We start from the raw sequence: 253,211 nt of genomic DNA on the forward strand, positions 1-253,211 counted from the left end.
TTCTCACATTTCCACTTCAGACTAAGTGGTCGGGGATGCTCACCCTGCGATGGGATCGCCGCTATGCATAGCCGCTATCCGTCCCCCCAAGTCCCGCACCCCGGGACCTTGCCGCTTTCAGAGCTGTCCCTGACAATGTGGCACTTGAGCTATTAAAAGAAATGAGAGTGGGAGTGAATGAGGGAAACAGAGTGCGACCCACCTTGACCACAATATGAATGTGGGGTAAACCCCGCTTCTGAAATTCCACAGCATATACCATGTAAAGAAATCCATCAAATAAGATTTCAATTCTTTTGAGCAATTGTAGAAAGCGAGCCTGAGAACAGAGGGTTAAAAACCAAATGGATACAACAAACTCAGAAATGATCACCCGAAAGACTGGAGCAGTTATGACAGGGGCAGTGGTGGCTGTCTGTCCAGGTAATAGTTTGGCGGTGATTTCAGGCCAGTTCGGATTGCAAGTGGCGGTGATCATTAGGTCGGGTTTGCCATATTGACGGGCTAATGCGAGAGCATCTGCTACTTTTTCAGCATAATATCGAGTGGAACTGGTGAAGCTGGATGGAAGTTGATAGAAGTGTTCTTCTTGTTCTTCTGAATCTTGGTGATCAGTGCGTAATATATGTTGGAGAACCACCACACATTAACCGATCTCTATTGTCGCGTGATTTGCATGTGACTTCTGATTATAGTATAGTCACAGTTATTTTTTGAATTCTTTTCTTTTTTCCTCAGTTCTCGCTGTAGAGACTGAGGTCTGTCACTTTCATTCAACTTCATATTTAGCTCTTATCTTACTTTGTAATTAGTCGCTCTTTTAGGTCAGAATAATCTATCTCAGTTCTCGCTGTAGAGACTGAGTCGCTCTTTTAGATATCTTATTAGGTTATGAGCCCAGAGCTCTAACTCCGACCCGAACAAAGAACTCGCACCACTTTCCTTACTAGTAACAATGTCGTTGACCCAGGACCACCACCTGAAGTTGGAGTTTGAAAAACTCAAGGCAGATGGGTCAAATTGGGAAGTCTGGAGAATGAGGGTCGAGATGGTTCTAGAACACCGGGAACTCTGGGAATATGTGCTCGGCACCAAACCCCGTCCTAAACCCACTTACGCTGCTGCAAAGACTGGTGATACTTCTACATCTGCAAACGTGGTAACCAACCGAGATGAGATTAAGAAGTGGGACAAGGACAACCGGGAGGCATTCCTCCACATTGCCTTGACAGTCATGGAACAAGTTGCAGCTCTCCTTACTTCGGAACGCTCGGCAGCTAAGGCCTGGGAAATCATTACTTCCAAATTCACTGGCAAAGGACTTCAATCAGTGGCTTTCCTGATGACTAAGCTATGGCGGTCAACCATGTCCACCGACCAGGATCTGTTGCCACAGATGCAGGAGTTTAGGGACATTGCCCATAAACTCAAAAGCCTTGGCTACGAAGTGAATGAGGAACTGCAGGCTATTGCCATCATCCTATCTCTGCCACCCGAGTACGAAACCCTGAAGACCATCCTTCTCACCTGTGACACCCCTCCACCGTTGCAACTCACCATAGATACCATTCAATCGCATGAATCGCAAAAGAAGCAGGAGAGAGAAAATGTGTTCTACACACGTGGCTCATCTGGAAAATCTCAATCATCGAAGCCGAAGGTATCAGATGGGGTGAAATGCCCAAACTGCCAAAGGGCCGGACATACTATCGAGAAATGTTGGTCTGAGGGTGGAGGAGCAGAGGGAAAGGGTCCGAAACGGATGTTCAACAAGAGCAAAGGGAAGTCAGCCACCAAGCAGGATGTGAAAGCGAAAGTGGCCCATGACTCACAGTCCCCATCACCATCCTATGATGTGTACATTGCTCGTTCTGAAGAGGCTTTCGTGGCTGGGGGCATGTCAAAAGGGTCCAAGGATGCACACTTCATCATCGATTCCAGGGCATTGGCCCATATGTGCAATAATTGTTCTTATTTCTCCTCCCATCGCGCACTCAACCCCCCACGTCGTATATGCATAGCAGACAACCGAGTGATCCAGGCCACCGGCATAGGGAACATTCAAGTCCAAACCTGCATAGATGGTCAATGCCGAGAAGCAGTGTTCAAGGATGTACTGTATGTACCAGAACTTGGCGAGTCTCTGCTTTCAATGACCAAGATGAGCGATGTGGGAATCAATACCATGTTCACAACCAAGAGTGCCGACTTGATAAAGGCTTCCACCGGAAAGGTCCTTTCCTGGGCATTCCGAAACCACAACCTCTATACCCTTCAAGTGAAGGTTGACAATCCCGAGAGCGTCCGGCTGTGTACAGTTGAAACTGGTACAGATGGCCATGCAAGAGTCACCCAGACATTGCCGACATCGAAGGGGACTCTCAGGCTGTGGCATCGCCGGCTTGGACATGTCAGCGAAGCCACCATACAGAAAATGGTGAAGGTTGAAGCTGTTAGAGGAATGACGGTGGTGGGAGATGAAAAGGGAGACTGTTCTGCATGCCGAAAGGGGAAGCAGACTCGAAGTGATATTCCGCATGCAACACAGGAGAGGGTGACAGGAGTTCTTGGTCGAGTTTATAGTGACCTATGTGGTCCAATGGAGACAGCTATGCCAGAGGGTCACTGTTACTTCATAACTTTCACCGATGATTGCAGCCGATATACCCATGTTGGGTTCTGCAGATCCAAGGATGATGCCTTCAATGTTTTCAAGGCATGGAAAGCACGCGCTGAAAAGGAGACGGGCCAACAGCTGAAGATCCTCAGATCAGATGGCGGTGGCGAGTATGCATCAAGTGAATTCAAGGCTTACCTGGCTGAGCAAGGGATCAAACACGAGATCACAAATGCGTATACACCACAGGAAAATGGAGTATCCGAGAGGGCAAATCGGACACTGAATAATCTTGCACGCTCAATGGTAGCCGATGCAAACAAAGTACTCCGACTCAAATCACTACCGGCAAATCTGTGGCACCTTGCTGTCAGACATGCAGCGTGGATCAAGAATAGGACACTTACCAGTGCCCTGAGCGACAACTTAACTCCCTACCAAGCGTATTTTGGACGGAAACCAACCCTGGTATCACTACATCTCTTCGGCTGTAAAGCCTATGCTCATATACCCGAAAGGCAACGACACTCGAAGCTTGCAGAGCGCAGCATTGAGTGCATTCATGTCGGTTTTGCTGAGGACAAAAAGGCGTATATGTTGTACAGCCGGGAGAAGCGACGGTTGTTTGAATCGCGAGATGTCGAATTCGAAGAGGAGGATGAAAGGGAGAGAGTGTTGGTGGAAATAGATGGAGAGGGGGAAAGGGAGATGGAGACTAGAGGGAGAAATGGAAGTCAGAATGGTGATTCAGAGGGGGATGAAAATGCCGACAGGGGAACCGGACTGTCAAACGATACTGGCGACACACCTGAAACCTCGGCATCAAGGAATCACCCAGATTCGACTCCATCCTACTCTGAGAGTACCATAGACCCACCAACTCATCCTAAGAGTCCAGATCCAACTCTAAAATCCACACAAATCCAAAGATCCTCACGCGCGACAAAGGGTAAACCCCCTATCCGACCGGACCAAGACCCCAAAATGGAACTGGGATCACACCCGAGGAAGAAGCTACAGACCCTTGGAGAACATCCAAGGACAAGTAGCGATTCAGTGGGCGAAAATCGAGGGGGAAATATGGAGGTGGACACCGGGTTGATGGGAGTTGAGTTTGGTGAGCTGGCATTTGTAGCCACTGATTCTCCCCGGAATTACTGGGAGGCGATGGCCAGAAACAATGCGGACGAGTGGGTTGCCGCTATCACTGAGGAGTACAACAACCTCAAGCGGAAGGGAGTGTTTGTTGAAGTGGAAGCTCCAGATGGAGCGCGCGTACATGATGGCCGGATGGTTTTTGGGGGAAAGACAGATGCTGAGGAAAAAGTAACAAGGAAGAAGGTTAGAATCGTCGCAAAGGGTTACACAGAAGTATTTGGGGAAGATTACTTCCACACATACTCGCCTACTTTGGGCCGCGACACACTTCTCTCATCCCTGGCATATGCAGCATCTCAAGACCTCGAAATCCACCAATTAGACGCGGTGGCCGCTTATCTCAACAGCGATCTCACTGAGGAGATCTATCTTCAGCCCCCTCCTGGTGTCCCATCTGCTCCTGGAAAAATTTGGTTACTCAAGAAGGCCTTGTATGGTCTAAAACAGGCCGGACTGGAGTGGTACCGTACCTTACATGCGCACATCAAGTCTCTTGGGTATCAGCAGTCTGGGTATGACCCATGTCTCTATGTACGAGACAAAAACCACTTTATACTTGTCTATGTTGACGATCTACTTCTCTTTGCACTGAGGGGCACATTGGCTATGGCGAAATCGGAACTTGCCGGAAGGTACGAAATGCGCGACATGGGAGAAGTCCACTGGTTCTTGGCTATGGAAATCACACACGATCGTGCAGCTAAAACAATCACAATCAACCAGCGTCAGTACATCAGCAAGATCCTGAAGAGATTTAGGATGGAAAAGGCTCACCCGATGTCCACTCCCATGGCCGCTAACCTCAAACTGCCAAAATTGGAAGTCGCTACCATCGACCGACACTTGTTCCAGTCCATGCTTGGATCCCTCATGTACGCAGCTGTGGGTACCCGGCCTGATATTGCTTTTGCCACGCATTACCTAGCGCAACACACCATTAGTCCTGGGAAGAAGCACCTTGAGGCACTCAAGAGAGTATTTCGTTACCTTAAGGGAACTCAGGATCTCGGGCTCGTGTATGATGGGAAGCAATTTGGTGAGGGCCTAAGTGGATTCTCTGATTCAGACTGGGCTGGAGAGCCAAACACTCGGAGATCCGTATCAGGGTACTGTTTCACCTTCTGTGGGGCTGCCACTTCCTGGTCGTCTAAGAAGCAACAAACAATCGCGTTATCGAGCACAGAGGCGGAATATATGGCAATGACTCACGCGGGGAAAGAGGCAACCTTCCTCCAGAACATCTATGGGGAAGTTGGTATCCCCATTGCCCTTCCTACTCCTCTCCTAGTTGACAATCAATCAGCAATTGCTTTGGCGGAAAATCCCATCTTCCATGCGCGCACCAAGCATATCGATGTCCGGCATCATTGGATCCGGGAGAAGATCGAGAGTGGCCAGCTAGAACTCGAATACATTCCAACAGCTGACCAAGCGGCAGACATTTTCACGAAGCCATTGAATGGGGAGAAGTTTAAGAAGTTTAGAGATGTTTTGGGTCTGGTGAAGGTTGATGCGTGTTGAGTGGGCATGTTGGAGAACCACCACGCATTAACCGATCTCTATTGTCGCGTGATTTGCATGTGACTTCTGATTATAGTATAGTCACGTTTATTTTTTGAATTCTTTTCTTTTTTCCTCAGTTCTCACTGTAGAGACTGAGGTCTGTTTCATTCAACTTCATATTTAGCTCTTATCTTACTTTGTAATTAGTCGCTCTTTTAGGTCAGAATAATCTATCTCAGTTCTTGCTGTAGAGACTGAGTCGCTCTTTTAGATATCTTATTAATATACAATCGTATTCATGTTGTTTTCCTTGTTTAATGAGGAATAGTCGTTGATCCTCCACTCGGGAGAACATGTCGATTATCCATTCACATCCTAAATGCCAGAATTGATGGAAACACTCTTCTGTCAAGAGTCGATGTTTATACCATGCGATTTGAGTCCAATGGCCGTACTGGACGTGACGATGGATTTCTCCCCAACCGCCCACTCCGTGGGGAAAGAGAATGGGATATTGTAGGGGTTCATATAATGTATTCAGAATGTTGACAGGGGAAGGAGTGGCGTCCCTTCGACGCTGTACAAAGATGCAGCGCGGATCATGAGTTGCACCTGAACCGACATGATAGATGGCAGCAATTTCATTGGACGCTCCCGGATCTTGAATTTGCATGGAGATGTCTTGCAGATGGGGTTGGAACTGTGCAAAATCTTGGAAGTTTCGAAATAGAGGATTGTTTGCCATCAATTCTTGACGGATAGCATCCACAGTGCAAGGAGGGACATTGGATTGTAAAATGGCAGGAGTAGCTCCCAACGGATCATACAGAAACCAATTGATGGGATAACCTGATCTTTGACTTGGAAAGATATGATGATATGTGCGACCGGTGATACACAGAGAATAAGGACCTACCCAGAACATTTGAGGTCAGAGTGTGAAAGAGAAGGACTCTCATACCTTGAAAGGAGTGAAATTCTCTGGATACAGCTTGTGCACTCAGATTGAACAAATAGTTCAACGCTTGGGACGCATTGCCCACATTGGTGGGTGAGGTGCTGATGAAAGAAGCTAGACAGGGGGGTAGCGGTGGAAGGCGTGGAAGACGTTTAGTGCCATGACAGCAACACCAATCCACACTTTCGGATTCCAAAAGTAGAGTGCCACACCATCCACACAGGGCGGATCGCCATCGGAAGTGGTCAGACATAGCGGACAATTGGGCAAAATAAACCCAATATTGGTGGTTGGAAAGTATCGCACTTGGGAAATTGTGTTAGAGTGTTAGAAAGGGGTGAAGGCGCATTAAGAAGTATGTACATTGATCAGGAAGAAAGAGCAGTAGAATGAGGTTTTCTGGCCATTGGACGTCGAACTGGAGGAAGAAGGGCAGTTGCGCTCGCCATCGGAAAAGAGTGAATGTTTGGAAGCTCAAAGTCCAATTGAAAAGTCCGATTAGATGAGAACACACAATGGTGAGATAATACGCTTGGATGAAAGTTGGCGATGAATGAGTGAATAGAATGGGAGGGCCCGATTCATGTCTCCGCCATAGCAGCGAGTTCGTGGAACCCTCCGCTGTGCAGAAACACCCAGAATGGTTACAGTGTGTAAGGAGATTTGAAATCTTTGTAATAGCAGCGAGTCCCAAAAACTCCCTGCCTTCCAAAAAGATCAAAATGCCTGCAAGTACATGCCCTAGGAGAGCAATATTGATGACAGAGCCAGTAACTCAGGTTTGCGTTGATCATTCATGTGATCTGGACATGGATATATAAATCAAGCATGTGATGAAGAAAGGAATCAGCTGAAGACCCCCAAGTGCCAGCAACGCACCTCAACGGTGACTGGAGGAGTGAGCTGGAGCAATACCTTGATGCAGATCCAATGAAAACATGTGATGGACTATGATGCGATGGGAACATGTCATGTATGAATATGGAATCGGATGAAGTTAAACAATGAGGTAAGATACAGGTGGGCGTATAAAAGAGGAGGTCATAAGAAGGGAATGCACAGAGGGTGAAAGTAGCGACGTAAGTCACTACATTCAACAGGGATGAGGTAAGATGAAAGAGCCAATCAGAGTGGTTCGAAACCTGGGTTTGGGGAGAACCGAGCCAATCAGAACCTGTAGATGACCCTCAGCGATTATTTATTAGTTAGATTGTGTTCCATTGTAACTTCGATCGCCCGCACCATCTTCAGAGGATGTGGTTTGCTGCAACAGGCCTTGTTCAGATCGAGACGACGGGGGCCGTTGCATTGATTATCATTCCCCCAGCCTGAGAATTTCTGTCACTCTGTGTATTTGTCAATCTCAAATACTCCATTTCCATGGTGTCTTATATCACGCCGACCACTATTAAGATGTCTTCTACTTTTTCATGAAAAACTGCCGGAAATACTACAGAGGCAGCTTCTGAAAGCTACCGCCTTAGGGTGTGCTTCTGATTTGATGATCGATCGAACATGAGCCCAGACTTTTAAGTGGGGTGCATATGGGCACTTCATGATCGAAACCCAACCCCTGCAACATTTCTTGCTGCCATCTTCCCTGTCTGCCATGTTGTCTCAAGCACAGCCCTCATCTCTTAATAGCCCAATGCAAATAATTCAAACTCGATTACCCTCTGTGGACCAAGGTCGCCTTGCAGGCATCCTGGAGAGACAAAGGAAACAGCATGCTAGGTATTTCAGAATCAGGAGGCCCACCAACAAGACAATACTTTATGGCCCTGTCAATGCCATTGTGAATGCTGTATTCCCAGAAAAGAGTTTATACAGGCCTATGCAGCAGTACACACTAGAAGATGGGAAGCGGGATCAATGTGAACTGCTGCGACCTGACATTACCATAGTAACTGACACAGAACTTTTTGTTGTAAACGCGGCGTTCCAAATATGGTAACCCACTTCAGCAGTTCACTCGCAACCCAGATGTAATATAGAAAGAAATATAACTAAAATACACACAGCGCTCCAGCGCCCATATTTATACTTCTCAACAATATTCCAGGTTCTTCTATGCCCAGCGCTTACGCAGGCGCCTAGTAACCCCTAGAATATTCCCGGATATTCCGGTTCAGTTTCATCATGTGACTCGTATTCCAACATTCCCCCTCGAGTCACATACCCCTTCCGACAATTTTCTTGATCCAGAAATTCAGCCCTGTACGGCAAATTTCTAATTTTCCCTCGGTCCTTGATCCAAAAACCTGCCCTGTACGACAAATTCGAAGCGCCCGGAATCGATCACGTTCTCGTCCTCCGATATTTTCCCATCCTATACAGTCCTGACAGCGTTCGGATCCTTCCGTTCCCAATTTAGTAAGAGTAATTCATCATCGAGATGGCCTCGTTTCTATTTTGGGTTTCCTTATTCTCTTGGCAATTACGCCGGTAATGCCCCTTCTTTTGGCAATTCCAACAAACCGGCTCTGCTCTAGCCTGTTTTCCCCCTGCAATAAATGCCCCTGGGGGGGCACCCTCTTCTCCATATGTCCTCATCCTTGCCTCCTCATCCCTGAGAATACCCATCACTGCTTCCGAAGATGGCTCGGTCTTGTGGGAAGTCAAAGAAGCCGAAATGGCATTGAACTTCGGGTTCAAGCACATGATCAATGCATCGGCCAGATCCAAATCATCAACATTCATTCCGATTCCGCGCATCTGGTTCCAGATCGATTCGAGCCCATTAATATAATTGTCAATCGGCTTTTCAGGATCGTGTTTGAAGTTATAAAATGCCCGCGTCAATCGAATTCTATTGGCCCTGGAGTTCTTCTCATAGTGTCCTGCCAATTTGTACCAGGCCTCGACACCATTTTTGCAATGGCTGATCAACTTGTATTGTGACGGGTCTATGGTCAGCCCAATTATGGTAAGAGCTTCGTCGGCCTTGTTTTGGGCATTCTTCGGGATTTTCCAGTCTTCGCTTTTGTTTTTCCCTTTCTGAATTATGTCCCAACAGCCAGCCCTCCGGAGTACAAGGGAGACACCGAATTTCCAATCATAGTAATTATCCTTGGTCAATTTCGGCACTTGTCCCACCAGGGAGTTATAGTTCGGAGTTGTGTCCTCGGTTTCCACCATATTATGTAAGCGTAGCGATCAGATGAGGCAATGTCGAGTGAATAGAGTAATCCGGTTAGACCCAGGCTGGGCTCATAACCTGTTGTAAACGCGGCATTCCAAATATGGTAACCCGCTTCAGCGGTTCACTCGCAACCCAGATGTAATATAGAAAGAAATATAACTAAAATACACACGGCGCTCCAGCACCCATATTTATACTTCTCAACAATATTCCAGGTTCTTCTATGCCCAGCACTTACGCAGGCGCCTAGTAACCCCTAGAATATTCCCGGATATTCCGGTTCAGTTTCATCATGTGACTCGTATTCCAACACTTTTCGATCAAGACTCGGATTCCCTCACCTGTTTGGTGATAGAGGTGAAGAATAAGCCACTTTCTGCTAAAGATAGGAAGGAGGACACAAAGAAAGCGGTGGATCAACTCTATCGGTACATGATCGATGCCTATCAAAAGAGACATTGTCCGGGTGTGCTATACGGCATTGCCATTGTAGGCTTTCGAATGTACCTGTACCAGATGATAGGCATAGGTGCACCAATGATTCACGTCGAGTCGGGTTTTGCCCCAAATTTTCTAGACAATAGTGCAACCACGCTTTGGATGGAAATTCGCAAATTGGTTGACAATGAAGTGCATCGAAAGTCGCATACATGGCTGCGTGCAACCTGCTCTCTCAACAGCAGTATGGGTGTGGCCCAACAAGATGCTGACATGGAGAGTCCCTGTTAGAACCGGGCGGATTCGGACGACTCTGGAATGGAATCGGAGACTTAGCGTGGAAGGACCTCAGCCTCAGCGACTCAGGCGGAGCGCTGTGCCATTGCTGGTTGTCCTAGGGGTCCCTAATTTCAGATCTAGCAGAGGGAAAGTCTCTTGGGGGGAATTCATGTCGATTTCGGACTGAGGTTACAAGTTACTATGTACATTGTATATAAGGAGGGGTCCGGAATCAAAAGGAGCGAGGGTAGGAAGAAAGGAGACAAAGGGAGATGGAAAGAGGAACAACACCGAGGGTCAAGGGTTTGACTCAATGGTGTTTCTCAAAGGAGGAATGAAGGGCCAAGGCCCAAGGAGGAAGGAAGGAGGTTGGGAGTGGGGAATGGCTAGCTGACTGAATAGAAAGGAAGCAGCAGCCCAAATAGGAATGAGGGAGAATAGCGGAACTGAGTAGGACAATGCAATAGTTGCAAGGTCCGAGGTAAGTCCAGAAAGTCCGAACTCGGAAGTTAAACTCCGGAATATTGGCAAACGTAATTAAATGGAATGAGCTAACCAATACAATGGGTATAAGCGGAGGTGGGGTCAAAGTCTGAGGTCGGAGCTAAGACCGGAGGTTCCGGAGACGGAGACGTGAACGGGATTCCGGAGCGGAGGTCCAGAGTCGGGAGCATAGGTTTTGCGTACTTGTCTGGAAGGTGTCGAGGTTGGGGTCGGACCCAGAATGTTCCAGAGTCGGACCAAAGGTGGTGTCCAAGCCGGAGGTGGGATAACCTCTTGGGAGTCAGCAAGGAGAAGGTGACAGAAGGGAAGTAGGGCTCCAGAAGTCGGAGTTTGGAGTTCCAGGAGCCCGGAGCGGAGGTTGGGATTGTATGGATATGACAGTCCCCAAGATACGATGGGTGGTCTCTTTGAAGACACCGAGGCATTGGAATTCCCTCCAATGCCCAAACCCAAAGACCCCAATGTATTCGGTGCCGCATCTTACCTACCAGGCCTTAGCCCTACAAACACCGATTCTACTGGGCCCCGTGGAATCGAGAGTCCAATACAACTCCGTTCAGCTGATTGGGTTGGGGAAACACTCTCGTACACCCCGTTCTTCAATTCCCCTGCCCCAAGCAACTTGAGCAGCGATCATCGAGTCAGCGGGACACTGCATCTCCCCAGTAGTGCCCAATGGATGTCCACCCCCCAGCCAGGCCAAACACAGCCTTTTCACGGGTTTCAATCCATGCCTGCCACTCACTCAGGTGGAATGCCACTCACTCCGGGAGCTCCCTCAGACTCACCACTGCAACCTATCAGAACACCATCTTCTCCGAGTCTTCTCATGCCTCCATTGGAATCACCTGAATCACCACTCCATCGCTTCTCAATACAAAGGAGGCAGCTGCAGATAACTAATAATGTCAGCACAATGGGTATCCTTGTGAGAGACCAAGATCGGTCCTCTGGTACTGCAGGTCAAGCTGAACCTGAAGAGGGTCAAGTTCCTCGAGGTGGCGCTAGTTGGAGCCCGAGGTATGCATGCTGCTAATGTGCCTAGAACACCTGAACCAATCAGCCGATGCACCATAACGGACTGGTACTCCATTTCAGCTTCACCTTCAACCAGCAGTCAACCGTGTAACTTTCCGGCTCCCAACATTGCTCTGCACAGCTCGCAGCACCTTTGCACGTCCGACTAAACCTAAATGCCCCACCCAGCACATTCCACAACGCTCACATGCATGCGAAAAGAAAATGTAAAATACGATTCCAAAAGCAACCAGAGTATTTAAATTGTAAACATGTGAGATGTAAGTCTAAGCAATGTGTCCAGCTATCGTACTTCGTAACTATGACCCAACCTTCCCAACCCCCCCAACGACCCAACCCAAGCCTCCCACCCCCTGACCCAACACCCAACCAATTCAAAATTGTATAGACACATAAACACACAACTGCCCACGACCCTTCCCAACCCCTAACCCAGCCCCCCAACCCACCCAACACCCAACCCCTTACCCAATGCCCAACCGATTCAAAATTGAATAGACACATAGACACAAACACACAACCCCCCGGCCCAACACTCAACCCCTAACCCAAATACTCAACCCATGGTAGGTGCCAAAGAAAAAAAAAACAACATCATCAACAACAACGAAAAAGGGACAACAACTCTGAATCAAACAGGAATCCCCAAAGCAGGATGACCACCCAGAAGCCGGTTTTAACCACTAGGGTAAAGAACCACCGATATCGGCTGCCGTTGAAATCATAAATATGTATTATTATACAGAATACAAATTGTGAGAAACCGGAATCAGTTCCATACAAAAAATAAACAATTTCTCCTCCGAAAAAAAAGAAGCACGTGGTCATTCACGTGCTTTTTGAGGAACGTGCTGGGTGGGGCATTTAGGTTAGCTGCGCGTCCGAGCGAAATGTCGACAATGATAACCCCGATACGCCCACGCCCTCAACCATCACAAATCGGAGCGATCAGGGCAGGCGAAGTGATGCTCAACCAAATCACCCCAATTTCGGTGGAGGATAGGTTGGGTCGTACGTTCTTGCCATCACAGTATTACTGAACACGATTGTAGATCCAACAAGCGCATGAGCTTGTGGCATGATCATCTCTTTATGGAATGGGGCCAAAGGTCCAAATCTCCTACTATGTCCATGGGTATTGTGCTCTCTCTTGTATTGTTGTTTAGAGGACCCAAGGAGACTGTGTTTAGTTGCGCCTCCTGCACGTTACATACACCGACCACCGAGACGTCCTACGAGACAAAGACGGGATTCTGAACCTTGCAGACCTCCTGGGGAAGGAAGAGGGGATCAAGCGAGTGGCAGAATTCTTAAATGAGAGCGGGGCATATGAAAAGAAAAACACTACTTAGGAGACAACGGAGTAAACCCGAGAGATAACGTCCGCTTGTGAAGCGGAACCCCTCCCATCTTGGCACCAGTAACGCAATATCCGAACATCTGTAAGTGACGACTCACCAGGGGAATATGGTTTGGGTTTCATTCGGACGAAGAAGGACGAGTGTTCTCAGATCGGACTTCTTACTTTATTTGCATGTATTTTTCTCGAGACCCCTGCCCTTGGCGCTCGTGTAAGCTCTGCAGGTTAAATATCCAGAATAAAACAAACAAACAAAACGTTACATACAGAAAGTGAATGATAGACACGTGTACTGTGTTCCACAGGATGACTGGGTATCGGATCTTTAGATTCCTATGTCACTGAATTATGGCCTACCCCCATATGCAGCTTATTGGAGTCCGGCGATTCTTTCCAAGATTAGGTCCGCTAGTTGCTTCGCCATTGCAATGATTATTGCTGTAGGGTGAGCCACAATCTGGTTTGGGAAGACTGGAGCTTCGCAAGTGGACAGGTTCTGGACATGCAAAAAAGGGTCGATGACGCCTTTCGAAGGTGACCCCATCTGAGCCGTACTAGTCTATTTCCACATCTCATCAGCTCCCACATGACTCCACGTTCCGATGCAGGCTGGATGCAGCGGATGATACACTGTCTCGGCGTGCAGTCTTCAATCTCTTTATCAGGGTCTCGAGATCTTGATCAGCAAGCCAGCACATGTTCGTCATGTCATTGCTCGGTTTCTCCTTAGGGTCAACAAAAACAAGGTGAAAGTAGCTTGGTGCGTGTTACCTTCAACACGATGCGGACGCCCCACACATGCGCCTGCAAATCAACTTTCGACTCCAGATAATTGAATCGTGATGGTAAGATAAGATCCCATGCGAACATACTTCGGTTCGCAAATCGCCTTATCAAATGCATTCCCGGATTGGACAGTGACAGAACCTTGGCTCTCGGGCCTGAGATGAATAAATTACTTCCGAATTGTCAGCGTATGTTCATTTGCATACGTTAGTACTGTGGTCGCTCACTATACTAGATGACTTTGCACATGTTCAATATCGGGCGCGTCTGGCTCTGACGTTGTATCTGGTACTGGGGCATCAGAGAGACTCGATAGGTTGGACCTCTACGGCTCACTGGATGAGGTCCATTGAGAAGAAATAAAACCTAGTCACATCAAGGCGGAGAAAGTGACACAGTCCGCGTGCTGAGCCAATACGTTAGCAACTTCAAAGAAAGCAAGTGGCAGAGAAAGTGCAAAATGGACCTGTACCGAAAAGGCGTGTTGGAGATGATACAGCATCGCACAAGCTTTGGATGATTGAGATAATCAACTGAGTCCTTAGAGCGGAAAATGACGATGCTGAATGACGGGTGGTGAAAAAAAAAAACATAGAATATTCGCAGTTCGCCAGATCTTTGGTGTATAAACATCATGTGTGCCGAGGCCTTCTGCGTCGGGGGATTTCGGCCTTCAGTAGCACGCCGTCGGGTCCGGTCCCGGCGGCGTCAGGTGTAGCTTGATAGACAGGGCCTCTAGTCACGCACATGCCATAACCCTCGATCCCGATGGTGGTCGTGGGTGGTATGAGGATGAAGAAGGCGGGAACTTCCCCGCTTTCCGGTGACATCTACAAGAAGATGCCTGGTAATTTCCATTCCACAACGAAAGGAGACTCATTGGAACCCGCATCCCCGCAGAACGGAGCGCGTAATTAATCAGGAATCGGTGAAGGTCCATCAGTTATCGTAGTATCAATAATAACCTGCTCACAATAGTGGACGACAACATGCATCATTCAGTGGCGACAGCGGTTCTCTGCACCGGATATTCATTAAATCCTGATGATCATTATCGCGGAACCCCGCCGCAATAGCATCAGTACCTGAACTTTTGCAAGCCATCATTGGATGATACTGCGGGCTAGGATCGCGGACACAACCTCAAGATTTGTTTGAAAAGGCCCACAGTCAGAATTACCCTTCGGTTATTGGTAATACCATACCGGTGGTAGCAATCATACCCACCTGAGATGGAGGATCAGACGAAGTCAGGTGAGACGGGAATTGCGTTGAGGGTACCAAGGAATAGGGAAGTGAGAAGGATGGGGCCCGTATCCCAGTGACCCTCGACATCAAGAATGGCTACTTCTTGTTCGCGTGCACCTGTTCCGGCGTGGTGGGGGGTCTGTACTAAGGAAATGTTTTTTGTCCAAGCTCTCGAGTACCACAAATCAGATGAAACGAGAGGCACAGGTGGGATCAGAAGGTGAGAACGAGGAGAAACAGGAACAGGCTGAGTCTCAACAAAGGGCAAAGCAAGTTGACGTGATAAACGGGTAAGATCCAGAGGGTGATTTCGAGTCCGATCATCGTGGCATTCGAATGGGGGGCCCAATGTTAACCCCAGCACTTTCTCCCATTTTATTGTCACCGTAGGTTGTCTATCAATGGCGCGGGACGAGGTAGAGAGGGTATATTAGTATAACGACACCTGTTCCAAGACAATAATCAGCTCTCTGCGAGGTTTCTGGATGGCTTTGTCCACTGCGGGAATACATACAGAACGACTGTACCGCGTGATTCTGGTTATTATCGCACCAGGTTGTCTAAATTGGGGCTCGGGATAAATTTCAGTCGGGATGATGATATCTTTCCCAAGACGACGTCCGACTTGCAACACAGTTTCCATCTCAACTTTCCACTTCGCCATCGCCGTCCTCGAGGTGTGCTGTAGCTCGATAAGCTTCAGATTTCGACTCGATGGAGAGTTCAGGAAGCGCATGAATTCATGCGGCCCAAAATAACTCCGCCAAATCAGGGTGCGCAATACGCGAAGTGTTTCAGGCGGTTTGGAGAATGAAGAGAGTGGAATTGGACTGAGGAGCGAGAGCTCTTCTAAATGTGGGGAGCTTTGGAAAAGTGCACAAGGGAGTTCGGAATAGTCATGCCACTCCCATGTTTTGGTGATAGGGAACTGGTCTGAGCCGACCGGACGACAGGTGAGGATCAACGTCCTGAGATTGGAAAATGCTTTTGTCGTCTGTATCATCCATAAGAAATCCTTGGGCGTTAAATAGTCTGGCCGCTGCACTTCTAGCACACGTAAACGGGAAGTAACACTCTCATCGTTCCCGACACATTCTGTACTTTTAAGAAGCTCAAGCATATGGAGCAATTTGGGGCCTGAGGTTTTCTTAAGACGGATTTCTGAAAGTCGTGGAAGAGAAGGGAGGCGCGAGATGGGAGTGAAAGGCCGACCGAATATGGACATAGGAGTGATTGGATCCCATTCATAAATAATCAAGGTTTCTAATGTCCGAGAAAGGTGCTGGAGAGCACAGCGCAACCCGTGTGAATAACACCTACTCGTCCACGTAAAATGTTTCATGGAGGTTGAAGGAGCGACGACAGTCTCAAAGTTGTCATTGAACTGGGCGAGTTCGGCAAAGGCATCATGGTACCAGCCAAAACTCTCCAAGCCCACCAGGTGCGAACATGATGCGATAATCCCGTTCACCAGTATAGCCCTCTGATTGAACCGAGCCAGCTGATCGGGAAAGTGGTCAATGAGAGATGGTCGGTCCTTCAAATGACGAATTCGAGAGTCGAGAATGATGGTTCGAACGAGGTTCCCATGGGACTTGAGTGATTCGCGGAGAGAATATACGGAGGCTTCAGTGCAAATGAATATTGCGATTTTACGATAGAGGCCACGCATCACAGGGTCGACCCAATTGCAGGAGACGAGAGCGAGAGATGCCAAAGCGGCACGTTTCTGGATGTAACTCGTCACAAATTGACGGAAAGAAGATGTGTAGCCATCATCCCCAGGATACAAGTGACACGGGATGAGGTAGTGAACAATTTCGTGTATAATATCCGAAGGGAGTGTGTTCCAGGATTTGGATGTACGCACTGGACCCTTCGCGTGGGTGGGATGTTCCAATCCTCGTCGCAGCTCCTTGACCATGACGAGTCAAACCCCTAATGCCAACACTTGGAACTGGATTAGACCAAGTAGGACTCCAGCTTCTGTGACTGCGTAATATGATCCAACTGTGCTGTTAGTCTCCCATCAATTGCCATACGGCAAGTGCCGACGCAACCAGCTATTGATATTGTGTTTCGTTACAACTTCGATCGCCCCGTGCCACCTTCGAAGGCCACGGTTTGCTGCCAGTTTGACGCAACGGGCCTTGTTTAGATCGAGGGGATGGGACCATTGCATTGATTCTAGCCTGAGGGTTTCTGTGTACTCAACCTCAAATACTTCATTATCCATGGTGTATATCCGTCTGGCCATTATATATCAACATGTCTTCTACTTATATATATATGAAGGAAGGGAGCCTTCCATAATGCCACAATACTACAGAGGTAGCTTCTGAAAGCTGCCGCATGCTATTTCGTGAAAAAAACTATCTCTTTTTATTTGCTTCTGATTTGATGATCGAACATGAGCCCAGGCTTTTGAGTGGGGCACATACGGGCACTTCATGATCGAAACCCAACCCCTGCAACATTTCTTGCTGCCATCTTCCGTGTCTTCCATGTCGTCGCAAGTACAGCTCAATAGCCCAACTCAAATATTTCAAACTCGATTACCCGCTGTGGACCAAGGTCGACTTGCAGGCGTCCTGGAGAGACAAAGGAAACAGCATTCTAGGTATTTCGGCATCGGGAGGCCCGCCAACGAGACAATACTTTATGGCCCTGTCAATGCCATTGTGAATGCTGTATTCCCAGAAAATAGTTTATACAGGCCTATGCAGCAGTACACACTAGAAGATGAGAAGCGGGATCAACGCGAACTGCTGCGACCTGACATTACCGTAGTAACTGACACAGAACTTTTCGATCAAGACTCGGATTCCCTCACCTGTTTGGTGATAGAGGTGAAGAATAAGCCACTATCTGCTAAAGATAGGAAGGAGGACACAAGGAAAGCGGTGGATCAACTCTATCGGTACTTGATCGATGCCTATCAAAAGCGACATTGTCCGAATGTGCTATACGGCATTGCCATTGTAGGCTTTCGAATGTACCTGTACGAGATGAGGGGCATAGGTGCACCGATGATTCACGTCGAGTCGGGTTTTGCCCCAAATTTTCTAGCCAACAGTGCAACCACACTTTGGACGGAAATTCGCAAATTGGTTGACGATCAAGTGCGTGAGAAGCCACCTACGTGGCCACGTGCAACTCGCTCTCTCAACAACAGTGTGGGTGTGGCCCAACAAGATGCTGACATGGAGAGATCCCAAGATACGATGGGTGGTCTCTTTGAAGACGCCGAGGCATTGAAATTCCCTCCAATGCCCGAACCCAAAGACCCCAATGTATTCGGTGCCACATCTTACCTACCAGGCCTTAGCCCTGCAAACACCGATTCTACTGGGCCCCATGAAATCGAGAGCCCAATACAACTCCGTTCAGCTGATCGGGTTGGGGGAACTCTCTCGTACACCCCGTTCTTCGATTCCCCTGCCCCAAGCAACTTGAGCAGCGATCATCGAGTCGGCGGGACACCGCATCTCCCCGGTAGTGCCCAATGGATGCCCACCCCCCAGCCAGGCCAAACACGGCCTTTTCACGGGTTTCAATCCATGCCTGCCGCTCACTCAGGTGGAATGCCACTCACTCCGAGGGCTCCCTCAGACTCACCACTGCAACCTGTCGGAACACCATCTTCTCCGAGTCTTCTCATGCCTCCATTGGAATCACCTGAATCACCACTCCATCGCTTCTCAACACAAAGGAGGCAACTGCAGATAACTAATAACGTTAGCGCAATCGGTATCCTTGTGAGAGACCAGGATCGGTCCTCTGGCACTGCAGGTCAAGGTGAACCTGAAGAGGGTCAAGTTCCTCGAGGTGGCGCTAGTTGCAACCCGAGCTATGCTGCTGATGCGCCTAGAACACCTGAACCGATCAGCCGACGCACCATAACGGACTGGTACTCCATTTCGGCTTTACCTTCAACCAGCACGGCTCCCAACATTGCTCCGCACAGCTCGCGGCACCTTCGCGCGTCCGAGAGAAATGTCGATGATGGTAGCCCCGACACGCCCACGCCCTCAACCATTACAAACCGGAGCGATCAGGGCAGGCGAAGCGATGCCCAACCAAATCACCCCAATTTCGGTGGAAGATAGGTTGGGTCGTACGTAGCAAGGGGGTTCTTGCCATCACAGTATTACTGAACACAATTGTTTGTAGATCCAACAAGCGCATGAGCTTGTGGCATGCTCATCTCTTTATGGAATGGGGCCAAAGGTCCAGATCTCCTACTATGTCCATGGGTATTGTGCTCTCTCTTGTATTGTTGTTTAGAGGACCCAAGGAGGGACTGTGTTTAGTTGGCCTCCTGCACGTTACATACAGAAAGTGAATGATAGACACGTGTACTGTGTTCCACAGGATGACTGAGTATCGGATCTTTAGATCCCTACACCACTGAATTATGACCTACCCCCATTTGGAGTCCGGCGATTCTTTCCAAGATTAGATCCGCTAGTCGCTCCGCCATTGCAATGATTGTTGCTGTAGGCCGCAATCTGGTTCGGGAAGACTGGAGCGTCTCAAATGCACAAGTTCTGGACATGCAAAGAAGGGTCGAGGACGCCTTTTGAAGGTGACTCAGCCATCTGAGCCGTACTAGTCTATTTCCACTCCCCATCAACCCCCACATGACTCCGCAGGCTGGACGCAGCGGATGATACACTGTCTCGGCGTGCAGTCTTCAATCTCTTTATCAGGGTCTCGAGATCTTGATCAGCAAGCCAGCACATGTTCGTCATTGCTCAGTTTCTCCTTAGGGTCAACAACAACAAGGTGAAAGTAACCTGGTGCGTGCTACCTTCAACACGATGCGGACGCCCCACACATGCGCCTGCAAATCAACTTTCGACTCCAGATAACTGAATCGTGATGGTTAGATAAGATCCCATGCAATGTTGGTGAACATACTTCGGTTCGCAAATCGCCTTATCAAATGATGATCATTATCGCGGAACCCCACCGCAATAGCGTCAGTACCTGAGCTTTTACGCGCCATCATTGGATGATACTGCGGGCTAGGATCGCGGACACGACCTCAAGATTTGTTTGAAAAGGCCCGCAGTCAGAATTACCCTTCGGTTATTGGTAATACCATACCGGTGGTAGCAATCATACCCACCTGAGATGGAGGATCAGACGAAGTCAGGTGAGACGGGAATTGCGTTGAGGGTACCAAGGAATAGGGAAGTGAGAAGGATGGGGCCCGTATCCCAGTGACCCTCGACATCGAGAATGGCTACTTCTTGTTCGCGTGCACCTGTTCCGGCGTGGTGGGGGTCTGTACTAAGGAAATATTTTTTGTCCAAGCTCTCGAGTACCACAAATCAGATGAAATGAGGCACAGGTGGGATCAGAAGGTGAGAACGAGGAGAAACAGGAACAGACTGGGTCTCAACAAAGGGCAAAGCAAGTTGACGTGATAAACGTAGGGTAAGATCCAGAGGGTGATTTCGAGTCCGATCATCGTGGCATTCGAATGGGGGGCCCAATGTTAACCCGAGCACTTTCTCCCATTTTATTGTCACCGTAGGTTGTCTGGCAATGGCGCGGGACGAGTTAGAGAGGGTATATTAGTATAACGACACCTGTTCCAAGACCATAATCAGCTCTGCGAGGTTTCTGGATGGCTTTGTCTACTGCGGGAATACATACAGAGCGACTGTACCGCGTGATTCTGGTTATTATCGCACCAGGTTGTCTAAATTGGGGCTCGGGATAAATTTCAGTCGGGATGATGATATCTTTCCCAAGACGACGTCCGACTTGCAACACAGTTTCCATCTCAACTTTCCACTTCGCCATCGCCGTCCTCGAGACGTGCTGTAGCTCGATAAGCTTCAGATTTCGACTCGATGGAGAGTTCAGGAAGCGCATGAATTCATGCGGCCCAAAATAACTCCGCCAAATCAGGGTGCGCAATATGCGAAGTGTTTCAGGCGGTTTGGAGAATGAAGAGAGTGGAATTGGACTGAGGAGCGAGAGCTCTTCTAAATGTGGGGAGCTTTGGAAAAGTGCACAAGGGAGTTCGGAATAGTCATGCCACTCCCATGTTTTGGTGATAGGGAACTGGTCTGAGCCGACCGGACGACAGGTAAGAATCAGCGTCCTGAGATTGGAAAATGCTTTTGTCGTCTGTACCATACATAGGAAATCCTTGGGCGTCAACCAGTCTGGCCGCTGCACTTCTAGCACACGTAAACGGGAAGTAACATTCTCATCTTCCCCGACACATTCTGTACTTTTAAGAAGCTCGAGCATATGGAGTAATTCAGGGCCTGAGGTTTTCTTAAGACGAATTTCTGAAAGTCGTGGAAGAGAAGGGAGGCGCGAGATGGGAGTGAAAGGCCGGCCGAATGTGGACATAGGAGTGACTGGATCCCACTCATAAATAATCAAGGTTTCTAATGTCCGAGAAAGGTGCTGGAGAGCACAGCGCAGCCCATGTGAATAACACCCACTCGTCCACGTAAAATGTTTCATGGAGCTTGAAGGAGCGACGACAGTCTCAAAGTTGTCATTGAACTGGGCGAGTTCGGCGAAGGCATCATCGTACCAACCAAAACTCTCCATCCCCGTCAGGTGCGAACATGATGCAATAATTTCGTTTATCAATATAACCCTCTGATTGAACCGAGCCAGCTGATCGGGAAAGTGGTCAATGAGAGATGGTCGGTCCTTCAAATGACGAGTTCTAGAGTCGAGAATGATGGTTCGAACGAGGTTCCCATGAGACTTGAGTGATTCGGGGAGAGAATATACGGATGCTTCGGTGCAGATGAATATTGCGATTTCACGATAGAGGCCACGCATCACAGGGTCGACCCAATTACAGGAGACGAGAGCGAGAGATGCCAAAGCGGCACGTTTCTGGATGTAACTCGTCACAAATTTGGGGGAAGGTGAGTAGCCATCATCCCCAGGGTACAAGTGACACGGGACGAGGTAGTGAACAATTTCGTGTATAATATCCGAAGGGAGTATGTTCCAGGACCTAGATGCACGCACTGACCCCTTCGCGTGGGTGCGATGTTTCGATCCTCGTCGCAGCTCCTTGACCATGGCGAGTCAAACCCCTAACGCCAATGCTGGGAATCGGATCAGGCCAAGTAGGACTCCAGCTTCTGTGATTGCGTAAATAGGATGCAGAAAGGCCAACTGTGTCGTCAATTGCCGTACGGGGAAGGGCAAGTGCCGACGTAACGATACCCAACGTTCCCGATCGCCCGTGCCATCTTCGAAGGAGATGGTTTGCTGCCAGTTTGACGCAGGGGGCCTTGTTTAGATCGAGATGGCGGGGGCCATTGCATTGACTATCGGGCGCCATATTCCTCAACCTCAAATACTCCATTTCGTGGTGTACTTATATTAGCCCGACCACTATTAACATGTCTTCTACTTATACATGAAAAAGAAGAACCGTCCACAATGCCGGCAATACTACAAAGGCAGCTTCTGAAAGCTGCCGCATGCTACTCCATGAAAGAAAATGGCTCTTCCGTATGATATGCTTCTGATTTGATGATCGAACTTCATGAGCTCAGGCTTTTAAATGGGGTGCATACGGGCACTTCATGATCGAAACCCAATTCCTGCAACATTTCTTGCTGCCATCTTCCGTGTCTTCCATGTCGTCGCAAGTACAGCTCAATAGCCCAACTCAAATATTTCAGACTCGATTACCCGCTGTGGACCAAGGTCGCCTTGCAGGCGTCCTGGAGAGACAAAGGAAACAGCATTCTAGGTATTTCGGCATCGGGAGGCCTGCCAACGAGACAATACTTGATGGCCCTGTCAATGCCATTGTGAACGCCGTATTCCCTGAAAATAGTTTATACCGGCCTATGCATGACCATGAAGTGCATCGGGAGTCACTTACGTGGCCGCGTGCAACTCGCTCTTTCAACAGCAGTGTGGGTGTGGCCCAACAAGATGCTGACATGGAGAGACCCCAAGATACGATGGTTGGTCTCTTTGGAGACGTCGTGGCATTGAGATTCCCTCCAATGCCCGAACCCAAAGACCCCAATGTATTCGGTGCCACATCTTACCTACCAGGCCTTAGCCCTGCAAACACCGATTCTACTGGGCCCCGTGAAGTCGATAGTCCAATACAGCTCCGTTCAGCTGATCGGGTTGGGGAAACACTCTCGTACACCCCGTTCTTCGATTCCCCTGCCCCAAGCAACTTGAGCAGCGATCATCGAGTTGGCAGGACACCGCATCTCCCCGTAGTGCCCAATGGATGTCCACCCCCCAGCCAGGCCAAACACGACCTTTTCATGGGATTCAATCCATGCCTGCTGCTCACTCAGGTGGGATGCCACTCACTCCGGGAGCTCCCTCAGACTCAGCGCCACAACCTGTTGGAACACCATCCTCTCCGAGTCTTCTCATGCCTCCATTGGAATCCCCTGAATCACCACTCCATCGCTTCTCAACACAAACGAGGCAGTTGCAGATAACTAACAATGTTAGTACAATCGGCATCCTTGCAAGAGACCAGGATCAGTCCTCTGGCACTGGAAGTCAAGGTCAGCCTGAAGAGGGTCAAGTTCCTCGAGGCGGCACTAGTTGGAACCCGAGCGATGCTGCTAATGCGCCTAGAACACCTGAACCAATCGGCCGACGCACCATAACGGACCTGGACTGGCATGCGATTTCGGCTTCACATACACCTTCAACCAGCAGTCAACCACGTAACTTTCCGACTCCCAACATTACTTTGTACAACTCACGGCACCTCCGCGCATCCGAGCGAAGTGTCGACGATAGCAGCCCCGATACGCTGACCCCCTCAACCATTGCAAGTAGGAGGAACGATCAGGGCAGGCAAAGCGATGCCGAACCAAATCACCCCAATTTCCGCGGAAGATAGGTCACATCGTACGTAGCAAGGGGGTTCTTGTCATCCTACCAGTAATGCTGAACACAATTGCTTGTAGATCCAACAAGCGCATGAACTCGTAGCATGATCATCTCTTCATGGAATGGAGCTGATCCCGACATCTTACTATGTCCATGGACGTTGTGCCCCCCCAAGCAGGGACCATGTTTAGTTCCTGCACGTTACATACAAAAAGTGAATGATAGACACGTGTACTGGATCTTTAGATTCCTATGCCACTGAATTATAACCTTCGGGGCCACACGCAGCGCTTGTTGGAGTCCGGCGATTCATGTTAAGATTAAATCCGCTAGTCGCTCTGCCATTGCAATGATCGTTGCTGTAGGGTGGGCCGCAATCTGGTTCGGGAAGACTGAAGCATCGCAAATGCGCAAGTTCTGGACACCAAACACACGTAAAGAAGGGTCGACAACGCCTTTTGAAGGCGAGCCAGCCATCCGAGCCGTACTCGTCTATTTCCTCTCCCCATCAGCTTTCACATAACTCCGCATTCCGATGCAGACTGGACGCACCGGATGATACAGTGTCTCGGCGTGCAATCGGATCCAGTTTTCAATATCTTTGTCTGTCAGGGTCTCGGGATCTTGATCAGCAAGCCAGTACATGTTCATCATGTCATTGTTCGGTTTCTCCTTAGGGTCAACAAAAACAAGGTGGTCCGAAAGTGGCTTGGTGCGTGCTATCTTCAACACAATGCGGACACCCCGCACAAGGGCCTGCAAATCAACTTTCGACTCCAGATAACTGGATTGTAATGGTTAGATTGGATACCTTGCAGGGTTGGTGGACATACTTCGGTTCGCAAATCGCCTTATCGAATACATTCCCGGACTGAACAGTGATAGAACCTTGGCTCTCAGGCCTGAGGTGAATAAGTAGCTTTCGGAAAGAATCGTCGGCATATGTTCATTAGCATACGTTAGTACTATGATCACTCACTATACTAAATGACTTTCCACCTGGCTCAATGGGGATAGAACCGGCACGGAAATATGTCGTAGGAATGCTGATAAGCTCGATATCGGGCGCGTCTGGCCCTGACGTTGCATCTGGTACTGGGGCGTCAGAGAGGCTCGATAGGTTGGACCTCCACAGCTCCCTGAATGAGGTGAATCGACAAGTTTCAGAAAAAAAAGCATTCGGCACACCTAGTCGCATCAAGGCGGAGAAAAGCGACACCATCCGTGTACTGGCGACTACGTCAGCGACTTCAAAGAAAACAAGTGGCGGAGAACAAACATTAGTGCAAAATGGACCTGTGCCGAAAAGGGCGTGTTGCAGAAGATACAGCAGCACAAGCTTTGAATGATTGAGATAATCGACTGAATCCTTTGAACGGAAAACGGCGGAAGCCATGAGATGCTGAAAGGCGTGAAAAAAAAAGATATTCACAGTTAGCCAGATTTTTGGTGTATCAATCGGACTCACATCGCTCAGGTTCCTTCCAACGTGTGTGCCGAGGCCTTCTGCATCAGGGACTAAGCGGGGGATACCCGCCTTCAGTAGCACGTCGTCGGGTCCGATCCCGGACGCCATCAGTATCTGCGGTGTGTTGATTGCTCCTGCGCACAGAATAAGTTCCTTTTTGGCAAATAATTTGTACCGTGGAGTCTCATTTTCGTGTGGGGGAACTTCGGCTGATGCAACCTCAACCCCTATGCATTTGGGATTTGGGTCATCATGTGCACCAGCGGACGAGAAAAGGAGCTTCAAGGTATAAGTCTTCAGGAGGATGGTTAGATTCGGGCGTGCAATGACAGCGGGGGAAAGATAAGCAGTGGAAGCGGAACTTCCTGTCGCATTAGTCAGAATAGATGTCTCGTTTTGTAGCAAAACGCCTCCCACTTCGCCCATTTTGATCAATAAACGAAATCATGTGGGTGGTTCCGATAGGTCCCTCGGGGGTATTGAAGTCACTGGACAGGGGTTCACTAAGGGGAGCCGATGAATGCAGCCGAACCTACTTCTTGCTTGGGATTCCTGCATTCACGCATGAGGCAATGAACCTATCAGCATTAGGCTATCAACAGTGGCGTCAGGTGTGGCTTAAGAGACAGGGCTTCTAGTTACGTACATGCGGCTCCCTGTACCCAGTCTGCCACAACCCTGAATCCCCATGGTGCTCGTGGGTGGTATGAGGATGAAGAAGGTTAGGCGTGAATTTCTCCGCTTTCCGGTAATATCTGCGAGAAGATGTGATAATGATGTTGCCCTACATTGATGGAATACGAACGGAGCGAGATTCATTGCATTCCACCCAGAACATCCTAACCCTTCCCATTCGTCGAGATCTTGAGAAGGTGCACGCTTCGTAAAAGCGAGAGAATTTGGCAACTAATATAAGGAGAGAGCAACCAACGACTCACTTGATACATCATGGCATTAATTGAACTACAACCTCCCAACAACTTTCCACGAGGCCAGTACACTGATCTCATATTTAGTGCAGATTGAGGCCTTCAAAGGGTATGTGGGATATGTCATCACTGTATGGGGATAGTGGACGCACGAGGTGTAATATTCCCAGTCAGATTTGGTGTGGAAAAGCCTCGTCATCCCCGCAGGTATACGAGAGAACATTTCATCCTCGCTGCTAAAGGTTGGACGATCAAATAAGCAAGATTGCCATCTATTGATCAGCGTTCGACCAACTTGTGACCAGCCTCAATGAGCAGCACTGAACAGCAACAAGGAGTGTAAGGCACGGGTCAAGCAGGCGGAGAGGGCATACCTCTGATCTGAGGGTCCACAGAAAGGCGGTGAGCTGTATGGGTTCGTCAGACGAGGATAGGAATTCAAGCCTCAGAGCCTTTCACCTAGAACGCAGCCAGCGGTCCCTAGGACATGCCTGTCAGCTTCATGAGTCTCACTTGGTGAGAAACGCACCCGCGCCAACAACGATGTAATCCCATTCTTTTAAGTCAATCAACGAGCTTGGATCGGTGACGAAGTGTGATTGACTGCTGCCCATACTGTGATAGTGAATGGTGCAAGTTCAGCGTCGTCGTTCCGCAGCAAATCTTGATATCGTTACAGTCAGACCGCGCTGAATATATGAATTAGTGCCACAAGAGCCGCAGTTTTGCCGTGACTCCATCTGGGGCCCGTCTCTCGTCGTTCTCCATAGTAGGGCCGGAACGTTCCACTCCTGCAGCAAGAATTTGGGCTTTCATTGCTATATTCTGAGTAGATTCTAGTTGCCAATTTTGTGAGGAGCACTTCAATATCCCGGCCCTTGCATGTACTGAGTTGCTTGGATGATGCGAGCCCAACAGAATACCCTTTGCACCCGGCTTTGGGTTGCAAACATGTATATCAAGTTGTCCCTCGCTACATATAATGCGAGTGTAGTAGCCGCCAAGCGCTACGTCCGTATCGGGCCAGTCATAACAACACAGGATTCGCCAACTGTTGAATAAATCTCGCTTCAGTCCGCCGTCTGGTTCCTTGTTGGCTCAATGTTTCTTGGCACGGCGGATGAGGCTTTAACTGGGTGTTGGAGACAGGGGGGCTGAAAGCCCGATGGAATGCTCCAGGCGGGGAGACTGCTCGAACAGCTGAGGTTGAGCGTGGTGCGAACCTGCATTATGAAGGAGGACGAGGTCCTGGACAAACGGTGATGTGATACGTAAGAAAATTGGGGTTTCGCGCCGAGATTTGGAACGGCATTGACTAGCTAAGTTCGCGAAGGCATGCGTGAATACAAAAGAGACCCCAAATCGCCGTTAAAAAAAAGTAACAACGACAATAACAGAAGTAGGAGAACAGAATAGAAGAAGAAACAACTGAACCAACGATGGTCGCGCCAGTGGCGCGGAAACTCAATCGGTGCCCCGATATCGAGGGCTAAGAATTCAAAGACAGACAAAGAACTTTGGGTCGAAATGGGACAAAGTATTCAGCCTCGGAACAGAGGGCTGGCGGTCAGGGGGCCAATGGATGGGTCTTCCAAGTGATGAATGAATATGCATATATTCTGAACGCGGATGTTTGAGCGACTCACGGAAAAAAAAGTGGTTGGTAATGCTTCCGTTTCCTCTACACCTCCTTCCTCAATTTCTCGGGCCACGCTGCTCCACCATCCAAGCATGCAAGGGGGAGTGCTTATTCCGCGGGAGGCTGCCACACGTTCAAGCGCTTCCCAACCACTACCATGTTCAACAAGACGGAGCGTCCTCAAGTTCTTCAAGCTCAATTGCTCGAAGAAGGCCTCCCAGAAGGATTCATCGTTACATCGGCTCATATCCTGGTCTTCGATATCTAGGTGTCGAAGGGAAAGTTCACGCAGGGCTGGCGTGTATATCTTCCTCCAGAAGTCCATGGAAGACATCCCACCAGAAATGTGAAGCCTCTCCAACTTGGGGAATTCGATATCCCCCGTGTTGAAAATAAGTGCAATGTCTGCTGATAAGGAACCGGACCGCAAGTCCAGCATGATAGTTTCGAGAGTGTTTCTATACGTATGAAGAAGGTATTTCAGTGCCATAACGTTCTGTGGAACTGCAAGGTTTGACGATCCAAGGCGAACGCGTCGCAGACCCTTGCAATTGAGCAAATCCGATGATAATGGCCACCCCGATGTCTGGCGATCGACGAGTAGCGTTAAATTCTCTAGTGAAGAAGGGGGCAGGAATGTGATTTTGTCAAATTTGTCATTTTCAGGGAAACGGGGGGAAAGTTCAACGTGCAGATCTTGCAGAAATCTCCACCTCTTTAGCGCGGGACCTAGATCTAGAAGAGGGGATGGATTCACAAAACGTAATTTCCGAAGGTTTCCGGCCGCTATGAGTCCATCGAGGACAGAGCGATTCTCCAAGTCGGGTGCATCAAACAGGGTTCGATAGTGGTGTGAATGCCGCGGCATAGAACGGTAGGATTGATCAGATGTAGCGTCGATCCTCACTTCCGAAATGCTTGGACAGGCCACCAATATAGCCCTTATATATCCTCCCCAGGCGGCCCATTGTGTGGACTGCTTCGTCATGGATGGGGCATAATTTCGAAACTGGCTGTACGACATGTTAAGCCTATCCTGACGGATAAGAGCAGCTGAGCGAGTAGCAGGATCGGCATCGTGGGGGACTTCCTGCGCCACCCAAGTCTTCATCTTCCTGGGGCGCCGGGGGGAACTAGCGCTACATCTATACTCGTAGAAATTGAATCCGAGAGATCGAGGCAGTCTAGCCATCTGAGCGTCTTTTTTCACCACAGTAGCAACGTGATGCAAAGCCTCGTATGTGTAAAGTTGCAACTTTTGGTAGAATACAACCTTCGAGAGACCGTGAAAGCGCTTCGAAACTCTGGACAAGTTGAGGTGGACGAGTAATCGGCGATGCAAGGGTGACAAGACGAATTCGGAACCCCCATCATCAGAGAGGAGACGAGGGTCCTCATAGACGTCCTGGAAAACAGGGAGCCATACGTCAAATGGGATATCCTCGCGCATGATGGAGCCGATTTGATCCCCCTTTCAATTTGGAAGCGTGAGAACCTTGGGAAATGCCGTGAAAGCGCCCTGTTTCTGCAAGATGTCAAGAGAATCCAATATCCTTTTTGACGACATTTTCACTATCACTGATATCAATGCAGAGGGGAAAAGATTCGACCGAGGTAAGAATTTTCTCTCGATCTTAGCTTACACCCCTACTAACTTTCCAACACAAGTTTCTCGGCTCATGGCCAAGTCACAAAGTCATGCTATGCACCTCGCACTAGACTACAACGTCGAGCTTTATCCTTTGCGGAAGGGCGAAACTTTTACTCTTGCTCTCGCCTCTTCACTGTCGCGAGAAGTTGTTGGCGCAGACGAAGAAAGCACTGGTCGTGATGTCTGGAGACCGGACAGGAAAGGAAGTGTCGGCATTGAAGAAGATTATGAGTGTGTTATGTATGGAAAGGTGAGCATCGCTGGTCTCTCGCCATCCATGATATTACCAAATAGTTTTATTTCAGGTGTATAAATTCGACGAGGGTTCACATGAGATGGTGTAAGTAGAAGGTTTCCCCTCATTTTTCTACCTCTAATCCTTCCCACAGAACGGCGTATGCATCGTTCGGGGGTCTCTTAATGGCGCTCACAGGTTCATATCGACATATGCAAAATATCGTAATAGGTGAAAATGTGTATTTGCTCATGCGACGGTGATGAATCGAATGAAATGATGTCGTGCCAAAATCGTCATACAATGCGAAAGGGTATATTCAATGGCTCTTCCATCTTAGCTTGGCGCGTAACCTGGCCAGTCTCGAGCTTGCACGGTTTGGAGGATTTTCTCCCGCAACGGTTGCTCCATCATCAGTACCACAGTTGGTCATAGGGTAGCTGCTGTCTCGCTGCCTTGGTACCAGTGCAAAACCTGGGCTTAACGGCGACAGCCCTATCGTGAAGCCACCGATTGGAGGCCCGCCAATTGGAGGAACCACGGCCTCTTCCGATAAGCGCAAAGTAGCGCGGCGTGTGGACCGTCGGCGAGGCGGAGAGATGGGTCCTCGCGGCAGCGTCGTCGTGGGATGCGTTGCGCTAACCGCCCTCGGTCGTGGTGTTGTCGATGCCCCACTGGTGCTAGGAAATGAGTCGGGTGGGTTATTTAGCGCTGGTGATGGTGCTCGAGAGGGGATTGAAGGAGATGAAACAACCCTGCGATGTGGATATGACGGGGATAATGTCTGCTGATCTTGCGAGAAGCCATAACCAGAGCTATCTGATCGAGTGAATGTGGTAAACACTGGGCTCGGGACTGAAGACTCAATAACATCCGCGGCAAAACTCCAGTCTCCTTCCAGAACACCACCTTCTTCTCCAACTTGCTGGTGGCTTACTGCCCACACGCCACCCAAAAGTAAGAAAATTCCAAGAGTGACAAGACCCAAGCTTCTGTAGCTAAGGCGATCGAACTGATCGAAGTATATGAGGCCATTCATGATAGATGATAGATTGTAGAAACAGAATGCAACTGGACAGAAATGAACGGAGCTCCAATGTGAAGAGTAAGAGGTTGACATACGAGGACAAACGAGTGTAGGATCTTCCAGTACGAGCGACTTGTGAAGATACCATAACTACGATAGGATGAGCTGCAGGGATACACGATCTTCAACTTGACAACGGACCTGTAAGAGCGCAAAAACAATGAGTCCAAGAACCAGTGCCCAACTCTCCCAGCGGTTGAATTGGTTGTGACCCGCGGCTGTTAGAACGAGCAGCTCCACTCCGGACTTGGCAAATATCAGACACATCCCAGACAATATTCCCGACATGGATGAGTATGAGATAGCTAACAAGGTGGGGATTCTCGACCTCAGCGATACTGGCGAAGTCGACCGGCTAAGCTTTGGGTCCAAGAGAGGGGCTGTCTCCGTTGCTTCAACCCGACCATGATCGTCAGTGAGAGGAAATGGACGAAGGGGTGGAGTCCGTGGTGGAGACATTATTACCATGTGAATTCGATTATATCGCCATTCCGTAAAATGAGTCTAGTAGGAGGTGAAATCTTAAGCCAGGCCACATTGAATCGTAAAGATCAGTAGCTCTCACAATAGTAAGGATTGCGAAAACGACGACTCCTAGCAATGAGAAGTACACCAGAAATGTGCTACGACCGAATAGGAGTAGGAGGTCGTCCAAAGAATGTGTGGGCTCCGGTACGATGCCGTAGATGCCGATCATGACAGCTCCCACTACGATTAGTGCTGTACCAGCTACCATAAATTTGGAAAAGATGTCCCCCAGGATCATTCGTGCAAAGAACGCATTCCATAGTAACGATACGGCACCGAGTGGAGCCAAAAGGACGACTGGGAGCGAAGCAATTTGAAATATCGACCCAAGGACGTTTGAAGTGATAAAAATAGCTGTTTTTTTGGGACCAATACCAAAGGGTTAACCTCCTAGAGGCCAACCGGGCTTGGAACTAGGACGTACCGAATCCTATAACCCACAACCTTTCACGGCGAGAGAGAGAGACGTTAGTGTTCATTCCCACTTGAAAAGTCCTGTTGAGCTCACTCACGGCCGCCTGTAATCAGAGGTCCTCTCATCTTCTGGACGTGCTTGATTCTGGATATGACTCTTCCGTTGTATCGTAAGACCTGTGATTGCCTTGAGCGAATAAAATACGGCATAGAATCATCGGCCAAGCTCACCCAGTGATTGAATGCAGGACGCTAGTAGCCCAACAACGATTCCAGCTACGATGATCACCTGAGGATTATCATTTGGCGGTCCAGGAACTCGCAAGATGATCATCTGTCTTTACGAATGTAGCAAAAAAAAAAATGGTGAGACCCCGAGAACGGCTGTTTGAGTAAGAGTCTTGGGGATGTGGTAGACACGTGCCGCCAGAACCCACAGCGAGATTCGCGACGAGGGAAGCCTTCAGAGTTATAGGAGGACGTAAAGAGCGACTAGAGTTTTCGATGCGGATATTGCGAACGGTGCGAACGCCCTTGTGTTCCTCTTATGTCACCAACTAAATTATCGATGACCACATTCACGTGATATTGTTGATGTGCTGCAGCTGGAAAGGCGCCCGGCGTTCCGCAATCCGAACCTAGCATTCGTGGACCTTCTGCGCATGGAAAATCTTATGATCATATATCACATTGACCAGCCATCGATCCAATAGCCACATTGCCTCTACTCCCCAAATGGAGTTCTCTTCAGCCCAGTTGCATCAACAGTGCATGGGTGTGGGCGTGATCCACACAAGCTACCTCCCGGGGCCCTGATGACTTGGAAGGACCACAGTTAAACAATGCTATAGTTATGTATAGATGTCCTCTTCTCCCAGGGGGAATCCGGGCTACAAGGGCCAGTCCACCTGACGATTCACACTCGCCTAACAGCCTGAACCATCATCCCAGTGTTTGCAGTTCACGTACATAAGGTTGAACCGGCCCAATGCTCGATCTCAACAGTACATCGGGATCAGTCTTCGTCACCTCCTCGCTGCATTTTCACAACCAATCCGTGATGATACATGCTGATGTCAAATTTCGGGGGTGTTTCCTATCCATCCACTCTAATAATATTAACATTACAACACCCTCAGGTACATGCATCACCGTGACAACCAACACCACCGCCTCAAAGACCTTTACGAGGCAGCCCCCCCTCAGCTTCACACCTGCACCCCTGGATCCCTGTCCGTGCGGCGTTGCTCCTTCAATACTACAACAACAACAACAAAAAACCAAAACAGCAGCAAATGGGGTCATCTCAACTTCTCCGCATATACCGCCGGAAAGCCACATTGATAACCACCCACTGAGCCGAGGATGGCGCACATATATATTACTTACCTATCTTTCACACAATTAAGTAACTGATATGACACGTTTTCATCGATCATCTGAAGATTTCATGATAATCGGCACCGATGGCACGACCAGTGGTGCATAAAATGGACTGATATTGAGAGGTGAGGCGAGGCGAGGGGGGGCGAGGCGAGAAAGGGAATACATAACTATCATTATCCCAGTGTGAACGGAAAAAAAAAAACGAAAACGAAAACCGAAAAGAGTGAACGGCTTCCAGAAGAAAATATGGAGGGAAAACTAAGTCCGATGGGCTTGAAAAAAAAAAAGAATATCGATGAGGAAGGCCAAGAGCAGTCCTTTTTAAATATTTGATTGATATTATTAATAGTGTGTGCAAGCCCCAAAGGTATGGGCACGGTGAAGAGAACGACGGTCGAACCCTCAGATGCAGTTAGGACCGTAATAGCCTACAAAAGAGATTTTTATATCCGTGAGTATATATAGCTTAAGAAAGATGGGGAAACTGGAAAGTGAACAACGCACCAGGAATCGCGACTTCACAGCCTTTCGTGTCCTTCGTGTGGTCACAGTCGGCGTTATTCTACGAAGAGTATTTTCAGTCAGTCAGTCAAATCAATCCATCAATGCCAACGAAACAGTCAGGGGCTCTCAAAGAACTCAGGAAATGATGGAATGGTGAAGCCATATTTTATAACTGGTTCGCTGATCCGAAGAGGAGCCGGGTGTGTGTGTGTGTGTGTGTGTGTAGTAAAGGGTAAAAAAGCAGAACAAGAGAGAGAGAGGCAACGAGAGAACACGCAAATACATACCTCACAGCAACGGAGGCAGAAGCGATTGTTAGCAGGCTCTATTTGCTGAACGTAGAAACCACGCTTGCTGTTAGGAAATACCAGGGCACATGTCAGTTTTTTGGGGAGGGGTACATCAATGATAGGGGAAGGGGGCCGAGGAGTTGAACAGTGCACGTACTTCTTGCCAGGTAGAATACAGAAGGACTGGGAAGGAACGCCATCATTTCTACAGAGTAGTGGAAAGGGATACGGTAAGGGGTTGTGATGAGGGGAGTCATCGTCGTGTAATGATATTTCTTACCCTTGACCGGACGAACTGAAAGTCGTCAGTTTTATTTTATTTTTTCAAGAAGAGTACGATGGCTCACTCAAACTGGCCACCTTGGTCCCTAGGGTTAAGGCGACTGAGATGGGATGCATTGATGCAACCAGTGATCTGACGAGTTTGGTTCTTTCCAGGGATTCCCCAAACGGCAAACTTTGCCTGACCAGGCTGAATGAAATCGATAGGAAGGCGACCTTGGTTGACCTTGTCGTAGCGAGCCTTGTCAGTGCCTTGTTGACATTGACGATCAACGTGCGCACGCGATCAACGTGTTGTTGATGTTGTTGTTGTTAGTCAAATGGGAAAAAAAAGTTGTAGAATCTGACGCGGTTCCTCACAGTAAGTCTTGGTGCCTGAGCCTTCGGCAACGCCAATATCGGTGTGAGGATCCTTGGGGACAATCGCGCAGAAGTTGTCGAGACCAAAGACAGAGACGATGTTACTGGGCTGGCAGTGTGTATAAGATGAGACAACGAACTGGGGAAAGGGGGGGGGAGGTGGGGGGATGTGCCTACAGAATACTTGAACGCATAGATATTGGGTACGGCGACAACGGAAGAGGCGAGTGCCGCGAGCGAGAGCAAGTAAGCAGCGTACATCATGAGCAGTAAGTGATTTGTCGGGGAAGGGGCGTTGTTTGAGGAAAGTGTAGGGAAAAGGAATGGGCTGGTTTTTTTGGTTTTATAAACGAGTGTGGAGTGAGGTGTGAGTTTAACTCGTGCGGAAGGTGTGAAGATGAGGAAAGCGCACTTTTTTTTTTTTTACAAAGACGTAAAAAACTCGCTCTCAACCCCTTTTGGGATCGTCGGATCCAAATCACCCGTTTTGGGCATAAACCCATGGCGCGTTTATATTCATTCGATTGGATCCCTTTTCGGCTGTCAACACGTCAATCGGAATTGGCCGAATTTATATATATATATATATTGTACATCTTCTTAGTTCTTCAGCGAGCGCAAAACGCGATCATATCCGGCTCCCCTGAGTGAACAAACAATATTCTTGCGTCGAGCGAAAATCGTGCCCGTTACCGTGTTCGATTTCCCTACATAATTGGCGCATCCCTGGACTGTGACCCCCCGTTATATAACTTTTTGAGAGCCAACTGCCGAGTAATTCAATCACCGAACCAGCCCGACTGGGCTCGCCGGAGGCAAATCATCCCATTTACGTACATACGAGGGAAATGAGGGAGAATTCCCATTCCGGGCTTCCTCAAGCCGCAATGGGTACAAAATGGAATCCAGAACAAATAACTCGTACTATATCAAAGCGATCTCGACGAGGGTTGCCGGAACATACACACTTTGCCGATCACTACCAATAATGTTTCCGAAACCAAATTTTCTGAACACACGCAAGAGCCCCTATGTAATCAGGGCAGTTTCCGGACTCATATCGGCATTCTCCGCCCGCTCTCTGCCTCACACAACCCGAACCCACTTTTGTCTTCCATGACGTACTTTGCCATGGGGGAGGTGAACTTGATCCAAACACGGCCCTTTTGCCGCATGGGCGGCACGGGGTTATGTACTAGCGCGCATGGCTGATGACTTGCGTGGATGTCTCGGGCTCGCATGGTCGATCCCTTCGTTGCCGTGTGAGACCACTTTGTCTGACAAAGCTAGGAGCCCGGGCCCAAATGGAGTTCAGAAGTTTAGGGTTCAAGACCAGAACTTCTTGAATAACAACTAGCTGCATATGACAACGACATCTCCCATGCAAGCTTCCTCTCCTTCTCTCCGGGTTCAACAACAACAATATTGTTCATGCGCAAATGTACATGTGGCTGGATTCACTCATGTGCTACCCCTTGTCATATAAATAAAAGGAGCATATGCATCTCCGTCCTGGACGAAGTGTCAATGTATATCACTACCAGAGGGATCGAAGAAGCCCTTGACCAAGAACTCACCCTATAGGACCCTATCCATGTCACATTGGCCCATCAACTCAAAACGCCATCGGTTGGTCCCGGATAACTAACAGCTTCCCCCCCCCCCCCTAATGATCATAGGATCCTAGGAGAGCCACTTCGGCTACTCGATCGATGCTCACTCATGATCAAGGATGTTCCGTTCCATGTCGCTCTCTTGCTTGGTCAGTACCAGCCTCCAAGTGCCGAATAATATATACACTACTCGCACGTTTCTGAAAAGGTGTATCTGAAGATGTAATATCGTAAGATTGTTGCGCCGCTTAAGCTTACGTCCTTCCTTGGGCGCTTGTCTACTCCGGGGGGGGACAGAGTAGTTGGGCTATCACCATGGCTTTCCATCCACGCCAGTTTCGGTCCGGATCATCATGATCGACCCCCTTCAACTGGCTCACTGGTTCAGCTGTGCGTGATGCCCAACTCAACTGCCCCTTGAGTCTGGATCTTTGAACGATCACATTTTTTTTAAAAAAAGGAGTTAGTAGAGATCGAGATGTACATTACAAGACAATTTCAATACAACAACAGCATTGCACAAGTTTACAAAAACAAAGACCCAAAAATAACAGTGTCCGAGAGTAAAACGTTTTTCGTGAAAAAAGCAATGTTCAACCGAATCCTCTTCAGCCAACTTCCTCCACAATATAATCATCGAAATCCTCATCTTCTCCATCCTCATCCACCTCCATCGACTCAGCACCCACAATCCCCCGATGATTCGGTACGATAACCAGTCGGTTCCGCCCTTTATCGAACGCTACATAGACCATCTCCCCATCTAACACCTTCTCCTGAAGCAACATCATCGCAAGAGGGTTCAATATCTGATCTTGCATCGCCCGATTCAGTGGCCTAGCACCATACGTCGTCGAATACCCGATCAACCCGAGGTAATCTTTCGACGCCTCTTCTAAATTGAGTTTAAGCTTCCGAGGCTCAAGACGTTTTTCGAATTCTCTTAAACGTATATCGACGATCTTACGAATGTTGGATCGGGATAGAGGACGATAGATGATGATATCATCGATACGATTGCGGAATTCGGGAGGGAAGTGAGATTCGATCGCATCCATTACGAGGCTATGTGTAGCGGCCGGGATGGCACCAGCTCTTTCAAGAGCGTTGAGGTACATCGCTCCCAGATTAGACGTCATAATGATGACCGTGTTGCGGAAGTCGACGACTCGACCATGTCCATCGGTAAGTCGACCATCGTCAAGCACTTGTAGGAAGAGGGTAACGAATTCGCGACAGGCTTTCTCGATCTCGTCGACTGTGAAAAGGGGGACCAAGTCAGCAACTGACAATGCGTAGAAGAAGAAGATCATACTTAGCACGATAGAATATGGTTTGCGACGAACGTACTCGGTGAGCGTGCCCGCCTCTTCATAACCAACATATCCAGGCGGTGCACCAATCTGAATAAAGAAAAGGTGTCAACCAAGTAATCCAAACCGTCAAGCAGCAACTCACCAATCGTGATAATGTATGCTTATCAGTGTACTCGCTGGAGTCGATACGAATCATTGCATCGGGAGAGTCGAACAAGATCGTAGCGAGTGTCTTCGCCATCAACGTCTTACCCGTCCCAGATGGCCCTGCAAACAAGAACGACGCAATAGGTCTATTCTCATTCGAAAGTCCACTCCTCGATAACCGAATCGCATTCGCCACAGCTTTGACTGCCTCAGGCTGACCCACTACGCTCTCCGACAACATCTTCTCCATGTTCATCAATTTCTCGCGTTCCGTGGCGAGAAGTCTTGAAACAGGGATCCCAGTCCAACGGCCAACGATTTCGGCGATCGCTTCAGGGGTGACCGTGTCTATTTGCGTTTGATTACCAGCCCGAGCAGCCTCGAGCGTGTTGATGTTCTCTTGAACGTTCGGGATGGCATAGAAGCGAATATCAGAGGTAGTGGCGATATCGTGGCGACGTTCGGCGTCGTCGGCCTTCGCCTTGAGTTCGTCCAATCGTCGACGGAGTTTTGCAATTTCTTCTGCACCTTTGTGTTCAACTTCGTAACGGGCACGCAACGGGCGAAGTTTTTCATCAACATCAGCGATGGCCTTCTTTGCCGCTTGCAAACGTTCCTTGCTGGTAGCATCTTTTTCTCGCTAATAAGGGAAATAATAAGTATACTGAAAAGCCGTCAAAGATTTGAATGGCTTACAGTCAGGGCATGAACCTCGACCTCGAGCTGTATTTTTTGACGTTCCAAGGCATCAACCTCCTCAGGGGCCGTCTCTCGAGCGACCCTTACAGCAGCACACGCCTCGTCTACCAAGTCGATGGCGGAATCCGGAAGCCGTCGACTGGTCAAATACCGATGTGCAAGCGATGCAGCTTGGCACAGCGCCTGATCCAAAATGCGCACGCCGTGATGGACCTCGTACTTCTCGCTGATACCACGGAGAATAGAAATCGTTTCTTGCACGGAAGGCTCATTGACTAAGACTTGGGCGAAACGACGCTCGAAGGCGGCATCCTTCTCTATGTATCGCCGATATTCCGCGAGTGTTGTGGCTCCAATGCACCGAAGCTTGCCTCGAGCAAGCATGGGCTTGAGCAAGTTGGCAGCTTTACGATGGAGTATGAGTTGATGATTCGATTGATTGAAGGTCGTGGGACTCACCATCCATACCACCCTCACCGTCACCCTTTCCGGCCATAATGAGATGAAGCTCATCAATAAAAAGGATAATACCAATGCCATTTTCGGAATTCTTCTCGATTTCTGTGGCATAAACAATTAAGATTGGTCTTGAGTAATGATGCCTTGACGGTTCACGTACCATCCAACACTGACTTCACCCGCTCTTCGTATTCACCCTTATATTTGGCACCGGCCATCAAGGAACCCATATCAAGACTGAATAAACGCGCATCAAGAGATGCCGGGACATCGCGTTTGATGATACGTTGGGCAAGAGATTCTACGAGAGCGGTCTTTCCAACTGGGAAGCGACGTGAGTTCCCATTCACATGCAAAAACAGAAGTTCTGCGAACTGACCTCCAGGTTCCCCAATTAAAACTGGATTATTTTTTGTTCTCCGACAAAGAATCCTGATCATTCGGCGAACTTCGTTATCTCTTCCGATGACAGGATCCAATTTCCCCTGAAAATCGTGTCAACCTGAGTCAAACACGCGTGAGTGCGTCTAAATCCTCACCTCTTCTGCTAGTTTCGTCATGTCAATTGCATACTTGGCCAGGGCATCGAACCCAGCCTCAGCCGTGCGGCTGGTGATTCGCTTATTTCCCCTAGCTTGTTCCACTTCCTTCTGTATGGCAGCGGCAGAAACGGCGGCTTCTTTAAGAAGGCCTACCATCGTCGAGTCCTTGATCAGGGCCAGGATGATGTGGTCGACAGCAATATAGTCATCTTTCATCGACTTTTGGATTTTCCGAGCATCTTCAAGGACCTGGATGCTAGGATGACTGAAGCTGATATCCGCGGGTGGAGGATCTTGACTGGGGAGTCGGACCAGCGCTTTCTGGATCCCGCGCTTGACTGAAAGCGGATCGCCGCCAGCGCGATTTATGATATTGCTGAACATAGACGGGCTGGAACTTGCATCCTTTCCTGGGTCCAGGAGGACGGCGGCGATATGAACAGGATAGACTGGAAGGAGTGTAAGTGTCAACGGATCGCCGATGGCATGTTATGCGGAAGCCTTGAAGTACTCACCCCCAACGTTGCCATTTTCTTTAGCAAGTTCTAGTGAAGCTGCAAGTGCAACATTCGACGCATCTGTGAGGCTATCAGGCGAGAAAGACATGATTGGTTGGAAAAGAAACTGGCCTCCGTGCTGTGACAACAAAGGCGCTTATATAGAATGGGTGATCGGTCACAAGTTATTCCCAGGGGACGTATGTATTCAGTTTTTTACTGATTCGGGAAATCGAGGGAACCTTCGGGGTGCACCTGGAATGGTCACGAAACGTCTGTGTGATTCTGGTCCCTACGTGCATTTAGGACTCAAACGCAGTTCTAGATCAAATCGGCCCCATATCAAGTAATTGACCCGGTACAGATCTGCTGCATAATGTCGGCGCTGGGGGATGATTTGTCATGTATCCCACTATGGTCACCCAAGGATCCGTCTAAAACTAGAACTCAACAGTTCATGAGGATAGTGAATAGAATATTCGACCTCGATTTGAAGACATATGTCGATCTATACGAATGGTCAATCGCTTGTCCAAGCGCTTTCTGGAGTCTCGTGTGGGATGAGACGCAGATCATTGGCGAGAAGGGAAATATTGTGAGCAGCTAGCAACCCATGCACCAAATCCGGCTGTCACTCTTACCGAAGACGACAATCAGGTTGTGGATGAAACAAAATCTATGGACTCCATTCCATCCTGGTTTCCTGCAACCACTCTCAATTGGGCTGAGAATATGCTCAGGAACAGATCGCCTACCAAAGCAGCATTGATCCAAGTAAGTGAGTGCTCCACTTAACTGAACACTTGCAAGCGGGGGGCATTAATACTCGCGCCAAACCAGCCGAGCCTACTCCTCAGAACCCAGACCCTCAATTACGAACCTTGACATATTCCGAATTATATGTCGCGGTTCATAAAGTCGTAAATTGGTTCTTGTTTATAGGAATTCAGCCTGGGGACCGTGTTGCCTCCTACTCGTCCAACTCTATTGTACGCAAACCTCGTGGTGCTGTGCTTGGTTTCCAGTCTCGTAATCGACTTGTAGGAAACCGTGGTTGCTTGTTTGGCTGCAACAGCTCTTGGAGCAATATGGGTTTCAGCAGCAGCAGATTTTGCTCCTCAAGGGGTTCTGGAGAGGTTTGAGCAGGTCAAACCTAAAGTCCTCTTCGGCATCGACTCAGTCGTGTAAATGAATCCAGCTTCTGTCTCTTTCGCGGGGCGTTAATGCTTTGCGAACCCCTCCTCTAGTTACAACGCCAAATCTCATGAGCAAATACCTAAACTTAGCAGTGTACTAGATGGACTTCGAGCGTTATCGCTTACGCCCCAAAAGGTCGTGGTCGTTCCACACGAGCCAAATTCCTCACGCGCAGGTTGGGAGTCTAACTGGCTTTCGTGGACTGACATCCTCAGTTCCACTCTGTCGGATGAGGACGTAAGGAAGGGCATTCCGTTCTGGAGAGGTCCATTCGATCACCCGCTGTGGGTTTTGTTTAGTTCGGGCACAACGGGTATCACTACTCAATTCGAATTGACGATGTTGGCACATTCATGTCTTTGTCTGTTTTTAAGGAAAACCGAAGCCTATCGTACATCGTGCGGGTGGCATGCTGCTTCAGTCCGCTAAGGAGCTTATCATCTGCGGTGATTTTGTACCAGAGGACGTATATTTTTACTATACGACCACAGGATGGTATTAGGCCCACCCGATCCACCCTGCGACGTAATTGCAAAGCTGATAGACACGTTCGACAGGATGATGTGGAATTTCCTCGTCGGTGGTCTATCGATCGGGTTGACCTTGGTGCTGTACGATGGAAGCCCTCTTAGAGATCCCTCATTCTTGTGGCAGCTCACAGACAAGATCGGCATCACCGTCTTCGGGACGAGGTACGTAATTGGGATTCGCACTCTCCGATAAACTTTTAGCTCACCTAATGAAAAAGCGCAAAGTATCTTGAGCAACTTGAGGTTTGTCGCTGTCTGCAGGATCGAAAGGATTACCCTTAACCCTAAGCCTATCCCTAGAAACAATACAAACCGAAAGATCATCACTCCCTGAAATCCCTACGACTGGTGCTGTCGACTGGGTCCCCTCTGGCCCCATCCCAGTTTGACTATGTATACAACCACATTTCTAGATCCGTATGCCTTGGTTCGATCACAGGTTCGCCCGGTTTCAGACTCGGGACTGAAATAATAATACTAAACCGCTACATAGGGGGAACAGACATCTGCTCCCTTTTCTGCGGCATGAATACTTCGCTACCAGTGTACCGAGGGGAGATCCAATGTCGTATGCTCGGTATGTCTATTCGTACCTGTAACGACGAAGGGGTGCCCCTGCCAGCTGGAACACCTGGTGACTTGATATGCGATAAACACTTCCCATGTCAGCCCCTGGGCTTCTGGCCGCTTCCTGGATACGGTGCCGATGCCGACACCAAGAAAGCGCAGGATAGATATATGGAAGCTTACTATGAGAAATTCAAGGGGGTTTGGCGTAAGTTTCAACGATGCAAGCACCGATCCTGTGTGAACTTCTCTAAACCCCCTTGGTAGACCACGGAGATCACATTCTGATCACCAAATCTCGTGATGGGAATGGCGGTGGCGTCCTGATGTTGGGTAGAAGCGATGGTGTGCTGTGAGCAATCTTTTTTATTTTCGTCAGCCGGCGATTGGTAATCGAAGGTCGAACATGAAAATAAGCAACCCGGGAGGTATTCGCTTCGGTTCTGCCGAGATATATCAGGTGCTCGAGTCCTGTTTCAGTCCTTTAACCGCGAAATCCCCCGACGAGATTATTCTCGATTCACTTGTCGTAGCACAGCCAGTGCGAGGAGGCGCAGACGAACGTGTCATTCTGTTTTTGCAACTTGCTGAAGGACAGAATTTGTCTGAAAACCTACTCAATCGTGTCAAGACCGAGATACGGATTAGAAGAAGTCCTCGACATGTGCCTGCTAGAGTAAGAAGTTCATCTTTAGTGACAATTTTTGTTGCTCAATCCGTCAGATTCTTCAGGTGCACGATATTCCCCATACACTGAATGGAAAGAAAGTAGAGGTGCCTGTTAAAAAGGTCAGCTTCACTCCGCCATGGCCACATTCAGCACTCAGAGGTACACTTCAGCTCATTCGTGGCGCTCCCATAACGTCGCTGAATCTGAACACGCTTCGCAACCCTGAGTCGCTGGAAGAGTATGTGAAGTTGGGTGACCAATTGAGGAAAGAAGTGGATGCAATATCTCCTCTAGGTCATCTCTAAGCCCCGTCAAATAGCGCCTAACATGTACCGGAATTCCTGTGTATCTGCGCTTAAATGTGAGATTTCATCAATTCTTACTGTAACAAACAACAAATGCGCATGGAATTATCAAGACTAATGGTTTCACAACACTATGATTACTACAAAAATTAACAAAGTCCAAGATGAGAAGTCTGGGCTGGTGATGAGAGTGGAGTATGTTGCAAACACAAATGAGGAGTAGGCGCGTTGTGCAGAATTGAGATGTCGAGGAATTGTCCTAGAATGCTAATAACTTAGATCGTCACTTGTTCTTCGCCTCTTTCTTCTTTGGGGAAGGGGGATTGGACTTTGGGGACTTGTGGGGCTTCGGAGATTTGGGCGGAGGTGTTTGGAGTGCTCTCGTCCGCAAGGCAACTTCGCGCTCCTGACAATCCATCGGTGCGACTTCCCCGCATTTCATATGCACTCTGTAAAAGAGACAAGTTACATTCAAGGATGAAGGAAAAGAGGTTGTGAAAGATGCTCACTTCAAGCCGCAGTCATCGCATTCAAGGACAGGTTTCCATCCCAAACGTTTGCCGCACAAATCACATCTACCGCACATTCCTTTTCCAAAAATCAAGTCAAAAGGGCTCCATAATGAGTGACTGTGCCCTGCAACTACGGCATGGGATCGAGAACCGATTGCCGAAATGCTGTCAGCTTTCTTCCCCGACTTCACAAGAGAAAAGCGGTGCAACCGGGGGGGACCTCCCGAATTCGGGGCGTCCTTGGTTTGGTGGTCTGGACCGGCATAGTAGTTAGTGCGGGATTTGGTGTAGTTACCGCTTCCCCACCGATTGGCGTGGTGGCTTCCTTGCCAGTTGAAATAGGGGCAGGTGCGGAATCGGGGAGGATGTCAATCTCCATCTGGTCACACTGCGAATCAGGTAACAGCGAAGGAGTGCCTGCAGTAAAATATGACGTCTTGTCGTCAAGGAAAGGTTCAGGTGTAGGAGCTGTATTTGGTTCACGTGGGTGGTGATTCTTAGGCGCAGGCTGTTGGGTTGCAGAAAGAGCTTGAGGGCGGACTGTCATAATGGACGAACCCTCAGACGAATAGTGAGAACTTGAGATAGTGGACTCGTTAATGGGTCCGTGAGCAGGAAGAAGAGGGGCATGAGCTATGATAGATTCCACACTGTCTGATAAATCTTGCTGGGTGATCTCGTTCACAGGCGGTGCTGAAGGGTTTGGTGCCTGGCGATCAGCGTATTCCGCCATCCACCCTGTGAGCCTCCAAGACATGTCGCTCCCGGAATCATCAACAGTGCTTTGAAGGGCAACTCCATTTTGAGCGAGTATAGCTTCCAATTCTGCATCTTCTTCATCTTCTGAGGGGTCTTCAGCACGAACCGACTCGGGTACCTTTGTCTCAACCGCTGGACCCGTTTCTGGCTTCCGCCCTACATGTATTCCCATACCAAAACTGGGTATACGCCGATCAATGTGCGGGCGTTTGGTCGCGCGGTTAAGGAATGGACTTTTCTTCTCTGGAGCAAGCAGGAATTTGATAGACCCGATATGTGGCTCCTCGACTGTTGTGCCACGGGAAAGGAGTTCAACTTCGATTTCTCCAAGGCGGGTGAGAACTTGTGCCATTGTAGGTCGTTTTTTCCGGTTAGTTGCACAACACGCGAGGGCAAGGTCTAGGAATGCTGGAGGGGTGTCTGGCGAGGCCCGTGAGCGGACCTCGTGAGGATCGATAGCAAAATCTGGTGCCGTTCGCTAAGTGACGACGAGAATGAGTGGGAAGGTCGAGGAATTGGCAATGGCACTCACACAGAATGTCTGTTCGTCCGCCAGTTTGCGAGCAAGAATTTCGCAGAAGATAATCCCTAAGGAAAAGACGTCGGTATCCAATCCAAACTTCTCGCTTTGTTGTATCTCCGGGCTCATGTACGCGTCCGTTCCACAGAATGTCAACTTCCTTGCCTCCACCTCAGTCTGCTCCACAATTCGTGCGAACCCGAAATCAGTCACCTTGATTCGACCATTAGCAGTGATGAGGAGATTTTCTGGCTTCAGATCACGATGAATGCATTGCCGGGCGTGGAGGTAAGCCATTGCTCGCACAATATCAGTCGCAAATGATAGACGGAGCTTCCACGGGAATGGTTTGGCTTTATCCCAGATATACTGCCGCAGATTTCCTAAATGTGGAGTAAGTGCCGAGATGCGCCATTGATAAATGAAGGGATACGAGCCATTCTCAATGAATTCAGAGATGATAAATATCCGATTATCGGGTGGGGGCGCACGAGAAAGAGCGATGTAGAGGACGACATTAGGATGTCGAGCTTCCCTAAGATAGGATGAATGCCAAGTTCAAAGTCGTGAACATCGTTGAACGCCGAGAAGATGCATTACTTCATTATCCTCCATTCGCGATCGAAGTACTTTGACACGTCGTACTCATTGGACGGTAGAACCTCCTTAATCGCGACATCGATTCCCAGGTAGGTTCCTACGTGCAATAAGAGTGTTAGAGGGTTTGTTTCAAGGCGAGAATATCGCGCCTAGACATTACATCAAGGGCGCACAGACCATAGGAGACTTACCTTTGTACACATTACCAAAGGAGCCCGATCCGAGCTTCTTCCACTTCCCCTTGATGTCCTAAAGGGTATTTGTGGTGAGTTCCCTTCGTATCGGGTCAACAGTGGCTCACTTCGAAGGGAATAATGTCGAACTCCAGGGTAGGCATTCGTCCACCACTGCTGATACAAACAGAAAAAGAGCGGCGGTCTGAAAGCAGTTGCAGGGAGTGTCCTGGCACCAAAGGCCTGTATTAGCACAGCCAGTCTAGACGACGGGGTCGGAAGGGGAATCTAAGGTGGTTCACGGCCGTGACCTTAGTCCATAGGAATGAATGTTCGGGCACTACCGAACATTAACCAGGGGAAAGGAGTAAGCGCTCGCTCGGTTCCGCGCGTTTGATTCACAGAAACTGCGCATGTAGCGCCACGATGGAACCGATTGGATAGCTGCGCTTCCAACTAGGATGCTCGATCTTGGAAGTGTGTGCCGTCAATGTCGACCAATTTCTGTGACTGTCTTGGGAATGCCGTCTGGATCTTGACGCTCCTGAAAATGGGTCTCAAGCCTCAACTTGGAGTGTGTTTCCATCATACACCCTGCTTTAACTACCGCCATCGTGTCCCTCGTACAATTGCGGTGCCCTTGTTCTCAATCGTTTCGCCCAATTCGGCCTCACCATATGTTATGCTTTTCCAGAGGCACCTCCATGGTGCAATTGATGGCTACGATATGATTTTGTAATGTAAATAAGCAATGGCATCCACCCGGTTGTTCGATTGGCGTGCAGGGTGGGAACGACTTACCAAATGGGGTTTTGAAGCTCCAACTTCCAAACAAGGCGTTCCCGCAAATACGGGGTCCGCGCGTTTGCCTTTACTCTTTCACCCTTACATTCATACTTCCCCCAATGTCTGCTAAAAGAAAACACACATTTTACTCGCAACCTCCGAATCCTTCAGTAACGTCCAGCCATCGTATACTCCGACTTCTTCCCCAGAACCTCACCGGTTACCATGCTCACCTTACTATAATTGGCATGGTGGACCGGCAGCATCCCATCCCGAGCCCCCCAGGACTGCATCCACTTCGACGTCTTCGAGCAATCTTCAGGATCTGAAGAGCTGCGAATGCGCGGTCCGACCCGTCTTGCTCGGCATCGTCCCAACCTTACCCCACCAACCTGTGGCAGACTCTCCAAATTTCTGAGGGAATTACCCGTAATCAGCACAGTGGGTCGGTGGGGGCTTATCTCAAGTATCTCAGCGCCGCACCCACTTTGGGATCTTCTGCCGATTCTTGGGGTCCAAAGCAAGCGTCCCGAAATTTCGCGACCTTGGCTGGGCCACCTTATAGCGATCCCCAGCTGGATGCATCGTTTCAATCCTATTCTTCTGGCTCGCAGAGCCTCCAAACTGGCGGAAATATTCATTGTACGCAGGCTGGACCAGCGGGACCTCCGAGTTCTGAGCCTCCCCAGGTTGCCGCCCCAAGACTGTCTTTTGGCGGTTCTCTGGATACCCTCAGGTATGCATCCTCGTTAATAGGTTTTATGTGGTTGGAGTGACAGCTTATTGTGACACTGAGCCAGATGCAGGACGACCTCCAGTGCCACGACATGCGACAGCGTTGAATAATAGGTTGCTAAGTTTGTAGCCTAGCTGACGGAATTTCGGCCCAGGTTTCAACATATGTATTCGCCGGAGATACTGCGAATGGAACACAAATTGAGTGATCAGTAAGCTTCCAGAGCCAGGCAGCAGATCATTATTGATACCAGGACAAGTGACGGATCTTCGTAGGCAGGACCCAGCCTCTATATTACATAGAGATCTTCGCCGATTCCTGATTATTCCACGCCCCGTTTTGCGGGGATGTGGCAGGTCCCAATGAGTCTCCTTCCAACGTGGAATGGAAATCAAGGGCCTAAGTATTCCGATGTATAATTACGCATTGGTGTTCGTCCTCTGAGCTGATTCATATAATTCCCGCTACTCTGTAGCGGGTCTTGTAAATTTTTCGACCCTGATTGAATGCGTTTGATGACAAGGTCCTCTATTATTGCCAATTCTAGATAACCCAGGGTTCTCCCAACTCACTAAGCAATTTCTCTTATACCGCACCACCTCACTGTGCTGCTTCTCTCATGCTTTCCGGACCGCCGCTACTTTCCAGTGCCTCGCATATTCTGTTTGGCGACTGTTGCCAAATTCCCATCGGGCCTGCCCCCGCGTGCGTCCATCTTTCCATCCGATTTCCGAATTATGACAGATATCTTCATGATGTACTTACCTTTTTGCTCTCCTCTGTATGCCCGTTTGAATATCATTGTTGTTCACCCGATTTTGGTCGCGCATTGAGACGTCCGAGATTGGAAGGGCCAATGACCTCAACAATTAATTCAGTGTGGGTCATGGAAATTGAATATCATTGGTTCATCTGACGCACTGATCATTTTGCGTTGATGTCTGTTGTGTCTCGTTCGTTTTATGTAAATTTAATGGAGGAACGAGATTAAATGGCCGTCGCCACGCTATTCTTGTCGCATTCGCTCACACAAGAGGAGGACAGAAGAGTGGCGGGACCTGCCGCGTCAGGCGGTGTCCACCAGTTATATATGGACCACATACTGACGTTTGTCCTGCGAAGCCATGTCGGCAGACTGCGGCTCTCATCAGCTTGTGGCCAGGGTAATTTAGCCTGGCCAGTATATAGGTTGGCCGCGGCGGTATCGAAATTTGCTGTGGAAGGCGGCGTTCAACTTGCAGCTTCTTTAGCACAGTATGGGCGGCAGCCAATCACACTTTGTCACCGATCCTATACGAATGGGATTACATCGTTGTTGGAGTGGGACCAGGGGAGACACATAAAGCTGACTGGGGACTGCTGGCTGCGTTCTAAATGAAAAGTTTTGAGTTCTACCCTCGTCTGACGCCTTTTCATGGAGTGTGAATATTCCATATTTTTTTTTTGCCACCTGTCATTCAGCATCATGGTTTCCGCCATTTTCCGCTCTAGGGACTCAGTCGATTATCTCAATCATTCCACGCTTGTGTGCTGCTGTATCTTCAAGACGCCCTTTCGGCACACAGGTATAGATTTTAATAAATTAATATGGAGCAATGTAGGTCCATTTTGCACTGATGTGTGTTCTCCGCCCCTTGTTTTCTTTGCATGATGTGGCTAACGTATTGGCTCAGCACGCGGATTGTGTCACTTTTCTTAAGACCTCTCATCCCGGGAGCTGTGGAAGTCCAACCTATCGAATCTCTGATGCTCCAGTACCAGATGCAACGTCAGGGCCAGGCGCGCCCGATATTGAACTTGTCAGCTTTCCTGCGACATATTCCCATGTTAGGTTGAGCCAGGTGCAAAGTCATTTATGTAGTATAGTGAGCGATCACAATACTAACGGACATATGCTGACGATTCGAAAGCCACTTATTCATCTTAGGCCTGAGAGTCAAGGTTCTGTCACCGTCCAATCCGGGTCAACCTTGGTACCTTATCTAACCGTTACGATCCAGTTATCTGGTGTCGAAAGTTGATTCTCAGGCTTTGTGTGGGGCGTCCGCGTCGTGTTGAAGGTGTCACGCACCAAACCACTTTCGGACCACCTTGTTTTTGTTGACCCTAAGGAGAGACCAAACAATGACATGATGAACATGTACTGGCTTGCTGATCATTGCAAGATTCCGAGGCCCTGACAGACAAAGAGGTTGGGGGTTGGATTCGACTGCACGCCGAGACAGTGTATCATTCGTTGCGTTCGCCGTTAAATATCGGAATGCTGATTTATGTGGAAGCTGATGGGGAGAGGAAATAGTCTAGTGTGGCTCAGATGGCTGATTCACCTTCAAAGGGTGTTGTCGACCCTTCTTTATGTGTGTTTGGTGTCCAGGACTTGCTCATTTGCAGGGATCTGACTGTGGAACACGGAACACGTGTCTATCATTCATTTTCTGTGCGTAACGCGCAGGAGGCCCAACTAAACACGATCCCTGCTTGGGTCCTCCTCTAAACAACAATACAAGAGAGAACACAATGCTCATGGACATAGTAAGACATCAGGACCTTTTGGCCCCATTGCACAAAGAGATGATTATGCTGCGAGCTCGTGCGCTTGTTGGATCTACAAGCAATCGTGTTCAGCAATCGTGTGATGACATTAACCCCCTTGCTACGCATGACGCGACCTATCTTCCACGGAAATCGGGGTGGTTTGGTTGGGCATCGCTTCGCCTGCCCTGATCATTCCTCCGACTTGTAATGGTTGAGGGGTTCGGCGTATCGGGGCTGCCATTGGCGACATTTTGTTCAGATGCGTGAAGGAACCGCGAGCTGTGCGAAGCAATGTTAGGAGTCGGGAAGTTACGTGGTTGACTGCTGGTTGAAGGCGCATGTGAAGGCGACATGGCGTGCCAGTCCGTTACGGTGCGTCGGCCGATTGGTTCAGGTGTTCTAGGCGCATTAGCAGCATAGGTCGGGTTCCAACTAGCGCCACCTTGAGGAACTTGGCCCTCTTCAGGCTGATCTTGACGTCCAGTACCAGAGGACTGCTCCTGGTCTCTCACAAGGATGCCGATTGCGCTAACATGATTAGTTATCTGCGACTGCCTCCTTTGTGTTGAGAAGCGATGGAGTGGTGATTCTGGGGATTCCAATGGAGGTATGGGAAGACTCGGAGAGGATGGTGGTGTTCCGATGGGTTGCGACACAGAGCCTGAGGAAGCTCCCGGAGTGAGTGGCATTCCACCTGAGTAAGCGGCAGGCATGGATTGAATCCCGTGAAAAGGCCATATTTGGCCTGGCTGGGGGGTGGACATCTGTTGGGCACTGCCGGAGAGACGTGGTGTCCCGCCAACTGGGTGATCGCTGCTCAAGTTGCTCGAGGCAGGGGAATCAAAGAATGGAATGTACGAGAGAGTTTCCCCAACCCGATCCGCTGAACGAAGTTGTATTGGGCTCTCGATTTCATGGGGCCCAGTAGAATCGGTGTTTGCAGGGCTAAAGCCTGGTAGGTAAGATGCGGCACCGAATACATTGGGGTCTTTGGGTTCGGGCATTGGAGGGAGTCTCAGTGCCACGACGTCTTCAAAGAGACCACCCATTGTATCTTGGGGCCTCTCCATGTCAGGATCTTGTTGGTCCACACCCACACTGCTGTTGAGAGAGCGAGTTGCACGCGGCCATGTAAGTGACTTCTCATGCACTTCGTGGTCAACCAATTTGCGAATTTTCATCCAAAGCTCGGTTGCACTGTTGTCTAGAAAATTCGGGGCGAATCCCAAGTCGACGTGAATCATCGGTGCACCTATGCCCATCATCTGGTACAGGTACATTCGAAAGCCTACGATGGCAATGCCGTATAGCACACCCGGACAATTTCTCTTTTGATAGGCATCGATCATGTACCGATAGAGTTGATCCACCGCTTTCCTTGTGTCCTCCTTCCTATCTTTAGCAGAAAGTGGCTTATTCTTCACCTCTATCACCAAACAAGTGAGGGAATCCGAGTCTTGATCGAAAAGTCCTGTGTCAGTTACTACGGTAATGTCAGGTCGCAGCAGTTCGCGTTGATCCCGCTTCCCATCTTCTAGTGTATACTGCTGCATAGGCCTGTATAAACTATCTTCCGGGAATACAGCATTCACAATGGCATTGACAGGGCCATAAAGTATTGTCTCGTTGGCAGGCCTCCCGATTCCGAAATACCTAGAATGCTGTTTCCTTTGTCTCTCCAGGTCGCCTGCGAGGCGACCTTGGTCCACAGCGGGTAATCGGGTCTGAAATATTTGAGTTGGGCTATTGAGAAATGATGAGGGCTGTGCTTGGGACGACATAGTGAAGATGGCAGCAAGAAATGTTGCAGGGGGTTTCGATCATGAAGTGCCCGTATGCGCCCCACTTCAATGCCTGGGCTCATGTTCGATCATCAAATCAGAAGCATATCACACAGAAGAGATGTTTTCTTTCGTGGAGCAGCATGCGGCAGCTTTCAGAAGCTGCCTCTGTAGCATTGCCTGCATTATGGACAGTTCTCTTCTTTCATGAACAATCATGTATAAGTATAAGGCGTGTTAATAAAGGCCAAGCTGATATAAGTGCACGGCGGAAATGGAGTATTTGAGGTTGAGGAATACACAGAAATCGTCAGGCTGGAGGATTTCAAAGATAAAGGCTATGTCGCGTAAGATCTAGGACTCGTATAAGAGTTCTGAACCTATGACGCCGTCCCGTCCTCTCGATCTAAACAAGGCCCGTTGCGTCAAACTGGCAGCAAACCGTGTCCTTTGAAGATGGCACGGGCGCAATGGCCTTGGGTATGGTTACGTCGGCACTTGCCCTTCCCGTACGGCAATTGACGAGAAACCGGATTGGTTTTTCTGCATCATATTTACAGACTCACAGAGGCTGGAGTTGGGCTGATCTGGTTCACAGTGTCGGCATTAGGGGTTTAACTCGTCATGATCGAGGAGCTGCGACGAGGATTGGAACATCCCACCCACGCGAAGGGTCCAGTGCGTGCATCCAGATCCTGGAACACACTCCCTTCGGATATTATACACGAAATTGTTCACTACCTCATCCCGTGCCACTTGTATCCTGGGGATGATGACTACTCACCTTCCCCCAAATTTGTGACGAGTTACATCCAGAAACGTGCTGCTTTGGCATCTCTCGCTCTCGTCTCTTGTAATTGGGTCGACCCTGTGATGCGTGGTCTCTATCGTAAAATCACAATATTCATCTGCACCGAAGCATCCGTATATTCTCTCCGCGAGTCACTCAGGTCCCACGGGAACCTCGTTCGAACCATCATTCTCGACTCCCGAACTCGTCATTTGAAGGACCGACCATCTCTCATTGACGAGTTTCCCGATCAGCTGACTCGGTTCAATCAGAGGGCTATACTGATAAACGAAATTATCGCATCATGTCCGCACCTGATGGGCTTGGAAAGTTTTGGCTGGTACAATGATGCCTTTGCCGAACTCGCCCAGTTCAATGACGATTTTGAGACTGTCGTCGCTCCTTCAACCTCCATAAAACATTTTACGTGGACCATTGGGTGTTATTCACATGGGCTGCGCTGTGCTCTCCAGCACCTTTCTCGAACATTAGAAACCTTGATTATTTATGAATGGGATCCAATCACTCCTATGTCTACATTCCGCCGGCCTTTTACTCCCATCTCGCGCCTCCCTTCTTTTCCGCGGCTTTCAGAAATTCGTCTCAAGAAAACGTCAGGCCCCAAATTGCCCCATATGCTTGAGCTTCTTAAAAGTACAGAATGTGTCGGGGATGGTGAGAGTGTTACTTCCCGTTTACGTGTGCTAGAAGTGCAGCGGCCACACTGGTTAACGCCCAAAGATTTCCTATGGATGATACAGACGACAAAAGCATTTTCCAATCTCAGGACGTTGATTCTCACCTGTCGTCCGGTCGGCTCAGACCAGTTCCATATCACCAAAACATGGGAGTGGCATGATTTTTCCGAACTCCCTTGTGCACTTTTCCAAAGCTCCCCACATTTAGAAGAGCTCTCGCTCCTCAGTCCAATTCCACTCTCTTCATTCTCCAAACCGCCTGAAACACTTCGCATATTGCGCACCCTGATTTGGCGGAGTTATTTTGGACCGCGTGAATTCATGCGCTTCCTGCACTCTCCATCGAGTCGAAATCTGAAGCTTATCGAGCTGCAGCATACCTCGAGGACGGCGATGGCGAAGTGGAAAGTTGAGATGGAAACTGTGTTGCAAGTCGGACGTCGTCTTGGGAAAGATATCGTCATCCCGACGGAAATTTATCCCGAGCCGCAATTTAGACAACCTGGTGCAATAATAACCAGAATCACGCGGTACAGTCGCTCTGTATGTATTCCCGCAGTGAACAAATCCATCCAGAAATCTAGTAGAGAGCTGAATGTCGTCTTGGAATAGATGTCGTTATACTAATCTACCCTCTCTAACTCGTCCCGCGCCATTGCCAGACAACATACGGTGACAATAAAGTGGAGAAAGTGCTCGGGTTAACATTTTGGTCATACGTACCATTGGGCCTCCCATACGAATGCCACGATGATCGGACACGAAAACACCCTCTGGACCTTACCCTACCGCTTATCACGCTATCATCAATCATCCTGCTTTGCCCTTTGTTGAGACCCAGCCTTTTCCTGTTCCTCCTCGTTCTCCCCTTCTGTACCTCGTTTCACCTGATTCGTGGTACTTGAGGACTTGGACAAAAAGCATTTCCTCAAAGTCCAGGCCCCCCACCACGCCAGAATAGATGCACACGAGCAAGAAGCAGCCATTCTTGATTCGGGCCTCACTGGGATATGCCCATCCTTCTCACTTTTCCTATCCCTTGGCACCCACAACGCAATTCTCGTCTCACCTGGCTCGCACTGTATGTGGTCCTCCATCTCAGGTGGGTATGATTGCCACCGCCAGTATGGTATTACCAATAATCAAATGGTAATTCCAACCGCGGGCCTTGTCAAATAAATCTTGAGGTCGTGTCCGCGATCCTCATCATCCAATGATGGCACGCAAAAGTTCAGGTACTGATCCTATTGCGGTGGGGTCCTGTGATAATGATCATCAGGATTTAGTATCTGGTGCTGAGAACCGGTGTTCCAGGAACAGGGGCACCACCAATTCCCAAATAGTAGGACGACATTATTGCTTGTTCGTTGTCTATGCGTTGCTTTGCTCTATGACCACCTTGAGATCAGGAACTGATGCTTTCGCTCGCGATACATACGAGCCTCGATGATGCATGTAAGTTGAGGGGGAGTTCTGCTGTTACAGCAAACCCCGGCACGAACCTAACCTTCATGCGGTGCCCCTGTTTAAAACTAATGCGAAAACTGTGGGTTATTATCCCGCTGTAAACCCAACCCTCCTTTTCTTTGCGCCACTACCTTTTGGGACGATGAGGCGCGATAGTGTGGCCTCCGTAAGTCCAGAGGGGGCTGGCAGAGGAGCGCGGGTTCGAGTCCTGCCATTGCCCCAGCCCTTCTCTCTCTCTCCTCCACTACTTCTTGGGATTGTGAGGTGCGACGGTGGTGGCGCCAATGGTGCCCCCCATAAGCCCAGAGGGCACTGGCCGGAGGGGTGCGGGTCCAAGTCCCGCTATCACCCCAACCCTCTTCTACTCATCTTCTCCACTACCCCTTACCGTGACGAAGCGCGATAGTGGCACCGCCAACGGTAGCCCCGTGAGCCCGGGCCGAAAGGAATGTCCTGCCGTCACCCCAACAATTTCATTTCTCTCCACTGCCCCTTCTACCAATGGCCTCTCTGCCACATGCCTCTATGCATGAGCAGGATACCAACAGTCAGCGCGGCCACTTTATCCATCTATCAGCTAACCGTGATACACATCCGCGAAAGCACCGTTTGCCTCAATCCACCCGCAAGAACCGTGTAATCGAACACCAACACAACCATGGGTACACAGCAGCAAATCATGCGACCTGGGGGGCTGCTCACCTTACTATAATTGGCATGGTGAACCCATCCCCAACCCCCCAGAACTGCATCCACTTCGAGGTCTTCGAGCAATCTTCAGGATCTGAAGAGCTAGATAGAATTTGCGAATGCGCGGTCCGACCCGTCTTACAGTCCTGTATAGCTCGGCATCGTCCCAACCTTACCCCACCAACCCGTGGCAGACTCTCCAAATTTCTGAGGGAATTCCCCGTAATCAGCGCAGTGGGTCGGTGGGAGCTTATCTCAAGTATCCTAGCGCCGCATCCACTTTGGGATCTTCTGCCGATTCTTGGGGTCCAAAGGAAATTTCGCGACCTTGGCTGGGCCACCTTATAGCGATCCTCGGCTGGATGCATCGTTTCAATCCTATTCTTCTGGCTCGCAGAGCCTCCAAACTGGCGGAAATATTCATTGTACGCAGGCTGGACCAGCGGGACCTCGTTCTGAGCCCCCCCAGGTTGCCGCCCCAAGACTGTCTTTTGGCGGTTCTCTGGATACCCTCAGGTATGCATCTTCGTTAATAGGTTTCATGTGGTTGGAGTGACAGCTTATTGTGACACTGAGCTAGATGCAGGACGATCTTCAGTGCCACGACATGCGACAGCGTTGAATAATGACTAGGTTGCTAATTTTGTAGCCTAGCTGACGGAATTTCGGCCCAGTTTTCAACATATGTATTCGCCGGAGATACTGCGAATGGAACACAAATTGAGTGATCAGTAAGCTTCCAGAGCCAGGCAGCAGATCATTATTGTTACCACGATAAGTGACGGATCTTCGCCGATTCCTGATTATTCCACGCCTCATTTTGCGGGGATGTGGCAGGTCCCAATGAGTCTCCTTTCAACGTGGAATGGAAATTAAGGGCCTAACTATTCCGATGTATAATTACGCATTGGTGTTCGTCCTCTGAGCTGATTCATATAATATATGGACCACATACTGACTTTTGTCGTGCGAAGCCATGTCGGCAGACTGCGGCTCTCATCAGCTTGTGGCCAGGGTAATTTAGCCTGGCCAGTATATAGGTTGGCCGCGGCGGTATCGAAATTTGCTGTGGAAGGCGGCGTTCAACTTGCAGCTTCTTTAGCACAGTATGGGCGGCAGCCAATCACACTTTGTCACCGATCCTATACGAATGGGATTACATCGTTGTTGGAGTGGGACCAGGGGAGACACATAAAGCTGACTGGGGACTGCTGGCTGCGTTCTAAATGAAAAGTTTTGATTTCTACCCTCGTCTGACGGATAAGCTCATCGCCTTTTCATGGACTGTGAATATTCCATGTTTTGTTTTGCCACCTGTCATTCAGCATCATGGTTTCCGCCATTTTCCGCTCTAGGGACTCAGTCGATTATCTCAATCATTCCACGCTTGTGTGCTGCTGTATCTTCTCCAAGACGCCCTTTCGGCACACTAAAAATATATATATATCAAGTATAGATTTTAATAAATTGTAATGGAGCAATGTAATGTTTGTTCTCCGCCACTTGTTAACTTTTCTTTGATGTGGCTAACGTATTGGCTCAGCACGCGGCTTTTCTTAAGACCTCTCAATTGGCCTCATCCAGGGAGCTATGGAAGTCCAACCTATCGAGTCTCTGATGCCCCAGTACCAGATGCAACGTCAGGGCCAGACGCGCCCGATATTGAACTTGTCAGCTTTCCTGCGACATATTCCCATGTTGGTTCTATCCCCGTTGAGCCAGGTGCAAAGTCATTTATGTAGTATAGTGAGCGATCACAATACTAACGTATGCTAATGGACATATGCTGACGATTCGAAAGCTACTTATTCATCTTAGGCCTGAGAGTCAAGGTTCTGTCACTGTCCAACCTTGGTACCTTATCTAACCATTACGATCCAGTTGTCTGGAGTCGAAAGTTGATTTTCAGGCCTTGTGTGGGGCGTCCGCGTCGTGTTGAAGGTATCATGCACCAAACCACTTTCGGACCACCTTGTTTTTGTTGACCCTAACGAGAGAACAAACAATGACATGACGAACATGTACTGGCTTGCTGATCATTGCAAGATTCCGAGGCCCTGACAGACAAAGAGGTTGGGGGTTGGATTCGACTGCACGCCGAGACAGTGTATCGTTGCGTTCGCCGTTAAATATCGGAATGCTGATTTATGTGGAAGCTGATGGGGAGAGGAAATAGTCTGGTGTGGCTCAGATGGCTGATTCACCTTCAAAGGGTGTTGTCGACCCTTCTTTATGTGTGTTTGGTGTCCAGGACTTGCGCATTTGCAGGGATCTGACTGTGGAACACGGAACACGTGTCTATCATTCATTTTCTGTGCGTAACGCGCAGGAGACCCAACTAAACACGATCCCTGCTTGGGTCCTCTAAACAACAATACAAGAGAGAACACAATGCTCATGGACATAGTAAGACATCAGGACCTTTTGGCCCCATTGCACAAAGAGATGATTATGCTGCGAGCTCGTGCGCTTGTTGGATCTACAAGCAATCGTGTTCAGCAATCGTGTGATGACACTAACCCCCTTGCTACGCATGATGCGACCTATCTTCCACGGAAATCGGGGTGGTTTGGTTGGGCATCGCTTCGCCTGCCCTGATCATTCCTCCGACTTGTAATGGTTGAGGGGTTCGGTGTTAGAATTCTTGGTTTTATGGTGTTCGCTATGACCAACTCACGTTTGGTGATGTTGAGTCGTGTGGCGTTTAGATTTACACCTATTGCCTTTCTTGGTGGCGTCCGTGCCAAAGTCAGTGCGCATTCATAGCGCCTGACTATAAAACCCCAATTTTTTGGACAACCCAACTTTCCCTCAGTTCACGTACAACGGGACTGAGGTATGTTGGTTATATCATGTTTTAAATCATGTATTAAACATTAGTCCACCAGCGATAAACTCGCTAGGTGATTACTTTCTAATCTATTCTAGTTCACGTACAACGGGACTGAGCGATAAACTCGCTAGTCCAACATTTCGTCTAATATTCGGCGTATCGGGGCTGCCATTGGCGACATTTTGTTCAGATGCGTGAAGGAACCGCGAGCTGTGCGAAGCAATGTTAGGTGTCGGGAAGCTACGTGGTTGACTGCTGGTTGAAGGCGCATGTGAAGGCGACATGGCGTGCCAGTCCGTTATGGTGCGTCGGCCGATTGGTTCAGGTGTTCTAGGCGCATTAGCAGCATAGCTCGAGTTCCAACTAGCGCCACCTTGAGGAACTTGGTCCTCTTCAGGTTGATCTTGACGTCCAGTACCAGAGGACTGCTCCTGGTCTCTCACAAGGATGCCGATTGCGCTAACATGATTAGTTATCTGCGACTGCCTCCTTTGTGTTGAGAAGCGATGGAGTGGTGATTCTGGGGATTCCAATGGAGGTATGGGGAGATTCGGAGAGGATGGTGGTGTCCCGATGGGTTGCGACACAGAGCCTGAGGAAGCTCCCGGAGTGAGTGGCATTCCACCTGAGTAAGCGGCAGGCATGGATTGAATCCCGTGAAAAGGCCATATTTGGCCTGGCTGGGGGGTGGACATCTGTTGGGCACTGCCGGGGAGACGTGGTGTCCCGCCAACTGGGTGATCGCTGCTCAAGTTGCTCGAGGCAGGGGAATCAAAGAACGGAATGTACGAGAGAGTTTCCCCAACTCGATCTGCGGAACGAAGTTGTATTGGGCTCTCGATTTCATGGGGCCCAGTAGAATCGGTGTTTGCAGGGCTAAAGCCTGGCAGGTAAGACGCGGCACTAAATACATTGGGGTCTTTGGGTTCCGGCATTGGAGGGAATTTCAACGCCCCGGTATCTTCAAAGAGATCTTCCATCGTATCTTGGGATCTTTCCATGTCAGCATCTTGTTGGGCCACACCCACCCTGCTGTTAAGAGAGCGAGTTGCACGCGGCCACGTAACTGACTTCGTACGCACTTCATTGTCAACCAATCTGCGAATTTCCATCCAACGCCCGGTTGCGCTGTTGTCTAGGAAATTTGGGGCAAATCCCAACTCGACATGAATCATCGGTGCACCTATGCCCATCATCTGGTACAGGTACATTCGAAAGCCTACGATGGCAATGCCGTATAGCACATCCGGACAACGTCTCTTTTGATAGGCATCGATCATGTATCGATAGAGTTGATCCACCGCTTTCCTTGTGTCCTCCTTCCTATCTTTAGCAGAAAGTGGCTTATTCTTCACCTCTATCACCAAACAAGTGAGGGAATCCGAGTCTTGATCGAAAAGTTCTGTGTCAGTTACTACGGTAATGTCAGGTCGCAGCAGTTCGCGTTGATCCCGCTTCCCATCTTCTAGTGTATACTGCTGCATAGGCCTGTATAAACTATTTTCTGGGAATACAGCATTCACAATGGCGTTGACAGGGCCATAAAGTATTGTCTCGTTGGCAGGCCTCCCGATGCCGAAATACCTAGAATGCTGTTTCCTTTGTCTCTCCAGGACGCCTGCAAGGCGACCTTGGTCCACAGCGGGTAATCGAGTCTGAAATATTTGAGTTGGGCTATTAAGAGATGAGGGCTGTGCTTGGGACGACATGGCAGATAGGGAAGATGGCAGCAAGAAATGTTGCAGGGGTTGGGTTCCGATCATGAAGTGCCCGTATGCACCCGGGCTCATGTTCGATCATCAAATCAGAAGCACATCATACGGAAGAGAAAATTTCTTTCATGGAGTATATAGTATGCGGCAGCTTTCAGAAGTTGGCTCTGTAGTATTGCCGGCATTATTGACGGTCCTTTTCTTTCATGCAAAATCATGTACAAGTAGAAGACATGTTAACAATGGTCAGCCTGATCATATAAGTACTCCCTTATTTGAGGTTGAGGAATACACGGAAATCCTCAGGTTGGAGGAATGATTATCAATGCAATGGCCCCCGTCGTCTTGACCTAAACAAGGCCCGTTGTGTCAAACTGGCAGCAAACCATATATGTCCTCTGAAGACAGCACGGGCGATCGAAGTTACAACCGAATATAATATCAACAGCGTTGGTATGATTAAGTCGGCACTTGCCCTTCCCGTACGGCAATTGACGAGAGACCAACAGCACAGTTGGCCTTTCTGCATCATATTTACGTAGTCACAGAAGCTGGAGTCCTACTTGGCCTGATCCAGTTCCAAGCGTCGGCGTTAAGGGTTTGGCGCGTCATGGCCAAGGAGCTGCGACGAGGATTAGAACATCACGCCCACGCGAGGGGTCCATTGCGTGCATCCAGATCCTGGAACACACTCCCTTCGGATATTATACACGAAATTGTTCACTATCTCATCCCGTGTCATTTGTATCCCGGGGATGATGGCTACACATCTTCTTTCCGTCAATTTGTGACGAGTCACATCCAGGAACGTGCCGCTTTGGCATCTCTCGCTCTCGTCTCCTGTAATTGGGTCAACCCTGTGATGCGTGGCCTCTATCGTAAAATCGCAATATTCATCTGCACCGAAGCATCCGTATATTCTCTCCGCGAATCACTAAAGTCCCATGGGAACCTCGTTCGAACCATCATCCTCGATTCTCGAATCCGTCACTTAAAGAACCGACCATCTCTCATTGACAAGTTCCCCGATCAGCTGACTCGGTTCAATCAGAGGGCTATACTGATAAACGAAATTATCGCATCATGTTCGCACCTGATGGGCTTGGAGAGTTTTGGCTGGTGCGATGATGCCTTTGCCGAACTCGCCCAGTTTAATGACAACTTTGAGACTGTCGTCGCTTCTTCAACCTCCATAAAACGTTTTATGTGGACGAGTGGGTGTTATTCACACGGGCTGCGCTGTGCTCTCCAGCACCTTTCTCGGACATTAGAAACCTTGATTATTTATGAATGGGATCCAATCACTCCTATGTCCACATTCCGCCGGCCTTTTACTCCCATCTCGCGCCTCCCTTCTCTTCCACGACTTTCAGAAATCCGTCTTAAGAAAACGTCAGGCCCCAAATTACCCCATATGCTTGAGCTTCTTAAAAGTACAGAATGTGTTGGGGAAGATGAGAGTGTTACTTCCCATTTACGTGTGCTAGAAGTGCAGCGGCCATACTATTTAACGCCCAAGGATTTCTTATGGATGATACAAACGACCAAAGCGTTTTCCAATCTCAGGACGTTGATTCTCACCTGTCGTCCGGTCGGCTCAGACCAGTTCCCTATCACCAAAATATGGGAATGGCATGATTTTTCCGAACTCCCTTGTGCACTTTTCCAAAGCTCCCCACATTTAGAAGAGCTCTCGCTCCTCAGTCCAATTCCACTCTCTTCATTCTCCAAACCGCCTGAAACACTTCGCATATTGCGCACCCTAATTTGGCGGAGTTATTTTGGGCCGCGTGAATTCATGCGCTTCCTGCACTCTCCATCGAGTCGAAATCTGAAGCTTATCGAGCTACAGCATACCTCGAGGACGGCGATGGCGAAGTGGAAAGTTGAACTGGAAACTGTCTTACAAGTCGGACGTCGTCTTGGGAAAGATATCATCATCCCGACGGAAATTTATCCCGAGCCGCAATTTAGACAACCTGGTGCAATAATAACCAGAATCACGCGGTACAGTCGCTCTGTATGTATTCCCACAGTGGACAAATCCATCCAGAAATCTCGCAGAGCTGAATGTCGCCTTGGAACAGATGTCGTTATACTAATCTACCCGCTCTAACTCGTCCCGCGCCATGACCAGACAACCTACGGTGACAATAAAATGGGGAAAGTGCTCGGGTTAACATTTTGGTCATACGTACCATTGGGCCTCCCATACGAATGCCACGATGATCGGACACGAAAACACCCTCTGGACCTTACCCCACCGCTTATCACGCTATCATCAATCATCCTGCCTTGCCCTTTGTTGAGATCCAGCTTGTTCCTGTTCCTCCTCGTTCTCCCCTTCTGTACCTCTCGTTTCATCTGATTCGTGGTACTCGAGGACTTGGACAAAAAGCATTCCCTCAAAGTCCAGACCCCCCACCACGCCAGAACAGATGCACACGAGCAAGAAGCAGCCATTCTCGATTCGGGCGTCACTGGGATACGCTCATCCTTCTCACTTTTCCTATCCCTTGGCACCCACAACGTAATTCTCGCACCTGACTCGCGCTGTATGCGGCGCCGTCTAATCCTCCATCTCAGATGGGTATCATTGTTACCACCGGTATGGTATTACCAATAATCGAATGGTAATTCCAACTGCGGGCCTTGTCAAACAAATCTTGAGGTCGTGTCCGCGATCCTTATCATCCAATGATGGCACGCAAAAGTTCAGGTACTGACGCTATTGCGGTGGGGTCCTGCGATAATGATCATCAGGATTTAGTGAATATCTGGTGCTGAGAACCGCTGTTCCAGGAACAGAGACACCACTAATTCCCAAATAGTAGGACGGCCTTATTGCTTGTTCGTTGTCTATGCGTTGCTTTTCTCTATGACCGCCTTGAGATCAGGAACTGATGCTTTCGCTTGCGATACATACGAGCCTCGATGATGCATGTAAGTTGAGGGGGAGTTCTGCTATTACAGCAAACCCCGGCACGAACCTAACCTTCATGCGGTGCCCCTGTTTAAACTAATGCGAAAACTGTGGGTTATTATCCCGCTGTGAACCCAACCCTCCTTTTCTTTGCGCCACTACCTTTTGGGACGATGAGGCGCGATAGTGTGGCCTCCGTAAGTCCAGAGGGGGCTGGCAGAGGAGCGCGGGTCCGAGTCCTGCCATTGCCCTAGCCCTTCTTTCTCTCTCCTCCACTACTTCTTGGGATTGTGAGGTGCGACGGTGGTGGCGCCAATGGTGCCCCCCGTAAGCCCAGAGAGCACTGGCCGGAGGAGTGCGGGTCCAAGTCCCGCTATCACTCCAACCCTCTTCTACTCGTCTTCTCCACTACCCCTTACCGTGACGAAGCGCGATAGTGGCACCGCCAACGGTAGCCCCGTGAGCCCGGGCCGAAAGGAATGTCCTGCCGTCACCCCAACAATTTCATTTCTCTCCACTGCCCCTTCTACCAATGGCCTCTCTGCCACATGCCTCTATGCATGAGCAGGATACCAACAGTCAGCGCGGCCACTTTATCCATCCATCAGCTAACTGTGACACACATCCGCGAAAGCACCGCTTGCCTCAATCCACCCGCAAGAACCGTGTAATCGAACACCAACACAACCATGGGTACACAGCAGCAAATCATGCAACCTGGGGGGCTGCACAACTTCATTCTCTTCCATACCATCCGATACTTGATGTCTCATACTTTCTCGGTCAATCAACCTTGGCCGCGGGATAATAAGAGAGATTCACATCATCATCAAACAATCTTTACCTAAGTAATAATGTATATACTACCATGCTGCGGCCACTCCAACTGTGGACGAGACAAGCTCCGCCTGATGTAATCCTTCCACTCAAAGACTTTCACTTGGGAGTTGCGGGCCCTTGAGGATATTCTCATCTGGCTCTTTAATTCAAAGCATAAATGATGTAAAAATGCTCTCCCGCTTCGCGGTTCGTGAGTTTTGTATTCACGCCGTTAGGCCATGACTAATTAAAGTGTCCACTGCAGACGATAGCAATGACCTTAAATCTCCATACAATTCAAGTCAACACCCGACCCAAACAAGCAGTGGATTGTTTGTCCCATGTGCTTTATTCTTGACTTTTTCGTTCAGGAGTACTTTTAGACGAGCTCTCGAAACTACCAGATCATTCGAAGGAACCAAGAATGATTTTTGTCTGGTTGTGTACAGGGAAAACCGCGATATATATGTGTGTCGCCTCTACACTTAACGACAACAAGTGCATGCTTGTCCGACAAGTACGAAACTCAGAATCTTTGAGGAGCGCTCGGGGCTCTTCCGGGGAGGCAGATGGAAGCTTGAATCATCAACCCCATGCGCGAACTTGAGGATATCGTCCTCGGAGAAGGACCGTTTTGTCATCGACAAGTGCGGGGGTCCAGAAGAACGACGCTTGCTCGAGGAGCTCCCTTCGGCGTTCGCGATATCAGTCTGTTGTCGTCCTGAAATGCGAGTTGTTTTGGCTTGGGGCTTTGGGTTGGGACTGTTTTCACCATTCGTCGTATGATCGATGAAGGGTTCCGACATAGGATTCACGATGTGAACCGGAGACCTCGACGCTTCCGCTTCGGCCCGATCTGAATCTGCGAAGTTTGCTTTCAGGTTCAACGAGTTCTGTGAATCGGTGTTCGTAAATCCAGAGAGGCACTGAGTGATCTCAACTTGGAGTACCTGCGCATACTGCGGCGAGCCTATATGGCCGATTCCATACGTATCCGACCCCAAATTACGACAATTATCGTGAAGTTGTTGGAATGATTGTTGCAAGTGAACGTGCTTTGTCAGCGGAGTCCATGTAAAGGAATTCGTTACGGGCGCGTGCATGCATGGGATCCGCTTGGATTCTCGATAACGATGCCGAGCCTCCTTGCTCGTATCTCGTCCCGAGCCTGAACTCCCCGATCTCGTTGTCCCTTTGACCTCGAAGGGGAACGCAACTCATGCACGAGATTCTGAGAGAGCTTAGGGTTCCAGCCCTCAATGAGTACCGTCTTCACCAAGTAACTCCGTCATGGACGACTCTGGTACGGCGATCGGTGGGATTCAGAAGGATCTTATCCCTCGTCTTACTCCCTCCAAGCTAGAAAAGACATGACTAGATGGATGGTATGAAAGCCCCATTGTTGATATCAGCCAAGTCGTTTGGTGCCTCGGTTTATTTTGATAATAGTTTTGATGTTGTGTGCGTTGGAGGCATCTTGCAGTGAGAAGGTGCAGCCGTATCGCAAGTCTCGCAACATTAGAGAGGATTGGCGTTGGCTTTCCAATGTCAAAGAGTGTCGTTCTCACGTACGTATCAAGCAATGAAAGGGATGCGTGCCGGAAAGAACTTTCAGCCTTCAAGCACAGCGTCCCTAGAAGCACGCTGGTCCTTTTTGAATAACACATTCACAGGATGATCCCCGACTGCACCACTTGATGTCACTGCGCTCATCAGAGTTGATCCTGACCACCGAGCGTATCTCAGTGATTGCCCGGCCCCACTATGGCACTATGAACAAATCGACCCAATTCCCTTGACATGGCCATGTTGCCTGACTGAGTCAATCGCTGTGCTGAACACCTGGCCACAAGGCATGGTACTGGCCCCGTCCTGAACAAAATTAAACATGAAGACACCCACAGTGTCAAGGCGATGAAACGAGATGTAGTGGATTCGCACAAGATTTGCAAAAATCCGCAAGAGGAAAAACCAACTCAGTGAGAACCAAGCTAATAAGTGCGACGGTCTTCTGGCAACGAACACAGGTGCCTGTGACGCGCCTCCCCCTTGATTGGGAAGGACGTTCAATCCGGTGCCCATCAAGCCGGTGGTCCATAGCCATAAATTTTTGTTTACTGCCGGCTCTCTGATGAATAGATTACAAATATCGAGATTCGAGGGGAGCAAACAGTGAAAGTCGACACGAGAACCCCAGCATACCGGTTCCGATCAGGCCCCCGTCCCGATGCGCCGCAGATCAGAGTTGGATAATGCAGATTCGTGTCACAGTGCTCCTCTCGCCGAGAACAGTCAGACCAATCAATCCTACAATCCTATACAAGCCCGCATATTCCGAATGTTTTGGGGCCCACCATCAGCCATTGCAAGGTGGAGACCGACATGTTAATAAAGGTCCATGCTGGAACTAACGGACTACCTCGTTGATGCACTTGACCCGAGGTAGTTCCGTAGCAATAATATTTTTGCATCGACTAGTCAAACTGCCTTTGAAAGAAATCAAGGGCCCTGAGGACAATTTCAAGGCAGTAACACTACAGCGTCGCAAACTCCAGGAATCACACAGAAACCCTTGAATCTCGATGTGTGTGACTGGGCGGCCAGGGACAAATATTTGGATGTGAGAAATAGGGCAGCGGAGGGCCCGTAGATTGGGCAGCGCATTTGAAGGCAAATGAAAATTGAGGGGCTTTGTGATAACAATGTCAAGTTCGGTAATGTGGGGTTGAGTTGAAAGAAATTCGAGAAAGGCATCATGCAATGTGGGGTCGATGTCGCAGCAGAGACGTTGAAGTTTGAATGGAAATTTCGTGGGGGTGAAAGGACGGAACCCCTTTATATTACGGCTGGATGAAATTTCGAGATCGATCAGGCTAGGGAGGCGCAACAAGAGTTCATTGATTCTATCGATAGTGATGTTCTTCATCGTAAGGCTTCGCACGCGGGAGCAGCGCCATTCATTCGTGGCGACAGCAGACACAAACTGACTAAACTGGGTTTGGGATTTCAAAGTGGCAGCTGTGTAGATGTGAAAATCTACTTCGTAGCGAAAGAAAGAGTTTGTGGGCGATATCGACGCGAGGGTATGGTTATCGAGGAATGACAGGATATGAGAGAAGAGTTCCACCGGCAGACTCTACGAATAATCTTGGCACGAAGGCCTTTTCCAGAACTGTTTGTGCTTACCTTCGGGTGGAGTGTGACAAATGCGTTAGTCGAACAGGAAGGACTATATAGAAGGGTGCCTGGGATGTATGGTGATCGCTGGTATATAGAGGCTGGGTCCGGCCTAGATCGCTGGGCGCAAGGGCTGGTAGAAAGCAGGGGCATTCCGAGCACTGATCACTGGCAAAGGTTTCGCTAAGGTCCTGTCTATCGCCAAGATCTAATGAATGTCGAGCTGCTCTGCGTCTCCTTCACTCCGCACGCCGCGATGCGCGTTTAGGACCCACGCTGATCCGCTCAATGCCGAATCGACCACCGGATAGATTTAAAAACCCGGAGCCGAAGATCAGGATCCTGTCGATCCCTCACATCATGGGTCTAGAACACCAGGACAACGTCACCTACATACCCTCTCACCCGCATCTCTTTCGAGTGCATTTTGCTCCTGGGTTCCATAGTTCAAGTCTCAAAGCGACCCGGGTGCGGACACTGACCGAGGGAACTGATGCCATCCAATCAGTGCGCTCATCGGTCCCACTAGGATTTTGTTGCAGGTGAAGAAATTTGCAGGCTAGAAGGAGTAACGAATGCCGAGAACGCATGGGATACCATCCAGTATGGAAAAAATCAGCACATCCGACTCAATTCAGATTTGGTTTACGGTAAACATGTTTGTGCGGTAAATCGTCAGGAGATCCATTAACATTAAACGCGCAGTCAACCACTCCTGCGACCCAAACATTGCGTTTGATCTTAGTTCTGCGAATCGAGAAGATTGGTATTCTAGGGCTTTGAAGACAATATCGAAGGGGGACGCTTTGTCGTTTTTCTACCCAAGCACAGAATGGGAGATGGACCAACCCTTCGAATGTTGGTGCGGATCTGGTGTGAGTATCAAGCCCACTTGCATAATCGCTAGTCCAACGCTCATGAGCAGCATGTACCTGATTTTGGCATAGGCCTGTCTTGGTCAGATCAAAGGAGCCGCGTTCCTCCCCCGAGAGGAGCTAGAGACACGTGGCTACGTTAGTCCACACATACGAACTCTGGCGGAGGAGCGTGGAATTTGGCCTTCGTGATCCAGGATGTTTCTAATCCAATAGAGTGAAAGTGAGGCGTATACTTTGTGCACTCTCTAAATGATGACTGTCTTGTAAAACAACTGCTGATGGGATGGTATCAGCATTTCTATGGTACAAACTTGAACTTTGCGGCGACGCCTGCAGTCGGAGCCTAGCTGATGGCAATAATTATCAGATAAGGCATGCGGACAAGAAAGATTGCAAGGCTAATCCCGCTCCAGAATTTGGAAAAGTGCCGAAACTCAGGGCCTCGGCAACGTCGAATTGTTAATGAAATTTCTTGTTGGACGGACAAGTCGGTGCCCAGCCATAACGCTGCGCGCCCCGTGACGTCATACTGCGGATCCGTTCATCATTCGTCCATCCTTTGACATTCGACGTACATTCCCTTATTACACCGGTGAGTAACTCATAACATCATTTCTTTTTCATGACTAATTATTATGTTCATTCCGATTTCGGAGCCCTTATGATTCCCCTAGGCTCTCGGCATAAGCGCCGCCTCTCAGTACTAAAGGTGTGACAGCTAGGTGCTCCGAACCAATCGCAAAGCTGGCCCATCGTAAAGCGTCCGTACTTAGCCTTAGATGATTTCGACCGGAATGTGCGGAGCCCCAAAATTAGGCGTGCCCTTACATTGTTCGGTCCAGTTCGGAGCCCTGATTTCATCCACGATCCCTGCTGCTTTTCTCTTCCCGTTAAAGAGAGGCTGGTCACCTGCCTATGTTGCTTTCAGGATAATTCATTTTTTCTGACCATTTTCTGTTTCTCTGTGATACCCCATAACTGGTACAATGGGAGTTTCTGTTTCTGGACGACCTACAGCTTTAAGGGGCTATCTTTTTTTTTTATCTCTTGCTCTCCAGTGAACGTTAACGCGGTGACCGATGGACACCCCGATCGGCTGTCATCCTTTGGAACAGGGACCTGAGAAAGAGACGGGAGTGCCTTCCAAAGCCCTCGAAGACCCCAGCCAACCCAAGGATCTCGATTTTCCACCGGGTCAAAAAACGCCGTTGCCAACGTTTGTGCCTCTTCATCCACTTTCCTCCACCGATTGATGCCCCCATAGCGGTCAGATTGCCATACTATTGTTTCTTCAGCTATGCGAGAAAGTGGAATGTCAGCCCCGTGCTTTGGGACTGCTCTGACGCCCTTATCTTTGCAGGCCAATTGTTGGTTCCGTCATTTATCCATTCGTAAATGAGGTCGGTTATTTGTGACAAACAATATCCTGACGTCTCTGATATCGCCCGATTCAGCTCGTCCTTGGCTTAGGTATCACCAATGGAGATCCTAAGAGAGTTGGATATTATGCCGGCTTGATCGTCAGTACTATACCCTATCTCTCGCAGCTGGATGAAATTAATCTCCCCCCCTCAAGGAGTCATCCTTTTTCTTCACAGAATTCCTTGTTATCTTTCAGTGGGGGAGGTTATCAGATAAATATGGAAGGAAACCCATTATCACCATTGGCCTTTTTGGGGTGTCTCTTTCGATCCTCTCCTTTGGGTTCTCTCGTACTTTTGCAACAGTCGTGATCAGTCGTTGCCTTGCGGGACTGTTGAATGGGAACATAGGTGTTATCAAGAGCAGCATCGGTGAACTCTCGGACAGCACGAATGTCCAAGATGCGTTCCGATATATGCCGCTTTGCTGGCCGCTGGGCGAAGCGATCGGGTAGGTGATCGAACATTGCTTACATCATTTCAGGACCACTCAACCTTTCCAGCGGGTTGATTGGAGGGTACCTTTCGAATCCGAACAAACATTTCCCCCGAGTTTTCAAATCAAGTCCTTTTTTTGAAAGCTTTCCCTATCTGTTGCCTTGCGCCACTGCTGCGATGTTTCCCCTAACAGGGGTCATCTTGTCAACAGTGGCTTTTAGGGAGGTTTGTCTCACCTCGTTTTCCCTTGTGAACTGGCATTTCATTGAGCTGCATATTGATAGACCAATGTAAAGGCGATAAGACATGGATCGCCCCCTCACTCATGCTCTGAGCACTCCACGTCGGCTCATCCATCCTTTATCAGCATTCGCACCATACTCACACGACGTGTGGTTGTTGCAGGGGTGAACTATTGGTGTCTCTGCCTGTTATACATTGTTCACTCAGTCCTCCTTCCTCTGTACCTTTCCACACCTCTCGGACATGGGGGGTTAGGATTTGATCCAAGGCGAATAGGAATTGTACTTTGTATCCAAGGTGCAGTCTCCATCATCCTGATCATACTCCTTGCCGCCAAAATGCAGAAACATTTTGGAGTTGCGATGAGTTTCACTATTGCCATAGCTGGTTACTTTGTGGTATTCTCGGCCTTTCCGATTATGACCATGATGACCTCCGCCATCTCAACTCCAGAAATCTCCGGAACAGCTTCCCACCTGCCATGGACGGTCTGGGTAGTGTTGGCGGCTCAGATTTTGTGTGTGGGACTGATTAACGCTGGGTTCGGTATGTTGTCGGTAAGAATTAGAAGGTTTACCGCTCATGCTGAAATACATTATACAGGATCAATTTTTGTTCTCATCACAGAAGCGGCACCTAAGGCACATCTGGGGGGAATAAATGGATTTGCCCAGACTGGTGCGTCTCTTGTGCGTGCCATCGGGCCGGCGGGATCGACCAGCCTTTTTGCGTTCTCTGTGGAGAGACATCATATACTCGGCGGGGGGTTGGTATGGCTTATATTGGTTATTCTTACTTTTGTGAGTGTCGGGATGTGTTTTTTGTTGGAGGAGCCACACGGCGTTCCTTTGGGCGGGGACGAAGAGGAAATGATCGCATTACTGGAAAACAGGGAACCGGAGTAAAGTTAGGTTGGGGTATAGAACAATAGATCGCAGCCTCCTTGATGATGTACAAGATAGTTGGCATGATCGACTTGGCTGGTCAGTCTTCTTTCCAAACATTTCCACATGCGCTATTCGTGCACCTGATTCCCGAATTGAGGAGTGAGATTATGGCACGTAAGGCATATACCGGGAAACATATACCGATAGACTATAAAGTGATGAGCGCAGTGAATGGGGCAAGGACAATGGACTCACACCGAGTCATAGGCTCATCCGCAGAACGAATCTGGATCTGTTTGAAGAATGCACGATCGTTCTCACACTTAGGGCAAACAGCTGTCGTCCGAATGCTCAGCGTTCTGATGCAAAAGACCAAAGCATGAGAGTGGAAATAAAGTATACACACCATCTGTTTCATCTGTGCCAAATTCTGCCGTCCCGAGAACATCGTCAACAGCTTTCCGTTTCAGTTTCGAGCGACTGCTCATCTGTTCAGAAGGTACCGTCATAGGAATCTAAAACTCATAATCCTTAGTACACACTCGGTTCTTTATTGGAAATTTATAAGGGCAAGTTTGACACGCCCAATGGTTCGTGCTCCCTCCGTCGATGGATATTATGAGCATGTTTGCGCATGTCGGACAGAAAAGCATGGCTCAGGAGAACAAGGATGTTGGAAGATACGACGCAGGCTCTGCCGGTGTTGAGGCGGGCGGTCAGGTCATAGAGCGAATATTGTCTGCCAGGATGTCAGTCGCGAACAATTCATTCGGGATCTTAATTAGCCGGAAGGCCTTCGCCGTCCGTGGTGCTCCAAGTCTCAACCAAGTGGCTCAGATCGTCTAGAATGTACGCATCCAGTGATATCTCCGGTCCAACCTCGCGTTCTCGGTCACCATTCGGTAATTCTCGACCTACCGTTCCTCAATATGTGGGCAATATTATCACCCGAACGGTTTCGGCCTTGCATCTGTGGTTCGCGTGGCAACTCGAATTCGTTCATTCTCTCATTTTCAACATGATGAGTTTCATATTGTTTCAAAGGTATTCCCCTGCCACTCCCCCACAACGGACAGCGGTTGTTATTATGAGTGGGGGGGAAGGTTTGTGAAGCCGTGTGTTCGCACCCTGCTAGTCTGAAACTCTTCGGTGGGAATTCCAGGAATTGGGCGAAAGCTTAGCTTGAAGTTCGCTTCTGCGGGGTACACGGTTTTCGCTTGCCTCCCGCATGGTGAGTGCCGCATATGACTAGGCCACATATCGTTCTCCTGGCTCATTTATTGATGCACGTTGCAGACGTACAGACGCCTCGAGGAACGTCGTCTAGCTCATCAGTTTCGCCTTTGTTGTTTATCTGGCAGAGCAGGAGAGCGAGGAGCCAACAATCAAGCCCTCAGATGGTGGGCACCATTGTCCCCCTTGTGTTCGATGCAGCTGTCCCAGACGAATGCGAGAGAGCCATTGACACAATCCGTGCTTATTGCGATCGGCACACGCTACGTCTTGGCGCCGTTATTGTTCCCCCAATTTCCCCAATGCCCGAGAGTGACCCGGGAGGCGCGTCTCCATCTGATCATCAAGGGGGTGTACGATGGAGAGGAAAACGAAGTCTCACCCCACCAAGCCGCCTTATACAGACGAGCCAGATTGTTTTACAAGACGCCATGGCGCGTTGTGTATTTCAACCTCTTGCGGTGATACAGGCTCTGACACGAATGCTTCGGGATGCACATTCGCATGTCATCTTCATTTCGGGCTGTGACGAGTCAGGTTTTCAGCGTAAGCCAGGGGATTAAGGCGTTGGAACGTAATTGAATCCGAAATCCTTCACAGCGACGCATGGCCTCAGCAGCATAGTTGACTCTGCTAGACAAAGCAGCGCTCGTACTCTGGCGGCGGAGATTCGGCACCTAGGCATTCAAGTGTCATCAGCCATCTTTGGTTCGTGTTGGTAATTATCGGGTGGTCGTGTAACATCCAATCCACCTTGGACTAGGCCCTTGGAGGAAACGGACTATTTCCGTGGTGAAGCTGGAGTCTGATGGCATGTACTCTTGTGGCTGATGACAGTGCATGTATTCTTATACTCTGGTGACATAGGGACTCTCCGTCAGAGGCTCGCTTTACTATCACTGCTATGGGCAGTGGACGAACAAACGTGTTTCGAGCTAATCCAACGAATCGTTCAGAGTTCGTAAGTGTGGCTTCAACTTTTTGACCTTACCACCTTCCTCATTCATTATTTATGATTCCTAGACATGCTCGCTCTGTGTATCTCTTCGGATTGGATGTGCACATCCAAAACCTCTTTGCGATGTTCGTTCCTATCGACATTCAATCGTTCCTCTGCCGGAAGACATCCCAACTAGTCGGCCCCCTTGTCTAGTGTGATGCAGTCTTGCATGTTACCCATTTCTTGTTTACTATTCTCTGTAACACAATTGCTCGTTTCGAATGTTTCAATCATCTTGTACATCTTGTAGTATTATCGCAAGACACCTTATTGGTCATTCTCAATGTAGCTGTAGCTATAGATAGCAGCTAGTATGTCATATTCTATCATCTAAGGGGAGAGGCATTATGATGGCTGGAAAGGGACGGATTGGGACCATCCGAGAACTTGTGTTACTGGATCTCTCTACTGATGCCTTGCCACACAAGGAAGCCTACACCCCATGGACCCACCCGAGCGAACGTGCGCAGCACAAAATACAACCGTGAACTCCAAGACTTGGGGTTGCTCAACGATTTTTCGACGCTAGAGGATGTTTCCGCTACATGAAAAGCCTGGGGCGGTGAGAACAGACCTCGCAGCCCTTGTGTTTTGAGAATGTGTTTAGTCAACAATATCAAGGGCGGAATGTAGTGAGTTCGAAGTACGGATGATTTCTTTAGGTAGCTGTTTCGTGTAAGTTGTTGTGTATGCAATTCTCGTCGAACATTGTCAATTGGACGGCAAATCACTTCGTAGCCAATTCCCGCGAGCGCTAAGGCAAGAGCGTCAGCGAGGGTAGAAAATAATTTTGCACACGTACCCCCGCCCAAAACCAGGACACTCCCCTGAGCGACGCGTGCAGAGGTTGAAAACTTGTTCCTATCATTCGTGTCGTCTATTGTGTGTCGCCGGTCAACGAGCGTGGACGCTTGTAAGGCAAGACGTCGGAAAACGTCAAAAGTGGCAAAGAACAGTCCAAATCCTGTGGCGCCAAGAAATCAAGCCAACCTTCAAAGTGGACTCATTTCATGAAGCGTACCGAGAACATCTTTCGCGCAACCCCAACCCCAGCCCTCCCACCCTGTGTAAGAAAGGCTAAGCAGCAAATGAGGATGGGCAGGCTGATCATACCTCTTCCGGCCATCTCTCTGACATCTTTGACCCAGCTTCTGACTTCCCGGATCTCTTGGTGTGTTTGGCGAGCTTGCTCTTTTGCTCTCACATTTGAGCTAGCCTCTGCTGACTGAAGAGGCTTGGTGCCCCGAAAGACCTCTTTCCACGCATGCCTCCATCCACTCACGCTTGTCTCTGGGTGGTAAACCCCACGTTCTATCAAGGAACGAACGTTGTCCGCGGGGGCACCGGCGAGGGCTTGCGCGAATCCTGCGACAGATCCAGAAACAGCCGAGGTAGCTAGGAACAAGTCAATAATGCATATAATAAAATAAATTATCACCTACCAATGGTAGAAGCAGAAGGATACAGGTCGGTCAGAATGGAATTCGTCGCGGAGTACGTGGCGAAGAGAATGGTCCCGAGAGCAGAATTAATGATTAAAGGGGGAATAAAATGACGCGGTATAACTGATATCTGTTCATGATAATGGGGTAAAAATCATAAACGTTTACTTGAATACACAAGTGAATGAGGAAAGCTCACACCGTGTTGCTGCACAAGGTTCACCACATAACTCGGTGAGAGGGACACGCCATCGCGGGCTGCCGCTTGTTTCAATGAAGTCCACCCGCTGTTTTTCACTGGACGGAAGAGCCTAACAGGTCGGCTGAAGTATAGGGCTAATCCTCTCAGGAGAGAACGAGTGACGGCTGCATAGAGGTCGTTTTGGCTGATGGCAGGGGCGGACTGTGTATTTATTGAACCTTCTGATGTCTTCGCATCCCCGCATCCCTTCACGTTCGAGCCTGGTTCCCTGGGCATTCAAGATAATTCATGTGCAGTGGTAGGCTGAAGCAGCCTCTATAGATAGAGTGCAGTGGCCTGGAAGATAGGGTGTTGCCCAGCAATCGTGGGAATTCAGTGGCTGTCCGGGCAAAAATTGTCAATTGGCATTACCCCTTCCAAGCCTCAGTCTGGCTTGGCCTCAACCTCCCCTTCGAAGTAGCGGTGGTCGAAATGGCTACTTCTCAGGAAACAGCCGAACACTACGATGAGCTTAAGCCATTGGTGGCTATTCTGGCTGAAAAGCCTGAGGTACTGGCGACGGGCAATCTTGACACTCAGGATGCTGCACTAAGAGCTACGAAGTTTCTCTTCGACCTCGGTACGTTCTTCGCTCGGGTGGTTTCTAAATTTGCATCCCTCATGGTCCCACTGTGAAGCTATTTCAACCGAGGCCATTGCCGCGAAGCATATTGCTACCCTTAACTTAGAGCCACCAAGCTCGGGACCCACAACTCGCTCGAAGTCAAAGGTGCAGGATGGTCATGTTGAAGTGCCTAAGAGCGTGGAGCCTGTATCTACAGTGCTTGACCGGACTTCAATTGACCAACTCTATATTGTTGGTATGAACGCTGACCAGATTTGGGAGCAATTGGAACTTCGGACAAAAAATCTGGCCAAGGTCCTGGATGAGGTTGTGCAAATAGATGATCCAGATCAGGAACCAGGTCCTGAGTTGGGGGTGGAGGATGAGGATGAGGATGAGAGTGACGATGATGAGGACGAAGATTGGCTTCCAAGTGACGAGATGGAGGTTGACGGCTTCGGTGAAGAGGCTTCTGGTTTGGGGGAAAATCTCGAAGACGAGGATGGAGAAGATAGTGGTTCCGAGGACGATGATCTCGAAACTGCAGGGTTGAATGAGGAGTCTATTATGAAAATACGGAGAGGGTCGGATGAAGAGGATGAGATACCCGACCTTGACCTTGACCGACCTGGTACCAAGCGCTCGTCAGAAATGAGACCGTACGTGGTATTTTCGTGCTTGACCATGTGCTGATAACCGACATGCTTCTTCTAGCCGACACCCTACTCTCGACGATGATTTCTTCTCCATAGATGACTTCAATATGCAGTCGGAAGCAATGGAATCTCTGTTTCGTTCAAGAGGGCAACTCGCAGGAGATGATGAGGATGACGAGGACGAGGACGAGGACGAAATAGATCTCTTCCAGAAGTTCGATGATCCTGGTAACAACGAGATCTTCGACGAGGAAGATGAGGAAAAGGGGGGTTTCGTGGACCGTTTCGCCCGTATGTTATCCCTCGTCTCAGCGACCCATTTCATCTAACCGCTATGCACAGACATAACGTACGCCGACTTCTTTGTACCTCCACGGTCAACGAAGAAACGCGGGTCTGGAGATGCACCATCTGAAGGCACCAAAAAGAAAAGCGCTCGTGGGGTCAAGTTTAGTGAGGACGTTCGTGTGAAGACTATTGAGGCGCGGAAGGGAAAGAGTGCAAAAGCATCTGCCCTCTTCGCTCGACTTGAATCGTTGGGCGGACTAGTGGAAGAGCTGGAAAGTGAAGAAGGGGAGGGGGAAGAGATGGATTGGGACATGGAGGAGTTCGGTGATGAAGGTGAGGACGAAGAAATATACAATGATTTTGGAGAAGGGGAGGAAGGGGAGGAGGAAGAGGAAGAGGGGGAGGGAGGGAGTGAAGATGATGGTGAAGATGATTATGATGATTACGGTGAGGAGGAGGAGGAGGACCATGCCGACGAGACTGAACGGCAGACTGAAACGATTCAGAGGTTGAAGAGTGATCTTTTCGATGACGGGGAGGAAAAGGAAGTTGACCCTGGTATGTCGCAACCATCCCCAATTTGCATGTTACGCTAAGCTCTGGCTCGTAGCTGAGCGCTTGTCAATGCACGAGAAGCGCATGACCGATCTGTCTTCTCAGATCGCAGCTCTTGAAGCCGAGAATGTGGCCGAAAAGGATTGGCAGCTCATGGGAGAAGCAACGGCCCGTTCCCGGCCAAAAAATTCTTTGCTTGAAGAAACTCTCGATTTCGAACACAATGCTATTGGTGGGAGAGGTGGCGCTCCTGAGATTACTGAAGAAAGGACAAGGTCTTTAGAGGATCTCATCAAAGATCGTATCCTTGAGGTGCATCGGCCTTTCCTCTCTAGGTTGTGTTATTGTGCTCACAATGTTCCTTTTCAAGGGGCGGTTTGACGATGTCGCTCGCAAGCGGCCAGTGGACGACAAACCTTTTCTTCCGTCCAAGTACTTCGAACTTCAAGACAAACAGTCATCACGCTCGCTCGCTCAGATCTATGAAGATGAGTACAAGGCTGCACGGGGAGACAATCTTGCGCCGGAGGATGATCGTGATGGCAAATTGGCCAAGGAGCGAGAAGCGATTGATGAGATGTGGTCGACTATATGCTACAAACTCGATGCCCTTAGCAATGCTCATTTCACACCGAAACAGGTCAGTTCAATATTGAATGTTTACGTTCTTGTGAAAAAAGAAATTAAACTACTCTTTATATCTAGCCCAAAGGGACCATCGAAACAATATCCAACGTATCCAGTGTCACCATGGAGTCTGCCCTGCCGGCGGCTATGTCCGCCACATCACTCCTGGCGCCACAAGAAATCCATAAACCCCTTCCTGAATCCGAAATGCGCTCCAGAGAGGAACTGACCCCGCAAGAGAAACGGACTGTACACAGGAAGATTCTCAGGAAGAAGAAACATCAAAAGGAGAAGTTTGCTGGTGCTCTCGCGGATCTTGGAAAGAGGCCCAAGAATATAAAGGAGGCGAAGGAGGTCGCTCTCGATGGTCTTGTGAAACAGGGAAGGGGTGTGACGGTGATTGGAAAAGAGAAGGTTGGGAAGGTGTCAAAAAGAGAGAGGGGAGACCAAAGCTTGAGTTCAACGGACTTGAAGCTATAAACCCAAGTTATTTAACCTTGATCTTACTTTGTCATTATTCTATTTTCTTGTTATTGTACCGTAGTTTCACAAGGCCGTCAATGCTAAATCACTGGTCAGTGGTACCTTGTTGGGGTGTGTTTGTATCGAGACGTGCCGATGTGACGCGGTATCCCACGCTTCAGTTGTCCATGCTTTTGCGATTTACACGTCAAGCGCAACGATATCTATCGTCAGATTTCCTGGGATGCTCCCCAACAACTAGTGCTAGACTTCCTAAAAGCTTTTCTCATTTGAGGGCGTACGCGTGGTCCCGGCAACCTAGTTGGCGAGACCGTAGTACTCGCCGCCCTGCTTCAGCCAGAAACGGACGTGAGGAAATCAAACCAATCCCAGTTGAGAGCGTTTCAGATGTCGGGTATAATGAGGCTGTGAAGGAAATACCCCTTGCTGGCTCGGAGGATGCAGAAGTTGGATTACAACGATTGTTGCAGAATGACACTCTTGTTGTTGTGCGGTGAGTGCTCAAAAATTTTGTGTCAATGCGTATCTCTGCAGCTTCTGACGCTTTGATGGGGGGGTTTAGGCAGCTTGAGATGCTCAATGTATTCATTGGATTTGAACAAGCTAACCGATATGCGATCCTGGATCCAGCTGGGAACCATGTGGGGTAGTAAGTTGACGGAGCCGTTTCTATCATCGACACGAACGTGTGCTAACCAGTATTTGGCTTTTACGTAACGACTGAAGTATGGCCGAAGAGGAGAGGGGTTTCTTGGGGACATTTTCGCGCCAAATTCTTCGTACCCACCGACCATTTCGTGCTGTAATTATGGATAGCAGTGGAAGTCCCGTCTTATGGGTGAGTAGCTTAACCGCGCCCCCGATATTAATATTTACGATATCATAACCGTGCATCGGTGTCAAGATACATCGTCCATTTTCATGGATAAATTCTCGAATATATGCCCAACGAAAAACGGCTGGCCCGAATGCTTTATCAAAAGATGGCGACCTCATGGTCCTCGGAGAAGCACAACAGGAATGGCACGCATGGCGCAGGCGGTACAATTTGTTTACCGGGTGCGTTTGCTGAGATATGCCTATTAGGGTGCCGAGCGCTTGACTGCTTTAAGTTGACACTCGGGACCGGGCGCTTTCATTAGACATGACAATAACTTTGTCCAGTTTGCCCGCATCAATGCACCATTCTTATCGTGGGAGTTTTATTTGCAAGATGCAGATGGGTGGAACATTGCGAGTATTAGCCGTCGCTTCGCAGGGTGGGGCCGAGAGATTTTTACTGATACAGGTGAGCTGCCGTTCTCTGCGCAAAGATATCCTTTTGCCGCTCTCAGGCACACCGGTGACTCGACCAGTTCAATTGAGTTAGTTGCTTGCACCTCGTGTTTGCTGAGAATCATCTTCCAACAGGGCAATATTTTGTGACGTTCCGGCCGAATCCCGAAGCACCTTCGTCAGTCGTCGGTCTCGATGAAGCTCGAGTGTACCGACGTTTGACATTGGAAGAACGAGCGGTAAGCTCTCATTCATATGCCTAAAACGGCAGAGCTTATTTTATGAAGACCCCTTTTTAATCTTGTTCCCTTATCATTTGAATAGACTATTCTCGCGTTGTCGGTGGGGATTGACTTCGACTTCTTTTCCAGGCATTCTGAGCGTGGGGGATTTGGATTTCCGCTGTTTTTTTGGAGTTTTGGTAGCGATGAATAATAATTTCATTCCATGTTTCCTTTCTTCTGGACGTGACCACGAGCAAGGACCCTATTGCAGACCGCGTGATTAGCTGACCGTATGGCGGAGAAATTCGCTAGCAACTCAATCGAGTTCTTTATCAGCCGGTCAAAACCGTGGGACAATTCTAACTGAATTAAATTGAGTTTCTCAAGCGATCCTGTAATTAAATTGAAAGAGAGGTCATTGGGGAAGAGACATTTCTTTTCCATCCTCCTGACTCTTTTCCTTAACCTCCCACGTTGGAAATTTTTTCCATCTCCTCTTCCCCCTCTTAACGTCCACCACAACAACGCGGAAAAAAAACTTCGTCTATGGCTAGTGTCGTAGACTTGAACTCCACTCTCCACAATGTCTATCATTCTCAGCGTCCTCTAGATAACGCTGCACCTCTTCACCATAGCTCTGTCCATTACCCCAACGATGTCCTACCACAACGCCGAGAGGCACACCATGTACACCTCGACCATGACAGTTCATTCTCCGCCTCTAGCTCTGACCAACGGAGCCTCTCCAACTCCGTCATGTCGTCGTGCTCCACTCCGTCGTCTTTACAGGATCCCTTCGTCCCTGATGAGACTGAGCTTGAGGAGGAAGACCCCCTCCCTGGCTACAGTAAGATTAAGATGGACCCTAGCACTTGGGCAAGTAACTTGCCCGCTGACCAGGGTTTGTACTCCAACGAAAATGAACGCGATTCTTGTGGGGTAGGCTTTATATGCAAAATCACCGGAGAAGCTAGTCACTTGATTGTATCTGATGCGAGAAGCTTGCTCTGCGCCATGACTCACCGAGGTGCAGTGGGTGCCGATACCCGCGACGGTGATGGTGCTGGTGTCATGACTGGCATTCCGCATGAACTTTTCAAGCGTGAGGTTGAGCGGGACATTGACTGCCAGCTCCCTGATGTTGGAAAGTACGCCGTTGGGAACGTTTTTATGAATCCTAACGATGTGACGGAGCGTAAGAAACAGCAGCAAATCTTCGAACATATTGCTTCTGACCTTGGCCTACGCGTCCTGGGTTGGAGAGAGGTTCCTACTGACCGTACTATTCTTGGACCAGCCGCTCTTAGCAAGGAACCAATAATCTTCCAGCCTTTCGTCGTCTTGAAGGCTCACTACGGACAAGGTAACAAACCTGAGAACGGTCCCTTCGATGAGATACGTTTTGAGAAACAACTATATGTCCTTCGAAAGCACGCAACGCACACCATGTTTGTCCAGTTTCTTTTGCTTTCAATTCATCAGGAGCCATAGTTAAGTGAAATGTCCATTTTTGGTTTGCTATTTTTAGTACGCTCGCCAAGTGGTTCTACGTCTGCTCACTTTCATCCAAGAACATTGTCTACAAGGGTCAACTCAGCCCGCGCCAAGTTTACGACTACTACCACGATCTCAACCATGTACTGTACAAGAGTCATTTTGCGCTCGTCCACTCGCGTTTCTCGACCAACACTTTCCCTAGCTGGGACCGTGCGCAACCTATGCGCTGGGCAGCTCACAACGGTGAGATTAATACCGTGCGAGGAAACAAGAACTGGATGCGTGCTCGTGAGGGCAATTTGCGTTCGGAACTTTTCGGCGATGACTTGGACCTCCTTTACCCTATCATTGAGGGTGGGGGCTCCGATTCAGCCGCCTTCGATAACGTCCTTGAGCTCCTTGTTGTGAATGGCGTTGTCACTCTCCCAGAGGCTGTCATGATGCTCATTCCTGAGGCGTGGCAGGACAACGATCTTATGGACGCTGAGAAAAAAGCATTCTACCAGTGGGCGGCGTGCTTGCAGGAACCGTGGGACGGTCCTGCGCTTTTCGCGTTCAGTGATGGTAGGTACTGCGGCGCGAACTTGGACCGAAATGGATTGCGCCCTTGCCGATATGTCGTCACCTCTGACAACATTATCATCTGTGCTTCGGAAGTTGGCGTACTGTACATTGAGCCAGAGAAGGTCATTCAGAAAGGACGTCTTAAGCCTGGCCGCATGCTTCTTGTTGACACTGTCGAGAAGCGTATCGTCGATGATAAAGAATTGAAAAGGACGACGTCTCTCAAGCAAAACTTCGCCTCGTGGGTCGAGGGGCAGAATATCACTGTACCCAAAATCATCAAGCGCGTTCAACGCACAACTAGCATCGACCCAGTCATTGATGAGCACTCGCTCAGCACTGATCCGGTTCTTCTTGCGTTTGGCTACACAGTCGAACAGCTAAGCCTCCTCCTGCTACCTATGATCAATGAGGGCAAGGAAGCACTCGGATCCATGGGTAACGATGCGCCGCTCGCGGCGGTGGCGACGCAGCCGCGGATCATCCATGACTATTTCCGCCAGCTCTTCGCTCAAGTGACGAACCCACCTATCGACCCTATTCGTGAAGACATTGTCATGTCCCTTGAATCGTACGTTGGACCCGAGGGTAATATCCTTGAGCAGAAGGCCGAGCAATGCCACCGTATCGTTCTTCCAAGCCCCGTTCTTACCATTCATGAGATGAACGCGATGAAACATTTGAAGGCCGCTTACAAACGCTGGGAGTCTCGCACCATCGATATCACTTTCCCTAAGGGGGAAGGTCTTCCAGGGTACCAGCGTGCCCTCGACCGTGTTTTCGCGGAGGCGAATGAGGCTGTCGATGATGGCGTGAAAGTCATCATTCTCTCTGATCGTGCCACGGGCCCTAAGCGAGTTCCGCTCAGCGCTGTCGCCGCTTGTGGAGGTGTCCATCACCACCTAGTATCGCTCAAGAAACGGGCGAAGGTTGCTCTTATGATTGAGACTGGCGAGGCGAGAGAAGTTCACCATATTTGCGTCTTGGTCGGGTACGGTGCGGATGCGATTTGCCCGTATTTGATAATGGAAGTAGTGTACAAGGTTGCCCGTGAAGGACTGTGAGTGATTTGGCGCATGTTTATTCTGGAGTATCAAACTTAATGACCTTTCTCCGAATTTAGTTCAAAGGACCAGACGGCGCAGCAATTGATCAAGAACTACTGCGAGGCCACAAATGCGGGCATTCTGAAGGTCATGTCGAAGATGGGAATATCGACTCTCCAATCGTACAAAGGTGCTCAGATCTTCGAAATTCTGGGATTGCATCGGGAAGTAGTGGATAAATGCTTTATCGGCACCGCCAGTCGTGTTCAAGGTGCCAACTTTGAGTTGCTCGCTATGGATGTATTCGAGTTTCACGAGCGGGCGTGGCCGAGCAAAGAGACAATTTTGCCTGCCGGAATGCCGGAGTCTGGAGAGTATCATTGGCGAGACGGTGGTGAGGCACACGTCAACGACCCGGTCGGTATCGCTCACCTCCAAGATGCGGTTCGCGAGAAGAACCAATCCGCTTATGACGCCTACTCCCGCAATGCCCGAGAACAGGTTAAGCGCACGACACTTCGAGGACTCCTTGATTTCAGATTCGAGGATGCTACCCCTATTCCCATTGAGCAAGTCGAACCCTGGAATGAGGTCGTGCGCCGCTTCGTCACTGGTGCAATGTCGTACGGCTCCATCTCCATGGAAGCACATTCAACTCTTGCTGTCGCTATGAACCGGCTTGGGGGGAAGTCTAACACTGGCGAGGGGGGTGAAGATGCTGAAAGATCTCAGATTCTTCCTAATGGCGACACAATGCGCAGCGCCATCAAACAAGTCGCCTCCGGTCGCTTCGGTGTCACGTCTAACTACCTCTCCGATGCTGACGAACTGCAAATCAAGATGGCTCAGGGCGCCAAGCCTGGTGAAGGTGGTGAGCTTCCTGGTCACAAAGTGTCCACCTCCATTGCCCGCACTCGTCACTCTACCGCCGGAGTTGGGCTTATCTCTCCCCCTCCACACCACGACATCTACTCAATCGAGGATCTCAAGCAGTTGATCTATGATCTGAAATGCGCAAATCCTCGTTCCCGTGTCTCAGTCAAGCTTGTGTCTGAGGTGGGTGTTGGTATCGTGGCTAGCGGTGTCGCCAAGGCGAAGGCGGACCATATCCTCATTTCTGGCCACGATGGTGGCACGGGAGCTTCGAAATGGACTGGTATCAAGTATGCCGGTCTACCTTGGGAGTTAGGCCTCGCAGAAACCCACCAGACTCTCGTACTTAACGACCTGCGTGGACGTGTCATCGTGCAGACTGATGGTCAAATTCGTAGTGGACGTGATGTCGCAATTGCTTGTTTGCTCGGAGCTGAGGAATGGGGCTTCGCCACTACTCCACTCATCGCAATGGGCTGCATCATGATGCGCAAATGTCATCGTAAGTATTGTTTTACCCATCTCCGCCGCCGAACTTACGCGGCTGAAAAATGCATTCTTCGCCACATAGTAAACACCTGCCCCGTCGGGATCGCCACCCAAGATCCTCACCTCCGTGCCAAATTCGCCGGTCAGCCTGAGCAAGTTATTAATTTCTTCTATTACGTCGCCGAGGAACTTCGTTCAATTATGGCCAAGCTCGGTATCCGCACAATCAACGAGATGGTAGGCCGGGCGGAGTTGCTAAAGGTTGACGAGTCGCTTCGGATACCCAAGACCGCTCATCTCGACCTTTCTGCAGTTTTGAAACCCGCCTGGCAGATGCGTCCTGGTGCGGCCACGTACAAGATTCGTCAACAAGATCACAAGTTGTACATCCGTCTTGACAATAAGTTCATTGACGAGTCGGAGCCAGCCTTGACTAAGGGTCTTCCTGTTCGCATTGATTGCAACGTCGTCAACACCGACCGTGCCCTGGGCACTTCTCTTTCATATCGAGTATCCAAGCTCTATGGAGAAGAGGGCCTTCCAAAGGACACAATCCACATTAGCATGCAGGGATCCGCTGGCCAGTCTTGCGGTGCCTTCCTCGCGCCGGGAATTACCATCGAACTCGAAGGCGATTCAAATGATTATGTTGGCAAGGGTCTTTCGGGTGGCCGCATCATCGTCTATCCACCAAAGGGGTCCAACTTTAAAGCGGAGGAGAACGTCATCGTTGGCAATGTATGTTTGTACGGAGCCACTTCCGGTGAGGCTTTCATCCGTGGTATCGCTGCGGAACGGTTCGCAGTCCGCAACTCTGGTGCGAACGCTGTGGTCGAAGGCACTGGTGATCACGGGTGCGAGTACATGACAGGAGGTCGGGTGGTTGTCCTTGGTACGACAGGCCGTAACTTTGCGGCGGGAATGAGTGGAGGTATTGCCTATGTCCTTGATATGGCACATACGTTCGCCTCCAAGGTGGACCAGCGCATGGTAGAGCTCGGAAAGGTGACTGATCCTCACGAGATTGCGCAGCTTCGCAGTCTTATCGAGGATCACCGCCACTACACTGGCTCAGAAATTGCTCATCGTGTTCTCGACGATTTCCACCATCTTCTCCTTATGTTCGTCCGGGTAATCCCGCACGATTACAAGCGTGTTTTGGAGCAAGAGGCTGCTCGCGCCCAGGAGGACAAAAAGCGAATGAGCACGATCGATCTCGTTCCTTCTCACACTGCTAGCCAAGTCGATCTCGCTTCTGAGACCCTGGAAGACGTTCTTGGTCCAAAGGCGTCCCTCGCTGCCACACTATCTTCTTCTCATCTCCATCCCCCCGCCAAGAAGCCCGAGGTCCCTGTCGAGGATATCGAAGACTCCGCCGTCGATGAGAAAACCACCCGTGAGCGTCTAAAGAAGCTCGACAAAACTCGTGGCTTCATGAAATACAAGCGGCTCCACGAAAACTACCGAGCCCCGCGCAAACGGGTTAGGGACTGGAGGGAGATTTCTACTCGTCTGTCAGAGAGTGAGCTCAAGTACCAGACCGCTCGCTGCATGGACTGTGGGGTACCATTCTGTCAATCTGATGCCGGATGTCCCATCTCGAACGTCATTCCCAAATGGAACGATCTCGTGTTCAAGGGTCAATGGCGTGATGCTCTTAACAGACTGCTATTGACAAACAACTTCCCCGAGTTCACTGGCCGCGTGTGCCCGGCTCCTTGCGAGGGTGCCTGTGTCCTCGGTATCAATGAACAACCAGTGGGTATCAAGAGCATTGAATGCGCAATCATCGACAAGGTATATTTGGTTTGCCAATCTTCCACCTTTGGCGTGCTGACCGAGTGCTTTAGGGATTCGAAGAGGGGTGGATGACGCCCCAAATACCCGACTTCAGAACTGGAAAACGCGTTGCTATCATTGGGTCAGGTCCGGCAGGCCTGGCTTGCGCCGACCAGCTGAACAAGGCGGGTCATACTGTCACAGTCTACGACCGGAATGATAGGATGGGTGGACTTCTTATGTACGGCATTCCAAAGTGAGTACCAGGCAGCAAGTGAGCAAAAAGGACTCTAGTAATGAACTGCGTGCAGCATGAAGTTGGACAAGGCCGTTGTGCAACGCCGGTTGGAGTTGATGGAATCCGAAGGAGTGGTACGCCCATTCCCTCTTTCTGAAACAAATCACTTGTTCACCTGGTTATTCGTCTAGACGTTCATTCCGAACGCCCATGTTGGGGCTGATATCTCTGCTCAAGACGTCAGGGCACAAAACGATGCTTTGGTGATTGCAACTGGAGCGACTTGGCCAAGGGACCTAAGGATTCCTGGGAGGGGTGCACATGGAATCCACTTCGCAATGGAATATCTTCAGGTTCGTAATTAAATTCGTTTTGAACCAACTAGCCACTGATTGGTTGTACAGCTGAATACTACCTCACTTCTTGATTCCAACCTTGAGGATTCCAACTATATCAACGCGCGGGGCAAAGATGTCATTGTCATTGGTGGTGGTGATACAGGCAATGATTGTATTGGAACCGCCATGCGGCACGGTGCTAATTCCGTAGTCAACTTTGAGCTTCTTCCTCAGCCTCCCGCCTTCAGAGGCCGTGACAATCCCTGGCCCCAATGGCCTCGTATTTTCCGCACCGACTACGGACATACCGAGGTCATGGCCCACTTCGGCCAAGGTAACGTGTGAACCGCTATCATAAGGGCCTGATGACCGAAAACCTTACACTTGACAGATCCCCGTGAGTTTTGCATTTCAACCAAGGAGTTTATTGTCGACGAAGAAGGGAAATTGAAAGGTCTCACCACTAGTATGCCCCTGTTTTTCCCATCTGTCTTTCTAGTATCTGATAGCTCATGTACAACAGTTCGAGTTGAATGGACGAAGGATAGTGCAGGACGATGGAAGATGGAGGAGATACCAGGCTCCGAGAAGTTCTTTGCCGCACAGCTAGTCTTCCTTGCCCTCGGATTCCTCGGCCCCGAGCAGGAACTGCTCAAATCTCTCGACGTGAAAACCGACGGTCGTTCCAACATCCAGACCCCAGCGAAGGTCCGTTCGCGCGATGCCCACCCGAAACCCCCACTGACCCTCGCCCATATCCCAGAAATATTCTACTAACCAACCAGGTGTCTTCGCCGCGGGTGATTGCCGTCGTGGCCAATCGTTGATTGTTTGGGGTATCAAGTATGTCCCTGGTGAATTGAGTATTCGCTTCCACTTATTACTTGTAAAATAGTGAGGGCCGTGGTGCCGCTGCTGAAGTAGATGCTTACTTCAGTGAAGGAAACACTCGCTTGCCCGCCGCTGGTGGTATCAAAACTCGCGTACGTGGCTGATTATACACAGCTTCCGAGCCCTCGTCTAACGTTTGTGATATTTTAGCGCTTCGTGGCCCCTCCTATCGTTCCCAATGGTGTAAACATTCTTAACGGAGCCCACATTGAAAACGGTGGAATAGTTCACGAAATCAAAGTGGAAACCTAGAACTCTTTCCATTGGGTTCCAATGTGCCTCATTTTTGTTCGCTTGCTTGTGTCGTCTTGGATTTCGTCGCCTCTGGTTTATCGGTTGGTGCAGTTTACCTTGTATACAGGCACCTTCATTTGTGTGTATGACTCTTGTGGCTTCGGCAACTTCATGTCTCTATTGATCTAGCCTCAAATGTTTTTTGCTTGGACTACGAAGGCCCTTATGTGTTGTTGCAGCATAAAGGTTTAGTGTCAATACAGATCGTAATGATTTCGTAGTTCAAAGGAAGAAAGTGTGTCCAATCCCAACCAATGTCCCGCCGCTTGACGTCTACCTCAAGACATAACATCTTCAGGTCTCCATCGCCGCCGATGGTTGCATCTCAATATCCTTATTGCGAACCCATAATTACAATTGCTTTTGAAGACGTCCACCTAGCCTCCCTTAGCCTTCTGGCGGTTTGGTATTTTCGCTACTCCGGGAAACCTAGGATTGTCGTGATCTGCAATCGGACGCTGGGTTGTCGCCTCGGCTGTGAAGACGTCCCGTTTTCCACCACCGCCACCAAGACGTTCAGGACCCGCCTTGCACCAAGAAACTTTGTGCTCTTCTCGTCCAGGTTGTACCTACACTCAGTAATCTTTCCTTTAAGAGAGCGATAATATGCGAATTCCGGCCCCCGGGCATTTTATCCTAGTCATCTGTCTGAGCCTGATTGAACGATATTATTTTGTATTTTAAATTAAAACTACAGGTCCGATGCTATAAGGCGACCTCAGAAGGGGCTTCCGTATTTTCATTCACAGGTTCTGAGGTTGCCTCCCGCGGGAGAGATGGAAGCGGTGAAGCGGGTATTAACTCATCAAGGAGACCTGGGAGGAAACGTGAGAGACGGTGGTTCGTCTCATTCCACAATAACAGCTGCTGATCGCTGCGGCCGTCGGGATTCGAAGGGGGAATGAGTATTCCTGATGAATGCATTACGAGAAGTACGTTCTTGAGAGACTCGGGAATGGCCTCTATCTGTGAATGATCAATGAGGACCGTCAAACATCCCAAGAATACGGTGAAACGCACCAGCTGGCTTTGACGACCTGCACTATGCATGAGACGGTCCAGTAAGTCCAAAACGATTAACCACGACTCCCGGAATGTGGAGTTGAGCTCTGAATTTGGGCCAAGTTGGAAGTGCAAGAAAGCCTTGCAGAGTAAATTGGATGCTCGTAGCCGAGATTCGGAGACTCCTTTGAGGGACTTATTATCCAGATCGCTTCGCAAGAGATCAGCTACCATGGGGAAAATGACTCGATCAAATAGGTGAAGCACATCAAGGCCATGTTCAGAAATTTGCTGTCCGAGCAAAAGTCTCTGCAGGCAGTTCAGTGCCAGATTCCGCACTTCAGCACTAAGATCCGCTGACTGTCGGCCCAAGACTACCAAAAGCGGAGTCCAGCCCACCTTCCACGCTATTTACGACTCGACATCAGAGGACAGGGTCTAGGTAGTTGCTGTGAACATGGACGAGTACCTTGATCAACAGACAGGGTCGATTGTTCTATCCACGCTGGAACGGCACTACGAAGACGATAAACGAGCTCAATGGCTTTAATGGCCCGCTCAAGATTGGGACTGGAGGAACCGTCAAACTGGGCAGGTATATGAGAACGAGGACACTCACGATGTGACTGTCACATTAGGCTGGGGGCGTTTACTAACTCGCAATTCCACAGCACGCCCAGGAACTGAGGCAAATTCCTCAAGGATTGCTATCAAAGCGGGTAAACTCTCAACTCTGCGATTCCCTTCCACTCCAAGAGATTCCGCAAGCTCTGAAACGACATCAAATGCAAGCTTTCCAGCTTCATGGTGTGATACAGCTCCGCGAAGCAGCGCAAAAACCAAGCTCCATTCTGTCGCGGAACTTGGGCAGAGTCAGGCATTCTATTCGCAAAACAAGATTTCCCAACTTACCTAATGACCTCGCGGTGCTTGCGGACAATCAGAGCAACTCCAGAGATAAGTTGTTCGGCAACCGCATTCACAATGGGAAGCGGTAAACCACCTAGCAAGTCTAATGCAATGTAGAGTTGATCTCGCAGCGATTTCTTATCGGGCATATCAGACGAATTTCATTGCAAATGTGAAGTCATACCTGACTGGCTAATATCAAGGCAATGCGGAGGAGACCTACTACCGCACGCTCGACAAGCAGTATGCTAAATCGTTTAGGTGATGCTAGGATTCCGGCTATATGAGAGAAGGCAATTGGCCTATAAGGAAGTTTAGAGTGTGCTCAGCAAATAAGTTCACAGCGCACCATATTTCTTCAATTTTGCTGGATGTTTGTACAGTAATGCTCACTAGAGTCTCAAGGAGAAAAACAGACGCAGGGTCGTAAGGAAGGGCCCTGAAATCTGCAACTTCATGCAATCGAAGGGTAAGATCATCTGTTTCTGATAATCGGATAGTGGTGCGACGATCGGCTAACTCGGCGAGCGCGCGCACTGCAGCAACTAAGGCATCGAGGTCAAGCTGCCTATAACAGAGATTATCTACAGAGGAACCTATTACCCAAGACAGACTTACATGATTTCGTTGTACAGCTCATCAATGCGGCATGCACCAATGCAATCAATCGCGCTCATGTGTTTTCAATATCTCGTTCAGTGACACTAGGCACTGCAGCTTCGACAGCGGTGCCATAGGGAGTTAGGAGATAGGAAGACAATGCTGAAAGCAGACCTCCGTCTGAACGGTTCGGGCCATGGACAGGTGATGCCGCATTGCCTTGCATCGGAATCATCGACACTCCGCCGAGAAAATCTTCCGTCTGCAGCATCCGAGTGGGGAGCAGGGAATAAAGGAAAAGTGTTTGGAACATTTCAAAGATCTGATAATTTGGTCAACACCTCAATTCACGAGGAATTTGGGTGCAGAAAGTACCTGAGACCATCCATCGCGAATAGCATTCCCGTTCCCGTTCGCGATAGTAAAGAGAACCACAGCAGCGAGCTGACCACGGAAACTGGTCCCGAATCGTATTGAAAGCGTTGAGACGGTGACAGTCTGTCCATCAACCTCGGCAGTTGGAAAGTTAGCAGCTGAGGTAATGCCAGGATCGCCAAGCAGGCCAGTCGCATGTGACAAAGACATCACAATATAATCAAATACTTCTGGAAGCTCGAATTTCCTGGCTAATGTTGCACACTCCCGGAACCCTGCAATCACATCCTGAATGACAAATTCGTCATCAAAAGTCGTGAAAGCCGATGCGATAGAGGTAACGATAAATTTCCATGCCATGGCGAACATTGAGCTGTCGTATATAGACGTGTTGCACAAAAACAAGGAGCCTGGAGGTGGAATGCTCAGCCTCGTTCGTAAACGCTGAAGAATTCCACTTACCAGAAATGTCCGTTCGAACGAGGAGCTCTTTCCAGGCATAGTCAAATCCAGCTTGCCCGGTGTGCTCTTCGGGCATGATGATTTCTCTTTCTCGAATATTTTCGTAGATGGAATGCTATACGATCCTCAATTAAAACCCCAAGTAATGCGACATTGAACAAACCAGATAATCAGGTGGAAAGTCGGAACCGAAATTCACACCCCGGAGATTTCTTTGAAAATCTTCTTCCGTCATTCGTTTCTATTCCAAAGCCATGACAATGAGCACAAATTCTCTGAGTGAACACATTGGTGCTGACCCTGATATTGGGGCTGTGTTGGTCCGTGTTTAGCATGATGACAGCATATGCAAGGACGTAAACCGCATCCTCAGATTGGATTTCGGCTGAGTGTTACTTTTCAGGATCAAGTCCTGGATGTGATCAACTACTAATCATACCAGGTTCCGTAGCGAAGTAGATCGATGCGAAAGTTTCCGTTATCCTGGATATTTGTTGCGCTTCTCCAGGCAGCCGGAAAGACTCGAGTAGCTCCCGGAGAGCCTCGGCAATAGATTTCTGGATTGGCGCTCTCAGACGAACCCCAGAAAGACAGCATGCAGCCCTTACGTTCTGGAAATCGTACAAACTGATAAACTCTTTTAAGATCTCAGCGTTCTCGCTCCTTGATATGAATTCTCCGAGCAGCCTCTTATCCAATCGAGCCGCGTTTTTCAGGAACTTTGCGATGCTGCGAGCACGAAAAACATCAGCTGGGTCATCGTTGAAAAGAAGCCCATTTTCTTCCAAGAAAGCAAGTCCGAGTTTTGGTTTGGCATTGAAACGGGCAGTGCCAGCGAGGAACAATTTCTTGTAGGCCTTTTGCTTCTTGAGCTCGTCAGGCGTCGGTAGCTATATGAAGGCGACGTGTGAGCGTTATTACAGCGCACATGAAATGGTCAAACGCTCACAGGAGGATTAGACGGAGGGGTCTGTACATCACGAAGTACTATCAGCAAACCGAGGAATTATTAGCGGAACGAGTGCTCACATGTTCTGCCCGGACAGCCATGGAGTGAATGAGACTTAACAAAATATCCAGGCAGAGAAGCTGAGAGCTATACTGTTGGGCTTCAACATTGATTGGATACTGGGAGGGGATAGATATTCCAAGGTGTAACGACCGTCAATTCTCCGCAAGTCTCCATACGCTTGATGGCTCACCTTCGTCAAGTAATTAATCAGACGTTCGAACAAATCTTCACAGTTCTTGTCGCAGTCATAATTAACCCAAAGATTCGCAAAAAAACTTGGTTGCCGAGACATGTTAGCCAAAGCTTCCAACAACAATTCCCTAGTTTCTCCCCGAGCCGGCTGGACTCTAAGACGGGGAAGAGGAGCAGGAATTTCGTCAATTGACGAATCACCATCGTCTGCCCCGTCCCCGAAACAGAGCGCCCATTAACGATACTTGGCTCAGGGGAAGCAACACCATGTCTGGATGAAAGAGAGGAGCGAGAAGCATTGCTCATGTGGCCCCTGCCTCCGACGCTCAAATGAACTTGGGGTCCATTCGGGATGACAGGAGGGGCGAGTCTATCTAAAGTAAAGCTAAGAAACAGTTCTTGTTGTAGTTTGAGCTGCTTGAGTAACGAATCTTCCTGAAAGAGTATAGTTATTACTCGTAAAGACAGATAGAGAATTTGGAGGTTCTCTGAGCCAGCCAGTTGGAACAAGAATTTGCATCCTTTGTCGATGAGTATACTGGACAATGACGGGAACGATGCTAGATAAGTCGATGAGACTTCAAGGGAGGAATTGAGTATACCAAGTGCAGTGAGGCGTATAGAGTCGGTATGGAGCGGATTAGTGGGGTCAAGAAGATTGACAACAACCCGAAGAAGTTCCCTGATGGAAAGCAGTCCATAAGGAGCAGAAGCTTAAGTGAAGAGATAAGCCGGGGAGGGCATCAAGCAGCAATTAGTCAAGAGCTTACAGATTGATATTGGAGTCAGTGCTCGAGAAGCCGCTGCATTTGGTTCTGTCAACGTCTCACTTTGACCCTTCGCGACATCAGAGGATACAGGTGCGGGCTTCTGGGCCTTAACACGGCTTTTCTCATAGCCATCCTCTTCTTCCAAGTTCTTCTCTGCGTCCAAGGGGTTGATGGTGGCAAGGCGCGAGAACAGCGTCCTGACAAGGAGATGCATAGTCAATTCTGCTTTCCGACGCAGGAGCTCTGGATAAATTAGTGAGCGAACATAGTACTCCTATCCTTGATTATCCTCACCACTTCTCCGCATCTGACAACAAATGGTCAAGACCGTTTCGAGAAGCTCACAAACTTCCACGTCTCCCAACAAATCCCCAACGTCGCCCGTCAAACAGGCCTCCAACACCACTAGCATGCGTAATAACACGATTTCATCTGCAGTCGGATCGGTACCCTCAAAGCGGAGTCGAGATACCGCAGTACACAATGATGAGAGGGCTGGCTGTATGCCGCCCGAGGTGGGCGTAATCAAACCATAGACAAAAAAAGTATGGAGAGATGAAAGGACAGTGGATGTTATTGGCCCAGTGGAAAGAGGGGAGCGTATTAATGATAAGAATGGAGAAAGCAACGAGGTCAATGACAATTCACGAATGTCTTCAAAAGCCACCGTAAGATGACGCTGGAGCAGTGCAAGTTAACACTCCACCTTGAATATGGCGTAACTCCCGTCTGAGATCATCGAAACCTCCCATTAAATCGGCTTCCCGATTTTCTCTCGTTGGTCTTTCGCTTGTTCCATGGGTGCCACGTCGCAAACCCATGTTACCCGCTAGAGCGGTGTTTCGGGAATAAAAATGGGACGAAGAATTAGACCACCGAGCGTTTTTGCGCATGACAGAAGTCACAGCAGTGATTTCCGCTTGGATCAAATGAGAATACTGAATCGCGAGGTCATGATGTTGGCCTCGCCCAGATAGAGCCATCTCAAGTCAAGATGAGCCTGGCACAGAGTTAAACGAAGCAAAAATATATGTAGCCAGATGGTCGCGAAGTCGTTAAGCCCGCAAACGGAGAAGGCACGACTGTGCTCTCGCCACGCAACGGGCAGAATGTTGCAAGGGCTCAATTAGGCAACCAGTCCACGGCTGTTGCCGTCAACACCCTATCGCATGGCTTTGTGGCTGTACTGGGGCCCAGCCGCATTACGACGTCTGCATCCGAGTCAACCGACGATCATAAACCCCCGATAACACACACACCCGTATACTAGTACTCTTTCTTTTGACATGAACCCACTAAGTACCGGATGGGACAGCCGCACTGCCACGTGACAACGAGGCCGCGGGGTAATAAATCAGGTTCTCCTCCCCCTCACACAAACTTCACAGACAACCCTCGTCCTTCTCCAAACGCTATGCCTTTGTTCAAATTGAAGAGAGCCGGTGCCAGGGCTATGTTTGCGACCTTCCCCAGTCTGCCGCATTGGCGTGATCTCGCCTCCGAAATATCCTCTCTTTTCGGTATTCCGCAAGAACATGTCCGTGTGGCTTACCTTAATAGAGACAAGGAGCCAGTCACTTTTAATGATGACGCTATGCTGCAAAATTACGTTCAGTCGCTCAGGAGCCCCTATCCAGCCATCAAGTTGGTCGTAGATGATGTCAGGTCCCCTGACCGTAAGTTCACATTCCTGTGTTCCATCGATGTCTGTTCCTTGCGTATGCCTCATCTAGTCTCGATACCTGGAACGTGGTTTTTCAAGTCAAATATGCCTTCCGTAACAGAGACAAGTGAGGTATCATAAGTACTGCAATTCCTTCTTCGCTGAATTATTTGCGCAGTCCCACTCAAGCTATTTGGCTGGGTGTTAGACAAATCCTCCAACCCATTCTCGGTCACCATCGCAAAGAGTGAGACCATTGATGACCTGAAGGATGCCATCAAGAAGAAGATAGGACTTGATGGGCTTGCCAGTGATCTGGTTGTCTGGAGAGTGAGCTACCCCTTTTGACTGAAATTACTAGCAACTAACTCTGTTAAGGTTTTCATTCCTGCAGACAGGGATCTTGCGGAGGAAGTTCGCACTCTCTCGCTGAATGATAAGGAATTGCTAGGGGCTATGGACTTGTTATCAGAGGCCTTTCCTAATCTGCCCCAAAAGGGGCTTCATTTTGTCGTGGCGGCGCCGCCCACTGACAGAAAGAGGAAACGTGAGGACCCAGGTAGGTCTTTATGCCTTTTTGTTTTATGGCCAAACCTCTCACTTGTCTGCAGTCGATATTTCAGCGAAATTGTACCATAAATGGAATGTTCCGCTCCCCAAAATTCCGACCATCATTGATCTGCGCACCTATCTGGATGCACCACTTGATCCCGAAGAGAAAATCCCTATTTCCGATTTCCAATGGCGCATGCTGCTGCACCTGAATTCACGTTTCAATGATTTTTACACTGCAGAAGACCTTGAGGTGCTCTTCATCAAGAGCGAGGACGAAATGGCGAACTTCTTTTTCAATGTGCATATGGCAATTACCAGGGCCCCACCATTGGGTACTGAAAATTCCTTCCTTCCATTCTGGGACCGCAACATTCTGGATCTTCTCACGATGTGTCTCGACAATTTCATGTGGATACGCAACAGCGACCACGACACGAATACTGGATCTTTCAGGCCTGATTTAGGTCTCCTTTTTCAGCGTACTTGTTTATTCCGGGGGGAGGAGAAAAGGCCACCGTATGGCGGGAAGCATCCTCGTCAGGAGCTCATTGACAAGACTCGATGGGCCTATGGTACTGCTCCGTATGTGCTTGGTATGTGATTCTTCCCCAGCGGTACCTGTTGTTGACTTGTGTATCAAGGCTACTATGCCATTGGTGCTGATGTTACGCTTGCAGCTATTGGGCACCAAAGGGGACAAGTAGTTGTAGAAGACATTCTAGCCGGAAATCTATCAACGGTGAAGGGACGTATCAAAAATGCGGCAAGGATGATCCGGCTAGTCAAGGTTCTCCGGGCATTAGAAGGTACCATTTCAAAAGATGTAGATGCTGATATGCTTCCACTGATTCGGTGAGTGCCTTTCATGTATCTTGTTTGCATTGAACCTAACTGTGGCGTTAGTGATGATGGCAAATCCATTGAATTCTTGGAAAAGACGATACGGAAGTTCTACCCAATAGAAAAGCAACCCAGAATATCTTTTCTCAAATCTATCTATGACCAACTCAAGAGAAAACGCGTGCCAAATGTCGACTTCCTTAAGAAAATCAAAACCACTGAAGATGGATACTTCCTTGAACTTGGACCTCGAGGTAAGGCCAATGGTCCAATGACTCCGAAGATGTCAAAAATGCGGTTATCTGTGTCCTCAAGGCCCTCCAAGTAAGTATTGTATAGGATTATTGATTCGAGTTCATGCAATCTGTAGGTGTTACATACTGAGCCGCAAGTGTTCCATCGAGACATCCGCTGGCCAAATGTGATTCAAGATATTACGGATCGCAAGCGGTGGTTCCTCATTGACTGGGAAGATGCTGCCATGCTTCCAACCAAAGCGGCCCCCAATCTGCATCCTCAAACTCATGCACCACAGGTATTCGAGGATGATCATGGGGCAGAGGTTGACATTTGGGGTGTTGGGGAACTTATCGCTACAGCTGGTATTGATCTTGATGAAAACATCGAGTCTCTGGGACAGAGGATGGTAGAGGGTTCTATTTCATCAGCCGAGCAGGCTCTTGTGAAATCTCGAATTCGCTCGGTGTCTCGCTTCTTCATACAACCCAGTATATAGAATGAGACGTGTCTACCACCATATTGCTTGTCGTCAGATAAATCTGTGCATTGTGCCGAAGACGAACTCGCAGATGGACTGGATGCTTCCATTCTTAACCAATACGGTTTTTGTATCCTTCCCACTGTCCACATCAACTGATCGAGGGTCTTTCTCGACCGTTGCACAAGGCACGAGCCAGACCATGTCAGGATTGTTCCGATCCCTCTAGCAATGCATCACTCCCCAAATTCTTGGCGTCACCTGTAAGTTCGCGAGAATCACGGTTCCAGAATAGGGAAAACAGCATGCATGATTTGCCTTGCGGGACTCTAATTTACGACGAGATTTCCGCAACTCAACCAGCAAGATAATGGGTGCGCCCCTTAGTTTCACGCTCGCTGTCTATGAGGGGGCTGGGAGCTGTCCTCGCAGTATGGAAGGATAGTTAGGGCTACATGCCCGATATGTACCAATGAGTAAGCATATTCCACACTTTGAGCTTCAGCGTTGGGGAGTCGGATTTTACCGGTGACTCAATTGGTCCAAAATTACCACTCGTTAATACCTCCGTCTATCACGGCGTCATATACCAGCTTGAGCGATGGATTGACGATAGCATCCTCAAGAACCCACAGGAGGACTGCCACCGTACTGGAAATCGATTAGCTAAGAGAATTACGTTGGAGCTTCGATAAATCACGCACTTCACGCCACGGTAATTGATAATACCCTGGTGAACAGGGAATTTGTACTGAGGGCTGGTGTGACAGCTTGTGAAATATACTTCGCCAGTTTCAAGGTTTGAGTACTCACCCTAGGTTCGCAACTCTTTTGCCCATCATCCAACCATTGGCAAACAGAAGGGCTCGATACGGCTGGTCGACGTGATCGAAGACGAAAGACATAGGCACGTCAAAACCAGTGGGAATGTTGAGAGTGAAATTAGTGACAAATAAACCAAGTCCCGCCCCGCCTCGAGGCAGGCCCTCGCTGAGCGACCGCAAGAGCCACGACGAAGTATCAAACTCGGGAAGGTGCCATCCCATCCTCTCAGGATACGAGCCACCCTCGTTTAAGACCCCCCTAAACTTGTCTCGATATCTGAAGCAAAAACATGGCTCACGTAACTTAAGACGCCCGACAAGACCATAGGACGCACCCCATGAAGCCACCCAGCTTTCCCTGAAGGCGCCATGAAGAGAACTTCCCTCCAATGAGTTCGTAATCACGGATTCCCCGGACCGATTTGGCCGAATCGGGATTCCCTAGTCATAGTGCATCCTTCAGCTCAATATCGTCAATCCAGGAAGTAGACGAACAGCCCTCCGACTCGTCAAAACCCATATTATCCTATGAGAATTGTTGAGGGAGAAAGTCTTGCTACCAATAAAGATGTAGCATACCAAGACAATTGTCAAAACATTTTCATTTTTGACAACAGAAGAGTTTGGAAATATGAATGTTTGATTCTGCTCAGCAATCACACTGGCATGATTTGTCGAGCTAAAGCGCTCAGCAGTTGGTCAGTCAGATTAACACGGCACTCACTTGCCGCACTCAGTCCCCAGAAAGACATCATTGATCCAGACGCTCGCGGCAAACCCTGAAACAAGTTAGATCACTACGGTCTACGCATCCCCATATTATCTACCTTGACCTCCGGCAAGGCTGAGCCTCGTGGCTTGCTCCAATCCAGTCGCATGGAAATGGCCACGATATATCGTAATTCCTCGCAGCTGCGAAAAGGATGAGCACAGGGGAATCGGCACTGAAATCCACTTTAACTAACAATCCATAATCACATCCATAAAGATTTGTCGCATTGGGGCCTCCATACGGTTTGTATGGAGAATTCGTGAGCCTGTGATCCGCCAGAGTCCAGTCGGCGTCTGAGAAGTTGGCGAGTATCTCGGGCAGAGCATCCGTATACATCCAATCGAGAAGCTTGGGCGGATCGAATGGATTGTTTTCACCATGTGCATTGCTAAGATGGCCGGCCCTGTAAGTCAGAGTAGCTTCAACAAATGAAGTGGAGCCGAATGATGTGCTAAGTCTTGCTTGGTTGGCAGTTGAAAAAGCGGGAGCTATGTCTGCTTCGATTAACTGGCCATTCCAGGTCAATCTTCGAACAGTTGGAGGTAACCCGACAAGAACCAGTCTGACACCTTCGATCAAGTCCCCACGAAGATTCAATGCCGTGCCATCCCCATCCGCGAACTTTGCATCCCGTACAAGATAGGGTCCGCTAACTAGAAGACTTGTATTTGGCCCTGGATTGTTCATCAAATTTCTAGGTGCCACTATCCTAGGGAACCAAAGTGTTCCAGCGGTCTCAGTATCAGCGTACAAGATGATCTGTTCGAGTGAGTCCCAGATCACTACCAAACCCTTCACTCCTGGTTGAATAGTGATAAGATTCGCACCCCTTGCCTTATCCTCCAACACGTGGATTAACGGATGCTGGGCAGTGATGTGTCGTGAGGGCGGGAACCTAACAGCCGCTTCATGGAACTGCCCAGTCGCACCATGGAGGACAAGAGCATCGCGATCGCCAATCCTCCCTGCCCAAAGAACCTGTGCGGTGGAATACAGAAGCTTTGAAGCGACGCCAAATGTGAGATCAGTTATCACCATTTTCGATTCTCGCCCAGCCAGCAACATAAAGGGCCAGTCTGAGGCACCAAGAGCTCCCCTGAGGTGGTGGTGATGTTGAGTTTAAATGGTTCGCTCCTTCTGTAAGGCCATTCAGTCTTGACGGGCAAGAACGTGCAGAGGCTTCCTTACGTCGCGTTTGAAGTCAAATGCCTCATAACATAAAATTGCGCACCGGTGTCTGGGTTTCTCAAAAGCGTCCCGAATATATCCATATTCCGTCTTCCACGAAAGCGAACTACACCACTGCTCGAGGATGAGTTACCAACCACAACAGTGTTATAGAATTCAGGAGTGGAGCGAACAAACAAGGTCTGTCGTTTGAGTTCCGCTGCCTTTCCTGGCCGCAAGAGCGGGATTCTGCGATAGCGGCTCCATAGTCATAAGAGGTGTACACGCCAGGGTAGGACAGATATCCCCATGAGGTGCCCCCATATATCTGAACGATGAAATTTAAGTGGCACCAAGCCCACGAAAACTCACAGTGTACACACGGAAACTCACCATGTACAAGTTGATCAACTTGAAATTAGCCGCAAGCAAGTTTCGGTAGAATACGGATTCAAACTCTGGCCCAGTCAGTTCGGCGCACGCATCATATCCAGCAGAGCCTGGTCCCCCTAAGTGACAATGTGAGTGCCAATAGGCAAGTATTCCATTACAATGACTCACAGGCATCGGGTGCACCTGCTTGAAATTCTGGTGTAAACCAAGGCTGATAGGCTACAACAAGGGGATGAATCACTGAACGTCGGAAAAATGGATCCAACTTTTACGATTAGTATTCATGTGATAATCGTAGTAATTCTCAACAACTGATTTCCAGATCTCTGGACGAGAGCAATCGAATCCCTATGAAGCACAAAGGGTCATTCCAGTGCTTCACAACCTCATGTGGACGGGCCTGCCTGAGGGTGTGAGTCTATACCATAAATGTCAGCTGCCCCTCTTCCTGTGGCGAAATTAATACCGGGTCCCGCGTCGTTAAAGGTAAGGGTACAACGATCCCGTTCATTCGCATCTCATTCTCGATATCCAGCATCATATCAGCATTTCCAGCATGTCCTGCCCTATCGTCTTCCATATACTTGTTTTCAACTTGGACGGCGATTATTGGGCCTCCCAATGAGACTTGATAAACCTTGGCAATTTGGCAGACGGCACGTATGTATGGCCTCCATTTCTCAGCATATTCTGTCGTATTAGCTCTAAGCTGGCCCGAAGTTGTCGAGATGACCCAGTGGGGCAAACCACCAGCAGAGGTGTCTATGATAAACGGCCTGATTCCTTACATATGAAGAAAACACCATAGAATGGAACGGACCTGCATTGATATAAGGGCCTTCAGTGGTAAAAAATGAGGCGATTGACGCTATTCTCAGTGTTTGACATGCTCACCGGGTCGCAGAATTACCCATAATCCAACATCGAGTGCTAGTTCACAGAAAGCCTTGAGGTCTCGATAGCCATTAAAATCAAATATCCCAGGTGCCGGGTTCACAAGCCCCCTGGTTCGCAGAGGAGTGCTTATGGTTTCGGGTCACAGGAATTCACGAGACAAACATACCAGTGGACGGGAATACTGACGGTGTTCAGACCCAATGCTACCATTTTTTCTAGAATGTCGCGCCACATCTCTGGTACTGGAAGACGCCATGGATGGAACTCTCCTGACCTAGGGATTATCCACAATGAAAACGCAAACGGGTGCGGATCCGACTATTTGTGACTCGCCATATGAAGACCCGCTGGCCTCGAATGAAAAGCGAGGTGTCATCCCACTCGACATCAGTTGTCAATCCATTGTTCCTTCTTACTGAATGGGAACATTTCTCTTCAATGATTTGAGAGGCATTTGGAACACAAGCAACGCGATTTGGTGTGAAACGTGTCGCGCCAAGTGGACTCAGGTTGAACACAGCTGAACTTGAAGAGGCGAACTTCAGTAAGCAAAAGATGGCTAGAATAAAGCTAAAAGGTATCAAGAGTGTGGTCAAATGCCATTCTCGAAACCCGAGTACACGCCCTTCCCCGGGCCGTTTGTAAAGCATGAAGCAGACCGCAACCAATCGCTGTAAATAGATAACAACAAAACCCAAGACCCAACCCTGATTGCACATCCTTACAATACACTCTGCCTGTATATCAGCCTCCTGGCCACGAGGATACCGATACCATGAAGTAAGGGATAGATGAAAACCCGGAAGACAAATTTGTTCGTGGGTATTGAAACAGATACAGGGAAGCGGCCAATTATCCTCAAAGGGCAAACGCGCCAAAACCATTCAGAGCGCCACCAATCTGGCAAAGAGATTGTCAGGATCCCGCAAGAGGCGTAAAACGCGTGATGACGATGACAGCACAGCACTCGCGCACCTGCTCAACGCTGGCCGATATCTCGATGTCATCATCCAAATCAGCGTCGATCTGATAGGAGAGCAGATGATACATATTATAGAACCATGAGTGGAGATGAGTTGAACGAGTTTTGAAAGATAAGTGTGAAGATATTGTGGCTGGGATGTTTGGGAGGGACGCCTACCGATACAAGTGTGTCGTCATTTCTTATACGAGCGCCGCCATGGTGGAAACGCAACGTTCCTGGAGTAGCGCCCACTTGTTTCTGGACAATCAAGTAAGGACATTAGATCGCGATGAGCGACAAAACAGTGGTTATGCATGTCAGCGCTAACCTCCGTCGCGTCAAATATTTTCTTGAACGGTGTCGTAGGCTTAACTGCATAACGGAATTCTTGTTTACGCGCCGTATCAGACTTCCATTAACATTAACGCCAAATGTTTTCGTACGTTGTTCACCGAGCTGTACTAGCACTTGCACTTTGCCTTGCGGTATCTGAGTGGCAGGCGGATCATCGCTGCCCTTGATATCCGGTTTACTATCAATGGTTGGCTTGACGTCCATTGGTTGGTTTGTCCGGCGTATCAAGACGAGAAGTCGATGAGAAGTCAACGAAAAGCTGTTGTTGACACAAAAAAGGCCGATGAACACGTGTAACTAGCGCCCGCCAATCTCAACGAACTTAGTCGTAGCCCCAAGCCCGACATTGATTCGCACCGTGTCGTATTCTGGTAACATCGGCTATTTGGCTGCACCAATAGAGGCACCTCATCATGCTGTCAAACCGGGAGGTGCGAAAAGTTCAAGCTCACACCGATCACTCCCAGATCCGCGCCATCGAGCTGAACCCGAATAAATCGCACAAACCCGCAACTGCCTTAGGCAGGATCCCTCTTCTATGATGTTGTTACCAGCAATGCGAAGCTGCCCTCAGTGGCCGCAACCACTGCATCGTTACGATTGTTTAATAAAATACCCTTGGCGCTCGAGGGAGCAGCCCAGGCCAACCCACACACACTAAATACAACGTCGGAGTCCCACAATAGTGTTCACGTAAAACAACTTGACAAGCACAACGCCCTCCAGATCAGAATGCCACAGAATCTCCCTCCTTAGCTTGATGGCGAGATCCCATAAAGGCGGAGCACAAGTTATCCCGGAAACGCATCCAAGTCGGGGGCCGACATCGAGAGCCTCAAACTGCGATATTCCCAGGCTGTGTATGGGAGTTGAAGCTGACAATTATTCATGAGCGCTGGAACCAGCGCGACCTCGGACATATGTTTGTGCATCCATCCTCCCGGCAGCCATGTCGATCTTCTTGATAAGGATTGGAATAGGAATCGCAATCATGATGAGGAGAAAGAAAAATCCATAACGTATATTTCCCGTAGTGTCCGCTATCAGGCCGACCACCATTGGGCCAATAAAGGAGCTTGACTGAGGTAAGAGTGCAGGATTCAGCACATACCATCATAGACAACGTGATACTGGCGGCAAACCTTGTCAGTGATGGAATAGAGTGCAAACCTGAATTCATTAACATATCAGCAACAATCAAAAATGGACTGGGAGGGCAGACCATCGTGCTTCCTCTCCTGGTGGAATGATCTCCGAAAAGACTGCCCGAGCATAGCCCTGGAAGGCGCCGTATATGGATCCTGTCATCGAAGTTAGAGTATCGGTTGCTCAAGCTATGGATCATTCAAGAGAAATCGACTTACCAAAGAGTGTAGCTAAAACATACATCTCCCCCGGTGTTGTCAGGCCACCAAATCTGAGCACACCCACTTTGTTAATTTCCTGAGCCGATACCTTCCCGCTTCGAAAGTACGGGAGGAAACCAAGACATCCATATGCGGGTATCAGAAGAGTGATGATGACAAGCACGGTAAGGGTTTGGATATTGTTTAACTTCAATTTACGTTGTGCGATCGGCCACGCTACTGCTCCGATCATTCCAGCGGCTGGTGAAAGAGCCCCTATAAGGACGAGAGAAGATGCCCCCATGTGAAGAGTGGTTTTAGCAAAGAGAATGGCGGTAGATGTTATCGTTGTGAAGCCTGAGTACATTGTAAATCATCAGCACTCTTCATCCCAAGCAACTTGCATACCATCACTGAGCAGGAACCAAGCAAGGAGGAACCAGAAAGTGTTTTTAACTTTAGCGATTTCCTTGGGTCTAAACGTTCGTACAAGCTGAACCCAAGCCTCCGAGATTTGAGAAAAAATGCCCTGAGTCGAGAACGAAGGTTGGATGTAGGCGTCCAATTCATCTCCTTCTGAGGGCGACATTCCTCCACGAGGGAGCCACAGCATCGCGGGAAATGTAAAGACCCCCCACCAAAGGCCAGTGAGGGCAATCGCCAATCGAGAGAAAATGTTGAGCCGTTGAGTTGATTTATCGGAATCAATAGGATCAAGAGCAAAACAATTCCTGCAGCATATCCAGTGGCAATCCCTCGGGATGATATACGTGAGATTGTAAGAGAAAGTGCAGCATTATACTCCTTGTCATGCCTCAAACCGGTGGGGGTGTGTATACTTAGTGCGCCCGTTAAAGGTTCCAGCTCCTGGCGCATTTCACGATTGTCTTGAGAAACTTCCTCATCTCCATCGTAATCACGATTTACTTGTTCGGCAGCGGACCCGAGATTGGCCGCTTGACTGTAACGCTGGCTCTGCAAGGCTTGTAGGTCAGGGTCGGAACGAGCAAGATAGGGCAGGTAAGAATTCAAAGAGACCATACTCGTCCCAAACGAAACATTCGCGATTATCGCAAGCAGTGCACTCAAAGGCCAAAGCAGAGACGTGGAAGGGAGGAAAATGAAGAGGAGACTCGATGCGGAGCCCGCGAATGCGAAGAGCAGAAGGAGCGAACGACGATAAGTAGCTGGGATGGGAGGTTATCATAAGAAGATGAAAGGCAGTGATGCAAGGACTTACGATTATCCGCCAAATTTCCGAGGGATATTACTGTCAAGGCCTGAAGAGCTACAGATGCAGAATAAACGTATAGACTAAAACTAGCAGTGTCCATCCATGTCCATCCAAGTTTCACGACACATCTAGCATCATCCGCTTGGCCAACAAGCGAGCATTTCTCGACACGATCAGGGAGCAGATATCCATTATCACGAGCAAACTGTTCCAGGCAGATGGGGAGGAACAAAGACAGAGAGCAAACAGCAAACACCTCACTTTGGAAGTGGACGGATGGATGTTTAGGTCATGTGTCGGGTGGTGAGAAAGACAGCTCACCTGGCGAATGCGTAGCTCAGCCATCCCCATAATTCTTTACGATGTCTGGTGGCAGCTGATTCGGACATGCATTCACGAATAGACGAATAAACGAATAAACGAATAAATCCGCGTGGCTTCGTGTCAGGTGTTTGTGAGAACCTTGGCTCTCGTGTCACCAAGACAGTTCCGCCTCCGTCGTGATATCAATTATCCTTATGCTGACGCCGGCGGAGCGGGGGGAAGCTGGAAAATGAATTAACGAAGATGGTATCTTTCGTATGTGACTGTTGTCAAAATTCTGAGTATATTAAACGTTCGAATTCTTGTCTCCCTCGGTCAAATTCTGGTCGGAGCGGCCTCCGTGCTATTTCGCATGTAGATGGACAGCCATTCAATCATGGTCTGATCATTATCATTCTGGCTCTGTTTCTTCTAGGCTGCGCTGTCGGCAATCACTAGCATGAGGATAACGCGCTAAACCTATCTGAGACGCCCTACCTCATTATCCCTTGCTCTGGCTATCCTCCAGTGCTAGGGGTGCCGTGGCCCCTAGAGCCGGTTCGAGTGGGGCTGGGCCGTGGACCGAACCGCAGTTCGGTTCTGACCGCCATGCTCAACATTGTACATTGCTCCAATTATCTGGAATATTGAATGTCGCTGACTATTACGGGTCCCTTGAGTTTCATTCCGCATATGCGACTCGATCTGTTGTCTCAAATGTGGCTGGAACGAATGCCACCAGCTGCCACCCTCGACGGATGAAGTATACGTTTTTTTTTCAGCCAGTCAAGCTTGATGAGCTCAAACGATGATCTTTGTGCGGGACTTGAACTATCCACTAGAACTGCTGGCACTGATCAAGCTCTGAATGGTAAGCGTAGCTGGTATTTCATCTCAACTGTGCTCTGGCCTAGAAAACATGGCTCCACATATCTGGCACTAATGTCCATCGCTCGGGACTTATTCAGTCCCAGCATCTCCCATCCCCGACAATGATAGTTGGAGCTGCCGCTCCGAGCATCTTGGTACTATTGAAATCGCCGAGGCCGATGTGCAGCGAAACTTCTTTAAGGAGAGGGAAGCAAGTAAGACCAAAGGTTTAAGAATCGCGGGAATACAATGCGGGGAGCGGGCAGGCTTGATTCTTAGTGCCCTCAGTGATCAGTCGAAAAAGTAGCGCACTATATTGTGATTATTGTTCGTCGAAGTGGGCTCGAACCATTCCAGGACCGGATCGAACCGCGAGAGAACCAAAATAGCGGTTCAGATACTGTTCAGTTCTGGTTCCACGTCACCGAATTCTGGGCCGGTTCCAGTTCCGATTCTCAAAACATTGCACCAAAACCGAACCGAACCGAACCGTGACACACCTTCCACAGTGTATCCACATTAAGGTACGCAACAAGTCAGCTCGGCTCTAATGTGTTTTTGACCTTCACCTCTCGCGCCACTCGTCCATCCCGGGAGGCATGAGCGATAAGCGTAGTCTGAGGTACGACTCGGTTTCTGTTGAGGATACGCAAATGTATGGTCATGGGAGCAGTGCTGTCGATCCCGTTGTGTAAACCGATCGCCGTCTCGTTCCAAGGCATATTCATCTTTTGGCCATGGGTCGACCGCGCAGTACGTACTTCCAATATTGTATTATTCCTTACTGCCCAGGTGGTACAATTGGTGAGCACTTGAGTGACACTGATCCTCTTTAGGCTCTTTCACCATTGCTGCATGCATTACTTCGAATACGTACGGTGTATCATTATCATCGACATCCAAACTCATTATCGAGAAATCCCCCAGTGTTGTCTAGTAGCTGAAATGAGTATACAATAATATAAGACGAAATGGAGGACTAGCGAGTTTAACGCTCAGTCCCGTTGTACGTGAATTGAGGGAAAGTTGGGTTGTCCAAAAATTAGGTTTTTATAGTCAGACGCCATGAATGCGCACTGACTTTGGTACTGATGTCACCAAGAAAGGTAATAGGCGAAAATCTAAGACGCCACACGACTCAACATCAACAAACGTGAGTTGGTCAAAGCGTACGCCATGATACCAAGAATTCTAACATACAACACAACGCGAAAGAAATACATCTGCTCCTTCCACAAATTTAAAGGCGCGGGATACTTATTGTTTCCACAGTGAAACACTTCCGCTAAACAATCGCCCAAAAAGAGGATTCCACCAGGCCTATTTTAGAATGGCAGCGGTTTACGCTAGCGTGTTACGCACGGTATCAAACGTTGTTGAACTAAGGGAGACGGACCAAGATGACGCCGCAAGCTCAACGTCACGTTGTGAGTTGGCCACAGCGTACTCTGACTCCCATGACTCCAAGAAATTCAACAAGCTTGAGAGACCCCGAGATCCACGGACGAACTGCCACTGCAACACATGACAGTCGAGGGCTGCAGAAGTCTGCAGGGTCAGAATGAGCGAGAAGGCGACCAACAATTCCATTCTGTCAGAGAATCTGCTGTTGTCTTAAATGCTAGAGAAGGAACGCAGTGATTGTAATCTTCTAATGACCTAGACTTGGTTGCAGGATGTGGCATGCAACAGGCGTTTCATATTCAGAGAAGTTTATAGTGGATTGGAACGACATCGCAGTACAGAAAGTAGGATACAGAAAAAGGACCCTGGGTTGGGGAGAGGAACCTCTGAATTGGGGTAATTCATTTGGGGAGAAAAAAGAATCGCAAGCGCCGAGTAGCGGGCCCGGGAATTAGTGATTGTGCCTGGGCGAACGTGTTCGATCTCGCGAGATGTCTCGGACGAAAAGCAGGCACATAAATATATACATCCGAGTGAAACCTCGAAACGAGATCGGGCAGCCAGAGAAGATGAAATGCTCAAAAGGTGCACATTCACGTTCAGGCTTCACCAACTCGACACTACACTTGAGCTTGAAGAAAATGACCTTGTGGGTCTGATCGAATATTAAAGGCGCGCGTTAGTGATCGGATTTGATTCCTGGCTGGAAACAGTTGGTTTGGGGCGTGCGACAGTTTCACTTGGAGGTTCCTCTCGTGCTGACGTAAGCAAATCCTCTTGCCCACTGTAACGTTTGTACGAATACTATCGTATTTGTCGCGAAATTTGGGTGGCTCTAAACGCCCGGCGGAAATTTCGTAACAGGTTGACACGAGTAGATGGGTGCCTGGCGCGAGTCACCTCGGGTCATGTAGGGCTAGGTTGCCAGGAGACTTGCTCACGAAGCCGCTCATGCATGACATCTGTTTGTGGAGTTGAATGATTAATGATCAGGCCTGGGCATTCGCGTTCGATCTCACGAAATGTCTCGGATGGGGAGAGTAGGAAATGCAACTGGCGGAACCACACAAATACAAAGAGGAGCTATAGTGATAGTCTGCAGAGAATGGACGAAACCGATCCGTTGAGATCTCGAAACGAATGTAGAGAAATGATCAGACAGTCAAGAAGATGAGATGCTCAATAGGGTGGGGCTATGCGCAGCCTCCAACCTCTGTAATGGGTATCAATCGTCAAGGGCGTCTTACGCTCGGCATAAAGATTGAGTCACATACGTTCGACCATCACATCGATCCTGTCGTTATCGTCCATCCCAAGACTGGTTGGCGTATCTCCATCATTGATTCGAACTCCGTCATACAAGAAACTAGAGTAGATAGTAAGAAACAGCCAAGTGAGGCGCCATTTGGTTTGGTGAGCCCCGCGAATTTAGTTAAAAACAGGCCTCAAGCCATCCTTACCGGATTCCGCTAACATCCTTGCCAACTTTATTTGCATACGCATTCTGAAGCTTCACCAACTTCGTACTGCGCTTGATCTTGAAGAAAATCTCCTCCCCAGTTGAAGATGTGACCTGGTCAGTTAAATCGAATATTGAAAACGCGCGTTAGTGGCAGGCTAGATCGGATTTGACTCGCAGCTAGAAAGGCACGACTGGCTTGAGCGAGGGGCGCAACAGACCTTCACATTGATTGCGTCTGATTCCAGCTTCTCTGGTTGTGTTTGTTCTTGGTCGGACATGTTAGTGGCTTTCAGCGCTCCGTTGAGTGTTCCTCTCGTGCTGACGTAAGCAAAAGAGTTTTGTGGAACGTCGTTGATTTCTGTGGACACGATCTCGCTGGAACGAGATGGTGCATACTACGAAATCACCAAATGATCAGACAGTCAAAGAATATGTGCAGCATCCAGCCTATGTAATGAGTAGCAATCGTCAAGGACGTCTTACGCTCGACGTAAGGATTAAATCTCAGACGTTCGACCATACATCGATCGTGTCGAGTTCCTCCATCCCAAGACTGGTTGACGTATCCTCATCATCAGTCATACAAGAAACTAGTAAGAAACAGTCAAGTGAGGTGCCATTTGGTTTTGTGAGCTCGCGAATATAGTTAAAAACAGACTTCAAACCATCCTTACCAGAGTTCGCCAACATTCTTGTCGACTTTATTTGCATACGCACCCTGAAGCTTCCCCAACTTCGGACTGCGCTTGATCTTGAAGAAAGTCTCATGAAAATGTGACCTGGTCAGTTAATCGAATATTGAAAACGCGTGTTAGTGGCAAGCAGGATCGGATTTGACTCGTAGTTGAAAAGGTACGACTGGCTGGAGCGAGGGGGGGCAACAGACTTTTATATTTATTCCTGCTTCTCTAGTGGTTGGACATGTCAGTGGCTTACGGCTGGTGTTCCGCTGGTGCTGACGTAAGCAAACGGAAAGTCGTTGATTTCTGTGGACATGATCTCGCTAGAGATTGTGCATACCACAAATTACCATTAAAGCCAACTATTGATCAGGGAATTAAGGCGAAACTGGAATACTAGAGTCGTGAAGGACAAATAGAATCAATGGACAGCGAAAAATGAGAACAGCCAAGAAAACAAAATGCCATGCTGGTGCATAGCGATAATTTATAATCGAAAAATGTTGGCGCTCACGGTAAGAAAGAAAAAGGGGATAGTTGTGAGGGAAGGCTATTTCGCCGCTTGCTTTGATGTCCCGCCTAATAGCCTAGCAGCCTCAGCCTTGGCTGCTTTCTCCCTCCTCCTTGCTTTGTCCAACAGGCTTCTCGCTGCAGCGTAACTTTCATCTTCCTCACTGCTGTCCGCCCAAACATCGTAGCCTTCGTCCTTTATGCGTGAGTGCCAGCTTTGGTTTGATCTTGAGCTAAAGCTTGTAGGGTGAGCATTTGCGGATTGTTGGTTCAAGTGTTTCTTTGGCTTATCCTCGGGGATAGGGGAGTTCAGCGAAGGGAGCTTTGGCAGCTCGCGGTTCATGTCGGGAGATAGGCTGTGGTCGGGATAGTACAGGTGATGCTCACCTTGCGGAGCCACGGGTACATCGAGTCTCACGCTCTTTCTTCTCAGTAGGCCATCCGCAGCGGATATCTCAGTTGATGGAGGCGAATTGGTCATTTTGCTGGGAATCACGCCGTTACCGTTGTCTACAGCTACCTTCGCCTCCAGGTTCGCAACAGCGACGGCGAGTGGGTCACCCTTCTCAGATGTTGGCACGTTGTCTGGTGCTTCATCCTCAGAATACGCCGTCTCGTATGCAGAGGCGTCATCTTCGAAATCACGAGCCCACGATCGAGGTCTCAATGGAACCGGCGCAGGAGGTTGAGCGGGGGGATGCACAGAGATTTGTGGTGGGGATGTAGTAATGAAGGAGGGCACAGAGGGAGACGGGGGGGTCGAGGTAGGTTGAGAATGGGACGGGGATATTGGTCGGTGACGCAAGGCACTTCGAAGGGGAGACGTCGATCTTGGAGGCGGTTCATGCCTCACTTCCAGAGAAGGGCCGTTAGGGGATGATAGAGTGGACGATTGCTTTGGTGGTTCACGCGTTTGGGGGTGACTTGAGCTTGAGTGGTTAGGTGTTGGGGGGTTCACTTCGAAGAGTGGAACCCCGCCTGCTTTCATGTATTCGGAGGGTAGTATCATTTTGGGGGTAGATGAGCGCTGCAATTGTCCAATTGCTACATCTCGGGCTCGCTCGGTTGCGACGTTGTCCACTAGCATCATAAGATTGACTGGTTTTGTCACGGCTAGAGCGTCTCTGGTTGAAGCCGTGCGTTTGTGATGTGGAGGAATGTTGCGATGCGCTGATTGTTGCTTCAATGGAGTGTTGCTCAGCCAGGCGGTGGAAACTTCTGTTGGAGGCGTCAGGTGCAACATCTTCGTGGGTTCCCTTGTTCTAGAAGGCTTAATGGAAGCATTTCGAGAAGGAGTTTCGGCAGCAATCGCTGCGTCACTTGAAGGGGAAAGTCCAATTACAGCAGTTTTACCAGGCAAAATGGAACTCTCTGAGGGAGTAGGCTTTCCAGACAGCGAAGGATTCCGTTTTCTGATTTTTCCGGGAGAGGAGATCCTGCTGCCATTCGGCTCCGATGCACCAACGGCGAGATCAAAACTCATTCCGCGCTTCTTTTTGCTAGGAAGACTCTTCGACCACGATGGTGCAGCCGGTGTGGACTTGGATCGGGTTGGCCCCTTTGATTTTGTTGAGGTTGACGCAGTAAGATACAGCCCCAGGCCATCGTTTGCATTGCCTTTCCCACCTTTGGAAGGCAACATATTTGCCGGCACTGTCAGTCGTGTACTGGGTAAACCGTTCGAGACCACAACTAGATTCTGATGCTCTTCATCGGAGGAATGGTCATCCAGGTTGTTAGATCCCACGACGCCATTCGCACGCATATCGGCTACGTTCTTGTCTGTTCTAGTTTTCCAGTTGCTAGAACCAGTGTGATTCTGTTGGTGACCCCGGCCGGCTTCATGACCGTGACCATTCTTCCTGCTTTTAAACAAACCGGCCACAGCACCGAAAAACCCACGTCTCCTGCGGCCCCCATCAGAAGCGACAACATCTCTCGAACTGGCGGAGCCTGAGTCTCGACGTCGAGCTGCATTCGGCAAGACCCCAACGTCCGATGAATGATCGCGGTGTGGCATGCTTCCAAGTCGCACATGAGTCATCAAAAAGTTGTACGGGCGATTGGTGCTAGAAGGTGAGGTTGTGAAAGCTGACTGGGTGCTTAATCGCCCCAAAGGAACGGGCTGAGATGATTGCTCGATGGGGGGGCCCTCGGATGTCCGAGGAGGGTTTTCTACAACTTGCAGGTCGCCGACTTCGCTTCCGCTGCTCTCACCTTCTTCTGCGACATGTTCCATTCTAGTCGATCGCCTGGTGAAACCAATCCGCTAAGGATATCGCTGATATGGCGTGAAGTGTGCATGTACTCACCGATGCGCAGCAGCCAAGGGCACCAGGGAAAAAGTGGGCTGATTCCTTAACCCACTCCCGCTCTGTGAGGCGGACTGGGAAGGCGCCAGTGAGGTATCTGATGCTGCCGTGGGGGAAGAGGGTCGTGGAAAATCATGGTACAATTCGCTGGTAACCGTTATATTCTGATGGTAACCATCGGCAGCAGCTTCGGGATAGTCGTCCCTGAGCGCTCGTATTCCTTGACCTCCACTTTCGCTCAATGCTGAGCCAAGTTGAATAAGCGCCATGCAGCGTGCCTCCAGACCGTCACGGATCACAAGGGAACGAAGTTGCTCGAGCTCGCGTTGTTTATGAGAAAGCTGCGCTTCGCATGCCCGCAGCTCTACTTGCGCACTGTTGAGGCGTTCTTGTTGAGCTGATTTGTTATTGGACCCCATGGTGCCTAGAGAAACTTGAGAACCGGTTGGTGATGGAGAATGGATGACTGAATCGCGGGTAGGTTTCTTGTTTGACGCTTTAATGAGACGAGTAACTCTGACAGAAGAGGGCAAGCAGGCGTAGCGTGAGCCAAGAAATTTCACACTCATCGCAAGAGGGCAGGCCCCGACGAGTCCAAGGTGGATAACAACTCACAAAATCTCTCGATCACGGAGTATATTAGCCACTTCCTCTTCGGCATCTTTGACCTCATTTAGACGGTCCTTCCACCGATCGACTTCGTTCGAGTAACGGGCCAACGCGTCATCGGCCGCCTTAAGGGCATCAGCGAGGCCCAAAATCGCTGGAGCAGTAGATGGATTAGAAGCAGAAGCATATGCTTGTAAACCAGAGAGAGCCGTATGGGAAGCAACAAGGTGAGTAGCTAATGAGGAAGTGTACTCTTTTGTTGCCTTTAGAAGGTTGATTAAAAGCCGGGTCTGAGGGTTTTGTTGCCCCATCGCGGTAGATGAGAAGGGCTGCGGAGGATAAAATGTAGAGGAGCCCTCTTCCAAGGACTCACCGCTCGCCCTACAGGACGAGACGTTGCTCGGTCCCAACAGATGGGAAGAGCGGGATTGCTACACCGGACGACCGCGCGTGAGTCAGCTTAAGTAAGCGATACACACCGGTGTCAACTACAGTACACAACTCAGAAAGCTGGACCGTCCGAATAGACAGTAAAACTAATTTGCACAGAACCATGTATGTAATATATTCATATTTCTGCTGTTATGCCAGCGGTCTATTTCTTGATTGAAAATCCCTCGCGACCGTATGCGTTTCCTTCCTCCTCCTTTAATACGTCCACTCTTTCCACTCGCGCGTGGGTGGGTCCTTCTGCGAGAAACTTCTTACTATACCAGATGATCTGTCATTCTTTCCGCTCTAGTCGTACTGTATAACATTCTGGTGCACTCACAAAGCGTCAAGTTGGACATTCGTACCAACAGCCACACCTTCAACATGCCCTTCATCGTGGTTCCTGATGTATCCCGAAACACCTAGAATGTCAGCCTCCCTTTTGGAGGACCGACGGAAAAAGACCCCCTGAAAACAGGCAGGGGTCAGCAAGACAACACGCAGCATCTGAGATCACCCACCTGAACCTTCCCGGTCACCTGATTGATGAATAAGATTAACATGTTGGCGGCTCAGAAATTCGCAACCCACCTCAAAAGCAATAGTCTTTATGCCCGACATCGTTCAGAGAGAGCTGTGAGCTGTGGCCAGGAGTCCTAATACTGCACCTAATCTCCACCCAGCTTATCAGTATCGATCGCAGGCACGTGAATACTCATTTGCATCCCCACCCGTTCAAAATGAACGGAGCTAGCCGGTGTCCGATCAGTGTCCGACGACGACATCGCAACCTTATTAAGCGACAGTTCAAGATCAGGGCGCTAAACTACATGTACGCACGCTCAATGAGGCCCGCATTCCTTTCTCAATTCCGAGCCTCGTGGTTACCGAGCAGGGCGACGCATACATCCGTTGGCGGCACCAGACTCAACAAACTGGCTAATGCCAAGAGTCCATACTTGCTGCAACACGCCTCCAATCCTGTTAGCACTGGGGGAAACACCGTGGATGGGGTGTCTTAGCTCGTGGTTTTAGGTTCACTGGTACGAATGGCATGAAGAGGCGTTCGAGCTCGCCAGACAGCGAGACGTCCCCATATTCTTATCCGTTGGGTATGTTATATCCCATCACTCCTCGCTGCCCTCTGCCTATCGCTACAGTAGCTATTCTGCATGCCACTGGTGCCACGTCTTGGCTCATGAGTCTTTTGAGAACGAAGACGTAGCCGAAATCATGAACGAACACTTTGTAAACATCAAGGTGACGTTACCATTGACGCTAGTCAGTGTCGCCATTCTGACTCATCGTCATTGTTCTAGGTAGACAGGGAGGAGCGCCCAGATGTTGATGCATTGTACATGACCTTCTTGCAAGCAACAACCGGAGGTGGAGGTTGGCCTATGAGCGTATGTCAGTTGATGCTCAATTACGGCTTCCGAATTCGCGAATCACACTCGTGATTAGTCCTAACCCCTAGTCTTCACCCTTTCTTCGCGGGTACTTATTTCTCCAGACCAATTTTCGTGAAGCTTCTCAATCAGATTGATACACTGTACGTCAAAATGCTTCCCCGAAAGAATTGGCTTTTCACAGACTTGCTTCGTCAATGAATGCTAGCTGGAGGGAGAAGAGACAAGATGTAGTCGCATCCGCTGAAAATATCTTGGACCAATTGCGCTCAGCGCAGGCTCACCGGAACAACCCTTCACGATTCGCGGGAGATATCCTCAAACCTTCGAAGACACTCTTACATAGTTTCTTACAGAAGTTTGACTCCCGCTATGGAGGGTTTTCCCCACGAGGACCGAAATTTCCCTCTCCATCTCAGAGCCTTGATTTCCTAATCACGTTCGCTAGGACTTTCAAAGACCCTGGAATAAGCAAAGAAGAACTTTTCGAGCAGCAAAAGAAAGCTGTACAGATGTGCGAGGGGACGTTAAAAGGTATATGGGAAGGTGGTATCCGCGATCATGTTGGAGGCGGGATAGCACGATATAGTGTTGACGAGCGAGTAAGTGTGAAGATCAAACTCTCTTCCATTTTTACCATAACTTGGGCTTCCAGTGGCACGTTCCCCACTTTGAGAAGATGCTGTACGACCAAGCTCAACTCGCAAATTCTGCCCTCAATCTATCTCTCATCCGTCCAAGATTTGACGATTATGCGGGAGGATCAGTGCAGATGCTGCAAGATATGGTATCGAATATATTGGAATACGTAGAGCGGGACCTTATGGACCATGGCCTCAATGCTGGAGCGTTTTGGAGCGCAGAAGATGCAGATTCAAGGGAGCAGTTCGAAGTGGATGAGAGCGGGAAGAAAATACCTGTTGGGAAGTCTCTTGGTAAGGAGGGTCTGCTTACTTGAAACTCATGGATGTGACCAGTTCATCAGAAGGTGCTTTTTATGTGTGGACCACGTCGGAGATCGACCAGGTCCTTGGAGCAGCCCCCAGTACTTCCAACGCCGAAATGGCTAGTCATATTGTGAAAACAAGATATGGTGTGAAAGACGACGGCAATATCGAACCTGCCAGCGATATCCAAGGCGAATTGAGGGGCAAGGTTTGTGAAAGACTGCCGATATTTTGCAAATATTGAGCGAGATGTTAGAATGTCCTTTACCATGCCATTAGCATGGACAGTCTTGTGAACATCGCGAAGATTCCAAGGGAAAATCTTGATTCCATCATCAAGGAGTCTCTGAAAGCTCTCAAGACGTGGAGAGACGCGAATCGTCCACGGCCCCACCTAGACGATAAGATCGTCACCTCATGGAACGGACTTATGGTGCGTCGACATCACCTCCCTTCCTGACGTATATGTATGTTGACACGCTTCCAGATCTCTGCCTTTGCGAAAGCCCATATGATGTTACCGTCTTCCTATCAGATTCAGCTACGATCTCTGTCAATCGCTGAAGGAGCCGCTAAATTTATCATGCGCGAGGTGATGAACGATCAAACTATGGAGCTCAGCCGAACTTGGAGAGACGGATCAAGGGGTCCAAATGGCCAAGCTGATGACTATGCATTCTTTATCCAAGGTAGTAATCTCCCCCCAACCAGCAAAGGTCCTGAAATCCAGCTTTTCTAGCTCTTCTGGACCTATATGAGGCTTCCAATAAAGAGTTTTACGCGCTGACAGCCATTAAACTGCAAGAGAAGCAAGATGAACTGTTCTGGGATCATGAGTACGGAGGATGGTTCAACAGCAGAGCGGATGACCATCTGTTACTGCGCCAAAAGGAACCCTCGGTCAGTCAATTCTCTTCAGTTGTTCAACCAAGTGCAGGTCGAACATTCATATCTAGGACGGAGCAGAGCCATCAGCGGTATCTATCACACTTTCTAACCTCGTTCGCTTGTCGCATATCGACACGAGTCGCTATGAGTTCTACAACGACCGAATTGATCGTACAATAACAAGCATTGCATCGTTATTGGAGCGTGCGCCACATGCTCTAGCCAATTCCCTTTCAGCATTCATTCGGCGACAAGCAGGATATCGCCAGTTTATCGTCTCCGGACCTCGTTGCTCCAGCATGACCAAAACTTACATCGACCTCATTCACAAAAATGGTTCACTTGGAAGTGATGTTATTCTTATCCATTTAGATCCCGATGCCCTGCCGAAGCAACTCGCCGAACGGAATGAAGTTCTGAAAGGTCTGATCGATGACGTGGAGAAGAGGAAATTGGAAGGCAGAGAGATCCCTGAAGATGTCAGACTTTGCGAAGGCTTTACGTGCCAGTTACCAGTTTCTGGAGTGGATAATGTGAAAAGGCTGGTGACAGGCGCAGATTAAACTCGAGGGTGTACTTCAGTTTGCACATGACAATTCATGACCTAGGAAGTCCTCGAATCATAAGGACCTCTCATCCGGTCATCAAACTATTTATCCCTGTGTTTGTATTTGTGCAAGTGGTGGCTCAGCTGGAGACACCCGGATTGAGCTGCACAGAAAAGTGCATCACAATGACATCATAGTATCAACGGAGGAATCTTTAGAAGGACTGAAAAAACTTTAGCAAATGGGTAACACGTCAGGGAAAGGGTACAAAACAAAGGGAAATGAGCAAAAAAGATTTCCGCAGGGTTCCATTTGACCATAAATTAGTCTCATTAGTCAGGCTGTAGATGGTAATTCATCAGTGACCCAAAAAGAGATCTTTCCGCCGGTTGCCCGGTTAGCTCAATCGGTAGAGCGTGAGACTCTTAAAGAAATGTGGAAACACATCTCAAGGTTGCGGGTTCGACCCCCGCATCGGGCTAGAAGATTGATTTTTCTTTTTGGCTGCGACTTCAACATCATCGCTGGTAGACGCAGTCCACCGTCTTCAAATGTCCCCGTGAATATCTCCACGCTTGTCAACCAAACTTGGGCGTCCATGCTATGGGGTGTTAGGCCAGGTGTTCTCCGTTGCCATTTCCTGGGATTCGATTCTGTCATGTTTTTCTCCGCCAGCTAAGAATTTCGGGCGTCGATGTCTAAGATGTAGTATTCTCCATCTTTACTGCCGACTTCCTCTTCCGTTGCTCTCCTATACCCCATGTGCAAGTAGAATTCTCTCGCCAGAGTGTTAGCAGGATCAATGCCTAAATGTAATTCCCGTCCACCCTCAACCCGTTCGGGAGGATGAACACTTAAATTGTAGGCGTGCCCTTGCTCCCGAATGTGTTCAATTGCGCGCTCGATGAGCTTTCGACCGTAGCCTTTACCTTGGCAGCGCCGGAGAAGATTAATGTGCATATGGGCAGGGACGAGCCGAGCCAGTTGTGCTGGCGTCTTAGGAGGGATATGGAAGAGCTGTATTAAACGAATGTCGGCTGGGCTGAGCGGTTGGTTTGAAGGGTCAACGGACGGATCATGATGAACGAGTGAGATTGGATGTGCCTCGCGGACAGAGGGCCACCAACTTGTTTCCAGCTCTTTCTCATACGCTTCCGTATCGAGAGCACCAAGAATATAGCCTACAACATCCGTTCTGCTTCCAGTCTGCTCCTCGAGAACGAATCCCCATGCGTTCTTCAAGTGTGCATATGGCTCTGCATATACCAGACCGAGTAGTGTAGGAATGGTGTGGAGAGAAGCAGCTGACGCTCCGGCCGCCCCAGTTTCGAGACAAATAGTGCTCAATACAGGGGAATCGGCAGGAGTGACAGGACGAATCACACAAACCGCCTCCATCTAGTGTTACAAGGAATGCTCTGTGCGATACTTCAGGCAGTATTACACAAGGCGTATAGACAGCGATGTCGGTGACCTACAAGCTACAGGTGGAATACAACGAAAAACTGGGTCCAAGTTTGAGAGTAATCAGAAATTCTAAATGTGCTTGGAAGCCTCCTGCAGAACGGCAGGGTAAACGCCTCTTTGGTTCCGATCAGCTGACGACTAGCCAAGCCGGAGTGGCGTTCAACAATCATTTTGCACCCAGCAGCACCCTCTCACTGGGACATGGAGGAATAACAGATTACTCAACTGAGCGCTTAATATTTGAAGATGCAAATCTAGTCAGTCAGACTAATATCACGGTTGATTAACGATCGGCCGCCCTTGCCTTCGCCCTGATGCGCTGACCGCGATCAACAATAATTGCTTTCGTATGGTGCTGTGCATTCTGTAACAGACCCATAGTCCTGGACAAATTTAATGTGGGATAGAGTATGCCTGGCGTCAAATAGAAATCGTTGATGGCTAAATGGTGCACTGTCAGGCCACGATGTAAACTGAATGCCGAGCTGGAAGACGCATGTATAGCACGAGTCCGTTGTATTGACAATACGTACTGATGCCGAAGCTGTCATTTTTCACGTGTCTAATAAGTTCCCGATATTAATATGACTTGTAAGTAGAAAGTGACGCAAGAAGCTGGTGAACCAGACCCACTATCTAATGTTACGAAGTCATAAAGGCTGGAGTCCTGCCTACAGACCCACGACATGCAGGAACGCAACTTGCCCTTGGTCAGGAACCAGGCCCAGTAGTGCACCTTCTAGGAAACTTGGAGGCCCGACGGGCCATTCGCCATGATAGATACAACAGATATGCAGCCAAATTAATTTGAACTACCTGTGGATACGTATATGCAGGCGTCTTTGAATTCACATCTTCCTATACATCCACGTGAGCCGGGAATGGGCTGAAGTGGAAACGCTGAAAAGGAGATGGATCTAGCGCGTGATGCGGGCAGCGGGGTATGGACATAGAGCAATTCCGGAGGAAGCATAAACGCGGGCGGGTTAAGAGTCGCGCAACTGCAATGCTCTCGATGAAATAAGGCGCGGATCAATTGTGGCTGGGTGGCAGCGTCTATTAGCTTAATCGGCGCCCCTCATCACAGACACATTTTGGAAGAAGTCGTCTCACCGGTCACGCTAATGGCATGAGAAATGGGCGGACCTAGGGTCCGCGACCCTGCCTTAACTATTCAGGTCGGGTGACATAGCCAATAGAAGGACTGAGGCCGCCGAGAGCACGTCTAATGAGCGGGGCAAGGAAGAACATTACAAAACGAGCGAGAGCCTGCTCACCCAAATTAAAGCAGTGCCATTGTACGGAATTCTCCGAATGCAATAAACCCGAACCTAACCCAACGCTCGCCGTTCGAGCCTCCGACGGGCGACATAAACAAGGTTTCCCACCACTAAGGCAGGCGTGTGCAACAGGCTCGACACTACCATCGCAGTGGCGGTGTGCCGATTCTCTTTCGAGGGACTCGTTTCAGTGGTTTCTATTCCGTGATTCCAATCCAAGTTGACCCTCCTCCAAAGCATGAACATGTTTCCTTCCTCACTAGTATCCGCGGACCGCCACTCATCACAAACGGACGGAGAACTTCACACCCCTGAGGAGGATGGAGGGCAGATAACTCCTTCACATGGCGGACTTGTTCAGGGCCATGAGTTTGACCTGCCTATCTCACCAAGCAATCGCTCGACCGTTCCACGAGATCCAAGCCCACTTCGACAATCGGAAGTGGTAAATGGGAATACACATACATCTGCCGCTGCCAGGCAATCTCAGCAAGCGACACTTCCTACTATTCCGCAGTCTCCTCCACCTCCTGAAACTCCAACTACGCCTCAGGCTCCTCGACCCCAGCCGACACAACCGCGCTCACGACCTATATCAATGCCCCCCCAGCAAGCAAAGTTCCCAAACGGGACTTCTACTACGGAGTCGATGAATGAGAATCGTGCTCGGGCATTCCACAAGGATGACGGCGTTATTCGCTCAAGGGCAAGTGGAAAACTTCTAGGCATGTATACACTTACGAAGACTCTCGGCGCGGGGAGTATGGGGAAAGTGAAGCTAGCGATTAACAATGTCAACGGTGAACAGGTGTGCTCAGGCTCAAGCCCACCCTTGTTCTCGGTCATCTCCTGAACTGCCTCCTAACGATTCTGTTTCCAGCTCGCAGTCAAGATCGTCTCGAGAAAGGCTGCGATGGTTGCTAACAATAATAATGATCCCAATGATCCGCCTCCAACTGCATCCTTCATCAAAGCCGCTTCCAAGGAGGCTTCCAAAGAAATACGAACGGTACGGGAAGCGTCGCTGTCCATGCTTTTATACCATCCGTACATATGTGGCATGCGGGAATTCATCATCCACCAAAACCACTATTACATGGTTTTCGAATATGTCAACGGGGGGCAGATGCTCGACTATATCATCAGTCACGGTCGGTTACGCGAACGCGTGGCGCGCAAGTTCGCACGTCAAATCGGATCTGCCCTGGAATACTGTCATCTTAATAACGTTGTTCACCGAGGTCTGTGGCTCCACTACTAACGCATAAGTGTATTGAGTTTCTTTCCAGATCTAAAGATAGAAAACATACTGATCTCTCAGTCAGGGAACATTAAAATAATAGACTTTGGTCTCTCTAATCTCTACGACCCCTTGAACCATCTATCCACATTCTGCGGATCTCTTTACTTCGCAGCCCCTGAACTCCTCAACGCTAAAGTATACACCGGACCCGAAGTCGATGTATGGTCATTTGGCGTAGTCCTGTATGTCCTGGTCTGCGGAAAGGTTCCTTTCGACGACCAGAGCATGCCAGCATTACATGCTAAAATCAAGCGAGGGAATGTTGAATATCCTGTCTGGCTCAGTGCTGGTAAGAATCCTTCACTTTCGCTCGTTCAAAACGCTTATCTGTCTACCAAACCAGAGTGCAAACATTTACTAATGCGGATGCTCGTGACCAACCCCAATGCAAGAGCCACAATGCAGGAGGTCATGTCGCACCCCTGGATGGTGCGGAACTTTTCAGGGTCACCCGCGGTACACATGGTCCAGCGCGAGCCCTTGCGAGCGGATGAACTCGAGCGCGATGTGATTCGTGGAATGACTGGCTTTGAGTTTGGCACGGAGGACGACATTGAGAATCGACTGACTGACATCTTGCTCTCTGAACAGTATCGTCGAGCTGTAGATCTGTGGGAGCGTAAGCGTGATGCTCAACGCAGTGGGAAGCCGTGGGTTTACCCCGAATCATTCAGTGTGTCAGGTACCATCGCTGGTTCTGCCTCAGGGGACAGCTTGACCCGCGCGGACACGGACTTATCCAGTGCTACTACCAAGAAGTCAAACAAGCGTTTCTCTGGGCTGGAATTCTATCGCAAGAAGTTTTTCTCACCCTCCTCACCCCCCGCTCAACCAAAAGGTGTCTCTTCCTCGGATTCAGCACAGCAACCCGTTTTCGAAAATAAGGAACCGCTAGACCCCACGCGCGGTTTCCATCCGCTTATTTCCATCTACTATTTAGTCCGAGAAAAGCTCGAACGTGAGCGTGTATATGGGCAAGGCCATTTCGCTGGAAGCGGGATATCGCTCAGTGACGCGGAAGCCATACCATCTTATGCGAGCGCTTCAGCTCCTTCAACCCTCCCCACACCTCCTGTTACAGCGCTGAGTGGCTTGTCCACGAAGTTGCCGCTTGGGGGGAAGCCAGATTACAATATGGCTCTTCCTCGATTGCCTGCTCCAGAGACATCCCACTACTCAGGCATGTCTTACGAGTCCCCACAATCCTCGCCTGCGCCAGCCCAAATCGCTTTCGCTCAGCCGAGAGCGAAGACAGATGCTGTTGGAACTTCAGTGTCGCCCCATCATCCCGCCCCGAGGGACAAGGAAAACACTGACCTTCCGACAGCTCTTCCATCCGCTACCCTTCCTCGTGCTCCTCCTGCCTCTACACATCGCCGTAGCCAAAGTCTAAGCCAGCGTCCTTCAATGTTGAGGGCATGGGGGGCCGGGTTAGGGTTTGGAGGCTTACCCACCCAGGAGGAAGTTCCTCGGACTGCGGGGCCTGAAGTCCAAGGCTTTGCTGATCGGGCACAGCGGAAGGCTCTCAAAGAAGAGCAGCAGAATTCGTTCAGTTCATCTGCTGAGAATCCCGTTCTCCCATCTTCACCGAGGATAGAGAAGAAGCCTAGTTGCGAAACACGATCATTGGGTGCGAACACTGAGCCAAGACCTTCTACTCCGGAATCCACCGCATCTGCCGGTGCCACTCTAGTCCGGAGATTCGGCTCAATTCTAGGCCGTGACGACAAGAGGAACAAAAGAACCAGCATTATCATTCCTACTTCCTCTCCAAGATCCTCATTCAATCAAGCCACAAGCCCAGAACCAAAGAAGGGGGATGTCTCGCCTCTGAAGACAGTGGCGATGGACATCCCACATGTCAAGATCAATGAGCCAGATGGTATAATCAGAGTCCCGAAGGCAGGCACCAGTCAATCGCAGCCAGCTAGTGTGGGGATGCATCGCCGTGCAGCCACGGCCTTGGATCCAACATACAGTCCAAGCAAGAGTGGAGTGGGCGGTCATCACCGGAGGGGCAGTATTGGGAGTGTCACTCGTGTCCTCGGCGGACGTTCGGCGAAGGACAGGAAAGTTAGTGGCCCCGCCGATTCGAGACCCCACACTGCCAGTGCTCGTCCCACAGCTAGCGGCGGAAATACACAAATCATCTCAGGGGACAAGCCATCGGATACCGTTACTCGTGTACCGGTTAATGGTGTCGGCGAACATGCTGAGGCTCCTATACTGTTGGATGGATCCACCAACAGCGAGGCTACTATGGAAGTCAAGTCCGTATACTTGAAGGGTTTGTTCTCCGTCGCGACAACGTCCACGAAGCCTCCGACAGTTCTCAGGGGGGACATTAAGAGGGTCCTGGATCGCATGCAGATTCAGCATCGCGAAATCAAGAGTGGATTTGAATGCATTCATCTCCCCAGTATCGATCTGTCATCAATCCAGAACGGAGAAGCCGCCACAAGCGACTTAACTGTTCAGACCCAGGCGACACGTCCACGGACGATTGCTCGGAAGGTATCGCGTTTATCCTTCGGTCGTAAAGGGAAGGAAAAGGAGCTCCCTGAACGTCCCGAGTCGGTAGTCACTGCGCTTGAGGAGCGGGCTCCTTCGTCGTCCAAGCTGAATGAGGCCGGGAACGTCTCTGATGGAGCTTCCACAAACGGCCAGGGCGCCCCGCTATCTTCCACTCGCTCTACAAACTCTTTGGATTCCCAAAAGCTTATTGCGGAAACTTTCGCCTCACCGCCTACCCCTTCACCACATTCTCAGAACTCCAAATCCTTACCTCCAGTGCCTCGTGATCACAATGCAACACCTACGCCCAGCAGTAATCCAGCGGCACCAAAACAATTTAATGAGGTTACTTTCGAGTCGACGGCGAAGAACGTTCTGTGCGTCCGCTTTGAAATTAGTATAGTGAAGGTATGTCTATCATGAGTCATTTGGACGTAACTCTCATGGTTTTGTCCAGGTTCCATTTCTTCCCCTTCACGGCCTGCAATTCAGGCGAATAGGTGGTGACGCATGGCAATATCAGATGCTCGCTCGACGAGTTCTTACAGAGCTCAAATTATGACCCACGCTCCTTTCACGTTTTGCACATATCTTTTCTTTTTTTTCATAATGGCTGATTGGCAACGTTCGCTGTTGATGTTTTCTAGTTCCTATCTGACTCCCTTATTCAATAATAGTTCTCCTTAGCGTTTATCTCATTGCGCCTACCATTTAATCACCTTGCACTTGTAGTCAATTTAATTCTGGCTGACCTGGATCACCTGACCAAGATCCTTGCCTTTCCCTGGCGCTTAATCCTGAACTGAAGATTCAACGTCAAGACCCGGCCTCCGTTTCTGGAATTACTGCTGTGAGATATGGAGGAACCAACACTTACCACGCCCTTCGAGACATTGCTCCGAAGAAGTCAAAAACGGACGGCTTCAGTATTCATGGGTACCTCACTCGGGTCTGAGGGAGATGAGAAGAGGTAACAACCTTGTATGACCCATTTTATATCCCTTCAGCTGAGAAAGTCCATTGTAGCGCCAAACTTCGTCTATCAGTTAGGATTAGAGACGAATTCCAAGACTCCAAGGCATTGCCAGCGGCCTTGCTCGCCCAGCAGCAAGGACCAGTCGGTCCCGCAAGACCTAAAGCCATAACTGCAGGAAGTGTGTCCCGTCCTTTTCAATTTTTCATTAGGCTTCACTTATGATGGAGTTCAGCAACAACCCCGAGCAACAATTTAATTCAGGATGTTGTTTTGAGAAATGCGCCAACACAAGAAGCACCCCCAAGCACATTGCGAAATCCCAACTCCACACTCTCTCAAGCCCTCATCCGACGGAAAGAGCAACGAGAAGTCAAACCTGATTATCATCCCCCGTGGAAACTTGTGCGCGTTATTTCTGGTCATCTTGGTTGGGTTCGGAGTGTCGCTGTTGAACCTGGGAACAAATGGTTCGCGACTGGAGCAGGTGATCGGGTGGTTAAGATCTGGGATCTTGCCAGTGGAGAACTGAAGTTGTCGTTGACTGGTCATATCTCGACCGTGCGTGGTCTTGCCGTCAGTCCACGGCACCCATACCTTTTTTCTTGTGGAGAAGATAAGGTGGGTCCAGTTGAGCCCCCCCCCCCAAGTTGCTACCTCATGTAGTCCGAATAGATGGTAAAGTGCTGGGATTTGGAGTCTAACAAAGTCATTCGACACTACCATGGTCATCTTTCCGGAGTCTATGCTTTAAGGTGATCACTGTCTTCATCAAACGTGGGCATCGCCTAAGCTGCTGTTATAGTTTGCATCCAACACTCGACATCCTTGTAACATCAGGACGTGACGCGTCGGCACGCGTTTGGGATATGAGAACAAAAGCTATGATCCACGTTCTTGGTGGCCACACTGGAACAATAGCGGATGTTAAATGTCAAGAATCAGATCCTCAAGTCATAACGGCTTCTATGGATTCCACGATCCGGTGAGGTTCTTTCCCTTACTGATTCAACTTTGCCAACCATTTGTATGCGTAGGTTATGGGATCTTGCGGCTGGCAAATCCCTGGCTCATTTGACTCACCACAAAAAATCTGTCCGATCTCTTGCTGTTCATCCAACGGAGTTTTCCTTTGCATCTGGGTCCGCTGGGGGAAACAACATCAAGAAATGGAAGTGCCCGGAGGGTATTTTCGTGCACAATTTCTCAGGCCATGACGCTATCATCAATACACTGAGTGTTAATGCGGACGGTGTTTTATTCTCAGGGGGTTCGTGTTATCCGTTAAGAGATGTTCTGTTGCCGTTGACAGCATCTTCCCTCGTAGGTGATAATGGGACGCTTACATTCTGGGACTACAAAACGGGCGTTCCATTCCAACACGCCGAGGATGTCCCACAGCCAGGTTCTCTGCAAGCCGAATCTGGCGTGTTCTGTTCAATCTTCGATCATACCGGCACTCGCCTGATTACTGGTGGTGCAGATAAAACAATCAAGGCATGTTCTGCCAAAGGAATCGCCGTTATCTTCTGGCTGACCCTGATGCTCAGATCTATGCGGAACAGACAAAATGAGTTGAACCGCATTGTAACATGGTGTAATTTAGATTGTTATTTGTCTACTTTCCCACAGTGGCATCAGTACAAACACGACCCAGTCCATGGGCGATTCTTGAGATTTTATTGCGCCCTCCGCCAGACGCCATCATCTTCTTGAGCGTCAATAAGATTTGATTCCCCAATGACAATTCCAGACGACGCCACCTCCATCGGGGTGACCAATGGCCTCTATATGTTCATTCCTTGTGAGCAATATAGATAGTAGCGAAGAAAAATATCATGCTGAAAGAAACCAGCAAGGTCAACGCTTGCTCTTGCATTCAGCCACTTGGGAAACATCTTCCTCTTGCTTGCGGACGGATACACAAGTATAAGACAAAGAGAACTGCGCGGAACCTGACTGACCTTTACCTACTAGTTTTCGTTGAAGGATATTGGGAAACTGAAACATTCTTATACTCCCACTTGTGAATCCCCAGAAGTACGTTGGACTTCCATAGCTTTGGACCAACGACTAAAAAAAATTTGCGTCGAACATCCATAACTTTGAGCGAATGAACAGCGCTTACACGTGAGCCGCCATATATTGTCATAGCTGTGCGGAAGCAACAAGCTGGGGTATCAACTACGTCTTGTCCCTGGGTACGCAAATTCCTTACGAGTTCAAACCCACGTGGGTTCCGTGTAGGCAGGGATCCCAGCCAAGTAGAGGTTCCGTGATGCAACTGCATAGGAGTCCCAGAGCCAAAACCAAACCCACGCTCAGTACGGGAACGCCGATCCGGTTTTTATATAAGAAAATGGTGTGTGCATGGCCGTCCGCTGCAAGGCGGCGGCCCGCGCAGCGTACGAGCGCATTTCCTGCTAAGAATATGAATGTCACGACTCCTAGAACACAATCCATGCAACCACAACCTGCGAGCAACTTCCATGACGCGCTGAACTGCATTGACTACATGAGGTAGAACTGGGATGTTAAGCAATTGCATGCCAATGACGAAGACCAAGCGGCCAATAGCAATCACCCAGAGGAGACGCTCGTTGTAAGGAACGATGATCCCAACTGCCGGAAAACCCAATATGGAAATCTGACATGGAAGTGGTTGAGCATCATTGGAAACCTTTACACATAATATAGGTCGGAGCATGGCCTATAAAAGAGCCCATGGGTAGCGTTGCTGATAAACTTTTGAAGAGTCATGACGTCACCCGCAGCTAAAGCGAGAACATCTGGCCCTACGAGTGTGAAGCCCGCCTTAAAGACTAATGGTTCAATATAAGATGATATCAACAAACACCGGAGCTCACATAGATCGGCCGGACAGGCTATAAATCCCTCAAAACGGCCTGGGGCGCCACCGCGGAGAAATTGGGATGATAGAAAGATCGAATCAGCTAGCTAATTTCCAATCAAACTGAACCTGCCTCTGCCATCCCCGGGGCTCTTCCAATAAGGAAAACCATTGCCCAATGCCGCGGATTGCTAATGGCACTCGAATCAATGAACTGCTCGTACAACGTCAACAGAGGGCCCACCCTCCGGTCATCAGGATGAGACCAGTAATCAATAGCACTTTGCCGATAGAGGCCCAGAATCCAGATTATCCCAAGTGCCTAACGCTCCATAGATCAAGAATGCCATATGTTGCAAGCTAAGCGAGTAGAATCATCAATAAGTCATGTCGAGGATCGCTGGAGAATGACCCACGAGACATGCAACTACTGTGCCAATCCCCAACATGTCGAGTGGTCCCGTCCAGAAATTCAAAACGACCCCAAATGATACGAATTCAAAGCAAAAAATTGCTACCCATCCAACAAAATACGAATAACCTTGGGGAAGAATATGGAAGAGTGCATGGTAGAAATGTTTCGAGAGCAATCCCGAGAGACTCATCCACATATCCCTCCGCAAAACGGTGAAACTACCCTCGATAGGAAGCTAGAAGACCATTTCCGCCTGCCCCTCATTAACGACCCAAATCACCAAACTCCATATCGTTCCAGAAGATCCACCAATTGAAACCCATGTGCGGAAATATGCAACACTGATGGCCTACCGATGACCCAGAGACGAACATGCCTCGGGTGTTAGTTTGCCCAGCCGGGCCGACAGCACTGTCCCAAAAACCTTTCATGCCCTCAACGGGGACCGTCTTGCCCTCCAGACTACGCTTATCGTCCATGCCTTCCATTGAGACGGATGAGTTGGGCAAGAGATTGGAGTTGAACCGACTTGTGCCTTTGTGTGTCCTAATGCGCCTCAACGTGGAGACATTGTGGAAAGGCATTCGTGGAGGATGGTCGAAGGAAGCAATAATTAATGATGCATCATGTATGTAGAGGGTGTCATGTGTCAGCCTATCATAAGTTTGGCGCGTTATCCATATGTCAATGGTTGGCTGACAACGCAGTCCAGAAGAAAACAAGCCAGTGTTATAGCGATCGATTCATGGCTGAATTGCGGAAGATAGTGGGGAGACACAGGAGGAGGATCTGTTTTATTACCCCGTGTCAGTATGGCTTATTACGTAATGGCCTAATATGAAATGCACATCGAAGCCACTTATATTCTACCTGATCGTGGTTCAACATGATAGTCACACTGGCTCAAACAACAATTGTAAGAACACAACAAATACAGCATCCGTATCTTTAAATACACAATTTCAATACTAGGCTTCTAAGTCAACTCTCCAACTTCAATCAATCAAGTCATCACAAAGTCTCGCATAACACCTTCCGCGTAATGCTTCCCGTTACCTTTTTCGCCATCTCGAATCATTCTTTTCCAGGCGTAGTAAACGCGAACCTCATTGTCCGGGATGCTTTCGTTGGGAGTGCCGAATAGTAAGTCCGACATTGGTCTATCTACCCATTCGTCTTTGGTGAATCCGAGGCGGTCTTTTCGTCTGGTTCGCTTCAATTCCTGTATCAGAGATGCAATTTCCCAGAATGAATGAATAGATTACCCTGCGCTCTTCAGTCCCATTAGTCGGCTTTAGGGTTGTCGATTGTACATCTTCCATAACCATTTTGGGTGGAAGTCTTGGTGGGGGTATCCGTTCTATCTCATTGGCTCGGGACTTATGAGAGGGTTTGGGTTGTGAGGGGAAACTGATGGTGACCGGAGGAGCTGTATCAAAATGGAATCAGTAGCACGACTTTGAAGACATAAATGAGGGGTATGTACGAAGCACAGGAGTACGCTGCTTCCTGGAGTCTTCGAGGGGCGGAGGAGGATGACCGGGTGGCAGAACGTGGTCGGCCTTCGAGGGATGCTGGGATCCCGAAGGCGGAGGCATTCCACCATTGGGAGACCCTCCTCTGTCCTGCAATTCATCATGTTCCTTCAGCCAGTTCTGCATTCTCTCCGAGCAGTGAGGATTGAGGTTGTAGTACATGGATTTTTGAACGTTTTCCCAGCTGAGGCCACATGCGAATGTTACTTCTTGTCCATTATAGTATGGGCGCTCACCCTCCCACTAGCAATGTGTTAGAAGTATCTGACAAGAGAATCGACGCCGCACGTACTAACGCCACCCGATCACAACACCAACAGAAAATGGCGCATATAACCAAGATATGGTTAGCATCCCATGTGGCCTGGTCCACGATCCTAGCCTCGAAGCAACTTTCCTTAAAGAGCGCGTACGTTTTAGGCATGAAATGCAGAGCTTTACTGCCATTGAATCTTTGAGCAAGATAGGTGAAGTTGATCTTTGACTCGTCAAGGTTCTTGGCAGCACGACAGAGCTCCAGAGCTCGCTTGAATAGTTTAGGGCCAAGCCTTGACTCTGTCTGACAAACCCTCTGAGTTATCTTTCGGGATCCGACTCTAAAAAAAATGGGCACAAATGAGGTTCAGAATAAGCGCGTGGAAGAGAGGAGTGTGGTAGCAAAAAAGCCGTACTCTTCACAGGCCAGATAAGCCGCTACGGCAGGCAAGCCTATTGACGCCCTGTCTGTCTCGTATACGCGAGCATTCTTGGAGATGATCTTGACAAGTATCTCTTCCGCACGTGTGGCCAAATCCGTATCTTTTGGGAGCAGCTTTTGGATCTGGGCCCTAGCTCTCTGCAGATCTAGTACGTGAGACTGCCCGTTTTGGCTCATGGAGACGTGGCCAGCCTAGCACGTTCACTTGAAGGAAAGTGGCGTTTGAAGCTGGTATCTGTTGAGAGAGGGGCGACTGAATTGGACATGTGATCAGTTTAATTCAAACATTGACAATCCATTGGGCCTGTCTGTCCATTTATGGCGTCAGGCTATCGCGTCCCAGCCGGCCTTTAAAGTCAATGCGCAGGAGCGTGAATCAAAGGACTTGTGTCGGGTTGCCACGTTTAGGTCACTTTTGTGGCCTATACGGAACCTGACGTAGATGATGTCCGAACGCTTCTTTACTTTCTCACTGAGCTGTGTGTGTGGCAGGTGTTTGCGCATCATCTTACATCCGTATCAAACACCGGGAGCAAGCCAAATCGCCTTTTGGGTCCACTCAGCTCTGGCTTCGACGACAGCCGCCTGACATTTGATGATGTTCCTTGCTCCCCCTCTCTATTCAACTATGCTTGAAGGGGGCTTTCCCCTTAGTCTCGTCCAATAGCAACTACGCTTCAAATCCAGGTGGTCCCGGTTTCACAATGGTCTGTTTGTTTTATTCTGATCTGCAAGCTTCTGGCTGTCCGGGTCGAGGTCTCGGAATAATGAGTAGCAATTGGCAGGATAAGTTCAATATACTTTTCGCCCGAGTACGTAACTCCCAGATTCTACTCCACCGCTTACAGATATTCCGATACATATTGTGTTTCCGGTGCCGAAAATGGGACTCAAGGTGGACGTTACCCCTTGGGGTCTCCTCATCTGCTCGTCCTGCATCACTCCCTTAGACCCTCCACTCGCTTTGGGGGGTTCCGTCACCTGTCCGCCATATTTGGTCCATCAATTGTTCCCTCGTACTAGAGATTAGTCCTCGTACGCATGAATACAAGTTTGGGGTTCTGCGGCGACGTAGGTGTGTATTGCGAATTTTACTAAATTGGATTTTGAACACGACAACAACATAGGCACTTCAATCTTTGGAGCTTTAGAGACAAGAGCCAGGGGCGAGGGAAAGGCGGGATGCCTTGAATCCGCTATGAAGGTAACTGTGGGTGACTTTCCTGAGCCTGGCGTGAAGTTTTGTGGAGTTCGCGCCATGACGTATCTCTCGCCGCTCCCGAAAGGTCTGAAGGAAGAACTTTTGACAAGCGGAATTGCTACGTCAGCTGACAAACACATTAGTGGGCATGCGTTCTGACAAGATTAGTTGTTTGGAAAAGAGTTTATACTCGAATTCACACTCCGTAAACGTTGAGGTGTATCATCTCCAGCCAACGCCCCTTTAACAGTATCTGAGTCTGAGATATCCTGAAACCTGTAGCCTCGAAGGAATTATACATCCCAAACGGAGGTGACGCCCTCTCGTTTGCAGCAATTAGGCGTATTGTCTGGAGGGAACGGTGAGACAATTCTTCCGTGAACAATCCACCCTGATTATGTGGGCTGATAGACGCGCCTCCATCGTGAAAGTCATCAGCGCAGGCCGTTGACCGGGCCACAGGTCGATCTTTGGAGGCCACTATCGATATTGGTCGTGGGCTATCATTGAGATTTACCCAATGCGCGATCCGTGTTTGGCAAGATTAGGTACCTGATTTATAACTGATTCTCGCATGTTACTATTACTCTCATGCGAGAGCGTACTAGAAAGGTTGCTTCGCAACCATGACCTTGCTTGTGGATCATGTGAACATTTCACAGGTTGTCGCAACATTTACTCATGTGAGTTCAAGAGAATTAGCAATACTAGCAAACGAACATATGGGTCGAATCGAAGACAAATTCTGAGTTGAATCAGGGATGGGATGCGGAACTATCAAGCGAACATCGTGAATTGAATAAAAAAGGCTCTTCTTGTGAACATATGTGACCCTTTTGAGTTGAATCGTGGATGAGTTTGTTCACGCAATGCCATAAGATGCTAGGTCTGGGGCAGAGTAGGCAAATACTGAGTGGTTCCCTTCGTTGGCGGGGTTGAGACAGACATACCTATTTCTCAAGCTTCCGTCGCTTCGTGGGAGAGAAGGATGGTCCGGAGAACAGCCGCTTAGATGGCGATCCAGAATCTGTACGATTACTGACAAGAGTGGCTGGTTTTTTGAGGATTATTATCTCTTCAACACGTGCGGAGAAAGTTGTTTTCTTCCCGGTGCGAGATCCTATCAAGTGGCACGCAAGTGTAAAAGACATTTGTACAGTGGCCCCTGGAAGCGCAGTTGCATACTCCGAAGGAGCAATAACTCCTTCAATTCCTTCACGATATGCGCGAAGAGGATTCGTCTGCCATCTTTTCTCCTCGAACATCTTGTCTCGGAGGTCAATGTTTTCTGGCGCCACTGGCCAGTGTTCCAAACCAAACTCGGGCCCCAAGAAGCCATGGACTGTTGGCACCATCAGCTTATGCACAGGATATAGGTGATGCTGAGGGAACAAACCCGATTCATCATCGCTGCTATCATCGTATCCACCCAATTCCGGTAATGCTGCGCATAAACTGAATGAATTATCACGATAGTTGGTGGGAAACTTCCTACCTTTGGCTTTGTTTTCTGGTGTGCTGGGCTCTGTTGGTGGTGTCATACGCTCCGTCTGTAGCATGACTGACTCAAGGTTTGGTGGTTCACCCAAAGCGTTCGCCGTTTCGCTGCAGGAAAGGCTCTCTGTTCTTGGTGTTGAGCTGTGCATTGTGCAGAGAGTGTGTTAGATGCTTACTACGTGGATCATCTAATGGTGTTACTGTTCCGCTGCAGGAAGGGCTTTCTGTTCTTGGTTTTGAGTTATATGTTGTGTAGAGTTTGCGTTAAATGCTTACTACTGTTAGCCAATCTCACAGCAACAGGGTGATCCCCAGGGGTAAGCTTGTACCGCATCTTCAACTTGGCTATCACCAAAATCAGTTGGTCCGTTGTAATTGTGTGAGACCCATTGACATACCTTCAATATCTTGCTGAGGTGTTGTTGTCACACGAATCGTATCCCAGCAGGACTATAACGTGCCCCTCTCAGCAACCCACAGCAAAACGGAAAGAATAAATATAACACTTACCTCGAACATCCTATGAATGACTTTGACCTGCGGGCCAGTTGCACCTTCGTCATTGACCAACGAGTGTTGCAGCGAATCACCGGCATGCATTAAACTCTCAAAGCCCTTGAGGTTCTTGATGTACTGCGAAAAGTCATTGTATCCAAGAAGGTCCTTGTCATGAACTTTCTCCAGCCGCGCCCAAGCATTTGTTCTTGCCATTGCCTCGTGAAGGGGTGTGTGACCAAAGTATAGTTCGGCAGTAGACTCGAGAAAACCGCCATCAGGAACTAGCTTGAATGGGTGTCGGGCCAAGGTGAAGATTCCATGAAGCACCACAGGTGTGGGATTGAGAGTGGTCTTATTGACGCCATGAAGGCAGAGGACGTGACAGCGTCGAGCCTTTGCATAAACCCAGACAGCCTTAGACGCAATATTGGCATCACCAAGGTATAAGCCGGCAAGACGCTGACGAAGTTCGGTATTGTCAGGCAGAGAGGACATTGTGAGATGTGAGAGCGGGAGCTGGAGATGGTCTGAACGAGCAAGGGGATGAAGGAGGAAGAGGGTTAGTCAGTCATAATATTATAAACGCTTTGAGTTTATACTTACCTAACAGCCCATGTTGCCACTATATTAGGGGCCCTTTTCGGGAAAGCGTCGAACATCCATGCTTACCCAACAACTCATGAGTGTCACTTTAGCCCGTTTATGGGAGATATCTATTGGAAAAGGATTCAGGTGTCCGGGATAGTGATGGACATATTGGCATCAACGTAATGGATATTGGGGTCAATGTGAGACTGACGGGTGCTTCTAGTTCAGCGCTAGGAGATGGCCATTTCATGGTGAAAGACAGAAACCAATAAGTAATCACTTACGATCCCGACTCTAGAATCACTTCTGAAGCTTCTCTAGCTGAAAAGAAGCGGCAGTGAAACAGTACATTGACATATGGATTGGCCGGACTAAAACAAGAGCAAAATCAGTTACTCAAAAATCACAAGCACAGATATGTGACAGAGAGAATGGTTGAATTGTCGTAATTGATCGAAGCGAAGCCTGGATTCCCCATGACAGGTAGCTTGGTGGCGGTGGCAGATCTGATTCAAAGCCTGGCCGACAGTCAGAGAAAGACCTATGCTTCTCCATAAATTAGCTAATTTGTCCTCGGCACCATGACAGTGCCTGAGATAGAGTGGTCTACATACAGTTTCGCTTCGAGTCATGATTATGAGCTTCCCCTCTGTATTACGTAGGAACATCCCTTCCATCAGAAACCAATAATTAGGGTTGGTGTTAGAGCTTCGAAGGCCCGAGTACACCGAACCTATATGCTTACCTGGACCTGTAAGAGCCTCTGTATCACGAAGCGCAAAGAAGATCTAGCTGGAAACATCAGCACTAGCCATTTGGAGAAATCCGAACGCGTTTCCATCAGAAAGTAATCATTGAACGACGGGAACTAGCTCGCATAAAATGTCAATTTACTGTCAGGATAGTGAATATATGCTTATCTTGTCGCCCATTTGGAGAAATCAGCACTGTTTTCCATCAGAAAGCAATAGTTCGACGACTTCAAACGGCTTGAATGAATGTCAATATGCCGTGCTGGGTAGGCAGTATTCCCGCATGCCTGCGGAACCGAAGAGTGTATTGAGAGATACTCATACTCAGCGCTTAGTAGCAAACTGGAGCAACGACAGCTGCAAGGCCATGAAGGACTCGCTTTCACCGTTGACGATGGCAGATATTATTGCAATTTGCAAAGAGCACTCCATCTTGGTCTCCACCAGTGCTCGTCGGAACCGTGAAAAGTTGCTCGATCTTATCTTAGCCCTTCCTCCTGATGCGCAAAACATCTTTGAGCAACATCGTGATAACAAGCAGTCAGCCCCTCCGCGAAATAAGAGAAGATTGGGCTCACCGACACCGGGACCAGCACCAAAACGAAGGCAACAACCTACATCAACTTGCGTTGACGGCGAGGATACAGAAATGAATGAACTAGGCCCCACAACATCCACTCTTCTTGTTGATGATAATCACCATGCCGCTTCCACCCAGTTCCTGCATATACCCTCTAAAGAAGAACTTCATGATTGCCAGGCCGCCTTCTTGGAAAGAATCTCCTCTGCATCAGTTCGAGAGGCTGTTTGCGCTGCATGTGCATGCCTGCGCTGGGAACGCGAGTGTATGATGGTTGATGTGAACAAAATTCCAAACGCCAGTCATTTGAAACCAGCCGCTCAGGACCGACATCCTGCTCAGATCCTTATCGATGGCATGTTGTTGGAGAGGAAGGGAGTAATTGAGACTGAAGGGAAACGGTATGCGATGCTTTGTAGAACGTGTCTTCAGGACCTTCAGCGTAATAAAATCCCTCGGTTTTCCCTATCAAACAACATGTGGATAGGCGACGTACCTGATGTACTCTCCTGCCTCACTATTCCAGAGCAGCTTCTACTATCTCCCATTTACCCGCGCTGCTTCGTCGTCAAGATGTTTCCCAAAGGTGGACCAAGGGATGATCCTACACGCTTGCAGTCAGGATTACGGGGGAATGTGACGAGCTTTCCTATGAACACAGAAGATATCCTCAGTATGCTTTAAGGGCAGAAATTGCCCCGTCCTGTGGAGATCCTCGCCTCTGTCATATCAGTAACTTATGTTGGTGTCGGCAATGTGCCGCAGCATATGCTCAAATCGACATTTCGTATTCGGAGAAAGGCAGTATTGGCTGCACTTCAATGGCTGATGAAGCATAATAAATGCTTCTCAGAATATACGATGGACGAGGCTGTGTTGAACTCCCTGCCAGAAGATGACGTACCTTTGGAGATAAAGGCCGCCATTCGTCAAGAAACAGAAATAAGTGCTCTCCTCAAAGAGCATGACTCATACGTACCTGGAAATGGTGTGTTCCTGCCTGCATTCAAGCACTCTAAACTTACCTTCTTGCAATGATAGACATTGATGACGGTGACGAATCATGTAGCGAGGAAGGGGTTGACAAACCTAGTACCTCTTGTGGTGAGTCCGGTCATATTGAATACTTGAATATTACACTTACGGCGGAATGTTAGACGAGGGGGATGTCATCCCATTGCAATATCTTGGCAGCAGCCAAACGGAGCTCACTGCAGTCTCCACATCAGAGTTACTAGCCCAGGGAGTAACTAACCTGGTCAAGGAATCTGAGGCAGAACCCCCATACGCTGTTCGACACGGATGGAAATTAGTAAGAGATTTTGGCAAACTACGAACCAACGAAGCATCTTTGGACCCTCGCTATCACATACCCAAATTTAATTTTTGGGCATTGGCCTTTCCAGTTCTATTTCCGTATGGAGAAGGTGGGATTGAAGATAGTCGGCCGGTGAATGTGTCCTTTACGGAACATGTTCGTTACTGTCTTGAGCATCATTCAAGACGATTCCGCACTCACCACTCCTTTCCATTTGTTGCATTTGGTATCGAGCAAAGACGCCAGGCCCTATCCTCTGCAAAGGTTCAAATGGGAAGAAAGGATTTTGACTTCGATGCATCCCTGCTGTCCAAAGTAACCATCGACGACTTGAAAGCGGCAAGCCATGAAGAGGCACGGGGACTTCCGATCTCAAATCCGGGAGTGCAGCGACTAATGAAGCATATTCGAGCGACAGCGAGCCGGGTGATGGGGACAGATCCATCCCGTGCAGCGATTCGCAGCCAAGTCTGGAGCACGACACTAAAATATGGCCCACCTAGTATCTGGCTGACTGTCAATCCAAGCGATATACATGATCCACTGGCACAAGTCCTTGTGGGGAAGGAGATTGATTTGGATGCTCTAGATAAAGTAATTAGCAACTCGATCGATCGTGAGCAGGCAATTGCAAAAGATCCCTACGCGGCTGCGAAGTTTTTCCATTTCACAATTCAAGCGATGTTGAGCACACTGTTGGGGATTTCGGTTGAAGGGCACCGCATCAAACGGAAATGTGGCATTTTGGGTTATATCCAAGCATATGTCGGTGTTGTCGAGGCACAGAACCGTGGAACCCTGCATCTCCACATGATCATCTGGCTACAAAACGCCCCAGATGCAGAGAAGCTGCGATCCAGCTTCCGTTCGGTGGTTTTCCGTGACAAGATGAAGGCGTATATAGAGGCAAATATCCGGGCCCACCTCCCTGGTATGGACGAACAGACGTTGAAGGCGATGCAACGTGAAAACGATGTCGGGTTCTGTCGTCCGCCCCATCCCAATAATGCTGATTTCCATAATCAAGCTGCTGCACTCGAGAGACGTCTTATGCGTTCCTGCCAAATCCACACATGCAAGGCCAACCTGTGCCTTCGAGAAGACTGGAATACTCACAAGCTGAAATGCAAGCGAGGAGCACCATTCCCCTTATCTGACAGTGCTGTCGTGGATGAGAATGGAAACTGGAAACCTCAACGCTCATATGGCTATGTGAATAACTACAACCCTCACCTCCTTGTGTTCCTGCGCTGCAACCATGATATTAAACTTCTCACGAATGGCGAGGATACCAAAAATATCTGTTGGTACATCACTAAGTATGCGACCAAAGCGCAGACAAAGTTAGCCAATGCGTCAGCACTGCTGGCTCAGAAGCTTGCTTACCACTTTGCTGAAGATGAGCGTACAAATGGTATCCGTGACCGTAACCGTAAGCTGGTGTTTCATTGCATAAATACCCTTAATAGGGATATGGAGCAATCAGGACCCCAGGTGATTTCATACCTGATGGGTTGGGGAGATACATTCAAATCTCACTACTATGTACCGTTATATTGGACATCGTTTTCTCGCCTGTTACTGCGTCAATGGCCAACACTCCAACGTACGACATGGTAAGGAGAAATATTAAAAGATGTTTTCATAATTGACTGACCTCTCGTTAGGAAACCTGGGCCCGATCAAGACCAGCAAAGAACTGAGGATATGGATGATAATGGCAAAGATGTAAGCGGCCATATGGACATCCCCACAGACGTGGACGAGGACGGCTGCAAGTCCACCCCACCAGATGCTGTTCAAGCTTCTCAGGGCTTAAATTGTGACGTCGAGCTTCTGACATTGGGTCTGAGCCCAGAAGGGGCCTTGGTCACAAAGTCGCAGGTGGATGACTATGTTTTCAGAGGCGATGAGCTGGAAGACATGTCACTCCTTGAGTTTATCTCGGACACTTACGAGGAGCAGGTTTCCCACAAGAAAGGGCCCATATCTGAACAGGGGGATAAAGTCCGAAATGACGTCGCTAGACATGCGGGCAGACCTACAAACATGCGTGTCAAATACCACACACAGCATCCATGGCATGCATCTCGAATCCGTGTTGTGCGCCCCAAGAATCACCGCACCATTGCCAACATCGTCGGAAAATGGCTCCCTCGGTCAGATGATGCTGATGAAGCAGACGTACATAGAGCCTCTATCCTTTGCCTTCTCAAACCATGGCGCAAGATGAGCTCACTAAAAATGTCCGAGGAAACATGGAAAGATTCTTACGACTCGTTCTTGCGGGCAGCAGGCAATGACAAAGTCGCCATGATTGGCAATGCACAGTTCTACTACGATTGCAAGGATGCTGCTGAACGGTCACGCACACAAGATACGGTGGTGAATGATTCGATCGATGCAGGAGATGAATCAGACGATGGTCACGAAAAGGACGAGTCCAGCCAAGGCTTCGACCATGACCTAAGCGAAGCAAATTTGGAAGCTTTTGTTAGCAAGCAGGAACCTACACGAGAGATCATTCATGGCTTACAGGCAGTTGAACACGCAAAGGCGGCACATGTCTTCGGGTCATGGGTTGAGGCTTGGGGAATTGAGCCCGGCCATTCCGGCATTGGAATCTACAACGATGAAAGACAGGCAGTATGGAAATCAGCGATCAAGAACGAGCGTGGAGGGTGTGCAGAACCTGGCGGATCACCGATGGGAGCCGTTGGCACCGTAGAAGTCGTTTCTGGGACTGCAGAGCCAGCGATCTCGCAAGGTGGTGTAGAATCCCTAGGCGGCAGCACTCAAGTTGCAACGCAGCAAGCGGATTCTGCGCTTCAGCTTGGAGTTGACCAAATACGAGCGTATGACCTCATTTCAGTTCACGTCCTCAATACAATAAGAGGGATTCACCAGGATCAACTCTCCATGCTTCTTTTGGGCGAAGGGGGCACTGGGAAGTCTGTGGTAATTCAAGCTATTACCCGTCTGTTCGAAGCAAACAACTCATCTGGTATGCTTGCCAAAGGAGCTTACACCGGAATTGCGGCGTGCCACATTGGAGGTAGGACACTGCACACCCTGGCCGGTATCCCATTGGGGAAAAAAATGCCGACAATGCAACAGATTGCAGATTTGGCTAAGGAATGGCGAATGCGGCGATATCTCATCATTGATGAGTGCTCAATGATTTCGCGATCATTCTTGGCAAAACTTTCATCAGTTCTTTGCATCATCATGACGCAGGTGCATGGAACTAGGCAAGACGAACCATTCGGAGGTTTAAACCTCATTCTCTGCGGCGATTTCCACCAGTTCCCTCCAGTCAGCGAGGGCACCGCTGCACCCTTATACTGGCCATCATCCCTCTCGGATTCTCCAGAGGCAGCTTTGGGAAGCAGCCTGTTCGAGAAATTCAACACAGTTGTTATTCTGAAGGAACAGATGAGAGTCACAGATCCGGAGTGGGTCGAGTTACTTCGGCACTGCCGCGATGGAACCTGCAATCCCCAACATCTGACTTTGCTGAAGAATCTGGTTCTGTTATCCAGAGACGGATCCACACCAGATTTTGTGAACTCACCGTGGCGCAACGCGAGGCTGGTCACACCTCGACATGGGGTCCGCGAGCAATGGAATGCAGCGGCTCTGGAGAGTCACTGCAAAGGAGCGCATCAGCGATTGTTTTCATGTGGAGCAGAGGATACCATCAAAGGGAGGCCACTCAACTTACGCGAGAGGTGGATCCGCGCTGCACAAGGAAAGCTCTCCAAAAACAACAGCAAGGCGGTCCTTGAAGGCGCAAGACTCCCTGATATCGTTCATTTTGCCATCGGCGCAAAGGTTATGGTGACGTCAAACATAAACACGGATATGAATATTGCCAATGGTACTCGCGGCGAGGTTGTGGAAATAATCCCTGATCCGAGGGAGGCTACGACATCCAACTGGGGGCCTAGAGTATCGCTGGTTTACCCACCATCGTGCATTCTTATTAGGCTGGAATATGGCAATCCAAGCCGGGTGGGAGACTTACCCGATGGAGTGGTGCCAATTTTCCCTAAGGAACAAACATACCAACTGAAGATTGGAGGAGGGAAAGCCAAAAGTGTGAAGCGGAAACAACTCCCTATAACGGGAGCATATGGTTTCACGGACTATCGCGCGCAAGGCCAAACGATCGGACATGTAATAATCGACCTAGCAAGTCCTCCTACTGGAGCACTGACACCATTCAGTGCATACGTTGCATTGTCGCGGAGCTCGGGGAGAGAAACCATCCGCTTATTGAGAGATTTCGATGAAACCCTTTTCACACGGCCTGTGTGCGAGGCTCTAAAGCGGGCGGACTCACGGTTTGAAGAGTTGAACAAGAAGACAAAGGAACACTGGGAACAGCGTTGCGTTGCTGGAACAATGGCACACACATGAGGCAGAGATTGCGACCACGAGGACCATGTGATGGAGCACCATGTGATGTGTTTGCAAATAGTAATTGATTCAGAGGAACCATGTGATGTGTTCATAGGAATTTGCAATAGTTACATATTTCCCACGGCAATTATGACCTGGCAATGACCTTGCAAGCAAGGTAATTCATGGCTGGATACAAAGATGGACGTACAAATGATAATCCAAGGTCAATATCGATATATTACTGAGCGGTCTCCAATTCAGCAGGCTAGCCACGGAATTTCTCTCCCGGATACCTGGAAGAGGACTGGGTCCTCGCTCTCCATCTCCCGATCTTGCCTCGTCGCTACGGACAGGGGTGCTAAGTTATGGCTCTGGTGGCTGAGGAAACCATAATCAATCCACAATAATCATTTGGATATCAGGATCACTCCAGCTCCTCGTTGTTCCTCATTAATTATAACTGTTCTTGGGGTATCTGCTTCCAGCCGGAAAAAAGAAATTTTAATCTGCGTGGCAATCAGCTGTGAAGTCTTCAAGAAAGCAGAATCCTAATCCAATCTACTGCGGTAAATGTGCCGAGCTTTGTCTAGGTCAATTGGTTGTCTCTCCATTTGATTTGAGATCAGATCCGAGATATCGTGAAACATTTTGCCGGCAACATGCACGCGGCTCAAACAACAGCTAGTATAGTAGGAATATCGGGGCAGCGAGACAATTTTCCTATGAACGATCTAGGTCCGATGATGTAGGCTGATCGATGCGATTGACGACATCCATCTTTACCGCAAACAGTTGATCTGGCTATCGGTTAGCCATGATCCTCAATTGGAGCAGACTGCCCACTATCGATATCGCTGTACCACCGAATATTGGTAATGATTGCGGTTTATCCTTTGTGCGTTCATTGTACTAGTAATATTAATACGCAGGAATCAGGCATGGATTTGGTACGTTTGGGATCAGCACATCTACTAGTATCCGTAGCTGGACTAGCCATGACTCTATCCGTCGACGTTACACTTCGTTGCGACATCGAAATACAGCACGCTGGCACTCCCACAGGGAGTCAACCCTACATCCTCAATGGATAGCTCCGCATTAGCAGGTCTCTAGGTTCCAGACACCGTATGTAGTTATTTATCACCACGGGGCACAAAGGGATCGACGTTATTCTCCTTCCTCTCCGTCATCCTCGTCTGCTTCTGCATCCAGCACCCGTGATGCACAGCAGTATGTCCATCGCGAGGTAAACCTCGCCCAAGGGGAACGGAGGGCTGAAAATAACGTAGTCAGAGGCTCTTCTGGTCTGTTATATATGGACGACTCACCCCCTTCAACCGATGCCATCCACTGATCCACCATTGGTGCAGGATACCCTGCCCTGAGGAGGACGGGTCCCAACGCATGCACCAATTTCTGAGAAGAGCATCCATATCAATGAGGGGCCTGGGACCGATGGTGTAACTTACCACAAAATTTTCTTGCATAAGTCCACCAATGTGCTCACCTCCCCATCGGCCGACTGGGACGGTAGCAACAAAGGACTCCTTATTCTCCAGCAGGGGATGTTCTTCTACCAACCCTTGTAGGTTGTCGATGGCCCTGACATCTGATCCATTGCCTTCTATGGCATCTTCCGCCCCTGGGTAGTATGTCAGCGAGGACAAAAAGCAAAACCACGTCAGGAAACATACACTGGAACATTTGGATTACCTGGGCCTCGAGATTTCCGCCGTTTATTGCCAGATCTTCCGGTACTGTCAACCGAAGCGGGCTTTCGACGACTAATACTATACCACCTAAAATTTGGGACCGCAAGTTTCACATTAGAACTAACTGCATGTGCGGGTTCGGCCTGAACACACCTGGTTTCAGGCATTGTACCATCCTGTCCAGGAATTGTTCGTAATTATCGACCTATTGATGGACTCGATGAAGATGAACCAGTTAGTAGGAGTCATGGCTGACGCACACCGAGGAAACACGATCTAGCGTGAACCACATCGAACTTTCCTAAAGTACAAAATGTCAATGTACATATGACTCCAAGTGCAGTTAACAAGCTGAAATAACCAACGCACCACGGAAATGTCTCAATGGTTTGTTGATGTCATCAAATTCCACTCTGCGAAGTTTTAGCGCTCTTGCACCGACTAAACTTGAGTTATCCACTGGCACACGAACCGGCAATTGGGGGGCATCATTTCCCTGAAATATGAATACATATCGGCTCCTGAAAGTGCTCATCCAAAAATTGGCAAAGACCTTACCAGATGAGCCCTGGCGCGAGATCAACGCCGACAACCTGATGATGGACAGCATGTATACTTATATCAATCTCACGTAATTATGATCGCACGAGAAGATGATCTGAACACCAACCTTTGCATGAGGGAATTTCTGCAGTTGCAAGAACGAATGTCAGGTGGTGTGACAAGACTCGAGCATTCGCTAGGAATCAATGAATATGAATCGTGCAAACATACCCTCGCCATTTCGATCATCCTTAATCGCACCGGTCAGAATAAATCTTCCAGCCGCCACCAGTATATATGCACTAACCATTCTCCGCCTCCACATCCTGAGAGATTTCTCAGCACTGTTCTTGGTGTGACGGAGATATAATAACACAGCAAAATCGACGTACCACAATCCAAAATGTGCTTCTCCTCCCCTTCTGCGTGGGCAAGCAGACGGTCCACAGTAATTGGGGCCTGATACAGCCCGCCTACACAGAGTTTGAGGACCTCGTGCAGGTCCGACCTGGATGTCGTGAATGTGAGATTCGCCATGAATAGTCGCCGAGAAACATGAACGTACAGTCTTTGCCATTCCTCGCCATCTACCACGCAAAAAAATTATCAGGATGAATGTAAACTTGCCTGCTGTGGACTGTGGGGGGCGACGTACCGGCTGGAAGGGGGTACAAGCGATTAAGCTTGTTGTACCTCCTCCCTTCCTCCTGGACGAAAAATCTCTCGCCGTCCCTCTCAAAGTTGTAGGAAAGGACGGAGTCCTCACTCCCTCCGTCCTCCGATTCAGCCTCGTCGCTGAGGACAGAGGCGTTATGTAGTGATTCTGGGACGGCCATGGATACCATCGATCCATGGTCCGTTTCCTCTGGATCGCTCCAAAGCTCTTCGTTCTCCGCGTTCATGGGGTATCGAGTCGTTCTAGTAATGCTTCAGAAGAGGTTGTGGGCGGAAACAAAAAATGGATCATTTTTTTTCTGGCCATCAGTTGTGGACCCTTAGCAATATTGACTGTCAAAGCCCGTCGGTTCCGTCAGTTCCGTCAGGGAACATTCCAGCACTTATCCATGCCCGGTATCATGTATGGCTCTCTCATTCGGCTCACAGTATGGGGTGGTTTCGAATTTTGTTTTGGTGGCATGGTCAACAACAACCTGCCGCAGTAATCTAGGGTATATGAGCCGTCCATATACAGCTGTACTCGATTTCATATTAGTTTTCCGTCTGGCAAGCAGTTGTCAGGATAGAAAATCTACTCGCACATTTCGTTCTATATACTTAATGTGTATTCCCTCTTCACTACGGCGGAATATGATCGTTAGCGTGGGCGGGAGTGAGGCCCCGGGGCCTTATAATCTATGTACATCCGGGACGGGCATTCAGGATCAAACGGTTGGTTCATTATATCTCTGTGCCGCTCCGGAGCTCCTGCCTAGTAGTTGCGTCCCTTTCCTTCTTCTGATAAAGGCTCGGAATCGATACCTAACGCAGTCCATGTCACTAGACAATTAATAACTGCCTGTAGTCCGCGTGCTCTGCGCTTCGCCCAGGAATCCACACTAGAAGCACGACCGCACGGTGAGACATGAGACCTGCCACGGATTGGCCATCGATTTCAATCATTCAGAATCATGAGAGTCTTGAGAAAAATGATAAATAAACGCTTTTCTCAGAAACGACTCATGGATATTAAAGGAACCGGCGTTTCTCGCGTCTCGCAGCAGAACCACCGACACCGAGCACACTTGAGTACCCTGAACACGTCAGCTTTTCATAGCAAGTTCCCCAGCCCCCGGTGGTCTAAGTCAGTAGACCATCAGGCAAGAAGCCAGCTAGCCCCGGGGGCGATGTGTCCAGCGTCGAGCCGAGGTGGTTACCAGTCATATTTGCGCCTTCTTATTGTATAGCTGTCAAATAAGAAAAAGGATTGATTCCAGGTGCTAGCTAGATATGCCAGTAGGTTACATTAGAAATAGCCATGCTGAGTATAAGGGGTGCATCGATACAGTCATGTATTTGCTAACTAAACGCCAGATCTGAGTAACGAGGTGGTTCAGCTCTTGGTGAGATGTATGAGGTCAAAGGGCATACCTATGAACGACCTTCTTTTGGTTTGAGAATCGTATCACTTCCCGTTTTTCTAGAATGTACAGAGAACGATCGAGAGCATGTTGAGTAAAACCTTGATTCTGCACAAACTCCTTCACCAAAGCCTGGTAACTTGTGCTCCAACCAATAGGAAGCCGCTTCCTTATTTCTTTCTCTATGGCCTGCACCTCCTCATTCAGCTCGCCGCGAGAAATGCCCTCCACCCCACTGGCTGTGACAGCGTCCATGGTCGAAGTTTTGAACAAGCGAATTGCCTCGTTGACGTGGTGCTCGTGCACCGTCGGCGATAATGTCATTTTGGCGAGTGCCTCAGAGATACGAATGATGGCTTCTAGTTGACTGTGGGCATTGTCAGGGCTGATGCGGGGCTAATGCATGGAATTTGTGACATACCGTGCGGTCATAGGAATAGAATTCCTTTCCCTGTTCTCAGCCTCAAGCTGTTGAACTTCCTTCCGGAATGCTACAAAGTGACTGCTCAGAAGCGTTGCTGCTTCAGGCGTCAAGCGAGGGGCGCATTTCCTTCAGTTTGGGAGTCAGGTTACAATGATCTCGAACGTGGCAATCAGCAAACTCACGCTTTGCAAAAAGCAATGTATCGTTTCATCTTTTCCAGACTAAGTTCCCCTTCAACGTTCGTTTCAACTTCCATAACCCGGTTCATATGCAAACCAACGACATGCTCTGCTATAGCCTGCGTAAAAGGATCAGTTGGGGGATTTGTCAAGCCAGGGCCGACGAACCTTATCTCGCGCCTCATCATGAGTATCTTTGACGATAAAGATCATATCAAAACGAGACAAAATGGTGACTTGGAAATCGATGTTATCCCCGGCACTTCTAGCTTCGTCATACCGCCCGAACACAGGATTAGCAGCGGCTAGGACGCTTGCTCTCGAGTTGAGGACGGTTGTGATCCCGGCTTTAGCTATTGAGATAGTCTGCTGTTCCATAGCTTCATGAATCGCCACCCTATCTTCGTCTCGCATTTTATCAAACTCGTCAATACATACAACTCCGCCATCCGCCAAGACCATCGCGCCTCCCTCGAGGTAAAACTCGCGCTGTGTAACGACTGGCAGTGAGCGTGTGTATGGAAGCATAGGCACCAACGCTCACTGAGGTGCTATCGCGCTGAACACTTGCGGTCAAACCAGCTGCGCTACTGCCTTTTCCTGACGTATATACAGCAATTGGTGCTACCTGCAACAACGGTCAGTGACTTGCATTTGCCTTAGCGTAACTAAGAGGGACCTTCTCAACAAATTTCAGCAACTGCGACTTGGCCGTCCCGGGATCCCCAAGAAGCAACACGTTGATGTCTCCGCGAAGCCGCATCCCATCTGGTAGCAACTTTTTGGAGCCACCGAACAATAGGCAGGCGATAGCCTTTTTAATGTCTGTGGGGATAGGAGTAGCATGAGCGGGATGAATGGGCCCGAGGAACTCGGAGGATCATACCCAAACTACCAAAAATACTAGGGGCAACGCTGTTGGCAAATCGCTCATAGAATGCAGGACTTCTGGCCATCTGAGCGAATTCCTCCTCTTCTTGAGGGGTAAAGCGGGAACCGAAAGCCCCATGAGAACCAGAAAACGATGTATCTTGTTCGATGTGCAAGAGTCGCAGGTACGGCTGGCGGACAGCTACTGCTCCTGAAGAGTTTTTCTGCTACCATTCTAGAGTCAGGTCATGCGGGAGAGCAAAAATACCCACATTCTTCCCAACATTGAAAGTGGAGTAGATCCCCGTCACGATCACTCTTGAGCCGGGTGCCACTCTGGAAGTTAGGTACCTTGAAAAATCGAACAAACAATCAACGCCATGGAACCCGTACGGTTGGATGGAGTACCTGTCAGCGAATAGTATCAGGTGGCGCGGAAGCTCTCCTACTGGGACCATATCTGGAGCTTCTTGCAGTTTCAAAGTCTGGCTGTCCATGAACTCGCATTTGTCATGCATGATCTGGTAAGGATCGAGCCCACAATCCTTCTTCTGCCCAGACTCTAAGGGGGGACTTTAAGGAATGTAAGCTTACTCCCACAAAGATCGGGTCTCAATCCTTACGCGTCACAGATTCGCGGGAGCCCCTGCTCGCCCCGCCCACCCCCAGTCCCAATACCACCAATGCCAGAAGTTGGATAAATACGTTTTGTAGAGCCACAGACACGACATCGGAGAGCGAGCTTGGTGGCCCGGGCTTGGAGAGTGGCCGTCTGGATGACAATACCGGGGGTTCTGATGAGCTTGTTCATTGATTCAGAGGTGAGGTTGCGAAGGCTCTGCATGTTCATCCCGGTATGTATCATTACTTGAATGAGGGGGATCTCTGAGGCCACTCCACCGATAATTTGGGCGGTGTCCTCCTCGTCGTCACTGCGCTGGCCGTCCCTTCTTGAGTCGCTGAGGTGCCGGCCGGGTTCAAGAATGCGTTTCGCACATCTGGTGGCTTCTTTTTCAAACTAACGAAAAGTTCAGTCCCTTAGTAGACTGTACTAAATGACAGGGCCTACCAAAGGCACTAAGACTCCAGGGTGAACCTGAATTGCATGCCCGAGCTCCTCGTGAAATAAGCCGACGTGACGGAGATCAACGTCCAAAAGATATTGCTTGAGAATCACATTTGCGCGGAGTTGATCCCTAGAAGGAAAAACGCGTCAAGCACTCAAATAACGCGTCGCACATGCTGAGAGGAACGTGCCGATAGATGAAATCACCTCCAACGCGGAACGCCATTATGAAATCACGAAGCAGGGAATTAAATTCAGAGGAGGAGAGGCCGCCCGACAGGCCCGATGATGATGAAGGATCGGGGCGAAGAACGGGCACGGCATGGACAGTGTTCGCATCAAAACCCGACATGGTGCAAACTTGACAGAAGGGCACAGCCACTCTGAGGGAGAATCTCAATCATGTGATGTCACATTCTCCCTCTCACGATGCCCAAGCGAGCGATGCTTTTCAAAAGGTATGCGGAAATTCCTTTGGTGTCAGGTCGCTTTATTTATTCCATGCTTAGCTTAAGGAAATATGCGTACCGCTTCTAGGATGCTCAAGACTCACGCGAGCGAATGAACGGCAGCTTCTTGCATTGCTGGATGCACTTGTGACACGTCTCAAGTCGTTGTCCGAGCCCCAATCGCTACTGAATCAAGCCCTGATTCAATACGTGTTTTTTCCTATCTCCAGCATTCTGCAAAGAAATGACCTGCAAACTGTACCAGATCAAGTGCTCGAGCGTATTTCTTCAGTCCTCGAAGTTCTGTCCAAAACATGGTGGTGGACATGTGATGTACAAACATGGGAGCAGCTCGTTATGCTGTCGGGTTCGAACCTCTTTCAAGCTGGTCCAAAATTTCGGAAGCGCGATGATCATACGAAAGAGGCTGCCGCTCGGTGTATTCTCCAACTGATGCGGCCAAGAAGTCAAGCTGAAGCCTCCGTTATGCGCAAAACTCCACCCTCGCATCCCCCGGAGGAGATTTTTGGGCGGTTCAAAAGCCACGCCCAAAGCCCCAAGTTCTTCCCAATACTGGGTCAACTTGTGCACAATGTGCTCGACTCAGTCACCAGTTCACATCGGCCTCTACAGCTGGTATCACTTCAACTACTGAACATTCTCGTATCAGAGTACTTTGGTGCGAATTATGCTCCCATTATTTTGCCTGGTGTCGTCAGCTCGATGTGCAAAGTCATCCTTGGCAAACAGGCGGGCGTGAGTGGGTGGCAGAACAGTGAAATCTGCGAGGCAGCTCTTCTCGTTATGAAAAATGAAATACTGCATAGCTTGGGAGATGACGTCTGTGTCGCACAGGGTTTGGTTCGAGGCATGGCCAGTGGTATTGAAGAGTTATCGAATATCGTCGGTCCGAATGACAGTATTACCACATCGTCGTACCTGGGTGACGATATGTCATCTTCGCGGGAGACACCTGGCCCCGATCCAAAGTCTCCAGGCTTTGTACGGTCGACGTCTTGGTTAACTGCTATGGCATCTCAGCTCCACATCGCTCTTAACACTCTCGCACCATTATTAAGGCATCCAAACGCACAGGTTCTCCTGGCCCTCGCGAATTTCTCCAATATGATATTAGGGAAGACCCGACTCACTCTGGTGCCCAGCCATGCCCTCCTATTGTCCTATAGCTTGACACTTTCTGTCTCTTCATATTCCGAGGTGTCATTACTAGCAAGGAACGGTTTAATTGATCAATTGGCAAACGACAAGGATAGCAGCATCGTGCGGCTCATACTTGATATGACGCAAACGAACATGAACTCTCTCCCCCGACTCATCCCCACTCATTCCGATGCCAAGGTGCAATACCTTGCCTCCCAGGTAGAAGCAGTCTGCATGATCGCTTCCTCTGGCTCATCCTCCGCGAAAGCCCTACGTTCTTCTATTCAAACTCTACTGGGTCCTACCGGTCACGTCGAGAAATGGGGATTCAGTCTACTCTATGTGCTAGACTTCTCTATACCATCGATCATGCCGATGACTACTGCCACAAGCCAATTCCTAGGGGATAGCTCAAACGATACACTCGAGCCCTCTCCTATCCCGTTTCCAAGCTTAGAGCTTACGCAGCTAAGATCGACCAACAGCAGCAGCGAGCTCGAGGCTTTTAAGTCTCTTGAACAAATGCTTCGCGAATTAGCACGTGCAGGGGGTGAGACTGCCTTGTATACCCTTGAGTGGTTTGTGGAACGGGGAACAGGCACTCGTAAACTGCAAGAAGCTAACGCGGCGCTTTGGGTCGCAGGTCGTTTGTTAGAGGGTATTGGAGGCGTCACTCTCGGCGGCAACGAGAAGGGCTTGGAGCAAAATGTGCTCCAGAAGCAAGGGAAGAAGTTTTCTAAAGCGTGTCGATGGATCGTGCGGGCGGTTACGGAAAACTTAGATACATTTCATGATACGGCTTCGACGGCCCCAACAGACAATCACGAGATTGAGGAACACCAAGGAAGCAATACGATCATTGAATACAAGAAAGGGATGAATGAGCTTCAAACCTTGCTCGATTCAGACAAAAAACGAAGTGGCCCGAGCGCCTCTGGCCCTTCGAAATCTATTATGTTACAGGTCCACTCTGCGCTTTTGCTTCACCTCCTTGCCATCACTTCATCAGTACTCACACAGAAATTCCGGCCCCTCTTGCTGGAGTCTCTGTACCCGGCTCTTCATTCCCTTGTATCCCCCCATCCCTTCGTCGCCTCCACTGCTCAGTCTACGTTGCGCGTTATAACTTCTGCGACTGCATACACATCTCCCGCACACATCCTCGTAGCCAACTTCGACTACGCCCTGAATTCATGTTCCTTACATCTTACTCGTGCGCGCCTCGATATTGACGCGACGAAGGTTTTAGCCTTACTGGTACGGCTGGTGGGAAGCGAAGTGGTTGAGCATGCTGGTGATGTTGTTGAGGAATGCTTTGACAGACTGGACGAGTACCATGGATATAATGCAATCGTGGCAGGCCTGGTCGACGTCCTCGGAGAGGTTGTGCGAGCCGTTCGTACCGAACGTGTCGACGACAAGCACCCGGACAGCACTGCGAAGAGAAATCAAGCGATCGAAGCATTCGATCGAGGAGAGCAGCGATTAGAAGGATTCTTTCGATGGTTTGCTCATCGGCATGACCCCGATCCCCTGGCACCGGATGAAGATGATTTTGGGCCTGTTCCTCAGACGATGTGGGGTGATGTCGAAGATGAGAGGAAGAAAGGGGCTAAAGGTCTTTCTGAGGATGAAGCAGAGGAAGAACATATTCCTCCAACTGCTGCTGAGGACGATTCGCCATTGACCCCCCTTCAAGCTCTTACACAACAAATTATCTCTCGATCCTTATATTTCCTTACACACCCTTCATCCATGATACGGGCTCGCATACTCTCTCTTCTGGCTTCTTCGGTTCCAATCCTCAGAACGACAGAATCTTCGGTCCTCCCTTCGATACACAAGGCGTGGCCGTTTGTCATTAATCGGCTTAGTGACACCGAACCCTTCGTAGTAACAGAAGCCGCGGGTCTTGTAGAGTCCTTGGTGCTGAACGTTGGCGATTTCATGTATCGCCGGGTATTGGATGACGTCTGGCCACGGTTCCAGAGGATGCTTTTACAGCTCGAAGTGGCGGACTCCACGAATGCTTTGACTCGTCGCCGAGGCGGCAACATCGGGACACGGACCCCCTATTCGTCGTCCCATCGGACGTATCGATCTTTGTTATCAGCGTTAAGGGCGGTGGTGGAAGGCACTGAACTCGGTGATGCTTTGGCTTGGGATATGACCAAGCTATGCCGACGCTTCTTGAGTGTCCACGCCCATCCTGAAATCCAATCCATCGCAAGAGAGCTCTACATTGGGCTAGCGCAGCACAATCCTGACATGGTCTGGCTCGTGCTTTGTGCAACGATTGAGAAAAACCCTCGATCAGTTGATGTGGACAGTGGGAAGGATACAGAAACCGTATATGCAAACAGGGACAAGATCCCAAGTACACTTGCTTTCTTGAAGGCGGAGAGTCTTGATATCTTAGGGAATGTGTGCGTTGTGCTTGATACGATACGATGACACAAACATCAGAAGAATCGAGACCTTTGTTGGTTAAGAATGGAGGCATCCAATTCATCTGCGAGTTTGTCTTCGGCACGATGCACAGATGTATATGACGACAAGTAATATGGTGGTAGACACGTCTCATTCTATATACTGGGTTGTATGGAGAAGCGAGATGCCGAGCGAATTCGAGAATTCGAAGAATCACTCCAAGTGAGATCTAAAGGGCTTTAGCGTCTGACAATATGGCATAGTCTAAACTAGCCGACTTCCCTCCTGCTAGCTTGTTGCGAGATCGACGGGGGTGCGTCTTGTGTGCGATCGGATAGGCACCGAGAGAGGCAGCGTGGTGACAGCCCCGACAACCACCCAAGTCTCTGAATTTTCAAGCGACGGCCTGTGGTAAGATACACTGAGGTGGAGACAGGGAATGGTGGCGGTAATGGGCCACAGCGACATAAATGATTCGACATCGACAGTTGAAGGGCGCTGCTGGGGACGCTCTTGTAAACTGGATAGTCTCAACGAAAGTTGCTGTTCTTTGGAGAGGATTTGCTACCAACAGCCATGCATGTAGATGGCTTTATTGGTGCAATGTAGGAAACACATCATTTATAAGGGCCGTTGCGACACCCAGATTGTACACTAGATAGAACTGAAGAGTGAAAGATCGCGCGGCGCTCTACGTCGTTAAGGGCACTGAGGAGAAGGGCAGGTAAGCCCCCCTCTGTTATCTTGCATCGCGTCGTTGTTCTTATGTGTAAGGGCCAGGCGGACTGAAGCCACGTGGAACAGTGGTAGACGGCGGCACACTAGTGTCGGTCACCATAGAAGGCAAGGACCCAATGAATGGTTCAATCCGATTTCCACGCCCACAGGGAATCAACTGATTATCACCTTCGGGGTGACATAACCATTCCCAAGGTGGATCACGCTGCGCAAGCACTGACGACGGATTGAAATTTACCATTAATACCACGCGACATTGATGGGGAATATCCTACCACTAATGGCTATGATGTGTTAAGCAGGATCCCAGCCCCTACTACAGAAATTCACTAACGGGTCAAAAGACTTTCCAGATGCGCTTACGTTGAAGGATTGGTATTTAGCCCTTGAATGTTGGTTATATTCACAAATTTCTCTTCTTTGTGCGTGGTTTAATTGTCTTCGGTACTTGGAGCGTACGCTGAATATCTCTCCATCGCCTCCTTGCAGTGCCTTAGCCTTCAATTCTTGCTTGATCAATTTACGCCATGTAAGGCTTGTCTTTATTTGTGTTTTTATCTTATCAAAAATGGTGGGAGACGAGGGGGTTCACATCGTATATGCTGGTGCATGAAGATAGTGTCCTATGTAGTGGATTAGGTTGATAGTAAATTGGGAAGGAAGGAAAACGTCACATCGTTCATAAAGGTCGTTTACATGTGTCAAAGGCCACATAACTGAGCATGATGGTTGGTGCACGAGATGTTATACATGCCAGTCAAGAATTATGCATCGGTGATTAAAAAGAAAGGATGCATAAGAGGACGATGTATAAAGTGTCACCCCGTACACTGGTCGCCCCACACTATCAGGAGGCCGGAGATCATGGTTTGGACCATCTACATCATGGGTGTAATCAGTATGTTGAACTACTGATAACGAATGAGACAGAAACATTACTCATGGGTTGGCCAGACACCAGGTATCAGGAAAAGTTGAACTGCTTGACGAAAAGATTCATTGTCAGGAATTTTCAAAGTTCTCCGCAGGGATTCTTCATCGTCTCCAGCATTGGAACGAGCACAAGTGTCATTTCACCATTGATGTCAGCCACAGCGACGTAGCTAAACGCGTCTCACGGTAGGCATCGGAGGATGGGGTCGACCCATGTGTCTGGGTCATCGTTTGGATAACGCTACCGAATTTTATCAATGTCCACTATGAAGCCTTGGAGGAAGTTGGCCGAGCGTAGTCAGTGGATTCGTATCCGGGCCAGAGTTTGATCCACACCATTTACCGTGGCCATCCTGGTTAGCGGAGTTAGCCGAATCTTATTGATTCCTTTTTGCAGCCCACTTCCAGATGAACTTCTTGAAGCTTACAGTTTCGCCAACTGCGACCCATTATCTCTTTCTGCGCAAGCATCAAGCAAGCTCCAGTAGCTCACTTCCGGAAGATCGCACCTTGTTCTTGGCCAACGTCCCTGTGGATAGTAGCCATAGCTGGCTTGAAGTTTTCTTCTCGGAACATGGCTGCAGTTCAATTGAAAGTATCGAATTCAGTAGCTACAAAACTTCAGGAGCCGATACCGCGAACGAATCCATAGAAGACAAAGATGACTCGTCATCCCCGCATTCCCTGATTCCACCTCTCCCCGCTCATATTCTTCCCTGGTGTCAATCGGGAGACGTTGCTCATGTAGTCTTTCAGGATCCAAGTTCCATTGACAAAGTACTCTCACTGGCCAAGTCTGATACACAGCTCAAATGGCCGCCTTCAACCCACGAGAAACAACTCACGGGATTGGCTCGCTATATCTCCCAATACAACTCCTCACGCCTGACTCTTGATGAGGCTCGCAGGCACGCAGATTCGTTTATGGACTATTTCGACGCGAAACAAGCTGCCCAGAAGCAGCAGTCTAAATACAAAGCGGGAGACGCCATCGTTGATGAGGATGGCTGGACTTTGGTTAAACGTGGAGGCACATTTGGAAGAGCCTTGGGTGGTAGCCTTGGTATCGCCAAAGGAGCTTTCATAAGGGACGCCCAGAGGAAAGGGGGCGTTGGTCCGAAGAGGATTTCGGAATTCTACAGACACCAAAGACGCGAAAGGAAGCAAACAGGCAAGTCATCTTACACTTGGGCGCATGCTTGCAATTTACTCTTCTGCAGAATTCGTGCAGATGAAGCAGAAGTTTGAAAACGAGAAACGTAGAGTCGAGGGTCTCAAGAAATCGCGGAGGTTCAAGCCTTACTGAAAAGCCTCTCGTCCTTCATACTTCAATCTGTCCTGCCTCCAATTTTTACCCATCATTCAATTAACGTCATCTACCATACAGCAAGTCATCCGGAACCCGTACGACAATTTACCTACGCATCCTCTCCAAACGCCACCGCATGTGGGTCCCGATGGAACTCACACTTTGTTTCCCCAATGGCGATACCCTCTCCCGACCGGAGGACCTTCGTTATATATTTCGTATCATCCACAGGGATCATTACAACATGTTGATTATGCTCGTCAAGGTAATGAAGGCGGCTGCATGTGCCTTCGCCAGGGGGATGTGGGAATTGCTGATCATCATCAAGGTCATCCTTGCTATTAGAGTGTAAGAACGGCTCATATAAAGCCTCTCGAGCAGTTGTACGCGCCGTTGCGTCCCAATGTAAGCACTTTGACAGCAGGTCGATAGCCTGCTTCATGAAATGATTGTGCTTCGCGACAGTCTCGGGGACGGTCTGAGAGGATGGAGTTTGCAACAAATATGGGTTGATCTTCGTGACCAAATCTTCCCAAGACACCCCTGCGTGGTCTATTGATGGTACATTGGTCGAAAATATTCGATCTTGAACAATTACTGTCATGCAGATATCCTAGATATGGAAACCAAGACGTACTGTGCAATCGTGCGCATTTCTCCATCGTTTTACGCCCAAAAATTGCAGCTAATTCCATGAGTGCTTCGATGTCATCGCTGGCTTGGAACACTGGAAACTTGCAGGCCAAGATTGAGAGAAGAATTGTTCCAGCAGACCAAATATCCAAAGCTTTATTATCCCAGTGAGTGTGCATCAGCGGCAGTCAAAACGGACCGACCTGGTGACTGATCCGGGCATTTGAGAAGAACTTCTGGTGCACGAAACCCCCTGGTACCTGCACGATTAGCCTTGACACTTGGCCTATTTGAAGACCCATCAAAACCCGTGCGGCCAGCCCTCAGGGACACTGTCTAACCTTGTGTCGTCCATTGGTATTCCAACACGTTCGCTGGGGTGTTGTGAACGTTTCCGTGCTTCCATTGCCTTAGCCTTAATACGATCAACCTGAATGCTTCTGAGGTGCTTATGGGTTCCATGCGGGTCCGAAGGCTTTGGAGATGTATGAAGGCAAGACGATGATACTTCGGATTCGAGGCGCTAAAGAGTTGATGGTATGGTCAACGCACGCGCTCACACACATGAGGACGAACCTGTGCCAGTCCGAAATCGCAGAGTGTCCCGTGCCCTGTGTCAGGATCAAAGAGGAAGTTCGCGGGTTTCACGTCCCGATGAACAATTCCTCTCGCATGAATGTCACGCAACGCTCGGAAAAGACAACGGAAATATGATTGTATTCCAGGTATTGTTATCCTGGTGTAAAAATCCTTCGGCATATGTGATGAACTCCAAGATAGCGCTTACTTCCCGGTTCACTCACTCGGAAATCAACATTCTTAACATATGGCATGATGACCACCACTTGGTCCCTAGCTCGAAAGGCAGTTATCAGTTGAGAAACGTTCCGGCAACCCCTGCAATCCTCCAGAATTGATAGTTCGTTCGCAATGCGAGCAGGACTCGAAGTAACATAGATACGTTTCATAGCAACATAACGCTTGGACCTCGGAGGCAATAGGGGTTGTAGATCACGTAGCCAAGGCACTTCGGCATACCGGGCATGATTAAGATCGATAGCTTTGTATACAGAAGAGAATGTGCCTGTCGTAGAGCTAAATTGTGAACCCATAACGCACTTCCAATCTAAACAGATGACGTGCCAACCTTCACCAAGCCGATCTATCAGAACGTATTCGCCCTGATCTGTGGCATGAGGGTTTCAAGCTCGCCAATCTCTTCCTGTACGAGTTTCCGATCCTTAGGGTGTCTATGAAGCAAAGGGTCCTCGTCAGAATCCGAATCGGCCAAAACAGCCTGTCGCGGAAGGATAACCGGCTCCCCCTCCTCTCCATCGGAAGGTATCTGTATCTGCACGTCATCCACGTCTTCTTCGATCTCTGACAACGACGAATAAAACGTTACGGACAAGCCGAAGTCTATTCCACCGAACTGACCATTAGCGAGAACAAGACCATGATCACAAGGGTCCGCACGCATTCCCTCGTGGGGGGCAAACAGATTGTCATCTGAAATGCATCTCTCTTCTGTCAGAGTTTTTGTTGGGTCAGAGCTCGTGATGGGCGGCAACCCCTGGACAGCACGTAATTTCTCCGCTTCAACTGCAGGTCGTATGCGCTCAACGAAAGACGCGTTTATTGGGTCGTCTGATGGTACCTGAAGTGGATTACTCGAGTGATTGGAAAGAAACACGAAATTCATAGCCCTGGCCAACGAGTAACGCGACAGTAAACAGACTGCCAATTATGACAAGCGCAGAAAATCACGTGTTTCCAAAAAAATTGGAAATTACTCTGGAATATCCTCGGTGTTTTCCAACATAACATCAAGCGGACTGCATAGCGGCACGGACGGATGATGAGTGCAGTCAAAACTGCTCGTTTCTTATTTGCTGTTAATGTACGGTATTAACTAGGCGGCCACAGGAGTCTAGTTAAGCGCCTTCCATAAACACGGCTGAGAAGTGGCTGAAGCAACGCGAATATATATCAGAAAGGAAATAAGGACTCTATGTAATAGGAGGCTAAAGCGGAGCTCAGTCTCCGTTAATGAAGAACTGAATTACTACGGTTAATACTAACCTAAGCGGAGCTATAGTACAGAAGAGTACAGAGTAAGTAATGTAACAACTAGCTAAAAACAATGATGCTAACTCAGTCTCCGTTAATGAAGAACTGAGAGAAAAGGAAAGTAGACCAAACAATTACTATATACAATGCAGTCAGGTATCAATACAACGAAACGAAAAGTAAGATATGTGATTGGTTAGTGAGTCACGCTCGTTGTAACTCAACACTATGAACCCTATGAACACAGTCGCCTGAGAAGTAGGATGGTTTGCGTTAGCACATAGGAGGAAACATGGCGAAACTGGTAGCATACTGTTAATCACGTAACGCCTGAGTGCGCAAGTTGAGTTGCAACGATAGAATGATTGGCCCTAAGGCTATCACCCACCATATGCAGCGCAAGATATGGTGAGTATAAAGACTTTGAAAGCAATGCACAACGGTATGTAAGTGCTGATACCCATTTGCGAGCCTGAGCTGGACCCTGTGCACAGTGCGGGGCCTAGACCCGTTACGGAGTAGCGGGCACTTGCCGCGACAGGCGGCGTCCACATGTTATAGATTGATAGGCAGGACCCCAGCCTCTATAGTGGAATATAGAAGATAGAATAGATTGACAACAGAGCTTATCGGTGGATGATGATCACGCAAAGATAACCTCTGCGTATCGAGCCAGCGATCAAAGATCCCCTGTACCCCTCCGGGATGTTATCGCCGCAGGCCATCGAACTCGCTCAGAACACGATATGAAGCCCACATTTTCCGAACCTGCTGTCACTGCCGTATTGTGGAACCGTCGAGCTTAGTCTGTTGGGGACCTATGGTGATGACTATATGAATCGTCACCGGAAGCATCAGCAGTTCTTTCTGTTTTTGGTGGAACCCCAGTAGCTTTCGCGATACATCAGCAGTTCTGGATCACCCCTCATCACCTGATCATCGAAGTACTTAGTCTCGATCAAAGCAAAATGCAACTGGTTGTGGTGCCCCTATTCCTGGATGCTGAGCGCAGCTGAAAGAAGGGGAGGATCCGAAGAACTAAAAGTACTGCGAGTCGAATGGATGACTGCTTCCTCGACACGAAGCTGTGGCTGCATGAGCTTCCCCAGTACGCTCCGCCAAGAGTGTTTGCCTCCGCAGAGTGAATGTATGATCGGCTGTGCAACAGAGTTGCGATCGCCGATGACGCATCAAGTTGCCCTTGTGACATTGCATCAATCAGGAATGAGGTGCAGCGATCGTGATCGCAGCACAGCTTGGATGGCGCAGGCAGGGGGTGAAAGACCGTGGGGGTTGTGCTATTCCGATGTCTGTCACTCCAACAACATAAAACCCATTAACGAGGATGGGAGACTCGGCGCGCGGCCTCATCTACGTCTCATCCCCTCGTCCCCTAATACCTCTTCCTATGGCCCCTATTCCTGGTTTGCATGACACGTTCGGCGTGCTGGTCATATGCTCGATTTTCTCTTCATTGTACGTGCTCAATGCTCAGAGATAGAGGGATTGGGGACTAACCATCTACATACAGTCTCCTTGCTGTGCAACACTACCAGGTGTGCCCAATTTGCCTTCAGTTCTTGCGAGGTCGATTCACGCCACCCAAGGCATATGTTTATTTGAAGCGATTTTGGAGGAAAGATTCGAGATATCTTCGGTACAATGTGGGGACAACACACATCCATTAATCACTCGGCTACTAGAGAAATGCTCAAGAAGCTTTATTCTTAGGTGGTCGCAGTAACAGCGATCGACACATTGCACCAAATATTTTGTCTTTGTACGCTCTACTTGTACCTCGTACGTTTTTCTAGCCCTCTGTATCCCTCGCCCGTCTCCAACAATAACATCACCGGCGTCTAGGTTTCTCATTTTAGCACACCCCGATTCATCCGGCGCAGCACATGGTTAGTTATTTATTGCCGATAACCATATCACTCCTCACTTACACGCACCCTAGGCCAATAACAGTATGTCTCCGAGTTCCACCACCTTCCTCTCCACACGCTAACATGAGTTCTTCTATAACCCAGGCGACCGTGATAACAGAGGTACACAGGGTCCTTATTTTCCTTCCAAACTCTCATATAATTCTTGCTAGACCCTTGTTAGTTATCTTGTCCAAACGTAGGTGTCATTCATGCCTCATGACCTTCGCGCCATTCAGCTATTTCCCTGCCAGGTTTTATGCGAGGCGATGCTGGTTCTGTAAGCGTCTCTCACAACCAAATTCCTGGCGCCACCTAATTAATTTGAAACATGAACAGTGAATAAGAAACGGGTGTTTTTAACTGGCCTTATCGTCCGTCCATGTCATTTGCTCATTATCAAGACAGACTGACGTTTGATCATACAGGTTTTTTGGGCCCATGTGCAGCTGGGTGCGTATATTCCTCGTGGAAAGGCCTGCCACTGTTCATTGCAACCTCTGATTCCGACTGGGTGTTTCAGGCTTCGGACTATGTGAGTTTTGCACATACTTTGTCATAGCGTATTTGATCGGCCCAATAATATTTTGTGACTAGGGTCAACTGCCACAACGTGAGCTTTAGTTCTCCAAACTATACGTAGTGCTTGAGTAGCTTACCACGTCAACAGCGTGATGCTAAAGACGTTTAGAGAATACATTAAACCTAAAAAGTGGTATCTTCCTACCCTTTGGGTTGGATCGGCCGCGATTTGCGATATCCTCATCACGTATTCTGTGGTTAGTCAACTGATGGGAAGTAAGACTGGGTTCAGAACGTGTGTCTTTTGCATCCCACCTTAATATGACCCATCTAACGGACTCCGCAGGACGGATAGGGGCATCAAACGTCTAATCGCCTTCACCTTCAGCACTGGCGCTTTGAACAGCATTTTGGCCTGCAGTATCATCGTTACAGTGAGTTTTGGGTCATCACTGGCATCTTTCACTGGAGGGAGGGATAATCTCGGTGCATCAGTTTTTAACCGGACTTGGTTCCGAAACGCTTGGATTCAGCTACCGTACGTTCCAGAGGGTTTGCGCTTATTTTCTAGGCTGACCCATATCGACTCGTAGTCCTGTGCAGGGCCTATAGCAACAGTTTGCTTGCATCGTATGTAGCTTTGCAGAAATTACGCTCGTTGTGTCGCTGATCAGAACACATAAGGCTCAATCAACGCGGTAATTGGGTTCAACATCACAACCATTTAGATTCCGATTGGTTTGAGAATATCCCAGATCCGGAGAAGGTTAGTAGGTGATCCAGATATTGGCCTGTCCGAAACTCACTTGTTTGATTTGTAAAAATAGATGCGTCCCTCGTTAGGGTCTTCTCAGTTGTGTTCCCCAACTCTGAACCCTAGTTGCCACCAACCGTCGACTTCTAATCTTGGATCAAGCGTTAGCGCTGGTGTGCCCAGATCTTCTCAGAGTTCGAGTGATTAATATGTTCGTAGTCGGTGTGAACATCCTTTTTTTTTTTTTTTTGGCTGAGACTGACATTTTATCTTTATTTTTTCCATGTCGGCCAGAACGAAACAACGATACAAGTTGGGGTTGGTGATCCGCGAAAACACTTTGCCGCCCCTCAGTTTTCCCCGATTTTCCAACTGTGTAATAAACCAACCCCCGGCCTACCAATCTCTTCGTTCCTATGTTCCTGCACTGCTATTCAGTTATTCTGCACGGAGATCGGTATCCTGCCTTGGTTCCTGCTAACTGTTCGTCGACTCTGTATTCATAGTGTTTATGTTTATCATGCCCCAGTTATCTACTGTGCTGTACAAATAGACCTCTTCTCCTTCCCAAGTCCCGTAAGCAAACTGTCCTCTGCTCAAGTTTTTGGGGTTGGTTTGAGTTCGAGCAATGAGTGCTGTTGTCAGCAAATGGTTTAACTTGACCAGCTAATTCGGCCATCCACATGCCAAATCAATCTCCCACTCCGGGTATAAGGGTTGCGGTGGTAACCCTGGGTCACTTGTCAATCCATAGCGGATACGTGCCACGCATTTTTTGCGTTCTTTCCCATTTGCATGCATGCATTGGTGGAGGCCTCCAAATGCTGACTACAACCAAGCGCTATACCACACACGGAGCGCACGCACGGAGTTCAAACCTTGATCTGTGGGTCTCCCGTGTACTTCACTAGTAGTATATACTACACCATATGCGACTGAGCACATTCGTGTACTTAACTAGCGGTAATCGTAGGATCCAGCGATACCTCCCGGCAGAGACAGCATCACTAAAGAATGTAGAATTTCAATGCGATGAGAACTATGCAAGGTCAAATGAAATGGAATACGAGGGGGAGGGAAGATCCGCCGCGGAGGAAAACACGGTCATCCCGTGGGTGAAGGGCATTAATTCACCGTAAGCCTTACGATTAATAACGTGATCAACGCCGAAAACAAGAAAACTGCCATGAAATGCGTAACCCTCCTTTTCGTCATCATCTGTGGGGACACGTCCACGAATGGGACTGCGCCCGGTGTGCCTAGTTCTCGCTCAGCTTTATCAATTTGACTCGTCATCGAAGTGAACAGAATCGATGGTTGTTCTAGATCCAGTTTGACAGACTTTGTGACCGCTTTTGGATTGATGGGGGAGTAAAGGGAGAGCTGTTCAGCTGATGGAGGTTTATTAGCGATGAGGGGCAGGGTATGAAGAGAACGCTTGGGTGAGCCGAGATAATCACGAAGGGCAGCGTCAAGGTCGCGTTGATAGCTTCGTTGGCCATTGAGGACGCGGCCTTCAATCAAGCCTACCAGGAGGCAGGTAAGAATAGGGGCGAACATCCAAAAATGCAACATACCTTTAATTGGACACCAGCTCGTCCATATCACCTCAGACGTAACGTTCAGGGCACAGCCGTCTTTCCTATCTGCTGCCCACGCAACACGCGTCGTTGTCTCCACATGAAACGCGCCCCCATACGTGACGTTCGGGGTTTTCGTGATAGTTCTCGTTAATATGAAGTCGTTATCGTCTCGGTGAAGGTTCTCCTCGGTATCTGCATGAGAAATTTAGTTGAACTGAAACAACAATAGCATAAGCGTAGTGATATAAAGGTAGACCCACCTTCACAGTAAACCTCCCTTGGTCCTGGACCGCTCACTGGCTTTACGTAACGTAATTCACGCCTCAACAAGCCACTATCTTGACCAACAGGTTCCCAGTCACCAACGTTCAAGTCTAGTCCCCAGATGTGAGAACGAAGTGTATGTGAACCCACACGCTAACATACCATGTACTCCCTGGTTCTGCTCTAAGAACGAGATAAACCAGTCACTAGTTATCAAAAGGACCATGAACAGAAACGTCAGTAATGATCTTACATCGCTCTCCATGGCAGTACAATTCCTGCTAGAGATGTCACGTCATACTCACCTGTCGAACATAAGTTCGTACAAATGCCGGACAGACGTAGGGTATCTCTCATCCACGACTATATCGATACTGCCATTAACTTCCGCGTGGCTGAGCATGATGGTTCCAGGGGGAGGTCACCGTTGACGTTGAGCTGCCTTTTCTGTGACCTCCAACGTGGCTGAGGCTGGCGTGGGAACCCTCGGCATTTGATCCCCTCCACCATGCCGCAAACAGAGCAATACATAGCAGCTACTTATGTAGAATCATGTCATTCTTCCGATTTCCTTCGACAGGGGGAGTATCTTCTTTAGATTGCCTCAGACGCAACAATGGTCTACTATGAATATGACGAAACCCTGATTTGGTGATTCTGGAAGCCCGAGGATGCTGTCGAAGTGAAGAGTATCCATTCCAAAACCCGGGCCAAAATAAGATCTATCGCTTGATCCCTCTCAACTGCGACGCTCACAATGAAGCAGTTCTCGTCAAAGTGAGAGCGGCAGCTATGAATAAGTACCCGAGACATCGATCATCACACAACCACTAGACGAGACAGTTCTGGAGGGCTACTTAATCATACACCTGAAGCCAAATATCCTCGCAAACCGTTCTCATGTAGCCTGACCGGGACATCATTTTATCGTACCACCGGGTGGTAGTCTTTGGGCTCCAAATGAGTTCAGCAGGGATAGAAAGTGCATTGGCGCCGTGTGCTGTTACCAAAGAGGAGTATTTGAAGCGGCGTGTTGGATGATAGAGGGTGAGCAGACGTCGTATGTTGACTCCCTCTTGTCGATGTCCCTCACGGGTTTATGACTACACTACGCCCCACTCCCCACCCAACACTCCTCTCCTGATAATCCCCCATGCCCAGATTCCACGCTATGGTACATGCCATCGGCAAGTGGATGTCATTCTGAATCGTACTCTGCATCAGGGGAGGAATTCTTGTGTAGAGTAATTTGCCAGGGAATTAAATGTTTTGTACGGGGAAGCTGGTAGAGCCGCCCGACGCGGCAGAACCCGCTACCCTTATTGCCTTGAGGATACATTTTGACGAGAATCAAGCAATGGGATCACAAATACCTACAGGAAAGAACATGAGATGATCGCAGCAGAAGAGACGATCACAGAATAATACTGACAATAAGGGCATCGAAAGATTGGCAGAGCCGAGTGATGGAAGTGTGGAAGGACATGGAATGCTTCAAATACAGCACCTTGTGATGGCGTCTGGGCACCGGGACCAGGGTCCTCTGGTGAATCTACAGTCTCTTCGGACATGTCGGGGTCCTCCGCCTGCGAGGACGAAGACTGGATCCGATCGCCTGACGTGGGGCCAAGGAGTCAATGGTCATGCCGGTGCCAATTTGAGGATTCATAAGGTTCTCGAACAGAGCGTTACGGAAGCAGACTGGATTCGTTGGTGTTGAAGGGCCATTATTTTGGTGGCAATCGCATCCTTCTCCGCGTCAGACTTCGCGTGGTCACGCTCAGCCATGAGGAGACCAATTCCTTCGCGAAAGCCCAAAATCTGCATCTGACCCCCAATAGTATGAACCACACCAACCAGTGATTTGTTAAGCGAAGCAATGGCCTGGCTCTGAACCTGCACAATAGAAGACTAATCTCATTGGTCTGCTCCGACAAACCGCGGTCAACACTTGGAGTCATCGTCTCAACCTGAAAGCGGTGTTGGGCTAACTGATCGTACACCCTCGACATATTCACCTCATGGGAGTCGGAAAGGCTATTGATCGCCGCTGCAGTAGACCTGGGAATGAAGAACCCCTTATTGAGTTGGTAGAGGAGCTTGGGTAGCGAGAGTTCAGGTACTCAATGAAGAACCATTATTGGGAACCTCGTGAATGGTATCCCAGTCCTTCACGTAAGACCTCAACACATTGTTTCCTTGCTCCATTGTGCAAGCGAGGAATTGGGTGGGGTAATGGGTCTTCACTATATAGTCCCGCGAGTTGTTGTGCCAAATATCGGGCCAAACTGACAACAGCCCCCGCTATGGCTATAGGGGCTGAACGTGCGCTTTAGATTTTACACCGAAGACTTTCTTTCCGATGGGACAGAGCAGTACAAACGTAAAAGAACCGCTGACGCAGTGGCTCCGACGAATGTTGGCCTCGCCAATAGCACGTAAGACTTGGGCTTCCCAATCCTGAGGAATAATCCTTCGATTGTCAACTCCGAACATTGGACTCCACACCACAGTGCTCGAGGAGTTTCATCCATTTTTTCACTTGGCGGGCCGGTTTAACCGAACCGGGCGGAAATAAGCGTAGTCAATAGGCTTCCCCCTTGTAGAAGAAGCGCGACCTTGATAAGATCAGTATGACGTGTTTCAGGTCAGCGATAGTCATTTCGAGGTGGTTTCGGCAGATTCCGGGAATACAGCGGATGCGCAAGAAGGAAACAGGAGAGAAGAGGCTACAGGCGAGAAGGTGGTAGGGAAGACTGAGCTCGACAACAGATAATGGGTTGGAGAACGAGAGAAAAAACGTTGTAGTGCAATGGGCCTTTCACATCACTTGTCAGCAGATACATCCTATTTTCCACAACTACATCCTATAGTTATTTCGGTCATCCGCCATGGCAGACGGCCTAGTGTCAACCGGCCTGACAAAGTCTGGACCGGGAACAACTGGGGGAGGGTGTAAGACACCAGGCGGCACCCGGGCAACGAGTCCTGCTGGAATTGGCCCAGTAACTGTGGTAGAAAACGTTCCTCCAAGGCGCAGGTAATCGGTGACGTCCACCTCAAGTGTTTGAATGCGATACGCCTTGAGGTTAAGCAGCATCGATTGAAACTTGCTTGGTGGTGATATGCAAAACAATGTTTGCATGTCCATCCAGACTCTTATTGGGTGCGAGTTTATTCGAGAATAGTCGCCGGACTGATGACGAGTGAAGCCAGCTTCGCGCAAGCGGCGGATGATGCGTCTGTATGTGCCCCCTATGTAATATAACTCTGTCATCAGACGTACTTGTTTTTAAGTAATGAGGTCTTTCCTCACCTTGGGGATGCCACCCATTGGGAAGATCGTCCTCAGTATCGTGGAACGAGACGTCGTATGAGATGCGATAGTGACCTATAGGCAAATCAAAGATATGGGGAGGTGGCAAAGGCAGGATAAGTGCCATAGCTATAAGACGTGACGCGGGCAAGAACTCGAGCAGTGAAGAAGTCAAGACAAGACAAGCAAGCGACCTGTGTTGGTCAGTTGAAGATTCATTCTTCGCTGATCAACGGATTTATATACAAAATGCGGACTAGGCCAAATGCAAACTAGACCAAATAAATATGCTTGAGTCCGCAAGCTCCATACAAGTCCGTCGGTGTTACGGCTTAACCGGTGAGTGTCGAATGCACACTTTGTGCGGCAGTTCCCGCGGAGCTGTCTCAAGTGAACCTCTTCTCGGGCACGGGCACGCCCGATAGATCGGGAAAGAAGCATACGTGTCTAGGTAATTCCCAAGCACCGCGTTTTTTGGAAGCAGACACGCCAGCCGCCTGAAATGGTAGTAGCCTCTGAGGATGTGTTGGACATACAAATCATGACGAAGCCCATTGCTATGAGAGCGGCGGACACTTGGTGTCGAGCAAAGGGGGTGAATGCACAGGGAAGCTAACTATATAATATTAGTATAAAAGTATTGTACAGTATATATTTATAGCGGAATAATAAATAAACGGGATCAGACGATATAGAGGTGGGTTGTTGAGGTCCGTGCGCAGGAACATATGCCGGTACCGCTTGGTTAAGGGCGCCGAGAGTGACTGCTTCCACATTCGGAGTGGAGGACATGACCGAATTGGCTGGTCAAATTAAACTGTTTACTCATTGCTCGACCTGGACCAGAGCCAGAAATTGAGCAGAGAACTACCAATTCCCTCTGTTCCTGCGCTGCTTTCCAGTGTAACCTCCACGGTAGCTAGTATCCCGCCAGGCCGGTGACCAGCCTCTATTATATTCTGCTGTCGACTTTGTATCACTGGCCTCAACCTGCATTCACGGATTCAGTACACAATTCAATCATCAACTCGGTCGAGCGATCAAACATGCCTTGTCCTCTCGTTGGCGACTCTTAAAACTTATCCTCTGATCTCGAGGGTGTCTTGGAAGTGGACGCGCTGGGTGCCTGAACGGCAGCCGGTTGCCTCTGAAGATGATAGGGCTGGTCACCACCAGCTTCCGTGGGGATTTTGGAAAGCAGCTCGGGAACAGAGAGAGTTGGTAGGGCAGGGAATCTTATAGTTGGAAGCCGAAAGAAACTTGGGCTCCTGCTGGCTATAAAGTGATTTCCCGGATCACGACCTCAAATTGCATTGTCTACTCAACGACCCGTAGAGTTCTCAGGGCACTCTCCGTGCGAAAAGCCGGTCAAGTAGGAAAGTTTCAGGAAAAACTTGGTACAAGCACCAGGTGCTGTCTGGTCATACCACCCTTGTTCCAGGATTAGAAGCTGGGCGATGTGAACTGGGGACCTGAGCTGACGGGGGACACTTCTATCTCGAAATCAGATTGACGTGCAAGTTCGGATGGCACCTGGAACGCCACTGACCTTCTCGATTTGGGGGAGTTTCAACCCAATCAGAATCGAAGTGGTCAAGATGCTTAAACCAGTTGCCACGTTGATTGAGCCTTACGGTTTCCAATGAGCGATACAACTGCGCAATTTCGACCAAACACATACGAGGCAAGCAAACTGTTGCTATAGATCTGCATAGAACTGTAAGTCAATTGGGTTAGCCAGGAAATTTCACAAATGCGAAAGTTTCTAGAGCGTACGGAAGCCGATTCCAAGTGTTTCATAATCAAGTCCGGTCAAAAACTGATGCACTAAGAGTCACCCCCCCGTCCCACAAAGAATGCCATGATCCGAAACCCACCACAACGACGACAGTGCAGGCCACCACGCTGGTCAAAGTGCCAGTGCCAAAGGTGAATGCAATCAGACGCTTTATTCCCCTATCCGTCCTGTAGAGACTGTTATTGAAAGCCATTAAATTAAGGTGAAGTGAAAAGGGCATACGATCTAAACCCAGTCTTGGTTCCCGCAAGTTGACTGATCACAGCATATGTGACAAGAACATCGCAAACAGCAGCAGACTCAGCACAAAGAATGGAAAGATATCTCTTCGTAATTAATAGTTAATAAGAGTTGAGAGTTTCCAAGAGGGATGGAGGAAGTTGCGTCCGACACATACGCGTTTGAGGTTGATGTACTCTGCAATTGTCTTCACCATCACGCTATTAGCGTAAATTCAGCTCATACGTCAATCAAGCGCCATAAATAGTCTCGAAGACTAAGGCTTACGTTGCAGCGGTGAACCCTACTCACAAGGCAACGTGTCTATCAAATGAACCACGACAAAGTACGCGGGAAACTCACATAGTCCAAAGCCTAAATATCCGGTCGGTATCAGAGGGGAGTAGGAACAGTGGCAGGCATGTCCATGAAGAATGCACGCACCTAAGTGTACATGGGCCCAGAACACCTTACGATCAAACATTAGGCTGAATTCGTAACAAGCGGATGACACGGACGGACAATAAAGCCAGTCAACATTACCCGTTTCTTATTCACTGTTAATGTTAGGGGTTAATTAGGCGGTTGCAGGAATCTAGCCAAGGGAGTCTCACAGAGCCAGCATCGTCTTGCATAAAACCTGGGAGGGAAATGGCCTGAAGCAGTGCGACTATTGTGAGACCCAAATGACGCCTACATTTGGACAAGATAACTAAGAACTAGCTAATAGGAAAATCAGATAAAGGTTCAGGAAGAAGATAAAGACTCTACGCACCCCTGCGGTCAAAGTCGCCTGAGCAGTAGGAAAAGGATGGTTTGCGTTAGTATATGGAGGCAACATGGTGAACTGGGAGCATACTGCTATCGAGCTAGAGTGCGTAAGTGAGTAGCAACGGTAGAATGACCACCCAAGCTGACAGAGCACTCACCATGTAAAGCGCTGCAAAAGTCGGGGTCTGCTGATGTATGCAACCTACGCCGGAGGCGCTGTTGATGGAGACGGCGAGGAGGGTAAGGAGAGCAAGAAGGCGTACGAGGTACAAATACAGCGTATAAAGACAGAATATTTGGTGCAATGTATCGATCACTGTCACTACGATCACCTAGATAAAACCTAAGTATTCCTTGGGAGTCGAATGTTCGGTGGGTGCATACGATACTCACATTGTACCGAAAGTATCGGGAATCTCTTCCCCAAAATCTTTTCAAATAAAGGTAAACCTGATATGACGTGAATCGACCTTGCAGGACTCGGGGTTGAAGGCAAAGTGGGCACACCTGGTAATGTTGGATTGCAAGGAGACTGTGTGTTGATATTTAGCCCCCGATCTCAGTTCTAAGCGCTGGGACAATTAGACCACGTACAAAGCAGAGAAAGTTGTGCATATAATCAATGCCCCGAACGTGCTGTGCGGAAGAGGAGCCATGGCGCAAAGATATGGGGATATTTGAAATTGGGAATGACTGATGAGTTCTTATGCTGACCGCTAGGGAAGGCAACATGCAATCCAATGACACACACGACTGCCACACCCACATGGAACCACAATTCACCAAGCCGCCGAGGGTAACTTGATCAATATTCCGGAGTGGATCATACCGCCCAGGGCCGGGAAAATTTACCAACGAGGTGTCAAATTTTTACCGATGGAGCACTCGTGCTACCACACTGGCCGAGCCTCTACTGGACAACAGCTTGCATTGCAAGAAACACGCTATCACTGTCGGCTAGGAAATATATGCCAAACAGCTGGGTTAACGTTTCGACAGTGGAACATGCCGCCCAGGGACGGGGAAATCTCCCAACGGTCGCCAAAAAGTCAAAGGCCTCCCCAAAGGATGGGATCGGTACGCGCTTACGTTGTCGCGGCTGGGGCTCTACTGGACAGATTTGTATTGTACAGTAGTGAGGAATGCATTGCTGATGCTAACGAGATATACCTTTGTTACATCTTCACCCAATTCTGAGCATAGAACGGCTTCAATGATTATCATGGAAAACTCCAGTTTCACCGACAGTATCCACTGTTACTGTTCGCCCTCGTGCTGGGGCAGGTGTTACCACACTATCGGAGTGAACTCAAGAAATCCTCATTGAGTGTTCTCAAGGGTTTACACTGACGCAGATGCACTTGCCCCTTGAATGAGATTCAGTGTTGAAGATTGTGTTGGAATAACCATCAGGGATGGAGTAACCTCCCTGGCATAACGGGCGAGTAGTGTATGGATGCACGCTAGAGGTCCTGGGTTCGATACCAGGCTTGTCCATTTTATGTCATTTGTCCAGTCACCTGGTTTACCTCAGTTGAATTCATGACATAAGTCTATAGCGCTAGCAGTGTTGAATTTCTTCAGATTGTTTGAACGGGGAGCGTCAACGTACCAGATACTGGGACAGAGTAACCAATGTCCTCTTTTCACTAAACAATGCAGCTGGAGAACGGGCCAAAGCAGATTCAGGGACCGCACCCCGGAGGCGATAAATGGCATCATTGTGGATGGCCAAGAAACCAGGTGCAAGTGACTAAAGTCGACATTCCCGTGATCTTCTGCCTGATCTATCTATGCCATCACATTCGCTCTGGGCCCTCGCGTCGATGATGGTTCCAGCTCACAATGCTATGTATTCGTCCCGCCTCCACCTCCATGTCCGGCCAAATTCAACCAATCCACAAACGACTCACAACATGAAGTGAGCGATCAAACTCCCCTCAAGGAGTCATTAATTGCGTGCGGTAAACGTTGGACAAGTCGTAACAGTGCAGAGGCTTTCTTTCGTGTTGGAATGCCATTGATCTATATCAGTATCAATAATTCTATCTTTAGAACTTAATTAGCCTCCAGCGCTCGGCGCTTCAACGGCAAAGCAGTGCAAAGGTCACGACACACAAGCGCCATGATGTAAGAGAGAGAGAGAGAAAAAAAACATTCAGGCCAAAGATCCAACCTAGTGTATCTGCAGCTGCTTGAGGTCAGAGAATCACGTCGGCCAGATCGGAGGGTTCTGATACTATGGCAACAAGTAAGATGAGCGCGATCTTCGCCCATCATTGGGCTATCAGCTGAGGCAACTAAATGCTAGCCATCGCATTCTCCTCCTATTGGAACTGCGGCAGACCAAGAGTGAATGACGGTTGCTTCGAGTCGAGTGCTTTGGGGCGGGGAAGTGTGGCGGAAGGAGCTTTGCGGAGGCACTTGTGGCAGGTGCCTGGAGCTGGTGGCCCCAACTGTATACGTACAGGCCGTACTATCTCGACTCGGGATTATAGTTAAGAAATGAGCTGCCAAAAAAGATGCAATTCTTCGAGTGAACGCGATTGAAAGGGGAACCCTCTTCCCAGACGCATGAGCCTACATATCATTCACGCCTAACAATACAGTTCTAACCATCTCATCGATGGTGAATCCTCTCTCCGTCACCCCAGCTCCATCAATCATAACACCAAGCTTTTCTAACCACTCTTCGCAATTTCGGATAGACAAGAACGGAACCAGACAGCTCAGGGCGTCCAGGGATTTATCGTCCCACCGGGGATGTTCTACAAAGAGACCACCTTTCCTCAATAAGGTGGAATAGTGTTGTACTTCACCCGGCTGCATATTGTACACAGTCGCGGAGCACCCATAGGCAAAGATATTGTAGCATTCATGCTCCACGGGCTTTGCACGGGGCTCTTTCGCAACTGTTCTTTGGTCGTCATCAGCCGTGAAGGAGTAGGAGGTTCTGCCGGCCGGAAGCTAGGGGTTCCCTTTTTCATCATCTTTTCTTGCTGAATAAGCTCCGTCGGCAATACTCCTAACTCCATTACAAGAGTTATATAAGGTTGATCACCGCCAGAGAAGAATGATAGATTGCGAGCATCGATATTGTAGGCTGCGGTGTTTCCTACTGTACGACGGTTTTTGATCTGGATGAACATTGCTGTTACATTTTCCCTCCGAAGCAGGTCCGGCTGGGTTTTGTGTGGATTTAGCACGATTGGAATCATCATGTCGATGCTCGGCTGTCCACGCTGGGTAACGGAAGCAGCGCATCGCACTATCCCCGCTATACAGCCGGCGGTAGATACGACATCCTCACTATGCAGCCTAGCAAAGTGCGTGAATCGAATTTGGGCGTTCTTAAATTGCTCGCCGAGATTGACGGTCCCACCAGTAATGGGTAGGCTAGCAAGGACGTCCTGCGCCGCATCTGCTGAGAACAGACACTCGATGAAGTCGATCAAACGGCAGCCTCGACTGAACTTGATAAACTTGTCATCCTTTGTATAGGGCGGAAGCCTGGACTTTCCAACGGCACGGTCATATGCCCGCATAATCATAGCACGCGCTATGACCTCGCCTCTCTCTCCAATGTCAATTATACCTTGGTTCATCACTTCCTCCAGCGTTTTGAAGATGAAATCGGGTTGGAGCGACTGCAAATTTTCCATCCCCTGCGCCGCAGCTTCCGCAAGCCATGGTTCAGAGGGATATCCAGACCGCATGTAATCGCGATGCGTTGGAATAGAGAATACTGTGCGCATATGCGACGCTACCATTTGGGCCAATGCAGTTGCCGCTACTTGGCGTGCTGGTTCATAATCGAGTTGTAGCCGCATGTCAATGACGGCTAGCTTTGCTTCTTGGGTGTATTTCGTGAGGTCTCCAGTGGCACCTTCTAGACCCGCGAGCTTTGCACGTGCCAAATCCAAGAGCTTCCTGGCGAATATGTTGTTATGAAGCTTGTCATTTTGCTTGAAAGCATCATACATGGTCCACCATCTAAACCGTCAGTTAGTTTCCACGAAACAGCGTTGCAGAGGGGATTCATACAGCGGGCGTCCACAGCAGGAGAGAACTTCTGCAGATGACAGACTGTCGAAACCCTTAATCATTGGAGCATTACGGAAGCAGTCGAAAGGCAGCTCCGTAATAGGTGCCTGAAGGAGGGAGTCCTCACTTGTCATGCGAGCGGATCTTCTGTGGCCTGGAGCTGGAGCAAGGTTCTCAAAATGCGAGCTCGTAGTGAGGAAGATGGTGAAAACAGGAATCTCCCTAGTCCTCAAGTCTTCAAGGCATGACAACATCTTGTCGTAACGGCTTCGGTGTGGTACCCACGGGTCCTTGAGGGAATGAGCCTCATCGAAGTAGAGGAACACCCGAATGCTAGGTTTCTCGTCGACAGCCTCGGAATCGAGCACACTGCCTTGATTATCCAGGGGAAAAAGGCGAACCAACTCATCGCATGCCACTTTGACAGATTTCAGGAGTTTGGCTCCCACCCCGGACTTCGGGTCCTAGTTAAAGAAGCCAATTAATAATCATTCCACTGGCGAGCAACACCGAAACAAACCGCTCTGATCTCAGCAAGGCTAGAATCCATTTCCACTTGGCTCACAACCTCCTTGTACAACTCCTCCCGACGGGTTACGCCCTCACGTGTGCTGCTGGCTAAATATCTCCGCCATGCACAAGGCAGATTGGTCGTGTCCTTGAACTCAGCCTTGATTCGTTTCCCCACGGAATCGAAGAGATGCCTGAAAAACAGGTAATATCGGACCGTCAATTCTCGTTCTTCGGCATCGGAAATACCGGACTGAGGGGGATTAAATGATTTAGTCAACAGCTGTCTAACACTCGGATCTGGGGGAGGATATGCCCCAACTATGTAGACAGTTAATAAGTCCAGCAGTTACTCATGATATAATCATACCTCGAGTCTCGAGGGGATCTCGGAGATTGAAGGGCAACGTAAATACGAGAGTAGCCAGTTGATCGACCATACGAGACTTCCCGTAACCGGAACTTTGGATAATAGATACTGTTGAAGAGTATGGCTGAGTGCGGGACATCGCAAGAATGTTGTTGAGAAGGAGTTTGTGATAGTTAAGCTCATAGTTTGTATTCCAGGAGGAGTGAATTGCTGAACATGTCGAAACAATTCATCAGGCGAGTCAGCGAATGAAATAAACAGCCTCATAGTCGTTTCTGACCTTCCTCTAAAGTTCAAAAGGGATTAGGGTTAGGCACCTACAACTTAAAATTGGAGACACACGGATGATCTCAGTGTCAACGTGCGGCGCCGGGGGTGGTAGTTCATCACCCGTCTGAGCTTGAGGGAACCGAAGTGGGCCATCTGCAAGAAATGTTGAGTATCCAGCCATTTTATTACCACAGGCACCATACAGCACTCCACAATCCGAGCTAAGGAACATTTCTGGATGGCCTCTACGAGTAGATCGTAGTCTGCGTCTGCCAACCCAATCATGGGATAATATTCCCGGAGAATCTTCGAGAAGGCGGCAAAAACCTTAGAATTTCCGGGGTCTGGATCCCGGTACTCTTTATGAAGGCGCCGGAATATGGCCTCTTCCTCCGAAATGGCGGCAGGAGGGCGGCCACTCCTCTGCAGGCGTGTCTCCACTTTCCCTGGCTCACCCTCCGTGCCCTCGATACTTTCCAACTCCCACTTGGACGATTCAGAAGCTTCGTCCGCCACGCGAATCTTGCTCAAGTTGGCGGGAGTGTCATCGATGCTTCTCTTGCGCTTGTGGCCTTCGGATGACATACTCGCGACGGCCCTTTTGTATTCGGTGTGAGACACGTTTTCGGCAAGCAAGATGCAAGGTGTTGCTCTCGCGTTTGGCGACTTAAATATGAAGGCAATGAGACAATCCAAGCAATGAAGAAATCGAGGACGTCACATGATGTTGAAAACGTTTCACAATAATGTACATTGCTTTTAAGCTTTGTGCTTCAGGTAATATTACTCAGATCTCCACGCTATTCACTATTCAGCTGAGACTGAGCATTGTGCTTCAGATATAATTATCGGCACATTTTAACATGGAGTATAGACAGGCCAGGGAGCCAATCTACCCACCCGCATCGCTACAAATACTTATGTACAATTTGTGCCGGAGTTGGCGAGCTTTTGTAAATAAGTGTTTTCGCGCGTAATAACAAGATAGTAATCTAATACATGTATACAATATAAATGAAGGGAGAAAGCGTGCATGGCCTTCTCAGGCCTTACAGTGAGCATTCCCCTCACCAGCAAAGTTCGGTACATACCTCCGCTGTGATGATCCGCTCCGCGCATCCATGCCAAAACATCCAGCATACGACCGAGGGCCCCACCTAGAGGCACGACCTAGAAGAAAGGATTCGAGTCTACGTCCGGAGAACATCCCAGGTTCATCCCCCAAAGAATCCTGGAAAGATAATCACTTGGAGTTCGTCACAGAATACGAAGACGGCCCGGACTTCCTCTTCGTCGATTCCGGTGGGTCCAAGACAGATGAGGACGGCCAGAGAGTCACAGGCTACAGCGCAGTAGGGTACTTGGCGGGTGATATTGTCTTTGAAGGGAACGGTACTATGGGAGGCAACATCGACACCTTCGACACCGAAAATGCGGGCCTACGCACAGCAGCTGAACTGACCAAACGCTACCTAGAGAGCAACCCGAATGGCCCTTCAAACGTCGTCCTATACTCAGACAACGTCAGTGCGGTGAAATGCATTTGATCAGACGAATCGATATTGATATATGAAAAACAGCTCCACGGGAGAATTGTGGACCAAGTGTGACAAGCGCCACAACTGGATCGAGTTTACCCTATATAGACGTTCGTGATTGGGCACTCGGCGGTATGCCCATAGAACCCGTCTAGTAAAGTCATAGCAGAGCCTCAGCTGTGGAAAGGCAACTCGCGTAACTAATCCTATCCATCGACAAATATTTTTTGACGCCTTGGCGACCGTCGGTGAATGCCTCCGGTGGCGTTGTAATCCACCTGTTCGGACTCGAACGAACAATCAAGCTGCCCACCCGGATTGAAAAGCATGTTGCAGACATCAGTGATCGGGTATTGCGCAACGCAAACTTGGTTCCTACATAGCACCAGAACTGGCTGGCTTAAGCCGCAAGCCACGAGTCTCGTTGGCAACATTGAGCTAAAGCAACAGCAGCGTCCCTGCCCCTCCATGTCTAAGCACAGGCATTCTATGCGAATTCCTACATGTTCATGACGTCCCTGAGCGTCTAGGAGGAAAGCCCCAAGCGCGAATAGACAAATAGACAAATATATTCGGCCAACTCCGCTACAATTGCGCGAGATGACCATTTCGCGATCGAACACGTGGCCAGAAAGTTTGCGGCAGCTACCATCGGACTGAATATGTTTGCGCGGTATGATCCACCGTCGGAATGATTCGGAGGCAATGTGGCTGTTCGGTTCACGCGAATCGGATTGAATAACCCAGCTCTCTTGTGGCGGTTGACGTGTGACATATGATCTTGCCCTTCCGGGCCCCGTCCTGTCGAATGGTTAGCTCCAACATAAGAATTCACTATGGATGAGGGACCCGTACTCCTCACCCCCATTCCTAACATCGAACATCGCCGTATCTTCATTTCATGGCTCCTAGTCCGGCTCTGCATGATACGTTCGGGGTGTTAGTTATATGTACAATTGGTTCTTCTTTGTATGTGGCCTAAACACCGGTGCTTAGAGCTGGGACGATCGTGGACTAAATATCTATCCATAGCCTCCTTGCAGTACAGCATTATCAAGTGTGTCTATTTACGCTTCAGTCCTTGCAAGGTCAATTTACGCCTTATAAGGCCAATCTTTATTTGAAAAGATTTTGGAGAAGAGATCCCAGATACTTTCGGTACAATGTGAACATTATCTATGCGTGTCAAACATTTGACTACACTGAAACTTTATTATTTAGGTGATCGCAGTAACAGCGATTGACACATTGCATCAAATATTTTGTCTTTACACGCTCTATTTGTATCTCGTGCATCTCAGTCCCTCCAGTAGTAGCGCCTCCAGCGTCCAGGCTGCTAAACTCCGAAGAATTCAGCGCTGTTTATGGTGAGCGATCTGTCAGACCGGGGGATCGATTATTCTATCGCTGATTCGTTGCTACTCGCATATGCACTCCAGGCCTGTGACAGTATGCCCTAAGTTTTACCATGTTGTCTCCCATATGCTGAAGCAAACCACCCTATTTCTCAGGCGACCGTGTTCACAGGGGTGCGTAGAGTCCCTGCTCCCCCAACTTTCATCTAATTTTCTCGTTAGACGCTTGTCAGTTACCTTGTCCAAATGTAGGTATCACTTGTCCCCGTAATATTTGCGCTGCTTCCGCCATTTCTCTGCCAGGTTTTATGCACGACGATGCTGGTTCTGTAAGCACCTTCCTCAACTAGTTTCCTGCCGCCACCTAGTTCATCTTTGGCATTAACAGTAAATAAGAAACGGGTGGTTTTAACTGGCCTTATCGTCCGTCTATGTCCTCCGCTTGTTATTAAATCGGTCTGAGGTTTTGTCGCACAGGTGTTTTGGGCTCATGTGCAGTTGGGTGCGTATATCCTGCATGGAACGACCTGTCACTAGTACTGTTCATTTACCCCCTCTGATCCGGACCGGATATTTAGGCTTCGGACTATGTGAGTTTCCCCATACTCTATCATGCTCTATTTTAGTTGATATACTATCTTGTGGGTAGGGTCAACAGCCTCGACGTAAGCCTTCGTCTATACATGATGCTTGATTGAATTGCGCTGAATTTACTCTGACAGGGTGACAGTGAAGATGATCGCAGAGTTCATCAAGCCCACACGTGTATGTGTCGGATACATCTTTTACCGTCTTACAGAGAAGCTTCGAATCTTACTAACATTGTCTACAAAGTTATATCTTCCTACCCTTTGCGCTGGATCCGGTGTTGTTTGCGATATCCTCATCGCATATTCGGTGATCAGTCAACTTATAGGAAATAAGACCGGGTTCAGATCGTATGTCCTTCGTACTCCACCTTAATATAACATCTAAGGGACTGTACAGAACGGATAGGGGCATAATGCGTCTGATCACTTTCACCTTCAGCACCGGTGCTTTGAGCAGCATTGCAGCCTGCACCATCATCGTTACAGTGAGTTTCAGATCGTCGCTGACTTTTCTCATGGAGAGGGATAACCCTCAATGCATCAGTTTTTGACTGGACTCGGTTCCGAGACACTTGGATTCAGCTACCGTATGCTCTAGAAGCTTTCGCGTTTTATTCAATTCTCCAGCTGACTCAATCGACTTACAGTTCTATGCAGAATCTATAGCAACAGTTTGCTTGCATCGTATGTGTCTTCACAGAAATTACGCTAGTTGCACCGCTGACTAAATACTGTAAGGCTCAATCAACGCGGTAGCTGGTTTAAGCATCACGATCAGTTCGATTCTGACTGGACTGGGGCTGCTGCAAATCCGGAGAAGGTCAGTGCCATTTCAGGTGCCATCCGAACTTGTCCATCTAATGCGAGATAGATGTGTCCCTCATCAGGGACCTCTCGGTCAGGTTTCCCCACTCTGAACCCCAGTCCTCGCCACCTAGCCTCTAATAGTCGAACAAGCGCAGGCACCGGTATGCCCAGACCCACTCAGACTCAGAGTGGTGACTACGTTCACATCAAGTTGGTGCCTCGAACCTTTCCTCGAATTTTTACGTGACTGACTTTTCGTGAGGGGTAGTGTTCTGAAATTTTCACAAGTTCGTTGAGCAGAAGCGAATGGACAGTGGCCAGTGATCTGAGAAATCACCTCAACGGCCAGCAGGAGCCCCAGTTTTCTTCGATTCTAACTCTAAGATTCCCTGCCCTGTCAATGCTCTCTGTTCCTGAGCTGCTTTTCTGTTTGTTCTCCACGGAAGCTGGTATCCCGCCTAGCTAGTGACCAGCTTCTACTAGAATAGAATATCCTGCCTCGGTTTCTGCCGCCTATTTATCGACTTTGTATCACTAGTGCTGTGTTTGGCATGCTCCGATTATGTGGTGTGAAGTACAAATAGACCTCTTCTGCCTAAGTTCTGTAGCAATCGTTCTGCTCGATTTTTGGCATTGACTTGGGTCGAGGAATGAGTCCTGTCACTAAGTGATTCAATTTGACCAGCCGAATTACGTCGGAAACCTGGAGAGGCTGTATGGCTTCTTTCCGGCCTATGGGCATTACACCGCCATCATCTCGCTTCGCGATTTAATGGGGAGGCGTGCCAAAGAAGCAGTCGCGTTCGAAAATCCAGCACTAGTAATGGTGCGAGCCCCGAAAAGAAATAATGGCATCCAGTTGGGTGTGGAGACAGCCCCACAGGGAACTGTTAGCACAAAAGCGTGACAAACATCAAACGAATCTAGTTTGTAAATTACCACCCCAAATAGCAGTGATTGGGGCCGGATTCCCAGCATTCTAGTAGAATAAAAACTCGTCTGCATAGCAGAGCCTCGGCTGCTCGGCTACTATCAATGGAATTCCCTGGCACTTGGGCGGCGTGATCTACGTTGCCCGTCATCAGTGATCGGGTATTCCGCATCACTACACGATGAAAATTCGTCTGGTAAAGCCCGAGCTGTGGTAACATGAATGTAGAGTTCTTGATTCGTCGGACAGATCTTCCGGTTGTTCAGTCTGGTTCTCGCATGACCACGTGGAAGAGATCAATCGCTGTTCCACATCACCATCTGAGTCCTCCCACACGCCGCAAATGTTGCAGGCCTTGCACTGTCATGGGAGATGCAGCAAATAGGCATCTCGAATGCATGTATGAATGTGGATGTGGGCAACGTCGAGTTGAAATCAATCGCGTCTCTGCTTCCCGGCGGCCAAAGATAGGGTTTCTATACAGACATCTGCCTGATCAAGACGTCCCTGAATGCCCAAGAAAGTGATAGCGGAGAGTAATGAGGGCGCCATATTGCGCTAGATGACCGATTTCGAACTCTGACTGACATTCGCAAGCGCCAGCTACCATGGGACTTTGCCACCAACCACTCGGAGTTGTTGATGGATGCGTGGGTGGGGGACCTGTAGTTCATCTATGACGTGACTCACCCCACTCACTCCTATTTTCGAACGTTATCATACCCTCGTCCCGGTCCAGTTCTACATCGCATGTGCAGGGTGTTGATTATAGGCAGGATTCCAGCCTCTACTAAAGTGTTGATCATATGTGCAAGTTTCTCTTCTTTGTACGTGCTTTAATTGCTCCCGGCGTTTAGGATTGTGTCGATTGGGTGCTGAATAAGTATCTGCCTCGGTCTCCTTGCAGTACAACACACTGTCAGGCGTGCCCACTTTACCTTCAATTCTTGTAAGGCCGATTCATCCCAAAAGGCCTGCACATGTAGGCAGGATCCCAGCCACTAAGGTAGATTGCATATGTTTGTTTGAAGCGATTTTGGGGAAAAGATCCTATACACTCATTAATAAAAACATTCGAGCGCTGGGAAACATCCTTCATGGAAAGGTCTGTTTGTATCAATAATAACTGTGGAACGCCGCCTGAAGCGGCAGATCCCGCTACTCTTACCTCGCATGCATGTTCACTCTCAACATTGCTATTGGCTGAGGCGAAGCCGAGATTCGCTCTCGCTCTGCGCATACTCTGATTTCAGGACCACGTAATTTACACTGCAGCCATGCAGCGAGCGGATAGAACTGTATGGGCAGAGAAAGGACCTGGGTTTGGGGTCATACAGACCTGTGCATAGGACAATTGAGTTTGGGAGAAAAAAACGTAGGACCGCTACGGAGTAGCGGAATTCCATCTTTAGAACTTAATTAGCCTCCAGCGCGCAGCGCTTCAACTAGGCAGGACTCCAGCCTCTATGACTTCGTAATATTATTTCGACAGCAAAGCAGTGTGATCGGTAGGCGTGCAAAGGCCACGACACACAAGGTAAGAGAAAAAACAAAACTATAGAGAGCCGCAGGCATCCAACCTAATGTATCTGCTTGTCGGCCAGATCGGAAGGCTCTGATGCTGTGACAACAAGCAGGATGGGTGCGAAGATCGCGCCCATCATTGGGCTATCAGCTGAGCAACCAAATGCTAGCCATCACATGCGCCTCCTATTGGAACTGCGGCAGATCAATCAAGTTACAGCGTGAATGAGTAGCGGGAAAAGACGTTGCTTCGAGTCGAGTGCTTTGGGACGGGAAAGTGTGGCAAGAACGAGTAGCAGGTGCCTGGATCGAGCAGGTGGCCCAACTCAACGCTGCCTACGTTGAAGATAGCTCAAGCAGCGGTTTATACGTGCAGAGAAACACTGGACTGTATACGTACAGCTGTGCCATGTCAAAATTATAGGTAAGAAATGAGCTGCAAAAAAAGAAACAATTCTTCGAGTGGACGCGATTGAAAGGGGAACCCTCTTCCCAGATGCATGAGCCTACATATCATTCACGCCTAACAATACAGTTCTGGCCATCTCATCGATGGTGAATCCTCTCTCCGTCACCCCATCTCCATCAATCATAACACCAAGCTTTTCTAACCACTCTTCGCAATTTCGGATAGACAAGAACGGAACCAGACAGCGCAGGGCGTCCAGGGATTTATCGTCCCACCGGGGATGTTCTACAAAGAGACCACCTTTCCTCAATAAGGTGGAATAGCATTGTACTTCACCCGGCTGCATATTGTACACAGTCGCGGAGCACCCATAGGCAAAGATATTGTAGCATTCATGCTCCACGGGCTTTGCACGGGGGCTCTTTCGCAACTGTTCTTTGGTCGTCATCAGCCGTGAAGGAGTAGGAGGTTCTGCCGGCCGGAAGCTAGGGGCTCCTTTTTTCATCTTCTTTTCTTGCTGAATGAGCTCCGTCGGCAATACTCCTAACTCCATTACAAGAGTTATATAAGGTTGATCACCGCCAGAGAAGAATGATAGATTGCGAGCATCGATATTGTAGCCCGCGGTGTTTCCTGCTGTACGACGGTTTTTGATCTGGATGAACATTGCTGTTACATTTTCCCTTCGAAGCAGGTCCGGCTGGGTTTTGTGTGGATTTAGCACGATTGGAATCATCATGTCGATGCTCGGCTGTCCACGCTGGGTAACGAAAGCGGCGCATCGCACTATCCCCGCTATACAGCCGGCGGTAGATACGACATCCTCACTATGCAGCCTAGCAAAGTGCGTAAACCGAATTCGGGCGTTCTCAAATTGCTCGCCGAGATTGACGGTCCCACCAGTAATGGGTAGGCTAGCAAGGACGTCCTGCGCCGCACCTGCTGAGAACAGACACCCGATGAAGTCGATCAAACGGCAGCCTCGACTGAACTTGATAAACTTGTCATCACTTGTATAGGGTGGAAGCCTGGACTTTCCAACGGCACGGTCATATGCCCGCATAATCATAGCACGCGCTATGACCTCGCCTCTCTCTCCAATGTCAATTATACCTTGGTTCATTACTTCCTCCAGCGTTTTGAAGATGAAATCGGGTTGGAGCGAGTGCAAATTTTCCATTTCTTGCGCCGCAGCTTCCGCAAGCCATGGTTCAGAGGGATATCCAGACCGCATGTAATCACGATGCGTTGGAATAGAGAATACTGTGCGCATATGCGACGCTACCATTTGGGCCAATGCAGTTGCCGCTACTTGGCGTGCTGGTTCATAATCGAGTTGTAGCCGCATGTCAATGACGGCTAGCTTTGCTTCTTGGGTGTATTTCGTGAGGTCTCCAGTGGCACCTTCTAGACCCGCAAGCTTCGCACGTGCCAAATCCATGAGCTTCTTGGCGAATATGTTGTTATGAAGCTTGTCATTTTGCTTGAAAGCATCATACATGGTCCACCATCTAAACCGTCAGTTAGTTTCCACGAAACAGCTTTGCAGAGGGGATTCATACAGCGGGCGTCCACAGCAGGAGAGAACTTCTGCAGATGACAGACTGTCGAAATCCTTGATCACAGGAGCCTTACGGAAGCAGTCGAAAGGCAGCTCCATAATAGGTGCCTGAAGGAGGGAGTCCTCACTTGTCATGCGAGCGGATCTTCTGGGACCCGGAGCTGGAGCAAGGTTCTCGAAATGGGAGCTCGTAGTGAGGAAGATGGTGAAAACAGGAATCTCCCTAGTCCTCAAGTCTTCAAGGCATGACAACATCTTGTCGTAACGGCTTCGGTGCGGTATCCACGGGTCCGTGAGGGAATGAGCCTCATCGAAGTAGAGGAACACCCGAATGCCAGGTTTCTCGTCGACAGCTTCGGAATCGGGTACACTGCCTTGATCTTCCAGGGGAAAAAGGCGAACCAACTTATCGCATGCCACTTTAACAGATTTCAGGAGTTTGGCTCCCACCCCGGACTTCGGGTCCTAATTAAAGAAGCCAATTAATAATCACTCCACTGGCGAGCAACACTGAAACAAACCGCTCTGATCTCAGCAAGGCTAGAATCCATTTCCACTTGGCTCACAACCTCCTTGTACAACTCCTCCCGACGGGTTACGCCCTCACTTGTGCTGCTGGCCAAATATCTCCGCCATGCACAAGGCAGATTGGTCGTGTCCTTCAACTCAGCCTTGATTCGTTTCCCCACGGAATCGAAGAGATGCCTGAAAAACAGGTAATATCGGACCGTCAATTCTCGTTCTTCGGCATCGGAAATATCGGACTGAGGGGGATTAAATGATTTAGTCAACAACTGTCTAACACTCGGATCTGGGGAGGATATGCCCCAACTATGTAGACAGTTAATAAGTCCAGCAGTTACTCATGATATAATCATACCTCGAGTCTCGAGGGGATCTCGGAGATTGAAGGGCAACGTAAATACGAGAGTAGCCAGTTGATCGACCATACGAGACTTCCCGTAACCGGAACTTTGGATAATAGATACTGTCGAAGAGTATGACTGAGTGCGAGACATCGCAAGAATGTTGTTGAGAAGGAGTTTGTGATAGTTAAGCTCATAGTTTGTATTCCAGGAGGAGTGAATTGCTAAATGTGCCGAAACAATTCATCAGGCGAATGAACTAAACAACCTCACAGTCGTTTCTGACCTTCCTCTAAAATTCAAAAGGGATTAGGGTTAGGCATCTACAACTTGAAATTGGAGACATACGGATGATCTCAGTGTCAACGTGCGACGCCCAGGGCGGTAGTTCATCACCCGTCTGAGAAGGCACCCCAGGTTCTGCGAGCCGCAGCTTCACATCCACTGTACCACCAATTAATCACAATCAGTGCCTCGAACGCTGGTTGATACACACCATATCTGATCAAGGGGTGCCATTTGCTCTGTCTGAGTGCGTCTGTAATCAGATCCTGACATTTTCTGCGCTCAACATCGCCGAAGTTTTCCATGATCGATGCCCGCTCGCTTCGTGAAACAACTTTCACACCCGCCTCGTTCAGACCCTGAGAAAGAGTAGACAGAACACTACGAATGAGTTTACTCCACGCCTCATGGTCTGCCTTGCCCTCAGCTTTCTCTAGGTAAGCTACCCATAAGGGGCGAGAATCCTCGCTAGACTGAAAGACCGTTTCTATTTGATCGTCACGTAATATGGGGCGTCTTTTACCCAATGATGTGGAAGAATATTGCACATCTTCCATCCCCTCGTCTTGAGGCATGGTTGGGGCACCAAGTGGTCATGTGATCATCCACAAAAAATGATAACTTGTACTGAGTTATATCCGAATTTTTGTGTCGTATGTCCGTATGTCCTCCAAAAACAATTCAATTCACTGGCAAATTGCTCCACACGAGAATTCCCCCCGCGCCGGCGCAAGGTACGATTCAGAATGATATCCACTTGCCGATGGCGTCTACTATATATAGCGTGGAATCTGGGCGTGGGGGATTGCCAGGAGAGGAGTGTTGGCCCAGGTTTTGGAATGGATAGTCTTCAGTTCGACACTAGAATCACCAAATCAGGGTTTCCTCATATTCATAACGGAAGAATGACATGCTGGCTTGATTTGAGTCACTTACGTACTCTAGGTCGATAGCAGTATGCTCCCAGTTCACCATGTTGCCTCCCATATACTGACGCAAACCATCCTATTCCTATTGCTCAGGCGACTTTGACCGCAGGGGTGCGTAGAGTCTTTATCTTCTTCCTGAATTTTTATCTGATTTTCCTATTAGCTAGTTCTTAGTTATCTTGTCCAAATGTAGGCGTCATTTGGATCTCATAATAGTCGCACTGCTTCAGTCCCAGGTTTTATGCAAGACGATGCTGGCTCTGTGAGATTCTCCTTTGGCTAGATTCCTGCAACCGCCAAATTAACCCCTAACATTAACAGTGAATAAGAAACGGGTAGTGTTGACTAGCTTTATCGTCCGTCCGTGTCATCCGTTTGCTACGAATTCGGCCTGATGTTTGGTCGTAAAGTGTTCTGGGCCCATGTGCACTTGTGTGTGCATTCTTCATGGATACGCGTGCCACTGTTCCTACTCCCATCTGACACCGACCGGATACTTAGGCTTTGGACTATGTGAGTTTCCCGCATATTTTGTCGTGGTTAGTTTGATAGACACGTTACCTTGTGAGTAGGATTAACCGCTGCAACGTAAGCCTTAGTCTTGATTGACGTATGAGCTGAATTTATGCTAATAGCGTGATGGTGAAGACAATTGTATATCAGCCTCAAACGCGTATGTGTCAGATGCATCTTTCTCCATCCCTCTTGAGACTCCAACTCTTACTAACTATTAGTTACAAAGCGATATCTTTCCATTCTTTGTGCTGGGTCTGCTGCTTTTTGCGATGTTCTCATCACATATGCTCAACATCCCTCTTAATTTAATGACAGCCTCTACAGGACGGATAGAGGAACAAAGCGTCTGATTGCATTCACCTTCGGCACTGGCACTTTGACCAGCGTGGTGGCCTGCACTATCGTCGTTGTGGTGAGTTTCAAATCAAGGCATTCTTTGTGGACGGCGGGGATAACCCTTGATGCATCAGTGTTTGACCGGGCTTGATTATGAACCGCTTGGGATCGGCTACCGTACGCTTTAGAAACTTTCGCATTTGTGAAATTTCCTGGCTAACCCAATTGACTTACGGTTCTATGCAGAATCTACAGCAACAATTTGCTTGCCTCGTATGTGTTTGGTCGAAATTGTGCAGTTGTATCGCTCATTGGAAACCGTAAGGCTCAATCAACGTGGCAACTGGTTTAAGCATCTTGACCACTTCGATTCCGATTGGGTTGAAACTCCCCCAAATCGAGAAGGTCAGTGGTGTTCCAGGCGTCATCCGGCCTTGCACGTTCACCTGATTTCGAGATAGAAGTGTCCCTCGTCAGCTCAGGTTCCCAGTTCTCATCACTTGGCTTCTAATCCTGGAACAAGGGTGGTATGGCCAGACAGCACTCAGACTCGGACTCAGATTGTGTTCGTACCAAGTCTTTCCTGGAACTTTTCTACCTGACTGGCTTTTCGCACGGAGAGTTTCTGAGAACTCTGCGGCGTCGTTGAGCAGAAAGGAATAGACAACATAATTTGAGGCCATGATCCGGAAAATCACTTTACAACCAGCAGGTGCCCAAGTTTCCTTCGGTTTCCAACTTTTAAGATTTCCTGCCCTACCAATTCTCTCTGTTCCCGAGCTGCTTTCCAATTTAATCTCCACGGAAACTGGTGGTGACCAGCCTCTATCAGAATAGAGTCATCCTCAGAGGCAATCGCCGTTCAGGCACCTAGCGCGCCCACTTCCAAGGCGCCCTCGAGATCAGAAGATAAATTTAAGAGTTGCCAACGAGAGGACGGGGCATGTTTGACCGTTTCGATCCGAGTTGATGATTGAAATGTGTCTTGAATCCGTGAACGCAAGTTGAGGTCAGCGATACGGCAAGTCACTCTGGCAGCCTTCGTTTTCCCACACGAGATTCCCCGCCCTACCAATCCCCTCTGTTCCTGAGCTGCTTTCCAGCGTAATCTCCACGGCAGCTGATATCCCGCCGGGCCTCTATTCTGCTGCTTTTTTGTCGCGATAAAGAGACGTTTCTCTCCAAGCTCTGTAGCAACTGTTCTCTGCTCAATTTTTGGCGCTGGTCCGGGTCGAGCAATAAGCAGTTTAATTTGACCAGCCAATTCAGCCATGTCAACCTCCACTCCGAATGTAGAAGCGGTCACTCTCGGCGCCCTTAACCAAGCCGTACCGACATATGTTCCTGCGCACAAACCTCAACAACCACCTCCAGGTCGTTCGATCCTGTTTATTGATTATTCTACTATAAATACTGTGAAATACTTTATACTGATATCATATAGTCAGCTTCCCTACACGCTCATCCCCTTCGCCCCACACCAAGTGTCCGCCACAGAGTGGGCTCATAACGATGGGCTTCATCATGACTTGTATATCCAACATATCCTCAAAGTCTACCACCGTTTCAAGCACCCGGCGTCTCCGCTTTCCAGACTCCCTCGAAGAGAACACGTGGTGCTTGGGAATTACGCCGGAAGCTGGATAAGTATGCTTCTCTCCCGATCTATCGGGCGTGCCAGAGCTTTAAAGTCCTGCACTAGAAGCGAAAATGATCTCAGATGGACCCAGATCCAGTTAAGTCGTGGGGACAGCTCCGCGAGAACTGCCAGCACAAAAGTGTCACAAATAAATCAAGTTACAGCAATCATCAGGGATTCCTCAGCAATCTACGAATACAAACTCACGGAGCAGAGCCTCAGTTACCTGGCAACCGTCGGTGAATTTTCCCAGTGCTGGGGCAGCGTGTAGACTCCTAGTTGTTCGCTCGCACCCAGATGGAACAGCAACAGCAACTGGCTGCTCCACGTCACCTTCTGCATGTTGTGGGAGTAGAATCATAGAGCCAACTCCTCCCAGTCCGATTTTAGCCCTTGTACTGTCATGGGAGGCGTAGCAGACCTTCTCGGTGAGGAAGACGGTAGTTTAAGAGTAGCGAGTTTCCTTAGCGCGAGTGGAGCATATGAGAAGAAAATTCCAACCGAATAGACCCTCGACCCCAAGAGTTAACGTCCGCCCCGAAAGGAGGAATCCCCCCTTTTCGAAAACTGGCAGCACAACCGACCACATGTAAGTGGAGACTCCCCAGAGGAAATGGTTAGGGAACTACTTAGTCATAGGACAGACTCCCCAGACCGAATACGAAGTCATAGAGGCTGGAGTCCTGCCTACAGACAGAACGCATCCCTTCTTTTCACATTATTTTCGTGTATTTATTTCGAGACCAACCTGTAGTCTGCAACACACACGCATCCCCGCAGAATACCCATCATGTATTGACATTCCCCCCATGTACGCTACGGTGTCAGGACAGGACAGCCGCACTGCCACGTCATCACGGGGCTGCGGGGTATTTATCATCATCATCATCCCCGGTGCGTGTACTTATGTGGGAGTTGGCAACGTTGAGCTGAAAGCAGCAGCGTCGCTGCTTCCTGGTGGCCAAACATACGAACCCTATGCAGATATCTGCCTGGTCATGGCATCCCTATAGGAAAGAAAGTTATAACATTCGGGGTGGAGTACTGCAATGATAGGCATTGATAGGCATGAGTCCTCATGACCGTACAATGTAAACTCGTTCAGTAGAGCCTTAGCAGTGGCAACGCAAACATGTACTACTACATAATCCCATCTTTCGGGGAAGTCATTGCGACCGTCGGTGAAAATTTCCTGGGCGCCGTCGGAACAATTAAGTTTTTGAAAATTGGTTGACCCGTCGCGACGGATCTTTCCGACTCATCTTATCCTCCACGGTGGCAACACCCACGACAGCTTAATAAGTAAGAGTGGCAGAGTGCGCGATGGTAGAAAGAATTTTTGGCGGAAAGTTCTACCGCAACAGTTAACATGACCCAGATTGCGAGACGTATCCTAGACATTCCAGACATCAGTGACAGGGCATTCCTCATCACTGTACAATGCGGACTTGTCTGGCATGCAGAGTGGCGGCACGAATGCGTACTAATCCTATTTATTGGTAAAATACCGGTTGGTTGTCGGTGAATTTTCTTGGTGTTGTGTGGCACAATCCGCTACCCTGAAAGTGATCGGTGCCTCGGTTATTTGGTTCTATGTGGGTGGGGCAATAGGATTAAGATGTTGTGTTACATAGTGTCATGTTGCCTACCGATGGCTACTCCTAATATAAGGACTCCTTAGTGGATGTACGAATGGGGGACTTAGCTCGCGGCCCATCTGCACCCCATTCGAATATCACCATGTCTCCGTCCCATTCTCGTTTTGCGCAGAAAACGTTCGGGGCATTGATCGTCTGCACGATTTTCTCTTCTTTGTTCGTGGATTAGTTGTCCTCAATGCGATCGGGAACTGAATATCAACATAGTCTCCTTGCAGTACAACACTACCAGGTGTGTCCATGTCTCCTTTCAACTCTTACAAATCAATTCACGCGCTTTAAGGCTTGTCTTTATTTGAAACGATTTTGGAGAAAAGACCCCAGATACTTTCGGTACAATGTGAGTATTGTATGCGCACTAGGGAATACTTAAGCTTTATTATCTAGGTAATCGTAGTAACAGCGATCGACACATTGCACCATATGTTCTGTGTTTACACGCTGTATATGTATCTCGTGCGTCTTCTCTCTTTTCACTCCCCTCGCCACCTTCATCAATAGCGCCTCTGGGGTCCAGGTTGCATATATTAGCAGACCCCAACTTACGCAGCACTTCACATGGTGAGTCCTCTGCCAGCTTGGAGGTCGATTATTCTATCGTTACCACGTACTTACGCACCCCAGGTCAATAACAGTATGCCCTCAGTTCACCATGTTGGCTCCCATACTCTGAAGCAATCCGTCCTTTCCTCAGTCGACTGTGTTCACAGAAGTACATAGATCCCTTATCTTCCTTCCTTGCCTTTATCTAATTTCTATTTAGACACTTGTCAGTTACCTTGTCCAAATGTAAGCATCATTTGTCTCATGATTGTCGCACTGTTCAGGTCATTTCCCTCCCAGGTTTTATGCAAGACGATGCTGGCTCTGTGAGTCCCTCCCCCGGCTAGTTCCTGCGGCCGCCTAATCAGCCCCTGACACCAACAGTGAATAAGAAACGGGTAGTTTTAACTGGCTTTATCGTTTGTCCATGTCATCCGCTTGTTATCAATTCGTCTGATGTTTGATTGTAAGGTATTTTGGGCCCATGTACAGTTGGGTGCGTACATTCTGCATGGCATGTCTACCGTCGCTCCTGATATTAACTCGACATTTAGGCTTTGGACTATGTGAGTCCCCCGCACACCTTGTCATGGTTTGTTTGATAGGTGCAATATCTTGTGAGTAGGGTCAATGGCTACAACGTAAGCTTTTGTCCCCGAGACTATGCATGGTGCTTGACGTATGCGTTGAATTAACCCCAATAGCGTGATGGTAAATACAATCGCAGAGTACATCAGACCCAAACACGTATGTGTCGGACGTGTCTTCCCCCATTTCTCTTGAGAAACTTTAACTCCTACTAACTATTAGCTCTAAAGCAGTGTCCTCCTACCCTTGCTGGCGTATCTGCCGCGCTTTGCGATGTTCTCATCACATACTCCGTGATCAGTGAACTTATGGGAACCAAGACTAGGTTCAGATCGTATGCCCCCACACTTTCACCCCGATTTAATGACTTTTAACAGCTTCTATAGGACGGATAGGGGCATAAAACGTCTTATTGCATTCACCTTCGGCACTGGCACTTTGGCCAGTGTGATGGCCTGCACTATTGTCGTTGCGGTGAGTTTCGAATCATCACTAGCATTTTTCGGAAGGGGGGCGGGGATAACTCTTGGTGCATCAGTTTTTGACCGGATTTGATTCTGCCCTTGGATTCAGCTACCGTGCGCTCCAGAAGCTTTAGCGTTTGCGAAATTTCCTGGCTGACCCAGTCGGCTTACAGTTCTATGCAGAATCTATAGCAACAGTCTGCTTGCGTCGTATGTGTTTGGTACAAATTGTGCTAGTTGTATCGCTTATTGGAAACTGTGAGGCTCAATCAACGCGGTAACTGGTTTAAGCATCTCGACCACTCCGGTTCTGATTGGGTGGAGACTGCCGCAAATCCGAAGGTTAGTGGCGTTCTAGGAGCCATCTGGACTTGTTCATCTGATTCGAGATAGATACGTCCCTCGTCGAGGACTTTTCGGTCGGGCCCCTCGACTCAGATCCTCCGTTCTCATCACAATCGTGGGACAGGTGCGAGCCGTGATATACCCAGATCTCTGAATGATGATGTTGTTCGTATGAAGTTTTTACTTTCCGCGAGTGTTGGCTGACCGACGTTCTTTTCGTGCGGATAGTATGAACTTCGAAAGTTTGTTGAGCATGGGCGGTCCGCGAAATCGCCTTGCCACCTGCGGGAGTCCTAGTTTCCCTCAATCCCCGATTCCATGAGATCCCCCGCCCCGCCAATTTTCTCTGCCCCTGGGTCGCTCCAGTTTATTCCTCATGGAGGCTGGATCCCGCCTTGGTTCGGGTTTGTGGCCTCCCTGTTCCTACTACCGTGTTTGCCTATATGTGTTGCAGTGTATATATAGATCATTTTCTTCTCCCAGTTCTTTAGAAACTGTCTTGACGTTCTTGGCAAGTTTGGACTGACTCAATTTATCAGGGCCGTTCGGCCATTTCCGCGCTGATTTCCACTCCAAATTTCGCTTGCGCTTTGGGCCGTTCTCTTCTAAGGAACGTCGCGTTGATCCAAAGCGAAGACGCGTTATTCTCGCGTTCTTGCCGCTAGAACTTTATTGAACGCGCAATGTCCACTCCATCCTCAGAGGCAACCGCGGTTCATGCACCCAGCGTGTCCCATTCCAAGACCGCGTCGACATTAGAAGACAAAACAGTCACCAACGAAAGGGATGAGGCATGTTGATCGTTTCGACTGAATTGCTGAATTTGCAGTAACCACATTCTTAGGAATTACGTCGGAAACTGGAGAAACTGGATGTGCTTCTTTCCCGGTCTACGGCATACACCACCATTCTCGCGTCTCGACTCAAGGAGCAGCAAGAGAGCGCGCGCCAGAGGAAGGCTGGGCTGAAAAAGCCTGCACTCGAGGCGAAGGTGATTTCAGATGCGGGCCCCAAAGTGACAGCATCTTCAGTGTCGTCTCCCAAGCCCCGGACACGCAAACGCATGGCAGAGGAAGAAGCTCCAGGGACCCCAGATGCAAAACGTCCCCACGCTGATGAAACAAATGATGCAATTAATCCGGAAACTAATGACGCCCTAGATAGCACAACCCTCGAGCAGCCTCCATTAATGACCGCAACTCTGAAGGAGTATCAGCTTCAAGGCGTACAGTGGATGCTATCTTTATTTGACAATGGTCTCAATGGGATCTTGGCAGATGAAATGGGATTAGGGAAGGTATGCATAATTTGGAGAACCAAGAATGATGCGCGCTCACATTGAATTACCTTAGACAATCCAAACTATTGCTTTCATTGCTCACTTGAAGGCGCGTTACATTCAGGGCCCAATAATGGTCGTCGCCCCGCTCAGTGTGTTGCACAACTGGGAAGCCGAATTCACGCGATTCGCACCTGCTGTATGTGGGTCATTATGCTATCCACCCTCCTGCCTGAGCCATCCGTTAGATTCCCACTTGCGTTTATCATGGCTCGCCCGAGGAGCGTGCGCGTTTACGCGAGGAAGTGATGCATAGTGAACACCCGAACCAATCCACGGTTTCCCCAGCCAGTCCTGGCCCGGCATCCAGGTCTAAGAAGAAGCGGAGTTTCAAGCGTGCCATCCCTCGGAAGTCTCTCCCTGAACTCAATGACTTGTCAAAACCTGAGAAAAAAATTGATATGTTCCCTATTGTCCTGACTACCTACGATATTGTCATGCGAGATCGGCCGCACCTGTCTAGATACGAATGGCGTTATATCATTGTTGATGAAGGTACCTTCAGTTTTGATCCCGGAGGAGCACCTCGTTCCTCATTTATTTCTTAGGTCACCGTTTGAAGAATATGAATTGCAAGTAAGAACGGCTCTCTCGGTTGAAAAATTTCCGTATTGATCATACCAATCACTTAGACTTATGCGCGAGATCAAGCAGTATTCCAGTGCCAATAGGATGATACTAACTGGAACTCCATTACAGGTATGCAAACACTACTCACACTCACAACCGACTTCTCCGAACATCATATACAGAACAATCTTGCGGAGCTCTGGTCTCTCTTGAATTTCATCCTACCCGACATTTTCAACGACCTTGATAGTTTTCAAGAAGTAAGCCATTATTCCAAAGTTGGAAGTCCTTGGGTCTGATTTTGACTGCGCCAGTGGTGCGGTTTTTGCAGGCGTGCAGTGTCTTTTCATCTGAATTCAGGGCTTCAGGTTCAATGCTCCGAGTGCTGCAAATGAATTTGGTGGTGAATCCCCTGGGGATCCGATCCTGACAGAGGCCCACAGCGGACGTCTTATCACTACACTTCACGGAATCCTCAAGCCTTTCTTGCTACGACGCGTTAAGGTAGACGTGGAATTCAATTTGCCTCCTAAAAAGGAATATGTTCTTTTTGCTCCGCTCACTCGACCGCAAGTGGAAATCTACGAGGTGTGAACTATTGTCTACCATTGACGTACGACGACTCACCCCTCTGTGCTAGGCCATTCTATCTGGTCGAGTCAGAGACTGGCTGATCGAGAATTTTGATGGCGGTCGTGGGCTCGGAGCATCTGGCGGCAACAGGCTTGAGCTGGACGTTGGTTCTTCGTCTGGAGAGGAAGATGATGACGAAGGGGCCCGCAAGATGCGACTTCGTCGACGCGCAGATATTAGCTATGACGTTCTTGACGATGACGATGAATACTTCGCTCAACTCCAGAGTGATAAGCCACGCACCAAAAGTTTGACCGCGAGAGGCAGAAAGATCAAAGAAAAGACTGAAGAGTCGCTGGGACGAGAGTACGCCCTCAAGCAAGCAAGTAAGCAGTGTGCTCGTTGCGTGAACTCATACTCACGACCGCTACATGGGTAGCTAAATCCGTGAACAATATGAAGCTTCAGAATACAATCATGCAGCTTCGAAAAGTATGCTCTCATCCGTACTTGTTCACCTGGCCTACGGATCCCGTCACAAGGCAGCCAATACTCGGGGATGACCTTATCAATGCTAGCGGAAAGATGCTCCTCCTGGATCGACTTCTGGAAGCACTTATTGGTAAGGATGCCAAGCAAGACGGGTCGCGGCCGCACAAAGTCCTCCTTTTTAGCCAGTTTGTAACCATGCTGGACGTGATAGAGGCAAGGCCCCCTTCTCTCATCCTTTGAGCTAATATTCAGCCAATACTATAGGATTGGGCCCGTGAGTACAAAGGGTGGGAGATTTGTCGCATCGATGGGTCAACCGCGCCTCAGGAACGGCGCGAGCAAATGGAAATTTTCAATAATGGCGGTAATGGCCCCTCTGCTCCACGTCTTTTCCTTCTAAGCACTCGCTCTGGTGGATTGGGCATCAACCTTGTGGAAGCGGACACCGTCATCTTTTATGATCAGGATTGGGTGAGTCTTGCGCTCGCGATATACGTGCATACATTGAACCTGCCGGGTATATAGAATCCTCAAATGGATCTGCAAGCACAGGATCGGGCTCATCGCATTGGCCAGACCCGTCCTGTTCTTATCTTCCGATTGGTGGCGAACCACACGGTCGAAACGAAGATTATGTCGCGAGCTGGGGAGAAGCGAAAGCTGGAGGCACTGGTCATCGCAAAAGGTGCGTGTCGGTGCACGGATCACAGTCTTTCCAGGAATTAAATTCATCTGCAGGCAAGTTCAGACTTCCCCACAGTAAGCAAGCCACAAGGCAGGAGAGTATCGCGGAAATGGCAGCTACACTCCTTCGCCTGGAAAGTGAGAAGATCCACGTTGTCTCAGCCTCGGACGACAAGAAGAATCTCATCAGTGATGAAGCACTTGAAGCACTCTTGGATCGAAGGCCTGAAGTATTCGAGGAGCGGGCCGTTGGCTGGAAGAAGGATGTGTCTTCTGCCAAATTTACTACGAACGGCGATGCTGCCAGCCGTACCGCTTTCAAAGTATTCGAAGGCGTAGCAGACGAAGCCAATGATGGCTTGGCGGCCATTATGGGCGAAGACGAGTAAGCGACCCTTGATTATTTTGCGGATCCTGGGACTCGATTCCTTCTGGTTCCATTGTAACATATCATCTCATTTATTTTTGTGGTACATAATCGTAGCTAGTCACTAGTCGAGCGAGCAATTGTTGATTTCGCACATAAGAATGGACTTTTTGGTTATATATTGTACGTAACGGGACCTTCTTTCTTATGATCTAAAACTCCTCCCTCGCCCCTGAGGTCCAGATAGTAATCGGGAGTCATTCCAGCTAATCTGCGGTCTGATTCGTTGAAAGGCCCCCTGATGAGGCCGTTGAAGTATTTCCGTACGTTTTCCCGGAACTCGTGTATCGGATCCAGTGCCAGTGCCTCACATATCCACGTGAACCAGCGATGCCCCGCCGTGACGTGCTGCAAATTGAAGTCGCATGAAGCTCCGTATCAGGTTGTAAGGTGCCACTAACCGTAATCTCATCATGGTGTATGATTTCTAGTACCCGAACACTCTCTTGGTCACCTGCTGCGCGGAATTTAGCAATCGTTGTGGGATTAACATCAAGCCCCCGAGCCTCATGCACCAAGTGAATGATGCACAAGCGGGCAGGCAAAGAATGAGCAGTATCCCGAGCACTCTCCCAAAGCCCCGCGTGGACGGTGTGCTCGCCATAAAATGAGCCGAGTTCCTGTAGCCTTCGACGGAGAAGGCTAAAATGTCTGGCAAGGACAACATCACCGTTAGTTCCATTCCAAAGAGGCTCCAAGATCTGTGTGTGTACTTGGACTCATCTTCGGCTACTTTCACCCAGTCAGAGAAGAATTGATGCGGAAGAGCCTGACCAGCCACTTTCTCGTCCCCAAACCGAGCAATAATGTCCCACCTAAAATAGATTTTAGTACTGCATGACTTTTTGAAGTCAGCATATGCATACGCTAGGTCGACCCTATGATAAATTACAAGACTTAGCCAGCGCAAGTAAATCGGGAATGGAATGCACTAACGCCCATTGTTCGATGTTAGCAAGCGCGTGGAGTATGATGATTCGACTTTTCAGAGATCCACCATTCCCTCTTCTAGTGACTTTTCCGGGTGCAACAAAATTTAAATCTTTCTCTCTAGGGGGAACATCGGGTGGCACCGGTTTGTTCTTCACCCCACGGCCAACGGATCGAAGTTTTCCCGTGCGGAAGGCAAGGACTGCATCGCGGGTTCTCTTGACCTAGCATAACAGTATCGGGGTTAGGACGCACATAGGAACGAAGTGGCGCCGGGAACCACCTTCAGCTCCGGATTAGGAGTGTTCAATATCAGCACTGCCCATTCAAACAATGTGGTAGGCTCTGCTTCTTCACTTATCGCCACACTGCTAGAGCTCGTGATGTTAGAATTTTCCACCGGGTTACGTGAAATGGCCGAAGGAGGATCCGCAAAATCTGGCGCATGCAACGCCATTCAGCAAACGTAGCGGCGATATTGTACTCATATGATCTGCAATACGCACCCTCAGACACAGGCCTTATTTCGACAATGTCCCAACCACCTTCACCAGGCGACTCAACCCATATCTGGGCTGTTCCAGAAGTGTCCGAGTCCAGAACTTTCACACTGTACGTGCAAGCGCGTAATCCTGTTTCACTCTTTCCGGTCCGTAGGTCGAAGTCGTATCGATGCCAGGGACAGACTGCAATGCACCGAGCCCATTAAAGAGGATTCCCCAATAGCGGAGATATCAGCAAGCATCCGTACCTGCAACCATTGATTCGTCTCCCCACTCTTCAATCTCGGCGTGGGATAAATCAGCGCCTAGATGAGGGCAAGACGATTCCATGACAAACAATTGGTCGGATTGAGAAACTGGTGGTTGGAGGTCGGAACGACATTCCCTGTATAAGTCCCACTGATAAGTGTCCAGTTGCCCTTGGGATGTGTTAATGACCATGATAACATACCCTGTCACTAACTTGGGAGAAAGCCGAAACAAAAGCAAGGTGTGATATTTTGACGGTTGGGAGACGGAGCGAAGAGTGAACAAGTATCTTGTGTACTTCGTAAAGGAGGAGTACAGCCCAAGACTTGAAGAACAACGTTGAAATTAGATGCCGAAGTGGCGCCAACCACCAAGACAGTCTCACCGAAGGTAGGCCGGAACGTCCGACATGACGGCACAAATACTGTTCTTGATGAGCGGCAAGTGTCCCAAAGCGCACGATTCGATCAGTTCCGTTCTTCGGTACAAACAAGCGTCCCAAACCAGAACTTCCAGATTGGTTCCGTCACAACGATAATTCCCTGGAATGTAGCAATCGCTTTTGGGGAAGTCTCGAGTAAGGTGTCGTTGAACACGTGCGTTGCTTACCAGCTACGCGTATCCCACAACTCGTTGTGACCCAACCCCACCACCCAAATGGAAGGGTACGGTCAGCCAAAAGCCCCAACCCGAACCCTTTGGAAGGGGTGCACTTGTGGCGAAACAATAGACAAGATCCCAGCCTCTACTGGAGTAAAGCGAAATAGTCTAGCTAGCCAAGGGATATGGTTAGAAACTAAGGCTGAAATTAGAGGCACAAATATTCTACTGCCGGGAGAGGAGCAGCCTCAACTCACATACAGGGGTGGCTGAGAAAGGTGAGTGAACAAGAGATACGTCCAAGAGCGCACTGAAGAAATGGCCCCAGAGAAGCCGACTGTACTTTTCCCTACAAACCCCTCTCAGGGAAAGTCGCCTTAAATGCCACCCGTCTACAGCTAATCGACAAAGTGACCGAGATAATAGGTGAACGTCCACAGCCAGAGACCGGCGCACACCCAACGCACAACCAACTGCGAGAGGAGATGGCAGGGGAAAAAAATGAATATCCAAAAACCAACCCTTTTGATGCTCAAGCGGCCTTCCCCTGTTTTACTGGGACCTCACGAGAACCATCATAGTTGATGGCTCGCCCAGTTTTTTCGCGCCACGTTCCAACGCCTACGGGGCCTTACGGAAGGCTCTACTTGTTGAGCCAGGCCCGATGAGAGACCTCGGTCTCTACTACCAAAACCAAGTAGAAATGGATGCGCCTCGCTAAGCCACGACATTCCTTAATCGCTTACCATCCGTGGTGAGAGTACACGTACCAGCAACCAAGGTAAGTGAGACGTATCCTCCACTCAACTCGTGGAGTCACTCCGAGTGTCTCCAAAGATCATCAAGCCAGATCCCACGGGGAACAAAAAGAAGGAAAGCGGACGTGACCAATTTAAAGTCAAATCTCGTTTAGGCGCCACGGGAAAGTGTAATGATACACGCTTGGAGATTCTCTTGCAGCCTCGGCCTCAGTGAAGACAAGCGCGGTAGTCCTAGGCAGGGTACTAGCCTCTAGAGACAGATGGTAGTCTCAGAGAGCATTGGTACAGGAGACTTCGATTAGTGGAGTGTCATCGTGGGCACCTCCGGCAAGAGAAACCGTGGATTTCATTCCGCCTCTATGACTCAGTGCAAGTTTGTGCCTTAGCGAATCCCCAAGCCAACCCAGAGCTCGCATCCTTGTTGTACGGGAGATCACGTGGATGTTCATAATCCTGGACCGACAAAGAGATGAGCTCAACAACATCCTTTTCCGCGCAAAGGGCGCTCTCAATTTATTCAAATTGCTAATTCAGGCATGACATCTTGGATATGGACCCTGACAGCGACGTAGGAAACAGTGCATACAAGGACCAGGCTGATATTATCAGCTTAGTCGCCAGTGCATTAAGATACTCGGCAATCGGTGGAGGTATGATTTCCTTGGCATCCTGTTTGAAGCAGTTAAATAGCACCTTCAGGTACCATGACGCCGAGAGGCACGTTGGGGGGAAAGAAGAGCATTATGCTCTCCTGCTTGCCGGAGAAGACCCGGATGATCGCCATCCAAACAACGAGACCGACAACGGATGACCTATTTTGAATGGAAACGCTACCTGGACATCACCCATCAAAGGTCACTTGCCGCTAAGGTCGATCCAATGGTATATGCCTTACCGCGCAACCTGTCTACCACCGGAAGCTCGGGATTTAATTGTGGAAAATAAAGATACAGTACTAAAAGACGCAAGTGAATACTGGGTCCAGTTAGCTGGTCATAAATCGGAAACTTACTTGTTGTTCTGGCCAGGTCTGTGCTCCCTGAAGATGAAGGACTGGAGGCTTGATCTAGATCCGGTGAATGATTTACGTAATTGAGAGGCTGGTCACCTGCCTATCCACGGGAGAGTTAGAAGTGGGACTAGTGATGAGACCCGGTGCACCCACAATTCCATGACGTTGAAACGGCAAGAAACTGAATCAGGAACTATGACGCAAGTTGGCAATTGCCCATACCCCCTAGAACAGCACCTTATAGGTGCCGTTCAAATCGCGTAAAATTTGGTCACCACATATCTCAACTCTTTCGCTGGGTGCCAGAAAAGCAATCAATGGGGTCATCGGAAGAAATGTCGCTTGAAGATTGCAAGGCTCCTCTCAATGATAATCACGATGTCGTCCGGTACGATCGGCAACTCTGAATGACCTTCTGGACCTTGAACCCCTTCAGCACACCCTTTAAGAGCACTCGCCTTTGGGATGATATCGATTACACTTACCTTCCCATCTTAGCGATTAGTCTCTACACCAACGACATAGGGGTGCAGACCTTAGTTTATCTACCCGGTAAGCCCCTTCTTAAACCCCACATTTTAGTGACACATGCAACTTTGGCCTATGCCAAGGACAAATGCAAAAACGCGAGTGATGAGGATAAAGGAGCTGAATAAGCTAATAATCGCGCCCTTTTCTTGGCCTGGGCAACAACCACTGTGGCTCGAGATGTATGACCAAGTACTGTTTGCCAGCATGCATTTCAATTTTTGTCTCTTTGCTGAGCGCCTGTGCCCTTTCAATTAGAGAACCGGTTCCCCCTGACTTAGAGAACTAAAACCGAACCACAGTTTGGGCCTGAAGGGGTCAGGAAAAATGAGCAACGTGACGTTGCTGGTGACGTTCATGTCGTCCTTCCTAAATCAGATTTTTTTTCCCCGAGCGCACGGAGCCTTCCGTTCATATAAAGCATGGCTTCTTCGCTCCCTTCTCATCTCTCCCTGTCTCCCATGTTCCGTTTGCGCCTCCATTTGACTTTTAATACGATCCGCTGAAGGAATTAAGATTGCGCGTTGGGGTTTCGCCGCAATTTTTGTCCGTCAGTTTAGGTTGTGATCGTGGAGAGCGTATTCCTCCCCAGCAGTCGTGAGACCCCTTGTGCGCATAACACCCTGGATCCAGCCTCTTTTCTGAGTCTCCAGATTTGCTGATGGGAATACTAGCCCGTTACACCCGTATCGGCTTGATCTATTCGTTAACAGCGTAACGGCAGAGCTACAGGATTGTCTACTACAGGGATGGTTGATCTGAGCTGGATCCCTAGATAGGCACTAATAATTAGCCGAGCTGGCGGGGAATTTGTTCGCAAAGGGGGATTTCTTTTTCCTGTGGGAAAACGCATGGCTGAACTTGTGAGAATGGTCCTATCGTACACCGGATCCAGATGATCGCTCCAGATGCGCTATGGAACAAATGTAGCCTAGTCCGAATTGAGTATTGGATGGCGTGGCACACACCCTGAGCACATGTGTCGACAGGGATCCGGTCTTGAGTGTAGCGAAGATAACCATCCGAACTGCAGCGTATCCTTCAGTATTTTTTGGTGATACTTCTGTGCTGCTCCTAGCCCAAGGTTCATAATTGCCGTGCTGTATCTTTATAAGGCCTAGGACTTTGGGTCCTAAGTTCAGTTCCCCCTTTGCTCTCACTCATCCGCACCCCTTCCAAGCCAGCAGATCCCAATGGAAGTTAGATACGGATGCATTGATATCCCAAACCCTATCCTGAGTCGTGCGTTTACTCGTCCAAATTCGGTCTAAATGTAGTCGTAATCCTTACTCAACGACTGTCCCACTGTCCGCACCCTCTAGTCCCACAACAAATCCGATCGCCTTACACTGGTGAATGGCATTGTCCTTTTCAGCGCCTGCTACGTAGCACTGACCACAGTTCTCTCTGCGATTCGTTTCTGCTGTTCGCGCAGACTCTATGAGCTTCCCAGCGTATTGGGGCAATAATCATGCCTTTTATGAAGGCGAAATGCCACCAGGTACGGCTCAGGATCACCAGGAGTACCGGGTCATGTCAAACGCAGGGCGCTGATAGCTTCTGTTCTCACTTGCCAGGCTTATCCGATTTAGGCGCCGGCGAAACACTGCACAAGCAAAGCCTTCCTTACGCATCTGACATCTACAGGAATCGGCCGCTGTGGCACGCTATTGTGCAAGCACCACTAAATGTCAATAAAAACATGACCACCTACCAAACAGGCACCGGTCCACTGTTTTCAATGCCTCCTGCTCTTATCAATGGAGAGCACTGGTGTCAGCCTGACGATTGTTTTAATCCCCAGCGTGTGGAATCAAGGATGGCATCAGCATGCTGTCCAATGAATTCCAACCTACCGGCTCGAATCGAGGCGCAGTATTTGACGAATCCCATGACTAACTCTCTCGCTACGACGTTTTCGACTTCAGTTTCCCCACGATCGTCAGGCATGAATGGAGAAACTCACGGGGGGTCCTACTTACCCCCAATCTCCGTCCCAACAACTTTATCGGAGCGCAAGGAAGGGGCTAGTTGTGATCATTCCGGAGTATCTCGTCAATCTTCAACTTCTCTACCTCCCCCGTACTTTTCTTTCGAGCTCACGGAACCCTCACCACCTTCCACCATCGCCTATCGCAGGAAATCACTCCCTTGTGTTAATAAACCAATGGATTGGCATATGACGTTGGACGATTTTCACTGGCTCGCGTCCGTGCTCTTTCCGAAACGCCGTCCTAACAAGCGTAAACCTACCCCTTCGGGAACTTGCCGATTCTGCGATGTCGTCTGCTCGCGAGCCGGCAACCTTCAACAACACGTCGTCTTCCAGCACCGTCAACGAATCGCCCGGAAATACATCGAGAACGACCACTATAATCAAGATCTTGCATTGGCGTTCACCGTCTTAGAATTGGATGTGGGTGGCGGGATGTCAAACATGGACGCCAATATGGGAGGCCACAGGACCACTGAGGAAGCCAGTGAGAGTGATCTGTTCAGCGCGGCTCTTGTCACCGGCCCGGTGACCTCCATGGCCTCATATCCTCATTTGTTGGCCCGTTTCCACAGGTTCTGCATGGCCGAAAAGTGGAGGGGGGTCCATTGCAGTGCATGCGGGATGCTCGTTCAGAGGAAGCTGAATCTTAGTGGGCATCAAGCCAAATGCCCTGCCATCTTGGGATGTCGGGCCATGAAATCCAAGAGCTTGCCACAGCATTCGTTTTGAAAATACCCAATCAATCCTCCAAATCGATGACACTTTGCGGAACTGCCTCGTATTCTGTAAATTTGCGACACTGAAATTTTGTGTGATTCTTTTCACTTTTGTCTTCCATTTTGTCTTCCTCTGTGATGGGCCTCTTCTTTTTAAATTTTCCTCCTGTCATTAATGATCTCGGCCAATATTGCAAACGATGAGCCAATCACGATTCTGGCTACGGAACCCATTTGGAGCAGGATTGCGAGTTGCTCGTCCGCCACCTACCTGACATATCCCATGCATAAGCCTCCCGCCACCTGCAGAGGCTCCTTGGAGGCTTCGTGACCGAAGATTCATCCTTGATCAAAGTGATTGCTACGTCATCGATATCGGGCACTAATCCCACTCATGTCGTTGACTATATACGATTAAGTCAAGACCACGACTTCACGCTTCCATGGTTCACGCGGTCCTGGGAAAGTATGTTGAACTGTGACGCGGTTTGGGGCCCTTGCAGCGGTAGTGATAACTTAAGGATGATCGATATTATCTACAGCAACGATAACATTGCGTAACACGCGGAATTTTGATCAATATCAAGTGGCGCAAATTAGCGCTTGAAAGATCCACTTTCAGACAAAAATAATGCGTTTCCCCAAAATATTATTTTTCATGAAATAAACACATTTCAAGCGCGTTAAATGCGAGGTGCCAATCGAAACTCGTACTGCACACCTGGAGCAGTGGCAACCTACAAGAAGAAGAGAAGCTCCCGGATAACTAGCTGAATAGCAGTGGGGTGTACCGGACCCCCCGTGACGGGAAACACCAAACCGGTTTATTCGTTTCCCGACACAAGCCCCAAATACAGCGGGGGTTCCACTAAAAAAAATTCCCACCCTTCACAACCGTTTCGATAAGACCTTGTGTCTCCGGGTTCTCATTTGGATCTCATGTCAAGAGCAATATTAATGAGGTCTATGTTGTATCTAAACTGATCCTATCCGACACTCATATCTCTGTGAAGGTCAACAATCAGGCAGGACTCCAGCCTCTATGACTTCGTAACAATATGTAGACTGAACAATGACATTGTTCAGCTTTGCTGGAGTCAACGGTGGCCGAGAACAACAAAACAGACCACGGTCAGCGAGCAGTCCCAAGCCTGAGCGACCTGGATTCTTGAGGGTATGGAGTTTCTCCGTTCATAGTGGGCCATCAGGAGCTGAATGACGAGAGAAGGGAGGTTAACGAGGAGATTGCTCAGAAGAATGAAGACGATGCCGCTATCCTCAACGTTGCATGGTCTCACGCCCCGACCCCCGACCCCCACCGGAGAAGAGGGAAATATTGCTCCGATGCCCTCAGACGAGGATGTGCCGATAGTTAAGCCTTCTCATCCATCTCCATATTATTTGTGTCCTTCCTCTGCAGTGTGCCAGAACTCCTCTATCATACGGTGCTGAATAATCCCATGCTCACACTGAACACGGGAGATCTTGGGGAGGAGAAATCTTCCTCTGCTTTGAAATCCACTTGTTCGGTCCAACTCGCAATCAATGACCACCTTTTGGTTCTTTGGTTCTTTGGTCGCTTCTTATTCCGGTGATCGGGGGTGGTTTTAGTGGGATGCGACCATTACATAAATCAAATGAAAATTCTGGACAAACAGTCTAGTTAATACCAAACAAAGAATCATGATCAATTCCAAAAGTAATCCTCGTCGTGTATGCGTAACATATTTTTGCTTTAAGAACGAGAGCGGTATCTACGCAGATGCGTACTACTGAGATAGATAAGGTATACCAATCAAAAAAGGGCAATCAGTCGGCGGAACTGCATTTACGAGGCACAAAAGACACAAGGGGCTCGCGTTTTTGGGATGAGCGAAAATTAGACATCTTCAGGACGATATGGTGTATTGAGAAGCTGATGACGCTGAGGCTTTGCTAGGAGCACAGGGGCCGAAAGCATGAAAATGAGAAAGGAAAGAGGTCGATCGATTCATGGAGGAAGAGGGAAAACAACGGACGGATTAGACAAGATTCCGAACGAGCATGCCTTCCAATCGACAATACTCCGGAATCAGAGCTGCGTATGTCAAGAAAGTGTCTGGGTCTGGCTCTGAAACTTTCACGAGACCAACCTCTATATCAGACAGATCCGTCATCATAGGGGGCAGGCTAAGTGTGACGGGGTTTGATGATAGTGGGGCTGACAAGGCGGTCGGAGCAGGGACCGGGCTGTTGGCTGTCAAGGACGATGCCGGGAACGTTAGAGCCCCAGGAGACAAATTAAGACCATGAGCTACAGAACACCAGTAAGGACAGAGGACATTACGTGAACAATTGGAACACACGCACCTGGTCTCTGCTCGTGGGAGGGGCTATTTCCCTGGGGCATTTCGCCATCATCTGGATACGATGCAACAGCAAGGCCTGACGGCGAACGATGGGGAATCGGGGTCGAAGTACCGGACGGCGAGCGTGACGGGGAGAAATGCCCATGAGAACTCGACGTTTTGGATTGGCCGCTCGGCGTACCTCGGCCTCGCCTCAGCAAATAATGAACTTCTTCCTCAAAGCTGCCAAATTGCTCGTCCGGTCGGGTCTTACACCTCCATGCCCACCGAGCCATGTAAGCTGCTCCAAGCGCAGCAGATGCTCTAGACGGCGCAGGGACCGTACCAGGAGGGAGATGAGTGGCCGTTGCAGCAGCAGTCATCGCCGCAGTCATCGCCGCTGCCGTCACCGTCGGGGCAATAGCCGCACCAAATACACCACCAGGGGTTGTGCTGCCACTTGATGATCCGGCAGGTTTTGCCTTGGGACCAGCATTCGCGACCATTTGATCTGACAATGGCACAAAGACCCGAGCATTGAAGACATCTCCCATGAGATTGACAACACTCGGGAAATTAGCGGCAGATCCGATGGTAATGACGCGACGGGGAAGGGTGGAATAATCATAAGGGTCAAATGAAACTCCAAGACTAGCGAACGATCCTGTCTGTATGGGAGGTGGCTGGGCTGGCTCCACATCAGAAAATAACCCTTGTGATGCCATTCTTGAATAGCGGACTCGGAATGATAATATTTGCGATTCCATCAGGGTGCTGAGCGATTTACCATGATCAGCATTCAGTCCTGTAGGGTAGAACACACTGACCGAGGATTTGTTCTTAAATCTCGAAACTCGTTCACTTTGACGCCCATCTCGAACCGGTAAACGCCCTTCACGTGCGCAAACGGGAAGCTCTCTCCCTGAAGTATCCAGAAGCTGAAAACCTTATCGTCGAGCCTGGGGATTGTACGCGTCGCATTCAGGTGAATCCATAGGGTTCGAAAAAAGAGTGATGGAATTAACGTACCCGATAGACCCTCCGGGTGGAATGACCGACACCAAACGATCAAAAGCACTCCAACTTTTGGTATACAGATCGCGCACAGATGCGCGCGGGGTATCGGCGTTACGGCTAACAAGGGTAGCAATGAATCGTGGTTCCTCCTGAGGTGTTTGTGCTGGATGAGGATGGAGGTGATAGAGACGACTGGGGACATATTTACGAGCGCTGGCCATGAGAACATCCGTTGTCCCAAATGACATGACGATGTCGTTTGGAGAAGGGGAAATTGAAAGGTACGCAGAAAGGCTATCAGAAATGAATGGGCTGATAGTGACGTCTAACGACAGGTATTCGGTCAGCGTAACAATTTCACAATGAAAACAAATCAGCTCACCCGACCTCAGTCCATATCGCTCTACAAAATATGGAGATATCAAGCCGACCTCAGCCCCTCCCGACCTCTCCACATCCCCCAGCATTTCGCGTAGTCGAGATGCTTCCTCTTTCCCTCCGGCCAGAAGGTCTAAACTGGCTTCATCCCACGTCTTGGCTTGGAAATTCCATATCCCCGTGCCTACGACATCGGACTCGCTCATCCGACACCATTTTCCTGCAAGCAACGTCGCCAAGAATGCACTTGCAAGCATTATGCGGGCTGTCGACGACCAAACATTAGGTTGTCCTTCACGTACATTCATTATTTGTGTAGCAGGTAAAGTGAGGTGGGCAGCAGTGTTAGCACCTGGTGCGCCCAGGGTTGCCTCTAGCGTCAGAGATTGGGATTGCGTCGATGTATCTTGAGGTATCGGGACATAATGGATGGAGAACGCAGAAGAGTTTATTTGTTCGTGAAGGGGTTTTGAGCCAGAAATGGAGACTAATTGTGAGGCAGACTCGTGCCGCCACCAAACCACACAGGACTGAAAGCAACGTGTTACGATATTGGGGTAAGTGAGACAGTCACGGGAGCCCATGATGCAACACCTAAAACACACCTGAGCACATCCACCAATCGTTCGTATTTTGCTGAGATCGAACCGAGCTCGCAGTTTTTCCAAGAGCCGATCTGTTTTAACGCACAAGCCCAGAAAAGATGTTGCGCCGATACTCCGTCATCGAGGAACTAAAAAAGTCGCTGAAAAACAAAACTGACCAAGGCCACGGATCCACATCTCGATGGGTACTGTAGGTATGTCTCCAGGCGCGTTAAACAAGCCCGAGCGAGTCCTACAACGCGAAAGCATGTTCAAGGAGCGGGATCAAAATTTCGCGTCTTCTGGAGAAAAGAAATTCGAACTAAACTGATATTCGGGTAGTTCGCTATCGAAATCAACAATCTCGACGCCGACGGTGGAGAGATGCCCATCTACGATGGCTGCTCTGAATTGCTCATGACATAGGTCGAATCCCAGGAAGTGGTGACCGTTTGGTGAGGTGAATGTGGGCGACCTCGTCGCCATTCTTCATGCAGATGTTCCCCTACTGTGCGTTGATGGTTGGTAGTCGTTGAAGAATCCAAAGGGTGTTAATACGCGCAGGGACTATGCGGTAGCAGATGGAAGAGGAACAAGATAAAGTCAGGAAGGAAATTTGAGTATGATGGTTCATTCGCACACGACTAAGTCGTGCCTTGCTGACATCAACTTACAACCACGACCAAAAACTCAAATAAATTCTAAAGACGCCGGGGACTTTTTCTCGTTGCACACGATTACTCTCGGCGTCTCCCAGCGCCGTCCAGATCTCTCCCTGCAGCGACAGACCCGTGTGGAGCGTCGGTCCTTACCGCCCGGAATGGTGGCCGCGCAAAGGTCACGTTCATCACATGTGGTGCTAACGACACGCGGAATCCACACCCCCAACAGCCTTCATCTCTGTAGCCTTTCCTCTCCCGAGTTGATAAGAAGTATATGCACTAAGAAACATCAACCTCTCACATCTTGCTTCAGGCCACGTTCGACTACTGCTCGTCCTGTTCCATAGGACCACTGTCCACGTTAACCCCATCCTGATCGTGTGTTTCGACACCGTCAGATGGACCCCCAGAGCCCGTCCCGTTTATCTCTTCTTGGCCTTCTGTATCGTTGGCTTTGGGAAATTCAACCACTCCACCGGGCGGAGTTGGATGATAGCCTTCTGGCATTGAGTCTGTCACAGAAGGTAGTCCATCCGCATGTCCATTTGCAGTGTTCACTGCACTTCCTTGAGAAGCCCTCCCCTTTCCCTTAGCGGTCGCACTCTTCTGCTCACGCCGAAAAACTGATATAGGAAAGTAAAACTCAGGTGTCAACTGACCTCAATCAATATGGCCCAAAATACTTCGTTTGCTCACCTTCCAACTCGCGCTGTAGAATTGGCACCATATCTGGCATCTCTATGAGCTCCACTGCCTTCAGAACGTCTGCTGCTGAGATGACTTTATGCGATTTAGTGCGCGATACATCTTGAGCACTGTGTGAACAAGAATATTAGGGCAAAAGCTGCCAATCTGGTATTGCCACCGGTACAGTTGAGACCATGAACGTACGTAGCACCTGAAAGAAACCATCGTGTTCCCGGATTCGGTTTGTTCAAGTAACATGAATTCCAAGATGACTTGAACAAATTTGATTTTAACAGAATAGAGCATACTGAGATAATTGATAAACACGGTCGCTCCTCTCGTCGCTGCAGTAATAGTGTCTTTATTGAACTTCGCGTTGTTCGCCAGCTAATATAAATGGAAAAGAGTGTGTGTCATGAATCAACAAACGTGTTCGTAGGCCTTGTCATAACTACAACAACGCTATTTGGCGCGCTTACAGGACTCTTTGCGATGCGTGTCACGATGGTTTTGGGAAGCTCATAGTTCTCGATCCCCTCGCTCACCATAACGCCATCTTGTTGTGCTTGAGCATTCGAGGCGGTTGAGACTGTCTGATTGGGTCGGGGCATTATTACAAGTTGACAAACAATTGGAAGATGGAGAACAGGGACGGAAGCAAATCGAGGATCAAATGACAATGCTGTTACAGAATAAGGCGACTACAGAGGTGCTTAGCTTTCACGCGCACTTGCATCTACTAGGCCTAGTCTGAGTATCTATTGTACAAGTAAGGGTGTGGATGAACAACCCGGGTGCTCTGCATACTCGTAGGCAATGGCGTGGAACTTAGTCAATTTGCATTCTGCATTCCTTGGTAGGGAGTAGAGTGGTTTCCGTCTTGGACAGTATATCTCGGGCAGCTGGCTTTCAGGGGATGGGGGACACCCGGGGAGGGCACGATCTTCACAAGCTTCAGCTCCGCGGATGGTCACCTCACGTCTTCATATCACAGACGAGTTTGGATCAATGAATATTAGAACTAGAAACAAGACAGTAGAAGGAAAATTAGACTGCCATTGGACCTCGTCGTGGACGACCTTCGAACTAGTGTGAAAACTGTCAGGGGAAACTCTTTCACATAGCCATCATCGACAAAAACTCACAGCTTCGAATACATCTACCCGATGCTTTGCACCAGCTTGCAAATCGATATGGTAACAAAGGAACATCGCGTCAGCACTGGGAGGACCCGATAAGATTTCAGCAAAGACATTATCTGTGCCAAACAGCAAAGGCGACTTACGCATCTTCCGAGAGACATAGTCCAAACCGGACGGTCAAAAAAGTCACAATTGCGCATGTAAGTGCGGCAAGAGGAGCATTGATAGGACCAGATAAAGTATGTGCCGCAAAAATATATCCCCGATGGCTGAGAACACGGACAATGAAAAGGCAGAAAGAGTCAAAAGACTTGACACAAGAGTATCTATGTTAAGTAACGAGAAGGTTCAGAGCAAGCCAATGGTGGAAGATGGACTTTCTTAACTCACAATCACTGATACGATGACCTCGGCCACGCCGCCGACGCCGACTCGATGTTGGTTCCTCTTCATTGGCCTCTTCACTGTCAGTGTTAACCACGAACCCTCTAGTCTCCCTCGCACTGAGCCAAAATGGTCTTCCAGTAATGCCAATATACACCAAAGTATAAGAGCTCAAAGAGTCTAATACGGAGATAAAGTTTGCAACGAAGGAAAGAGGGTGAAGGGGGAGTAAGAACAGTAATTGAGGTGGAGTGGTAAACTATTCCATTTCTTCACGTTAGAAATTCTGGATGTGTTACGAGGATAACTCTTACTCTACGCATCCATCTGAGGACGGACAAAGATGCCCGAATGGCGTTCAAGGTGAAGGCACCAGCACAGACTGAACCCAGAGATGGTCCTGCAGCCCGAGCCAACGCTGCACGAGTGGCCTGCTGCTGCGACATCACCGTGTATGCAGGGTCCTGACTGATTAGGCGAGCAGAACAATTGTGGTTCAGTCGTCAACCGAGAGGAATGTTTCCACTCACGCTGTAAAATACCAGTGTCCGACAACGCCTCCGACAACAACTCGCATAATCCCCCGAGACACGCCCCAGCTCCACAGCCAAATGCTCACAACCAAAATAGCGAGGGTCCCTGCATAGTTATACACATGCCATACCCATGGAGACTCAGGGGCGGATTTGCCAAAGTAGCCCAACAATAAGAGCCGTAGCGTGAGTGATATAAAGGGCAGCGATGCGACCAACGAAAGGAAGAGTGTCGCAAGGGATAGTAGCAGAACACTTGGGTGGGATATCAGCAGAGAGGTAGATAGCTGCAAAGTGGAATGAGTGCATGCACGACTGTCTGGTCGTGGAACTCACCTCTACCACTGAGGCAGTGTGCAACAGGATATCATAGCGAGAATAGAATGACTTCCCTGTAAGGTATGCAAAGCCCAGAGGGATAAGGGAGAACAACCGAAGACTGCGTGTCAAGCAAAAAATCGATTAGAATACTTGACGGCACATACAGACGGAATCCTTACCCGACGGTTTCACCCCAGGTGGGCTCTACGCCTGGTTTGTAGAAGAATGACCCAGAAAATGCGTACGCAGCCGAAAGGAAGAGGAATAACGGAGTTGATAATGCAGCCAGGACAAGCATGGGTCGGACGGCAAGTCGAAATAATCTAGAAACCCATTCATCAGGGAATAAGGTCTGACAATGGGATTTTAAATAACGCACATAAGAAAGCCGTATGAAAGTCCAGAACTCGCAAGAACGAGCATCGTGAGCAGCGGTATCGTGTGCGTCAAGGTAGAATATGGGAGGGGCATGGCAGGACCGGGGCCACTGGGTTTGGGATTCGACTACGCGATGATCGATGAGAAAGAACTGGTAAAAGAGCGGAAAAATATTACTTGCCTTCGTAAATACCAGAGAAATCAGACAACCGACGACGCACGCAGTCACAGCCCAAAGCCAAGTGGTCATCCATGTTATGTCATTGTATTTGCTCTTGGATATGGGCCTATCTGGATCTGGAAGATGGAATAGAGCACGCCCAATGCCATCTCGAGGTAGCAATGACTCGGTCAATTGTGCTGATAACTCAATGCGCGTTGACGGTATCGGTGGTGGAGGTGAATGTGGGGATTCGAGAAGATACGATGGTGGGGCATCAGATATTGATGACGAGTCTGATGGTGTGTCGGGCCGTAATGCTATGCTAGGAGAGCGAGAAATTAAAGAGGGTTGCAAAACAGAGTCATGCGTTCGCCACCCCTGAGCCGGTGCATTTGACCGAGGAGGCTTAAGCAGCGAGTTGGCGACATCCGAATCCATCATAGGAAGGCTATCCAAGTCAACAGGAAGGTCATCAGCTTCGTCTCTATATGGTATATGGGACATTGACAGTGACAAGTTTTGCTCGGGAGGGGCGCGTGGGTTCAAATTTATCTGCGATTCGTCCAAATACGGAGACACCTCTTCCCCGGCATCAAATAGTGTCGCTGAAAGCTTAGCATCGTCCCCAGCCAAACGGGGGAGGCCATCCTCTTCATCGAGCAAACTACGATTTCCTGGAGTGTCGTCACCACTGTCTCTCCTAAATGGGCTCCCGTCCTCTTCAAAGTCGGAGCCGCCCGTTGCTGAGTAGAATAGTGGATGTGATGATGTCGAAGACGCAGGATCTATAGCCGTGCTTGCCCTGTTAAGAAACGCGGATGCGTATACGCTGAAGGGCGACTGCATCTAACGCTGACGCAACCGCGAGGGCGTCTCTTCAGCGGTTATTGCAAAAGGAACGTTAACGTTACGCGCGTGACAAACGGTCACAGCACTAATTGAGTGAGGCCGCTTACGTAACAGTAGCATACCGAGCATGGGAAACTCATGTGCCCATGGCTTCTAAGTACTTGTTGAAATCCTTGTTTTCTTGGTACGCTGTGGACCGTCCATTGAGTCCGTCGGACTATACATCTTGCGCACGGGCATTTCCATGAAGGATTGCCCGATGCTTCTACTTTTGGCATCCATGTTGATGAACGCAGTCGAGGATGGCTCAAAAGCCACCTCGCGCGATTTTTCTCTTTCCTCTCTCCTCAGTTCACATCTTTGGAACTGAGGTGAGACTCCCTTTTCATCACTTGGAATATTGTCTAATCTTGTACATATTTCCTAGCGCTAATTCGCGACTAGGTAATGACTAATAATACAAGTTCACATCTTTGGAACTGAGCGCTAATTCGCGACTAGTTCATAATTTCAATAGTACTGCCACCCATGTAATAACTGTGCAACGCGATACTTGTATTAGTAAAGTATCGGCTGCCAGAGCAAGTCCCATCCTTATATACATAAACGCGGGCTCTATGCCACTGAAGTGAAACCGAGAGTGTCAAAGCGCGAAAACAATGGCGAGTAACAACACAAAGGGAAAGAGAAAGGTTGGGTGTCGATCATGCCTCAAAGCGCTCCTGCCTCCCAAAGCAAGTGTGTGGGCCTGGGTACCTTGCCTTGGCAACCTTTGTACCAGGCAACCTTCAGCCCTGACCGCAAGTGGCGTTGGGCCAACAACCCGGACCCTATGGTCACACTGCTCAACTGGGGAACTGTACAGCCTTTCCTTTTATGCGGGGAGTTGAGAAGGTTACCCTTCTTCTCAACTTAGTGCCCACATAGGCAAGTTGTACTTACCTTTTACAATATCATCCAACTTAGTGCCTGCATAGTGCCTACCTCCATGTAAGGTCGGTTGAGGTTCCGACCTTGGTGTTGACTCTTGCTATCCTCAAGCTGTCAGAAGTTAGGCAGTATAGAGCTTTATTTCGACAGGGGAGTGTCAGGGTTCAGCACCCTGCCCTAGGGTGCCCCAGGCTCCCCAACCAATCCCTTCCTTCCATTCCTTCATTGTTGCCTTGTTGTTGCCTTTCTGTGTTGTGTATCCGCGCGCACGGGATAGCGTGGGAACTTTCTGAGTGAGCAGCTTGCCCAGAATGTTCCCACGGGTCACAGCCACAGTTCTGGGCGAGCAACTCGCCCAGAATGTTCCCACGCTTACTGGGCACTGCCACCTGGATGTTCCCTCCAGGTCACACTACACATAGGAGCTGTATAGTTGTGGGCATGTGACCCATTCCTTTATATAGCAACCATGCAGGGAGATGAGACCTTTACCCTTCTTCTCATCTCATGCCCCGCATAGGCAAGTGTATATATTCCCTTCCTTTTACTATACATCTCATGCCCTGCATAGTGTGAGGACAGGTTAGATGGGGGTTGAGGTCAGGGAGCCTCCGAGTCCGAGGCCGGGCCCTGACAGGGAGGAGAAGAGTGAAAACCTGTTTCACCCTTCCCCACAATTTATATACATTGTTTACATCGAGAAATAAAGAGTAATAAACAATGAATAAAGAAAGCGTGCACAGCACGCATCACCACACATCCATTCCCTACACTCCGGGTCCCTGCCTGGGCCCTGTGTAAGGGATGGACAGGGACTGGATCTTGTGTGCTTTGCACGCATTTCTTATTCTTTATTATTTCTTGTAATAAACAATGTAAAACACCTGTATGTACATATATAGCATCCGGGGTCAGGAAAAGGAGCTTTGCTCTTCTCCTCCCCCCCTGTTGAATACTAGCTCCATACAGTCTACGTTATCGACACCCTGAGGATTGAGGAGTCACCAAGGCCGGCACCCCAACCAGCCTTACTGTCAGGGGACAAACCCAGGTCCCCATGACCCCTCTCTCTATAACCCAGAGCCTGACCTGTAACAGCCCATCTCAGGGCACAATGCTACTGTGGGTAAGAAAGTGAGAAGAAGGTTAACTTCTCACTTTCCCACAGTGGCCCAATATGGCGAAAACTTCCGGGGATACCCGGAAGTCACATGAAGGTAGCGTGGGGGAAGTGGAGCGGGTCCGGACGTGGGTCCAGGCTAAGTCAGGGTATGTGCCCTGACACTTACACCCTGACACTGTCATACTACTGATGGATGGATTTACACTTGCCAGCCACATTTCCATCTGTGCTGAGGAAACTATAACATACAAGAACATCCCTCTATTTCTCATTGGACCCTACTTCCCCCATGAAACCCTGACAATCAGAGAATTCATTTCATTCACACTTAAGAAGCCCAACTGCATACCTCAGTAGCAAACCACCATCTATGGACCTCCTCTCAGAACATGATGTCCACTTGGTGGATCATCCTAACCTATGTATGTGATATGAAGAAGCTCATTATGAAGTTTGATGCAAGTGATGAGAGCTGTCAGGGATCAGCAATGACCCTGGAACCCTATGCCAGCTGTGCATATGCATGTGGGAAGTATGCCAGCAATTCCCATCTACTCCGCTTACCTAAGCCCCGGTGGCCCAGATCATCTCCGGCATTGTTCTGGAACATTCTATGATCATGTGATTCTATCAGTGATCTGTTTGGTTTCCTTATTGCCAGACTCTACATGTATATAAGATGGGGACATTCCTTTCCCCCAGCTTTAATCACAACTAGGTTATCAGAGCAACCTGCACAAGCATGCACATTCCCTGACAAGAGCCCTCTCACCTCAGTTGAGATTGGCACTTTTTGCATCCCAATAATTATCGTCAAAATCTGGAGAATTCACCTCCAGCTATGGGATCTTCAAAACCTTTGGAAAGGCTCACTCTGGCAGGCAGAGAATGTTACAGGAATGGGTTCTGGGGAACCCAACCTGAGCCGTTCGGCTCACTAATGGAGGTGGCTGCGTAGCCATCAGAGGGAGAGTGGAATAGGATGAGTGTATGGAAGTACAACCTGTGTGTCGGCCAATGGTAACTTGGCGCTCCTGGGAGCGTACCGGTGAAGGAGCGGAGCTGGATCACCTTATGTAACCAGTTTCCTATGTCCAATAACGATATTAGAGTTTGTGCTGATTTGCGTACTGACCGTGTTTTGGTTGCCAAATATATAATTGTTCACTGTCTAAACAACAATAAACACCCCCCAACGATCTCACCTGATGTATAGATCGTCTATGGATAAAAATTCTATATTGACTTTACTATGATTTCTAGTCAATATTACACCTAGATATACCACTTTTCAGTAGGACGTGATTTTCCTGATAATTTACTGAAGGAAAACTACTAATAAAATAATTCCGCAATAAATGTTACTCAATACAGGAGTGACCAAACTGCTCTTTCTATCGCTTAGAGTGCATGCTAGTTATCTAGCAGGTTCAGGATCGCTCACTTTTCTCCTGTGGTGTGATAACCAAGTATTGCTGAGAGATTATTCAATTAAGAAGTCCCTCCACCAAATTCTCACTAATTCTCACTATGACACTTTTGTTCAGCTGTGTCTAACTGACCCTAACTCACGCTTAGAGTGACGTGTTAGTTTTATATTAGCTAACAACTAATATTTGCTTTTATCTTTTGGAGCAAACAAACCAACCACTGGTGAGAATTAAACTTATATTTCTACCTGAGGTTTGAGAGGGGGCAGAAGCGGCGGCCTTTTATGCTTTTCAGAGGCCTCTCTACTCCCACGCCTCGCACTAGTTACATGTGCTACATTTGTATTATAGATAGTTCTAGAATGATATAGGGGCTTGGGCTGTGTAAGCTTAATAATGGACTTAGGACATGACTCAGCAATAGGTAATTCAGTTCTTTGTCTTTTGGGCCGATCTTAGCGGGGTCCTGTAGCGCTGAAGCTATGCTCTACACTGCCTTAATTACGAACGGTTATGTTTAGAAATGACTCAGCTATAAAGGAACTTTCTAGACTGTTCTCTAATTGACCCCTTTTTGTGAAGCCACATCATTACTAATGTTCTAGAGCTTTCCCAATAAATTAACTGATCCGCAGACTTCTGAATCACTTTATGCTTATGATCCGAGATCCAGATCATCAATCATTCCTTTGTTCCGATTTATTTGAGCTTAAAATCAAAAGGTTTTGATGAATCATGGGAAAATATACAAGATCCGGTTTTTTAGCATTTTATCCTCTTCTGATGCGGTCAAAAACTGTCCACCCGCGCCGGGAAATACTCTATCATATGGTATTCGGTCCGCCAGACTTCCGGGCGCCAATATATTTCCCTTGAGTCACATTACTTTTTGTAAGAATTAGCAAATAAATATATATGAATTATAAGGTGTTTTGCCGTTTGAGCAATATCCCCGTCAGTATTGAAGCTTTTAGAATGAAACAAAACCGTGGATAAAGTTAAGAAACAGTCCTTTTAGATGGTAAAAGGATTACAGTCAAAGGTTTACTGGTTCCCGAGATATTCACATTTCTTTCCCAATGTTGCTTCTTATTCTGCCATCTATGTGTTATTTTCTTGTTGTAGGGATATATTCTTTGAATATTACACCTATGCCAGGTTCTAGGCATGCTTGTAGTAGATTAAATCTCATGCTACATGGGTGTAGATAATTTATAATGATCTTCTAATGTCTGTCCAGTCTCATAAAGATCATGAGATCTGTTAAACATCTGAACTTGTCACCTGTTCGTTGACTATTCTGATAGATCATTGTTTTATTCTTTGAATATTATTTCTCCTACACTGGTAGCGAGTATGATGTGGGCTCCTTGAGGGAGCCACCTGGCTGTCTGCTAACGGGGACTTGGCGCTGTAGGCGGGATAATCGCCCACGCACAGACTCGGCTCGGATACCCGATTCTACGATTAGGAAACGACTTTCATTCACGCGATGACTCGGTACAAATTTGGTATCTAAAAATAGTCCTAATTCGTACGATTCTGACGATACCAAGAACGTCCCAATCGGTGGAGATTTGACGGAGTTCCGTGTTGGAGAAGTTAGGCACAGCAGGTCACGGGCATGTGCGGGCGTGGGAATCTCAAGCAGCAACCCAGAATTCCAGCCTCACTCGTTCCCACGGCATCTAATAAATTGGTAAAAATGCCTATTGGCTGCGTGAGAGTTATCTCCGGCTTCATTTCCAATTTCGGCTCTTAATTCCCTAAATCCGTTGAGATATCGCTTATTTTCTTTTATTTTCATATTTTGCCATCATTTCAGTTATTGATTGATATTCTTTTATTGTTACTGTTACCCTTTTTTATTATTTCGCCTAATAAGGTATTCAGGTGCCATATGGCACCAATATTCACCATCAATTATTCTAAAAATAATTGTTCCTTATATCCTGTACATACCGGATTCTGGAATAGTAGTTCTCCCCTCCCCCATTTTCTCTAAGGTGCTAGGACGCGCTAGAGAGGGTGTGAGTGTGTGGAATTCCAACAGTAGGAATAAGGGCAGTGATCTAGCTCACAACGAGTGAGTAGTGGACGCTGAGCCCGGACCTTGCGGAATCCCGGAGAACCCACCACAGAGTTTTAGGATTGAGAGCATAGCGAGTTTAGTAAAGAAAGTAGGATTTTGGAGAGTTTGGCCCCACGAGCTTAGTTAGCATAGAGAGCCGCGAGCCCTCTTGCAGCGCTCCTGGGAGCGTGCTGGTAGCGGGTGTGCTGGGAGTGTTTGGCTAGCGGTGACTTGGCGCTCAATGGAGCGTACCGGTGAAGGAGAGAACGAAGGAAGGTCAGTTGGGAGGTTCAAACGAGACCACCACCAAGCTGTTCCCTGGTTCTTTAGTTAGGATGGGGAAGTGTACTAGTGTTGTTTATTGTAAATATAGTACCAATCCGAGTGTTTTGGCTAATTCTATTTTTATGGGTTAGTTTTAAAGTTCCTGGGAATTGACTTACAGATAAACCGAGCCCTGCGGAGCTGTTTCTTTATTGAAATTTATTAATTTGTCTAGGTGTAATTCTGTGTAGCGTTGTTTAATTTGGATTTAAACTTGAATTTAATCTTCTACTTGGTGAAGTTTCAACGATTCTATTCAGTTAATGAATTTGGATGGTGTCTGGAGTGTCCCTTGAGTTCGTTTTATTTTTGTCTTTATTTTATTGCTTGTTTTAACAGTAGCAAAATAACTGTTTTGTGTTTACACTTTGAAATCTGGAGTGTTAACCAGCTCTCCTGTTGAAATATCTACTTAATATTTCTCTCCTTAATTGCTGCCTTTTACTACAGTGGCAATCTTAACTGTATATCACTTTTTCGCACTGGAGTGACAACCAGAAATGCTTGAGAAAAATAATACTCTATTTTCTTACTTCTCTGGGGGGGGCGAAAGGTCGCAGAAAGGGTCTCCCTTTTATACTCCTTGGGTCGCCTTCCTTTTTCACGCTCTACCTTCTATTTACAGGATTTATTTACAGTGTATTTTTCTCAAACTGAATAAAAAGTGAAATTTTCACGCTATAGTTCCGCTGCTTGCTGCGCTTTGCTGCGCTTTGCTGCGCTTTGCTGCGCTGAACTGCGGTCTACTGCGGTCAGACTGCGCCTGGAATCCTTATTGTCCTTCCTCGCCTAAGCTATTTTAATGGTTAATTAGAATTTGTCTGCGCCGCATTTGCCGCAGTTCCCTATTTCAAATTCCCCATATTTCCCATTAAGTTCGCTATGACTCGGTCATACTGAATTCAAACCTCGCATTACTATGCGTGCGACTGTGCTGAGACCTTCAGCTGATTTATTCCAATTTTATTTAGTGACATTTTAGTTAAAATGAGACTGAAATGATAAATGAGTGAATTATTCAGGTTTAAAACTGAAAGAAAAAGTTGCTAGTAATCAAGAATTACTCAAACGAATGTGTTATAGCTCTCTACTTCATTAGAACATCGTTCCCTAAAATTCCCGCCATGGTCCGTCGTAGTTTAGTAGTTTTCGTGAATTTCGTTCATATTCCCTGATTCCCCTTTGTATTATCACATCCTAATCCTCCATATGTATTGTTCGTTGTTATAGTAGGTCGTCCTCGAAGATATCATATTTTTATGTATTTTATTTAGGGCTCTAGACCTCTTGAAGCTGTCTTCCCGCGTGTTTTCAGGTTTCTAACTTCATGTCCTTGTATCTCATTCATTTCTGGATGTTTTCTCACGTTCTTGGTATCATAAATTTCCATTTATTCCCACCTTTCCAATGGTACTAAGGTTGTGTCCTATTTCCCTGTATTCGTTGAATTAGCAAAGTTTCGCGCGCACATTCGGTAATCACGTGCATCGTTCCCATAGTTGTTCGTATGCGGGAGCCGTTTTCGTTTAGTTGTTCGGGATTTATGATATGCGCGGGTGTTTATTTCTTTCATATGGGCTTCTGTGATTTATTTCAGATTTTTCCCTCATGATCTAAGGTTGTTTTGCACCTTTCATGCTTTGTTTTGACCGGGCTCTTCCTTATTTGGACGGAAATTGGTCTTCGCGATCTGCTGAAGTGCGGATCTCGGTTCCGACGGCTGGTTCCCTGCGCATCGCCACCCTCACGTGTCATTACACATGATGCGGATTCCTATATTCCTGTCATGGGTATAACTTCACAACGGCTGGACCGTTTGGGCTGAGAATTTGCATAACTATAGTTTCCTATTTTTCATAATTTCCGTGTAAATTTCGTTGTATGTTTTAATTATGGATCCTACGCAATCATCGTCTTGTCCCTGAGCTCGGACTTTTGATGTCGCTATTCCCGTTATTGGATTTCTCATTAACGCATGATCCTTTTATTATGGAAATTTGGGAGGATTAAGAGTAGATCCTTTCCTTTCTAATGGGCTATCAAGCTTGTCTCGGTCGTTACTAGTTAATCTTCGCGCTTGCTTTTTAGACATTGTCCTCGTTTTGCAGGAGTTTTAGTCATATCTCCGTCGTTTATGGGTAGTTTCCCCTATAATTACTCTCATTGGTTCCGTTTGGGTGACATCTACATTTCCTATTATAAACACGACTTTGACTTTTGCATTAGTTCCTGAGGAATCTTTGTTCCGTGGTACTTCCATCCTTGCTATGTGTGCGGACGTGGGAAAGTAGTTTCCGTGGAGGTTCTCTGATTATTTTTATAGTCAAATCTTGGTCGATTGTCCTAATTCTTGGTTTAATATTTGCTATAAATTCCCCCGAGAATTCCGTCTCGTTGATGGTAAGCTTGAAGTATTTTTGTTATTTTTCTTTCTTTCGATTTATCGTGTATAGTCGTAATAATTCGTAAAAATTCGTAAAATTCGTTAAAATTCAGGTCCTTCTATGTTCTCATATCTACTTGTCGTATGAGGTTTTGTGATTTATCTGGCATATTTTCATAATGGGTTTCCATAGTGTGGCCGTTATTTCTCCTACACCGGTAGTGAGGGATACTGGGACTCCCAAAGGGAGTCACCCAGTTGGTGGCTATTGGTGACTTGGCGCTGAAGGAGAGAACAAAGGAAGGTCAGTTGGGAGGTTCAAACGAGACCACCACCAAGCTGTTCCCTGGTTCTTTAGTTAGGATGGGGAAGTGTACTAGTATTATTTATTGTAAATATAGTACCAATCCGAGTGTTTTGGCTAATTCTATTTTTATGGGTTAGTTTTAAAGTTCCTGGGAATTGACTTACAGATAAACCGAGCCCTGCGGAGCTGTTTCTTTATTGAAATTTCTTAATTTGTCTAGGTGTCATTCTGAGTAGCGTTGTTTAATTTGGATTTAAACTTGAATTTAATCTTCTACTTGGTGAAGTTTCAAAGATTCTATTCAGTTAATGAATTTGGATTGTGTCTGGAGTGTCCCTTGGGTTTGTTTTATTTTTGTCTTATTTTATTGCTTGTTTTAACAGTAGCAAGATAACTGTTTTGTGTTTACACTTTGAAATCTGGAGTGTTAACCAGCTCTCCTGTTGAAATATCTACTTAATATTTCTCTCCTTAATTGCTGCCTTTTACTACAGTGGCAATCTTAACTGTATATCACTTTTTCGCACTGGAGTGACAACCAGAAATGCTTGAGAAAAATAATACTCTATTTTCTTACTTCTCTAAGGGGGGCGAAAAGTCGCAGAAAGGGTCTCCCTTTTATACTCCTTGGGTCGCCTTCCTTTTTCACGCTCTACCTTCTATTTACAGGATTTATTTACAGTGTATTTTTCTCATACTGAATAAAAAATGAAATTTTCACGCTATAGTTCTACTGCGCTTTTGCTGCGCTGAACTGCGGTTCTACTGCGGTCAGACTGCGCCTAGAATCCTTATTGTCCTCCCTCGCCTAAGCTATTTTAATGGTTAATTAGAACTTGGCTGCGCTGCATTCGCCGCAGTTACCTATTTCAAATTCCCTATATATACCATTAAATTTGCTATGACTCGATGATTCTGAATTCAAACTTCGCATTACTATGCGTATGGCTGTGCTGAGACCTTCAGCTGATTTATTCCATTTTTATTTAGTGACATTTAGTTAAAATGAGACTGAAATGGTAAATGAGTGAATTATTCAGGTTTAAAACTGAAACAAAAAGTTGCTAGTAGTCAAGAATTACTCAAACGAATGTGTTATAGCTCTCCACCTCATTAGAATATCGTTCCCTAAAATTCCCGCCATGATCCGTCGTAGTTTAGTGGTTTTCATGAATTTCGTTCATATTCCCTGATTCCCCTAATCCTCCATATGTATTGTTCGTTGTTATAGTAGGTCATCCTTGAAGATATCATATTTTTATGTATTTTATTTAGGACTCTGGACCTCTTGAAGCTGTTTTCCCGCGCATTTTTCAGGTTTCTAACTTCATGTCCCTATATCTCATTCATTTCTGGATGTTTTCTCACGTTCTTGGTATCATAAATTTTCATTTATTCCCACCTTTCCAATGGTACTAAGGTTGTGTCCTATTTCCTGGTATACATTGAGTTAGCAAAAGTTCGCACGCACATTTGGTAATCACGTGCATCATTCCCATAGTCGTTCGTATGCGGGCGCCGTTTCCGTTTAATTGTTCGGGATTTATGATATGCACGGGTTTTTATTTCTTTCATATGGGCTTCTGTGATTTATTTCAGATTTTTCCCTCATGATCTAAGGTTGTTTTGCACTTTCCGTGTTTTGTTTTGACCGGGCTCTTCCTTATTTGGACGGAAATTGGTCTTCGCGATCTGCCGAAGTGCGGATCTCGGTTCCGACAGCCGGTTCCCTGCGCATCGCCACCCTCACGTGTCATTACACATGATGCGGATTTCTATATTCCCATCATGGGTACAACTTCACAACGGCTGGACTGTTTGGGCTGAAAATTTGCATAACTATAGTTCCCCATTTTTAATAATTTCCGTGTAAATTTCGTTGTATGTTTTAATTATGGATCCTATGCAAACATCATCTTTTCCCTGAGCTTGGACTTTTGATGTCGCTATTCCCGTTATTGGATATCTCATTAACGCATGATCCTTTTATTATGAAAATTTGGGAGGATTAAGATTAGATTCCTTCCTTTCTAATGGCCTATCAAGCTTGTCTCGGTCGTTACTGGTTAATTTTCGCGCTTGCCTTTTAGATATTGTCCTCGTTTTGCAGGAGTTTTAGTCATATCTCCGTCGTTTATGGGTAGTTTCCCCTGTAATTACTCTCATTGGGTCCGTTTGGGGGACATCTACATTTCCTATTATAAACACGACTTTGAATTTTGCATTAGTTCCTGAGGAATCCTTGTTCCGTGGTACTTCCATCCTTGGCTACGTGTGCGGACGTGGGAAAGTAGTTTCCGTGGAGGTTCTCTGATTGTTTTTATAGTCAAATCTTGGTCGATTGTCCTAATTCTTGTTTTAATATTTGCTATAAATTCCCCCGGGAATTCTGTCTCGTTGATGGTAAGCTTGAAGTATTTTTGCTATTTTTCTTTCTTTCGATTTATCTGTTAGACACTGGTCCGGGGTCGGCACCGAAGGTCACCATTGCGGGCCGCTATAGGCCGCGATGGCTGTGATGCCGCGAACAAGGCCCGGGGGTAGGGCATTTGGCCTCAGCAACTCTAAAGGGAGTGCTGTGCCCCCTAGCTGTCTCTTGGCCCTCATTTCGGACTCACTGGGGTTGCCTTGTTGGGGTCAGGACTTAGGGGTCGTGGTCATATCGATATTAGAGCTAAGGTACTATAATGTAGTATACAGGATATATATATGAAGGTAGAATGAATAGAAGCGGACCCGGGCCGAAGGCCGAAGGGTCCGGAAGCAGATAGGAACAAAGAGCGGGGTTGGCCGCACAGTGGCCGGCAATGACCGAGGGTCAAAACAAACAATAACAGATAAATAAACGAAGGGGTGTAGGGCCGCGATAGTGGCGATGGTATCGTAGCGGAGTAGGTGATGTCGCGGAGTCATGCTAGGTTGGTGCCAGAGGCGGACTCGGGGCAGGGAGGTCGGTGTGGCTGTGGGGGAGTCGGCCAAGTGTAGGGGAGCCTAGGGGCAAGTGGGGGAGTGAGCAGGGGGCCCTCAGGGAGGATAGGGCTGAGGTTGGGGCTCGCACTCGCGCTCGCACAGCAGGAATAGGCTCGGGCAGCATCGGGACGGGCGGCTAACGGGCCGGGATGCATGGTCGTGACATTATCGTGTATAGTCATAATAATTCGTAACAATTCGTAAAATTCGTTAAAATTCAGGTCCTTCTATTTTCTCATATCTACTTGTCGTATGAGGTTTTGTGATTTATCTGGCATATTTCCATAATGGGTTTCCATAGTGTGGCCATTATTTCTCCTACAGCGCTCATGGGAGCGTACCGGTAGTGGGAGTTGTTGGGGAAAGCGGGCTGGTGGACCAGTGCATGGTAGTGGGTGACCGTGGGAAGTAGGACCCACGGGTGCGTGGCCAGGCATCCTGGAGCTGCCTGGACCGTATCCTTCTCCTGAGGAGGTGGGATAGGCTACAGTTCCTGGTAGGGAACTTCTGGTTGGATGGGAGTAACCACTCAACCACCCGGTGGACTGGTGGGAGCGGGCAGCAGGAGGTTGGGCGTGGGAATGCCCTCCTCGTTGCGGTTTTGTCATGGAGAGGAGGAATAGGGAGGTGGACATGGTTCCAGGGTGTCAGGGTTCAGCACCCTGCCTTAGGGTGCCCCAGACTCCCCACCTACTTTACCCCCTTTTATTCTTTGACTGTTGCCTTGTTGTTGCCTTTGTGTGTTGTGTACATGCGCGCACGGGATAGCGCGGGAACTTTCTGAGCGAGCAGCTCGCCCAGAATGTTCCCACGGGTCACAGCCACAGTTCTGGGCGAGCAACTCGCCCAGAACGTTCCCACGCTTACTGGGCACTGCCACCTGGATGTTCCCTCCGGGTCACACTACACAACTCTAGGAGCTGTATAGTTGTGGGCATGTGACCCATTCCTTTATATAGCAACCATGTGGGGAGATGAGACCTTTACCCTTCTTCTCATCTCATGCCCCGCATAGGCAAGTGTATATTATCTTTCCTTTTACTATACATCTCATGCCCCGCATAGTGTGAGGACAGGCCAGATGGGGGTTGAGGTCAGGGAGCCTCCGAGTCCGAGGCCGGGCCCTGACACAGGGTTACAGGTTGAGTTTACAGTGGTGACACAATGGTGAGGATGTTACAATCGCGGTACAAGGTTTGTGGGTTATGTATTTGATAATGAGAAAACATCTTGGCATTTGCCATACATGTCATATGATTTGTGTCTATCTAATACAAAGGTTGTAATGGCCAAGGGAAGTCCCTTGGAAATCAACAAATCCCCCAGCCAGCACCAAAGCCCAGTGGGAAAGCTTGGCATGGGGTTTGGCAAAGAACAAAGTGAAGGGAAGGAATTGTCTTACCTGTGTGCATGGTCCATAGGAATCTCCATTTCCATAACAGAGAATGTCATATCCATCCATGGCCATCACCCTCCACTACCTCCAGTCCTTCCAGATTCCCTCTGCTCCTTTGTCACTAACCTCAGAGCCCCCAGATTCCGCAGTCACCTCCGACTCCCCCGATGGTCACCACTCCCTCAATTCAATATATTACCTATGCCTCCCTAAGTACAGAGCCCCAAAGGCCTCTGGACAGCTCAGACGTCCGCTAGTGCACTCCCACCTCTGCTGGGCAATTTAGTTGCTTGCCCCACAAGCCTACCTTCGGGCCGATCCCTCCTTTCCATTTCTGGGTTATAGCCTGTCACTCCGCTAAACCCGTAACCCGACTTGTCGGTAATACTCAGTTGGCTAACTTGTAACTCTGATAGGTTACACCCTAGTGATAAAATCGACTAGAGTTATCCCCCTGCTAGTTCTCATTGCCAGTTAGTAAATTAGGGCATGGATGTGTTGGGCACAGTGCTCCTGGTCTAAGTCGCTGAGGCCAAAGCCTTCCACCATGGGGACGTCTCCTTCATCCCACATCCAGTCTCTGACAGTATTTTATCACTCCCTGACAGTACACATCTTGTATGGCACCCAAAGTTCCTTGCACTCATTCACAACTACATACATTGGTTCCTAACTCAGCCTCCCCATTGTCAGGGCACACACCCTGACTAGCCCAGACCCGGACCCGCATCCGGACCCACTTCCACCGGCTGCGCTTCCCGCATGCTCTGGGCCCGGTTCCTACTCCTTCATGTGACTTCCGGGTATCCCCGGAAGTTTTCCTGACTGTGGGAAGATGAGAAGTTAGCTTCCTTCTCATCTTCTTACCCACAGTAGGCAAGTTGTATCTTACTTGCCTTCCTATCTATTCATCTTCTTACCCACAGTAGTAGGATTGTGCCCTGGATAGGGCTGGCCAGACCAGAGGCTGTGGACCATAGGGGAGGGTCATGGGGACCCGGGAGTCGTCCCCTGACACCCATCTTCTGAACCCTCACAGCCTGGTCCTAGTCATCTGGTGAGAAACCCAGTTGAGTTCTGTAGCTTCTCTAATTTAGAAACCCCTTGTCAGGGCACACACCCTGACTAGCCCAGACCCGGACCTGCATCCGGACCCGCTTCCACCCACTGCGCTTCCCACATGTGCGCACGCTCCGCATGCCACATGCTCCGGGCCCGGTTCCTACCCCTTCATGTGACTTCTGGGTATCCCCGGAAGTTTTGCTGATATTGTGGCCACTGTGGGAAGATGGGAAGTTAGCTTCCTTCTCATCTTCTTACCCACAGTAGGATTGTGCCCTGGATAGGGCTGGCCAGACCAGAGACTGTGGACCATAGGGGAGGGTCATGGGGACCCGGGAGTCATCCCCTGACACCCCTCTCCCATCAACTCCAATCATGCACCCTGTTAGAAATCGATCACCAGTTGCAGATTCCGACTTCGGAGACACCACTGAACAGCCCGTAGATCCAGTCCACTTCTTTGGACTCAGCTCCGAGGTCCCTGACTTCATCGACCCTCCTCCTGTTGATCTGTTAGAATGTGCGGATTCGGACAACTCCGGAGTGGAATCGGAGACTTAGCATGGAAGGACCTCAGCCTCAGCGACTCAGGTGGAGCGCTGTGCCATTGCTGGTTGTCCTGGGGGTCCCTAATTTCGGATCTAGCAGAGGGAAAGTCTCTTGGGGGAATTCATGTCGATTTCGGACTGAGGTTACAAGTTACTAGGTACATTGTATATAAGGAGGGGTCCGGAATCAAAAGGAACAAGGGTATGACAAAAGGAGACAAAGGGAGATGGAAAGAGGAACAACACCGAGGGTCAAGTGTTTGACTCAATGGTGTTTCCCAAAGGAGGAATGAAGGGCCAAGGCCCAAGAAGGAAGGAAGGAGGATGGGAGTCAGGAATGGCTAGCTGACTGAATAGAAGGAAGCAGCAACCCAAACAGGAATGAGGGAGAATAGCGGAATTGAAATGGACAATGCAATAGTTGCAAGGTCCGGAGTAAGTCCGGAAAGTCCGAACTCGGAGGTTAAACTCCGGAATATTGGCAAACGTAATTAAATGGAATGAGCTAACCAATACAATGGGTATAAGCGGAGGTGGGGTCAAAGTCCGAGGTCGGAGCTAAGACCGGAGGTTCCGGAGACGGAGACGCGAACGGGATTCCGGAGCGGAGGTCCGGAGTCGGGAGCATAGGTGTTGCGTACTCGTCTGGAAGGTGTCGAGGTTGGGGTCGGACCCGGAATGTTCCGGAGTCGGACCGAAGGTGGTGTCCGAGCCGGAGGTGGGATAACCTCTTGGGAGTCGGCAAGGAGAAAGTGATGGAAGGGAAGTAGGGCTCCGGAAGTCGGAGTTCGGAGTTCCGGGAGCCCGGAGCGGAGGTCGGGATTGTATGGATATGACAGTCCTCCTATCCCTACTGTCCCAGTCACCGATGATGCTGAGCCTATTCCCAACGTAGCTATCACACAGCTAGCCCAGGCCATCGCCAGCTTGGCTCATCACTGTTAGATACTGATCCGGGGTCGGCACCGAAGGTCGCCGATGCGGGCCGCTATTGGCCGTGATGGCCGCGATGCCTTAGACAAGGCCCGAGGGTAGGGCATTTGGCCTCAGCAACTCTAAAGGGAGTGCTGTGCCCCCTAGTTGTCTCTTGGCCCTCATTTCGAACTTACTGGGGCTGCCTTGTTGGGGTCAGGGCTTGGGGTCGTGGTCAAGTCGATATTAGAGCTAAGGTACTATAATGTAGTATACAGGATATATATATGAAGGTAGAATGAATAGAAGCGGACCCGGGCCGAAGGCCGAAGGGTCCGGAAGCAGATAGGAACAAAGAGCGGGGTTGGCCGCACAGCGGCTGGCAATGACCGAGGGTCAAAACAAACAATAACAGATAAATAAACGAAGGGGTGTAGGGCTGCGATAGCGGCGATGGTATCATAGCGGAGTAGGCGATGTCGCGGAGTCACGCTAGGTCGGTACCAGAGGCGGACTCGGGGCAGGGAGGTCGGTGTGGCTGTGGGGGAGTCGGCCAGGTGCAGGGGAGCCTAGGGGCAAGCGGGGAAGTGAGCAGGGAGTCCTCATGGAGGATAGGGCTGAGGTCGGGGCTCGCGCTCGCGCTCGCATAGCGGGAATGGGCTCGGGCGGCATCGGGACGGGCGGCTAACGGGCCGGGATGCATGGTCGTGACAATCACACCGGATGCCCACCTCCTCCACCATCCTCCACTCTCCGGACCAAGGTCCGTGAGCCTGAACAGTTCGATGGAAAAGACCCCCATGAACTCCGAGTATTCCTGGTCCAGTGCAAACTGAATTTCCAGGACTGCCCCCTTGCTTTTGCTAGTGACTGTGCCAAGGTCATCTTCATGCAGTCCTAAGATAGATGACTTTCATACTTCGGTACTATGCCGGGATTTGCCGAGTGTGGCAGTGCGAGGTCATGAGCGGTCAATATTTCTGGTCAGTGATACTTACTTATGATGAATGGAAATTTGAAGAGATTTGAGTGTGCTAGCAAAGCAGGCAACTCATTCTCAAGCTATTATGCCAAAGGGAACTGAGGGAAAAAGGGAATTGAAGGAATGGAATCTCCCATATAGCCGGGAGCGGATAAGTCCGAAAAAAAAATAGAGCAAGTTACTCATCCAGCTGTGGGAGCGTGGCTGTGGCAAAACTCACCCAACCATGCTGGTACGCTGTTTTCCAACAAATTTGCTATCAATTTAGGCCATTTGTACTTTTATATTAATATTTACATGCTAATCTGTTAGAACGTGGGGATTCAGACGACTCCGGAATGGAATCGGAGACTTAGCATGGAAGGACCTCGGCCTCAGCGACTCAGGTGGAGCGCTGTGCCATTGCTGGTTGTCCTAGGGGTCCCTAATTTCGGATCTAGCAGAGGGAAAGTCTCTTGGGGGGGAATTCCAGTCGATTTCGGACTGAGGTTACAAGTTACTAGGTACATTGTATATAAGGAGGGGTCCGGAATCAAAAGGAACAAGGGTAGGACAAAAGGAGACAAAGGGAGGTGGAAAGAGGAACAACACCGAGGGTCAAGAGTTTGACTCAATGGTGCTTCCCAAAGGAGGAATGAAGGGCCAAGGCCCAAGAAGGAAGGAAGGAGGATGGGAGTCGGGAATGGCTAGCTGACTGAATGGAAAGGAAGCAGCAGCCCAAATAGGAATGAGGGAGAATAGCGGAATTGAAATGGACAATGCAATAGTTGCAAGGTCCGGAGTAAGTCCGGAAAGTCCGAACTCGGAGGTTAAACTCCGGAATATTGGCAAAGGTAATTAAATGGAATGAGCTAACCAATACAATGGGTATAAGCGGAGGTGGGGTCAAAGTCCGAGGTCGGAGCTAAGACCGGAGGTTCCGGAGACGAGACGCGAACGGGATACCGGAGTGGAGGTCCGGAGTCAGGAGCATAGGTTTTGCGTACTCGTCTGGGAGGTGTCGAGGTTGGGGTCGGACCCGGAATGTTCCGGAGTCGGACCGAAGGTGGTGTTGGAGCCGGAGGTGGGGTAACCTCTTGGGAGTCGGCAAGGAGAAGGTGACGGAAGGGAAGTAGGGCTCCGGAAGTCGGAGTTCGGAGTTCCGGGAGCCCGGAGCGGAGGTCAGGATTGCATGGATATGACACTAATCTATGTTTGATAGTCGAAAATGAATGGACACCCCCTTGGCTAGGTAGCACTATACTGTACTCACACAACCAACAACTGGTTCCCACAGCCTCCGGCAATTGCCGGAGGCACCCAATCAATTCAGTTGTGTTGATTTTTAATTCAATCCAAGACCTTCATGTGACACATGACCAGTTGTTGGTTGTGTTAGTACAGTACCTTCTTGGAGTTGTCTCTGAGGTTATTAGGCAGCGCTTTCTGTGTACTGGCACTTGGGAGGGAAAGGGTATAATATGAATGGTTTCCTTTTCTGTACTTGGCAAGAGCCGTAATTCAATTTTACTCTATCCATGCAAGTCAAACTTGAAACCAATTTTTTTTTTTTAATTGGATTGTGGTTAGTGTTCAAAGAGATGTTGATTCCAACATCATAAAGTATTTTGGGATTTATTTGGCAATAACAAAGAATTTTAAGATTCTGAAACCAGGGAGCTACAAAACTACACTAGTTGTACAGCTTCCTGGTGCCACATTAGCCTCAGAAGTGTTGTGGCAGAAATGAGCTGCAACGCAAATTTCGCGACAATTTGCATCTGGATAGTACCAAGGTATGAAAGTTGTCTATCTTACCTCAAGGGGATGGCTCTTGATTGGTTTGAGCCGGACCTACTGTTTGACCAAAATTCCTTACTTCATCCTCACTGGATGAATAATTACCAGGAGTTCATCAATGAGCTCCAGACCAACTTCAGTCCTCACGATCCTGTGGGTGATGCCGAAGTCCAACTTATGACCCTAGACATGAAGGACAGTCACCACATTAACAAGTATGTCATCGAGTTCAATCGACATGCATCACAGTTTCATGGTTACGGAGAAGCTGCACTCCACTATTTCTTTTATAACGGATTGCCGGAACATATCAAAGATGACATTGCTAGGGTAGGGAAACCATCCACCCTTTTGGAACTTCACACGTTATCACAGACTTTTGATGCACGCTATTGGGAGCGTAAATCTGAAGTAACTTGTCATGTGAAACCTTCCACCTCCAATGTCTTTGACAAGACCACTACTGCTTCCTGCTCCAACACCGTCCCTTCCTCCTCCTCGTTCAATCCCGCTTCCAGTAGCAAGCCTCTGAAGGACAACAAGAAGTCCAAGGCGAGCTTTGACAAACCGGACCTCTCATCAAAACTCGGAGACAATGGCAAGCTCACGCCACAGGAGCGTAAGCGTCGTCTTGACGAGAAACTTTGCATGTTCTGCGGACAGTCTGGCCACATGGTCAAGGACTGCCCTAAGTCTTCTTCTTGTGCATCTAAGGCCTGCACAGCCAGGACCGAAGAGCAAGGTTCCGCTTCCGCAGAGGCAAAAAATTAGTCTGCACCCCTGTGGACTCTGCAGTTGCGATTCTTCCCTCTGTGCACTCAAGGAAGTACACCTAAACATGTCTTCCATTTCCGACTTGTCCTCCCTCCACATTCCTGTTTCTTTTTCTCTTCCTAATGGTCTACTTGTCAGGGACTCGTCCGGGGTCGAGGGGGTCCGGGTGTAGTGTCCGGGACCGAGAGCCTGGCGGGGGGTGGATCGGGCGTGCATACTGACAGGCCCGATGCGGGACAGTGGTCCCTGGCCACTTAGACTGAAGTGGAAAGTTGAGAAGAAGGTTACTTCTTCGGTTCCCACTTCAGGTTCGTTTATATACATGCGGCTTGGATCACATGACGGGTGCCACATCACCCTCGCACACAGCCGTAACCACCCGGGTGTCTCCGTGGGAGATCCCGAGGGCATCCGGTGCAGGCGTGCATGCTGGGCACAGCGGGAAGTCGCCCAAGGTGCCCGGGCCAGGTACATGGTGGGCGCGCTGCAGATGGGTCAATTGTACATTGATACAGAGAAAGTCGTCCATGTAGAATAAAGGGAGAATAAAGAAGAAGTAAGATAAGGAGAAACTGAGGAGGGGAGGATGAGGGGGGAAGAAGGGAAAGGGGGAGGAGGTAAGGAAGGGTGGACCGGCGGGGTACCGGGTCAGGTTGGGCTGGGTGGAGCCGGGTCAGGTGGGTGTGCCCTGACACTACTTCCTCCTTTAAATGTTGACCCTTCGGTAATGTTCTACCCATTGTAGATATTGTAGGTAGTTCACTTTCTTCTCCACCTCCACCTCCAACTACTTCCATAGATCATTCCACTTCTCTTCTCTTCTCTTCTTTCACTTCTCCTGTTCCTACTCCCCCGTCCGATATTAGGACAAAAAATAAACTCTTCTGCACCTATGAGAACATTCCTGCACTCGTAGACTCTGGGTCTTCGGACTGCTTCATCGACGACAAATTTGTGAAGGAGCTGGCCCTGAAGACATATCAAATAAAACCTCTACAACTATGCCTTTTTGACAGTAGCACCAACTCCATCATAACCTGTGCCATTGATATTCCCCTCCACTTCGCTTCTGGAAACATCACCCCCATGACTTTCTTTGTCACATCGCTGGATGGATCTTGTTCTCTAGTCCTAGGACACAACTGGCTTACCCACTACAATCCATTGATTGACTGGGTCTCAAGCAGTATTATGTTCTGAACTCCTAAACTAACCAAGACAGTTACTCCGAGCTCTCCCCCATCGTCTCCGGCACCAATGCTGTCATCCGACATCCAACCATCTGATGTTCCGTTAGCACCTCAGCCCCAGGCTCCCATTTCTCCAGTACCATCCATTGAGTTCATCAGCCATTCTGCATTCACGAAGGCTTGTCAACTCGAAGGATCGGTATCCTTCAGCCTAACCATCCCTTCCCAGGACAGCCACTTGAGGGCTGCCTCCTCCCACACCAATTCCGTTGACCTTTTGGCTGTTCCGAAGGAGTATGTACCATGAGTTCACAGATGTGTTCAGCAAGAGCGAAGTGTCAGAGACCAGGTTGAGACAAAGGAGTGTCTCCGTGGTGGAGGGCTTCGGCCTCAGTGACTTATGCCAGGAGCGCTGTGCCAAGTAACACGTCTGTGCCCTAACTTACTAAACTGGCAACTGTCATATCCATGCAATCCTGACCTCCGCTCCGGGCTCCCGGAACTCCGAACTCCGACTTCCGGAGCCCTACTTCCCTTCCGTCACCTTCTCCTTGCCGACTCCCAAGAGGTTACCCCACCTCTGGCTCCAACACCACCTTCGGTCCGACTCCGGAACATTCCGGGTCCGACCCCAACCTCGACACCTCCCAGACGAGTACGCAAAACCTATGCTCCTGACTCCGGACCTCCACTCCGGTATCCCGTTCGCGTCTCGTCTCCGGAACCTCCGGTCTTAGCTCCGACCTCGGACTTTGACCCCACCTCCGCTTATACCCATTGTATTGGTTAGCTCATTCCATTTAATTACCTTTGCCAATATTCCGGAGTTTAACCTCCGAGTTCGGACTTTCCGGACTTACTCCGGACCTTGCAACTATTGCATTGTCCATTTCAATTCCGCTATTCTCCCTCATTCCTATTTGGGCTGCTGCTTCCTTTCCATTCAGTCAGCTAGCCATTCCCGACTCCCATCCTCCTTCCTTCCTTCTTGGGCCTTGGCCCTTCATTCCTCCTTTGGGAAGCACCATTGAGTCAAACTCTTGACCCTCGGTGTTGTTCCTCTTTCCACCTCCCTTTGTCTCCTTTTGTCCTACCCTTGTTCCTTTTGATTCCGGACCCCTCCTTATATACAATGTACCTAGTAACTTGTAACCTCAGTCCGAAATCGACTGGAATTCCCCCCCAAGAGACTTTCCCTCTGCTAGATCCGAAATTAGGGACCCCTAGGACAACCAGCAATGGCACAGCGCTCCACCTGAGTCGCTGAGGCTGAGGTCCTTCCATGCTAAGTCTCCGATTCCATTCCGGAGTCGTCTGAATCCCCACGTTCTAACAGTATTTCGGACTCCACGTTGCTGTTGTCCAGCTCCGACTTCTAGCACCTGGCATCCGACTGCGATTCCACCTTCCGCAGTCGACCGCACCCTCTGCTCTGGCTTCGGGTAAGCCACCAGCACCTCCCAGCCACTTTGGGCGCCCCTTCCGAAGTCCTGGAAGCGGGTTGACTAGGCACCACTACTCCTTTCCTTCTAGGTGGCGCTTGCAGCGTCCTCCTTCCCCCTTTAGGTCCCTGGAAGCACCCTCCATCCACCCATCTTAGGTTCCCTTGCAGTCCATCACCTCCATCGGCGATTAGATCCATGTCTACATCTGCCCACTGATGGTTGCACCTACCCGGAATCTCCGACCTCACCTTCCGCTTCCACACCACTTCACCCTGAGGCATCTGAGATGCACTCGGACCCCTCTTAGGTCATCACACATCGACCTACCCCACTCTCCTTACCCTCGGTTCCTGGAGTTACCCTCCGGACCACACCCCCTGATGGATGCAACATACCCAACTCCCTTGCTACCATCTCCTGCGATGTCTCGCACCTCCGACTTCAACTCCGCCTACCTCTGATACACCCCTATCCCTGGTTATCGAGGCCCATCCTTCGGTAACACCTCCGATTGGATCTGCGGTTAAGTCCGGCCCCTTCGGCTGTTGATTTACTTCAAGTCCTTGTTCTCCCGCACCTTCGGCTTGAGCAACCAAGGTCTGCGACTCCGGAAATCAAACCGGAAGTCTCTTCGGAGACACACAAATAGTCTGTTCTCTCTTTCTCTTGTTTCCTCTCTTCGGTTTCCTTTTTGTTTTGTTTAATGGTCTATATTTCTCGTCTCTAAGTATAAAACCAAACATAACATCTCATTCCTCCATCATCACTTCCCTCCTTGTCACATATCATCAATTCCTGCCTTCTGTACCCATAACTCCGACTCTCTGACTCTCATATTTAGATCAGTTTCCTCTGCTTGTTATTTCCGTTTTGGTTCTGACTTCTGTTCCTCCTTTAATATGTCTTCTGTTTATTCTAGAATTCTCGGTCCCTCCGGACCTCATCTCTTCTGTCTCGGACCCTTCGTTCCTTGACACCCATCACCTTCCGATGCACCGGCTCCTTGCTGGTCATCACCCCACTGTCGATTAGGCACTGCTGGCACACCAGTACCCAGGCCATCGACCTACCCATCCGCTTCGCTTCGGTCGGAATCAACCTGGACGAACCTTCGTCATTCGTAGATGGTCCTTGTCCCTTAAGTTCTGGGACACCTACTGACTCGCCCAACTTCGATCCGTTGATCGACGGGTTTAAGAGCAGTTACCTAGTCTGTGCTTTGGAACAACCCAGTCTGCCATTCCGTGATCACCCCCCAGTCTCCACTTGGACTCCTTGTCCTATGGTAGACGCTTCCACCCGATTCCCCGTTGCACTCCCCACTGCCTGGCATTCCATCAGTAATGCTGAGCACCCTACCCCGGGATAGCGAGCCATGCTCCGCTTCCATCCCCTCTGGCCCCATCTTCCTCCGGACCTCATCCCGTTGGTTGATACTACATCCTCCTCTCTTCCGATGACGTTTCTACGCCACCCTGGCTGACTTGGCTTGTGGTTCTGTTGTCTCATGGCATAACCTGTCTCTCCTATGCGCTCCGTTGAGCGATAGTCTTGAGCTTACCTTGTCCGGACCTCCGGAACCCACAACCCAACTCATCCACTTCCCCTTACTCTTCCGTTAACCTTCGGACCTCACACCGCTGGTTGACACACACCCCCTTACCAACTTCGAAGATGTTTCATACATCGCCTTTGTCAAATGGACCTTGTCTATTGTCTAGGACACTGGTACTCTACCTCCTTGCTCCGTCGAGCGACTGGTACCGCAGTACATTACCCCCAGACACATCGGACACCCCAGTTTGACCACCTCACACTCCAACCCCGACTCTACTTCGTCTCGTTGCCTTCGGTCAGTGTTCCATCGCTAGGATAACTGTCTCACCTATGTGCTCCGTTGAGCCTAGATCATGAACAGTATTTCCGAAACACCGGACACCCCACCGCAACCTCCCCATACTCTTTCCGTCACCTCCGGACCTAGTTCCGCTGGTTGACCCGTTCCCTCTGTCCTCTCTCTTTGAGTTAGGATCCCATCTGTTGACGTTTCCACGTCTCCCCATTGGATAAGTTTGTGCCCAAGTATCTGGCTAATGTCTGCTCACCCTGAGACTCCGTTGAGTAATGGACCTGAGTAAATGTTGTCTAGGTATGAGGACACTTCCTTTCCTTCCACCCTCGCCTTTCCCTGTCACCTCCGGACTTTGCTCCGATGGTTGATACTCTTTCTCTGTCTACCTCTTACCCTGAGGAAGACTCCTACACCATTGGTAACCTTGTATGCTTCACCAAAGCTTGCTACCGGTTAATATCTAACCTTTGCACATGGTATGCACACATCTCTACTCCACCCACTCTCTCTGCCTTCGGGCTCACCTCCGAGAGTTCTCTGGATGATCGCTACCACGATCCTCACCTCCCACTTCTCCTTGGAAGTATTCCGGAACCCTCCGGTTACTCCACACTCCTCTCTTCCACCTTCCCTATGATGTTCCGCTTCCGCTTCCGGATGATCCGACTCTAGCCTGTTGTGTCGATTAGATGCTGGGACGTCTAATCCTAAGAAGGGGATATGGACTCCGCTTCTATCTACCTCAGCGCTATACACCAGTCTCCACCAGGAGTATCCTCGCGTCGTCCCTACAGACAACCCTAGCTGCTCAAGTTCCCTGAGCTAGCTCTACCTCCGATGCCGAAAACACTGTACCCTAACATCATACCCAACCTCCACCTTCGTCACCCTGTGCCTCGCACACCCTCGGACCTTCATCATTTCCGACAATCGTGACTCCATCGATGCATAAGACCCATTCAGGTGGGCAACCATACTCTTCCTCCTGACATCGACTACCCCCGATTCTGTATCTCATGATACACTCTCTCCCACCTTCGACAAACCTTACCTGGCTGGTACCCCGAGTTTCTGCTCCGGACCTCCGGACCTTCCATACCATGTCAAGGTACTCCTTCTCAAGCCTTCGGCTTGCTCCCCGAACAACTCTGATCCCCATACGCCTGTGGAACTCCACCCCTTGTGTTGCCAATCTTGAGTTCCTCCCCATGTCAACTCCGAAAGGGATCCCGAGTTTGTTCTCTTACCTACCCTGCTCCTTCTGAGCGAGCTCCAGTCCCGCATGTTCTTTGGAACTCCATGGACCTCGTCTCACACCATCATTCCTTCTGTGACTGAGTTGTACCATGCGCAGCACAATCCCATCCTTGAGATTGTTGTTGCAATTGGGAACTCCTTCACTCCGTTCCTTCGGATACTTCGGAGCCGACTTCGGTCCTCCTTGTATCAACACATGGACCTTCGGTCCCCCCAACACACTTTGTGAGTCGCCCATCCGGCCTCCATTGTGTTACCCCTGGATTCCTCCATTCCTTGAGGACCTCCCAACCCACCAAAGCTTGGTCTTGGAACAGACCTTGCTCCGGATTTTCCGCCACGACCTCCGGACCTGCCACTCTTAGGAAGTTATGGTTAGGAAGGTTGAAGTTTTCTTTCTCAGACAAGGGATGAACCGCATCCACTTGGCTCCACTTTTGCCCTTCCTTCTCTGAGCTTACCCTCTTGCTCTAACTCCATTCCTACTTCCGATTGAGTCTCCTCCATGTCCGGATCCGACTCCGCTTCTCCGAGTCTCCAACATCGCCTTCAGTTCCTTGTCAAGTCCTTCCGGACTTTGACTCCACCGGCCTCCGGACCCTTCCGGACCTCCCTTCTCCTCCATCTCTCGTTGGTTGAACACCCTCACCAATCTTCCCGAGCCGATTGATGAAAGCTTGCTAGACCTGGCAGCCTTCATCTCCCTCCTGTGTTCTCCCACTCCCTCTGTCGCTATTGTAGTCAGAATATTCAGCCCCCAATTCTAAGGCCTTCAAGGGTTCAGGCCTAAGAAGGGGATACTGTCATATCCATGCAATCCTGACCTCCGCTCCGGGCTCCCGGAACTCCGAACTCCGACTTCCGGAGCCCTACTTCCCTTCCGTCACCTTCTCCTTGCCGACTCCCAAGAGGTTACCCCACCTCCGGCTCCAACACCACCTTCGGTCCGACTCCGGAACATTCCGGGTCCGACCCCAACCTCGACACCTCCCAGACGAGTACGCAAAACCTATGCTCCTGACTCCGGACCTCCACTCCGGTATCCCGTTCGCGTCTCGTCTCCGGAACCTCCGGTCTTAGCTCCGACCTCGGACTTTGACCCCACCTCCGCTTATACCCATTGTATTGGTTAGCTCATTCCATTTAATTACCTTTGCCAATATTCCGGAGTTTAACCTCCGAGTTCGGACTTTCCGGACTTACTCCGGACCTTGCAACTATTGCATTGTCCATTTCAATTCCGCTATTCTCCCTCATTCCTATTTGGGCTGCTGCTTCCTTTCCATTCAGTCAGCTAGCCATTCCCGACTCCCATCCTCCTTCCTTCCTTCTTGGGCCTTGGCCCTTCATTCCTCCTTTGGGAAGCACCATTGAGTCAAACTCTTGACCCTCGGTGTTGTTCCTCTTTCCACCTCCCTTTGTCTCCTTTTGTCCTACCCTTGTTCCTTTTGATTCCGGACCCCTCCTTATATACAATGTACCTAGTAACTTGTAACCTCAGTCCGAAATCGACTGGAATTCCCCCCCAAGAGACTTTCCCTCTGCTAGATCCGAAATTAGGGACCCCTAGGACAACCAGCAATGGCACAGCGCTCCACCTGAGTCGCTGAGGCCGAGGTCCTTCCATGCTAAGTCTCCGATTCCATTCCGGAGTCGTCTGAATCCCCACGTTCTAACAGCAACCAGAACTGAAGGGGGTAAACTCTAGTCGATTTTATTACTGAGGTGTAACCTATGTACAAGTTGAGTATATATATAGTTACAATGAGGGCGGGTCCGCAAATGGCAGAGCTGAGTGGAGCGGAGCTAACGGGGTTAGACATTAGCCAAGTGAATATTACCGACGAGTCAGGTTACGGGGTTAACGGTGTTATAGAAACGGATCTAGAATCTTATGGTCCGTGACTATAGGCAAGCAGACTTTGGGATTCCATCACCTTATTTCACTGTCAAACCCCATGCCAAGCTTTCCCACTGGGTTTTGGTGCTGGCTGGGGGATTTGTTGAGTTTCAAGGGATTTCCCTTGACCATTGTAATATTTATATTAGATAGTTATGAGTCATATGACATGTAAGGCAGTTGCCGGAATTGTTCCTTCCTTATCTAATACATAACCCACAAAACTTTGTACTGCGATTGTAACTGCCACACCATTGTGCCACCACTGTAAGCCTTCTCTGTAACATCTGACTTGGTCCATATTGATGTCTACATCGATATTCTTACAATCTGTGAGAAAACCTCAATGGCCCGGTGAGTGCTCAGACACCGGACCTCACTCTTCCCACTCCCACCCCCCACTGGGTGGTTGAGCTCCCATTCCTATCCTTCCTGTAGTACCCTACTGGGTCCTACAACCCTTCCTTCCTTCTTGGGAGGGAGAAGTGACCCAGGCAGCCCCAGGATGCCTGGCCACGTACCCACGGGCCCAAATTCCCACGGTCACTCACTACCGTGCACTGGTCAACCAACCTGCCTGTCCCAACAAATCCTGCTACCGGTACGCTCCCTTGAGCGCCAAGTAACCGATAGACAACCACTGGGCTACTCCCTCAAGGAGTGCCAACTACCCACGCTACCGGTACGCTCACATGAGCGCCAAGTTGCCGCTAGCCAATTGTTAGGTGGCTCCCTCAAGGAGCCCCCATTATACCTGCTGCCGGTACGCTCCTCGGAGTGCCAAGTTACCGTTAGCATGACACCACACCCACTGCCGGTACGCTCCTCGGAGTGCCAAGTTACCGTTAGTACACCCGGTCTCAGATCTCCTCCTGCTCTTGTCAGAGACCAGATTCGAGACGAAGGAATGTCTCCGTAGCGGAGGGCTTCGGCCTCAGCGACTTCTGCCAAGAGCGCTGTGCCTAGTGACACGTCCGTGCCCTAACTTACTGACTGGCAATTAGAACCTAGGGGGGTAACTCTAGTTGATTTTACTACTGGGGTGTAACCTATGTACAAGTGGGATATATATATGGTTACAGCGGAGACGGGTCCGCAATTGGTGGAGCCGAACGGAGCGGAGCTAACAGGGTTTAGACATTAGCCGACTGAATATTACCGACGAGTCGGTTCGCGGGGTTAGCGGAAAGGCAGGCGATAACCCAGAAACGGAAAGGAGGGATAAGCCCGAAGGTGGACTCTGCAGGGCAGGCGAGTGTATTGCCCAGCGGAGGCGGGGGTGCGCTAGCGGACGTCGGAGCTGTCCGGAAGTCTTCGGGGCTCCGTACTTAGGGAGGCGTAGGTAATAAATTGAAATGAGGGGGTGGTGACCATCGAGGGGTACCGAGAGGATTGCGGAGTAACGGGGGCTCCGAGGTTAGTGAGGGAGGAGCGGAGTTGGAACGGAGGAATCGGAGGGACTGGAAGTCGATGGCCGGGGATGGATATGACAGTATCCCCTTCTTAGGCCTGAACCCTTGAAGGCCCAGAATTAGTAAGACGAGGGGGGCTGCACTTACAGGAAGAAAAGCAAATGAGGAAATAAAAATGAAAACGGAAGTGAGGAGCGGAGGGGAAAGGAGAAATGGGAGAGGAGTCGGGGTTCCTAAGGAGCTTCGGGTCCAGGCTTCGCTGGATACCGAGAGTGGAACGCTTTGACGAGGTCGGAGGCGTGATCGAGTTCGCCGGCAAGGAGCCATTGTGTCTCCTCGTCGGTCCCTTCATAGCCTAGCCACTTGACCAAGTAGAGCAGCTTGTTGCGTCTACGTCAGTCGATCTTGGAGTCGAGTATTTCCTCGATCTCGAACTCGATCTCGCCTTCGATTTCTACGGGAGGCGGAGGTGGCTGGTGGTGGTTCGGAATGGTGTTCGGGACGGATGGTTCGATCTGCGAGACATGGAATACCGGGTGAATGGCTCACATGTTTTCCGGCAGGCGGAGAGTGAGGGAGTGGGTTCCAACGCGGGCGATGATCTCGAATGGGCCGAGGTTTTTTTTGGAGAGCTTTTTGGAAGGTCGAGTGGAACGGAAGTACTTGGCCTTTACGTAGACCGAGGTTCCTACTTCGAAAGCTGGGGCAGGGCTCCGTCGAGAGTCTGCCGGGCCCTGATAACGGATCTGAGCGAGATGCATTTCCTTGCAAAGGAAGTGGTGGAGGGAGTCGAGGTCAACGGAGTACTCTTGGGCACGTACCGATGTCAGGTCTCGCTCCGGGTGAACGGTGATGTTCGGATGGTAACCCTTGTTGGTGAAGAATGGGGAGACGCCCGTGGTGGCATTCGGAGCGTTGTTGTATGCGAACTCTGCGAGAGGCAGGAGTTCGGACCAATTGTCCTGCTGGTAGTTACTGTAAATGCGCAGGTACTGCTCGAGCGTCTGGTTCATCCGTTCGGTCTGACCGTCTCCTTCCGGGTGATAACCGGAGGTGAAGTGGAGGCGGATGTCGAGGGCCTTACCAAGTGAACGGAAGAAATGAGAGACAAACTCCGGACCCCTGTCGGAGGTGACGTGGGATGGAACTCCGTGCTTGGAGAATACATGGAGGAGGAAGAGCTTGGCCAGTTCCGGAGAGGTGATGGTATCGTGGGTAGGGATGAAGATGCACTGTTTGGACAGGCGGTCCATGACGACCAAGATGGAAGTGAATCCGGAAGAGGAGGGTAGCTGTTCGATGAAATCCATGGAGATGGAGTTCCAAGGACGTTCGGGGATGGGGAGTTGTTTGAGTAAGCCATAAGGCTTATGACGGGGGACCTTGGTGCGGGCACACGAAGTGCAGGTGTCAGGGACGCGTCCGGGGTCGAGAGGGCCCGGGGGTAATACCCGGCACTGAGGCCGTCGCGGGGTGTGGAGCGGGCGTGCATACTGGCGGGCCCGATCCGGGACAGTGGTCCCTGGCCACTCAGACTGAAGTGGAGAATGTGTTATTATTATTAAAGGGGAAAACTATACTACTTACCTGAAGTGGAGAATGTGAGAAGAAGGTTACTTCTTCGGTTCCCACTTCAGGTACATTTATGTACATGCGGCTTGAGTCACATGACAGGTGCCACGTCATCCTCGGAGGCAGCCGCAGGCATCCGGGTGTCCCCGTGGGGGATCCCGAGAGCGTCCGCTACATGCGCACGTGCTGGGCACAGCGGGAAGCCGTCCGGGGTGTGTGGGCCGGACGGGTCAATAGTACATCGATACAAAGAAAGGTGGTCCGTGTAGATAGAAAGAAATAAACAGGAAGAGGAAGATGAGAAGAATGAAATAAAGAAAGGGGAAAGAAAAGGGAAAAGAAAGGGGAGGAGAGGGAGGAAGGAGGGGGAGGGGGATAGACAGCGGGGAGCGGGTGTGGTGTGGCCGGGTGGGCCTGGGTGGGCCCGGGTCAGGCGGGTGTGCCCTGACAGCAGGAGGATACGTAACTCTTGACGAAGTTACGGATGCCCGGCCAGGTATACTCACGACGCACTAGATCCAGAGTCCGGTTCTGCCCGAAGTGTCCGGAAAGTTGGTGGTCGTGTTTGTCTCACAAAACGCGAAGACGGAGGTCGTTAGAATCCGGCACGTAAATGCGGTTGTCCAGCCTTAAGAGGCCTTCGGCATCAACGGACCAGCGGGAGTTGGGGAGGTTGGGGGAAGCGAGATGAGAAGAGATTGAGGTGTCGGAGGAGAGGGAGGTTAGGATGTCTCGATGAAGAGCCTCTGTGTCGACGAGTACGGCTGCTCGGATTACTGTGGCAGCTAGGAACGTGGCTCGTAAGGACGCAGTGAGCTGCTCCGAAGTGAAGACCGGTCGGAAGTTCTGCGGGTTGACGCGAGCGTAGTCCATATCCCCTTCTTTGGGATAGACGTCCCAGCGTCTTGTCAACGCATCTGGTTTAACTCCGAGTCTTCCAGGACGGAATCGGACTGTCATGTGGAATTGGGAGAGGAACTCTGACCAGCGGGCTTGCCACCGGGTCAAGAGTTTGGTGGTGGAGAAATACTCGAGGTTCTTGTGGTCGGTGACGACGTCGATTGGGGTTCCTGAACCTTCGAGGTAATGACGCCATGATCGGAACGGGTCATGAATGGCGAGGAGTTCCTTGTCATGGGTGTCGTAATTGAGCTCCGGCGCCGAGAGTGTTTTAGAGTGGAAAGCGACGGGGCGAATCTCTCCATCATCACAGCGAATGGAAAGGATTCCGGAGATCGCGTAATCGGAGGCGTCGGTTTCTACAATGAGGGGGGCGTCGGGTAGCCAATGTGTGAGGATAGGAGCGGAGGTGAAGGCTTCTTTCAAGGTGTTGAAAGCAGAGCGGCAATCGTCAGAGAATAGCCAGGGGGCTCCTTTACGCGTGAGGCGCGTCAAGGGGACCACAATGTCGGAGTATTGGTGAATGAAACGCCGATAGAAGTTAGCGAAGCCAAGGAAGGATTGGACATCCTTGACTTTACAGGGCTCGGGCCAATCTTGGACGGCTTTGACTTTCTCGATGGACATGGTGAGTCCGGAAGGAGAGCGGCAGTAACCGAGATATTCCGTAGTGTCCATATGGAACTCGCATTTCTTCGGATTGGCATATAGGCCGTGTTTGCGGAGTCTCCTAAGAACTTCTCAGACATGCTCCTGATGCGAAGCCATGTCTTCCGAGTAGGTAAGGATGTCGTCTAGGTAGACTACCACAGAAACGTCCAAGAGGTCGGCAAAGATCGTGTTGACGAATCGCTGGAAAGCCGCAGGTGCATTCGTGAGACCAAATGGCATGACAAGCCACTCATAGGAACCATAGCGCGTGCGGAAGGAAGTCTTCCATTCGTCGCCTGCTGCAATGCGAACCAGGTGGTAAGCATGCTGGAGGTCGAGTCTGGTATAGACCGTGGCACGGCTAGGTGCGTCAAGGAGGTCGGAGATGCGGGGAAGTGGGTAGCGATCCTTTTTGGTGATCTTGTTCAGCCCTCGGAAGTCGACGCAAAGACGGAGGGATCCGTCCTTTTTACGGATGAAGAGGACCGGTGCTGCATGAGCGGAAGTAGCGGGACGAATGAAACCGGAGGCCAGGTGTTCATCTAAGAACACCCGGAGGGCCTCGAGTTCCGAAGGAGAGAGGGAGTACATGGTACCCAAGGGTGGGGAGGTGCCTTCCTCAAGGTCGATCTTTAGGTCGTGCTCACGGTGCAGTGCCAGCGTCGAGGCTTTGCTCTTACTGAACACATCCGCGAACTCGTGATACTCCTTCGGAATGGCCGAGAGGTCGACGGAATCGGTGTGGGATGAGGCAGCCCTCAAGCGGCTTTCCTCGGAAGGGATGGTTAGGCTGAAGGATACCGATCCTTCAAGTTGGCAAGCCTTCGCGAATGCGGAACGGCTGACGAACTCGATAGATGGTAATGGAGGAGTAACAGCCTGTGACTGAGGTGCTGGCGAAACATCAGATGGTTGGATGTCGGACGACGGCAGTGGTGCCGGAGACGACAGGGGAGAGCTCGGAGTGACTGTCTTGGTAGGTTCGGAAGTTCGGAACGTAATACTGCTTGAGACCCAGTCAATCAACGGATTGTAGCGGGTAAGCCAGTTGTGTCCTAGGACTAGGGAACATGATCCATCCAGCGATGTGACAAAGAAAGTCGTGGGGGTGATGTTTCCGGAAGCAAAGCGGAGGGGAATATCAACGGCATGGGTTATGATTGAGTTGGTGCTACCGTCGAATAGGCGTAGTTGTAGGGGTTTGATCTGGTATGCCAGCTTTTTTATGAAGGTGTCGTCGATGAAGCAGTCCGAAGACCCAGAATCTACGAGTGCGGGTACGTTCTCATAGGAGCGGAAAAGTTTATTTTGTGTCCTACTATTGGACGGAGGAGAAACAGGAGGAGAAGAAGAAGAGAAGTGGAGAGAGGTGGATCGATCTACGGAAGTAGTCGGAGGGGGCGGAGGAGAGAGTGGTACATCAGCAACACTATCTACAACGGGTAGAACATTGCCCGAAGGGTCAACATTGAAAGGAGAAAATAGACCATTTGAAAGAGAAAAGGAAACGGGAATGTGGAGGGAGGATAAGTCGGAAATGGAAGACGCGTTTAAACGCACTTCTTTGAGCGCACGGAAGGAAGGATCGCAACCCCCGGTCCGTGCGGAGTCCACAGGGGTGCAGACTAATTTTTTGCTTCTGCGGAAGCGGATCCTTGCTCCTCGGTCTGGGCCGAACGGGCCTTAGACGCGCGAGAAGAAGACTTGGGACAGTCCTTGACCATGTGGCCAGACTGACCGCAGAACATACACAGTTTCTCGTCGAGACGACGCTTACGCTCTTGTGGCGTGAGCTTACCGTTGTCTCCGAGTTTAGACGAGAGGTCCGGTTTAGCGGAGCTGGCCTCGGACTTCTTATTGTCCTTCGGAGGCCTACTACTGGAAGCGGAGTTGAAAGAGGAGGAGGAAGGGACGGGGTCGGAACGAGAAGCGGCGGTGGACTTGTCGAAAACGTTAGAGGAAGAGGGTTTCGCGTGACGTGTAACTTCCGATTTACGCTCCCAATAGCGTGCATCGAGAGTTTGGGAAAGGGTGCGAAGCTCAGAGAGAGTAGAGGGTTTACCTACTCTGGCAATATCATCCTTGATACGTTCCGGCAATCCATTATAGAAGAAACGATGAAGCGCGGCTTCTCCGTAACCGTGAAGTTGGGAGGCGTGTCGATTGAACTCGACGACGTATTTGTTGATGTGGTGCCCGTCCTTCATGTCCAGTGTCATCAGTTGAACCTCGGTGTCGCCCACAGGATCGTGAGGGCCGAAGTTAGTTTGAAGTTCATTAACGAACTCTTGATAGTCGTTCATCCATCGTGGACGAAGCGTGGAATTCTGGTCGAATAACAGGTCCGGCTCGAACCAATCGAGGGCCATTCCCTTGAGGTAGGACTGCGCAAATATGACTTTAGTGCGGTCGCTAGCGAAAGCGAGGGGACGGTCCTGGAAGTTGAGCTCGCATTGGACCAAGAATACTCGGAGTTCTCGGGGATCCTTTCCGTCGAACTGTTCGGGTTCGCGGACCTTGGTCCGGAGAGCAGAAGATGGTGGTCGTCGTCGTCGTCCAGTGTGACGAGCCAGACTGGCAATGGCTTGGGCCAATTGTGTAATGGCCACGTTGGAGGTGGGTTCGGCATCGTTGGTGGTTGGGACAGTGGGGGTGGGAGGATCAGCAGGAGGAGGGTCGACGAAGTTGGGGACCTCGGAACCGAGTCCAAAGAAGTGGATGGGATCTATGGGTTGTTCCGTGGTATCTCCGAAGTCGGAGTCTGCAACTGGTGATCGATTCCTAATGGGGCGCATGATCGGAGTCGATGGGAGAGGGGTTTCAAGGTTAGAAAAGCTTCGAAACTCAACTGGGTTTCTCGCCAATCGACTAGGACCAGGCTGAGAAGGTTCTGGGGAAGGTGAAGCGGAGTTGGGAACTAATGTGCGTAGTTGCGAACGAGTGCGAAGGACTTTTGGTGCCATACAAGACGTGTACTAGTCAGGGAGTAGTAAAATACTGTCAGAGACCAGATTCGAGACGAAGGAATGTCTCCGTAGTGGAGGGCTTCGGCCTCAGCGACTTCTGCCAAGAGCGCTGTGCCTAGTGACACGTCCTGTCAGAGACCAGATTCGAGACGAAGGAATGTCTCCGTAACGGAGGGCTTCGGCCTCAGCGACTTCTGCCAAGAGCGCTGTGCCTAGTGACACGTCCGTGCCCTAACTTACTGACTGGCAATTAGAGTAACTCTAGTTGATTTTTCTACTGGGGCGTAACCTATGTACAAGTGGGATATATATATGGTTACAGCAGAGACAGTTCCGCAATTGGCGGAGCCGAACGGAGCGGAGCTAATGGGGTTTAACATTAGCCGACTGAATATTACCGACGAGTCGGTTTGCAGGGTTAGCGGAAAGGCAGGCGATAACCCAGAAACGGAAAGGAGGGATAGGCCCAAAGGTGGGCTCTGCAGGGCAGGCAAGTGTATTGCCCAGCGGAGGCGGGGGTGCGCTAGCGGACGTTGGAGCTGTCCGGAAGTCTTCGGGGCTCCGTACTTAGGGAGGCGTAGGTAATAAATTGAAATGAGGGGGTGGTGACCATCGAGGGGTACCGAGAGGATTGTGGAGTAACGGGGGCTCCGAGGTTAGTGAGGGAGGAGCGGAGTTGGAACGGAGGAATCGGAGGGACCGGAAGTCGATGGCCGGGGATGGATATGACAGCTCTCCCTTCATCGGCTACGCAGCCACTCCTATCCGTGAGCAGAACGGCTCAGGTTGGGTTCCCCAGAACCCATTCCTGTAACAAACGGAATGGTAGGCGATAACCCAGAAACGGAAAGGAGGGATAGGCCCGAAGGTGGGCTTTGCAGGGCAAGCAAGTGTATTGCCCAGCGGAGGCAGGAGTGCACTAGCGGACGTCGGAGCTGTCTGGAAGCCTTCGGGGCTCCATACTTAGGGAGGCGTAGGTAATAAATTGAAAAGAGGGGGTGGTGACCATCGAGGGGTACTGAGGTGATTGCGGAATACGGGAGCTCCGAGGTACAAGCAAGCGCATGTTTTGAAGCCCACACATGGTCTGTGTGTGGGAGTGCCCAAAGAGCAGAGAAAAGGCCTGGTGAGAGCGCAAGGAAGAGCCTGGAGAGCACCAGTAAGCATCTAGAATGTTGTGTATATGTGATATACACGTGAGAAGCGAGTAGAGTGGGCAAGCACGCATTTGGATAAGCGCACATGCATGTGAACTTGGTGTGAGAATGGCCTAATCAACACAGGTGCGCATCTGAGAGTCGCGCACATGTGGATTGCACATGAGAAAAGTTCCTAGAGTGTAAAAACGTGTCTGGGAAGAAGCATGCAAGTGGGGCACAAGAATAAGCCGAAAAAGCGTATGTGCGTGCAATTTAGAAGGCACGCACATGAGATTCCCGTGAATATAAGTGTCATATCCCGGAATCCCAACCCTGCGCACTCCCACCACACCACACCTTCCTAACAACTTCACCATCCCCTACACCATGCCTCCCCACTCCCCAAGCCACCTTCCCTCCTGACTGTCTCAGCTCCGGTCTGGTTGCGGCACACCGAACCTTGGCCACTCCCATCCCGGAACCTCGGTCCCGAGTCGGAACATCCGGAGGCCCCGGATTTGCTCCGATATTCCAATGGACCTCCGACATCCCGTGACATGCCCTTAAACAATTCCTCCACCCACTTCATTTATTGGAGTCACCTAACATCTTTCGGATATGCAACTCCGCTTTCGGAGCTACCCGCATCCTTCGGTGATCTCCCTCACGTTATCACTTATTAGTCACCTTCCATTTTTAGCACAACTACCTTCTTCCTACCATTCAGTCGGCTAACCCCCTTTATGCTAAAGCTATAAGGTAATATACAATGAGTTACAATGTATAAGAAATCAGAGTAAAAGAATATTGTAACTAACCTCAGTCTCAAGCTAATGCGCGAGAACTGAGGGAAAAAGGAAACTAATCCAAATGAATGAATATAGTTTGTGGACTTCGCGGATAAGTCCGAAGTGACCAAAATAAGTAAGAAGAAAAGGTGTTGTGACCAAGTAGTCACGCTACCACGGGAATGTGGCTGTCCGGGCGAGTTCCTCACTTGGGTGTGGGAATGTGGCTGTACGAAAACTCGTCCGGCCTCCCATAGCACACGGTTCCTCCAACACTTTACCCATTTGTCTTCCCCATTCATTTTCTGGCCTCCAACTCTGCCCTCCTTGGCCCGACACCTCGGTTCCCCATTTAAGATATCGTTTGGGACCTTTCGGTACCTCTCGGTATCATTCGGCACCTTTCGGTGTTGTCCCATTTGCCATTTCGGACTTTGACTAAGTCCTCCCCATTCTCCTTTATAAATTAGAACCTGTAGTTCCTCAGTTCTAATCTCGACTAAAATGCCACCCAAAGTCCCTCTGAGTGATTCCCGTTCCTGTTCTACAAGACACCTCAGACATAAGAAATACAAGGACTAACTGAGACGTAACGGAGGCACAGCGCTCCCTCCGAGTCGCTGAGGCCACGTCCTTCTTAGAGCCTCTTGTACCATCCAGCAGAACTGGGCTCCCTGAGAAGCTTTGGTTCACTACCGGAGCCCTCGGACCCCCCTCTAGTTGAGCCCCGCCTGCATTCGGACTCACGCATTTACCCCCCCTTCCAACCCGGGTTTTTGACAATAAGCCAATAAAGCCTAAAAAAGTGTAAGGCCAGTTGGAATGCTGGCCTGTGTTGACTCAGTCCTCAGTAGTCGAGATCTAGGCTGTATGGAGCTTATGATTTGACATCAGGTTGAGGGTAAAGAGTGAAGAACCCTTTACCCGAACCCGAGCCATACATATGTAAATACAATTGTTTTACATTGTATACAAAGAATAAAGAACAAATAAAGAAAGCGCTGTAGGAGAAATAACAGTCACACTATGGAAACCCATTATAGAAATATGCCAGATAAATCACAAAACCCCATACGACAAGTAGATATGAGAAAATTAGCAAAAATACTTCAAGCTTAGCATCAACAAGACGGAATTACCGGGGGAATTTATAGCAAATATTAAACAAAGAATTAGGACAATCGACCAAGATTTGACTATAAAAACAACCAGAGAACCTCCACATAAACTACTTTCCCACGCCTGCACACATAGCCGAGGATGGAAGTACCACGGAACAAGGATTCCTTAGGAACTAATGCAAAATTCAAAGTCGTGTTTATAATATGAAATGTAGATGTCTCCCAAATGGACCCGATGAAAGTAATTACAGGGAAAACTACCCATAAACGATGGAGATATGACCAAAACTCTCGGGAAATGAGGACAACGTTTAAAAGCCAAGTGCAAAGAACAAGCAGTAACGACCGAGACAAGCTTGATAGCTCATTAGAAAGGAAGGGATCTAATCTTAATCCACCCAAATTTTCATAATAAAAGGATCACACATCAATGAGATACCCAATAACGGGAAGAGCGACATCAAAAGTCTGGGCTCAGGGAAAAGACGACGTTTACGTAGGATCCATATTTAAAACACACCACGAAATTTACACGGAAATTATGATAAATAGGAAACTATAGTTATGCAAATTTTCAGCCCAAACGGTCCAGCCGTTGTGAAGTTATACCAATGACGGGAATATAGAAATCTGTCAGGGCACACACCCTGACTAGCCCGGACCCGAGCCCGCATCCGGACCCGCGTCCACCCGCTGCGCTTCCCGCATCCGTGCACACTCCATGTGCCACATGTTCCGGGCCCGGTTCCCACCCCCTCATGTCACTTCCGGGTATCCCCAGAAGTTTGCCTGATATTGTGGCCACTGTGGGAAGATGAGAAGTTAGCTTCCTTCTCATCTTCTTACCCACAGTAGGTTGTGCCCTGGATAGGGCTGGTTACACCTCAGGGCTGTGGACCATAGGGGAGGTGTCAGGGTTCAGCACCCTGCCCTAGGGTGCCCCAGACTCCCCAACCAATCCCTTCCTTCCATTCCTTCATTGTTGCCTTTCTGTGTTGTGTATCCGCGCGCACGGGATAGCGTGGGAATTTTCTGAGCAAGCAGCTCGCCCAGAATGTTCCCACGGGTCACAGCCACAGTTCTGGGCGAGCAACTCGCCCAGAACGTTCCCACGCTTACTGGGCACTGCCACCTGGATGTTCCCTCCGGGTCACACTACACAACTCTAAGAGCTGTATAGTTGTGGGCATGTGACCCATTCCTTTATATAGCAACCATGCAGGGAGATGAGACCTTTACCCTTCTTCTCATCTCATGCCCCGCATAGGCAAGTGTATATATTATCTTTCCTTTTACTATACATCTCATGCCCCACATAGTGTGAGGACAGGCCAGATGGGGGTTGAGGTCAGGGAGCCTCCGAGTCCGAGGCCGGGCCCTGACAGGAGGGTCATGGGGACCTGGGAGTTGTCCCCTGACAAAATCCACATCATGTTTAAAGACACATGAGGGTGGCAATGCAAAGGGAACCGGCCATCAGAACCGAGATCCGCACTTCGGCAGATCGTGAAGACCAATTTCCATCCAAATAAGGAAGACTCCAGTCAAAACAAAGCACGGAAAGTACAAAACAACCTTAGATCATGAGGGAAAAATCTGAAATAAATCACGGAAGCCCATATAAAGGATACAAACACCCGCGCATACCATAAATCCCAAACAATTAAACAGAAATGGTGCCCACATACAAACGACTATAGGAACGATGCATGTGATTACCAAATGTGTGCGCAAACTTTTGCTAACTCGACGAATACCCAGAAATAAAACACAACTTTAGTACCATTGGAAAGGTGGGAATAAATGAAAATTTATGATACCGAGAACGTGAAAAACCATTCAGAAATGAATGAGATACAAGGACATGAAGTTAGAAACCTGAAAACGCATGGGAAGACAGCTTCTAGAGGTCCAGAGCCCCAAATAAAATACATAAAAATATGATATCTACGAGGACGACCTACTATAACAACGAACAATACATATGGAGGACTAGGATGCAATAATACAAAGGGAAATCAGGGCAGATGGATGAAATCCACGAAAACCACTAAACTACGACAGACCATGGCGGGAATTTTAGGGAACGATATACCAATGAAGCGGAGAGCTATAATACATTCGTTTGAGCAATTCTTGACTACTAGCAACTTTTTCTTTCGGTTTTAAACCTGAATAATTCACTCATTTATCATTTCAAGTCTCATTTCAACTAAATGTTACTGGATAAAAATAGAATAAATCAGCTGAAGGTCTCAGCACAGCCGTATGCATAGTAATGCGAAGTTTGAATTCAGAATGACCAAGTCATAGCGAACTTAATGGTAAATATGAGGAATTTGAAATAGAAAACTTGTCATATCCGTGCATACCCGACCCCTACCCGACTTCCGGACCTCCACCCTCTTCACCTCCGGAGTCATACCCTACCGCTGCCGTTCCGATACTCACCTCCGGTCCTGGCAACACACCTCCTCTCACCCCCCATGCCACCTCTGCTCCTCCTTCCCTCTCCTCCCCTATCTCCGTCCGCTCCGATATTCCCCTCGGACCGAACGCCGCCCCTCTCGCCACCCTCCTACTACTCCTCCTCCTCCTACTCCGCTCCTCCTTCACAACACCTCCACCCTCCCGTCACCCTCCTATGCTTCCCCTGTCCGCTCCGATACTCACCTTCGGACCTGACAACTCTCCTTTCCGCCACTCCCTCTCCCTTACCTTTCCCCTCTCTCCTCCCTCTGGTACTCCTCCGCCACCCTCCCGCCAAGTTACGACCTTCCACCGCTGTCCCGTACTTCGTACTCGGACACCTCTCGTACCTTTGCTCCGAGCCTCCGTCATAGTCCCTACCTCGGACTTTGACTCCACCTCGGTCTTAGTCCATTGCATTGGTGACCTCATACTACGTAAACACCATTGCCAATATCCCTCGGACTTTCAACCCCGCCTCCATAACCTCCGTAAGCTCCGCAACCCCCAAGCTTCGCGGATCGCCTTCGGCACTTTTGCTGCTTGTAATGTATCTCTCGCCTTTACCCCCCATCCCTATTTGGACTACTGCTTCTTCCCATTCTAGCCAGTTAGTCATCATCCCCACTTCTCCTCATCCTCCTGCCCCTCTGGGCCTCGCCCTCCCTACCTCCTTTCGGACGTATCACAGGTCCTACCTTATGACCTTCGGTACCGCTCCGCTTCTTCTACCCTTTGTTCCCGTTCGGACATCTTCGTTCCGATTCGGTACCCTTTGTTTTCCTTGTGCTTTTGCCCCCTCCATTATATATATCGGCGCTTGTACATACTCGTTTTGGTTCAGTCCGAAATCAACTTGAATTCCCCCAAGAGACTTTCCCTCTGCTAGATCCGAAATTAGGGACCCCCAGGACAACCAGCAATGGCACAGCGCTCCGCCTGAGTCGCTGAGGCCGAGGTCCTTCCATGCTAAGTCTCCGATTCCACTCCGGAGTCGTCCGAATCCCCGCGTTCTAACAAAACTGCGACAAATGCAGTGCAGTCAAGTTCTAATTAACTATTAAAATAGCTTAGGCGAGGAAGGACAATAAGGATTCTAGGTGCAGTCTGACCGCAGTAGAGCTGCAGTTCAGTGCAGCAGAGCGCAGTAGAACTATAGTGTGAAATTTTCATTTTTTATTCAGTTTGAGGAAAATACACTGTAAATAAATCCTGTAAATACAAGGTAGAGCATGAAAAAGGAAGGCGACCCAAAGAGTATAAAAGGGAGACCCTTTCTGCGACCTTTCACCCCCTCAGAGAAGTAAGAAAATAGAGTATTATTTTTCTCAAGCATTTCTGGTTGTCACTCCAGCGTGAAAAAGTGATATACAGTTAAGATTGCCACTGTAGTAAAAGGCAGCAATTAAGGAGAGAAATATTAAGTAGATATTTCAACAGGAGAGCTGGTTAACACTCCGGATTTCAGAGTGTGAACGCAAAACAGTTATTTTGCTACTGTTAAAACAAGCAATAAAATAAGACAAAAATAAAACAAACTCAAGGGACACTCCAGACACAATCTAAATCATTAACTGAGTAGAATCTTTGAAACTTCACCAAGTAGAAGATTTAATTCAAGTTAAAATCCAAATTAAACGATCCTACACAGAATTACACCCAGACAAATTGAGAAATTACAATAGAGGAACAGCTCCACAGGGCTTTGTTTATCTGTAAGTCAATTCTCAGAAACTTTTAGACTAACCCATAAAATAGAATTAGCCAAAACACTCGGATTGGTACTATAATTACAACAAATATTACTAGTACACTTCCCCATCCTAACTAAAGAACCAGGGAACAGCTTGGTGGTGGTCTCGTTTGAACCTCCCAACTGACCTTCCTTCGTTCTCTCCTTCAGCATGCATCACCACTCTACCACCCATCCCTTACATGCTCCCTGGCTGAACACCTATAAGGTCATGCTTGACTTCGGCAAGCATGTAGTTCATGTATTTGGAGGGGAAATCCCTTCCTTCAACATTCCTACTGAACAATCATTTGTCTCGACAGGATGACAGGCCTGATGGAAACAGATAGGACTAATCAAAAGGGATAGTCCAAATACTACAAGCAACCATGTGACAGTTGCTGCAAGTTCACAGCAAATGTGACTTGAAAAGGCGAAGAGTACTTTGCCACCCACACAGCCCTCTAGGGAGGAGGAACACCCTGAGGGTGTTTTTGCTCTAAAAAACGTCGCATCTGAAGCATCTGGGGATGCTTTATCCTTCCTGTTGGGCTGGCCCGACCCAAAGTCTGGCCTATTACCAGATTGTCCACACTTGGAACATCGTCAGATGACTGATGATGCCTTTAAACCCCTCCACAAGTGGTGGAGGGATAGATACAATGATGTGATGGTGCCAGCACCTGAGGTAT

General features: G+C 49.1%; 75 protein-coding genes and 1 non-coding gene across 76 annotated transcripts; 32 read left to right on the forward strand and 44 right to left on the reverse strand.

Annotated features, from left to right (window-relative positions):
* Window positions 1-7,822: 7,822 nt before the first annotated feature.
* On the forward strand, window positions 7,823-11,786 carry EI90DRAFT_3061853 (uncharacterized protein; the record flags this gene model as incomplete). Its single annotated transcript, XM_039060593.1, has 4 exons — window positions 7,823-8,139; window positions 9,664-10,096; window positions 10,989-11,619; window positions 11,645-11,786. Exons 1-4 carry the CDS (start codon window positions 7,846-7,848, stop codon window positions 11,784-11,786), a joined length of 1,500 nt encoding a protein of 499 aa, XP_038915094.1. The 5' UTR covers window positions 7,823-7,845.
* Window positions 11,787-13,189: 1,403 nt separating this feature from the next.
* On the reverse strand, window positions 13,190-13,935 carry EI90DRAFT_3061877 (uncharacterized protein). Its single transcript, XM_039060594.1, has 2 exons — window positions 13,870-13,935; window positions 13,190-13,812 (listed from the first exon to the last, which is right to left on the reverse strand). The coding sequence occupies exon 2, from the start codon at window positions 13,539-13,541 to the stop codon at window positions 13,368-13,370; it is 174 nt and encodes a 57-aa protein (XP_038915095.1). The 5' UTR covers window positions 13,542-13,812; window positions 13,870-13,935; the 3' UTR covers window positions 13,190-13,367.
* Window positions 13,936-14,614: 679 nt separating this feature from the next.
* On the reverse strand, window positions 14,615-17,088 carry EI90DRAFT_1342360 (uncharacterized protein). Its single transcript, XM_039051700.1, has 4 exons — window positions 15,559-17,088; window positions 15,065-15,426; window positions 14,757-15,010; window positions 14,615-14,627 (listed from the first exon to the last, which is right to left on the reverse strand). The coding sequence occupies exons 1-3, from the start codon at window positions 16,953-16,955 to the stop codon at window positions 14,907-14,909; spliced, it is 1,863 nt and encodes a 620-aa protein (XP_038915096.1). The 5' UTR covers window positions 16,956-17,088; the 3' UTR covers window positions 14,615-14,627; window positions 14,757-14,906.
* A 797-nt stretch (window positions 17,089-17,885) lies between these two features.
* On the forward strand, window positions 17,886-19,431 carry EI90DRAFT_3061904 (uncharacterized protein). The gene is made up of 2 exons (XM_039060595.1): window positions 17,886-19,148; window positions 19,205-19,431. The coding sequence occupies exon 1, from the start codon at window positions 18,025-18,027 to the stop codon at window positions 19,138-19,140; it is 1,116 nt and encodes a 371-aa protein (XP_038915097.1). The 5' UTR covers window positions 17,886-18,024; the 3' UTR covers window positions 19,141-19,148; window positions 19,205-19,431.
* On the reverse strand, window positions 19,250-19,879 carry EI90DRAFT_1343073 (uncharacterized protein). The gene is made up of 3 exons (XM_039051702.1): window positions 19,845-19,879; window positions 19,458-19,754; window positions 19,250-19,392 (listed from the first exon to the last, which is right to left on the reverse strand). The coding sequence occupies exons 2-3, from the start codon at window positions 19,674-19,676 to the stop codon at window positions 19,360-19,362; spliced, it is 252 nt and encodes an 83-aa protein (XP_038915098.1). The 5' UTR covers window positions 19,677-19,754; window positions 19,845-19,879; the 3' UTR covers window positions 19,250-19,359.
* Window positions 19,880-20,024: 145 nt separating this feature from the next.
* Window positions 20,025-22,443, reverse strand: EI90DRAFT_1343138 (uncharacterized protein). The gene is made up of 4 exons (XM_039051703.1): window positions 21,190-22,443; window positions 20,712-21,117; window positions 20,166-20,581; window positions 20,025-20,061 (listed from the first exon to the last, which is right to left on the reverse strand). Exons 1-3 carry the CDS (start codon window positions 22,103-22,105, stop codon window positions 20,371-20,373), a joined length of 1,533 nt encoding a protein of 510 aa, XP_038915099.1. The 5' UTR covers window positions 22,106-22,443; the 3' UTR covers window positions 20,025-20,061; window positions 20,166-20,370.
* A 475-nt stretch (window positions 22,444-22,918) lies between these two features.
* Window positions 22,919-24,162, forward strand: EI90DRAFT_3061925 (uncharacterized protein). Its single transcript, XM_039060596.1, has 3 exons — window positions 22,919-23,274; window positions 23,304-23,929; window positions 23,989-24,162. Exons 1-2 carry the CDS (start codon window positions 22,984-22,986, stop codon window positions 23,919-23,921), a joined length of 909 nt encoding a protein of 302 aa, XP_038915100.1. The 5' UTR covers window positions 22,919-22,983; the 3' UTR covers window positions 23,922-23,929; window positions 23,989-24,162.
* EI90DRAFT_3061928 (GMC oxidoreductase) lies at window positions 24,131-27,054 on the reverse strand. The gene is made up of 14 exons (XM_039060597.1): window positions 26,838-27,054; window positions 26,461-26,614; window positions 26,318-26,408; window positions 26,185-26,258; window positions 26,026-26,134; window positions 25,916-25,971; window positions 25,797-25,867; window positions 25,380-25,744; window positions 25,191-25,313; window positions 25,100-25,140; window positions 24,891-25,050; window positions 24,745-24,830; window positions 24,464-24,695; window positions 24,131-24,403 (listed from the first exon to the last, which is right to left on the reverse strand). Exons 1-14 carry the CDS (start codon window positions 26,920-26,922, stop codon window positions 24,221-24,223), a joined length of 1,830 nt encoding a protein of 609 aa, XP_038915101.1. The 5' UTR covers window positions 26,923-27,054; the 3' UTR covers window positions 24,131-24,220.
* A 344-nt stretch (window positions 27,055-27,398) lies between these two features.
* Window positions 27,399-29,561, reverse strand: EI90DRAFT_1342410 (uncharacterized protein). The gene is made up of 2 exons (XM_039051701.1): window positions 27,955-29,561; window positions 27,399-27,896 (listed from the first exon to the last, which is right to left on the reverse strand). The coding sequence occupies exons 1-2, from the start codon at window positions 29,395-29,397 to the stop codon at window positions 27,876-27,878; spliced, it is 1,464 nt and encodes a 487-aa protein (XP_038915102.1). The 5' UTR covers window positions 29,398-29,561; the 3' UTR covers window positions 27,399-27,875.
* EI90DRAFT_2973434 (RNA polymerase) lies at window positions 29,208-30,096 on the forward strand (the record flags this gene model as incomplete). Its single annotated transcript, XM_039055775.1, has 4 exons — window positions 29,208-29,561; window positions 29,616-29,848; window positions 29,904-29,938; window positions 29,988-30,096. The coding sequence occupies exons 1-4, from the start codon at window positions 29,480-29,482 to the stop codon at window positions 30,094-30,096; spliced, it is 459 nt and encodes a 152-aa protein (XP_038915103.1). The 5' UTR covers window positions 29,208-29,479.
* On the reverse strand, window positions 29,993-32,196 carry EI90DRAFT_2973436 (uncharacterized protein; the record flags this gene model as incomplete). Its single annotated transcript, XM_039055776.1, has 7 exons — window positions 29,993-30,904; window positions 30,956-31,010; window positions 31,062-31,424; window positions 31,486-31,802; window positions 31,873-31,892; window positions 31,961-32,039; window positions 32,094-32,196. The coding sequence occupies 7 exons, from the start codon at window positions 32,194-32,196 to the stop codon at window positions 30,153-30,155; spliced, it is 1,689 nt and encodes a 562-aa protein (XP_038915104.1). The 3' UTR covers window positions 29,993-30,152.
* A 296-nt stretch (window positions 32,197-32,492) lies between these two features.
* EI90DRAFT_3061937 (uncharacterized protein) lies at window positions 32,493-33,224 on the reverse strand. The gene has a single exon (XM_039060598.1). It carries the CDS (start codon window positions 33,201-33,203, stop codon window positions 32,907-32,909), a length of 297 nt encoding a protein of 98 aa, XP_038915105.1. The 5' UTR covers window positions 33,204-33,224; the 3' UTR covers window positions 32,493-32,906.
* Window positions 33,225-33,604: 380 nt separating this feature from the next.
* On the reverse strand, window positions 33,605-34,787 carry EI90DRAFT_2973437 (uncharacterized protein; the record flags this gene model as incomplete). The annotated part of the gene is made up of 4 exons (XM_039055777.1): window positions 33,605-33,676; window positions 33,753-34,106; window positions 34,390-34,576; window positions 34,685-34,787. Coding segments are annotated over 3 exons (528 nt in total), but the record flags the coding sequence as incomplete, so codon positions are not given.
* Window positions 34,788-36,905: 2,118 nt separating this feature from the next.
* On the reverse strand, window positions 36,906-40,066 carry EI90DRAFT_3017086 (heat shock protein; the record flags this gene model as incomplete). Its single annotated transcript, XM_039057070.1, has 8 exons — window positions 36,906-37,700; window positions 37,756-38,400; window positions 38,457-38,863; window positions 38,919-39,020; window positions 39,079-39,240; window positions 39,298-39,403; window positions 39,458-39,909; window positions 39,976-40,066. The coding sequence occupies 8 exons, from the start codon at window positions 40,064-40,066 to the stop codon at window positions 36,906-36,908; spliced, it is 2,760 nt and encodes a 919-aa protein (XP_038915107.1).
* Window positions 40,067-40,617: 551 nt separating this feature from the next.
* EI90DRAFT_3061952 (uncharacterized protein) lies at window positions 40,618-43,314 on the forward strand. Its single transcript, XM_039060599.1, has 13 exons — window positions 40,618-40,735; window positions 40,798-40,946; window positions 41,002-41,141; window positions 41,205-41,467; window positions 41,529-41,649; window positions 41,712-41,846; window positions 41,903-41,927; window positions 41,985-42,123; window positions 42,178-42,459; window positions 42,519-42,603; window positions 42,669-42,927; window positions 42,975-43,040; window positions 43,092-43,314. The coding sequence occupies exons 1-13, from the start codon at window positions 40,636-40,638 to the stop codon at window positions 43,224-43,226; spliced, it is 1,899 nt and encodes a 632-aa protein (XP_038915108.1). The 5' UTR covers window positions 40,618-40,635; the 3' UTR covers window positions 43,227-43,314.
* Window positions 43,315-43,509: 195 nt separating this feature from the next.
* On the reverse strand, window positions 43,510-45,954 carry EI90DRAFT_3125048 (kinase-like domain-containing protein; the record flags this gene model as incomplete). Its single annotated transcript, XM_039063777.1, has 7 exons — window positions 43,510-43,675; window positions 43,736-43,991; window positions 44,045-44,975; window positions 45,030-45,552; window positions 45,618-45,714; window positions 45,809-45,866; window positions 45,919-45,954. The coding sequence occupies 7 exons, from the start codon at window positions 45,952-45,954 to the stop codon at window positions 43,510-43,512; spliced, it is 2,067 nt and encodes a 688-aa protein (XP_038915109.1).
* Window positions 45,955-48,426: 2,472 nt separating this feature from the next.
* Window positions 48,427-49,480, forward strand: EI90DRAFT_1344037 (uncharacterized protein). Its single transcript, XM_039051704.1, has 4 exons — window positions 48,427-48,500; window positions 48,563-48,733; window positions 48,804-48,909; window positions 48,986-49,480. Exons 2-4 carry the CDS (start codon window positions 48,687-48,689, stop codon window positions 49,331-49,333), a joined length of 501 nt encoding a protein of 166 aa, XP_038915110.1. The 5' UTR covers window positions 48,427-48,500; window positions 48,563-48,686; the 3' UTR covers window positions 49,334-49,480.
* Window positions 49,481-49,920: 440 nt separating this feature from the next.
* EI90DRAFT_3061977 (uncharacterized protein) lies at window positions 49,921-50,974 on the reverse strand. The gene has a single exon (XM_039060600.1). The coding sequence runs from the start codon at window positions 50,915-50,917 to the stop codon at window positions 49,982-49,984; it is 936 nt and encodes a 311-aa protein (XP_038915111.1). The 5' UTR covers window positions 50,918-50,974; the 3' UTR covers window positions 49,921-49,981.
* A 1,403-nt stretch (window positions 50,975-52,377) lies between these two features.
* Window positions 52,378-53,902, forward strand: EI90DRAFT_3061990 (uncharacterized protein). Its single transcript, XM_039060601.1, is given in 3 exon segments — window positions 52,378-53,659; window positions 53,729-53,821; window positions 53,840-53,902. The coding sequence occupies 2 exon segments, from the start codon at window positions 52,502-52,504 to the stop codon at window positions 53,741-53,743; spliced, it is 1,173 nt and encodes a 390-aa protein (XP_038915112.1). The 5' UTR covers window positions 52,378-52,501; the 3' UTR covers window positions 53,744-53,821; window positions 53,840-53,902.
* Window positions 53,903-54,825: 923 nt separating this feature from the next.
* EI90DRAFT_1344477 (uncharacterized protein) lies at window positions 54,826-55,948 on the forward strand. The gene is made up of 2 exons (XM_039051705.1): window positions 54,826-55,789; window positions 55,850-55,948. Exon 1 carries the CDS (start codon window positions 55,085-55,087, stop codon window positions 55,619-55,621), a length of 537 nt encoding a protein of 178 aa, XP_038915113.1. The 5' UTR covers window positions 54,826-55,084; the 3' UTR covers window positions 55,622-55,789; window positions 55,850-55,948.
* Window positions 55,949-57,755: 1,807 nt separating this feature from the next.
* EI90DRAFT_3062003 (uncharacterized protein) lies at window positions 57,756-59,164 on the reverse strand. Its single transcript, XM_039060602.1, has 2 exons — window positions 58,261-59,164; window positions 57,756-57,905 (listed from the first exon to the last, which is right to left on the reverse strand). The coding sequence occupies exons 1-2, from the start codon at window positions 59,105-59,107 to the stop codon at window positions 57,817-57,819; spliced, it is 936 nt and encodes a 311-aa protein (XP_038915114.1). The 5' UTR covers window positions 59,108-59,164; the 3' UTR covers window positions 57,756-57,816.
* Window positions 59,165-60,428: 1,264 nt separating this feature from the next.
* EI90DRAFT_3290039 (uncharacterized protein) lies at window positions 60,429-61,934 on the forward strand (the record flags this gene model as incomplete). Its single annotated transcript, XM_039067202.1, has 1 exon — window positions 60,429-61,934. The coding sequence occupies one exon, from the start codon at window positions 60,429-60,431 to the stop codon at window positions 61,932-61,934; it is 1,506 nt and encodes a 501-aa protein (XP_038915115.1).
* Window positions 61,935-66,578: 4,644 nt separating this feature from the next.
* On the forward strand, window positions 66,579-67,040 carry EI90DRAFT_1345115 (uncharacterized protein). The gene has a single exon (XM_039051706.1). It carries the CDS (start codon window positions 66,670-66,672, stop codon window positions 66,922-66,924), a length of 255 nt encoding a protein of 84 aa, XP_038915116.1. The 5' UTR covers window positions 66,579-66,669; the 3' UTR covers window positions 66,925-67,040.
* EI90DRAFT_3062017 (uncharacterized protein) lies at window positions 67,017-67,974 on the forward strand. The gene is given in 5 exon segments (XM_039060603.1): window positions 67,017-67,205; window positions 67,267-67,387; window positions 67,443-67,612; window positions 67,685-67,913; window positions 67,926-67,974. The coding sequence occupies 4 exon segments, from the start codon at window positions 67,098-67,100 to the stop codon at window positions 67,802-67,804; spliced, it is 519 nt and encodes a 172-aa protein (XP_038915117.1). The 5' UTR covers window positions 67,017-67,097; the 3' UTR covers window positions 67,805-67,913; window positions 67,926-67,974.
* A 720-nt stretch (window positions 67,975-68,694) lies between these two features.
* EI90DRAFT_3125054 (major facilitator superfamily domain-containing protein) lies at window positions 68,695-70,622 on the forward strand (the record flags this gene model as incomplete). Its single annotated transcript, XM_039063778.1, has 7 exons — window positions 68,695-68,831; window positions 68,976-69,015; window positions 69,070-69,135; window positions 69,192-69,487; window positions 69,540-69,699; window positions 69,759-70,263; window positions 70,321-70,622. 7 exons carry the CDS (start codon window positions 68,695-68,697, stop codon window positions 70,620-70,622), a joined length of 1,506 nt encoding a protein of 501 aa, XP_038915118.1.
* A 79-nt stretch (window positions 70,623-70,701) lies between these two features.
* On the reverse strand, window positions 70,702-71,257 carry EI90DRAFT_3145866 (putative Rpc11-DNA-directed RNA polymerase III subunit C11; the record flags this gene model as incomplete). Its single annotated transcript, XM_039065353.1, has 4 exons — window positions 70,702-70,744; window positions 70,862-70,940; window positions 71,011-71,092; window positions 71,147-71,257. 4 exons carry the CDS (start codon window positions 71,255-71,257, stop codon window positions 70,702-70,704), a joined length of 315 nt encoding a protein of 104 aa, XP_038915119.1.
* On the forward strand, window positions 71,256-73,179 carry EI90DRAFT_3155207 (uncharacterized protein; the record flags this gene model as incomplete). The annotated part of the gene is made up of 8 exons (XM_039065980.1): window positions 71,256-71,319; window positions 71,390-71,707; window positions 71,767-71,835; window positions 71,901-72,383; window positions 72,438-72,545; window positions 72,601-72,652; window positions 72,705-72,798; window positions 72,861-73,179. 8 exons carry the CDS (start codon window positions 71,256-71,258, stop codon window positions 72,993-72,995), a joined length of 1,323 nt encoding a protein of 440 aa, XP_038915120.1. The 3' UTR covers window positions 72,996-73,179.
* Window positions 73,075-74,854, reverse strand: EI90DRAFT_3155208 (uncharacterized protein). The gene is made up of 6 exons (XM_039065981.1): window positions 74,479-74,854; window positions 74,280-74,409; window positions 73,951-74,232; window positions 73,859-73,900; window positions 73,640-73,801; window positions 73,075-73,591 (listed from the first exon to the last, which is right to left on the reverse strand). Exons 1-6 carry the CDS (start codon window positions 74,755-74,757, stop codon window positions 73,230-73,232), a joined length of 1,257 nt encoding a protein of 418 aa, XP_038915121.1. The 5' UTR covers window positions 74,758-74,854; the 3' UTR covers window positions 73,075-73,229.
* EI90DRAFT_2973460 (Mpp10 protein-domain-containing protein) lies at window positions 74,855-77,790 on the forward strand. Its single transcript, XM_039055778.1, has 7 exons — window positions 74,855-75,100; window positions 75,159-75,744; window positions 75,800-76,032; window positions 76,084-76,587; window positions 76,640-76,896; window positions 76,955-77,224; window positions 77,290-77,790. The coding sequence occupies exons 1-7, from the start codon at window positions 74,953-74,955 to the stop codon at window positions 77,689-77,691; spliced, it is 2,400 nt and encodes a 799-aa protein (XP_038915122.1). The 5' UTR covers window positions 74,855-74,952; the 3' UTR covers window positions 77,692-77,790.
* A 41-nt stretch (window positions 77,791-77,831) lies between these two features.
* On the forward strand, window positions 77,832-79,404 carry EI90DRAFT_2973463 (Scramblase-domain-containing protein; the record flags this gene model as incomplete). The annotated part of the gene is made up of 7 exons (XM_039055779.1): window positions 77,832-78,187; window positions 78,257-78,343; window positions 78,421-78,532; window positions 78,599-78,753; window positions 78,837-78,982; window positions 79,105-79,208; window positions 79,294-79,404. The coding sequence occupies exons 1-7, from the start codon at window positions 77,862-77,864 to the stop codon at window positions 79,402-79,404; spliced, it is 1,041 nt and encodes a 346-aa protein (XP_038915123.1). The 5' UTR covers window positions 77,832-77,861.
* Window positions 79,405-80,051: 647 nt separating this feature from the next.
* On the forward strand, window positions 80,052-87,160 carry EI90DRAFT_3145869 (uncharacterized protein; the record flags this gene model as incomplete). The annotated part of the gene is made up of 13 exons (XM_039065354.1): window positions 80,052-80,641; window positions 80,722-82,314; window positions 82,378-83,675; window positions 83,745-85,459; window positions 85,513-85,697; window positions 85,753-85,813; window positions 85,871-86,032; window positions 86,084-86,351; window positions 86,409-86,483; window positions 86,541-86,725; window positions 86,781-86,860; window positions 86,913-87,000; window positions 87,059-87,160. The coding sequence occupies 13 exons, from the start codon at window positions 80,052-80,054 to the stop codon at window positions 87,158-87,160; spliced, it is 6,402 nt and encodes a 2,133-aa protein (XP_038915124.1).
* A 479-nt stretch (window positions 87,161-87,639) lies between these two features.
* Window positions 87,640-93,453, reverse strand: EI90DRAFT_3062037 (uncharacterized protein). The gene is made up of 22 exons (XM_039060604.1): window positions 93,231-93,453; window positions 92,819-93,178; window positions 92,525-92,767; window positions 92,000-92,467; window positions 91,753-91,961; window positions 91,580-91,678; window positions 91,500-91,520; window positions 91,159-91,440; window positions 90,990-91,107; window positions 90,850-90,935; window positions 90,714-90,791; window positions 90,551-90,665; window positions 90,089-90,498; window positions 89,817-90,035; window positions 89,732-89,748; window positions 89,463-89,681; window positions 89,298-89,415; window positions 89,117-89,250; window positions 88,824-89,066; window positions 88,674-88,774; window positions 88,223-88,611; window positions 87,640-88,168 (listed from the first exon to the last, which is right to left on the reverse strand). The coding sequence occupies exons 1-22, from the start codon at window positions 93,415-93,417 to the stop codon at window positions 87,908-87,910; spliced, it is 4,377 nt and encodes a 1,458-aa protein (XP_038915125.1). The 5' UTR covers window positions 93,418-93,453; the 3' UTR covers window positions 87,640-87,907.
* Window positions 93,454-93,718: 265 nt separating this feature from the next.
* Window positions 93,719-96,553, forward strand: EI90DRAFT_3155212 (uncharacterized protein). Its single transcript, XM_039065982.1, has 9 exons — window positions 93,719-94,200; window positions 94,258-94,314; window positions 94,366-94,517; window positions 94,566-94,746; window positions 94,799-95,335; window positions 95,384-95,594; window positions 95,646-95,836; window positions 95,866-95,906; window positions 95,953-96,553. The coding sequence occupies exons 1-9, from the start codon at window positions 93,831-93,833 to the stop codon at window positions 96,316-96,318; spliced, it is 2,106 nt and encodes a 701-aa protein (XP_038915126.1). The 5' UTR covers window positions 93,719-93,830; the 3' UTR covers window positions 96,319-96,553.
* A 157-nt stretch (window positions 96,554-96,710) lies between these two features.
* Window positions 96,711-101,070, reverse strand: EI90DRAFT_3062042 (uncharacterized protein). The gene is given in 18 exon segments (XM_039060605.1): window positions 96,711-96,951; window positions 97,005-97,058; window positions 97,114-97,401; window positions 97,460-97,565; window positions 97,620-97,650; window positions 97,704-97,785; window positions 97,849-97,903; window positions 97,952-98,036; window positions 98,056-98,992; window positions 99,085-99,312; window positions 99,348-99,391; window positions 99,457-99,572; window positions 99,625-99,675; window positions 99,729-99,804; window positions 99,953-100,218; window positions 100,351-100,460; window positions 100,520-100,627; window positions 100,687-101,070. 18 exon segments carry the CDS (start codon window positions 101,001-101,003, stop codon window positions 96,849-96,851), a joined length of 3,057 nt encoding a protein of 1,018 aa, XP_038915127.1. The 5' UTR covers window positions 101,004-101,070; the 3' UTR covers window positions 96,711-96,848.
* A 141-nt stretch (window positions 101,071-101,211) lies between these two features.
* On the reverse strand, window positions 101,212-101,875 carry EI90DRAFT_3125062 (uncharacterized protein; the record flags this gene model as incomplete). The annotated part of the gene is made up of 5 exons (XM_039063779.1): window positions 101,212-101,253; window positions 101,329-101,379; window positions 101,495-101,575; window positions 101,646-101,704; window positions 101,761-101,875. The coding sequence occupies 5 exons, from the start codon at window positions 101,873-101,875 to the stop codon at window positions 101,212-101,214; spliced, it is 348 nt and encodes a 115-aa protein (XP_038915128.1).
* Window positions 101,876-102,265: 390 nt separating this feature from the next.
* On the reverse strand, window positions 102,266-104,717 carry EI90DRAFT_3062047 (autophagy-related protein 22-like protein). Its single transcript, XM_039060606.1, has 8 exons — window positions 104,573-104,717; window positions 104,258-104,511; window positions 103,656-104,204; window positions 103,426-103,608; window positions 103,036-103,374; window positions 102,894-102,972; window positions 102,814-102,841; window positions 102,266-102,751 (listed from the first exon to the last, which is right to left on the reverse strand). Exons 1-8 carry the CDS (start codon window positions 104,638-104,640, stop codon window positions 102,554-102,556), a joined length of 1,698 nt encoding a protein of 565 aa, XP_038915129.1. The 5' UTR covers window positions 104,641-104,717; the 3' UTR covers window positions 102,266-102,553.
* A 3,377-nt stretch (window positions 104,718-108,094) lies between these two features.
* Window positions 108,095-108,404, reverse strand: EI90DRAFT_2923581 (ubiquitin-related domain-containing protein; the record flags this gene model as incomplete). The annotated part of the gene is made up of 2 exons (XM_039054820.1): window positions 108,095-108,194; window positions 108,289-108,404. Coding segments are annotated over 2 exons (216 nt in total), but the record flags the coding sequence as incomplete, so codon positions are not given.
* A 1,116-nt stretch (window positions 108,405-109,520) lies between these two features.
* EI90DRAFT_3125065 (uncharacterized protein) lies at window positions 109,521-112,712 on the reverse strand (the record flags this gene model as incomplete). The annotated part of the gene is made up of 3 exons (XM_039063780.1): window positions 109,521-111,732; window positions 111,793-112,308; window positions 112,408-112,712. The coding sequence occupies 3 exons, from the start codon at window positions 112,710-112,712 to the stop codon at window positions 109,521-109,523; spliced, it is 3,033 nt and encodes a 1,010-aa protein (XP_038915131.1).
* Window positions 112,713-112,975: 263 nt separating this feature from the next.
* On the reverse strand, window positions 112,976-113,549 carry EI90DRAFT_3062057 (acylphosphatase). The gene is made up of 3 exons (XM_039060607.1): window positions 113,425-113,549; window positions 113,174-113,372; window positions 112,976-113,108 (listed from the first exon to the last, which is right to left on the reverse strand). Exons 2-3 carry the CDS (start codon window positions 113,338-113,340, stop codon window positions 112,997-112,999), a joined length of 279 nt encoding a protein of 92 aa, XP_038915132.1. The 5' UTR covers window positions 113,341-113,372; window positions 113,425-113,549; the 3' UTR covers window positions 112,976-112,996.
* A 29-nt stretch (window positions 113,550-113,578) lies between these two features.
* Window positions 113,579-116,833, forward strand: EI90DRAFT_3155219 (uncharacterized protein). Its single transcript, XM_039065983.1, has 11 exons — window positions 113,579-113,816; window positions 113,869-114,093; window positions 114,153-114,243; window positions 114,298-114,385; window positions 114,451-114,844; window positions 114,898-115,177; window positions 115,228-115,397; window positions 115,446-115,622; window positions 115,677-115,878; window positions 115,929-116,089; window positions 116,146-116,833. The coding sequence occupies exons 1-11, from the start codon at window positions 113,664-113,666 to the stop codon at window positions 116,638-116,640; spliced, it is 2,436 nt and encodes an 811-aa protein (XP_038915133.1). The 5' UTR covers window positions 113,579-113,663; the 3' UTR covers window positions 116,641-116,833.
* Window positions 116,834-117,016: 183 nt separating this feature from the next.
* On the forward strand, window positions 117,017-117,106 carry EI90DRAFT_t138. Its single transcript has one exon. It is a non-coding gene; the product is annotated as a tRNA-Lys (tRNA).
* A 272-nt stretch (window positions 117,107-117,378) lies between these two features.
* Window positions 117,379-118,005, reverse strand: EI90DRAFT_2836558 (uncharacterized protein; the record flags this gene model as incomplete). The annotated part of the gene is made up of 2 exons (XM_039053658.1): window positions 117,379-117,431; window positions 117,480-118,005. Coding segments are annotated over 2 exons (579 nt in total), but the record flags the coding sequence as incomplete, so codon positions are not given.
* A 1,395-nt stretch (window positions 118,006-119,400) lies between these two features.
* EI90DRAFT_2996982 (uncharacterized protein) lies at window positions 119,401-123,945 on the forward strand. Its single transcript, XM_039056227.1, has 5 exons — window positions 119,401-120,180; window positions 120,253-120,613; window positions 120,662-120,964; window positions 121,019-123,597; window positions 123,647-123,945. The coding sequence occupies exons 1-5, from the start codon at window positions 119,611-119,613 to the stop codon at window positions 123,749-123,751; spliced, it is 3,918 nt and encodes a 1,305-aa protein (XP_038915135.1). The 5' UTR covers window positions 119,401-119,610; the 3' UTR covers window positions 123,752-123,945.
* A 2-nt stretch (window positions 123,946-123,947) lies between these two features.
* Window positions 123,948-125,947, forward strand: EI90DRAFT_2996983 (WD40 repeat-like protein). Its single transcript, XM_039056228.1, has 8 exons — window positions 123,948-124,159; window positions 124,216-124,343; window positions 124,398-124,783; window positions 124,838-124,917; window positions 124,968-125,147; window positions 125,200-125,432; window positions 125,490-125,659; window positions 125,713-125,947. Exons 1-8 carry the CDS (start codon window positions 124,047-124,049, stop codon window positions 125,734-125,736), a joined length of 1,314 nt encoding a protein of 437 aa, XP_038915136.1. The 5' UTR covers window positions 123,948-124,046; the 3' UTR covers window positions 125,737-125,947.
* Window positions 125,948-126,384: 437 nt separating this feature from the next.
* On the reverse strand, window positions 126,385-127,265 carry EI90DRAFT_3062071 (uncharacterized protein; the record flags this gene model as incomplete). Its single annotated transcript, XM_039060608.1, has 3 exons — window positions 127,163-127,265; window positions 126,572-126,869; window positions 126,385-126,446 (listed from the first exon to the last, which is right to left on the reverse strand). Exons 2-3 carry the CDS (start codon window positions 126,867-126,869, stop codon window positions 126,385-126,387), a joined length of 360 nt encoding a protein of 119 aa, XP_038915137.1. The 5' UTR covers window positions 127,163-127,265.
* EI90DRAFT_3062073 (uncharacterized protein) lies at window positions 127,098-127,940 on the reverse strand. Its single transcript, XM_039060609.1, has one exon. The coding sequence runs from the start codon at window positions 127,622-127,624 to the stop codon at window positions 127,391-127,393; it is 234 nt and encodes a 77-aa protein (XP_038915138.1). The 5' UTR covers window positions 127,625-127,940; the 3' UTR covers window positions 127,098-127,390.
* Window positions 127,941-128,793: 853 nt separating this feature from the next.
* On the reverse strand, window positions 128,794-129,934 carry EI90DRAFT_1347429 (uncharacterized protein). Its single transcript, XM_039051707.1, has 3 exons — window positions 129,635-129,934; window positions 129,256-129,559; window positions 128,794-129,206 (listed from the first exon to the last, which is right to left on the reverse strand). Exons 1-3 carry the CDS (start codon window positions 129,835-129,837, stop codon window positions 128,874-128,876), a joined length of 840 nt encoding a protein of 279 aa, XP_038915139.1. The 5' UTR covers window positions 129,838-129,934; the 3' UTR covers window positions 128,794-128,873.
* Window positions 129,935-131,811: 1,877 nt separating this feature from the next.
* Window positions 131,812-133,351, reverse strand: EI90DRAFT_3125072 (uncharacterized protein; the record flags this gene model as incomplete). The annotated part of the gene is made up of 7 exons (XM_039063781.1): window positions 131,812-132,203; window positions 132,258-132,305; window positions 132,357-132,482; window positions 132,535-132,582; window positions 132,635-132,703; window positions 132,757-132,808; window positions 132,869-133,351. The coding sequence occupies 7 exons, from the start codon at window positions 133,349-133,351 to the stop codon at window positions 131,812-131,814; spliced, it is 1,218 nt and encodes a 405-aa protein (XP_038915140.1).
* A 226-nt stretch (window positions 133,352-133,577) lies between these two features.
* Window positions 133,578-134,110, reverse strand: EI90DRAFT_3062085 (uncharacterized protein). The gene is made up of 3 exons (XM_039060610.1): window positions 134,059-134,110; window positions 133,729-133,990; window positions 133,578-133,674 (listed from the first exon to the last, which is right to left on the reverse strand). Exons 1-2 carry the CDS (start codon window positions 134,074-134,076, stop codon window positions 133,841-133,843), a joined length of 168 nt encoding a protein of 55 aa, XP_038915141.1. The 5' UTR covers window positions 134,077-134,110; the 3' UTR covers window positions 133,578-133,674; window positions 133,729-133,840.
* A 1,221-nt stretch (window positions 134,111-135,331) lies between these two features.
* On the forward strand, window positions 135,332-135,847 carry EI90DRAFT_3062089 (uncharacterized protein). The gene is made up of 2 exons (XM_039060611.1): window positions 135,332-135,412; window positions 135,467-135,847. Exons 1-2 carry the CDS (start codon window positions 135,350-135,352, stop codon window positions 135,812-135,814), a joined length of 411 nt encoding a protein of 136 aa, XP_038915142.1. The 5' UTR covers window positions 135,332-135,349; the 3' UTR covers window positions 135,815-135,847.
* Window positions 135,848-139,958: 4,111 nt separating this feature from the next.
* Window positions 139,959-140,516, forward strand: EI90DRAFT_2923473 (uncharacterized protein; the record flags this gene model as incomplete). Its single annotated transcript, XM_039054817.1, has 1 exon — window positions 139,959-140,516. The coding sequence occupies one exon, from the start codon at window positions 139,959-139,961 to the stop codon at window positions 140,514-140,516; it is 558 nt and encodes a 185-aa protein (XP_038915143.1).
* A 903-nt stretch (window positions 140,517-141,419) lies between these two features.
* EI90DRAFT_3062094 (S-adenosyl-L-methionine-dependent methyltransferase) lies at window positions 141,420-143,692 on the reverse strand. The gene is made up of 15 exons (XM_039060612.1): window positions 143,412-143,692; window positions 143,322-143,343; window positions 143,149-143,264; window positions 143,064-143,082; window positions 142,988-143,006; window positions 142,884-142,901; window positions 142,772-142,806; window positions 142,686-142,709; window positions 142,583-142,626; window positions 142,474-142,514; window positions 142,367-142,418; window positions 142,196-142,300; window positions 141,971-142,143; window positions 141,830-141,917; window positions 141,420-141,775 (listed from the first exon to the last, which is right to left on the reverse strand). The coding sequence occupies exons 1-15, from the start codon at window positions 143,656-143,658 to the stop codon at window positions 141,669-141,671; spliced, it is 1,110 nt and encodes a 369-aa protein (XP_038915144.1). The 5' UTR covers window positions 143,659-143,692; the 3' UTR covers window positions 141,420-141,668.
* Window positions 143,693-144,657: 965 nt separating this feature from the next.
* EI90DRAFT_3062100 (MCM2/3/5 family-domain-containing protein) lies at window positions 144,658-147,765 on the reverse strand. The gene is made up of 13 exons (XM_039060613.1): window positions 147,565-147,765; window positions 147,377-147,503; window positions 146,931-147,325; window positions 146,716-146,880; window positions 146,580-146,658; window positions 146,324-146,531; window positions 146,117-146,262; window positions 145,982-146,065; window positions 145,606-145,926; window positions 145,441-145,556; window positions 145,256-145,384; window positions 144,845-145,201; window positions 144,658-144,789 (listed from the first exon to the last, which is right to left on the reverse strand). The coding sequence occupies exons 1-13, from the start codon at window positions 147,723-147,725 to the stop codon at window positions 144,777-144,779; spliced, it is 2,301 nt and encodes a 766-aa protein (XP_038915145.1). The 5' UTR covers window positions 147,726-147,765; the 3' UTR covers window positions 144,658-144,776.
* Window positions 147,766-147,780: 15 nt separating this feature from the next.
* On the forward strand, window positions 147,781-151,607 carry EI90DRAFT_3155228 (armadillo-type protein; the record flags this gene model as incomplete). The annotated part of the gene is made up of 2 exons (XM_039065984.1): window positions 147,781-147,831; window positions 147,883-151,607. The coding sequence occupies 2 exons, from the start codon at window positions 147,781-147,783 to the stop codon at window positions 151,435-151,437; spliced, it is 3,606 nt and encodes a 1,201-aa protein (XP_038915146.1). The 3' UTR covers window positions 151,438-151,607.
* Window positions 151,608-153,373: 1,766 nt separating this feature from the next.
* Window positions 153,374-154,510, forward strand: EI90DRAFT_1348818 (ribosomal RNA-processing protein 7-domain-containing protein). Its single transcript, XM_039051708.1, has 2 exons — window positions 153,374-154,255; window positions 154,305-154,510. Exons 1-2 carry the CDS (start codon window positions 153,493-153,495, stop codon window positions 154,388-154,390), a joined length of 849 nt encoding a protein of 282 aa, XP_038915147.1. The 5' UTR covers window positions 153,374-153,492; the 3' UTR covers window positions 154,391-154,510.
* EI90DRAFT_3125078 (kinase-like domain-containing protein) lies at window positions 154,503-156,728 on the reverse strand (the record flags this gene model as incomplete). Its single annotated transcript, XM_039063782.1, has 8 exons — window positions 154,503-154,945; window positions 155,031-155,180; window positions 155,230-155,312; window positions 155,368-155,549; window positions 155,603-155,776; window positions 155,830-156,207; window positions 156,255-156,406; window positions 156,464-156,728. The coding sequence occupies 8 exons, from the start codon at window positions 156,726-156,728 to the stop codon at window positions 154,503-154,505; spliced, it is 1,827 nt and encodes a 608-aa protein (XP_038915148.1).
* A 1,597-nt stretch (window positions 156,729-158,325) lies between these two features.
* EI90DRAFT_3062113 (uncharacterized protein) lies at window positions 158,326-160,845 on the forward strand. The gene is made up of 14 exons (XM_039060614.1): window positions 158,326-158,572; window positions 158,628-158,652; window positions 158,704-158,760; window positions 158,828-158,896; window positions 158,960-159,003; window positions 159,228-159,304; window positions 159,364-159,398; window positions 159,453-159,477; window positions 159,622-159,637; window positions 159,695-159,841; window positions 159,893-159,991; window positions 160,231-160,312; window positions 160,374-160,511; window positions 160,595-160,845. The coding sequence occupies exons 1-13, from the start codon at window positions 158,505-158,507 to the stop codon at window positions 160,506-160,508; spliced, it is 879 nt and encodes a 292-aa protein (XP_038915149.1). The 5' UTR covers window positions 158,326-158,504; the 3' UTR covers window positions 160,509-160,511; window positions 160,595-160,845.
* A 580-nt stretch (window positions 160,846-161,425) lies between these two features.
* Window positions 161,426-162,550, reverse strand: EI90DRAFT_3125080 (uncharacterized protein; the record flags this gene model as incomplete). The annotated part of the gene is made up of 5 exons (XM_039063783.1): window positions 161,426-161,826; window positions 161,878-162,075; window positions 162,144-162,257; window positions 162,310-162,353; window positions 162,453-162,550. The coding sequence occupies 5 exons, from the start codon at window positions 162,548-162,550 to the stop codon at window positions 161,426-161,428; spliced, it is 855 nt and encodes a 284-aa protein (XP_038915150.1).
* A 947-nt stretch (window positions 162,551-163,497) lies between these two features.
* Window positions 163,498-163,935, reverse strand: EI90DRAFT_3125081 (uncharacterized protein; the record flags this gene model as incomplete). The annotated part of the gene is made up of 3 exons (XM_039063784.1): window positions 163,498-163,520; window positions 163,580-163,762; window positions 163,830-163,935. 3 exons carry the CDS (start codon window positions 163,933-163,935, stop codon window positions 163,498-163,500), a joined length of 312 nt encoding a protein of 103 aa, XP_038915151.1.
* Window positions 163,936-165,007: 1,072 nt separating this feature from the next.
* On the reverse strand, window positions 165,008-165,590 carry EI90DRAFT_3017118 (uncharacterized protein; the record flags this gene model as incomplete). The annotated part of the gene is made up of 2 exons (XM_039057071.1): window positions 165,008-165,402; window positions 165,464-165,590. The coding sequence occupies 2 exons, from the start codon at window positions 165,588-165,590 to the stop codon at window positions 165,008-165,010; spliced, it is 522 nt and encodes a 173-aa protein (XP_038915152.1).
* A 1,009-nt stretch (window positions 165,591-166,599) lies between these two features.
* EI90DRAFT_1349213 (uncharacterized protein) lies at window positions 166,600-169,017 on the reverse strand. The gene is made up of 20 exons (XM_039051709.1): window positions 168,846-169,017; window positions 168,759-168,783; window positions 168,645-168,701; window positions 168,515-168,583; window positions 168,410-168,453; window positions 168,340-168,349; window positions 168,256-168,273; window positions 168,178-168,203; window positions 168,095-168,120; window positions 168,024-168,037; window positions 167,925-167,949; window positions 167,844-167,855; window positions 167,769-167,784; window positions 167,659-167,701; window positions 167,484-167,587; window positions 167,341-167,428; window positions 167,240-167,282; window positions 167,145-167,180; window positions 167,013-167,092; window positions 166,600-166,956 (listed from the first exon to the last, which is right to left on the reverse strand). The coding sequence occupies exons 1-20, from the start codon at window positions 168,905-168,907 to the stop codon at window positions 166,885-166,887; spliced, it is 870 nt and encodes a 289-aa protein (XP_038915153.1). The 5' UTR covers window positions 168,908-169,017; the 3' UTR covers window positions 166,600-166,884.
* Window positions 169,018-169,726: 709 nt separating this feature from the next.
* EI90DRAFT_3062124 (uncharacterized protein) lies at window positions 169,727-170,217 on the reverse strand. Its single transcript, XM_039060615.1, has one exon. It carries the CDS (start codon window positions 169,971-169,973, stop codon window positions 169,782-169,784), a length of 192 nt encoding a protein of 63 aa, XP_038915154.1. The 5' UTR covers window positions 169,974-170,217; the 3' UTR covers window positions 169,727-169,781.
* A 479-nt stretch (window positions 170,218-170,696) lies between these two features.
* EI90DRAFT_3062127 (uncharacterized protein) lies at window positions 170,697-174,154 on the reverse strand. Its single transcript, XM_039060616.1, has 7 exons — window positions 173,649-174,154; window positions 173,518-173,598; window positions 173,176-173,385; window positions 172,816-173,126; window positions 172,296-172,759; window positions 171,165-172,244; window positions 170,697-171,039 (listed from the first exon to the last, which is right to left on the reverse strand). The coding sequence occupies exons 1-7, from the start codon at window positions 174,028-174,030 to the stop codon at window positions 170,832-170,834; spliced, it is 2,736 nt and encodes a 911-aa protein (XP_038915155.1). The 5' UTR covers window positions 174,031-174,154; the 3' UTR covers window positions 170,697-170,831.
* Window positions 174,155-175,047: 893 nt separating this feature from the next.
* EI90DRAFT_1350117 (uncharacterized protein) lies at window positions 175,048-175,643 on the reverse strand. The gene has a single exon (XM_039051710.1). It carries the CDS (start codon window positions 175,589-175,591, stop codon window positions 175,190-175,192), a length of 402 nt encoding a protein of 133 aa, XP_038915156.1. The 5' UTR covers window positions 175,592-175,643; the 3' UTR covers window positions 175,048-175,189.
* A 4-nt stretch (window positions 175,644-175,647) lies between these two features.
* Window positions 175,648-176,738, forward strand: EI90DRAFT_1350238 (uncharacterized protein). Its single transcript, XM_039051711.1, has 8 exons — window positions 175,648-175,952; window positions 176,016-176,040; window positions 176,092-176,148; window positions 176,205-176,350; window positions 176,423-176,432; window positions 176,495-176,512; window positions 176,561-176,667; window positions 176,727-176,738. The coding sequence occupies exons 1-7, from the start codon at window positions 175,885-175,887 to the stop codon at window positions 176,588-176,590; spliced, it is 354 nt and encodes a 117-aa protein (XP_038915157.1). The 5' UTR covers window positions 175,648-175,884; the 3' UTR covers window positions 176,591-176,667; window positions 176,727-176,738.
* An 81-nt stretch (window positions 176,739-176,819) lies between these two features.
* Window positions 176,820-178,301, forward strand: EI90DRAFT_3062137 (uncharacterized protein). Its single transcript, XM_039060617.1, has 10 exons — window positions 176,820-176,840; window positions 176,917-176,928; window positions 176,988-177,003; window positions 177,061-177,103; window positions 177,173-177,276; window positions 177,326-177,413; window positions 177,473-177,515; window positions 177,576-177,612; window positions 177,667-177,748; window positions 177,800-178,301. Exons 4-10 carry the CDS (start codon window positions 177,074-177,076, stop codon window positions 177,980-177,982), a joined length of 567 nt encoding a protein of 188 aa, XP_038915158.1. The 5' UTR covers window positions 176,820-176,840; window positions 176,917-176,928; window positions 176,988-177,003; window positions 177,061-177,073; the 3' UTR covers window positions 177,983-178,301.
* A 2,395-nt stretch (window positions 178,302-180,696) lies between these two features.
* Window positions 180,697-183,886, reverse strand: EI90DRAFT_3125086 (uncharacterized protein; the record flags this gene model as incomplete). Its single annotated transcript, XM_039063785.1, has 7 exons — window positions 180,697-182,110; window positions 182,162-182,625; window positions 182,682-182,971; window positions 183,041-183,250; window positions 183,313-183,318; window positions 183,375-183,470; window positions 183,523-183,886. The coding sequence occupies 7 exons, from the start codon at window positions 183,884-183,886 to the stop codon at window positions 180,697-180,699; spliced, it is 2,844 nt and encodes a 947-aa protein (XP_038915159.1).
* Window positions 183,887-186,059: 2,173 nt separating this feature from the next.
* EI90DRAFT_1350951 (uncharacterized protein) lies at window positions 186,060-187,271 on the forward strand. Its single transcript, XM_039051713.1, has one exon. It carries the CDS (start codon window positions 186,364-186,366, stop codon window positions 187,000-187,002), a length of 639 nt encoding a protein of 212 aa, XP_038915160.1. The 5' UTR covers window positions 186,060-186,363; the 3' UTR covers window positions 187,003-187,271.
* Window positions 187,272-187,993: 722 nt separating this feature from the next.
* Window positions 187,994-190,651, forward strand: EI90DRAFT_3155239 (uncharacterized protein). The gene is made up of 20 exons (XM_039065985.1): window positions 187,994-188,545; window positions 188,597-188,621; window positions 188,673-188,729; window positions 188,777-188,845; window positions 188,907-188,950; window positions 189,014-189,023; window positions 189,084-189,101; window positions 189,153-189,178; window positions 189,233-189,258; window positions 189,317-189,351; window positions 189,404-189,428; window positions 189,487-189,498; window positions 189,558-189,573; window positions 189,637-189,679; window positions 189,751-189,854; window positions 189,907-189,994; window positions 190,059-190,098; window positions 190,158-190,194; window positions 190,248-190,326; window positions 190,378-190,651. Exons 1-20 carry the CDS (start codon window positions 188,424-188,426, stop codon window positions 190,531-190,533), a joined length of 1,032 nt encoding a protein of 343 aa, XP_038915161.1. The 5' UTR covers window positions 187,994-188,423; the 3' UTR covers window positions 190,534-190,651.
* Window positions 190,652-191,246: 595 nt separating this feature from the next.
* EI90DRAFT_2973500 (uncharacterized protein) lies at window positions 191,247-194,617 on the forward strand. The gene is made up of 12 exons (XM_039055780.1): window positions 191,247-191,626; window positions 191,682-191,807; window positions 191,857-192,163; window positions 192,217-192,244; window positions 192,301-192,367; window positions 192,421-192,498; window positions 192,605-192,826; window positions 192,879-193,197; window positions 193,251-193,516; window positions 193,568-193,774; window positions 193,829-193,988; window positions 194,042-194,617. Exons 1-12 carry the CDS (start codon window positions 191,393-191,395, stop codon window positions 194,374-194,376), a joined length of 2,349 nt encoding a protein of 782 aa, XP_038915162.1. The 5' UTR covers window positions 191,247-191,392; the 3' UTR covers window positions 194,377-194,617.
* On the reverse strand, window positions 194,529-196,507 carry EI90DRAFT_3145887 (uncharacterized protein; the record flags this gene model as incomplete). Its single annotated transcript, XM_039065355.1, has 9 exons — window positions 194,529-194,762; window positions 194,816-195,065; window positions 195,128-195,229; window positions 195,351-195,568; window positions 195,628-195,782; window positions 195,851-196,030; window positions 196,096-196,232; window positions 196,311-196,421; window positions 196,482-196,507. 9 exons carry the CDS (start codon window positions 196,505-196,507, stop codon window positions 194,529-194,531), a joined length of 1,413 nt encoding a protein of 470 aa, XP_038915163.1.
* A 1,475-nt stretch (window positions 196,508-197,982) lies between these two features.
* EI90DRAFT_3017126 (uncharacterized protein) lies at window positions 197,983-198,796 on the reverse strand (the record flags this gene model as incomplete). The annotated part of the gene is made up of 5 exons (XM_039057072.1): window positions 197,983-198,126; window positions 198,161-198,291; window positions 198,353-198,412; window positions 198,470-198,569; window positions 198,707-198,796. The coding sequence occupies 5 exons, from the start codon at window positions 198,794-198,796 to the stop codon at window positions 197,983-197,985; spliced, it is 525 nt and encodes a 174-aa protein (XP_038915164.1).
* Window positions 198,797-200,277: 1,481 nt separating this feature from the next.
* Window positions 200,278-201,826, forward strand: EI90DRAFT_1351593 (uncharacterized protein). Its single transcript, XM_039051714.1, has one exon. It carries the CDS (start codon window positions 200,469-200,471, stop codon window positions 201,720-201,722), a length of 1,254 nt encoding a protein of 417 aa, XP_038915165.1. The 5' UTR covers window positions 200,278-200,468; the 3' UTR covers window positions 201,723-201,826.
* Window positions 201,827-203,730: 1,904 nt separating this feature from the next.
* On the reverse strand, window positions 203,731-206,501 carry EI90DRAFT_3125091 (uncharacterized protein; the record flags this gene model as incomplete). The annotated part of the gene is made up of 8 exons (XM_039063786.1): window positions 203,731-204,002; window positions 204,059-204,810; window positions 204,864-204,995; window positions 205,066-205,378; window positions 205,436-205,961; window positions 206,037-206,107; window positions 206,195-206,268; window positions 206,344-206,501. The coding sequence occupies 8 exons, from the start codon at window positions 206,499-206,501 to the stop codon at window positions 203,731-203,733; spliced, it is 2,298 nt and encodes a 765-aa protein (XP_038915166.1).
* Window positions 206,502-206,757: 256 nt separating this feature from the next.
* EI90DRAFT_1352849 (uncharacterized protein) lies at window positions 206,758-208,152 on the reverse strand. The gene is made up of 4 exons (XM_039051716.1): window positions 207,844-208,152; window positions 207,673-207,751; window positions 207,374-207,445; window positions 206,758-207,300 (listed from the first exon to the last, which is right to left on the reverse strand). The coding sequence occupies exons 1-4, from the start codon at window positions 207,973-207,975 to the stop codon at window positions 207,002-207,004; spliced, it is 582 nt and encodes a 193-aa protein (XP_038915167.1). The 5' UTR covers window positions 207,976-208,152; the 3' UTR covers window positions 206,758-207,001.
* On the reverse strand, window positions 208,095-211,209 carry EI90DRAFT_3062183 (plasma-membrane choline transporter-domain-containing protein). The gene is made up of 11 exons (XM_039060618.1): window positions 210,304-211,209; window positions 210,124-210,248; window positions 209,924-210,067; window positions 209,760-209,862; window positions 209,421-209,710; window positions 209,205-209,358; window positions 208,897-209,149; window positions 208,823-208,832; window positions 208,650-208,775; window positions 208,510-208,585; window positions 208,095-208,450 (listed from the first exon to the last, which is right to left on the reverse strand). Exons 1-11 carry the CDS (start codon window positions 211,129-211,131, stop codon window positions 208,412-208,414), a joined length of 2,148 nt encoding a protein of 715 aa, XP_038915168.1. The 5' UTR covers window positions 211,132-211,209; the 3' UTR covers window positions 208,095-208,411.
* Window positions 211,210-253,211: the final 42,002 nt, after the last annotated feature.

Source organism: Cantharellus anzutake (genome assembly GCF_015039405.1).
Source record: "Cantharellus anzutake strain C23 chromosome Unknown EI90scaffold_30, whole genome shotgun sequence".
NCBI lineage: Eukaryota > Fungi > Basidiomycota > Agaricomycetes > Cantharellales > Hydnaceae > Cantharellus > Cantharellus anzutake.

Bases quoted from the DNA above. Each gene is read 5' to 3' on its own strand.
- EI90DRAFT_1351593 (XM_039051714.1), top strand. From the start codon at position 200,469: ATGCCTTTTATGAAGGCGAAATGCCACCAGGTACGGCTCAGGATCACC.
- EI90DRAFT_2996982 (XM_039056227.1), top strand. From the start codon at position 119,611: ATGAACATGTTTCCTTCCTCACTAGTATCCGCGGACCGCCACTCATCA. The intron at 120,181-120,252 runs GTGTGCTCAGGC...TTCTGTTTCCAG, and splicing joins ACAATGTCAACGGTGAACAG to CTCGCAGTCAAGATCGTCTC. The intron at 123,598-123,646 runs GTATGTCTATCA...GGTTTTGTCCAG, and splicing joins TTGAAATTAGTATAGTGAAG to GTTCCATTTCTTCCCCTTCA.
- EI90DRAFT_3062137 (XM_039060617.1), top strand. From the start codon at position 177,074: ATGATCGCAGAGTTCATCAAGCCCACACGT. The intron at 177,414-177,472 runs GTGAGTTTCAGA...TCAATGCATCAG, and splicing joins CCTGCACCATCATCGTTACA to TTTTTGACTGGACTCGGTTC. The intron at 177,516-177,575 runs GTATGCTCTAGA...ATCGACTTACAG, and splicing joins GACACTTGGATTCAGCTACC to TTCTATGCAGAATCTATAGC.
- EI90DRAFT_1345115 (XM_039051706.1), top strand. From the start codon at position 66,670: ATGAGAGAAGAGTTCCACCGGCAGACTCTACGAATAATCTTGGCACGA.
- EI90DRAFT_3062073 (XM_039060609.1), bottom strand. From the start codon at position 127,624: ATGTGGATGAGTCTCTCGGGATTGCTCTCGAAACATTTCTACCATGCA.
- EI90DRAFT_3062113 (XM_039060614.1), top strand. From the start codon at position 158,505: ATGGCCCCTATTCCTGGTTTGCATGACACGTTCGGCGTGCTGGTCATA. The intron at 158,761-158,827 runs GTGGGGACAACA...CTTTATTCTTAG, and splicing joins CGAGATATCTTCGGTACAAT to GTGGTCGCAGTAACAGCGAT. The intron at 159,399-159,452 runs GTCCGTCCATGT...TTGATCATACAG, and splicing joins TGTTTTTAACTGGCCTTATC to GTTTTTTGGGCCCATGTGCA.
- EI90DRAFT_2973500 (XM_039055780.1), top strand. From the start codon at position 191,393: ATGGCAGAGGAAGAAGCTCCAGGGACCCCAGATGCAAAACGTCCCCAC. The intron at 192,368-192,420 runs GTATGCAAACAC...CATCATATACAG, and splicing joins TAACTGGAACTCCATTACAG to AACAATCTTGCGGAGCTCTG. The intron at 193,775-193,828 runs GTGAGTCTTGCG...CCGGGTATATAG, and splicing joins TCTTTTATGATCAGGATTGG to AATCCTCAAATGGATCTGCA.
- EI90DRAFT_1348818 (XM_039051708.1), top strand. From the start codon at position 153,493: ATGAACTTCTTGAAGCTTACAGTTTCGCCAACTGCGACCCATTATCTC. The intron at 154,256-154,304 runs GCAAGTCATCTT...ACTCTTCTGCAG, and splicing joins ACGCGAAAGGAAGCAAACAG to AATTCGTGCAGATGAAGCAG.
- EI90DRAFT_1342360 (XM_039051700.1), bottom strand. From the start codon at position 16,955: ATGGTCAAGGAGCTGCGACGAGGATTGGAACATCCCACCCACGCGAAG. The intron at 15,427-15,558 runs GTACAGTCGTTC...CGCCATTGATAG, and splicing joins ATAATAACCAGAATCACGCG to ACAACCTACGGTGACAATAA. The intron at 15,011-15,064 runs GTACCCTCAACG...CCTCCATCTCAG, and splicing joins TCTCACTTCCCTATTCCTTG to GTGGGTATGATTGCTACCAC.
- EI90DRAFT_3061937 (XM_039060598.1), bottom strand. From the start codon at position 33,203: ATGTGGCTTTCCGGCGGTATATGCGGAGAAGTTGAGATGACCCCATTT.
- EI90DRAFT_1350238 (XM_039051711.1), top strand. From the start codon at position 175,885: ATGGCTCCTAGTCCGGCTCTGCATGATACGTTCGGGGTGTTAGTTATA. The intron at 175,953-176,015 runs GTATGTGGCCTA...ATCTATCCATAG, and splicing joins TGTACAATTGGTTCTTCTTT to CCTCCTTGCAGTACAGCATT. The intron at 176,041-176,091 runs GTGTGTCTATTT...ACGCCTTATAAG, and splicing joins TTGCAGTACAGCATTATCAA to GCCAATCTTTATTTGAAAAG.
- EI90DRAFT_3155212 (XM_039065982.1), top strand. From the start codon at position 93,831: ATGGGACAGCCGCACTGCCACGTGACAACGAGGCCGCGGGGTAATAAA. The intron at 94,201-94,257 runs GTAAGTTCACAT...TGCCTCATCTAG, and splicing joins TGATGTCAGGTCCCCTGACC to TCTCGATACCTGGAACGTGG. The intron at 94,518-94,565 runs GTGAGCTACCCC...AACTCTGTTAAG, and splicing joins GTGATCTGGTTGTCTGGAGA to GTTTTCATTCCTGCAGACAG.
- EI90DRAFT_3155219 (XM_039065983.1), top strand. From the start codon at position 113,664: ATGTACGCACGCTCAATGAGGCCCGCATTCCTTTCTCAATTCCGAGCC. The intron at 114,244-114,297 runs GTCAGTTGATGC...ACTCGTGATTAG, and splicing joins AGGTTGGCCTATGAGCGTAT to TCCTAACCCCTAGTCTTCAC. The intron at 115,623-115,676 runs GTGCGTCGACAT...ACACGCTTCCAG, and splicing joins CCTCATGGAACGGACTTATG to ATCTCTGCCTTTGCGAAAGC.
- EI90DRAFT_1343073 (XM_039051702.1), bottom strand. From the start codon at position 19,676: ATGTGGGGGTTGATGGGGAGTGGAAATAGACTAGTACGGCTCAGATGG. The intron at 19,393-19,457 runs GTAGGTCATAAT...TGTGGAACACAG, and splicing joins TCGCCGGACTCCAAATGGGG to TACACGTGTCTATCATTCAC.
- EI90DRAFT_3062057 (XM_039060607.1), bottom strand. From the start codon at position 113,340: ATGCTGCGTGTTGTCTTGCTGACCCCTGCCTGTTTTCAGGGGGTCTTT. The intron at 113,109-113,173 runs GTGAGTGCACCA...CATCTGGTATAG, and splicing joins AATGTCCAACTTGACGCTTT to TAAGAAGTTTCTCGCAGAAG.
- EI90DRAFT_3061952 (XM_039060599.1), top strand. From the start codon at position 40,636: ATGGACTCCATTCCATCCTGGTTTCCTGCAACCACTCTCAATTGGGCT. The intron at 40,947-41,001 runs GTACGCAAACCT...ATCGACTTGTAG, and splicing joins CCTACTCGTCCAACTCTATT to GAAACCGTGGTTGCTTGTTT. The intron at 41,847-41,902 runs GTACGTAATTGG...CTAATGAAAAAG, and splicing joins ATCACCGTCTTCGGGACGAG to CGCAAAGTATCTTGAGCAAC.
- EI90DRAFT_3062183 (XM_039060618.1), bottom strand. From the start codon at position 211,131: ATGCAGTCGCCCTTCAGCGTATACGCATCCGCGTTTCTTAACAGGGCA. The intron at 210,068-210,123 runs GTGCGTTATTTA...ATGGGTTTCTAG, and splicing joins CTTTCATACGGCTTTCTTAT to ATTATTTCGACTTGCCGTCC. The intron at 209,359-209,420 runs GTGAGTGGAAAC...TCGCCTAATCAG, and splicing joins GGACACTGGTATTTTACAGC to TCAGGACCCTGCATACACGG.
- EI90DRAFT_3062124 (XM_039060615.1), bottom strand. From the start codon at position 169,973: ATGATGCCATTTATCGCCTCCGGGGTGCGGTCCCTGAATCTGCTTTGG.
- EI90DRAFT_1349213 (XM_039051709.1), bottom strand. From the start codon at position 168,907: ATGGCTCCTCTTCCGCACAGCACGTTCGGGGCATTGATTATATGCACA. The intron at 168,121-168,177 runs GTAGGCGTCATT...TTTCCCTCCCAG, and splicing joins CTTAGTTATCTTGTCCAAAT to GTTTTATGCAAGACGATGCT. The intron at 167,181-167,239 runs GTACGCTCTAGA...ATTGACTTACAG, and splicing joins AACACTTGGAATCGGCTTCC to TTCTATGCAGATCTATAGCA.
- EI90DRAFT_3062017 (XM_039060603.1), top strand. From the start codon at position 67,098: ATGGGTCTAGAACACCAGGACAACGTCACCTACATACCCTCTCACCCG. The intron at 67,388-67,442 runs GTAAACATGTTT...TTAAACGCGCAG, and splicing joins CAATTCAGATTTGGTTTACG to TCAACCACTCCTGCGACCCA. The intron at 67,613-67,684 runs GTGAGTATCAAG...ATTTTGGCATAG, and splicing joins AATGTTGGTGCGGATCTGGT to GCCTGTCTTGGTCAGATCAA.
- EI90DRAFT_3062094 (XM_039060612.1), bottom strand. From the start codon at position 143,658: ATGAACGCGGAGAACGAAGAGCTTTGGAGCGATCCAGAGGAAACGGAC. The intron at 142,419-142,473 runs GTGCGTCAGCCA...GTCCATCAATAG, and splicing joins CTAGATCGTGTTTCCTCGGT to GTCGATAATTACGAACAATT. The intron at 142,301-142,366 runs GTGTGTTCAGGC...CCCAAATTTTAG, and splicing joins GGTACAATGCCTGAAACCAG to GTGGTATAGTATTAGTCGTC.
- EI90DRAFT_2973460 (XM_039055778.1), top strand. From the start codon at position 74,953: ATGGCTACTTCTCAGGAAACAGCCGAACACTACGATGAGCTTAAGCCA. The intron at 76,588-76,639 runs GTATGTCGCAAC...TCTGGCTCGTAG, and splicing joins GGAAAAGGAAGTTGACCCTG to CTGAGCGCTTGTCAATGCAC. The intron at 76,897-76,954 runs GTGCATCGGCCT...TTCCTTTTCAAG, and splicing joins TCAAAGATCGTATCCTTGAG to GGGCGGTTTGACGATGTCGC.
- EI90DRAFT_1350951 (XM_039051713.1), top strand. From the start codon at position 186,364: ATGTCAACCTCCACTCCGAATGTAGAAGCGGTCACTCTCGGCGCCCTT.
- EI90DRAFT_3062089 (XM_039060611.1), top strand. From the start codon at position 135,350: ATGTTTCCCAAAGGTGGACCAAGGGATGATCCTACACGCTTGCAGTCA. The intron at 135,413-135,466 runs GTGACGAGCTTT...CTTTAAGGGCAG, and splicing joins AGTCAGGATTACGGGGGAAT to AAATTGCCCCGTCCTGTGGA.
- EI90DRAFT_1347429 (XM_039051707.1), bottom strand. From the start codon at position 129,837: ATGAGCCAAAACGGGCAGTCTCACGTACTAGATCTGCAGAGAGCTAGG. The intron at 129,560-129,634 runs GTACGGCTTTTT...CATTTTTTTTAG, and splicing joins GCTTATCTGGCCTGTGAAGA to AGTCGGATCCCGAAAGATAA. The intron at 129,207-129,255 runs GTACGTGCGGCG...ACACATTGCTAG, and splicing joins GTTGTGATCGGGTGGCGTTA to TGGGAGGGTGAGCGCCCATA.
- EI90DRAFT_2996983 (XM_039056228.1), top strand. From the start codon at position 124,047: ATGGAGGAACCAACACTTACCACGCCCTTCGAGACATTGCTCCGAAGA. The intron at 124,918-124,967 runs GTGATCACTGTC...CTGCTGTTATAG, and splicing joins TCCGGAGTCTATGCTTTAAG to TTTGCATCCAACACTCGACA. The intron at 125,148-125,199 runs GTGAGGTTCTTT...TTGTATGCGTAG, and splicing joins TCTATGGATTCCACGATCCG to GTTATGGGATCTTGCGGCTG.
- EI90DRAFT_3062047 (XM_039060606.1), bottom strand. From the start codon at position 104,640: ATGTCCGAATCAGCTGCCACCAGACATCGTAAAGAATTATGGGGATGG. The intron at 104,205-104,257 runs GTAAGTCCTTGC...CTCCCATCCCAG, and splicing joins CGGAAATTTGGCGGATAATC to CTACTTATCGTCGTTCGCTC. The intron at 102,752-102,813 runs GTTTGCCGCCAG...CTCTTACCTCAG, and splicing joins TCTATTCCATCACTGACAAG to TCAAGCTCCTTTATTGGCCC.
- EI90DRAFT_3061877 (XM_039060594.1), bottom strand. From the start codon at position 13,541: ATGGGGTCACCTTCGAAAGGCGTCATCGACCCTTTTTTGCATGTCCAG.
- EI90DRAFT_3061904 (XM_039060595.1), top strand. From the start codon at position 18,025: ATGTACCTGTACGAGATGAGGGGCATAGGTGCACCGATGATTCACGTC.
- EI90DRAFT_3062037 (XM_039060604.1), bottom strand. From the start codon at position 93,417: ATGCGCAAAAACGCTCGGTGGTCTAATTCTTCGTCCCATTTTTATTCC. The intron at 91,962-91,999 runs GTATCGTTAATG...GGGACGGGGCAG, and splicing joins TGTTGCTTCCCCTGAGCCAA to ACGATGGTGATTCGTCAATT. The intron at 88,775-88,823 runs GTGAGTGTCCTC...CGGTTCCTCCAG, and splicing joins CCTAATGTGACAGTCACATC to TCCCAATCTTGAGCGGGCCA.
- EI90DRAFT_3062100 (XM_039060613.1), bottom strand. From the start codon at position 147,725: ATGTCGGGTTTTGATGCGAACACTGTCCATGCCGTGCCCGTTCTTCGC. The intron at 146,532-146,579 runs GTGGGTATTTTT...GAATGGTAGCAG, and splicing joins CTTTCAATGTTGGGAAGAAT to AAAAACTCTTCAGGAGCAGT. The intron at 145,927-145,981 runs GTGAGCGTTGGT...GTCGTTACACAG, and splicing joins TTCAGCGCGATAGCACCTCA to CGCGAGTTTTACCTCGAGGG.
- EI90DRAFT_1342410 (XM_039051701.1), bottom strand. From the start codon at position 29,397: ATGCGCGAGGATATCCCATTTGACGTATGGCTCCCTGTTTTCCAGGAC. The intron at 27,897-27,954 runs GTGAGTCGCTCA...ATCACTTGGAAG, and splicing joins TACCAACCACTTTTTTTTCC to ACCCATCCATTGGCCCCCTG.
- EI90DRAFT_1352849 (XM_039051716.1), bottom strand. From the start codon at position 207,975: ATGCCCCGACCCAATCAGACAGTCTCAACCGCCTCGAATGCTCAAGCA. The intron at 207,752-207,843 runs GTAAGCGCGCCA...CATTTATATTAG, and splicing joins CACGCATCGCAAAGAGTCCT to CTGGCGAACAACGCGAAGTT. The intron at 207,446-207,672 runs GTATGCTCTATT...TCATCTCAGCAG, and splicing joins CGTGTTTATCAATTATCTCA to CAGACGTTCTGAAGGCAGTG.
- EI90DRAFT_1350117 (XM_039051710.1), bottom strand. From the start codon at position 175,591: ATGGTCATCTCGCGCAATTGTAGCGGAGTTGGCCGAATATATTTGTCT.
- EI90DRAFT_3062042 (XM_039060605.1), bottom strand. From the start codon at position 101,003: ATGCTTTACAAACGGCCCGGGGAAGGGCGTGTACTCGGGTTTCGAGAA. The intron at 100,628-100,686 runs GCGAGTCACAAA...GATAATCCCTAG, and splicing joins GGCCAGCGGGTCTTCATATG to GTCAGGAGAGTTCCATCCAT. The intron at 97,566-97,619 runs GTTCGTCTACTT...CACTATGACTAG, and splicing joins TTTTGACGAGTCGGAGGGCT to GGAATCCCGATTCGGCCAAA.
- EI90DRAFT_1343138 (XM_039051703.1), bottom strand. From the start codon at position 22,105: ATGGTCAAGGAGCTGCGACGAGGATCGAAACATCGCACCCACGCGAAG. The intron at 21,118-21,189 runs GTATGGTACAGA...CGGTCGGCTCAG, and splicing joins GACGCCCAAGGATTTCCTAT to ACCAGTTCCCTATCACCAAA. The intron at 20,582-20,711 runs GTACAGTCGCTC...CGCCATTGCCAG, and splicing joins ATAATAACCAGAATCACGCG to ACAACCTACGGTGACAATAA.
- EI90DRAFT_3062003 (XM_039060602.1), bottom strand. From the start codon at position 59,107: ATGGAAAGATCCCAAGATACGATGGAAGATCTCTTTGAAGATACCGGG. The intron at 57,906-58,260 runs CGAATATTAGAC...GAATTCTAACAC, and splicing joins CAATGGCAGCCCCGATACGC to CGAACCCCTCAACCATTACA.
- EI90DRAFT_3061925 (XM_039060596.1), top strand. From the start codon at position 22,984: ATGGAGAGACCCCAAGATACGATGGTTGGTCTCTTTGGAGACGTCGTG. The intron at 23,275-23,303 runs GTAGTGCCCAAT...TCCACCCCCCAG, and splicing joins GCAGGACACCGCATCTCCCC to CCAGGCCAAACACGACCTTT.
- EI90DRAFT_3062127 (XM_039060616.1), bottom strand. From the start codon at position 174,030: ATGTCATCCGAAGGCCACAAGCGCAAGAGAAGCATCGATGACACTCCC. The intron at 172,760-172,815 runs GTTTGTTTCGGT...TTCTTTAACTAG, and splicing joins GCCTTGCTGAGATCAGAGCG to GACCCGAAGTCCGGGGTGGG. The intron at 172,245-172,295 runs GTATGAATCCCC...CTGACGGTTTAG, and splicing joins TCCTGCTGTGGACGCCCGCT to ATGGTGGACCATGTATGATG.
- EI90DRAFT_3061928 (XM_039060597.1), bottom strand. From the start codon at position 26,922: ATGGGCAGCAGTCAATCACACTTCGTCACCGATCCAAGCTCGTTGATT. The intron at 26,259-26,317 runs GTGAGTCGTTGG...GCTTTTACGAAG, and splicing joins TTAATGCCATGATGTATCAA to CGTGCACCTTCTCAAGATCT. The intron at 26,135-26,184 runs GTTCGTATTCCA...ATCTTCTCGCAG, and splicing joins AATGCAATGAATCTCGCTCC to ATATTACCGGAAAGCGGAGA.
- EI90DRAFT_1344037 (XM_039051704.1), top strand. From the start codon at position 48,687: ATGAAAAGTTTTGAGTTCTACCCTCGTCTGACGCCTTTTCATGGAGT. The intron at 48,734-48,803 runs GTGAATATTCCA...TTTCCGCTCTAG, and splicing joins CTGACGCCTTTTCATGGAGT to GGACTCAGTCGATTATCTCA. The intron at 48,910-48,985 runs GTAGGTCCATTT...GTATTGGCTCAG, and splicing joins ATAAATTAATATGGAGCAAT to CACGCGGATTGTGTCACTTT.
- EI90DRAFT_1344477 (XM_039051705.1), top strand. From the start codon at position 55,085: ATGGCCTCTCTGCCACATGCCTCTATGCATGAGCAGGATACCAACAGT.
- EI90DRAFT_3061990 (XM_039060601.1), top strand. From the start codon at position 52,502: ATGCGTGGTCTCTATCGTAAAATCACAATATTCATCTGCACCGAAGCA.
- EI90DRAFT_3155239 (XM_039065985.1), top strand. From the start codon at position 188,424: ATGGGGGACTTAGCTCGCGGCCCATCTGCACCCCATTCGAATATCACC. The intron at 188,622-188,672 runs GTGTGTCCATGT...ACGCGCTTTAAG, and splicing joins TTGCAGTACAACACTACCAG to GCTTGTCTTTATTTGAAACG. The intron at 189,352-189,403 runs GTTTGTCCATGT...TTTGATTGTAAG, and splicing joins TAGTTTTAACTGGCTTTATC to GTATTTTGGGCCCATGTACA.
- EI90DRAFT_3155208 (XM_039065981.1), bottom strand. From the start codon at position 74,757: ATGCCCAGGGAACCAGGCTCGAACGTGAAGGGATGCGGGGATGCGAAG. The intron at 74,410-74,478 runs GTGAGCTTTCCT...TATCATGAACAG, and splicing joins ACCTTGTGCAGCAACACGGT to ATATCAGTTATACCGCGTCA. The intron at 74,233-74,279 runs GTAGGTGATAAT...ACTTGTTCCTAG, and splicing joins TCCTTCTGCTTCTACCATTG to CTACCTCGGCTGTTTCTGGA.
- EI90DRAFT_3061977 (XM_039060600.1), bottom strand. From the start codon at position 50,917: ATGGAGAGGCCCCAAGATACAATGGGTGGTCTCTTTGAAGACGTCGTG.